This window comes from Lonchura striata, chromosome 17 (assembly GCF_050655825.1).
Source record: "Lonchura striata isolate lonStrDom1 chromosome 17, ASM5065582v1, whole genome shotgun sequence".
Classification (NCBI taxonomy): Eukaryota; Metazoa; Chordata; class Aves; order Passeriformes; family Estrildidae; genus Lonchura; species Lonchura striata.
Genome location: NC_140719.1, coordinates 13,437,768 through 13,670,028, shown reverse-complemented (window position 1 = coordinate 13,670,028; position 232,261 = coordinate 13,437,768). Strand labels below are relative to the sequence as shown.

The 232,261-nt window shown below is 50.8% G+C and overlaps 6 protein-coding genes and 1 long non-coding RNA gene across 24 annotated transcripts; 3 read left to right on the top strand and 4 right to left on the bottom strand.

The window, feature by feature from the left end:
- Window positions 1–5,376: 5,376 nt before the first annotated feature.
- Window positions 5,377–13,229, bottom strand: OLFML2A (olfactomedin like 2A). 5 transcript variants are annotated; one of them, XR_014949232.1, is made up of 9 exons: window positions 12,763–12,920; window positions 8,870–9,133; window positions 8,641–8,748; window positions 8,346–8,531; window positions 7,888–8,149; window positions 7,549–7,776; window positions 7,207–7,392; window positions 5,989–6,975; window positions 5,377–5,951 (listed from the first exon to the last, which is right to left on the bottom strand). XR_014949232.1 is itself a non-coding variant. In XM_085556381.1 (8 exons), the coding sequence occupies exons 2-8, from the start codon at window positions 9,104–9,106 to the stop codon at window positions 6,374–6,376; spliced, it is 1,809 nt and encodes a 602-aa protein (XP_085412507.1). In that variant the 5' UTR covers window positions 9,107–9,133; window positions 13,084–13,229; the 3' UTR covers window positions 5,377–6,373. The 5 variants fall into 5 exon arrangements, 3 of the variants coding, with proteins under 3 accessions (XP_085412507.1, XP_021399482.3, XP_085412506.1); XR_014949233.1 differs by having other exon boundaries at window positions 5,377–5,913; XM_085556381.1 differs by lacking the exon at window positions 12,763–12,920 and adding an exon at window positions 13,084–13,229 and having other exon boundaries at window positions 5,377–6,975.
- Window positions 13,230–13,440: 211 nt separating this feature from the next.
- Window positions 13,441–84,501, top strand: NR6A1 (nuclear receptor subfamily 6 group A member 1). 5 transcript variants are annotated; one of them, XM_085556379.1, is made up of 12 exons: window positions 13,441–13,541; window positions 25,200–25,259; window positions 68,374–68,604; window positions 71,864–71,919; window positions 73,285–73,442; window positions 74,289–74,516; window positions 74,802–75,056; window positions 78,358–78,479; window positions 79,897–80,049; window positions 80,247–80,332; window position 80,391; window positions 81,005–81,227. In XM_085556379.1, exons 1-12 carry the CDS (start codon window positions 13,475–13,477, stop codon window positions 81,091–81,093), a joined length of 1,506 nt encoding a protein of 501 aa, XP_085412505.1. In that variant the 5' UTR covers window positions 13,441–13,474; the 3' UTR covers window positions 81,094–81,227. The 5 variants fall into 5 exon arrangements, with proteins under 5 accessions (XP_085412505.1, XP_085412503.1, XP_085412502.1 ...); XM_085556377.1 differs by lacking the exons at window positions 80,247–80,332; window position 80,391 and having other exon boundaries at window positions 74,292–74,516; window positions 81,005–84,501; XM_085556376.1 differs by lacking the exons at window positions 80,247–80,332; window position 80,391 and having other exon boundaries at window positions 81,005–84,501.
- Window positions 33,983–43,354, bottom strand: LOC110477675 (uncharacterized). The gene is made up of 2 exons (XR_002466621.3): window positions 43,230–43,354; window positions 33,983–34,653 (listed from the first exon to the last, which is right to left on the bottom strand). It is a non-coding gene; the product is annotated as an uncharacterized LOC110477675 (long non-coding RNA).
- A 5,747-nt stretch (window positions 84,502–90,248) lies between the features above and the next one.
- Window positions 90,249–110,074, top strand: NR5A1 (nuclear receptor subfamily 5 group A member 1). Of its 2 annotated transcripts, none has more exons than XM_085556375.1 (7): window positions 90,249–90,714; window positions 92,736–92,854; window positions 93,360–93,501; window positions 97,069–97,709; window positions 104,460–104,579; window positions 104,929–105,076; window positions 108,158–110,074. In XM_085556375.1, the coding sequence occupies exons 1-7, from the start codon at window positions 90,405–90,407 to the stop codon at window positions 108,403–108,405; spliced, it is 1,728 nt and encodes a 575-aa protein (XP_085412501.1). In that variant the 5' UTR covers window positions 90,249–90,404; the 3' UTR covers window positions 108,406–110,074. The 2 variants fall into 2 exon arrangements, with proteins under 2 accessions (XP_085412501.1, XP_021399481.3); XM_021543806.3 differs by having other exon boundaries at window positions 90,285–90,714; window positions 92,739–92,854.
- Window positions 110,075–110,452: 378 nt separating this feature from the next.
- ADGRD2 (adhesion G protein-coupled receptor D2) lies at window positions 110,453–134,907 on the bottom strand. 6 transcript variants are annotated; one of them, XM_085556373.1, is made up of 25 exons: window positions 134,775–134,907; window positions 132,759–132,836; window positions 132,611–132,671; window positions 131,765–131,995; window positions 130,971–131,624; window positions 130,716–130,814; window positions 130,161–130,246; window positions 129,514–129,792; window positions 128,124–128,235; window positions 127,617–127,751; window positions 127,220–127,340; window positions 126,251–126,356; window positions 125,896–125,951; window positions 124,838–125,167; window positions 124,107–124,209; window positions 123,733–123,886; window positions 122,828–122,961; window positions 122,157–122,272; window positions 121,127–121,247; window positions 117,172–117,213; window positions 116,947–117,000; window positions 116,487–116,628; window positions 115,918–115,976; window positions 114,252–114,282; window positions 110,453–111,198 (listed from the first exon to the last, which is right to left on the bottom strand). In XM_085556373.1, exons 2-25 carry the CDS (start codon window positions 132,804–132,806, stop codon window positions 111,191–111,193), a joined length of 3,282 nt encoding a protein of 1,093 aa, XP_085412499.1. In that variant the 5' UTR covers window positions 132,807–132,836; window positions 134,775–134,907; the 3' UTR covers window positions 110,453–111,190. The 6 variants fall into 6 exon arrangements, with proteins under 6 accessions (XP_085412499.1, XP_085412498.1, XP_077644085.2 ...); XM_077787959.2 differs by lacking the exon at window positions 110,453–111,198 and having other exon boundaries at window positions 114,084–114,282; window positions 124,838–124,941; window positions 125,041–125,167; XM_085556372.1 differs by lacking the exon at window positions 110,453–111,198 and having other exon boundaries at window positions 114,083–114,282.
- Window positions 134,908–143,157: 8,250 nt separating this feature from the next.
- PSMB7 (proteasome 20S subunit beta 7) lies at window positions 143,158–162,314 on the top strand. 3 transcript variants are annotated; one of them, XM_021543696.3, is made up of 8 exons: window positions 143,158–143,233; window positions 143,341–143,434; window positions 143,515–143,612; window positions 143,917–144,057; window positions 144,600–144,715; window positions 151,303–151,361; window positions 161,516–161,667; window positions 162,145–162,314. In XM_021543696.3, the coding sequence occupies exons 1-8, from the start codon at window positions 143,172–143,174 to the stop codon at window positions 162,254–162,256; spliced, it is 834 nt and encodes a 277-aa protein (XP_021399371.3). In that variant the 5' UTR covers window positions 143,158–143,171; the 3' UTR covers window positions 162,257–162,314. The 3 variants fall into 3 exon arrangements, with proteins under 3 accessions (XP_021399371.3, XP_085412494.1, XP_085412495.1); XM_085556368.1 differs by having other exon boundaries at window positions 161,356–161,667; XM_085556369.1 differs by lacking the exon at window positions 151,303–151,361.
- Window positions 162,315–162,792: 478 nt separating this feature from the next.
- Window positions 162,793–208,109, bottom strand: NEK6 (NIMA related kinase 6). 2 transcript variants are annotated; one of them, XM_021543695.4, is made up of 10 exons: window positions 208,003–208,109; window positions 191,679–191,803; window positions 184,300–184,440; window positions 183,341–183,403; window positions 182,130–182,240; window positions 178,878–178,986; window positions 177,556–177,663; window positions 171,168–171,262; window positions 167,501–167,614; window positions 162,793–164,797 (listed from the first exon to the last, which is right to left on the bottom strand). In XM_021543695.4, exons 2-10 carry the CDS (start codon window positions 191,769–191,771, stop codon window positions 164,687–164,689), a joined length of 945 nt encoding a protein of 314 aa, XP_021399370.1. In that variant the 5' UTR covers window positions 191,772–191,803; window positions 208,003–208,109; the 3' UTR covers window positions 162,793–164,686. The 2 variants fall into 2 exon arrangements, with proteins under 2 accessions (XP_021399370.1, XP_021399369.1); XM_021543694.4 differs by having other exon boundaries at window positions 191,679–191,800.
- Window positions 208,110–232,261: the final 24,152 nt, after the last annotated feature.

Genomic DNA, 232,261 nt, shown 5'->3' with positions numbered 1-232,261 from the left:
GGAGTTCCTAGATTGGATCCAGATTCTGTTTAGGAAAAATATCTTAATTCTGCTCCCTCAGTTAAGGATTTGTAAGCCTCAAGCTAGTTTTATCCAGAGGCCTGACCACGTGTGGTGCAGGGAGTTTGCCCTACATGGTGGCATTGGAGGGGTGGCTGCTGTGATGTCACCTGGGCTGTGCCGAGGCTTTGTGTGGAGCCGGGGTGGTGGGACGTGCCTGGCAGCGGGAGCTGGCACAGCGCGGGGCCGGGGAGCTGCGTGGGAAGCGGCTCCTTGGCTCGGCTCTGCTCCCGGGCAGGGTCACAGGGGCCGTGTCTCCGTGTCCTGCTGGGGCCAGCAGAGCTGCTCCAGGGGGAGCATGAGCTGCTTGCCTCCCCAGGAGCAGGAGCACCCTGTGAGGATCCCAGATCCACCACTCCCATCCCAGGAGCTGGATGCCAGAGGGAGGCAGGAGAGGGACCGAGCCCCTGTGCTGGGAATGGGGCAGGCGGCTGCTGCCAGATCGTGCCTGACTGCACTCAGGCTTCTCTCTGGAGAGCTGTGTGCCCTGTGCTGCCCCAGCAGCTCTGCCAGCGTTCCTGACAGCACAGCAAAGCAAACACGGCCTCAACTGCATTGCAGAGGCTGGTGACAGGGTCAGGGTGTGCTCCAGGTGTCACCTTCCACCCCAGCCATGGAGCACTTGCACTGCCAGGAGGGGATCTGCTGTCTGAAGGATCCAGTCAGTACAGATCACTGGCATGCCAATCAATAACAAGAGGGTGGGGAACACAAAAACGAGAGAAAATCCCAACTGGGCAGGCACTGAACATCCAGGAGCCATCCCCATGCTGCAGTGGGAGGCAGTCCTGGAGAACAGCTCAGAATTCAGTTTGTGCACAGGCCACAGCAGCCATTTGAGGAGGTGAACATGTTTCTGGCACTGCAGTAAATCCTGGGGCTGAATTACTCCATCCACCCATAGCTGTGTGACAAAACCAACCAGTCTTGTCCTTCCATCAGAATTGCCCTGTCACAGGAGACATCCTGCAGACAAGGAACCCTTTAAGTGACCAGGAACAACAGACTGATTGAGAGGACAGAGGTGAAGTGATGAGCTTCCTTCAGGACACAGGTGGAGAACATTCTTGTTCCTGCTGTGAGAGCAAGGCAGAGCCTGTCGTGGCTGGGGTCTCCAGTGGTCTGTGCTGGTTCTCTGTTTACCAGCCAGCCCCAGAGGGTGCCCATGCTGCCCCAGCTCCCTGCTGTCAGGGCTGAGTGAACACTCTCCAGCCTTGCTGGTCCCAGAGCAAGGGAGGCCAGTGGCAGGAACCCCCAGCTAAGGGCCACCCCTCCCCAGAGCATCCCAGCGTTGCAGTGCCTCTGTGGGACCACACAGCATGTCCCCTGTGTCCCTGCAGGCTGTGTGGCTCCTGTCCCCTCCGGCCTGGCTGTGGGGTCGGTCTGGGACCCTGCTGTGCTGCAGCACTGACCCCACACAGCTGCCCAACGCCAGCCCTGGGTTTAGCACCGGTGTTTGCAGAGCGTCAGAGCCTCACAAACTCAAACTGTTTATTTGCTCCTTGTAACTGAAGATGTCCCTCAGCACTGGGGAGGTTTCCTGGGAAAAGACGTTCCTCAACAAATAAATAATTTCCCGGGCGGGGATGAGGACGGAGGAGCAGCTGCTGGCTGGCTGCAGGGCATGGCCCAGGGCTGGTGCTGCCGCAGAGGGAGCCCTGGCCCTGTGCCCTGGAACACATCCAACAGGACCAGATGTTTCTGCCCAGCACAGCGGGACCGGCCCGGGGCGGATGGTGTCAGTGGGAGCTGGCAGCATCCACTCCTGGACCCAGTTCTGCATCTAGGGCAGGGCCTGGGGGCTGGGGAGGAGGGGCTGCAGAGGGGCAGAGCAGATGTGAGCTGTATAATCACAGAGTCTTTTAGGATGGAAAAAACCCTCAAGATTGAGTCCAACTGTAAACCAAAAAAGGTGGGTCCTGGGCTTTCCACCTCCCTTGGCTGGTGTTTGCTATGATGGACACAATCCCCCAGCTCTCCTAATGCTCCTGTCACCACTCCTGTCACCTTCCTTCTTCAGGATGGTCCTTGGCCGCTGCCCTGAGCGCTGCCCCAGGGCTGTCCCTGCTTTCTGCACACAGTGTGGGCAGTGGGACATGGAGGGACATGCAGGTGCTTTGTGGGGCAGGGAGTTTGGGAGCCACCACCTGGGCACGCCGCCGTTCCGTCGGCTGTGCCGTGCCCAGCACAGGCATGCTGGAAGAGCCGGCCCTGCGTGGCTGCGTGCGAGCAGCGTGTCTGGTGCATCTGGTGACCACAAGCCCCAGGCTGAGAGGCCTGGCAGGAGAATGCCGCGTCCTGCTGGCCTCACAGATGGCCTGGGTCTGCCCAGGGCAGCCGCCCGCGCCAGCCCTGAATGCCCGTTTTGTTGGCCGGTCTGGGGGAGGACTTGCCCCACGCTGCCCTGGTCCTGCTGCGCCATGAATTCGGGCAGTGTCTGCACCCAGCGCCGCAGGGCTCGGCTCCCGCCGGCCTGGGGCTCCCGGGCCGAGGTGGCCCTGGGGCTCCCGGGGCTGGGGCTGCTCCCTGCGGGGCTCCTGGCTCCCAGCCAGCCTGGCTGTGCATCCGCAGGGAGATGGAGAAAGCCCTTGCATCAGAGCCCAGCCATGAGAGCCCCCTGCTCCCTGCCGTGCCGCGCCGTGCCGTGCCATGCCATGGGTGCTGCCAGAGAAGGGGTATTTGCAGGTGCACCCAGCCAGCCCGAGGGGTTGCCATGGCAAGACCAGGGTGCTGTGGAGCTGGTGGTGTAAGCCTGGGAAAGATTTCTGTTTCCACTGGTGAGTGAGTCAGCGGCAGCACCGCCAAGGCCCGTGGTCCCCTCCCTTCCCTCCGGCCACCGCCACCACCCACCACCCGCTGCCCTGCCCTTTCCCACAGCTGCTCGGGGTCGTCAGCCTTGGCACCTGTGTCTCCATATCACACCATGTCCCTGCACCTCCCTGCAGCTCCTGGAGACTGACCGGAGGCTCCGGTGGCACCAGCGTTCTCCCACCAAACGTCCCAGCATGGGCAGCATGAGGGCTGTGGCACTGCCACTGAGCTTTCTGCTCCCCAGGGATGACCTGGGGGCTACTGGCATGGCTGGGCACCATGTCCCCAGCAGAGCCCTCTGCCAAGCCCCTGCTCCTGGAGCCTGGCAGTGCCCAGACAGCTGAGCTGCAGGGGATGCAGGTGGAGGCAGCTCCTGGGGTGGAACTGAGGTTTTGGTGCACCCTCAGTGAGTGCCATGGGCAGGCTCTGGCCAGGATGTCACCTGCCCACTGTACATCCTGCCCACCCAAAGACTGGCCACCCCTGGCTCACCTCAGCCCCGAGACGGCTCAGCAGGGCTGGCACCGTGGGGAGAGCAGGACGCCAGCCCGGGCAGCGGGGCCAGGAAGAGGCAAAACCACCACAAACAAACCAGCCCGGCCAGTAAGTAACTGAGATGGGGCCGGGGGGATCAGGGCTCACTGCCCGGCTACACCAAGGACAGCAGGAGATTTTGGGAGCAAGGGCTGTGGCACAAGAGCCCCCTGCCCAGATGGCCTCAGCTGCCCTTCCCCAGGCGCCACATCACTGTCACGGGGGCTTTGAGCACCACAGCCCCCCAACATCCCTGTCTCAAGCTTCATTTGCTGCTTGCTGCTGAACTGAGAGATTTTAATCTTTTAATCACGTTATGAGCCGAGGTGGTGCCGGCCACGCACAGGAGGAATGTCTGGAAGTCAGCAGCGCCTGTCGCAGTGGGAGCCCATCCTGCCCCCCCAACATATCCCCACTGTGTCCTGCTCGGGGTCCCCGTCCTCCCCAGCCTGGCTTGTCCTGCACCTGAACTGGGACCAGGGGCAGAACGTGGGACCAGATACCAGGGCCGGCCATCAGGGACCCGTGCCAGAACAGAGATCAGCTCACAGAGGGCTGTTGGGACTGACAGTCCCCTGCACAGCCCAAAGGACCCAACACAACGTAGTGCTCTGACCATGTGGGTTTCGTTCCTCCCTTCCCATGTTTTCTGACCGAGGGGTGTCCGTAGCCCAGCCCAGCACAGCGCGGAGCCACAGCAGCCCCTGCAGAAGAACAACAAAGCCCTGGAATTAGAGATGTGCTGGGAGTTTACTTTACCACAAAAAAATGTCAGAAATCCGTATTGTTTGTACAGGGATTTGCTGGGGATCGCTAGATAAAAGCCTGGCAGGGACCTAGTCCGGGGGAAAGTCGGCTGGCTCCTTTCTGGTGGCGAGGAGGCAGTGCAGGGCCAGCGCGGGGGCTCGGGGCAGGGGCAGGGCAGGGGCAGGGGCAGGAGAAGGGCAGGGGCAGGGGAAGGGACAGGGGCAGGAGCAGGGCAGGAGCAGGGCAGGAGCAGGAGCAGGGGCAGGAGCAGGAACAGGGGCAGGGGCAGGGGCAGGGGCAGGGGCAGGGGCAGGGGCAGGAGCAGGAACAGGGGCAGGAGCAGGGCAGGAGCAAGGCAGGAGCAGGGGCAGGAGCAGGAACAGGGGCAGGGGCAGGGGCAGGGGCAGGGGAAGGAGCAGGGGCAGGAGCAGGAGCAGGAGCAGGAGCAGGAACAGGGGCAGGGGCAGGGGCAGGGGCAGGGGCAGGAGCAGGGGCAGGGGAAGGGGCAGGGGCAGGAGCAGGGGCAGGGGAAGGGGAAGGGGCAGGAGCAGGGTCAGGGGCAGGGGTGCCGTGAGCCAGAGGAGGACCTGGGAGCAGCGTGGGGCCAGGAGAAGGGGGGAGCCAGGCTGCCCCGCGCCTGGCACCAGCTTCAGGTCTTCGCAGCGGGAAGCCTTTCACATCCAGGGACACGCTCGGTGCCAGCTCCGCAGCACGAGGCGCCCGCGGCGGAGCCGGTGCGTGCGAGGCCGGAGGGACCGAGGGGACGGGAACGGGAGGGTGCCGGGCCCGAGGGGACGCTGCTCTCCCCCGGGCCCCCCGGCAGCTCCGCGCTCGCCAAGCTCGGAGCAGGTCAGGGCAGCTGCTCGCCGGGCCCACGCTCAGCTGCTCCGCGCTCCCGGCGCTCCCGGGCTGCAGCTCAGGCTGGACAATGCCAAAGCCGCTCCCCAGCACCCGGCAGCGGCTGCTGTCCCGGGTCTGTCCCGGACCCTCCGGCTCTGCACTGCCGTGGCACCGTGCTGGTGCTGCCGGGGAGACGCGGGGTGCCCGCTCTGGGCAGATGTGCCTGCAAGGGGTGCAACAGCCGTGACAGCAGCCCCTGGCACTCCTGGCCGTGGAAGTGGGGTCAGTGGACAAGGATGGCGAGGGACAGGCACAGTGCGGGACGGGGATGGAGAGCACCCACCCTGCCCAGCTCCAGCACAAATGACAACACACGCAGCCCGCTCTCACATCTGTTACGTTTTAGTACTGTTCATGTCTAAAATGACCAAAACCAAGCCAAGCGCTCACAGCCCCTCGCTCTGCCTCACACAGAGAGTGAGAGGCCCAAGGCTGCCCTGCCCCGTGCTGGGTGCGGGCAGGGCTGAGGACAGGGCTGAGAGCAGAGGTGAGGGAAGAGGTGAGAGCAGAGGTGAGGGAAGAGGTGAGGACAGGGCTGAGAGCAGAGGTGAGAGCAGAGGTGAGAGCAGAGGTGAGGGCAGAGGTGAGGACAGGGCTGAGGGCAGGCATGTGGGCAGGCGTGCGGGCAGGTGTGCGGGTGTCTGTTCGAGCAGGGCACTCCAGGCACGCTCCTCCCCGCCTGCTGCCGAAGGGGACTTGCAGGGCTCCAGTGAATGCATTTAAATAACAAACTCATGGTCAGCAAAAGCAAAGGCATCTTAACCACACTTCCTAAAATAGCGACTGGCACCTGTTCCTGGCGCCTGGCAGTGAGGGGGCCCACGGGGCTGGGCGCGGGCAGGGCACGGGGCTGTCCCGGCGCTGGCACGGCGGCAGCGGTGGCACACGCGGTCCCGGCACTGGCACGGCGGCAGCGGTGGCACACGCGGCCCCGGCGCTGGCACGGCGGCAGCGGTGGCACACGCGGCCCCGGCGGGCTGGGCGCAGTGCGGGAAGCGCTCAGTGCGCTGCTGCAGAGGCAGAGGGATGCGGGCTGGGCTCCTCTCTGTGTCCCAGGGAAGGCGATGCTGGCCGAGCTGCCACGGCCCCGGGGGCCACGTTGTCACAGGGGTGTCTGCTGGGGGCTGCTCTCATGTGCTCTCCCTGCCCTGCAGCGCAGTGGGCACGGCGCAGGCGATGGCCATAGCAGATGGGGAAGGTTTTGGGGTGGAAGCCGGGCTCTTGCCACAGCCCTGGCTGGAGCTGGGGTGCCAGGGCCAGGCTGCGTCAGGGTGCCCCAGCCAGGCACGGCGCAGGAGTGCAGTGGGACCCGCCCGGGCACTCAGACCACGAAGCGGAGCCCATACGTCATCTGATGGCCATTGTCCCAGGCATAGAGCACCTTCTCCTTGGGGTTGTAGTCGACCTGCGTGGTGAAGGAGTAGTGGTTGAGGAAGGGCAGTCGGAGCTCTGCCTCCGTGTCTGTGTGCGTGTCGAAGGCATAGGAGATCTGCCCTTCCTTCTGGCTGTAGGTGTCCACAGCGTAGAGGATGCCACAGATGATGAAGCAGTTCCCGTACGTGTTGCGCTTCAGCCCCGTCTTCCAGGTGGTTTCCTTGCGCACTGAGAGGTCCACAGGGTCAAGTCGGCTGAGGACGATCACCTCCTGCTGGGAGTAGTCATAGTCCACCGAGGGGTAGATGACCCAAAGCCCGCTCTCATCCACGGCGAAGTCGATGTCCGAGTGGCCCCTCCACTTCCAGGGCGTCGTGTCCTCGTACACCACGTCATGGAGCTGTGCCCAGCCTGCCACGTACCGCTCCTTCAGGTCATACTTGATGATGTTCTTGGTGAAGGCACGGTTGTAGTAGAAGGCCCCTTTGTACACCACGTGCCCGGTGCCAATCCAGTTGTAGGGCAGCTTATAGAGGTTGCTCCAGCGGCCTGTGAGTGGGTGGGAGAGGTGTTGAGACCCTCCACAGCACAGGGGTCCCACGCACGATGGCCAGAGCATGGCAGCAGCAGCAGGGGACTTGTGTCACCCTTGCTGCCCTCTGGGCACTCCCCTCAGCTGCCCACCACCCCAGGGCCCAGCACAGCTGGTGTCACACAGCACTGGACACCCTCCTAGGAGGAGCCAGGACCCCTGTGCCCACTCGGCCGCTTGCCCCTCACCCTGCTTGAAGTTGTCGAGGCTCCTGAACTCCACCAGGCTGTTCCCATAGTAGTAGTTGGTGACGTAGATGCGGTCATCCTTGGCTGCTGGGTCCTTCATCCAGGCCCCCTCATTGCGCCCGTAGCTGTGGTGCTCCGTGGGGGGCTCCACGGACTCGATAGTGCCCTCGCACTCCGCCTCCTTCACTGGGTGCCAGAGGGAGGAAGAGGAAGGCTTATCCCTGCCCCAGGCAGCTGACTCTGCTGCTCCTTCCCCGTGGCAGATTCCTGCTGGCTTAGCTCGGCAGGGCCACTGGGAGCACAGGGCTGGGTGCCCTGTGCCAACCACCCCCTCTCACCCACCTCTGTTCGGTGTTTCGGGGTCCCCGGTGCGCTCGGCGCCCTGCCCGGGGCTGGGGGGGCTGCGGGCGGTGCTGCGGGGGGCCGGGGCACTGCTGGGCACAGCCGTGGTGCTGGGCACGGTGCTCTCTGCCCATGCAACAGCTTGGGCTGGGGTGCCCTCAGCTGAGGGGGGCGGGGGGCCCCTGTCCTCCTGCTGCTCTGACGCGGCTGCCCCTCTCACAGAGCTCTCTATGGGGAGAGAAACTGGGGGTTACTGTGTTTGTCGGGGCAGCCCTGGCCCCCTGCCTCGGTGAGAGGTGCCCTCCCTGCCCCCCATCCCCATCCTGCCTCCAGACTCACCGCGGCCGCCGGCCAGACCCTCCGCCGCTCCCGCCTGCCCGACCTTGTAGTAGGTGATGCCTCGGACCACAGTCTGCTGCTGCGCCGGGGGCTTGGGCTTGGCCGTGGGCTGGGACCCCGCCCTGGCCTTGGTGTTCTCCTTTTTGGGCTTTTCGGGCTTCAGCGGCTTCTCCTTGGGCGCTCGGGGGCCTGCCCTGTCCCCCAGAGCCTTGCGGGTGCTGGGGTACCGTCCCGCCTCCTTCTCTCGGCCTCCTGTCGTGTCCTGGGGGGCACAGCCTGGTTGGACCCCCTTCCCTCCCGTGCCCTACTCCTCCCTGCCACTGCCGTGCCAGGCAGTGGGCAGCAGCCCAGGGGTTACCCCAAGGATCCTCCACGAGCCTGGGGGAGCTTGGCCCTGCCTGGCAGCACCCACTGTGCCTGCACAGGGCTGGCTGCGGGGTACCTGTGCCTTAGGGTACCTGTGCCTTGCTCTCGGGGACGGCAGCCGCATCCTTCTGCAGCAGCTGGTAGCCCAGGTTGGAGATCTCCTTCTTGATGCTGATCATGATGTCAGAGTAGTTCTCGTAGCGTTTCATCTGCTCGGTGAGGTGCTGGACGCTCTCCTTCATGAAGTCATTCTCCCTGCTCAGGTTGGTCTTGATGGTCTGCAGGAGAGGGAGGGAGAGGCTGGAGTCCCGTTCAGGGAGCTCACAGACAGCCCTGAGCTGTGCAGCGGGGAGCACTGCGGGGATGGGGCTGCTGGAGCTCACTCACCTCCTCCAGCGTGTTCATCTGCGCCGCCACCTTGCTGATGTAGGAGTGCACCTTCATCAGGTCCATGCTGTACAGCGTTCCCTCCAGCAGGTCCACCATGGCCTGCAGCTGCAGAGGGGACGCAGGGATGGGGCCTGGGGTAAGGGCTAGGGCACGGGGCACGGGGCAGGGGCACGGCGGCACAGCGTGGGGACGGGGTCTGGCCCCCAGTCCCACCACACACAGCTACCTTGAAGAGCTCAGGGGCCTGTTTCTTCAGCTTCTCCATCTTCCACTCATTCTCACAGGGGTTGAGTGAGGAGGGGGGCGCGGTGCAGGAGCACTTGCAGTCAGCCCCCGAGCTCACCGTCTCCACGGTGTAGAAATCCTCCACGCGCGCGCTGCCGTTCCTGACGCGGCTGCAGGCGTCCTTGCTGAGCGGCCGCAGGATGCACTTGCAGCGGCAGTCGGAGCCCTCGGAGGTCATCCGGACCTGGTCCACGTCACCCAGAGCCTGTGGGACACGTGATGAGCCCGGTGCCCCACCGGGGTGTCCCACAGGGCCTCGCCAACCCCAGCAGAACATCACAGCCAACTCCCCCGCTGCTGCTTGCCTGGAGATCTCCCACTGCCCTGGGGCTCGTGGCTGTGCCCCAGAGAGAGGCACAGTCTAGTCCCAAGCACCCTGTCCCACCATTCTGCAGCCAGGTTGACAGAGACAAAGACCAGGGAGCTGCTCATCCCTGCAGTGTTTTGTGGCCCAGGTACTTCAGTCTCATTTCTGTGGCTGCTTCCCAGCCTCCAGCAAGACCTCAGTGAGCAGGGATGGTGGCAAGAAGACCCAGCAGCGCCTCTGTGCCCCCACGGCACGGCTCCGAGCCCACACAGGGCTCGTTGTTCGTGGTGACATGCTCACCTCGGGGTGAGCTCGGCCCCTCAGCCTGCTGCGATGGCCCGAGGCACAGGCTCAAGGACTCCCTTGTTTCCACACATGGCCCTGATTCACGCTACAGAGCCCAGGGTGCTTTTCGGCCGGTTTAGCTCATTTCTCCCGTTGTGCTCAGGAACAGGGGAGCTGAGTCCCTCCCACCCCCTGCCACCAGCTGTGCACCTGCGGGGGACCCCTGGGCTGGCAGGAGCCTGGCCAGGCTCTGGGTGTCCCAGGAGCGGGGATGCGCTGCTCCCTGCGCCCGGGAGGGTGGGAGAGCAGCGAGAGGCGGCGCGGTGACCCCGGAGGGAGAGGGCTCTGCCCACAGGGACTCTGACTCATCCTGGGAAACAGAACGGTGGCAGAGCTGGGAAACGAGTTGAGCTCTGGCTCCCGGTCCTCCGCGGACCACAGCGGAGCGCAGAGCGGCGTGGGAAAGGGCAGAGGCCCCCGGGGCCGTGTCCTGCACCAGGCAGCGCCCACGGCCGCGCACGGACCCTCCCTCCGGCGCCGCTGTGGCACCGGGGCAGCGGCGCCCCCCGAGCTGGGCACGGACCCCCAGCTCCCCGCAGCCCACAGGGGCCAGGGGCCTCCTCCCCTTTCTGAAGGGCTGCAGAACTTCACACATTTTGCATTTCAAAAACCCCTCTTTCGTTCAAAGGGAAAGCAGGTCCTGCTGGCTGCGGGGAAACACCAGGAAGCCAAAGGGCTGTAAATTGAGCAGAATCTAATCAAGCTCGCAGCAGGGAGCGGGGCAGGGACCCCCTCCCCAAACACCACCTCGCCAGGCTCGCACGTCCCCGGGGCCCCTGACCTCCCACAAGGCCAGGCCGGCACTTGTGCAAACAGGCAGGAGGAGTCCCAGCCCGGCCGGAGCTGCCGGCCCCGCTGCGCGCTCCAGCAGCGCCCGGAGCCGCTGCCCTGCCGCGGGCAGCGTCAGCACACATCCCTGCGGGAATCCCACGGGACATCCTCCCCGCTGAGCCCCGCTTCAGTTCCAAGCTGGGGTCCCCCGCTCCTGCCAGGAACCAGCCTGGCGAAGAGCATCAGCCACTGCTGCGGCACAGCCCGACCCCCGGCACATGCTGCGACCCCGCCAGCTCCCAGCACCTCCTGCAGGGCAGGGCTGCAGCTGCCTGGGCTGGAAGCTCGTTCCTGAGGCTGTGGGTGACCCTGCGCTGCGCTGGGAGGCACGGCGGGCCCGCTGAGGCTGGGCTGAGCAGGAGGGTGCCCAGAGCAGCGAACCCACCGCAGCAGCCGTGACAATGCACATCGCGGAGGTGTCCGGCGCACATCGCGTCTCCCACGGCAAGATGGGCCAGCCCCTTCCCGGGGACCCGGCCACGGCCGTCCCGCGTGGGCAAACGCGCTGCGGGTGTCTCTGCACCGCGCCCGGGCCGCCGCCCACCTTCGCGTGGGGCCGTAACTCTAAACCTCGCTGTGCCGTCTGCCAGCTTCCCTAAACAGGAACTGCACGTTCTATTTATACAGAAAAGCCCATAAGCAAGGAAGTATTAAAAAACAGGCTCCCACGCGAGGAGACTCCGTGGGTCGCCCGCCGTGGTACCTCGGCTGGGTGCCTCTGTCAGCCCGTGCCTGGCTGTGCCCGGCTCCGCAGGGGACAGCCCACACCAGGGCACGCACAGACCCTCTCCCCAACAGCACACAGGTGGCCGGGGACGTGAGTGCAGAACGCAGCCCGTGCTGCTCTGCTTTCTCCGGGTGGGAATCTGTGAGCTGCCCGAGAAACCTGCGTCGGGGGCTGATGCAGCCCTGCAGGGGCTCTGGTGATTCTTCCCCTGCATCCCCCACTCGCTGCAGACCCCAGCCCAGGGTGCTGGCAGGTGGCTGCTGCCTCTCCTCCTGAGCAGGTCCCAGCTTCCCAGGGGCTGCACACCCATGGCTGGTGTGGGAGACTGTCGCTGCACTTTGCTGAGTGTTTCCTCACTGCAAGTTTTATGAGCTGGGTAATTTTCCCAGTTTCCGGGACTGCTTGCAAGAGCATCCATGTGAGCACAGAGTTTGTGACATTATTTGGAGAAAGCGGGACCTTTGACAATGACCCTTGGACAGCTTTTAAGCTGTCCCTTGGCTGCTGCCAGAAGGCTCGTCTTGGAGGAAAACACGCTGTGTTGATAAGCTGCCGCACCGCACGCCTCTGGCACAGCTGCTGGAAGGCATGTCCCCGTCACGGGAGGGAAACCATGTCACCCTCCTCTTCCTCCTCCTCCCAGGCTTGGCACAAAGTGTCAAACACGTCCTGCAGCTGAGGCAGAACGGTGCTGGCAGGGCTGGGCCGTGGCTGACGGCAGCCAGGCCCCGGGCGCTGGCGCTGGCACTGCTTGGGCGTCCCGTGCTGGTCACAGGGACACAGCCATGCCAAGCGCTTGTGTGGCACACGCATGCCCACCGATGGGATCTCATCCAACGGCAAGCATGGAGGAAACACCTCTGAGCACAGCAGGCAGCACCTGCGGGGAGGGAGACGGCACCGCGTGGATCGCTGAGTCCTGCCAGCATCAGCCCTGGCACCCCGCCGGGAAGCCAAGCAACAGGGCATTCCAGGCTCTGGATATCTGTTCCAAGCTAAGTGCTGCCCGACAACAGCTGCGTTAGCGTCGTTTTCCACCAAATGTCTTGGAAAATCCTGTCTTAACATTTGGTGATCCTAGCAGTAGCTGCTCCCTCCACCATTCCTCTGGGCTGGGTCCCGGTGTCCCTGCCCTGGCCCCGCTACGGCCACTGACCCCGTGGGAGACGTGTTCCAGCTGGAACCGGGGGCTCCTGGATGCGGGGGGAGGCTGGCTCCCCCCGCTGCCCGGTCCCGCTCCTGCTCCTCATCCCCGCGGGGAAGGCTTGTCTGGGCTGCTCTCTCTGGCACGGAGTCGCTCATTGCAGCGCCCATCACCGCAGCTTGGGCACCTTCCAAGCGCTCGAACGCGCCCACAGCCCGGGTCATTCCCTGCTCCGAGCCCCGCCGCGATGGCAGCGCCGGCACCCGAACCGCGGCCCTTCCCGGGACCCCCGCCCGCTGCCCGTGTCGCGCCCCCGCCGCTCCGCCCGGGCACAGGGAGCGGCGACCGCCGGGGACACGGCAGCGACGGGGCTGCCCTGCCCGCTCCCGACCGCCGCCGTGATCGCTCGGGGCCGCGATCGCGATCCCGGTCCCGAGACCCGTCGGTGCCGGTGCCGGTGCCGATCCGGCCCGTCCTTACCGTGGCGGCGCCGCGCACGGCGGCCAGCGCCGGGAGCAGGAGCGCGGGGAGCAGCAGCGCCCGCATGGCGAGAGCGGCGGTGACCGCCCGCACCGAGCGCCCGCTCCGCCCGGCCCGTCCCGTCCCGGCGGCGGGGAGGAGCCGCCCGTCCCGTCCGCCCGGCCCGCCCCGCCCCGTCCCGGCGGCGGCACCGGCCCCAGCGGCGGCGCCGCGGCGCGGGGGCGGCGCGTTCCCCCCGGGTGGAGCCGCCCGTGCCCGCCCCGGGGCTCCCGCTGCCCCGGGGCTCCCGGTGCCCCGTGCCGGGGCGGGCCGATCCCGTACTCTGAGATGCGGTGTCCCCGCCCGGACCCTCGCCGGGGCTGCGCGGTTTCCCCGGGCAATGCCCCGTGCCCGGTTTCGCCCCTCTCGCAGCTCCGCGGTCCCGGTGCCCGCGTGCCCGCTCCCGGCCCCGGGTGCCCCCTGGCGCCCCGCCGCTCCGGCGCGGGGCAGCCGGGGCGGGCCGGGGGCGCGGCCGTCGGGGCCGGGCCCGGCGCCCCGCGGGCGGCGCTCGGACTACGGCTCCCGTGGTGCCCCGGGGGGGCGGGGCGCGGCCGGCCCGGCCGAGCGCGGCGCGGCCCTGGCTGTCAGCAGCGCCCGAGCGGCCATGGGGCAGCGCGGCCGCCGGGGCCGCTGAGACCGCCGAGCCCCGGCGCGGCGCGGCCCCGGCGCCGCCATGGAGCTGGAGCCGCCCGCGGAGCTGCCGGAGCCCCGCGCCGCCAGCAAGGGGCCGCCCCGCAGCGGTGAGTGCAGCTCTGCGCGGGGTGCGGGCGGGCCGGGGGCGCGGCGCCGGCGGTACCGGCGGCTCCGCCCGCCCGCCGCGGCCCCGCAACTTTCCGCGGCCGCGGGGCGCAACAAAGGGGCCGCTGCCCGCCCTGCCCCGCCGCCCCGGCCGGGCGCCGGGAGCCGCCCGGGGCTCGGGGTGCGCGGGGGTCGCCGCCCGCAGCGGGTCCGCTCGGGCGGGCGGCGTGTCCCGCGAGCCCAGCTCGCCCGGCAGGAATCGCCTTTCCCCGCGCGGCGGTCCGCGGTCCCGCCCGGTGTGCGCGGCCGCTGCCGGCTCGGCCCGAGCGCTCCGGGGGCTGCCCCGCGGTGCCGGTACCGCGTCCCGGCCGTGCCCCGCGGTGCCGGTACCGCCGCGTCCCGGCCGTGCCCCGCGGTGCCGGTACCGCGTCCCGGCCGTGCCCCGCGGTGCCGGTACCGCCGTCCCGGCCGTGCCCCGCGGTGCCGGTACCGCCGTCCCGGCCGTGCCCCGCGGCTGCTCCCGGTGCCCCGCGGGTGTCGTGGCTCAGCCCCTGTGAGCCGGTCCCTGCCCGGGGTTTATGGGCACCATTTGGGACCCTTTTACACTTCCCGTATGCAGATGCCGCATCTGCACTTGAATGTCCCTGCCAATTTTTATGGTTTACAATTGCATTTTACCATCTTGAGGTACTCGGGTTCTCTACAAAGGGTTTGCTCAGACAAAAGAGGCTTTTTATCAGGCAGCATCCTCGGTTTTCGAGATACAGGCGGTACCAAAAGATAGGCAGTGTGGGAACTGCAGATATGGGCATTTCTGTACCTGCCCTGATGTTGTAATGCTCAGTTGTCCCTGGAAGCTCTTTATTCCTTCTCACTTGATTAGATGTCCAATTGGATGAAAGACACTTAATACTCTTAGATACTTTAATAACACTCTAATAGCACTCTTAATGCTTTAATATAGCCTTAATAGTTTCTGAACTTTCTGATTTAATTTGTAAAGTGTCTGTTGCTTTAGTGTCCCTGGGAGTGCAGCGATATTAATGCTTTGTCCGCATTTGCTGTTTTTCCCACAGATGCGGGATTTTGAAGGAAATCTCTTTTGATTAATCAGATTAGCTTTAAGAGTTTCTTGCGTAGCTGTTTCTTGTGACAGATGTACCTGTGGCTGTGGTTAGTCTTTTGAATGGGTGATGTAACAACCTTTTACTACTTTGCCTTCAAAAATGTGAAATACTGTTGCGGTGTTGAGACATTGCCTGACCTTCAGTCTTTCTAAAGCCTCTGGGGGAGGAGCAGGAAAGATTGGGTTGTTAATTCATGCTTTTATAAAATACCCGCAAATGATAATGCCAAATGATGACTCTGAATGTTTTGTTTTCTTAAGAAAGATTCATAGTACTTTTGATACATTGAGGAACAGCATCTTAACGGAACCAGTGAAAATTGTATGAGGACAGAGGCATAAAAGTCAGACTGTATTCTTGGTGTTAAAATGTTAATGATAAAATCATTAATGAACTTAAGCTGTGCACGTGGCTTCTGTGTTAACCCGGAGTAAACTGCTGCAAGTTTATTGGCGCCTTCAGTGAGAGAAGCCTCAGGATAACTTTGAAATGCAGAGGTGTAGTTTTATTTCAGCGGTTACAGGCAATTGCAGCCTCATTATTTGAGGGGACACTTGACGTTCTTAGAATATAAGATGATGGTTTTCCCTTGCCAATTTGAGTACTTCCTCTTCCATGTTAGAAACATATTTTGTCATTGAGCAAATCAATAGCAACTCATAAAGCCTTTTTTTTTTTAAAGCAGTTTCATTAAGGCATTTATTTTTCTTGCAGTAGTAGCAATTATTTCTCAACAGGGTCCCATTTAAGATCAGTCTTGCTATAGCTTCAGTTGGCATCTTTTTCCTCTGTGAGTGAGACACGATGGCTTTTACGTAGTTTTAATTATTTTATGTCTTAGTTAAAATAGGGACACAGCAGATTAGCTTGAATTAAGGTAGCTTTGGACACTTTGTTGTGTACTGTGGTCTTGGATTTATCAGGAAACTAAACAGAAAACTTGAATTTTGTGTTCCCGTAAAACGATCAGAGTTTCAGATGGGCAGATTACTGATCTGGATAAACTTCATACCAGAGAAAAGAGGAAAGTTGTCAGAGCACAAAGAATGTAAGGTTTTCAAAGAAAAATCCCTTTGCCTGCATCCCTTCCCTTTTCCACAGCATTCCCAAACTTTACTGGCGCACACTGACATTTTTAGTGGTTCTTTATGCTTGGTTGCTTTGCATCTGATGAGATAAGCCTTTGCTTAACAAAGACTATTTCATTGATATAGTTGGGTCTTAGTTTACTTGCTATAAACATTTCTTTGAAGATTTAGGAAGAAAAACAAATGGAGTTGTCGAATGGCAATGCTGCTGAAGTCAAATGTCTCTGAATAAACAAGAAGCTACAGTGTTATTTCAGCTCAGTGTTGGCTTGTTGAATGTGGATGTTTCTTGCTTTTGTAAATAATAATAGTTCAGAATCCTATGCTTTATTTTCTCAGTTCTGTGATGGGAAATGAAAGATTTGTAATTTAGGAACAACTTAACTCCTTTGTTTGATTTGATGGTAAAGATGAAAAAATACCTCTTGGTATAAAGTTGGAATTTGGTATTGATGGCTTCTGTAGATCATTAATCAGGAAAATGGGTTTATGCATGCCTTTTTGTGCTGAGCCCAGGACTAGTGCTGTATGTTGAGCAGCTGCAGTGTGTGATGTGACACTGCAACAACAGGATTTTTTCCCTGCTTTGCTATAAAACAGTATAAAGATATTGAATTATATAAAATGAGGGAACTTTCCCATCTGGGAGATTAATTCTTGGGAAGCAATAGCTATCTTTCTGCCCTGCCTCTGGCAAGGCCTTTGTGGTATTTCTTTTTTTTGGTAGGGAAAATGTGCCAGTGGTTTATTGAATTACTGTTCAACTCCTACGTGGTAGAGCTTTGAACGGATGCATTTACACCAGCATTCTGTGAGAATGGGAGCACAGTTTATCCTGTTGATAAACTGCCTATTTAAATAAAGCCTTCAGCAGTGTAATCTGGTAATTCTAATTAAGTCATTTACATAGGGAATTGGCCCAGGGTTTCATCAGATGGCTGCTGGGGAGCTGAAATGCATTCTTTCCCTCCAGCTGTATTAAACCAGCCTTTTGATCCTGTCCTTTTTTTAGCCTTTAAGCCAAAGTGGTTATCACTGTGCAGAGTTAATTGAGAAAGGGAAGTTGGGGGACAAGGGGACCCTTCGAGCTTTAGCTTTGGTCTTAATTATTACAGTCCTAATTACATAATTAGAAGACTTCCAGATTTTATGTGTTGATAAAAATGATTCTGTACAGGTTTTGTTAGAAAGAGGAAATACTCCATGGAGAGGCTGGCTTCAGTGAAGTTCTTTATTGGTAAATGATTGCCAATAACTTATCTTGAAAGCAGTATATGCCTGGGGTATCTGAGTTCTCCCCAGCGCTTGGATAAGGAGGTTTCATTTACCCAGGGTGGACCCTGCGTCCTTCAGAGAGCACAAGTTACATGTCTGCCTTCCATTGCCTAATCATCCCAGCTGCAGGCTTGTAGAGGTGGTGAAATTTAGAGAAATGTCTGGTCAGTATGAAAGATTAATTTTTTAAACCCCTTTTTTCCTTTGTAAAAAAAAAAACAACCAAAAAAAAAACCCAAAACCAACCAAAACCAGTAAAAATCTATCACAGCTCCAACATCTCACACAGGCTGACTGCAAACTGCTGTGATGTCCTTGTCTGGAAATACATCCCAGGTGAAACTTGAGAGGAAACCTTCAATGGTTTTTATGAGAACATAATCTGGATTGTGATGTCCCTTGGACAGTTCTCGTGTTGGATAAAGCCTCCGTGGCTGCTCCTGCAGGAGAAGTGGGGTGCAGTGCCTGAAGGGGCTCGTCGTGGGGGGCTCCCTGCGCTGCTCACCCCTGAGCTGGGATGGGCTCCTGGCAGAGCAGGGTTTATTCTGACCAGCTGCTGCTCAGCCTTTACCTGTGGGAATTGCTGCGGAGCCCTCGGCTCCCGAATCCAAGGGATTAAATTATGGCTGTCGAGGTTGTAGTAAAAATTTGTAAAGGAGCTCTGAGTCTCTGAAAGTTCTGCCAAACACCAGCTTGTCCTCCAAAAATCTCTTCATTCAGCCCCACAGCTGTAGCTTTATGTTGTTTGGCAATACTTACAAGGAATTATTCTTAAGTATGTTGTTTCAGATGTCTTGTGAGTGCTTTTGCCAGGAGCCTCTCTATCCTCTGCCTGTTTTATCAGCAGTGCTGAGGAAATGCCCTTTCTGGGGCTATTCCTACCTGCAAATTTACTGTACTCATGGTGTCCAAACCTGCAGGGAGCTGAGGAAAGGTGCCAGTGTTGGGTACCAGTTTGCTGCCGTGCCAAGCTCAGGGTGTGGCTGCTCGGTGCCTCCTGTTTGCTGCTGCTGTGTGAAGCTTTTCTTTGCCCGGTTCTGCTTTCCTGCTTACCTGGCACTGCCAGTTGGGTCCATCACCTTAACACTCGAGCTGACCTTTAGTATTTCACTTGGGTCTACATACGGCCTCTGCTCAGTGAACTGTCCCTATCACAGGGTGATATCCATAAAAATGACACTTCCTAGTCTCAAAAAAAATCCCCAGGCCCATTGGAGACATGTGAAAAGGACACCCAGCAGGAAGAGAGGCCCACGGCCTGAAATATTCATCAATCATTTTCCTGGCACCAGGAAACCAATCAACTCTTCTAAGGGGGAGAGTGCAATCAATCACACGATGTGGGAAACAGGGATCGCCGGCCCTGCCAGAAATGTCCCTTCGTGTGGACAGAAGGAAGGGCTGTGTTGGTCCTTGCTCACAAGTGGTAACTTACACCCAGCTTTTGTGAAAAGAAATCTGTGCACACCACGGGCTGTGCTGCATCGCCAGCTCCAGCCTGCACTCAGGCTTTTGTTTTCAGTAGTGCTGATTTGTGTTTGATTTTTTAAATTTACCTCTTTTCCGTAGCTGGTAGGTGAAAGGTTTCTTTCCTGTTCCCAAACCTCCATGTTCTGGTGGCAGGTCCAGCAGCAACATGTTTTTATCTAGAAGATCAGAATTTTAAAATTTTGCTCTTTTTTCATGAAACAACATAAGTTTGAAACAGCTTCTATTGCAAACTGGTACTGGGGAAGAAATTTTTGGGAAGAAATGTACTTCTGAGTGTTTGACCTCTTCTATCTTTGGGTTATGCTAAAAGAAGTATTGTAGATTGCTCAATAATAAGTGAACTGTAGTTGTGAACATCCACAGGATATTTTATTCTAGGATAGTGATTATTTGAATTTAAGTAAGAGTTCAAATAATAATTTGAAATTCAAATAAGAAATACTACAAAATATTCTGGTAAGATGCTATAAATTGGAACAAGAGACCCATTTATAGCTTTTTTTTCTCCTATGAAAACCTCTGCAACAGTTGCTACATAAGAAATGCCATAATTATGGCAAAATAAATGGCAGTGTCACAGATTTTCCTTCAGCCCAGCAGACAGTGGATCGTGCTGGGATGATTTTTCCTGAGGAGAATGAGATGTTTCAGGTGTGGCCATAGTCTGTGGCTGGGTGGTGTGCAGGGGACCAGCCTTACCCGCCACTGCCCAAGCACAACACCACCATCTGTGGAGCACCAAAAGGAAGAATACAAATAGATTTCCTGTAGCAGTGTATGTAACAATTACTTTTAAATTGCAAAACTTGTAATCATGTGTCTTCTAATATAGATTTTATAAAAGACAAAACTGTGCACTGTCTTTTCATGGAAATCAGCAAAACATGAACTTCTGTATATTTAAGTTAGATTAAAAGTCAATTAAGAGTCAGATTGTTCTTCAGAGCAGCAGTGTATACTAAATTTAATCCAAAAAAAGATTAGGAGCCTTCTCTTTAAAAATGTAGATATTTTTCTGCATTTAAGGTAATTTTCTAATGCAAGTGGAGACAAATATCCAAACGTCAGGAAGGATGTTTCTATTCTGAACAGCATTTTTCTGTCAGGCAGTTTCTGATGTGCTTTCTAAGATGCTAAGATGTGTTACCACAATTAAAAGCTATTAAGATATGTGGCATCCTGCAAAATGAGATTACAGCAGTAGGCAGATGTGGCTGGGATGAGCCCAGAGAGAAAGGGAAGTGTTTCTGGAATTGCAAGCAGCAGGAGCTAATACGGTTTGCAAACATGGAAGACAGTAGGCAGAGAGGAAGGTGGGGAGAAAGAATCGAATTTCCCTCGGTTCCTGCCCGTGTGTAATCCCTGTCCTGAGAGGCCAAATGCTCAACGTGAGCCTTTCACTCCAAAAAACCTGGGATCTGCTGCTGGTGGGGTGGCAGGGAAGCGCTCCGTGGGCTCTGATCACTGAATTTCACCAGCAAGATGCTGGAATCAAGAACGGGAGGAAAAGCTGAGGTCTCAAGGACTGGGCAGTTACTGCAGCACAGGCAGGTCCAGGTGGCCTCACAAGATGAGAGCCACACCTTTCTCTGTTCCCACACTGCAGGTGTGCACTTACTGGGGCTTGGGGTCTGGAACACCTTGCCTGTGGGAATGCTGCCTAATTTGCAACATGATTTCTGCCATATTCTGTATATCATAACGTGCTGTTATTTATCAGATCAGTATTCATCTGCATTGATGCTAACTCTTCAAAAAATAGCATCTCTTGTATAATATCAGTCAATTCTGTTTTTTTTAATGTAGGTAATTCCAGTGCACTCTAGATGGATTTTGCTGAAGTGGTATGCCTTATGTTGGCCAACACTTTATCAGTGATCAAAAAGTCAATAAAGAATTTCCCCAGATTTGCAGACTGATTATGCAATTGATCTTCCAATATTGGAGTAGGGTGGGCTGCCTGGTAGGCAATACCCTAATAAACCAAAACATCCTCCAGGTAGAGAAGATGCAAAAATCTCACGCCCAGAGGCAGAGACAGTGTGCTTGTAGGCTGGGGTGCTGAGAGGCACTGGGTGTGAGACAGAGACGTGATCACCGTCTTCTAGGGCAGGCTTTTTTCTTCATCATCGTAATTCTTCTATAAAGTGTTGGTGCTTGACTGTGTTTTCCCTTTTGGTAGCCTAAAAGTCTGAAATGAGATGCCAAATGTGTCCGAGTCCCCTTTAGAGGAATGGCTGAGAGCTGCTCTGAGTCTTGCTCTTAGCACGAGCTGGCTCTGGGGGCACCTCCTCCACAGCACCCCATTTTTCAGGAGCAGAGCCTGCTGAACCTCCAGGGAAGCAGCAGCTTCCCAGGAGAACACTGTGCCCTGTCCCAGGAATCACAGAGGTTCTGGAAGCCCAGCCCATAAGGTGTGTGGTAATGCTGATACCACAGCAGCACGCATCTCCTTTCTGCTTTGATTGTTGTGCCTCAGGAGGCACGTCAGGAATCCTGTGACTTTTGATGGCATCAATAAATCAGATAGCATGCTGACAGAATTTTACTGGAATGTAAACAGGCATTTAAAATACAATGTTTGTAGAGAATGTATTGAGGAATACAGTGCAGGTACATGGAAGAGTCAGCTCTGTGTAGGTTTCCTTTCAGCTTTGTTGGTAAGCAAGGACTGGGATTGTGTTCCATGTAAATGAAAATAAGTAAAAATATTTATCATGAGATGACCTTATTTCCCACTCCTCTCTGCAAACAATGTGTGTTTTCAGTGCTGAGGTGAGACAAACTCTACCCAATGTAGGGGAAAGGGGAGGAATGTCTCTGTATAGTAAAATTTAGCTGATAAGGGATAATGAATCACCTTCAGCTCAGATCTGCTGAGTAGTAGCTGCTCTGGGGAACTGCAGGCTGGTCAGGCTTGTCTCAGCCCCTCAGTGGGAAGGGTATGGAGCAAATCCTCCCAAAAGGTATTTTCAGGCACTTGAAGGACAGGAAGGTAATTGGGAACATTTGCTGTGGGTTTACCAAGGGGAGAGATCGTGCCTGACCAGCCTCGTTCTTCTGTGATGAAATGACTGGATCCATGGATGAGGAGGGTAATTTTGTCATTAACCTTAGCATTAGGCAGGACTTCTGATGCAGTCTCCCATGTCATCCTAGCCGGCAGTTTGGGTGAAAACCTGAGCTGTTTTTTCCAAGGGAATTCAAGCACTAACTGGTGGCCATTATGCTGTGACTGTCCTTGGGAGTCAGTGTTGGGGCAATTTCATCAACCATCTGGGTGGTGGGATGGACAAACTCCTCAGGCTTGCAGATGACAGCAGGCTGATACTCTGGAGGGCACAGCTGCTGTTCAGGGGACCTCAGTAACCCTGAGGAAAAGGTTGATTGAAACTCCTGGGCAGGGGGACATGGTGGCACTCCCTGAGTCAGCCCCTTCTGCTCCTTCCCACCCCGGGAATCCCTGAGTGCTCAGGGCACCTGTGTCACCTGCACCGTGTTACCTGCTGAGCTCCTCCATGCTGGGGAGGGGGCACCACAGCTCATCCCCAAAGTCCAGTGCTGGTCACAGGTCCAGGCTAAGTTCATTTCTAGGAGTAGCCCATGTACCCCTTCAATTAGCATGAACAGGGACAAGGGCAGGCAAAGGTCAAGAGAAGTTCAAAATGGCATAATCTTTTTTGCTGGTGTTCCCAAATGTTCCTGATCCTGCAAAGCTCTCCATGCTGGCATTGCCAGTGTGTTTACCAGGCTCCTGGAAAAGCCAAAGAGCAAGGCCTGGCTTGATACAAGGGAAGTTAGAAATTGAGGGGTTGAGAATAGGTAGCATTGTTGCTTAAAACAGGATAAATTATTTATGTTATGGTGGCAAATTAGGCTGTAAAGTGAAAAACTCTTAAAAAGAAACCCTGTGGTTTCAAGGGAGCTTTTTGCTCTGATTCCTGCTCAGCAAATAGAGGTACCCCAATAAAGGTCATCAGCTCCATGAGCTGAATTATTAATTCCTTTCATACCACTCAGGGCTTGTAAACAGTATATAATACAGGAAAACAACTGGCACTGTTCACTGAGTGGGCAGAGGAGAGGTCAAGAGGTAAATACTTGTATTGGCAGCAGCAGCTCTTCATAGCTGAGCAGACTTCTGTTCTTTTCCTCTTTTAGAGCAAACCACTCTCCAAAATCTTAGTCTGGCTGTTAGTCTGTATCTCCTCTCCTGTAGATGAATTGTTTTTAGGAATTTTAAGGATTATGTATAATTTTAAAGATAAAAAGGGCTGGAGGGAAGGGTGGGGGATTATGGGTAAGAGAGCAAACCAGCATTACCATATTTCATAAACAGCTGTGTTTTCACACAGAAAGAAATTTTAAATCCATCTATTCAAAGCCAGGTGTAGAATAAGCAGTTGTGCTTCTACGTACTTAGAAAAAAAATCAAAGTGTGATTTTGAGATTAATATAATAAATTAATAATTAATAAATACCATCTAGCACAAGACCAGAAATGTTGATGCATTGCTGCTGTTGGATGCCACAGCTGTGCCATGTTCCTGCATGGGCAGGACATTGAGGGAATTCTGACCTCAAACTTGAGCAGCTGCGTGGTGGTGAGCATGGTGTCTGCACTGGTGAACATACCACAGTCAGTAAAACACATCATTTCAAGCATGAATTGAAATTTCCAAACAGTGAACAATGTAAAATTTCAGGACTTGGAGAATTTGCGCTGCCTCTCTGGAAACACTTCCTACTCAGAACCCTCTCTTCAGCAGGCACATGCATTATTGAGTTGCTCTTTGAATGATACTTGATAAACTATTCCAGCTGCTGGCAGGTGTAGCTTACTGCCCTAAGTGCTTCGCTCTGGCAGCAGCAGCTCGAGTGCCTGCCCTGTGCCATCTGGGCAGTGACCTCTGTGCCAGAGCAGCAGGTAACCTCGCAGTGACCATCTGCTGGGCTGCTCCCAGCTCCTGAACGCCAGCTTGTGCTCAGTGCTGCTCTGCACCCTCTCCAAAGAGTCACTGCAACCTGCACTAACAGCCTGAATTTGGATATGTGAAAGCATATGTAGCTTTCAACAGGCAAAAGTACAGAACCCTTCCCTGAACCTCAATTGCCTGTAATACGTATGAAGAAAAGATTTTTTTTTTTTTATTTACAAAACATGTATAGTATATGGCTTGCTAGTTCTTAAATCAGGGATACTACAGTATTAAGGTGGAAAATAGAAAGATGCAAAATAATTTTTCTTCTCTGAGCATATCAGAGTAATCCAGAACCTGTTGGGAGGTCTGCAGCCAGCAGCTTTCTGAGCACTGCTGCAAGAGCCAAGCAAGATGTTAAATTAACATGTAGATGTTCTAGGCAGTAAACGCCTTGGTAATTCAGTGAGGAATAGGACAGGAACAAGCCAGGGCATTGCTGAATAAATCTGTAATTGTGTTTGTTGCTGTTCTCAGCTATGGCTGGTGTTGAACATGATGAACTAAAGCTGCTGCTTTGAGTAGCTACACCGAGGAGGCTCGGGGTGGTATCAAAGTATGGCAGCAGGATTTAGTCAGTGTGGTGCAGTGTCTGCTCTCATGTTCTGTAAAGATGGTCTGCTGAAGTGTTTACTTTTGTTTGTGGTTTGCCTAATTAGAGCAGAACTTTGCACTTTCAGTGTAAACAGTGGTCCTCAGGGAACTGCCCCGCTGCCCGAGAAATGGGAATTGCAAGAATGTGAAAAGGCAGGATTTGGGCTGGCAGCAAAGCCTGGCTGTGGGCTGGAGTTCTGCTTCTGGGACTGTGTTCTGTGGTTAGGAATGCAAACTTGTGGTGTGCGTTTATTGGGTCTTAGAGCTAAACAAGAGTTACACAATATATAATTATGTGAGACCTACCAGCATGAAAATCACGGAGATGGAGGCTGAGCTGCTTGGCTTGGGTGTTGGTGGTGATGTGCTGAGAGGGGCTGTGGTCCTTTGAGAGAGATCAAGCCCAAAGAATGCATCTTGGCTTTACCTAATCTTGGGTTAAAACTGGCCCTGTTACTGCAAGATGGTTTTCTCCTGGTTTGAGTCCTGGAAAGGTGGATCCTTTCCAAAACACAGAGGGCAATCTGGCATTTGTTTTTGATCACATTCTGACTTTGAGGGTTTTCACTGGCAGACACAGGCAGGAAGTTCTGTTTCTTCTTTCAGCTGCTAGAAAATAAAGCTTTGGAGTGTCTTGTGCTTAAAGACACTTGTTTCTGATGCTGCTCCAGATCAAATTCCAGCAGCTTGCCAGCCTTTGGAAGAGGATCTCTCTTCTGATCAGGAATCTTTTGAAGGTTCACTGGCCACAGATGGGAGATCATCATGTCCTTTTATTCCATAGTAATGCTCTGCATACAGTTTAAACCTGATGTAATTTAGACTTTCTTTGTGCTGGAAGTTGCTCTGAATTGATATTCTCAAACCATCACAAGTTATAAATTACTAATATGACTGCTGAGAAAAGTAGATCTACAAATAATGTGTATGATAGAAATACCTTGAAAGGGGAGGATGATGCTGTTAAAATTACCTGCTCCTCAAAGCGGCTTCCTCGGGTGACTGAAGGCATGCGTATTCCATTTCAGTGTAAATGAAAGTTTTCAAAGTAAAACCTTCTCAGTAACATGCACATCACATCTTTCTCATTTTCACTTTCCCATTAGCTACAGATGTGGAGCAGATGAGTTCCTCCTCTCCTGTCCTCCCTGTGAACTCCGTGGGCAGTAAGTACCCTTTTCTTGCCATGTGTGACGAGGTAGAATTTCTCATTCTGAGATAATCCAGAGATGTTAATTGATACTCCATGGTAGAGACTTGGAGAAGTTTTACAGCTGATGTTTGTCCATGGAAGTGGGGATTCCCATGGCTGAGAGCTGCTGAGGTATCTCTCACTAAAGTAGCACAGACAGGTTTGTACATCACTATTTACACCAGCAGAACGCAGGCTGTGTCAGACCTGTGTCCACCAGAGCTATCTCAGTGAAGGAGATGCTGCATGAGTGATAGAAACCCCTGAGGTGATATAAATTATGTTGACATGGGAGTATTTTTCTGTAGTGTGTCATTATTACACTTGAAAATCTATAGCCTGCAAGTTCTCATGAAACTGAGAGCAGCTGGTGAAATCCTCCTCAATTTCAGGGTAATTCTGTGCCTGTACCTTTTTAACACTTTGAAAGCCCAAACTGCTGGACACCTAAAAAAAGTAGGAATTCAGAATTCCTTCTTAACACTCCATCTAGTGGCATGTGCTTTGTGGAGGCACCAGTCGATGGGAATCCACTAGATGGCAACAGGCCCTTGTCAGACTGGTGGGACTGGGAAACCGTGTCCTTAACAGGGCCGAGAACCCCTCACTGAGAGCAACTTTTCATCTCATTGTTTGGGAACTCTGTGGATTTCTCAAATGTGGCAGACTTTTATCTGGCAGCTCATTTCAAAGTAATGCTCAGATGTTCACAACTGCTAAAAGCCTCCCAGAGCCAGGACATGGTCCTTTCCACGTGCCTTTGTGCTGGTGGACTTGCACTTACTTTTACTGGAGAACCGTGGTTGCTGTGTGATGGGAGTGGAAATCTGGTTCCTTCCTTTATAGTGAGAACAGCCCTGTGGAGTGCATGCAAGGCTCCCAGTTGTGAACATGTGTGCAGTTATTTGCCTGTTGATTAATAAAACACATCTTTGTTGGTATCTAGCTAGGTTTTCATGCAGTTTATCACTTTTATATGAAAATGGGTAATTTCAAATGCTATGTAGAATAATTTATCATCTGGAGACATGTATAGTTCATGATGATATACTGGCTAATACTCTGTTGAACCTTTGTGGCCTGATATAGCTAATGTTTACTCTTGTGCATTGACAGGTATTAAAACATAACTAAACTTTCCACAGTATTCTCCCAGCAGAATGTATCTGCAGGAAGAGGGCAGGGCTGTCCAGCATGAGCTGACTGACCCTCTTTCCCCCCTTAAATAACTGTATGTTATTGCCAGTGTGCATTTGTCTAGCTACAGCTTTCGTGTCTGTTACCTTTTGCTAAACTGAAAAATGATTGTCTGTTCCCTATGAAGATATTTATATCAACTTTTGATAAACTAAATAAACTGAGCTCCTCGAGTTTTGACGTCTCCCTGTCTCTCCATCACCCGGTCAGCGCTGGTGGCCACTCTGCTCAGTCACAACGCAGCCCTCACTGGCCTCCAGTGTGGATGGATGAGCCCTGGCAGCTCCTGCTGGGCAGGTCCCACACGTCCCCAGCCCCAGCTGTCCCATGGCTGCAGTGGCAGCACTGAGTGTGCTGGTGCTCAGTGTCACCCTGATGTGCCCTGGGGCAGGTGGATCTGCGGGGTGGTGCCTCTGCTAGGCACCAAACAGTTGCTGACACAAACATCTGAAGCTTCCCAAGCACGGATTTAAAAACATTCTGAACATGCCTGTTTTTTTTTCCCTTGCTGTCTCCTTACCAAAATTAAAGTAAAAAAAAAAAAAAAAAAATCAGGAGGATTTTTAAAGTAAGAACCCAAATTTTAAGCTTATTTGTGCATGCAGAGCATTTGAGAGGTGTGGAATGTGTGCTCAAGCCTTTGGCTTGTCGTGCATTGGCAAACTGTGATTTTCCCTATTTATCTGAAATGTCTTATTCAGAGTAATTGCAGTGAATTATTTTCACATGTCCTCACAGTAAAGATGAACACTTCTGTCAGGACTTCTGTATTTTCTACTTTCATGCAGGTATACATGAAGAAAACCAGTTGGCTGAAATGTCTGTTTAAAATAACACAAAAGTGCTTTCTTGTACATCATGTATGATGTATCTGGAAAAAATCCAAATTGTGCACTCTCACTTCTGAATGAGTCTGCTGAGCTGAAAATTTTGAGATTTCAAAGGCAGAATGTCAAATTGCATCAAAAATGAGTCATTTGTCTTGTTTTCATAATGTTAAAACAATGTGGCAGGCATGCTTTTGGGCTGTTCACTGTTACACTGCTGTGGTAAATTCCCTGTACCAAGCCACCACACTTACCTGGGCTGTGGGTGACTGAATAGGGCTCTGCTATCAGAGAGAGGGGAGATGTTCCCTAAAATTCCACTTTTGCAAAGTTCAGTCTGTTTAGCGTGTAGCTGTTGAACTTGGTGGAGCTGTTCCTGTGTAAAATCCAAGAAGTTAAAGTCTTTGAGCAGAGCAAGCAGATATATTTTGAATATTCACCAAACTGGAGTTTAGAAGTCCTTGGTGAGTTGTTCTGACTTGAGCTGTGCAGAGGGACCCGGTTGCTGTGGGATAGCAGCACAGCATGTCTGAACAGGCTCCTTTAGGATAATCCTCTGAGCAACTGGAGGAGCAAACAAGGCGTAAGAGAAGTGCTTGGACCCTTTGCTGCCCAGGGAATTGACTGACACCACTGCTGAGCAGAGGGAGTGCAGTGGAGGCACCACAGGAGCCTCCTTCCTTCACTGCTCCAGTGTCCAGAGGCAGGGGTGTTTCTGGAACAGGTAGGTCCTGCCAGTCACGTAGAAATACTTGGAGGGCAGCTCCAGAGGCTTCTCTTCTGCCTGCAGTGTCAGTTTGTCATGCAGATGTGTCTGCTCCTCCCTGCACAGCCTCAGAGCAGCAAGGTCCCTGCCTGCCCCAGGCAGCCAGCTCCAGCTCCTCACTTTCCAGTATTACTGAGGCTGGCCCTGCCCACCACAGTCCTGAAGAACGTTCTCTGCAGCAGTACCTTAAATCACTGTTTCTGCTTTGCTTCCTCCCATTCTTGCCCCTGTCCGTCCAAAGCTCCATAGTTCAGTCCCTTTCCATCTCTCACTGGTCACTTTGTGGAACCAGTGCTGTTCCATAGCTTGGCTCACTCAGGAGGAAGTTGAATTTCCTATCACCTGGTAATTTATTTCCTATAACCTGGTAAAGCTGTAGGTTTTTGCTTTACTGATAGATTTACCAGTTGGGTATCACTTTTATTATTAATAAAACTGAACTATTTCCTCAACTGTTCTGCTTCTTTAAAAATCCCTGTGCATTTCTTAGTTAGCATTCAGATCTGCTCATGAAGGAGCTGGATGGCGTGTCCTGAACATCTTTGGTGGGACAATGGCACAGCCTTACACAGGTTTGGGAGGCAGAACTTGGACAGGGCATTTCTTTGCTGAAGGTGTCATTTTCCTGACCCTCTGGGTGGGTGCTCCTTGGCTGGCTGGTCCGCAGTTTGCATTCATTGGTCAGTGAGTTGATAGAAATGAAAACCCACCGACAGCAATGAATGTTGATTGCAGCCATTAGATGCTGAAGATGCCACGCCACGGTGATGGTGCTGTCACTCCAGAGCAGCCCAGGACAAAACTCCCTGGCACGTGCTTTGGGTCTTTCCTTACTTCATGGATTCTGCAGCCCCTGGACAGGCACAAGTGCCTGCACCCTTGTGAAGGCACCCGCTGCCAGAGCCTGCAGTCCTGCTCAGCCAGCTGGGCTGGAGGAGGTTCCACGTGGCCACCACTGAGGTGCCCGGGCCCTTGGCTGCCGTGCCTTGGAAAGCAAGGCTGTTTCCTTGCCCTTGGCTGCCGTGCCTTGGAAAGCAAGGCTGTGTCCTTGCCTGCCTGGCTGCAGGGTGACAGCCTGAGCCGCGGGAGCAGCTGGACCTGGAGCCGCTCCTCGCCCGGTGAGCAGCTGCTGCAGGTTCCTGGGAGCAAATGAACTGACATTCCAAAGCTTTTTCCAGCAAAGCTCAAGTTGCCAGCCCAAATGGAAAGGTTTCCCTCCTGATCTGGCCTATATTCTGCTATTTTGAATATATACCACGCTCAGATTTGTTTCCAAGTGTCCCATATGGTGTGGATACGTTCCTGCTTTTGTGCTGCCCATACAAAACCTTCCATTGATCTCTTACACTCTGTTCTGCAGAAATGCTGCACTAGTATAAAGCTTTAATTCTTTTTTTTTTAAGAGAAAACAAGCATTTCTTATACACCAATTCACTTTTAGAGAAAATAGAACTGGAAAAACTCAACCTCTGTAGCTCTTAATATAATCTGTAAATCATGACCTGCTAATGGCAACCACATGTGAAATCTCTGAAGGTTCAGGCTTTCCATTTAACAGAGGGTTTGTGATAAACCTCAAGGTACAGTCAACGGTCGATGGTTTTTTCTAGTTCTCAAACTCACCGACAGCGTTGAATGTTCACTGAAGCTATCCAAAGATGGCTGTACACATGCACTGCACACATTTTCCATGCATATGTTTTCCATAGACTGGCAGTGGAAACACTGCTGAGGACTGCACATTCTTTATTGTAAAGCCTTAAACTGCAAAGTATTTTAATTACGGAATGGAACCTTGAGGACTAATGAATTGCAGAAGTGTAACACTCTGGTTATGGATGCTGAGTTCACTTAGTATTTCTTAAACCAGCTTTGAATATATCAGAATTGCAGTTGTGGAAAAAGCCTTTCCTCTTGTGGATATGCTTGTTCTCAATAGGAGCACTAAAGATGTTTAAAATTATTCCGTTTTCTTTATAAAAAGTTCACTTGAAAAAAAACTGGGGCTCACCCACATTGCTAAAACAACAGAAGTGAGAGAAGGGGATCTACTTGGTGGAGTACATAATGCTTGTGTTCCCACAGCTCCCGTTCCTGCTCTTTTCCCCTAAAAAGAGGAAAAGGGGATTTCGTTTCTTTAAATCTCTATATTGCATCTAATTATCTCCACCTTTTCCACCTGGCTTGCATGGTTCCAGAGGGATGACTTATTTGCAGTTTGTTTGTTAAAAAGTAAATCTGCTGGTGTATCCGAAGTAACTTTGCTGTGAGTGCAGTGGAGTTTACAGAGTCACTGGGGATAATTTACTGCTTAAATGCTGGAAACTTGCTTTAAATTCAGAGTATTTTCTCTTGTTGTAGGGATCTAACAGTTTCTGTCTGAATATCCTGAGCTGATACATGTGATTTAACAGTAAGTGTATTGTCTAATAAAGTACTTGAAGCAATCTTGCTCCAGGAATACAGTTTGTAGCCTGCACTTAAACTGATTGATTTTAATGGTATCATTAAACATCAGCTGATACTGAAAATCAAAAGAATTCTCCAAAAATGAGTCTCACCTTTTTCTTGCCATCATTTGGAGTAGGAGCTGGTGGAAAGAACAAAGACAATTTGAATTAATCACAAGCAGTGCTCAGCCTGGAGTGTTAAGCCTCAGAAGTGTCCCAGTGTGAAGGGTGACTACATGTGGTAGGTATAACATAAATCAAGGAAACTCAGTTCAAGTCAAGCATGAAATTTTGGTTTCAACAAACCAAAACAGTGTGTTTATATTTAAATGACATTGTGAGAAAGGCTTTGTTCTCAATTTATTACTTCTTCCTCCTTTATCCCTCCAATGACCTTCGAGGTAGGAACTTTCATCTTCTTGTTCCACCATTTCAGAGCCTGAATTTCTTCTGTAAGTTAAACTGTACATGTTATTTCTATATCCTGGCTGTGCACTCCTTCCCCTTTGCAAAGTTCAAAGCTCTCCATCAGATTTTTTTGGACACACTCCGAAATGATAAAATAGTTTTCTGGAAACTGTAAAGGGCAATATGTGCAAGGTACACTTCAAAAAGCTATGGTCTGCACTGAGCCTTCAACATACCTTCCTTTCTCTCAGATTTCTTTCACCTAGGAAGCACTGAAACTAGACCTGACAGCTGCCACCTCTATTGTAATTCCTTAATTATTATTTTTTGTTGTGAAAAAAGCATGAAGTGGACCCTCCCCAGATGCTGACAGGGTCCCTGAGACCCAACTCTGTTCCCTGCACGAACACCTTGTAAAGTGGGAGCCCTGTAAGGCACTGGTCAGGAGGCAGTGACTGCTGAACAAGACCTTTTCTATGAATTGAAGTATTGAACATTCAGAGCACACGGGGGTTTCTTTCAAATTACAGTGGAGAATGGGTTTCTGTATGAAGAAAATGCTTTCCTCAAAATTTGCATACAAACCCTGAAACACAGTGGTTAACCTGTTTGTAAGAGGTAACTGTTCAGGACTGAGTTAATTTGGTGCACGTTTCTTGTGCTCTTTGTATTTATGGTGCCTGAACAATTCTTACACCCTAATCCAATCATTCTACTAGCTCCTCACAATAAGGCTTTTATTTAGCGGGGCAGGAATCCCAACAGCACCGCCCTAAAGTATCACTAAATAAATTTTACATATGCATCTGGTAGTAAAACAGCTTCCCTTTTCCTCCCACCCCCTGTGCTGTAGCTGTGACTCTCATGAGGGAGGTGTGTGACCCCAGTGAAGGAAACTGGGGCCAGGATTGTCCTCAGCACAGACAGAGCCTTCCTGCCTGCCCGGAGCATCCACAGAAATGCCATGTGCGAGCACATTTGCTTTGTCCTGGAACAGGCTTTAATTGTATTATAAAAATGTGTTTTCTTTGTTGAGGTAAACAACTTCGGCGGGGTAAGCATGTAAATTCCCCCTGGGGAGACAAGAGCATGGAACTGCTGCCAGTAATTTTAGTTATTGCTTTCACTGAAATTTGGGTGAGTGTTTAACTAGCAATGCCATGGCCAAACACTTCAGATTCAGCAGTCTTCTGCAGTAAGCACTGCAGGTTATTTTTAGCTGTCCAAAAATTCCTTGGGACTATTACTTGACAAGTCTGGGGGGCTACATAAAATTGGGAGACAAAGTCACCAGTCTGTTCCATTTGCCCTTTTAGAACACAGTACTGTGATGATCACCCTAGAGAAAAGAGATGCAGAGCTCTTCTGGGACCTGGGAGAAATGCTGTTAGTACCAGTTTCCAGCGATTTAGGGGAACTTATCAAGTTCTTTTGATCTCATTCTAAGTTGACAAGCTTGCTTGTGGATGCAACATACCCTAGACTTTTGTAAGGTGTTTGACTTAATACTGAATGACAATTTAAACTGGTATGATACAAATTTGCTGTGGCAAATGTTAAAAGGATTAACAAATGACAAACGGGGAGGTCTAAATGCAATTCCAAGTGGGAACTTGATCCAGTTGGCACAGCCTTAGAATGACTTGGCCACATCCTAAAGCATCCCTTCAGGCCTGGGAAAAACGTAGTATCCCATATTAGCAGGTTTGGGGATTTTTAGACAAAGAGTGACACAGATTTGGATCTCTAGATAAATCAAGTGTAAGTGAATGCTTTGGCACAGCTGAATGCAAAGTTCCATGTTTGGGAACAAGGAATACAGACCATGTGTGAGGATAAAGGGCTGGGCCCATGAAGCAGTGCTTGCCGCGGAGATAATGAACTGCATGTGTGTGCACAATCTGACTCCTACTACTGTGCAAACAATGAAATATTGAACAGCAGCACAGGCTGGTGCATCTGCATTTAGTTCTCCTGAAACTGCTGAAAGGATGGATGCTTTAGCCAGTTCTGGCACAGGCTGCCCTGAAGACATCAGTGAGCTGAGCAGGTTTCTGAGTTTTCAGTGGAAGCAATTAAAGACTGTCACCAGGAAAATAATGTTCTCTGAGGGAAACCAGTGAAGGTTCAGCAGTTCTGTCCTGTCTCGTAACATCTTTACCTGCACAACTGAGCCAGTCAGAGCACAGCAACCTGCCCTGGGTTTGGGAATGGGTCTGGCTTCACAGCAGGGAAGCACAACCTTGGCAGTGGCTGTTAGCAGGGAAAAATGGTTTGAGTCTTCAGAAACTCAAGGCACCAACTTGTCTTTCAAGAGCATATGAAAGAGTGGAAAGCTTTTTTGACCTGTTGGGATGTGATTTTGCAAGAAAATTAGACACTCGTGCTTGAAAAATTATAGGCTAAGACTCAGCAAGTTATTTCAACTGAAAAGTAAATTATTTTGGTTATGATTTTTTTCCCCAAATATTTTAAAATAAGGCATTTATGAATGAGCTACTCTGAATGTTCTTTCAATCTGACATCCAGCTTGAGTAATATGATGCCCTGTGTTTTTTTAGGTGCTTCACCAAACTGTTTCTGAGCTATCAAAATGGTGAAATAGATGTATTTTTTAAGTGAAACTCGTTTTGTGTTTCTAAAACAAACACACAAGCTCTCAGAGTCAAACTCTTCATCTTCTGTGACCTCCTAAAGGAAATTGTTGTCAAATTTGCTTGCTGGGGGGGCTGGAAGACACAACCATGGGCAGGGGCTTCCTTGCTGACCTACTCAGACAGGAATAATTGCCTGGATTAGAGCCCAGTTCGCTATCCTGTCTCCAGCCCTGCCTCCCCCACACCACATCTCCCCAAGGACTGGGCACAGTCCCACCCAGGCAGGCTGGGGAGGGGACCAGGAGCTTCTTCAGCACTGTAAGAGCTTCCAGCAGCCCAAGGCTGGTGGCAGGGATGTTGTTGTGAGCAGACAAGAGGGATGGGTTTGGAGGGAGCTCCATTTATGAATTGCTTATACCTGGACTGGAACAAAATGACCTCAGCCCAGAATGTCTCAGTAATGGTGTTGTCATCTCCTTTCACAGAATGTCAGAAATTGTCTTTGTTAGGAAAGAACTACTTTGTTTGTCTGGGACCACTACTGAATTGCAGCTGTTGGCTGTAATCAATAAAGCAGTTCTGACTCTTAAAATAAAATCAAACCAGTGGCTAATGGATGTTTGGAGAACGATTCAAGGAGGAGAAGCTTGCATATTTCCTGCTAATCATCTCCTGTCTTCCAGACATTTTTCAGCACACACAGACTTCTGGAGACAGACTTCTGTGCGTTCAGTCACCAGGAATGCATTTTTCTTTTCATGAATTTGCACAGCTTCCCTGTGAACTTTTATCTCCCGTCTTTTAAGATAACATTTGTTGCCATGAAGATGGTTGGCTGTGTTAGATCCATCACTTTTAATGGAGAGGAATCTCAGGTGTCCTCCTGATGGATTCCTGCAGTTGTGCTACAGCCAGGCACATCTAATGCTGGGTAAGCAGCTTTGTGAGATATAAATAACGTTGTCTTTTCTGCTGTATTAAACATGCTCACAGGTCTTCATCACTGAGGACTGTGCTGCTCCACACCCAGGATGTGTTACATTTATTGTGGTGGCGAATTTAGGATAAGTGCTTCTTCAGAAGGTCCTGTGCTGACTGCTCTTCTTGGCTGGCAGCTTTGTGTCTGTGAAGATCAAAAGATTTCCCATTAGCTGTGAATTCAGGCATAGTTCCTGTGCCTGTTTGGGGAAGCAGAGAGACGATCCTAACTGCAGATGATTCTGTTACCAAGATTGTTTTCTACCTTTTAGCTATTTAGAAATTGCTGGCAGCATCATCAGACTGATTTCACAAAAATTAGTTCCCATGTTGTAGAGAATTGCCTTGTTGTGCTGAGGTTGGAAGGAGCTGCACTTGCTGGTCTTTGCCAGGGCAGGGAGGGCAGAAGCACCACTGGCTCTCCTGCTGGTCCCACAAGTCCAGCTGAGGTTTCCTTGTCATTATTTCTGGGTGGATAACGTAGCTGGATAATGCCAGAGAATCCTGGGTTTGGAGTGAAGGTCTCTGGCTTTGGTGGGGTAGCCCATTGGGTGGGCTCACCCCAGCAGGATGCCTGCCCCTGGATGAGTTTCACAGCAATCACTTTATTTTTCCCATGTGAGATACTGAATTCATGCCCAGAACCTACACTTGTAATGGGCAAAGTATGGTTCAAAGTAATTGAGAGTGAAATCTGAGGTCTGTTTTGTTGAGATAGCTTCTTGTGACTTCAGACCAGGGACATGACCCCCATGGAACTGCTGCCATGTGTCCCTGTGCACACACTGATCATACACAACACTATAAAAATACAGATTTTTAAAAAATATGCTAATTGGGACTTCTATATTTGATTCCCTGTTTGGAATATTAGCAATTCCATGTAGATAAAGCTTAGGTTATCTGCTTGGGAAGCAGTATGGATGGAGAGGGATCAAATGGAGGATTTGCTTTGCATAATCATAATGTCTCCTCGTGATTCGTTGATAACTGTCCCTTTGAAGATAATATGTTCCTGGTTTTCATCTTTATAGTCCAGCAGTTGTCATCTGATAGACTTCAAGATTTGAAGTTCTTCTCAAAAGAAATACCTGTACAATCTCACTTTTTGGCTCAGTTTTGGTGGTGTGGCACCTCCGGGTTTTATGCTGCCACCTTGTAAGACTCCATTTCACTACACACTCACTGCTATAAAGATTTTACTTCCAGTAACTGCATATAATTGAAGCAAAGAAAATGACATTATGATGACATTGTAATGAGCAGGAAAATGAATCCTTACATGGCTTTCTCACCATCCTTCTCACAAAGGTTATGAGATTTCCTATCTCTTGCCAACATCTGGCTTAGTTGGAAGCTGCTATTCTTTCCCTGAGGAGTGTCCTCCTTGAGCTCGGGTGCCACACAGAAATGCCCCAATCTCACTGAACCTCTGCAAGGTCCTGCTCCCATCTTCTGGCCGTGGTCATTCCCTGTCAGCTCCAGCAGGTACCACAAGGCCTGATGGACGTGCTCCAAGCTGACAGGGAAACATCACATCCTAAGCACGGTCCCATCCACCCCACGGATGGATTTCCACTGGGTTTCCTTGCTCCTTTTTCCCATTCTCACACCAAAATCATTCAGCCTTGTTTGCACATGGTCTGAACGTGCAGTGTTGGCTTCAGAGCTTCAGCTGTGTTTCTGTGAGACTTTCCTCCCACTGTGCGTGGCTCAGCCAGAGCAGCACATCTTGAACCACTCCTTCAGGTGTTAACATTTAAAATAGAAGTGTCTTCAAAGACTTGTAGAACAACTAACTGTGATTTGGGGGTAAAAAAAGAGGCAGTCTCTTCTATCTGGTTACCAGGCAAATATTCCGTTGGAAGAAAGACTTCCTCCCCCGTCTCTTATATATTTAATTTCTTTGCTTTTGCGTGCTTTTAAATATTGGATGGATGTGGATATGACCCCCAGGTGGGCAGGACTCTGCCATTCTTCTCTGAATTATACATTTAGCCTATTTAAATGCAGCCATCATGTGAAACAAAAAGGAGAAAATGTACTTATGTTCATTTAGAAGAATGATCTTTGGATAACGTCACCAAATATTGCAGGGTTTTATCTTGCCTATAAAATAAATTGGTCCCAGTGTGCTGTGAGATGCACATAAAAGTTTGAATATGAAAGTAGTATAAAATTCAGATGAGTTGGTAGAACCGGCTTTAGAATTTTGAAAAAAATGGGAACAGATTTCCTAAGATCGATGTATGAGGGAGGGAGGGATGTATTTGAGAGATTTTCATTTGTGAATCTCAACCTATTGGCATATTTTCTTTTCTGGTGCCCTTTCTCCTGTCGCCTGAGAGTATGACACTTTGTTCTGGGGTGTGATGAGAGCACAAGAGCTCCAGATGTGCTCTGTACCCCAGCACGATAAAGCCACAGAGACTGATGATGACGGTACTGCTCGAATTTGGTTGGTGGTCTTTGGATTGCGAGTTCTGCAATCACTTCAAGATTTTTATAGTTTTTCTTTTACACTGAACTCATTGGTGTTTAGAAAATGGTTTCTAACATTTTAAGATGCACCTTCTTGTCTTCCCTCCCGCCTGTACTTACACCACCAACAGCGGGGTTTGCATGGTCTCTGTTCTAGTAATTGATTTCTACCGGAACAATTAAGAGCTGTGAGAGGAGAGGAAATTTGGCTAAAATGTTCCAAATGGAAATCTGCTTTTATGTGGTTTCAGAATGACGACCCAGCAAGCATAGGTGGATGCACTGTAAAGTGTCAGGATTCAGACAGCCCCGTCCTTATCCTCAGTAAGCAGGCGGGGTTGGGAGGGACGTCTGGATCTGGGCAATCCACACCAACTCTCCTCCCAGGGCACCACAAAGCACTCGCAGGTACAGACAAAACAGCCTCACTCAAATATTTCAATACTTCCTTCTCTTCCAAAGCAGACTGCAGAAATATTGCATCCACACACTGATTACTGAAGGCAAAAAATGAATTAAATAGGGCAAACAAAGCTGGAGCTAAGCTATTATGTATTTCAGACTGCTTAGTATTTGGCATGTGGACCAAATGCTTTAGATTATAAGGCATAAGCCTTTCAGAACCTTAAGTTATTTTAAAATTAAATGGATGACAGGCACAGGTCTGCTGCATGGATTTGATTTTCTTTGTGTCTTAGCAGAAGTAGTAAGCAATGTCTCTAAGTATCTAATAAAGCTATTTTTTGCTATTACAGAAAGGTTTGCTATGAGAAACAGAACTGAGAAAGATCACATTTTCAATAAAACAAATTGAACAGATTCTCAGAAATCTAGGTCACAGTAACAGATGACCTATACATGGTCCTAGTTTTTGATGCAACTGTCTAATCTGCTCTGAGAGTACTAGCCAGACATCATTCCTAATTGACCTTGATATTCAGTGAACAGAAAGAAAGCTAAAGCCACATGATATTTAAATCTTTAGCAGAAAATAATATATGGCAAACTTGAATGTATTCTGTTTCGTAACTAGGACCTTTTTAATGTGAACCTTGTCTGCAAACGTGTTGATCATCTTAATAGTCGGAATTTGAGGCTCTACCTAAAGAGATAAATCTGAGTGAGAAGAGCCATTCAGCACAGGCAGTTGCAGGGCAGGGTTTTCTATCCGTGCACAACCACCCTCTGTAGCGTGGCTGCCCTGGTGGGCTCCCCCAGGCTCCCCAGGGAGCAGCAGCGTTCTCAGAGAGGTGAGAGCTCTCTCCTTGCCTGCACTGGGGGGCTCAGCTCCAGCATCAGCCCCCGGGGTACCAGCCCTGCTTATGTAAATGGAGCTGCTGCCACTCCAGGGCACTGGCGTGCGTGCAGCTGGAAATGGAAGTAAATACGGGAGACTGGGAATTGCAGTGCCTGGTGAAACCCTGACCACTTCTGCTCATAGACCAGATGAATCCTTTTTGTTTATGACACCAGACTCAGGATGTAGCACTATTTACAGAGGCACTTGCACATGGGAACAGAAGGATGGATGTGTGCTCTAATGCTCAAGTAATGTGTGCTTAAAGCTTGGAAAAAGTGAAGTAGGAAAGCCTTGAATACTCATATGGCAAGGTATTTTCCAAGAGAACTATAAACTGATGTGGTTACCAAATTGAGAATCTGTAAATGTATTGATAGAATTTTGGGGATTGATGGCTTTCTGGACTCACTGCGTTCCAGTGTGCCTGCCCTGCATCAGCAGTGCCTGTGCCACTGCTGGGCTCTCCCTGCCTGGGCTGGAGCCACCCCAGAGCACACAGCCCCTGTCCCCTGCGTGTTGGGGCAGCTCTGAGCTGAGGGCACTGCCCGTGAGGGGACACCTTAATGCTCCACATGCTGGGCATCCCATCCCACACAGCCTGGCCTTTCCCAGGGAAGCACGGCTTAACGGCAGGGCTGGGCAGCGTGGCACTGCAAACCCAAATTGAGCGGGATCCCAAAGTTGAATCCCCATTCCCAGGCTTCCTGCAATATTCATTCCCACACAATTATTAACTGCTAATGCAGGAGAGTTCCTGGGTTTGAGATGCAGCACTCAGAAATGTGCAGTTTTACCCAGGTCACTGCTGGCTGTGGGGTTCATTTCTTTGTGTTATGGTGCAGGGCAGCTGCAGATGGTTTGAGCAGCTCTCAGGCAGAACAGGGAGGGAGGAATGACTGAAGTCTGTTTGAAAAGGTGATGTCATCCGTCTGTATGTCCATGGTGCTTCTTAGGGAAACACATGCTTCCACGTTATCCTTATATCAAAACACCCAATTGTTATCTTTTGAGTTCTTAACATTTGAAACTGTTGAGCACTGTTAATCAACACTGAGGGTCTGAAACTATTACATCTGCTGGCTATTATTAAGATAAAATGAAATTCTTAGGATTCCACATTTTTTGTTAAATTGCCAAGTGTATTGTGAGATCTCGGCATACCTGACACATTTTTATTGGCAACCAACCCTGTAATGCAATACCATCTATTAATGGCTGGGTTATGTACATGCTGGTCTTCTGCATCTGCTGCAACTTCCAAGGCTGTTAGTGGTTGTGACAGTGCTTTAGGCTTTATAAGCTTTCCCTTGGAATAGTTGTAACTGGACTTCTTAGAACTGACTTTGGAATTATCTGTTATTTCTATGTGCAGTTTAAATAAACCCTGACCACATGAGAAGAGCCATCAGCATCCTTTTCTTGTGTGCCTGATGGGATTATTGCCATGTCCAGGCTGAGTCTGGGGATGTTGTTGGGGGTGGGTTATGCCCAGACATTCCCCTTATGGCTGTTTTGATTAAGCTGAAGGGCTTCTTGCCTACCTGCAATGGTCTGGTTTCCATTCAGAACTATGTGCTTAACAGGTACTCAAAATCTTATGACCCAATTGCAAGGACTGAATTTAACTTTTCATCACATTTTTTTTTTTAGACAGCACTTTCAAGGGGTAGATTTTAACATTAGCATCTGGATGAATATTAAGTATTAGCAGTCTTACAGGGAAGATAAAAGGTTGCTGCATTTTAAGAATACAATGGAATTTCATGTAAAAGCGTGTTGTAGATAGAGCCATCAATATCCTTAACATTTATTTAAAATAATATTTTTTGTTCAAAGACCTGTTTTGGGTAGGTCCTTCTGGGTTTGTCAGTACCAGCAAGAAAAAAAAATCAAAATAGGTGATTGGCCTAGATTACAATCAAGCTAAATTGTACTGAGAAGTAATACACCCATGCCATTGTACTCTATAAGGAAGAGAATTCAAGGAAGTTATATAATTACTTTGACAAAACTAACTCTTGTGAAAAGTATTTACATTCACATTTATATTTTTTAATGTTCTGAAATAGCAGCTGAAAATTCTATGAGCTGGCCCCTCACATGTACAAGCACTTGTTAGTCGTACAAGAAGCACCTTTTTTCCAAGTGTGTTCTTTTAGCCATCCAGCCTTTTTTTGCCCTTCTTTGCTCAAAGGACCAGTGGAAGCAAGTCCATCATCTGCCTCATGGGCTGGTGCAGGGCCTTAGCACTGCTCTTCCCAGGTGTCTCCCTGGAATATGGACCTTACTTTTCTCCCCTTTTCCTAAGCTCACCAGGATTGTGTTGACAAAAACACGCTCAACGGCAGCAAACAGCCCAAGGTTTGTTTCTGCATTTCAGGATGCATGGCATGGCTGCAGCTCACAACAAACACACACACTTCCCAACTGCAACACACAGCTCTCACTTTCATTGTTTTTCCTGGGTGAAGAAGAGCCAAGTCATCTCAGTCGCAGCAAGGCTCACACCTAGAGAGCTGTGTGCCTGGCAGAATGTTAACACTCCAAAAGCCTGCTGGACCGGGTATTTCATCTGGCTCTAAGGTGGTAGGGGAGGTAAGATTTATGGAAAAATACAGAAAGAAAGGAGGGCCAGCCCCAAGCCTCCTGCTCTTTGGGCGAGGACTGCCCCGAGCCCGGCGCGCGGCGCCGCGCACAGCGAGGGGCTGGCTTCTCAGCTAATAAAACCCACTGGTTGGTTTTCTAATCTCGATAATTTCTGCTCATTGGCTCCAATCAGCAGATTAAAGCCCAGTCTCTGAGCAGTTCTCATTTTAACTCCAGACTGGGGGGAAAGTAGGGGAAATGGGAGGTACCAGACATTGAGCGGTTTGGTTTTTCTTATTTATTTTTGTGTTTGCCAAGTTGACACAACTGAACAATGTTCTCCACAGCTGGTACTGGAGCTGCATGGAGTAAATCTACTGGACCTTTTAAGATGAAAAAACTGCCCAGCCACATCCCCTTACAGCCAGTGCTAAACCAAGTCCATTAGAACACCACCCCATCTCAGGCTGGACATCAGCTGCCTCGGTAACAAATCTCTGCTTTTATAAACACTATGAGGTTTTTTTGTTCTCAAATTCTAATTCTCCCCCATGCCCCCCCCCCCAAATTAAAATCTCCAGCCAGATCATGCTTCTGCCTTCCAGACCCAGGGCAGCTGAAAAGTAACCATATGGACTTCATGATTTTATGTACTGCGACAATAAAGCTTTTATGACATTCTAGGTGGTTAAAAATGGCAGTCAGGAGCTCTTAAACATGGCACAGGCATGTTGCTGTTCTGAACCGACAGACCTGCCAACAGTGCATCAAAAGCTGTAATTTCCTGTGCAGTGAAGCCCCTATCTCTGCTGCCTCCAGCTTTGTGTCCCAGGGCTTGTGCCTGTGTGCTAACAAATCTCTATTGTCCAGCGGGGCGAATAGTGGCTGGGACCAAAGAATTGCTGTCTGGTTTCTATTCAAATCCAGGTAGTCAGAGATATGAATGGAGTTTCTCGAACAGCCATGTGAATAACCTCTGCTCTGCGTGGAGCTGCAGGCGCTGCGCCGGCTGCCCTGCGCCGCGGCGAGCGTGCCGCTTGGAAAGACACTTTTGATGCTCCTCGTGGCTTTTAATACTTATTAACTTTTAAAATATGCTATCTCGCATTCCTGAACAAAACAAGGAGGGTAAATCATCCCCTTCTCAACTTGCTAAACTTGTGGAAGAATTCTACTTAGAGCTTTCATAATGGGTTGTTTTTGCTGAGGAAATGATAGGAAAAGTTTATGAAAATTATTTTTTTAGAAAACACCAGATATTTAGTGAATTATGAACATCTTTTATCATGCACAGAAGCCCAAGCACCACTGCAGAGGATTGCGGGGGGAAAAGAAGTTAAATTTCTTTTAGATATCGTATACACAGCCCATTGCAATCGTCACAGTAAATCACTGCAGATGGTTTGGGGGAGCAAATACATCGAATTTCTTTTAGATATTGTATTGAGTTCATTGCAATTGGCACAGCTAATCACTGTCGACAGTACGGGAGCAAATATGTTAAATTTCTTTTAGAGCAAGTTACGATAAAAACGCCGCGTGTGATGAAGCAAGAATTGGTGGAATACCGCACATCGGGGCTCATTTTATTGCAGCTCTTGTATTTTTAATGATTTTGTTAATTAACATGAGGCTTATGGAACCGAGCCCCGCACGGCCACAGAACCAAACCGCCGAGAGCGGGGCCGTCTCAGCCCTCTCCGGCCGCCACCGCCGCTAATCCGTCGCCGGTCGCGACACGGTCCGCGGGCGGGGCGGCCGAGCGCTCGCCCCCGCAGGTGCCACCGGAGCCAGACAAAAGCGGGACCGGGGGCATCCTCTCCCCGCTGGCCGTCCCCGCCCGGGTCCCGGCGGTGCCGGGCGCTGCCGCCGCGGGGCGGGGACGGCGTGTCTGGGGCTGCCCCCCTCCTTTGTGTCCCCGTCTGGCTCAGTTCCTCCCCGCCAGCCCTCGGGCGACACGCGTGTCTGGTTACCGACCCGGACCCGCGAGCAACTTCCAGCGCCGCGGAATCGCTCGACTTTCTCCTTCTTCTTCGGGGGAGGAGGGAATAAAGCGGGGACGGGGGGGCAAGGGGGAGCTGCCGCCCGCTCCCCCCTCCCCGGCACCGGCGGGGAGCGGCTGCTCCAGCTGCGTTACATTAACGGATATAGATATATACACACATATATGAAAAAAAAAAAAAAAAAGCGCTTCTGTTGGAGAACAAAGGAGCACGTGCAGAAATGAGACTGGAAAAATAAAATGTAAATAATAACAAAAAAAAAAACCAACCGGCGGCAGGTCGGGGCGCAGCGCGACCCCCGCCCCCCAGGCGGCTCCCCCCGGCCCGCCGGGACTCGGATTAACGCCTTACCTGGCGGGGCGCTCCCGGGTTCGGCTCCGCGCTGGGCTCGCTGTCCCCAAAGTTGGCGGCGGCGCGGGCGGCCCGGCGGCTGCCGGCGCGGAACCGGCGGCCCCGGCGCGGCGCGGGCGGGGCGCGACCGGCGGCCGGACCCGCCGAGCCCCCGCGGCCGCCGCCGCCCGCGCCCCCGCCCCGCTTTTATAGCGCCCGCTGACGGGCGGCCGCGCGCGCCGTCACGTGCGCGCCGCCGCCGCGCCCATTGGCTGCGGCGGCGCGGGGCCGGGCGGCGATTGGGCCGCGCCCGCGGCCCGGAGGGGCCGTCCCGCCCCGGCGGCGGCCGCGGGGCCGCGCTTGTTTGGGTGCCGGGCGGGCCCGGCCCGCACCTGCCCGCGGCCGCCGCCCCCGCCCCCGGCGGCTCCGCGGGCCCGGCCCGCCGCGGGGCTGCCGGCGGCCCCGCCGGACGGAGCCCGGGCCTGCTCCGCCGGCCCCCGAGCCCCCGCCCCGGTTATCCCCGGGCGTTCTGGGCCACTGGGAAACTGGGTCACGGGCAGAGCCGGGCGGCAGCGCGAGGCCGCTGCGGGTCCGCGCTCCGAGGCGCCGCGGAGCGGCCGCAGCGCCTCAAGGAGCGCCGTGGGCTCCGGGAAGGGCTCGGGTTGTCCCCCCGAGCCGCGGGACAGCCCCTCCGCCCCCTTCGGCGGCGTGGCCCTGACCCACGCGCAGCGCCGAGGAGATTCCCACTCGTGCTGGTGTCCTTTCCGTTCTCCAGCACACGGAGAACAACCGCTGCCGTTTCTATGGCAGGACAGAATAGAGCACTTTAAAGCACGTTCTCAATGAGACCACCTGATGATGAATGAACCGCACTACCTTGTAGTTTCGGTGGTTTGACACTGACAAAACTCAGAGCTGCTCCCACCACTGGTCTGCATCCTTTCCCCGTGCTGGGGCAGTGAAACCAGGCACTGGGCTGTCTCTGGAAGTGCACTAATATGCACTAACTTTGTTTCTGTAAAGTGTTTTCAGAGGGAACCCAGTGCTGAGCAGTGCGGAGAAATCAATGTCTGTGTTGTATTTTCTCATTCTCTTCCAGGTTTCTTAGCCTTTTATTCTCTGGTTTTTTTCAGTCACTGACGTTTTCTCTGAGTACATTTTGGGAGGGGAGTCCAAAGCCTTGGACACCCTCCTTGGAGGGAGTTTGGACCGGGTGACTCCTGAGCTCCCTTCTGACCGAGGATCCTGTCCTGCAGGACAGGTTCTCATTCTCTGACACTGCACGGCTGTTCTCTCTCTGTCTTTTGCTGCTGTTGAAATGCCTTCAGTAACCACTGCAGGAACCACTGCTGGTTGTGGGTCCCTGTGCTCTGATGCTCTGGCAGCCCCAGCACCCTGGGACAGGGTGAGGGATGCAGGTGAGGGATGAAGGGAAGGAGCCGCAGTGGCAATGCAGCTCCTGCCCTTTGCTGGTCCAGTTTGTTGAGTTTTTCAGCTGTGCCATGATGTCATTAGCAGGGACACGGAGCAGTGGGAGGGGTGGGTCAGAGGGCCCTTGTGGGCATTCTTGACACGGATTTCTGTAGAATTCCCCCTCAAGGGCTGGATGAATGCATAAATGGAAAATCAAAATGGAATGAGGAAACAAATGACAGTTACATGGAACTCATCCAAAAGGAAGCGATTTGGAAAGAAAAAGGGAAAAAAAAAAGCTTGACATGCTGCTTTAATGTTGACCCAGGCTTGTATCACTGTCACGCAGCTGCTATTGATGTGGATGAAGAGGTTCCCACCTCCCTGGCATGAGTGTGAAGGAGATAACTCCTATCTGCTGTCCATTCTGCCCACAATCACCGTTGTAGTAACTTCTCCAGCTCCCAGACAGCTTCCTATCTGCCTCCTCTTTTGAGAACTGTCTTTCATTTCTTGAGTCCTTTAGTTACACTCCTGAAACATAGTTGATCCAGTTGTTAAAAATATATATTTTGGTGCTTGCTGAGGTAACAGTGGGCTTCTGATTGAAAAACACATGGTATCTTTGATCATATTTATGAAAAATAAAAATGAATCCATAAGATTGTTTTTGAGGGTAATATGGGCTTTACAAGGTTGCTGAACAGCTATGGAACCAATTCTAAGATTAGCAGAAATGCTGTAGCAGTCCTCAAATATGAAATGTTAGGGTTTGGAAAAGGGAACAGGGTTTTGGCACAGTGTATAAGCACAACCACATGCCAATCTCCAGGTGCCTTCTTCTGTCCCCACATCAGAGGTGATCTTCAAATGTTTGAGTCACTTGAATATTTTCAGGCTCGTCCTAATTATTTTGCTCTCATTCTCAAAACACTCAGTCCTGCTCAGTAGGATGAACATGGCCATTGCTAAATTAGAACCGTGTTTCACTAAGTCCATGGAAAACATCATTTCCCATTGGGAAGGGAACTGCTGGCACAGCCGTGGAGAGCGAGATCCCCAGGCAAGGGCACTGCAGCCGAGGCCGCTGCGCTGTGGCTGCTCCTCCAAGCCGAGCCGGGCCCTGCAGGACCCTGTCAGTGCTGATGGGGCTGGGGGCAGGAGGGGGGTCTGACCCAGTTTTCAGCCTTTCAGACGTTTTACGGTGTTGTCATCAACTTCGTGTTGCATTTTGCTGCTTAAAATTTACCCAAGTCAAAATGAAAAAGCGATGAAGATCCATTGAGGCATTGATCTCTAAAGGAGAGGCAATGCTGGTGCTCCCTTCTGTTTCCCCCAATTATCCTTGAGTCTTTCTGGCAGTTCTCATCCTGGAGAAAGGCTGTGACAAGACAGGGAAGGGAAGAAGGAAGACTTCCCATGAGTTTGGTCAGATCCAATGTGCTGATCCAGACAGACCCAGGGCAGATGGGTCTCATTTCTCTTCATACTGCAAAGACCAGCAACTGAAGAAGGGGGGCTTAAAGGATATGTGTCTTTTTTCTCTCCTGTGTCATCTTTATTGAGAAATAAAGAGAAATCCATAGTGTTAATCTGAACCTCTCCTCTTCCACCACCCCAATGTGCAGCACTATGCTGGTCAGACCAGCTAAGTTATCTTTTTATTTCTGTTCTCTTACTTTCCTTTAGAGATTGAGATGTGGCTATTGTCAAGTTCATTCAGGCAAGACTATAAGGAAATTATTTAAGAAAATAGTTTAGAAAAAATTAATTTGGGTCAAGGAGGGATTAAGTGAGGAAATTGTTTCTTTACATCTTTCTGCTAAGAAGTAAGTAAGGGAAGAGATTGAAAATAAACCTTGTTGAGTCCGTTTTTGGAGTTATTTTGTATGTGCTCTGTCCTTTTGGTAGCTGTCATTGCTTAAATCCATCTAACTTGATGAGGAAGGAAAGAGATTCAGCTTGAGAGCAAATTCAAAGTGAAAAGATTCAGCCAGTGACATGATGAAAGGGATAAGTGTAGGTAGAATGGGATTAGACAGAAGTATTCTTGGTATTGAACACATGGCTCAGAGGCCTTTACTCTTGGCAGCCTTATTTGAAGCCAAATTTGTACCCCTTTTGCATGAAGAAGGAACAATAAAATTAATTTTAAAAATCAATGTGAAACTGAGTGAGATAGAAATTGTTTGATGGAACTGATAGGCATTTATGGAGCCTCACTGCAAAGCATCAGGAGCGGCATCAGGGAGCAGCTGTGGCAGGAGGGACGCGGGGATTTGGAGGTGGCTGCAGCTCTGCTCAGGACATCCCCCTGACACGCAGCCCTGGGTGCTGCATTCCCGCTCCTCTGTGCATGCCATTTCCTCCTGGCTTGGAAACCTCAGCGTAAAAGAGTGGCTGTGAAAGTGGAACTCCCGGGCCTTCCGAATTACTGCGTTTATGACCGAGAGCATGTGTGCCCTGTGCAGCACAGGACGGTGGCTGGCACCACGGCGTGGCACAGTCACGCTCTGCTGGGCAAAGCCACTTGTCCTCACCACGCTGAGAGTGAGGGAGCAGCTCGAGTTCTCTCACTTGGGAAGCAAACACAAGGGGGAAATGAAGGCACAAGATCAAAACTGAGTAACAAGTCAGCAGAAGAGCCAGAAACAGGGTCTGCTAACTCTGCGCATTATTTGTTTGTTGGGGTTTGCTGCCAGTATTAACAACAAAAGGGTTGGCTCGGTTTCCACACTTGGGCTATGAAATATGTATGCCCGTGTTCCTGCAATCAGGGGAGCACTGTCCTCCGAGCAGGAGCGCTGCAGGTTAGCTCTGACAGGGTCCCCGTGGCTGGCTGCTTCTCGGTGCCTGTCACCTTCTGTAGCCATCAAGTGGATAAAGAATTTTTGTCATGCTGCTTCATGAATGAAGCCTGTGCTCCTAAAAAGCATAAGAATTAGCTCTGAAGTGTGCATTAGCACAAAGCCGAGGACGTTGAAAATCATAAAAACTAAAATACACATGCGCTCCATTTTCCCTTTCCCTTATCCTGACTCTGAGTGGGGATGGAGTCTGGGTTTAGTTTGTCACGGTTTTTTTCACCCTGGCTGCCGCTAAAATGCTTGAGACTCTGGAGAGCTACCAGCCCTTTGCTTTTAGCATCATTCAAAAATCTTCCATTTAGAGACCATTCTGATATCTTGGTGGTTTTTTTTCTTCGTCGTCTTTTTTTAACTACTAAGGAAATTTGCATGAAAATGGAATCATTGTTTCTGAAGAGTTCCATCTGCTCCTGCTGCTTATTCTGGAGCTGAAGTCATAATCCTCCGTTTGTGAAATTTCCCATTGAAGAGATTTTTGGCTTGTTATAGTTTCAGCACAAAATTTCAGATCAGAGGAAATAAAGATGCTTCACCTAGGAAAAAAAAATTAAAAATAAAAAGCCTGGAGATGACATCAGAACTGCTAGCATATCTGCAGTCAATACACTGTAATTCCATAGGGACTGAGGGAGTAGGAAATAGGACAGTACATGAGGGGTGTGGGGCTTGGGGTGGGAAAATGCATTTCCTCACAGCATCAGAGCTTTGGCTGGGAGTAATGAAGGAATTGTAATCTTCTGGGTGGCTCAATAAATAGGATTCCTTTTGGTGGAAGTGAAAGGGCAGGAATGGTTCAGGGCAACAGGAGTGCTCAGACCAGCCAGAAACGAGCAAAGTCTCTTTAGAAGAGCTTTGACCAGAATGGAAGTGCAGGGATTCTCCCAGGGAGGATCCAAGGGATGGATATTCACTTAGCCACTCTCACAGCCCTGTAGCCACTTCCGAGGAATATTCTGTGAACGAGAACAGGATTTTTGCTGTTGCTCCAATCCCTTCTCTTCCCGTGTTTGCTTACACTTGTGTGCAGCGCCGTGCTTGCGTGTGCCTGCGTGTGAAGGCTGGCACATCCACTGGGAGCGGCGGGGGGCTGCCTGGGCTGGCAGTGCCACCCGTGCCATCCGTGCCACGCGGAGCTCTGTCGAGTGCAGAAACCTGCGGGAATCTGGGTCCGGGCCGGGCCGGGCCGGCGGGGATCTCTGCGGTCTGCGGCTCCCAGAGACATTCCGGCAGAACCAGCGACTCCTGTCGCATCCCCACTCGCGGGATCGCTCCCGCACCGCGGGCGGTGTTTGCCGAGAACACTGCACACGCGTGAACCGGGCCGTGCCTAAAGCGGGTAACACATAGGTCTGCTCGGGAGCAGCAGTTCATCCGCAGCGTTTGGCATTTTCGCTGTTAATTAGATCGTGGTGTGCACGCGTGGCCCTGCGTGCCGCCCTGTGCTCGGCACCTGCCCCGTTAACCCTTGCCGGTGCTCCGGGGGAGCTCTGCTCCATCTCCGCGGGATGCGGTCACGCATCGCTCCCGCTCCCCGCACTCCTGCGCTATCTCCATCCCAGTGGTGGCTATCAGGGCGCATCCCTGCTCCTGCCGGGCGCTGCCGCCCGCACAGCGCCGGAACAGCAGGAGCCGGGTCACCGCTTGGGTTGGAGCGGCTCTTACTGATGGCCAGGGCTGCCACTCGCAGGCACGGCCCCGGGGCTGGCAGGTCCCGTCCCACCGAGCGGGACCCCGGCCAGGCCTCGCCAGGCTGCCCCTGCACATCCCTCCCCGGCTTGTTTTCTCTTCTCCCCGTCTCTGGGCCGCTGATCTCTCCCTCTTTGTAAAATCTCTCAACGTACTAGCCCTTCGTAGGAATTGACTCCTGGAGATGGCAGTCCACAGCTCTGTCTGCAGCTCAAGCAGAGCCATTAGCAGCTATTGAACTTTATATACAAATGAGAGGTATAATTTACCTCTTTAGGGACAAAGGATGGCTGATACCAACACACCAGCTTCGAGTGCAGCCGTGCTCTGTGAGCTCCACAGGAAATACACTTAGCTAAACACAGTTGTAATTACAGGCAGCCTCCAACCTCTGTTTTCCTGCTGTTCTGTACCACGGTAGTGCTCAAGTACCAGGGATTTAGGAAAGCCTGGCTATCTACACCTCATCCCAATCAGTCTTGCTCCCTTGTTGCCAGCTGCTTTATCTCCTCTGTTTTCTCTCTTATCTGTCCCTGGCCTTCAGAGCCTTTTAAAGAGGTAATTCCTCTGGTCAGGTAAAGCCTGGTCTCTTGTGGGGTGGGGGATTGCTCAGCTGCTCCCTGGGGTCAGGTTTGGCTGGGAGAGCCCCTCCTGCTCTGCCTGAAGGTCAGCTTTTCATCCAGGGACTCCAATGGAATCCACAGTCCTGCCACCAAACCCCTCTGCTCTGGTCTCTGCCTTCCAGAGGCTTGTCTGGAGCTGGGGGGAAGGCCCTGAGGAGGGCACCAAGCTCCTGGCTCAAGGCACAGCTCTTGCACTGACAGGCACGGGCCCTGACATCCCGAAAATACATTAGCTGGACACAGATTGCAATAGTAGACATTGCCAGAGGATAATGGACTGTATTCTGTTGGATATTGAATGCTTTCAGAGGAGAAGCTGGTTCTGGGCTTCTCAGGATAAAGAAATACTGGCAAATTTATATCTACATACTGTTCTGAGAAGTGTAGCATCTTCAGGTGGAAAGCCTATGCTAAAGTTTGTTATCACTTTGTACCTTCAGTTTTGAGGAAGGGTCCCTTTCACTTATCTGACAACCACAGGAAAACAGGCATTTTTCAGATCTGTCAGGTCAGTTTACCTTTGTTTGTGCTGCAGGTGAGGCTGTGTCCCAGGCTGGTCTGGGGCTTTGCTGTCTGGCTGCAGAACTGCCCACAGAACCGTGTGTGAGCTGCAGTAGCATGTACACATCCTTCCAAACATAGCTGTTTGTGTTACTGTGGCACACAGCTCCTTTTGTCTTTTCTTTCTAAATTAATTTCATGCTTTATTTCTGTGTGCAGAAACGCAGAGATTCACATGTATGACCCGAGCACAAATTCTGCACAGCTACAGCAAAGTTCCAAATGAGACTAGAAATTACATGTAGCTCTGTGATTTAATTTTCTCTGACATATTGAGTCTATGTTTTAGCCTACAGAACTCCACAGCTGTGCCCTAATTCTCTTTTCCTTGTGATCTCAACATCGCTGCCTTTTAAGGCATTGCTATTCTTGGATCTCAGCAGGACACCATGTTAGACTGTCACCCTGCTCGCTGCATTGCCAGTGCAGAAAGCAGCTTCTCCTGCACTTGCAGGGAATACATGCAAGCAAACTTTGCAGCAATTTAGTGGGTGGATGAGACTAGATCAGGGTGCTTTATATCCTACAGGACAGCGTGTATTGAGGTGAGGGTGTACGGGTTCCTCTGTGACTGCTGTCTCAGGGCATAAGGAAAATGTTTTGTTACAAATAACAAGCAATACTGTAATTAGTCTTTGGCAAGACTCACACAGGAAAATCTGGGTGTCTCTTGCTTTAAAGAAGAGGGTCGCTGCCCTGTGGGTATTTATGTTCTGTTTTCTTAAGTGACATTCATATTTGCAGAACTCATAAGTTCCTGATTTACCCAAATACTGAGTGTGTATAACCTCAGTGTGTCCCTTGTCTAACATCTTCCATTTGCCCCTGCAGACGTAGTGCAAGTGCACTTTGCTAAATCCGTGCAGGAACTCGCTCAGTGTGATTTGGGCTGTTCTGACACACAGTGTAGCACCTCATGGGGAGATCTGTGGCTCTGAGCATCCAGGGTGTCTCCAGTGAGTAGCGGGGGCTGTTTTCAGGAGTACGTGTGCTGCAAAGTCATCACAACACAGCACAAAGAGCCCCCGTAGTTTTGCTGATAAGATGCCTGGTGGTGAACACTGGGAGTTTTCTATTTGCCTTGTTTCCAAGACATATGATAAAAACCCTAATGCAGATTTTAATTTTTAACTCCTAAAAAAACCCACGTGGGATTATCTTGGGTGAGCAACTCGAACGTATCATGCCATTGGAATGTCAAAAATTTAATGCAGAAATCCAGGCACTGTTGTTGGGGCAGAAGATTTTAATTTCAAATCCGAATCTTACACGTTTCCTCTCAAACCCTCTCACATTTCTCGTGGTGTGGAGGATCCCTGGGGCTGAACCCGCTGTGCTGTGCTGTGGAGGATTTATGTCCGTGGTTGGCAGGAGCAGCTCAGCCTGTCTGTCTGTCTGTCTGTCTGTCCTGCACACACAGACGTGCTGGGAGCGGGGCTGCACGCGCTCCTCGGCCCCAAGCAGGAGGATGTGTGTGGTTCAGCTGAGCTGCCATCCAGCCCAGCAGGCCCTGGTGGGGTTCTGGAGCTGCGGTGGGCAGATCCTGCAGAGAGCAGCTCAGGACAGGCTTAATGAGGGGAAATCAACCCCCCTAATTCGGGGCTGCGTCCCCGGGCGGTCGCGGGGAGAGGTGGATTCCTCCAGCAGGCAATTCAGAGGCATCTGTTAGGCACTAATCACGGCCCTAGCGTGGTCTGCTCCGAGCACGAGGTTCCTGCACGAGGAATTAAGGCCCCAACTTCTGCTGGCAGCTGCTCCAGACCGGCTGGAGGAGATGCTGCTCTGCGCCAGGACAGAGGATCTTGCAGCTTCTTCACACACAAGATACAAAATTTGGGAGCCTCTATGGCCCTGGCTCCAGGTCTGGTGCCTGTTGCTGTTGGTCCCCTAAATCCTCACTGTTTCAGCATTCCTGTGGGCATGACCCACTCCTGCCGTTGGATGTCCTGTGGAAATCCATCTCTGAAAAACCTTTCCATCTCTCTGCTCAAGCACAGCATCGTCTCACGCTCCTGCTTTTCCAGCAGACTGCTCCGGTCGTGCAGCCACGGGTCCCTTCTCTGTTTAGATGCCTTAATGAGGCCGAGGTTTGTGGTCAGGGCTGCTGACAGGGAAGTGGAAAAATGAGCATAGGAAAGTGTTGTGGGAAGAGCTTTCCACAGCATTCGTGGGATTTAATGTCCTGAGGACACAGTCAGAGGAATTCAAAGGAATAAAATCTCTATGACAAATCACAGAATTGTTGCATTGCATTTAATGTATTTTAATTGACTCTGGTTTTGTCCCCCGTCGGTTTTATAGTGCTGTCATCTGGAAGACAAAGCGTAGAGCTGTGCTTTCCCAGCAGAGCTGTGCCTGTGTCTGCACTGGTTGGATCTAGAAGGACAGACTTGGTGTGAGCTGGATAATTACCCTGTAAATGAACCAGAGCAAATGTAGGTTTGAGGAATCTCTGGAAATGTGAGTAAAATATTGACTAGATACCAATTAAGTGAGCACGAGGCTGGATCATGTGGAAAATAGCATGTAAAGATGTAGTTAGACTGTATAGTGAGACATACATACGTCGGGATCAACTTGATACCCAAAAAATTAGTTCCACCATGTGGAAAAGTTCTTGACTCCAAAGCAGACACTTGGCACAGAGCAGATCCTCTGCTGCTTCAGCTGGGGAAGTAGCTGGTAATTAGAGGCTCATCTGTGAATCACCACAAAAGAAAATGAGGGCACAGTTTTTGAATGGGCTTGATGAAAACAGAGGGATATTGGGATTAGAGACTCATGGTTTCTTTGGGTTTGAAGAAGAGTGTGATTTGTCATGGGTTGCATTGTTGGTGCCTGATCCTTTTCCTGTCTGCAATTTGTCTGGAGGTTGTTTGGGTTCTCTTGTGCAGGATGACCACTTTTCTCAGTTTCTTCTGCTTTCCCCCCTATTTGTGAAATCAAGGGAAACTCCTCAGTACACAGAAAACCCCATTTATCTTTGAGCAGCTTCCTTATGTAGAACAGTTCTGTGGCTATAGAAATTTCATCCTGAAAATGTGCTGCGGTCCTGGGGGCTCGTGTTATGAGCAGCCAGTTGTAGCTGTTACCACTGTGCTGTAGCTTTCCTCCTCAAGTACATTATCATATTACCACAGATTTAAATATTTGATTTACGAAATGTCACTGCCTGATACTCCAGCAGTATCATATAAGACACATCACAATAGATACAGAGTGTAAAGATTGTTTTAAATGGCTTTAATACAGACAGAGGTCAGAAAAGGCAAGATAACAGCAGAAGAGGCTATGTCAAAAAGTAATTAGAGCAGGACAAATGGATTGTGCAGGCATGTCGAAGGCTGTTATTTCTGTAGGCAGTGAGTAGGAAAGGTGTTAATGTAATGTGACAGATCTGGAGCAAAAATGAGGGTGCAGGGAAAACAAATAGGAGCTGACCAATGGAATGGTTTAAATTATGAGGTTTGCTTTAACATAATTTGATTACACATGAAAGAAATGTTTAGTGTAGTTTCTTTGAAAACCTAATTGTCTTAAATACTGCATGTTCAATTCAGTCTTTACACCCAAAGCAGCATCCCCTGTGCTGGGGCAGCCTCGCTCCCTGTCAGGAATAGGCATGGGAATACTGTGCCCTGTGTGGCTTCACAAATGAGAGGAGGATGGAAGATTTTTTTTTTCCCCTAGTGTTTGTCTAATAAAATTGGCTCTTTGCAGTCATGTACATCTTAATTTGGAACCTCGTGCTAACTGGGGTGGGTGGTATCTGGGCCTGGGAGATGCTGGGACAGGTGATGCATAAATTATCCAGTTTATCAGAAGGAAAACACAAGGATCAGGCTTAGCAAGAGGAAGACAGGGAGGTATCATATATTTTTTTCTGGATTCAGCTCTTGCCCCGTTCAGAGTTGGAACCAATATTAGTAGGAGGGGGGAGCAGTGCAGAAATGCCCCGGATTTCCAGTCTGCTCCAAAGGACTGAACAGGACACAAAGAGCTTCCCCAGCACCATTCTGCTCTGCAGTGCTGATCTGAACTCACACAACCTGCTGGACACACAAAGATTTGACCTTGCAGCCAGGACAACCTGTGTGTCTCATGGGGACGTTTTCCTCACGTTTGCAACAGCAGAAACTTAAACTGATGAAAGCATTTCTCTAGAGGATCCCCTCTGCAGCTTTGAGCTGGGCACTGCTGGGCAGTGAAAGGGGACAAACAGGGCCAGCTGTGCCACTGTGCCACTCTCCTGAGCTGGTTGCCTCTCCCTGCTGCTTTGAGGCCCTCTAGAAAGGAAATTGAATTTACACAAGGATTTTTTGAGCATGGCAATTTCTCCTGTGCTGTTGTCCTGTGCTGTTATCCTCAATTGTCCTTGCCTTTCTAATAAATATATTTTCCATAGATCTTGACATTTCACAATTTAATTTAAGCTTGAATTCATCTTAGTAAATAATCGTTGTTTTTAGATGGTTGTAGATGGTAAATCACTCAGTCTCCAAGCTGAGGTGTTGGCAGGAGATTCTTACAGAAGCTGGGAGTTTGGGTGATGTGTTTTTTCAGTGGAATATGCTGGTTTCTGCGTGGATGTATTCTTGGCTGTTTACATGGGTACAAAGGGGAAGTCTGAGGGTTTCTCAAGGTACACCAGATAGTTCCTCCATAATTTTGTTCCCGTTTTTGTAAATTTTGGAAGGACATTTCAAGTCAGCTTTTCCTTTTCTTGTAAAAAAAAAAAAAAAAAAAAAAAAAAAGGAAAATAGGATTACAAACTTCAACAAGTTAAATTAAATACTTAAAGGGACATTTTAAATCGCTGCTCCTGCTGCAGCACGGCGGCCCCGGGCGGGGAGGTGCTGCGGGGCTGCCGGGCCCGAGGGAACCGGAGCTGCGGCCGAGCCGGGCCCGCACCGGCACCGTGCTCGCTCCGCGCTGGGCAGAGCCGGGCGAGACTCGGGGTGTCCCGGAGGGGCTGGGCTGGGACCGCTCCGGGTGTGAGCCCGGGCCGGCTCCGGGTGTGCCCAGCTCCGTTCCCGGTGTCCCGTTCTCGGTGTGCTGTCCCGTTCTCGGTGTGCTGTCCCGTTCCCGGTGTGGTTTCCCCGTTCCCGGTGTGGTGTCCCCGTCCCCGTTCCCGGTGTGCCATTCCCGTTCCCGGTGTGCCGTTCCCGTTCCCGGTGTCCCGTTCCCGTTGTCCCGTTCCCGTTGTTCCGTTCCCGGTGTCCCGTTCTCGGTGTGCTGTCCCGTTCCCGGTGTGGTTTCCCCGTTCCCGGTGTGGTGTCCCCGTTCCCGGTGTGCCATTCCCGTTCCCGGTGTGCCATTCCCGGTGTGCCATTCCCGGTGTGCCGTTCCCGTTCCCGGTGTGACGTTCCCGTTCCCGATGTCCCGTTCCCGATGTCCCGTCCCCGGTGTCCCGTTCCCGGTGTCCCGTTCCCGGTGTCCCGTTCCCGTTCCCGATGTCCCGTTCCCGTTGTTCCGTTCCCGGTGTCCCGTTCCCGTCCCCGTTGTCCCGTTCCCGGTGTCCCGTTCCCGGTGTCCCGTTCCCGTTCCCGGTGTCCCGTTCCCGTTCCCGTTGTCCCGTTCCCGGTGTCCCGTTCCCGGTGTCCCGTTCCCGTTCCCGGTGTCCCGTTCCCGGTGTCCCGTCCCCGGTGTCCCGTCCCCGTCCCCGTTCCCGTTCCGGTCCCCGCCGCGCCGCTCGCCGCTCCCCGGTCGGGTGCTGCCCTCTCCCGTCCAGCGCCGGGCCCGCGGGGAGCCGGGCCGGGCTCCGCTCGCTGCGAAGCCGCGGCCGCGGGTCCGTCCGTGTTTCCCGACCCCAGCCCGCGCCTGGCCCGGTGCCTCCGCGTGTCACGGCGTGCCGCCTCCGTCCCTCTGCCGAGTCCCGCCGCTCGGTAAGAGGCATGGGGCAGCCCGGACAAACAGGGCTTTCCCAACATTTAATGATCCAGAGAAGCTCCCAAGCGGCATGGGGCAGCCAGGACGTTCCCAAACAGGACTTTCCCAACATTTAATGATCCCAAGCTGCTGCAGTCCCAACAACGTGTTGGCTGCAGTTGTAATGCTGAAGGTTCTTTCTTCTTTGTTTTGCCATCTGACCTGAAATTTGAGGAAACGTCCTCACTGTTTGTTTGTTTTTCCCTGGCCATGCAAAAGAATTGCTGCTCACCACCAAGCTGAAATTTGTAAATACTGTTCAGGACTATAATAACTACAGTTATAATAACAAACTTGGTTTGTTTTTGCTATTATTAAAAACACCAGCAACTGCAGCAGGCTGGTGTATCTGTGTGACTGCAGTTTGTCTAAGTCTGGCATAAAGTCATCTTTGGCTTTTCAGTTTATCACTTTAATGCACAGAATTTTTCCCAGCTCTTCAAATCTGGGAGATGCTCTCTGCCTCCTGGCCTACAGGCCTCTCCTCTGTTCCCGCATCCTGCTGAGCATCACCTTCTGCCTGGTTTGGGTGACGAGGTTTGGGCTCGTGTGTGTCCGCGCTGGCTGCTGGGCGCACTGGTTTGGGCAGGACACGCCGGGACAAAGCCCCAGTGCTGCATCTGCTGCGGGCTCTGGATCTCGGCCCCTGGGAGAAGCAGCTGCCCTTGGGAGGGGGTGCAAGGCTCAGCCTGGGCCCGCTGCTGCCCCAGCCAGGCAGTGCTCGAGGCTCTGTGAGGCTCTCGCTGGTGCCAGGCCCAGCCCAAGGACTTCCCCGTGTTTGCCCACATGCTCTGAGGCTGTGTGACCTGACTTGGTTATGGGAGTTACAGGAGATGCGCTCTGAGAATGGATGGAGCTATCCCATAGGGAGGGAAAGGAACTCGATTGCCTCCTCATAGAAATGTAAAGCTTCTCCCTTTGCAATTCCCCTTTCTTGTACTTTCCCACTAAGGCAGTAAAACCATATACTTCCCATGCCTACAATCCCATTTGTTTTCCCTTTTTCCTCTGAAGGCGACCTCTCTGAGGAGCCCTTAACCTCCCCCTTGCCTTTTCCTCTGTTGCACAGAGCTGCTCTCTGCTGTGTGTCACCCACCAAGCGAGGTGCAATGAAACGCTCCTTGTAACCACTCCATTGTCTGGGATGGCAGATTCGCTAGCCAGGCGAATAAAAATATAAATAAACAGATAAAACCAGAAATTGTTAGAAGGATTCAATTTACAGAACGACCTATCAAACTAGCAAGGAGGAGAAAATAGCTTAATTTTATGTGCACCAAGTGACCACCTTCACTGGAATTATTAACACCACACTCCTGGTGTGTTTAATGCCAGGAAGGAGAGGAATTACCCGACCTGTTGTTAAATCATTATCAAGAACAGTTCAGACATCAGGTGGATGTTTATTATCATTCCTTGCAGTTTCTTCCACAGATTCTCTAAGCAATTTAATATTAATTTTAAATTTTTTATCTGAAATAGCTGCATCCATAGTGAGTGGAATTGATCTTTTGGGGAAAGTACACGCTGTGTTTACCTCCAACCAGTTCTCTCACTGCAGTGCCTGAAAACAGCAATGTCCACAGTACCGAGGCTGTTGAGATGCGTTAATCTGAATTCTTATCATTTTTTCAGCTATATTTGCAAACCAGGCTGGTTCTGGCTGTGGGTGCTGGGTCTCGTTCCCAGGTTCCTGGTGACCCGTGCGGGCTCAGGCGCTGCCAGCAGCACCACTGTTGGGCAAAGCAAAACTAAGCCAGGAGTGGGGCATTTCCTTAGAATCTGTTCATTGCTTGAAATCAAATGCCCGTCGGTGCTGTGGTTTGGTGCGTGGCCAGCTCAGTGGTGTGGGGGCAGCCCCGGCTCTGTCGCCTTCAGCCGGGATGTGCTGGGTTTTGTTGTCACAGCCCGGACTTTGTTCCTGCCACAAAGGGGCCGATGGCTCAAACTGCGGGGACACAACAGAGCCCCGATTGTCATGAAAATGGGCAGAGCCCGCTGCAGCACGGGGAACTATGAAACTGTGGCCGTGGGTGGGAGAGCAGGAGCTCATGGAAGGGCTGCCCCTCTCCTGGGGCCACACAGCTCTGCCAACCCTGCTCTGCCCAAATTCGGGGCTTTCATCAAACGTTTTGGGATTGGCTGTGACAAGTGATGGTGTTGGCAGAGAGTGTCCTGGGAGAGCTGTTCTGGCCTGCAACTGGCACTGTTCAATCCATTTTGATGGCTTATGATGCCACTTTGTCTCCATATTTCTGAAAAAAAGTCACATCTTTTGAGAATTCCTTCTCTTTGGAATGATGATCTCATGGCACATCACCGGGGAGCAGGGGGAGAGGGGCAGGACCTCCTCTTGCTTCCTGTGCCTGTCCCTTATGGCTTTAACATCAGGACAATAAATCCCTTGCAGGCAGTAGTGCCACTTGCCCACTTTTTGGCAATGCTTTTGGCTTTTACTGCCGTGAACTGTTGTCATTATAACTTCTTAGGGGTTGGTTACAGTAGCACCAGTTTGTTCTGTCTGAGGTGGGAATTGGCTGATACAGGCTAAAATAAGAACCAGCTACTTTATTTGCCTTTTGCCCAGACTTGCTGCATGGCTGTTTGGGTCAGACAGCAGAACTCCTTTTTCCTGTCTCTTCACCTGCCCTTTGCCCATTCCCAGCTGGCCTGTGATTTTACAGAAGACTTTTGGATCTATGCAATTGTTTTCTGCCCTTAAGGATTTCGTATGCATAAACTGCCATGTGTATTTAATGTGAGTTTTGAATAATTTGGAAGATTTGGGTTGTTTGGACAATTATCATTTTTCCCAGCCAGGTTTTGTCTATAATTGCAGTTTTGGAAGTGGGGCAGGGGGTTTGGGTTTGTTTTGGGTTTTTTTTTTTTGGTGTTTTGGGTCCGAACAGCAGTTGTGGGAGCAACTTTGTGTTATCTGGAGATTAAGTTGCTTCATTTCAGCCTGCTGTGTCCACACCACGCTGCAGCTTTACAAAATAAGCACTCTGCATTCTGGTCACACTCCTCTGAGGGGTGGCGGGAGCCTGCGCAGGGCTCGCATGGGATGAAGAATGTGGAGCTCTGGGAGCAGCACAATTGCAAACAGCTGTGTCAATAGTGCAGCCAGGGCTGGCTTACCTTGGCCCTGCGCTGCAGGGCGGCAGCACCGGCTCAGCCAGCCCGCGTTTGGTGCCTGTGAGAAAGGAGAGGTCAGTCCCACCAGGGTCCCACTGACACGAAACTGCACAGATTTACAGCATCAGCAAAGCAGTGCAGGGTGGGCTCGTGAGAGTTTGCTCCTGCAAATGCACCTGCTGTGCAGAAATCCTGGGTTAAAAACAGGATTATGAGTAGAGAGAATCATGGAAGGGTTGGAGTTGGGGTTGGGTTTGGGATTGGTGGCCAGATCTCCTGCCAAAGCAGGGTCAGCTGGAGCAGGGGGCCCAGGCTGCCAGGAGGACACCACTGAGCTCTGCCCTGCATGCTCACGAGGTTACTTGCATTGCTGGATGTCACCAGAAAGCAATAAAATTTCAGGCTTGGGATGGAGTGAAATATGACCTCTTTTGTTGCCTGTGCCTTGTTTATTCTAAGCCAGGCATTTCTCAGAGCACAGTTGGGTGCTGTAGTCCTCAGGAAGAGAAACAGAAGCAAACTGTGGCTTTTGAGAAAAGCCAGTTTTGAGATATCCAGACATCTGGATGACAGGTTGGATTGGGCATCAGCAGAAATACTCTTGGGCCTTCCCTTAAATGCTGTGGCGTGGTGTGAGCATTGTTTTGGGCTGATCAAACACAGCTGAGCACCAGGGCAGTTTATTGGGCACATGAGCTGCACTGTAGCCCAGGCTGAGTTCGTCCCAGAGGGAGATGAATAATTTTCATAGAGTAATAAAATATCAGAATGATTTAGGCTGGAAATAACCTTAAAGCTCACCCTGCTGTGGGCAGTGACACCTTCCACTGCACCAGGTTGGTCGAAGCCCTGTTCAGCCTCACCTTGAACATGTCCAGGGATGGGACAGCCACAGCTGCTCCGGGCAGCTTTTATCTTCATTCTGGGAACCCCTGGGTTTTGTTGATGTTGTGTTGGTGGTACCTGTTTCACACCGCAGTGAACAGCGCTCTCAACTTCCCTGGCAAGGACTGTGCAAAGTGGTGGCCAGCGGTCATGGCTGGTGGCCAATGGCCAGTGCTTGGTGCTTGGTGGTGATGGCCATCACCTGCTGCCTCCTGGCAACTGCCCAGGCCACGCCTCACGGCAGTGGCAGCGATCAGTCAGTCAGTCACTCAGTTGGTCAGTCTGTTGGTCAGTTGGTCTGTCAGTCAGTCTGTTGGTCAGTCGGTTTGTCGGTCAGTCTGTCAGTTGGTCTGTTGGTCTGTTGGTCAGTCTGTCAGTTGGATGATCGGTCTGTGACCTGGTCACTCAGTCTCTTGGTCGGTCGGTAGCCATCAGCCGGTCGGTCCGTCGGTCCGGCCGGCCGCTCAGCGCTCTGTCGGTCTGTCTGTCGGTCGGTCTGTCTGTTGGTCGGTCCGTCGGTCGCTCTGTCGGTCCGTCGGTCGGTCGGTCCGGCCGCCCCGCGCTCTGTCTGTCGGTCGGTCCGTCGGTCGGTCCGTCGGTCGCTCTGTCGGTCGGTCGGTCGGTCCGTCGGTCGGTCCGTCGGTCCGGCCGGTCGCTCAGCGCTCTCTCTGTCTGTCTGTCGGTCGCTCTGTCTGTCGGTCGGTCCGTCGGTCGGTCCGTCGGTCCGTCGGTCGCTCTGTCTGTCGCTCTGTCGGTCGGTCGGTCGGTCCGTCGGTCGGTCGGTCGGTCCGGCCGCCCCGCGCTCTGTCTGTCGGTCGGTCCGTCGGTCGGTCGGCCGGTCCGGCCGCCCCGCGCTCTGTCTGTCGGTCGGTCCGTCGGTCGCTCTGTCTGTCGGTCGCTCTGTCTGTCGGTCGGTCGGTCGGTCGGTCGGTCGGTCCGGCCGCCCCGCGCTCTGTTTGTCGGCCGGTCCGGCCGCCCCGCGCTCTGTCTGTCGGTCGGTCCGTCGGTCCGTCGGTCGGTCGGTCCGTCGGTCCGTCGGTCCGGCCGCCCCGCGCTCTGTGGCGGGCGGGGCCCGCCGCGGCCGGTGCGCGGGGCGGCGCTGACATCACGTCGTTAGCATAGGGCGGCCCGCGGCGGCGGCGATGGCCGAGCCGGGCTGCCCGCCCGCCGCCGCCATGAGGCGGCCCTAGGAGCCGGCCGGGGATGAAGCGGGACTCGACCTGCATGGAAGGTGAGCGGGGCCGGGCCTTTGTCCGGGCGGTGCCGCCGGCGGCTGCGGGGCCCCGGGGCCGCCGCCCCCGCCGCCACCGGGCCGGGGCCGCCCCGTCCGCGCTGCGGCGTGCGGGGCTCGGGGCGCGGCGTGCGGGACCGCGGGGACAAGGAGCCGCGGGGGCTTTCCCCTTTCCTGCCTTTTCACGGCTCCCGGGGCGCGGGGGCCGGGCAGCGCAGCCCTGGGCTGCGAGCAGGATTATGCAATTAAAAAAAAAAAAGGGCATTAGTTTGTTTTGTGGCTCGATGTGTTTATATTTTAAACTTCCTAATCCCTCCGACCATCTGGAGGAGCTTTTTTTAGTATCGGTAATTACGGGTAGTATCGGGGTCACGGAGGCGCTTGGTAGCGCCCGGCCGCCCTCCCGGGACCGGCGCTGCCCCCCCGGTATTTGCAGCCTTTTTTCCCCTCTGGGGCTGAAGACAGCGGCAAAGCTCACCTTCAGAGTGAGGATGAAATATTCCAGGAGAGAACATTGCGTGTTTGGCAACCCACGCTGGAGAAGTCGCTGTTTCAGTTGTGCCCAGGCCCTGCTCCCGCAGCCCGGACTGCTGGGGGTGGGGTTAGTTCCAGATTTTCTTAATTCAGCATCCTTCTCAGTGGTTGCACATCTAGACAGCTTCAATAGGGCCAAGAGAATAGGTTTTAGGGCAGGTAAGTCAGGGCTTCATCTTACCGCTTTCTAATGTACCGATTAAAAAAACCAAACCATGTAACCCAGTCGTTAATTCAGAGCGTGCCGGCCGCGCTGGAGCCAGGGCAGGGACCGCGCACGGAGCTTTATTTTGCTAAAATTGGATCAGCGAAAGTTGATCACTCGAGAGAGCGACTGAACTCGGAGTCGGTCTGTGAGCGTGGGCAGCGACCGAGACCCTCGTGCGTGTCCCGGCTGCGGTCCGGCCATCGGGCACATTTTGTTATGCGGGCTTTTGTTCCAAACTCTTTGTGCAACAACTGGCTGGAGCGAAGGATCCGTCCTCTCCCCGTCCCCACAATGGAGCGGGGCGGGGGTCCCGCAGCGCCCCGCGTCCCTCGGCAGCCCCCGCCCGCCGGGACGCGCGGCCCGTGGGGCGCGGGCCGGGGTCGGGGTGAGGCAGCGGCGGGGCCGGGGCTCCCCTGCCCGGGAGAAGTTGCATTTCACAGATGAGTTTTTGATATGCAAATGGAGATGTGTCCCAGGCAGGGGAAGGGTGATGGGTTTCATCAGCTGCACGCTCTTGATTTATACCGAGCCGAGAAGGAGCAGCTGATGATTTCTGGGTGTTTTAATGGGGGTTTTCTTTTGATTGAACTCCACTTGGGCAGAAACAGAATGAGGGTGGAATAAGACCGTGAGTTTGAAATTTCATTACTGGAAAGGGAGAGCAGCGTGAGATGCGCTGGCCATTCCTCTAGTGTAGCATTTCTCCTCTTTTCTTTCCAGTACTCACTTGCTGCTTTTTAAAATGAGACTCTCTGTGAGTAGAACATCTTTTTACAGTACAGGGAATAAGGTTGCAGGTTTCCTCTTTCTTTCCCCTCCTGTATTATTATTATTTTTTTTTTACAGGAGGCTTGTCCATTTAAATTAACCTTTCTCCCAGCTGGGCACACAAATGTTTTTGTTTTAGTTCACAGAGGGTTAATTCTATTCAGCTCTCACCAGGGCCGGCCTGATCCGGGGCAGCACAATCTGCTCTTTGAGCCGGGCTGGCCAGGCAGGACGCGGAGCCCTCGCCCGCCTCCAGCGTGGGGCTGGGACCCCCATCTGCGGGGTCGATGGGGAGCAGGAGCGGGACGCCCCGGCCCTTTGTGCGCCGGCCGCGGCTCTGCCGCCGAGCCCGCTGCCGAACCGAGCAGGGGCCAGCGCACAGAACATTTAATCCCTGTGTTCATCGATTATAAGTTAAAAAAAAAAAAAAGGCCCCTGAAGCAAAGGCGCCTGGTTTGGGGGTGGGCTTGTTTGGACAATGCAGCGCTTCACACTGAGGGGGGAGTTCCTCCAGTTCTGCGGCTTGAATTTCACAGGATGGTTTTCTTGAAACCAAAAATTGACAATGAAAAACATCCTTAGGAAAAATAAAGGGAAAAAAAAAAAAAAAAACAACCAACACGTTTGTTTGTGTTCGAGGCATCACCAGAGGCGAGAGGAGAGTGGGATGCGGTTGGGATTTAAGTAACACATGTGTGAGATCTCCCCCTCCGCCCCCCTCCCCAAACAGCTGGTATTTAGCAGCTTGAGATTTAAACCCAGCTAAAGGGTGCTGCAGAGGGCTGCGATAGGGTCAGTTAATCAAGAAGCAAAAAACTGGCACACAGCTGAAAAGATGTTAAATATACTAATGAATTGCAGTGCTGAGTGTTGCCTGTAATTTTTTCTCATCTGTAAAATATTTTCTTGGCTGTAAATTCATGTTCTGTTGTATAAATGGGAAGTTTTGCCCGTAGCAGCTTTTTTCGTTGTCCCTCTTGCTTTCCAGGCAGGCCAAATCCCAGCACCGTGTGCTCTGGGATTTGGGTGAGGGGTTGTGCCCTCACTTTTGGCCTTACTTTTGGAAATAAAGCCTTTGTTTCTCTTCCATCGTAAAGCCCCACTATGGAAAATCCCCCAAGGCGGCTGCACCAGCACGCTGCCAGGTTTCCCAGGTAAATCTCACCGGGAGCTGGATTGCTGTAGAGTTCCCAGGCGGGTGTGCAGGGCTGGTGTGAGCCCCCGGCAGCCTGGGGACCTGCAGCCAGCGCCCGGTCCCCTCCCGGCTGCTCGCAGGGCTGGCACAGGTGGGAGCAGTGACAGGGATGCGCTGCTCTGCGTCCCCATGCTTCAGTTTATTTGCTGTGCATTTTGGAATCTCATTCACGTGCCGTAGTGCTTTCTGTTTGGGTCTTTGCTATGTGCTTCGGCAGGATTCTTTTTGGAATTTCACAGGAATTTTCTTTAAAAAATTATTAAGACTGCTCATTTTGCTGAGGGCAAAAGGCAGATTCTTGAAAAATATAATATATTGCTTTTACTGTTTGTCTTATAAAACATAGGTGAGGAGCGTTGTTTTTATCTTTTTTACTCCATCTTTTGTGATTCTTGTGTAACATCATCATATTCTTGGAGAATTTACATTGTATGTGGTATGAAACCTACCATGACCTCTGAAAACAATACATCCTTTAATGTGGCTTCGGGGAGGGGCTAGCAAGGGAGTAGCCATAAAAATCTTCAGGGTTCAAGATGAGGTTGAGATTTTTGTGAGTGCTTTTGTCGTAGCAGCAACTGTTTGATTTAGTGGCCCCTGCTACAATGGGTAGGGAGAACAAAGCCGGAATATCCCGTGTATGAGTTTGTTAAATGTAAGACCCATCAGGAAAATTTGGTAGAGGGGTAGGGGGGAAGCTTCCTCAGCTCTCTCTCTGAAATAAAACAGGTATTTTTAAAAATTCTTACCCATTGCTTTGTGCCCTAATCTGTGTTGTCTTGTGTAGCGTTTGAAACCAGAGGAATCAGTGAGATGAGAGGTGACAGAGACAGGGAGGGGGGAGGGCTTATTCACTTAAAAATCTGTTCTGATATTTTAGTGAAATTTCAAGGTTAGGGGACTTCAGAGCACCCTCAGTGCAAAACTGCTTTAGATTTGCTCGTGCTTTGCCATTTCTGTGAAGTTCTCTGTGGTTCTCTCCCATCCTTCACCCACACATTATGCGGGGTGAAAACTGGCAAAGGTCGGGAACGGCAAACCCGTGGGCACGGAGCAGCAGCGTGGGCCTGGCCGTGGTTCCTGCAGGGTTTTTTTAGATATCTAAACCCCTAGGACTTTCTGTAGAACATCATTTTTCATCTCCCAGTTGTCGGTGGGGAGCACCTCTGTGGTCCCTGGGCTCTGTCTTTGTTCCCGGGGTGTGATGCTGCTCTTCCAGCTCTAACCTGGAAAGCCGAGGGGCAGTTTCTGCTGGAGGTGTGTGCGGTTCCCGTGGCCAGGGACCATTCACAGCATCTCCCCTTCGGCTGGGGAGATGGGCACGGCGAGGAAGGGTTCTGGTTCCTCCTGCTTTAATCGCCCGTGCTCCCCACCCTGCCGGGGTGACGGCCCTATTCTTCCAGCAACAAGAAAAGCCGTGCCTGGGAACGAGCCCTCCGTGAGCGGCCAGCGGGGCTGCCCGGCTGGAGGGAGCCCCGGGGCCGTGCCCTGCCTCCGGCCGCGGCTGCTGGCCGGGATTTTGGGCACGGCCGGAGCAGGGGGAGGCCCGGGAGTTGAGCTCAGGCTGAGCTAAACCCTGCAGATACTGGACTCCTCTGTCCTGGCTAATCCCCGGCCCCCTCCCCGCGTTTATCAGATTGCTGAAGGTGGAGATTATGCACTTGGTGGCTACAAAGTCATGTTTAGCTGCCTCCCTTCAGAGATGCTCAGATAGCCCCACTCCTGATCTGCACCCACATTCCTTTGGGTTCAGCACATACCTGAGGTGGTCTGCCGTGTGAAACTGGGAATGTTTTGGTGCGAATCAGGAATGTTTCTTCACTTAAAGTCTGTGTTTCCTTTGTTCATCCCTTTATTTTAATGTTTTGCAACAGTGAAATTTGCAGAGCGGTGCAAATGTGCATGCTATGCATGGCAAACCTTTTAGAGATTAACACAGATTGGTTCTGGTTTCTGCTGGGTTTAAGCTCTGGAGAAAGCTGCTTGTGAGTAGGAGCAGCTGGTTTAGATTTTTGTTTGGCTTGTGTAACTGAAAACTGGTTTAATTTCTGGTCCCAATACATTTGGCTCATTCATTTCTCTTGCATTCACATGTGCTGCAGTAGTAAGAAGCTGCACCCTGGTTTGTCAGCTTGCTTGGGCTTTACTGAGGCTAGAGAAGACTTCACTGTGACTCTCTGCTGCTCCGAAAATCCATCCTGCAGATAAACGCCTTTGTCTCAGAAAACTCCCTGCTCAAATCTAAATGAGGAAAGTCAGGCTTGGTGTTGTGCTGAGCGAGTTTGACTCAGCTCATCTGCACAAGCCAGTGCTGTGCCAAGGCTGGGGAGGGTCTGTGTCCAGAGAGGGGCAGTGGGTGTGGGCAGCACCCCAGGCACGCCGCGGGTTTGTGCAGCTGTGGCTGCCCAGTCTGAGCTCCCCGCTGGCTCCCAGGCTGCATGGGGGGCACGGGAAGCTGCCGTGCCCTGCTCCGTGCCCTGCTCTGTCCCCAGGCAGCCACAGAGAGCCCGTGCCACCTCCTGGGTCCTGCCTGGGCCGTTTCTGCCCCATGGGCAGTGGCCCTGCCCTGCCTTCAGGCCGTGGAGCACCAGAGACAGCCTGGTTTAACCAGCATCCCTAGGAGGGTGTGATGAGTGGTTCCTTTCTCTTCTCAGGGCCTGCCTCAGCCAGGGTGATCTAGTCACCTGGATAGTGCCTCTTTGGCAATTGGGAAAGCAACCCCATGGAGAATACTGGAATACTCCAGATTCCTGTGTCCCTGAATGTCTTTGAAGAGCTCCTGCCTTTGCAGTGCAGATCTGTTTGCAACTGTTGGGATTTTAATGGGTTAAAACACAATATGGGAGCTGGGGGCAGCTTGGCCTGGTGTGCAAGGAGTTAAACTGTTGAGCTGTGAAACATCTGCTACAGGAAGAGCTGCTGGTGAAACTTGCTGGCATTATTTTAAGTATAGCTGACTTGGTTGAAGTGAGGTTTAGGCCTCCCTGTGCAGTTTGAGGTGATGAGATTCTGGGTGAGCTGCCTGGGTCTCTTCACTCTCGTTTACTTCTTCCTTTCTGTTTGTCATCCCTGTCTGGACATCTCACCGAGACGAGCATCATCTCTGCTCTCTCCCTCAGGCGGTGGTAGAGTCTTAAAATACTGAATTTAATGTGACAGCTCCTGTTGCGGAGAGCCCTGAAATTTACATTTTTAGTCATCCAAAGGCTTTTCAAAGATTTGGAAAAGGATCAGTAAAATCACACGGCTGTGGCTTAGCTGTACGATGGTTTCTGTAACGATGTTCTCTTGGGTTCTGGGCGGTGGCTCGTGCCCCTGGAGCCTGTGAGATGTGACAGGATTTCACAGGCACTGGTGTCTGCCAGGCTTCTGTATTTGCACACCCTGCTCTGTGCAGCTGAGGTGGGACATTTCAGAACCCTCTTTTCCCCATTGGAGTTTCTGTCCCACTCTGCTGAGAACAGCAGGAAGGTCCATGCAGGCTGCTGGGGAGAGCCCCAGGGGACCTGCCTGGCAGTGGGGAAGGGAAGGATGGGGCTGCCCCTGGGGGATGGATCCTCAGGAGAAGGATGGAGCTGCCCCTGGGGGATGGATCCTCAGGAGAAGGATGCAGCTGCCCCTGGGGATGGATCCTCAGGAGAAGGATGGAGCTGGCCCTGGGGATGGATCCTCAGGGGAAGGATGGAGCTGGCCCTGGGGGATGGATCCTCAGGAGAAGGATGGGGCTGCCCCTATGGGATGGATCCTCACGGGAAGGATGGGGCTGGCCCTGGGGATGGATCCTCACGGGAAGGATGGGGCTGCCCCTGTGGGATGGATCCTCAGGAGAAGGATGGAGCTGGCCCTGGGGATGGATCCTCAGGAGAAGGATGGGGCTGCCCCTATGGGATGGATCCTCAGGGGAAGGATGGAGCTGCCCCTGGGGGATGGATCCTCAGGGGAAGGATGGAGCTGGCCCTGGGGGATGGATCCTCAGGAGAAGGATGGGGCTGCCCCTATGGGATGGATCCTCACGGGAAGGATGGGGCTGGCCCTGGGGATGGATCCTTATGGGCTCGCCGTGGCTGCCCCTCAGTCAGACCGACCTGACAGAAACGGGGGCTCCTCCTCAGCTTCCCTCTTGCCTTGCAGATGAGCGGGTGGATCAGCGAACCTGCCTGATCTGCGGGGACAGGGCCACGGGGCTGCACTATGGCATCATCTCCTGCGAGGGCTGCAAGGGCTTCTTCAAGAGGAGCATCTGCAACAAGCGCGTGTACCGCTGCAGCCGGGACAAGAACTGCGTCATGTCCCGCAAGCAGCGCAACAGGTGCCAGTACTGCCGGCTGCTCAAGTGCCTCCAGATGGGCATGAACCGCAAAGGTAACGCCACCCGGCCTCGGGGCAGGCACCGAGAGGGGACAGGGCCACCGTGGGGCTGCCCCTCCCTCGGCTGCCCCTCCCACGGCAATTCTGCCTCCGAAACTCCCGGCAAAAAAAAACCCCCGAAACTTCAGCAAAATCGTGCAGGGATTAAAAATCATGCGCATGTACTAAGTTCTGAGCTGCTTCATTCCTGTAAGGAGGAAAAAGCTGTGTGAATTGAAAGCAGGTATAAATATTTTGAGAATATTTGTATTTACACTGAGCCAAGTGATCGCTTTTTCCATGCTTCAATCTACTAACGAGGCAAAAATTAAAGCAGGTAAACAGGCTTTTAGAATGCCAAGGGATCTTACCTGTTTGCTGTCGTGGTGCTCAGACCAGCAGCTGCTGCCCACGGGTGAGGTGTGAGGGTTTTCCCTGACCAGCAGCTCTGGCTGGAGCAGTTGTGGTCTGGGTAAGGGACAGCCACCCCTGACCCCCACGTGTGCAGAGGTGATGGAACGCTGTGGTGGCACCTCCAGGATGGACAGGCTGAAGTAACTCAGAAATTAGTAATAAAGAACGGGCTGTGGTTGATTTCGGTGTCACGTCTCCACTCCTCACTCCACTGTTTCATGTGTTTAACCTCTGGAATTGCTGTTACCCGTGAAAAGCAGGGATTCCTTGCTTTGCTGTGTTGCCCTGGCCGTGCAGTGAGGCAGGGCAGCGGCCACCCCGCTGGCCACAGCCCAGTGTCACCTCATGGCTTTGCAGTGTCACCTCCTGGTTTTGGATGTGGCTGTTGCTGCCCTCTGGGCCACCGCTCACGCAAAAGCCGCCTGTGAACGGCACCAAAACGTCACAAATTCACTGCAAATCCACCGGGATCTGCCTTAGGAAATGCATCAGGGCTGAGATGGGAGAGCTGTGAGCAGGGGGTGTGCTGTGGGTCTGGGGGCGCTCAGAGCCCCTCACCGGGGGTTTGGGGGTGTGCTGTGGGTCTGGGGGCAGCTCGGAGCCCCTCACCGGGGGTTTGGGGTGTTCCGTGGGTCTGGGGGCAGCTCGGAGCCCCTCACCGGGGGTTTGGGGTGTTCCGTGGGTCTGGGGGCGCTCAGAGCCCCTCACCGGGGGTTTGGGGGTGTTCTATGGGTCTGGGGGCGCTCAGAGCCCCTCACCGGGGGTTTGGGGGTGTTCTGTGGGTCTGGGGGCAGCTCGGAGCCCCTCACCGGGGGTCGGGGGTGTTCTGTGGGTCTGGGGGCAGCTCGGAGCCCCTCACCGGGGGTCGGAGGTGTTCCGTGGGTCTGGGGGCGGCGCGGGTTCCTCACCTGGGGGCCGCGCTCACCTGCGGGGGCGCAGCGCCACCTGCCGGCCGCGCGCCCGCCCGCTCCCCTCCTTCCTTCTCCTCCTTTTCCCTTCCCTTTCCCTTCCTTCTCCTTTTCCCTTCCCTTTCCCTTCCTTCTCCTCTCTTCCTCTTCCTCTTCCCTTCCTTCTCTTCTCTTCCCTTCCTTCTCCTCTCTTCCCTTCCTTTTCCTCTTTTCCTCTTCTCTTCTTTTTCTCCTTTCCTTTTTCTTCCAACAACCATGTGAATTCCACTCCCCACCGGTGTCTCTGCCACGGCCAGGCAGCCCTGAAGGCCCTCGGTGTTGGGTTCTGGAGCTTTCTCTTCCTGCCCTGGTGCCCAAGTTATGGCATTGTTGGGTTGGAAAATCCCTTCAATATTAGGTCTAAATACCATAATTTTTAAATTCAGTTAAGGTGCAGAGCTTAGCATTGGTAGGAAAACCAGCTTTGAGGAGACTGGCTGTCATGCAGCCTAGCCAGGACCAGCACCAGGATGATATTCCATCTGTATTTGGGAACCATTCTTGAGGCCTTTTTGATGGACCACCAGCAAAAACATTCCTACATTTTGTTGCAGGTGTAAACGATTGTCTGCTAAAATTATGCTTTGAAATCAAAAGACCAAGATAATTTATGCCCAGGGCTCATAATGGAATGAGCAGCAGGGAAGCTTCTAAATCACAGTTAGTGGTAAAATATCTTGGAAAATAAGAAAAATTCCCCCAGAATTCCTGTAGTTACAGTAAGTTAAAAAAACCTAAAGGGGATAACAGCTAGCTATGACAGCTTTTTTTACTTTTTATTTTTTTAAAGTGAGAAGCTGCTATTTTTTTTAAAGAGCTTTCATAGGAAATGAGCAGCCAGTGCTGTGCATTGCTCGGGTCGGTGGCTGGGGTTTGGGCAGGCACAGTTCAGGTCCCCTGGCCCTCTGCTCTGCGCTGCTGAGGCACTCCCTGAGCTGCAGGAGCAGCCTCGAGGAGGATTTGAGCTGTGGCTTTTCTGGGACAGAAACTTTTGCTGAAGTGTTGTGCCATTCTCTGCTCCGGGAGGGCCTCCTGCAGCCCCTGTGCCAAGCAGGGTGAGGCCGTGCAGCAGCAAGGTCACCGTGCAGCTGGGGAGAGCCTCCTGCCAAGCCTGGCCAGGTCGTGCTGGGAAAGAGATGGGCCCTGATAAACAGGGAGCAGGGCTGCCACTGGCCTCTGCAGAGACAGGCAGAGGAAAGGGCAATGCTCCAGGTTCATCCCCTTAGCTGGATTTCACTGCAGCTCCCTGGAAATTGATTAAAGAGCCTTAGAAATGCAGCTGAGATATGAGGCTGCCCCTCTGAAATGCAGCTGTGCAGCTTGGGGTGGTAACTTGAGTTTTAAACAGTGGCTTTGCAAACAACCAGCAGGGTCAGACCAGCATCTCCCCTCTGTTTTCTGTGGTGGCTGGAGATGTGAGCCTCTGAAGTGAGAGCAGGGTTAGCAGCCAGCAGTGCAGGGCTTCGTGTCTGTGGTGGTGTCTCTCTGGCTCTGGGTGGTGGAGTTGGATGTGCTGGCCTCCACATCTCATTTTCCAGCAGTCCTGGGCATTCACTGGATTATTTCCAGGGGTTAGATGGGGTTCCTTACCATGTGCCACTTCTCAAATGGTGCTGGAATTAATTGTGATAAAGGATTGCTATTTCTTCATTACCTGTCACTCAAGGAGCACAGGAAGAAACTAAAATCCTCGAGTAATGCTTGTAGGCCTGTTGATGTGTCTGTGCCTTTTGGGGTGAGAACCGTGGTGTGTGCTGCTCAAGCACTGGAGGTTTCTCCATAAACTTCTTTAATGAAAAATAAGGATCTTTTAATGCTTAAAAACTTCTTTCAACATAAGTAGGTATCTGCTTATGTACTCTGGGAATGCCTGGCAGTAGTGTTCCTCACTGAGGTTCGGTTGTATCTTTCAGCAATCAGGGAGGATGGCATGCCAGGAGGCAGAAACAAAAGCATCGGACCTGTCCAGGTGAGCACGTGTGGCTGGCCCTCCGTGGTTCCCTTCAGCCTTTGGTCCCCTGGCCAAGGCTGGGCTGGGCTTGGTGGAGCCTCCATCCCCCCTGGCCGTGCCTCCTGCTGGCGTGCAGGGCTCTGGCTCTGTCAGGAGCTGTAGATTGGTGGAGCTGGGTGCTGCCTGTCCCAGGGTGCTGCCCGGACACACGGACAGGCTCGCTGCACCCTGTCCTTTGTGAGCCACACAAGGACGTCTGTCCCTCCACGCCTCCCGTAAATCTCACTCTGCCTGCTGCAATCCCTTCAGCTGTGGCAAGCAGGGCACCAGTAAATGTCTGTCTGATTGATGGCCCAGCTTGTCCAGAGGTGCCTTGTGAAGCGCGAGGGAATTCAGCACAGCAGCTCGTGCCGTGCTCCTGAGAAATGATGGCCATTTCCAGCTGGCTTCTGCAAGAGGGGTCTTTTAAAAGTTTACTGTTTATTTTAGCAAAATAGAAATAACACTGAAAGCAATTTCTGTGAGTGTGAGTGCCTGGGAAGAGCCCTCAGCCCAGCCCAAAGCGTGAGGAGCCAAGCGAGCACCGCTCTGCCCTGCTGGGCAGTGTCAGACAGCCTGCCTGGAACCACACAAACCTGTTTCCTGCTGTTTGCATTAAGGGACATACACAGAATTAAAAAAAAAAAACCAAAAAAATGCCTCTAAATTTTTGTTGCATTTCCCCATTAGAGGTGGAACATTCCTCCAGGAGCATGCCCAGCACTTTCTTGAAACTTCATATTACAGTGAACTCAATGTTACAATTTTTTTACTCTATTTTAGCTTTCTATATGTTGCTGTCTAGAACTTAAGTATTAGATGCTCAATTACTACTTCAGGTGCCACCTGGTTCTTATCTGGAGGAAAATAGGGAGCTCTTGTCTCCCTGTAAATGTTTTCCTGACTGATTTTATATGTATCACCTTGCCTCTCTTGATTGCTTTATCAAACCAGAGCCTGCCCCACCTCCCGTTTGCCATTCCCTCTGCCAGTCCTGACTGATGTTCCCAATGCACTGGCCTCAATTACTCCCAGGTTTTTCACGGTGTGACAGTGGCTGATTTACAGCTCATTGCCACGTCCATCTGACATCATCTTTTCATGTGTCAGTTCCTGTCTGCTGTGCTCCCCTCACTTGAACGGTGCTGCTGGAGCTGGAGGTCACCACGATTACCTGTAAATAGAATTTTCCATGTGTGTTGTTAAATGCAGAGGAAGGATGTGGTACCTGCAGGGGGGTGGGAGGGTCAGCCCTGTTAGATGTGCCTGAAAAAGATGTTTGCAAACAGAAGCTCTGCTTTTCTGTTCCAAGCCAAAGTAACCATTGTGTCCTGTGTTTGACAGATATCAGAGGAAGAGATTGAGAGAATTATGTCTGGGCAAGAATTTGAGGGAGAGGCAAACATGTCATGGAGCAACAACGGAGACAGTGACCATAGTTCCCCTGGAAATGGAGTTTCTGAGAGCAACCAGCCTTCACCTGTTTCTACTCCATCTTCAAGGTGGGAATGACCTCTGGAAGAATTTGGTGTTACAGAAATCTTGGATTTCTTTCCCTGAGTGATACTTGGGGTCAATGTAGGTAAAACACGCATGTGCATCTTTGTGCAAACTGGTCGTGCAGCAGGTTCTTACCTCTCTGATTGTGTTCTAAGACAGTTACCAGGTTGAAGAGAATTGAACTGGGAAATGAGATGTTTGTGAGCAAAGGAAGACGATCTTGAGTTACAATTATATTTAAAATATACCTCAGTTTATATTGTTTGTGTTTTCTGCAGATCTTGAGAACTTGATCACCTTTCATTGCTCATTCTGCATAAGCTCTTTCTCTGCACTGTGCTCAGATTCTGAAAATAAAACCATTTATGTTAGTAATTGGTGGTGTTATGTTAAAGTTGGCTGCTGTGAGTGCAAACCTCCTGATGCAGCCTTTGATTGTGAACACAGCAAGAATCTCAGACCTGATCCCATCTGCTTTCAGTCACAGCTTAAGCTTGGCCTTGTTTGTGTTCACTGTCTGTGTGGGTACTTAATGTACAGTCCTAAGGTCTGGCCCTGTAAGGAAGCCGGGGTGGAAAGGCTGGGCACAGGTGGGTTGGGGTTTCTGCTTGGCTCCCTGAATGGCAGCTCAGCAGCAGCTCCCAGACCTCCATCACGTGGAGCCAGTGCCAGCCAGGCTGGGTGTGCAGCCGGTGCACACCCGGCTCTTTCCAGGGCATTAAACACAAGGGCATTTCCACTCTGTTCGCTTTCCCCGTTTCTGGTAACACTTCTGGTGGAGCTGGGCGCGACATTCGATGCGTCAGGCGGGGTTCTGGGGCTGTACTGAAGAGCTTTTCCTTTTCCAGTAGGTCCGTGGAGCTGAACGGCTTCGCCGCACTCAGGGATCAGTACCTGGGCACGCCGGTGTCCACGCACTACCAGTACCTGCCGCACCTTTTCAGCTACTCGGCGCACTCGGCGCTGGTGGCGCCGCAGCCGCGCAGCCTGGACCCGCAGTCGCACGGCCTCATCAGCCAGCTGCTGTGTGCCGAGGACCTGGAGCCGCTCGGCACCCCCATGCTCATCGAGGACGGGTGCGTGGGGCGTCCTCGGGGCGAGCAGCAAGCCAGACCCCGTCCCCCCGGGCTGGGGCTGGGGCGCGTGGGCCAGGCTGCGTGGTGTGGCCAGTCTGGGTGCTGGGTGACCCCAGGGGCCACGAGGACTCCCTTAGCCCCTGCCCGGTCAGGGTGGGTGCTGACCATCGTGGCTCCTGTCACCAGGTGACACCCACTCCCTTCGGTGTTTGCCGTGTTCCCCGTCAGATGATGTCATTCAACGTTTTTAATGTTTTTCTGTCTTTGTACTAACTGTGCCCGCAGGTATAAAGTGACTCAGGCAGAGCTGTTTGCGTTGCTGTGTCGTCTGGCGGATGAATTGCTTTTCAGGCAGATTGCTTGGATCAAGAAGCTGCCGTTCTTCTGCGAGCTCTCCATCAAGGACTATACCTGCCTGCTCAGCTCTACGTGGCAGGAGCTGATCCTGCTCTCCTCGCTGACTGTTTACAGCAAGCAGATCTTTGGTGACCTTGCCGATGTCACCTCCAAGTACTCTCCCTCTGACGACGAGCTGCACAGGTGAGATGGGCTGAGCTCAGGGCAAGGCAGCGAGATCTGGGGATGAGGAGCCATGGGACAGGTGTCCTCTGACCACCTCCTGGGACAGGGCACTTTACCTGGGGCTGTTTTCCTTTTCTGTGTTTAGGGAACAGTTGCTCCAGGCTTAGAAAGCACACCATGGTTAGTCAGTGCTGAATCACGAATTCCTTCTACAGGGAAGGGCACAGTAATATGTGGGGCTGTTTGAATTCCATGCAGCAATGCTCTTGTCCCCAAACAGAGCCCTACAAGCCACCTTTTTATGAGGAAGGTAAAACTAACCAATGCTTTGGGTAACCCTGACACATAGGAAAGAAAGCCTTATTTAAAAACCCTTAGGGCCGGTGGAAAGGTTGTTCGCATAGCTGGTTGTCTGCATTATCAGTGTTGATTATTAATTGCTATTTCATTGTTTTGATTAGATAAATTCAAAGATGTTGCAACTTAACTCTTGTTTTTTCTATGGTACAGACTATCTGATGCTCTGAGGAACCTGCCTTTCATTTATCATGTTAGTCAGGGTGTTGTTTTTTGGTTTGGATATTTTATTTTGTAGTCTTGCTGTCAGACAGATTCTTCTTTTGGTAGTAGAGTCCCAATCTCACCATCCTGTGGCAGAACAGGTAGGATTTGGAGAAACTGCTGCCCGTCCTCCCTTTAAACACCTGCCCTTTGCTCTCTGCCCTTGCTGGGCTCACGATGCTGCTGGAGTCAGCAGGGAATGTCTGAGGAGCAGGGATTTAAAACATTGCTGTGGTCCTCAGCCATTGCAGCGTCTCGTGGTTCTTGGGGGCTCCTTTGTGCATCTGTTGTGACAAGCAGAGGCGCTGGCTGGCTGAGCCCATGGTGGGGAGCGGGGAGCTGGCCCCAGGTGTCTCATTTCCTGGGACAGGTTGCTCTGCGGCGCTGCTCTGCACAGCCATTCATCGTGCATCTGGTGCAGCTCCTGCGAGGAGCACTGAGGGTCATAGAAAACCACAATGACACTTGTTCCTGCATTCAGCTGTCCTTTTGTTCCTGCTGTCCTGGTCAGAGCCTCACAAGAGAAGTGTTTGTTTCATTTTGAGTTTGTGATAAATACAAGCGAGAGGTAAGACAACGAGACAAAGGAGGAATCCTCGCCCTGCAGAAACCGGCAATTCAGAGCTGGTCGCCTTGAAGGTCCTTCAGAGAAGATCTGTGCACATGGATGAAAATAGGTGTTCTTGGGAGAGGAATGCTTCTGCAGTCTCCTCTTGTGATTTAGCTTTTCAAGTGTCATTAATTGTCATTAGTAACCTGGGAGAATGCACACCCAAAAAGCCATTTAGCGGGAAGCTGCACAGATGAGGGGTCTGGAGCTGCATGGCTCCCTCCCACTGATCTTCGTGGTCCCTCAGCCGTGGCTTGGCTGTCTCCAGCAGCAGTGGGATGGCTCATGGGTATCAGTCTCCCTGTCCAAAGCACTCGTGGAGTATCTGGTCACTCTGGATTTGAGAGGGACCCTTTTGGAGAGGTGTCCCATTTGTGGGTGTTCTCAAAGTGCCCCCGGCTCCTCTGGCATTGATCAGGAATGACTGCAAAGGGAACTTCATTAGAGCTCACACCTGGTTGGAGAAATCTCACTGAGCAGGGATGGTCTGGCACTTCAGGGTTAATTTCTGCTCTTAACAAAATGACAAGAGCAGTGCTAAAGCATAGGTGACAAACAAAGGCATAGAATGAACTCCCCAGCCCCTTTGTTTTAATTGTTTTGAACAACTGGCTAAATGTTCTGTTTGCTTGCTAGATCAAATGTTTTCTTTTATTGTGCTGTTTTTCTGAAGATGAATATGAAATTAATAGACTCCTGACCTCCCCCAGCACTCCTGATAGCGCTTCCCTTCCCCCTCCTCCCCAGCTGATGCCGACAACTCCCAGCCAGAAACTTGCCTGGTGTAAACTGTGAGGAAAAGTGTGTGGAGGAGTCAGTCCTCAAGAAGAAATAGGGCTGTGAAAAACAGAACAGCTTTGTTTGAAAGGGGGAGGAAAGAATGTGCAGAAAAGCAAGACAGTTCAACTGCAGGAATGAGAGAAGAGCTCTCCTGGATTTATGAAGTGATGAGTGGCTGGTAAAAATGTGCATGCTCTAAAAACAATTAAACCCCACAGATGACTGAGTGGTCTTTGTGCTCATTAACTTCTTGAGCTTTGCAATCTTGCACCTGCAAGATTTTTGATGTCAACTGGAGAGCAAGAAAACTTGTACAACTTTAGATTAGCCGACAAGGCTTTCATCACTTACAATATTACTTTCTTGAAGAACTGACCTGGAGTTCAGACAGCTTGTTTTCTCTTCGCAGAGGTTAAACCCCACCATGCATTTTACAAAACTTTGAAGTAAACAAACACACATGCCAAAATAAGGTATTATTCAGTGAAAAAGGTTCTATTTCTGTTCTATTCAGAGATGGCTTGCTGGCTGTGCTCTTATTCTTTGTGCTGCACAATGCCAGAGCACGCTGAAGCTTCCCGAAACACTTCTGTCCCACTTCTGAGCGCTTCTGCAATATATGCCTGCTTTGAAGCCAGGGCTGTTGCTGTGAGATGTGTTCCCAAGAGGCTGTTCTGGCCCTGGGCAGGCGTGGGATGGTCTGGAGATGCCTGCAGACACTCACAGCCCTCCACACCCTCCCACTCTGCTCCAGCCTGGTCCTTCCCCATGGCTTTTTCATGGTGCACACGTGGGGTATTTCTCCTGGTGAAGTGTGGCACCCTCTTTAGCAGAAGGACCTCATTCTGCACCCACAAAATCTCCATCAGGCAATTTTCCAGGAGGTTTTGGGGTGTTCTCTGTGCATCAGTATGCCCTGTGGTGCCCATCTCTGTCACTGGCTTTGCTGCAGATTCCTGGCTCTGTGACACCTTCTCTGCTGTCAGAACAGGCTGGTGGTGAAGTGAATCCAAGAGAGGTTTTCCCTGCAAATGTCTAGATTGTGAGCTCCCCATCCCTGGGGCAGGCAGGATAGGGTTCCGAGTAACATGGTCTAGTGGAAGGTGTCCCTGCCCTTGGCTGGGGAATGGGACTGGATGAGCTTTGAGGTGATTTCCACCCAAATCATTCCATGATTCTATAATTCTGCATTTGTACTGAGACATTTTCTTCCTTATTTTTTGGCACCAGCAGACTTCGGGCAGTTTTGATGACTTTGTTTTTAATTCTCTTGCGACGTGTTAAAATCTCTGAAGTTACTTTAGTAAGCTTCCTTCCTTCACTGTCCAGTCCATGTGCTGTGTGTGCTGATGTGATCTCTGCCCCCAGGTTCAGTGAAGAGGGCATGGAGGTGATGGAGCGGTTGATCTACCTCTTTCGCAAATTCAGCCAGCTGAAGGTCAGCAACGAGGAGTACGCCTGCATGAAAGCCATCAACTTCCTGAACCAAGGTGAGGCAGAGAGGAGCTGCCAGCCCCACTTGCTCATTTTTATGCTTCAAAGGGTGAATTTGCAAGCCTCGTTCTTCTCTTTTTAGAGTTTTTTCAGACTCATTAAAATGTTTACCTTCAGGATGTATCCTTAAGGTTTCTTAGCTGGGTTCCTACTTTTTAGGTTCTGTACCCAAATCTCTTCACAGTGACAGGTAATCACAAATGAAGTATTTACATGCAGGCCATGAATTCAGCCTAGGAGAGGGCTGTATCCTCCTGTTGATTAAGCAGCATAGTAAAGCTGGCAGTTCAGGCTCCCTCAAGACCCTGGGCATTTCAAAATCCACGCAGAGACAAATGCTCAGTGAATAGTGTTCAGCTGTAATTTTGGAAATAAATGTCCCCAAAGTCTTTTGTGCTGTGAAAGATAGTTGCAGTCTGTAAAAATGTGCTGCGGGCTCCCTCCTCCCCCGCTCATTTCCAGAGGGAGATAATGCTGACACTTCAATCTGTGCCGGGCTGAGGTTCCGGTTTGCTTCCCTGGGCAGTTTCCTGACACTGGATAATGCACTTCTCGAGCTGTCTCCATTGTTTTCCAAAATGTATTTTCATTAACTTCCTGTCTTCTTTTATTTTTAGTTGGAGTTTGCAATTTTTTATGTGAAATACCTGAGACTTATTTTTAAAAGCCAGCTTTCGGGCAGTAGCTCAATGCCTCTTCCGTCAGATGCTCTCCCAGCACCGAGCCTGCCCCGCAGTTCCTCGCTGCTGGGCTGGGTCCTCCCCAGGACCTGCCAGTGCTGCTGCTCCCGCTGCCAGTGGGACTTCCTGCCTGTCCCTCTTCCCTTTCTGTGTGCTGCCTGACTCTGGCAAAGCTAAATTTAAAAACAAGGACTCGACGGGTTTATAAAGCTCCCGTGACATGATTCCTAAGCAGGTGGGGAGAAATGTGATAATATCTTTAATTATAGAGCTGAGTGCTGTCCTCAGCCAAGATGATAGAGCTAAAATGAATGTGTTCCTGTCTGAGGAGGTGTTTCCCTGATCTGCTCTGAGGACCAAAGCCTGACACCTGGCTGTGTTGTGCCAGGCAGGGATTTCAGGTTGCTGGGGCTGTTCTCTCCAAGAGCATTCCTTGAGCTGCAGGTGACCAATGTAGGACATTAGCTGTTCTTTTCCCAGCCTTTTGTGGAGGGAAATCCTGGATCCAGACACACATATAAAGACACATCCATGATGCAGGCACAGCAGAAGGGGAAATGGGAATTTTAGTATTGATCTAACTGGGTGCTGGAAGCCAGTCTCCAAAGCAGGGACCCAGATCAGAGTGACAGAAATCAGTCTGTCATGGAGAAGCGGCAGTAAGTGCGAGGCTGCTGCTCTTCTGAGATGTTTTTTGTCACGTTTTCATTGCTCTAATTGTGTCCCTTTGCAGATATCAGGGGTCTGACCAACGCCTCCCAGCTGGAGCAGCTCAATAAGCGGTACTGGTACGTTTGCCAGGACTTCACAGAGTACAAATACCCCCACCAGCCAAACCGCTTCCCGGATTTGATGATGTGTCTGCCAGAGATACGCTACATTGCAGGTAACTTCTGAGCGCTTCTCCCGCTGGCAGCAAGTGATGAAATTTACTTCTGAAGGATAATTAACTTACTGCAGCCAAATTCTTGTGGACTTTGGTCAAGGATGTTTGTGTGGGACCATTTCTTATCAGGGCTTCTGCCCATCTTTAAGCCCATCCTGTTGCCCTGAGCCCATCCAGTCTGAGGGGCTCTTAGCAAGGTGTTCTGGTGATGCTGGTGGGCACAGGGTTAGTCCCACTTGGGGAAGAGGTGCCTTGCTCCAACCTGACACCCTTTAAATACATCGTTCAGTCTCCCCTTATTCTTCTTTCACTCCCAGCTGGGGGGCATTTTGTCTCAAAAGGGTGTAATCCTGCTTTGAGTAATTATCTCATCAGAATTAGGGAGATCCCTGAACTGAGCAGAAAGCGATCAGCAGAGTTCAACTGGATCAGTGTAACCCCCAGGTTTCCTCACCTGGACCGCAGAAATCCGCAGGTGAATTCTCAGCTGCAGTTGTGTTGCAGATTACATCTCCAAGGCCTAGTGTTGCTAAAACTGTTCCTGAATGTTATGGCAATGGGAGATGCCTGCCTCCCTGTCTCAAGGCTCCATATGCTTCATCCTACTCCGTCATAATGAACTAGAATAATAATCTCAGAGTAGCTTTCGTAATTTACTCACGGAGATCAACAAGGGGGTTTGAGGTGAGATGGGATTTAGCCTTTCCCGCTTTCTGTAAATACTTCTCCTTTGTGGAGAAATCATTTTGATCTGACTTTGCCCATTTATTTTGCTTTCTATTCAGTAAATAAATAATATTGTGTCCAAATGCATATCAAATGTCTAATGTAGTTGTAGGATGATTAACTGTTTCTGTGAAAGGTTCAAGGTAAAACTGTCTCCAGTGCTGCTGGCTTAGGTGTCTCTGAAATCCGATTCAGTTGTAGCTGCTGATTCTGGTTTCTTTCTTACCAGGAAAAATGGTGAATGTCCCTCTGGAGCAGCTGCCTCTCCTGTTTAAGGCCGTTCTACATTCCTGCAAGACGAGCGTGAGCAAAGAGTGAGCGCAGCTGGCCCCGGCCGTGCCTGACGCTGAGCCAGGGGCCGGCTCACCCGGGAGAGGGGCAAACGCCATCCAGGCAGGAGGCAGGGCAGTGGGCCTCCCTGCCCTTGTAGCAAGAATACTTTTTGTTTGTTTTTGTTTTTTTACTCGTTTTCCTATATATTTATTTCACGACAGAGTTGAATGTATGATCTTCAACACGATGCACATGGTTCTGTAAGAATGCAGCAGATGCATTCTCCAGCAGTTTACAGAATGTGAAGATGTTTAATGTTACAGTGTTTGTTAGGGTTAGTTCTTTTGTATTTGGGGCTGGGGACCGAGATGACTAAGACTACCTCAAGGAGAAGATGCTGTTCAAGCACTGCTCTTTCCAAGATTTGCATCCAAAGCGTTTGTTGATGTTGACAGAGCAGATGTTGACAGAGATGTTAGTATCCCAAAGGGACGACTTTGGAGAAGTGGGTGCTAGAGAAGTGCCAAGCTTTTTCTTTGATTTTAAAAAGGCAGGAGTGGAGAAGGAGAAGTCTGTCTAGGCAGTTGGTTTCTTTTCCCCTGGCAGTTTCCAGATGCAGGTTTCCAGTGGGATGGCAGTGCTCTGAGGGTCTCCCTGGCCCTGTCCTGTCTGGGGAGCTGCAGGTGGGGTCTGCCCCAGCCCCTCCTGGCCAGTTGCCCTCTTACTATTGCCACAACACCTGCCAGTTCCTCTGAAATTGTGTTCCTGCAGTTCATAACAGGCTCCTGGCATTACACAAAGGTGTTCCTGTTGCTAGAGATGGCAAGGACTTTATCATCACTTCCTTAAAATCCATTTTAGGTTTACAAAAGCAGGAAAAACCTACTTAGAGAAGAGACAGGATTGTCCCTGTTAATGCCTCCAACACGGTACCTGAGACTTCTGCATTGCAGCAATCCCCGTTTTGGGAGCAGTTAGTGTGTCCTGTGTTGAATGGGGCCTGTGTAGTGGGGTGAGGGATTCCAGTGTCCTCTGGCATGGCTTTCTCCGCTGGACTCAGGGAATGGGTGTTCCATAGTTAGATCCTGCCAGGACTGCCCTGTTCCTTGTGGAATCCCAGGAAAAACTACATTACTGCTGTACTTGGTTACCTGTTGTGTTCTAGGTGTTGCAAGGCTTGGATTTTCCATCTCACAGGCTCTCCACAACTCCAGAGGGAGAACTGATTTAATTACAGCTGATTAGCTGATTGAGTGATTGCTAGGTGCTGATGTTTAGCTAAACTTGGGCATTCTCATGAGTAATTTCATGATTTCCTGCTCATGATGGGGAGGTTGGATGAGATGCTCTTGATCTCTTCTCCTTCATTAGGAATTTTATCAAAGACTGTCACTCTCCTAAACAGCCTTGGCTGGATTTCCTTCCCTGCCTACTTAGATGTAAATCTGGCATTCACTTAGAAAGGTGGCTCCTCGATAAGTGTTTGAATGCTGGTTTAAGAATACTTGTGGAAACAACTTCTGTTCCTTCAGGGTAGGAGGGACGAGTCGCTACCCTCTTGTCTTTCCCCGGTGGCAGCTGCGTGGCACAGAGCAAGCACAAGGCTGCAGCTGCTGTGCATGAATGTGATGGTGAGCAGGAGAAATCTCCCCTTCCCCAGAGTCGTCCTTCCCTCCCTCCCTGGCCCGGGGGGTGCTCCCTGGTCGCAGCCCGAGGGTCTGTGCCCTGCTGGTTTGGCACGGCCCGGTCAGTGCCGGTGGCTGCGGCCGCACCGCGCCAGGGCCCTGCTGCTGCCCCACCGCGGGCATCCCGCTCGGGCATCTCCCAGCTCAACGGTTTCCCTCTTCTAAGAGTCCATAGCTGTTCATTTCTCATTATTTAAACAGGATGTTACGGGTAACAGCTGCTGGGCATGGCAGCGGCTCAGCTCGGTGGAGCTTCGCACCCAAAGGTGGTTCCATAAATCTCATTTACTTCCTGACAGTACAATGAGACACGTGTGTATTCTCAGGAAAGCCTTCTGCATACAGCCAATACCTCACATGTTCAGGGGAAGATTTTAGTGTATCTGTTTGTAAGTTAGAATGTATTTCTCAGCTTTTGAGTTTAATTTCCAAATAGCTTGATATGATCTTTTTATTACGGGTTATTTCTGGCTTGCTGTTTTATACACTCAAGGAATTGTTAAAATTGCATAGGAGTGATTTTATTCTACAGTTACTGAATTATTATAATCTGTTGATGAATAAGTGTTCTAATTAGTGTACATAAAAACAGTCATCTTGTTGTCAGCTACCCAACAGAAATCTATTGGGTAATCTGTGGTTTTTCAAAATAGCCTCCCAAAACTAATGCTGTACCAGCAACAACCAAAAACTTAAACTCGGTTATGATGACAAACAGACATGAATGTTCCACTTTCTGTTGTAGAAAGCAAATTTTACGAAGGTTGATTGGCAGCAGTATCCGTTCCCAAATACACATTTGCCATAGGGAGTAGAAAATCCTTCCTGAACTGACAGGTAAGGAAGCAGCAAACAGACCAGATGGAATCACTGGACAGTCATTCCTGATATCTTCTGCACCAAGTCCTCTAATGACTTGTGTTTTTTAAACAGGGTAATGTGAATGTGTTGCATTGCAAACTCAGGTATAATGAGAAGGTAGGAATGTAGCTAGAGACGTAGAGGTGTTAGGTAGATGTATTTGTGAATTTGGTTTGAAGGACACCCTGGAAAGGTTGGAATTTTCATTCCATTCTTCATGTAACATTCAGTTTACAGGGACTCATATTTTATTTGTGCTTAATGCTACTAGGGGGAAGTTCATTATCTTTGGTATCTATCTGCTCTTGCTTATCTGACCTTCTGTCATAGAGAAATCTATCAACAATAATAGTCTTTGGTAGAATTTTCTGCCATGACAAGTCAATTTTTATCCCCGATTTGAAAGATAGATTGGCTGGCTGACCCCCTCTTCTCCTTCAAAGCGTCTGTGCAGATAGAAAGCCGAGGAGTTACTTTTAATCCCAGCAGAGATGTGGGACATAAATTTGAAGTGCTCAGGGGAGGCTGCCGAGGTGCAGCTGGAGGGTCCCGCTCGTGGGGCTCCGTCCCAGGTGAATGCCAGACCCCGGGGCCTCCAAAACCTTCTGGAAGTGAGGGAGTTTTCTTCCCCTTCAGCTCAGGCTCCTGCCAGCTGGGCTGAGCCTTGACCCCTCTGGCTGCTCTCTCTTGCTGCTGGGTGCCTTGGTGGCCTCATCCCCAGCCATGCAAAGGCTCAAGTGCCTCTGCTGCTGTCCCTCCCCTGTGCCAGCAGGATCTGCCCTTGCTCCTCAGGCTTCTGCACAGACCCACAGCCACTTCAGGTAAAGGAGTTTAAGTCTTGTCCTTCAAACCAACTTTAAAAAAAAAAGAAAACACTTGAATTTCTTTTATCTTTACTACATTTTTTAAAAGGAAAAAAAAAGAAAAAAAAATCTCCTGTGAATGTGCTATTTCCCATTAATTCTTTCTTCCTTCTTGGTTTTGATTTGAAGCTATGAAGCTCGGTGTCTGTGAAAATGTTGTTATTTCTCAGGATAATAAGCGGCAATCATCCCTGCCACATGAAAGGCAGGAGAAAGGGGGAAACTTGGGGAACTAGTTAAAGTATGAAACTAATTTTTAAGTTGTAGATGATGTGTAAATGGAGGGGAGTGCATAGCTATCAGTATCAAGCTGTGGTGTTTCTCTGGGTACACGGTGTGTTGTTTCAATGCACAGAAGCTCAGGGATAAGTATTTAAAATGTGACCCAGAGAAACCCTGGTTTTGATGTTGCAACAGTTGCTTCTTTCCCCACTTGTCTGGAGGACCCGCTGAGAGCTGAGCAAAGCCCCATATGGGGATTTTGGGGGAAACGCTTTGGGTTTGGCTGTGGGAAATTGGCCTGCTGAAGGCTCAGACGTGGTGCTGTGGGCAGAGCATCCCAAAGGTGCACGGGGCTGTACGAGGCTGTGCCCTTGTGCCACCCAGCAGCTGGGGACAGCTCTGTCTGTGGGGCTCTATTTCTGCATTCCCTCATCCCTCTGCCCTTGCTGTTAAATGTTTGACTGTTCATGGAAAGGGGAAACAGAAATTTCCCATTGTGTCCCTGGCAGCCAGTTGCAGGGCCCTGTACTCTGTTACTTATGAATTCTTAATTTTCATCGGTGCAACTTTCTCACTATGGTTGTAGGAGCAGTCAGACAGTTTGAGAAGGGCACTGCTGTGTGACTCTGATTGGGTTACAGCTGCTATGAGTGTCCAAACAGCCCCATCCAGCCATACACAGGGCCAGCACTGAGAGTCAGCAAAAGTTTTAAGGGCTGAAACCCCCTCCCAGCACCCTCAGCTAGAATCTGCAAATTTGAGTTTAAACCAGCCTTGCAAAAAGCTGGGGAAGCCAATCCAGGCAGTTACTTTCCCTTGGAAAAAAAAAAAATTAAAAATAGCTCCTGTGAGCTGCCCTCTGACAAGTCTGTGAAAGAAGCAACATGGTTCAGTGGAAGAAATGCCCCCAAGGGCAAAAAGAAACAGAAATTGAGACCAGATGACGATCAACCTTAACAAAGCCTTTTGTGATTCATTGTTTTCTTTCAATTTATAAAATGTCTTGTAATAGTTGATAACATTATTGACTCAATTTCCATAACTAAACTACCTCGTGTGACATCCTGTTTATCATCTCAAAGGGATTGTGTGAAAAACTAAACACTGCCAGTGTCTGTTGCCAGCGAGGAACAGGGGCCGTGATTGCTGGAGTTGTGTTTCCTGGGGTTGGCTCCTGTCACTGCTGTGTGTCCTGTGCTCCGCTGTCCCTCCCTGGGGACCGTGTGGCTCATGGCAGTTTGGGTTTTGGCGGTGCCCATCCAGCCACAAGCCTGGTGCAGAGGCTGCCTGTGTAACCTGGCACCTCCCAGGACCTCACAGCTCCTGGTGTGCCCGTCCTGGGCAGCCCGGGGAGGCAGCGGGTCGGGTTTGCTGCTTGTGTCGGCCCCTTGCTGCTGTGAGGGATGTTCCCAAGAGGGTCAGTCCCAGCTGCTGGCTCCTTCTTGGTGGCGTTCCCAGTGATGGTTTCTCCCGTTCATTTTTCCCACAATCCCTGTGTAAATCAGGGAAGCAGGATGTTGCTGCAGCGTGGCACATGGTGAGCATTGGCACACTCGGAGCTGGGGCTGGGGCAGGAGGATGTGCCCGGCCCCGTGTCACCGCGGGGGAACGGGCACCGGCAGCTGCCCCCTCACCGCGCTACGACCAAATGAATGTTTCTGCCGGCGGCTCCCGGCCTGCCCCGCTCCGCTGCTCTGCTCTGGGACTTGACTACCTGTGGAAATGTGACCAATAAGTGTTGAATGCATGTTTAGTGAGTGTTTAGCTGTATGAACTAATAAATGTGAAATGTTCTGCACTGCTGGTGTTTCCAGGCTCTTTGTGCCTTCCCATTTTGGGGCTGGCTCTCTCAGGGTGGGGGAGCCCAGCGCTGCCCTGGGTGGTGGCTGTGGCCCTGCCCTGCCTGCTGCTGTGCTCCTGGAATGGGCTGTGGGTGTGGAGAAGGCCTTGGGGCTGCTGCTGTGGCTGGGAACTGGGATAAGGGCATTGTGCCACACGGGATTTATTCCTGGTGAGGGGGCCCTGAAGATCAGCAGTGGTGGGGCTCCCTGGGAGGTGGCAGAGGTGAGGTGATGGGTTTGTCCTCACTTTCAAAGGAAGCTGGAGCCACGCAGAGGTGACAAGGCAGCCTCTCCCCTCACCCCACGCTGGCACGAGGCACTGCCTGGAAAGCCAGGCTGGAGTGGGAAAAGTACCAGCACCTTTTAATTTTCAGCTCAACCCCTACTGACCACTGTCTTTTGATTAGAGCTCTGCTTCCTTTTCATCTCGGTGCTCCGGCGGGTGACAACTGCCACAGCCCCGTGTGCGCGGCGCAATAGTTTATCACCGAAGGCCAGCGGCTCTATGAATTCAGAGCCAGCGCAGAACAAATCACGCTGTCACTAACGTCAAACTTGTTAACCTGATCTTTGGTGGATCACTAGTGTCAACATTGCATGGGACATACATTATCGGGCCCAAGGACTTAGGGAGATGTGTTTGTCAGGCTGCTCTGTCACAGTCCCACTCTTGACCTTCGCAAAGTAACTTTCAAGGGTAAGCTGCTTTCCTCTTGACAGGAGTGGCTGTTCCCAGGAGTGTGTCACCCCATGGGCACTGGCTGGGACAGGGCTGTGGGGTCAGCTGGGTCACCTCCCTGCAGAGGCGCAGTCAGTCCAGCAGTGGGTGACAGATCTGCTGGGATGGTCCTGTGGGGCCTCTCCCAGAGTTGGGGAAGGTTCTCCATCAATGTCCACCCTGCCCATGTCTATTCTATGAGCTCTCCCCATCCTGTCACCAACAGCTCCCACATCTCTCCTCATCCCTTCCCTAGTCACTGTCCATTTGGAGTTCACACCTGAAAACCAGAGTTCTGAGTGCAGCAGACTGGTGGGTCTCCACTGTCTGGTCCATCACAAGTCTCTCACATCTCAGTGTGCCAAGTGTGGACACTTCCAATGGGGTTGGTCACCACTGCAGAGGTCAGATGAAGGAAGGATAGGTCACCATGGGTGGCCTGGATGTGTGCTCTAGGTAAGCTCCTGTCCATGCTTCTGGGGTCAATTGGGATTTTCAGTACCTTTATTGGGGTGGTGGATCCCCTCCCTGCAGGCTGCCACGAGTAGGAGGGGAGCAGTGCCACGGGCTGGGTGCTGGGGTCCAGCAGGTTGTAACTGTGCTGGAGAAGATGCCTCATGTCTGGGGGGACTCTGAGGCGAATGCTGGGTCTGTGCTCCACATCACTGTCCTCATGGGCCGACCCTGCTAATCAGCTGTGAAAGAGAGAGAGAAAGCTGGAGAGAAATCCTTCTCTCTGCTAACCTCATCACAATAAAGATTCCTATAAAGAGCTCTTATCCTTGAAGAAAATGAGGCACATAAGCAGGAATAGTAAACAAAAGGCTGTCATTTTGACCCAGGAGTGCTTCATGTTGTTGGCAACTTCCAAGAGGAAACATAAAGAGAGGCTGCATCCAAGTCCCAATTATGCAGAACTATGTGACTGATATGTCAATGAGTCCCCCCGGGAGGAGACCACCAGCACTTCCCAGTGCTGCCTGCACAGCATCTGCACCCGCTGCCATGGCCGGGCCGCCCGCGCCCCGAGCGAAGGCGTGTGTGGCATCGGAAGAATGCGGGGGACAAGGTAATGTCATGGGGAACGCTATCGCCAAAGTCCTCGCCGCACGCGCATTATCAGCGCGGGCCCTGGAGTCAGGGACTGCGGGCAGCGGCGCTTGGCGAACAGTAGCGCCGGCCACACCTGCTGCAGGCACGCTCCGGGAACGTGGCGCAGGCAGGAGGGCTGCCCCGCGCCGATAAGCTGAGTGGATGGAGATAAAATCCGAGCAGGAGATATGCTTTGCTGAGCATCAAGGCTAAGCACCAGCGAGGAGCCAAAGCACGCTGCGGCCCACCGCGGGTGGTGCGGATCCGCAGGCTCCGGCTGCGAGGGAAGGAGATGGGACCAGGCTGGCTCCAAACCAGCAGCGGGAGCTTTGGTGGCATTGCCGGCGTTTGGGCCCTTCGAGGGCACAGGGCTGCGCTGCTCCCGTGGCAGGACAGCGCTGCTCAGGGCAGCAGCTCTGGGGCCTGTCCCCAGCCCTGACATCCCCTCCCCAGCACGTCCCGTGCTGCTGGCAGCCAGAGCCACCTCATCCTTCCCTCCTAGGTGCTGTGCTTCCACAATGTCACCTGTCTGCCTCCTCGCTGTCCCCAGGAGCCCCACAGCTGCTGGGAGCCGGCTCTGCCTGGTGCCTGTGCGGCCGCTCCCTTCCCAAACCCACCCTCAGAAATGCACCCTGAGGCCGGCGGCGCGGCCCTGACCGCAGCCGCGCGCCCGCCGCAGGAGCCAGGCCGCAGCCTTGGCCAGGCCCCGCGCAGAGGAAAGTGCCCAAGGCCGGCAGGGACGTATTTACCCCCGAAAGCACCTTGCTGCAAAAATAGCAAGTGGCCGGTGTGAGGCCGGGGCTTCCCAGGGGAACAATGCCTGGCAGGAGGAAGCGGCCGCGGCCGGCCCGCAGCTCTGTCCCGCCTCGCACGGCGCTGAGCCGCGAGCCGCTGTGTGCCGGCCCGGCAGGGACCTTGAACCTGACACAGATTTATTTTCTCTGACATTGGCATCGCATCGGAACATCTGGCATGTGGCTGATAATTGCTGGGGATCGGGGCGGAAGCCACTCCAGGCCTGGCGCTTCTTCCAGAGCTCTGTTTTCATTAGTTTTTCTCCTCTCTTCAGCTGCAAAGCAAGGAAAAAACAAGCAGGGCTGTGCAGCCCGCACTCCCACTCCTCTCCCTTCAGCACCCAGGGCTCACTGCTTCCCTCATGCTGCATGGGAATACTGCAGGGCGCCTCACCGCCACACCATGTCAGGCTGTGCTGATACAGAGAGAGGACGAAGCCTTTCCCGAGCCCAGGAATGTGGGTTCTGCTGTTCCTCCCTGGTTGCCAGCAGCCGCTTGGCCAGAGCAGAGCCGTGGCACAGCCTCTGCTGGGCTGATGTGGGGTTTGAGGCAGCCACCCCTTCTCAAGGCACTGTGTCGTCACTGTGGGATGAAGCAGAAAGCAGGACACTGTGCAAACATGTGGGGAGACACCGTGGTGATGGATGGACAGAGCACGGGGCCGGCAGTGAGAGCAGATCCCCACTCTGACAGGATGGAAGGGTTTCTCATGCAGCCTCTTGCCTTGGCACTGCAATTCCTGTGTTGCACAGGGAAATCGGAAGCCAAGATCTGCCAGCACAGTGCCCATGGGTAGGACCAAGCACGGCAGTCAAATGTGGGGAATCGCACATGGCAAAAACGCAGCCAAGGCGTGGCTGCCTAGACCCAGGGGCACTGGCTTTCTCTGAGTGCTGTTCTGGCAAATGAAGAGCTGCTGACCACTGGTGCTGTGAGCCCCAGGGACCTGGGAGTGGGGCCCTGAGTGTGGAGGAGCCTCCTCCTGTCCTCCCCTGCAGAGGAGACCTCTCAGGGCCAAGGAGGCCGTGCCGGCATCCCAGTGCTGGGTGGGTGAGGTGAGCTCACGTTCCTCTCAGAGGTGTCCTGCCCCGTGCCCCCGGCCGCCTCCCTCCTGCCCTTGGCCATAAATCAGGGTGGCCGTGGGTGCTGGGGCACTCTGGTGCCCCCCACCTCCCTGCAGGATCTCCTTCCCGGGGCACCTTATCTGCTGCAGGGGTTCCACTTATCTTCGCTGTCACTTTCTAATGCTAGTTTATGGGCAGCATTTTGTAGCTTAATTATGATGTTTTTCATCATGGTCACGTGGCTACAGAAGCCAATAAGGCACCGAAGTGGGTCCATCCTGGCTGAGCCTGGCCCCCATGGGGAGGAGATTGGCCGGTGTCCTGCCCGGGGCGGCGTGTGCGCAGCCAGAGCCCCAACACCTTCCCAAGAGACGCAGGTCCCCATAAATCCCCCAGCCTACCGCGGACAGGGCAGCGGTACCCGCACCCCACGGAGGCTCCTCGGGTCACAGCTCCTGGCCGGTGGCCGAGCGAGGCTCTCCCACCCGCCGGCCCCACGCGCAGCAGCCGTGCAGCCGCCTCGCGGTGAGTACGTGTCCGTGGGGGGAACCCAGTCCCCATCCCAGCCATCTCCCAGCCACGGCCGCCATTCCCCGGCATGGTGGCAGCCAAGGCCGGGGCTGGGGACGCGGCAGGGCTTGACGAGGAAGCAGGAGTCGTGTGTGGGCCTCCGCTTCCCGTCCCGTCCCCGTCAGCGGGCGTGGGGATGGCGGCTCTGCAGATCACGGGCAGCAGAGTGAGGCCTCACCAGAGTCTTGGCCCTGTGGCCAAGCTGCTGCTCAGAAATGACAGATCAGGCTGCTGAGGGGCTCTGGGAGCCCAGCTGGTGCTGCCTGGGGGTTCCTGGTCACCCAAGGGTTGGGAGCTGCCCATAGGAACACAGGCAGCCTCACGCCCTGGTGGGCATGGGAGGCATCTGGGACCCCTTGACTCCTGGGGTTGGCCAAGTCTGTGCCCTGTCCCCATCCTGCGCTGGTGGGGATCACAGCCTTCAGGCCTGGGTTGCTTTTGTTCCTCGCAGTGTTTGCTCAGTTCTTCCAACTCAGAGCCCCTCCCGGGCTCCTTTTCCAGAACGGCAGGTCCTGCTCCGTGGCTGCCTGGCAGCTCCCCCAGGAGCTCGTGGCGACTGGCCGCGGGGCTCCGCCGGGGTGGGAGCGCTCCTTCCCAGCCGAGCAGCGGCTGGCCCCGCTGCAGACCGCTCTGCTGCTATTCTTAGCCCGGGCTCCATTCCTGGTGGCTCTGGGGTGATGCTCCACTGAGCCCGTTTCCTGTTTGCCACTCTCCCTGCCAGCGCCGCTTCCTAACCGTGGGCAGCTGGTGTGTGGGGTGAGAGTGAGGGGTGAGCCAGGTGGGATGAGATCTGTGGGATGAGCCCTTCAGGACAAACCATGCAGGGTCAGCCTGGCAGGATCAGCCGTGTGGTGCCATCAGCCATGCCTTTCCTTTGCGGGGCACTGCCAGCAGCTCAGTCCTCAGCTGTGCCGGGGCTCCAGGCTCCCAGATCCTCGGGCCCCGGTGCTGCTGTGCTGGCAGCAGGTCCCACCATGCTGGGACAGGCTCTGCACCCTGACTCAGCATCAGCCCTGCAGGACGGGCTCAGCTCCAGGGTCTGGCTCAGAGCTGGAGCCTCCAGCTCCCCATAGCCAAATCCCAGGGCCGTGGCCTGGGGGCATCCTGATAAACAGGACATGCAGGGAGCTGGGGTGCTCCTGTGCTGATCTGCTGCTGTCATGGAGCATTTCATCAAGAAACCCTAATTGTGAAGCACTGATTCAATACCTGCTGTCTGACAGGCAGACCAGGATACCATTGGAAGTGGGTGCTCCTGGTGGGGTGGCCAGTGCTAGGTCCAAACTCATCTCCTCAGTGGTGGCCCCAGAGGAGATTTCAGGAGTAGCTGCACACCCAGTGTTCCCCACACAGCTCTCCCTGGGCTGCAGGGGCAGCTGGTGGAGGGTGTTGGTATTTTCTCACAAAGCTGGTGGTCCAGGGCTGTGCACAGAGCAGAGCAGGCTCTTGCCCAGACTGGTGAATCTTGCTCCAGCCCCAAGATTCCTGCTTCTCAGCAGGTCCTGCCTCTCTCAGGCCAGACCCTCCAGAGAGGCTGGGGGACTTTTTCCCCACAGATGGTGTGGGGGAGCAAGGAGGGTCTCGCGTCCCTTCCCGCAGAGCGGTGCCCCTTGCCTGTCCCTGGGGGAGTCCCTGGGGGGATCCCTGATGCTGCCGAGGCCTGGCCGAGCCGCTCCCCAGCCCGGCCGCGGTGTCCCCGGTCCCCGGGCCGCCGGGTCCCTCCGCCCCCGCCCCGTCCCTGCCGCCGCGAGCCGCCCGCTCTCCCAGAGGAGGTTCCCCAGCCCCGGGGGGCTGGCCGTGAGCCCGCACCAACATGGAGATGCTCTTCCAGGCGCTATAAAGAGCTCCGGCTCCCGCACCTGCCGCTCGGTCTCCACCGCGCCCACTCCCGGTCCGCACCCAGCGCCGGGGCTGGGGCCGCCCTCCGTCCCCTTCCCCGTCCCATCCCGTCCCGCTGACCGCGGCTCGTCCCGCAGCAGGGCCGCCGGAGGGGATGGACTATTCTTATGATGAGGACCTGGACGAGCTGTGTCCGGTCTGCGGGGACAAGGTCTCCGGGTACCACTACGGGCTTCTCACCTGCGAGAGCTGCAAGGTAGGACCGGCCGGGGCGCGCGGGGTCGGGGCTGCGGAGCCGGGGCTGTGCGGGGCCGGGGAAATGCAGCTGGGGCCGTGCGGAGCCGGGAAGCGGGGCCGGGGCTCTGCGTGACCGGGGCTGCGGAGCCGGGGCTGTGCGGGGCCGGGGAAATGCAGCTGGGGCCGTGCGGAGCCGGGGAAGCGGGGCCGGGGCTCTGCGTGACCGGCGCCTTGCGGGGCCGGGGCTGTGCGGGAAGCGCTGCACGGGGAAGAGGGGTCCGGGGCTCCGTAGGGAGCGGGGAGGGGGCTCTGCAGGGGCCGGGGCGGCGGGACCGGCCGCGGGGCTTCTCTCGCCCGTTTTCGTTAGCGGCGGATTCGCGCCCGGTGGCGGGAGGGGAGCGCGGCCGCGACGGGAGCCCCGAGCGCGGCGGGAGCCTCTGCCGAAGGCGGGTGGCGGGGACGGGGTGCCGGTGCCGGGATGCCGGTGTCGGTGCCCACCGCATCGCCGCCGCCCGCCGCCGCAGGGCTTCTTCAAGCGCACGGTGCAGAACAACAAGCACTACACCTGCACCGAGAGCCAGAGCTGCAAGATCGACAAGACCCAGCGCAAGCGCTGCCCCTACTGCCGCTTCCAGAAGTGCCTCACCGTGGGGATGCGCCTGGAAGGTAGGGACGGCCCGGGCACGGCACGGCGGGCGGGGGGCGGCGGGGGCCGGGGACTGGGTCGGGACTGTGCGGGGACTGTGCAGTTGCCGGGACCGGTCGCGCTGTCCCCGCCACCTCCCCGGGCCGGTCAGTCCCGCCAGCGCTTCGATTCCGTTTTTATCTCCTAAGTTAAGAAAAAAATCGTTTTCTTGCGTCGTCTCCTTCTTTTCCTTGTTTCATTTTGTTTGTTTCCCCGGGGTTCTTGCTGCTACGGCTTCAACTTTCCAGGATTTTTTTTTTTTTTTTTGCTTGCAGGAAGGTTGGGAAATAGCAAATAAATTACTGTTTTCCTTAAGCACCTAATTCCAGAAGCCGAGACTTAAGGAAAAACGCTAAAAATTATGGGGATCGCAATAAAACTGCCGCAGACCCACCAGGAATTATATTTTTCCTCTCGGTGACATTTAATATAACGGATTTCTGACCCCCGGGGGACGATTGCAGCCCCACAGCCGCCGCCTCTCTCTGATGTCGGCGCAGAGGATCCCGACATGAGAGTCGGGCTCCGACAGCCCGTGCTGCGGGTTCTGCAATGCTCGGCATCCGGCAGCGACACGTATTTGAGGGGACGGGTCTTTGGCACGGATGGCAGAGCAAAAGCAGAGGCAGAAGGAGCCCCCCACCCCAGAGTCAGCCGCCCCCTCCCCACATCGCGCTGGAAATCGTTTGCGTTTTGCAGGGGTGGGAGTGGGCTGAACCCTCCCGCCTGACCGTGGCCCGGCTGAGCCCCTCGGCCGCCGGGCTCGCTGCTCGGGGCACGGCGCGGTTCATCGGAAAGCGCTCCGTGTTCTGGCAGGGCGGCCGCCCGCTCGGGAGCGGGCTGGGAGCCTGCGAGCAGGAGCGCAGGAGTAAGACACAACATCGACCTGCAAACTCAGCCCCTGCAAACTCCCGGCGTGGGCTGCCTTCCAAACAGATCCCAGTTCCACTCTCCTCCCTGGGCTGGAGTTACTGGTGCCCTAAATGCCTCGGTGCATGCTCTGGCTGTTTTGATCGATGTCGCAAGGGGATTTGGGCGCTGCGCAGGGGCTGGAGACCCACGACAGACGGGCAGGGACAGTGCTTGGGGTGTCCGGGGTGAGAATGCATGGTTTCAATTTGTCCCTTTCCAGCAGTTTTTGTCGTGTATATGTGGAGGTGCTTTAGTCCCAGAGCTGTCCCAACAGCCTTTCCGTGTGCGTTTTCTTGCTGTTGGCTCCTCAGCAGAGCTGGGCAGACGAGAAATCGCCCAGCCGAGGGCAATATTCCCATGGAATCGTCTCTTTTGTAGTAAAAAAGAGACCAGCTTTTTCAACCCCGAGTATCTGAGGTGATGTTTTGGAGGTGAGTCTATAGGTCCACAGGACAACAGCAACTTCGAGGTGATTGATTTTGGGAGGTGATTGACAGTGTCGATACAGGCACCCTTCAAAGCGGCTGAAGGGAGGTGGCAGTGAAACTTGCCCGGAGGAGAAGCACAGCCCTGGCCGAAGGCTGCCCACAGCCCTGGGCACCCTGCAGGCACTACCCATGGCACCTTCCGTGTTCCTGCCCAGGCAAAGAAAGGTGGCCAAAGGGAGGCAGAGCCTGGCCAGCAGCCTGCCCCAGCCAGGGCTCTGTACAGGGATGGAGCAGGCAAGGCAGTGCAAGTGGGAAGGGAGGGGGGGCTGCAGGGTGCTGGAGACCGCTCCTGCCACCGTGTGGGTTTGTGGCTCGGGAGTCACCTGCAGATGGTTTTGGGGTCGTTGTGGGGGTGCAGGCACTTCCTGGGTGGCTCCACTTGAGCCCCCTTGCCCTGAAGGTCAGGATGCATCATTTTCCTCTCGGCTGTCAGCTGGGACACAGCAAATGGCAAGTTGCTCCCAATCCCAAGTGTAACACAAATAGCAGGAAAAGCAGAGCAGGAGGGAATTAAAAGGCCTTTTCTCCCTTTGTGTTCTTGCTGGGAGAGGGGAGGAGGTATATGCAGTTACCTCTGGAGGGCTTGTGAGACCAGGCGGTGAGCACCTCTCGCTGCGTGTGGGAGTGCAGGCAGCCCTAGGAGGGTCTCTGCCTGAGCACCCTTGCCCAGGGTCACAGGGGTTTGCTTTGGGATGTGATCTCTGGGCGTCGCTGTGCTCGACCTCGAGCAGTGGTGGGATAACATCACTTCGAGTGGGTGTGAGATTCGTTTTTTGGTGTGCTCTGGCTCTGGGGTTTGTGGCCAGGGCTACCAGACCTGCCTGTGCCAGCGCGGGCTGCCAGCCTGTCTGCCTGTGTGAGACCCCGGCTGGGCTGTGCACGCGTCCGAGGGTGGCCACCTCCCTTGGACCCGAGTCAGGAGCTGGCCCGGGACAGCTCTCGGCTGCCCAGAGGGGCGTGGGGCGGCTCTCGGGAGCGGGGACGCAGAACCCCTCTCTTCAGAGGCTGCCGCTGGCAGCCCGCTCCCAGCGAGATGCTGTTTTCATGAATAAAGAATGAGGGAGGAAGCCAGGGCGGCTCTCCTGGGAGCACATTCCTGCTCGTCCTGGAAATGCTGCTGCTCCCGGCCACCCTTCCGCCTTTCCAGCCTGCCTTGGGAGCGCTGGGGAGGTGCTCCAGCTCTCCGGGGGGGCTGGCTGCGAGCCCCAGGATAAGCAGGCGAAAGAAAGGCAGAGGTAACAGCTGAGAGGCAAAGCAAGACCCGCTGGCTGTCAGCGGGAACACAAGATAGCAGAAGGGTTTTGCCTTTGATGCTCACTGCGGGCTGTTCTCGCCGGCGCACTCCTCCGCTGCGCGCAGCCCCCCGCTCCTGCCTCCCAGCGATCCCAGGCTGCTCCGAGGAGATGCCCGGGCAGCAGCCCCGGAGCACAGCAAGGCAGTGCAGGAGGACAGGCTCCTTCTGCAGAGAAGCACCTGCTCCCTGGCACGTTGGCAGATCCTTGGGGCTTTTTGGTTTGGTGGGAGCATGTGCTTTGCTGCAGCCGTCAGAGGGACTCTGCCAGTGGGATGCTCCAGCAGAGCCCTCGCCAGGGCTGGCACCCCCAGGGCTGGAAACCTCCTGCCTGAGTCCAGTGAGGTGAAGTGCATCCACTGCGACCTGCCAGCCGTGCTGCCCGAAAAAGTGGCAGAGATCTGCTAAGAAGTAGCACGTGCAGCCTGGATGGAGGGAACCAGGGTCCTGAGGGGACTGTGGGGTCCCAGCTCTACAGATACAAAGAAATCCCAGGGCTGGTCCAGTGACACGGGTTGTTAAAACTAAAGGGAGTGTCAAATCTCCTCCTTTGCTCAGGCTTTAAGGGCTGTCCCCTCAACCCACAGGGAATGAAAGCTGCTTTTCCCCCCAGCTCGTTTTGTAGTGAAAGCCAAATGTGTCCTCCTTTCCTGCAATCGCCAGACGCTCTGAGGGTGACATTGGCTGCGCTGGGAGTGACACAATCTGCTGTCAGCTTTCTGGGAAGGTTTCCCCAGTGTCCCCCAAACCCTTTTTGCCACTAAGTCATGTCCCCCAGCATTTTCTCTGTGCCCTGTGGAGGCCTGGTCTCTCTTCGTGTGGGTTCACTGCAGTCTCTGCCCTCTCTCTGTCTCCAGCTGTCCGTGCAGACCGGATGCGTGGAGGGAGGAACAAGTTTGGACCCATGTACAAGCGGGACCGTGCCTTAAAGCAGCAGAAGAAAGCTCTGATCCGAGCCAACAGCTTCAAGCTGGAGACCGTGCCTCAGATCATGTCCCCTGTGCAGAGTGACTACAGCCTGTCCTCCACCATCCACAGCATCCACGCCATGTCCAAGACCCTGCCGCCCAACCCGGCCGCCCTGACGCCCGTGGATTACGAGCGCAGCCCCTACGGGACGCCCTCCCTGGGCATGACAGTGCCCGGCCACGCGCCGCTGCCCGGCTACCACTACCCCTCCTTCCCCAACCGCACCATCAAGTCTGAGTACCCTGACCACTACACAAATGCCCATGAGGCCGTGCCTGCTTACATGTACCCAGAGACCTACCCCAGCAGCTCTCCCCCCGACATTCCCGAGGTCATCCTGAAGCTGCTGCAGCTGGAGCCCGACGAGGCCCAGGTGAAGGCACGGATACTGTCCTGCCTGCAGCAAGAGCAGGGCAAAGGCCGGCACGAGAAGCTCAGCACCTTCGGCCTCATGTGCAAGATGGCCGACCAGACCCTCTTCTCCATCGTGGAGTGGGCACGGAGCTGCATCTTCTTCAAGGAGCTGGAGGTAGGACCTGTCAGTGGGATGGGCTCTGCTCTGCAGGGACAATGGGGGACAGGCAGGACTGAGGCTGCCGTGATGTGAGGACGAGATGTGGCTGTGGGCAGGACTGAGGGTGAAATGTTGTGAGGACGGGGAAACACGCGTGGGCATGAACCTGGGGCCATCACTGCAGATCTGTTACCATGTGCCAGTCCTGCTCCTAGCTCCCTGCAGGACTGGAGGTGCCGGGGCCTGGCTGCGATGCCGAAGCGATTCCCACTGTCGTGTGGGGCTAATGATTTCAGATTCATCACGGCAGGGGCAGGTGTTGAGGCAATCGCCGGCAGAGTGACTGTGGTGTCAAGCTCAAGACATAATTGAAAAATGTAACATTGAGGAATTATAGTTGAGACAATTCTCTGCCCTGCCTTTAGGAGGAAAATCGATGTGGTCAGGTGGGTCCTGTTAGCACCAGGCAGCAGGGGCAGCCCGAGCCTGCTCCAGAGCTGTGGTGTCTGCTGCCAGCAGCCCACGAGTGTGCCCGGCTGGGGGACACGGAGCTGACCTCCGCCCTGCCGAGACATCCCCTCTAGCAAATGTCCCTGAGCATTTACTGTGGCCAGGGGAGGGTCAGCAGGGCTGGAGCAGCTTCTGCCATCCTGCACACCTTGCCAAGTTTTCAGAAATTTTCCATTCATGTTCTGGGCTGACCTAAGATCCCAAACTGCAAAAATGGGAGAGAAAATTTTGCAACATGGCCAAAACCCAGAGAGCAACATCCTGGGGCAGCTGTGATGAGACTCAGGTGCTTTCTTGTGTTTCCAGCATGAGATTGTGCTGCTTAGCTTTGGCCAAAATCACTTTCTCCCAGTGGGACTGTCCTGTAGGATAGGACCAGGCTCTTCCCTGTGCCATGGGTGCTGTGGGGCTGAGTGTGGCCTAGGCTCGTGGCTCAAAATAGCCCCTGTCGTTCAGAACAGTGTCAGGAAATGGCATTGTGGGGGTGGGTTGGGCTTGTTTCAATCATATCAGTGTCCAGCCTGGATTTTGGGAACAGGGTGGTTGTTGTTTTGCAGGAGATATTGTAAACAGTGTAAATTCAGTTCCCAGCTGTATAGCTGTGTAGCCTTGTAACTCCATTGTCAGCGTGATTTGTGCCACCAAAATAGGCTGTTCCTGTGTGAATCGGTGTTGGCGGCTGCTCCTCCTGCCGTGGGACTCTGAGGGGGATGGCAGTGCCACAGGCCTCACCTGGGCAGAGCTACCAGGTGTAGAGCTGGTACCAGAGCTGCCCTGCCATGCTCAGGACAGGGGGTTCAGTGCTCAGCAGGTGCCCACATCCATCACTGCCATCCTGGGGGCTCAACTTTTTGCCTTATCCACATGGTGATGGTGGGGTGCATTCCCAGCATCTCCCAGCGCCGGGGACTGCAGGACGCACAGCTCACCCTGGCTCCAGTGGGAGAGGGAGAATGAGGCATGGCCATCCTTGGCTCCCACCGTGCACAGAGCCCCAGCACGGAGCAGAGGTGCCCGGTATCCCCGGTGCCCCTACCTGGGGCTGCCCCTGCCTCTGCCCACCCCACACAGCTCATCCTCCCTGGCCAGGGCAGAGGCTTTTCCTGAGGCATGAGAGAGCAGCCAGTGGGAAGCAGGAGCAGGTCTGAGAACTTGAGTCCTCATTCCTGCTCCTGCCTGGCACATAAAAGCAGGCAGCTGCTGGGGCAGTAAATGAGCTCCTGCTAGTGCAGGGTTTATGGCTCTGCCCTAAAGCCAGCACGGAGGAACATGGCAATCTCCAGGATCCATGGCACTGGCAGTCCCCTCTGGGGGCTCCGGGCTCCTCAGGGCAGGGCTGCCAGCAGCCCTCTCCATCCCCCAGGAAGGTCTGTGTGAAGGTGATGGTCTCCAGCCCCAGCAGGGAAGGGCTGTTGGCATTCCCAGTGCAGGATCCAGGCTGGAAAGGCACTGCAGGGCACTGTGCCAGGCTGGCACTACATGGGAGGAGGTGCAGGCAGGTGAGAAGGGGAGGTGTGGGCAGATTGCCCCTCATGGATTGCCCTGCCTGAGCTCACTCATGCTCTTTCCACAGGGCTGTTAGCAGAGACCTGGCTTCTCCCCGGGCCCTCACAGGGAGCCTGGAGAGGAAGGAGCAAATTTTCAGGGACGTGGGGAACTGCTGGCTCACGCCTGGTTGGGATGAGCCTTTGGTGCCTGCCCGGGGACAATGGGAGCAGTTTCCCCTGGAGCTGGCCAGTCTTGTTCCCATTCCCATTCCCACCCCAGCAATCTGCCCAGGGCCAGAACGGGTGCTTTGCTGTCTCCACACTCCTGGCGTGGTGGCTGGGCTGGGCGACACTGGGGAGAGCCCCCCTGGCTCCACCACGGCACCAGGGGAAGGAGGGGGGCCAGGGGCTAATGGCCTCTTGACATCGGCTCGCACGCCACGTCCGCCCGCAGGCGCGGGGCAGTCAGATTGAAAACAGATTTAACTTCCCAGATATATCGTTTCATTTAAGGGCCAGTAATTCTGTCAGTCTGCCACTGACAAACGAGGGTCCCCATGCCAATCCGCCGCGAGACTGATGTCGCGGCGTTCATCTCGTGTCACCAGGAGGAGAATTACGGACTGCGCTGGCCTTCGGAGGCAAGACTAATAACGCTGCTCGGCAGAGGGGATTTGGGGGCCCGCTTGTTTATCGAGGGCCGGCCAGGCAGCCGCGGCGCGAGGCCGCGCGGGCGGAGGTGGAAGAGGTCAGCGCTGACGCCCATAAATACGAACTTTAACTGAGTCTAGATGAGATGTGTCAGGACTGAGGGAAGATTTGCAGCATCTTTTCAGGAAGAAAAATATAGGCCGGGGGTGAAATATATTTTGTTGGGTTGTGAGTCTCAGGCAACTTTGTCCTTTCAGATGTAATTTTTTTATATGTATATGGAGACAGACAGAGGATGTGCATGCACGCACGTGTGCTTGCACGCTCACATTGTGTCTGGTTTTGGTGTGGTTTATGCACACACGTCCTGCACAGCCTAGTTTATATAGGTGTCACTGCCATACCTACATATCAATATCGTGAACACAGGGTTGCAGTGACCTTTAGATTGGGATGAGCAGCCAGGAATGTTAAACAAATTGCCACGGTTCCAGCCCGAAGGCCAGGCTGGGCTGGGTGTGCTGTGGGTCCCTGTGCCACCAGAGGGGCATGGCACAGCCCCAGGGTGGTGGGATGGTGCTGACCCTTCCTCAGCCCTTTTGTGCCAAGGGCCTGGGGCAAGCTTGCCTTCCATCCAGAGGCAAGCTCCAGGGATGGGGGGATGCTGAGGGCAGCACTGTTCCCACAGACCCAGGGGTCCCTGTGGTCACTGGGTCTGTCTGCTGGGCTGCTCTCCCTCAGCTGTGCTTAGAGATCCCAGAGCCACGACAAAGCCCATTTGCAGTCAATTGCTTCTCTGCCTTTAACATGTGGGTCATCTTGACCCCATCTCCTGGCCAATGGCCAGAGCGTTTTTTGGCAGATTTAAAATCTCCTTCTGGTGGTGGATGCTGCAGCAATGTTTAGCATCCCATGCACTGGGGGAAATGTGACGCTGCCCTGCCTGTGGCGCCCCGGCCAGCGCAGCCCTGCCCGCAGAGTCGTGGTGCCCGTGCAGCCGGGGCTGCAGCAGCCTGGGAGCCAGCAGGGAATGGGATCCTGGCCTGGCCACACTGCTGCTGATGGCTATTTGTTTTAAGATTAACATCGTGGTGGTATCTGGGCAGGGCAATGGGGACCTGCACTGACCATTAACACCTTGGGCGTGTGTGGGTTTTCCATTGCGGGTGGCTGGTGGACACCAATCCACTTTCACACTTCTCAGTAGCCAAAGTGATAGGATCTGCTTGCACTCAATAATTGCTGGGGCTGCTTGGGGTGCTGACATGTGCCACACACTTGCCAGAGGGCTGTGGGGCAAATCCTGCACCTGAGATATGGGGTTAGACCCGGAGGGCATCTGTGTGGTGAGGACAGGCCAGGGCACCTGTGTGCTGCTTGGGCCCGTGGCTGGGGATGGATGTCCTGGCACCAGCTCAGGGCTTCCTGCCAAAGAGGAGCTGCTGGTGGGGCACTCTCCTTCCTAAAGCCGTGGTACCCAGGTGGGGCTGCCCTGAACCAGCCGTGCAGGGAGCAGTGAGCGCTGTGGGGCTGCACCATCCCTGCGTGGCCTGAGCACATTCTGGGGAGCCCCAACACTTGCAGGGGCTCCCTCACCTTGTACCTATGAACCCACAGGGAAGGTTGCAGAAGATTTAAAACTACACCCACATGCAGGGCCTGCAGCTCCGTGCCTGGGCAGCACCGTCCCTGCCTCTGCATGCCCTGCCCCCCCTCCAGCACCATCCCAGACCCTTTCCCATGGAGAATTGCATTTTCTGTGGGTTGCAGCCCATCAAGGATTGCTCTTCCAGTGTGGGGAGGGTTTCACCACGTGTTTTGGATATGGGTTAAATGCTCGCTTCAAAAAAAGATAAGGACTGCCTCTCAAAGACAGCTTGCATCAGGCCTTTGATAAAGCACTCCGAGGAAAAGCCTTGACATTAAAAGAGGAAGATCCTTTGCTTAACTTTTAACAGTGAGCGTGTGTGCTGCCGCCTGGCTGGGAGGATTGATTGCCTTTGAGTGCCCTCCATTAGCAGCCCCCTGCTCCTTCAGGCCAGGCCAGGGCGGGGTGCCCGCGGTGACCCCCAGGCTGAGTCCCTGCCCAGCGCTGGAGCGGGGCTGTGGGGGTGCCCGCTGCCACCCAGCCGGGCATGGGGACACCCAGCTTGGTGCTGGGGACAACTCCACAGACCCCAGCCAGCTCTGACTGGCCCATGGAGCCCCCAGCCCACTCCATCGTGTCCCCAGGCACTTTCCCCCGTGCCATGGCCATGTGGTTCTGGTGCACTGCGACGTTCCCAGGAAGCTCCACGGCACATCGGAGCATGCTGGCAAAGGAACAGCCACAAAGGGTGAAATGTGCTGCTGAGTGGCTTCAGGGAGAGAGCCAAACACCCCTCAGGGTTTGGGAGAAGCTGATTAGCAATTTTTAAAGGAAGAAAATAAGATTTCAAAATTGTTGAGGCGCTTTCTTTGGAAAAGCTAATTTTTTAGAATAGTTTTCAAGGCAAGACCTTCTGTCTGTCTCTTCTGGAGCTCTTCCCGCTCAGGAATGAGGCACAGGAAAGAACTTCCAAAACAACACCGTGACTGAGCCAGAGCAGAGGCACTCGGCACCGGCCGGGATCGTGCAGCTGGGCTGGCCCCAGCTCCCTGCTCGGGCTGGCCACCGCCACAGCCGGCCACTCGCCTGCTGGCAGGGGTCACCACGGCTGCAGACAGTCTCCGTTTGGGTTTAGTGCACAATGAGCTTTTCCCCAGGGTTTTGTTGAGCAGCTGACCAGGAGCCTCACACTCTGAAGTGCTGGGCCACGAATGGCTGCTGCTACACTGGCTGGGGGATGAGGGAGAGCCCTGCAGGCGGGCAGGAGAGGTGCCACAGCCCAGCCACAGTGCCCACGGCCCTGCAGGCAGGCACTGTCACTGCCTTCCCACCCCATCTGATTCCCTGCGCTGCTGCACGCCCGGCTCTGGCCACCCACCACCCTTGAGAGACAAATCCCGGCGGCTCACAGGGAATGCCGGCTCTGAGACCATAAAGCTCTTTCTCATCTGGCTTCTATTCCTTTTGCAATCTCCCAGCGCGGGTTTATTGCAGCCTCTTCAGCAGAACGAGGGCATTATCCAGCCCTGTGATGCTGCATCTGTCTTCCCTCTATTAACGGGGGAGCACAATGGCCCTGCAGGGCTGGGCTGCTGGCACTGGATTTGCTCCTGGGGCGGGGGTGGAGGCAGTACCGTAATCCCAACCCTTTCCCTGCACTGGCCCCACAGCAGAGGGGAGTCCAGGCAGGGCAGGAGTTCAGTTCTTTGTGGAAATGAGTTGGGGTTCAGTGGAGAGCAGTGTTGAGGGGATGAAGCCAGTGACCCGTGGTGTTTCTTGGCAGGACAGTGGGGAAGGCAGCATGCCACAGCTCCGGGGCCTTTTGGTTCTTCCAAAAGCAGCTGTTGGCTCTGGCAGCTCATCCCGCCAGTCACTGCTGCTGCTCGCAGTGCCCGGTGCCCTGCGAGACCTCTGGGGGCCCCTCCAGCCGGTGTCCTGGCTCCAGCCCCTCACAGGGACAGGCCCAGGTGTTTCTCTGGGCACACACACACAGCAGCACATGTGCACAGTGCGCGTGGTGTGCGTTGGTGCGCGGGCAGGGCCGGGCTGGCAGCTGCAGGGCTCAGCGATGTCCCGTGCCCGGCGGCTCCCCCACGGCCCTGCTGCCCCCCAGCCTGCCATCCTGCCAGGGAGTCCAGGATGGGCACTGTCTTCTTTCATTTTAAAGTATCCAGAGGGGCTGTCTGGACACAAGGCCCTTTGTGCAGCCATCGCGTGTCCCTCCCACAGTCATTTTGTTAAAATTTGTGTGCGATTTGAGGAGGTTGTGCCTGCTGGGGGAAGACCCGTGCTGATAAGAGCCTGCAAGTGCCACTGAAACATGTTGAGCTGCTCTGAAGCCAGCTCTGCAAAGCCACCTGCCCATCTCCTGTCCTCCAGCCCAGGGTCCCCCTTTCTGGGGTGCAGCTCCAGCTCTCCCTGCTCACCCCAGGGGACAGCCCCTCCCATGGGATGCCTGCCAGGCACAGGGTGGGTGCTGTGCACTGCAGCACGGTGGGTGTCAGCCGTGCTGCTCCTGCTCTGTTTCAGGTGGGTGACCAGATGAAGCTGCTGCAGAATTGCTGGAGTGAGCTGCTGGTGTTTGACCACATCTACCGACAGCTGCAGCATGGCAAGGAGCACAGCGTGCTGCTGGTCACTGGCCAGGAGGTGAGAAACAGCCTCTGGGACCGTGGTGGTGCTGTGGAGGAGCAGTGGGGATGGGAAGGGGCTGCATGGGGAAATGGAGTGACTTCTTTCTTTCTTTTGTCCCAGTGTGGCCAGCTCAGCATAGGGCAGGCAGATGGTGTTGTTACACTCTGGGTCTGCTTGTGCAGAAGGTTCCATCCTGTCCCATCCTGCCACACAGCTCCTGGTTCTGGAGAATAATGTTGCTTATGGAGAGATCAATATACCCACCTGTACTGTCAGTGGTGGGATGGGAGTGAGGTGCCCTGCAGCAGGTTGTGGTGGGACTGGGGACTGGCTGCCCAAGCTGATGCCACCCCTGTCCTGGCAGGTGGACATGTCGGCCATCGCAGCCCAGGCCGGCTCCATCCTGAACACGCTGGTGCTGCGGGCGCAGGAGCTCGTCCTGCACTTGCACTCGCTCCAGGTGGACCGGCATGAATTCGTCTGCCTCAAGTTCCTCATCCTCTTCAGCCTCGGTGAGTGCAGCGGGGGACACTGGGGCGAGGGCAGCCGCTGCGGAGCCTGGCTGGCAGCGGGGCCGGAGGGGGCACACGCAGCCCAGGGTCCGGCTGTGCGACAGAGGGGCTTTTAAGGAGGAGCGGGATGGAGAGCTGCCACCTGTACGTCCCCTCTCTTGTCCCGGGACACAAACGTCTCCCGCTGCGGGGCCGGGCTCTGCTCCAGCTGCAGGGGACATTGTCATCCCTCTGGCCAAGCGGAGCCTGTTTTGGTCACTGGCCCATCACAGCGGGCAGGGGAACGGGCGCTGATACGGCTGCGGAAAACAGGGTGTTGACAGAGGGGTGTTGACAGAGGGGTGTTGACAGAGGGGTGCTGACAGAGGCGGCCGGGCCGGGCCCGTATCTGCCCGGCTCTGCGTCAGCGAGCCCGGGCACGGCGCGGGGCCGCGCTCCGCGCTCCTGATTAGGCTCAGCCCGGAGCCTGCGGTCGGCGCAGCTCACACCTCCCACCTCACCCAGACTAAATAACGGCGGAGCCCTGCGCGCTGCTGCCAGGGCCGAAACGCGCCGGGGCTGGCGCAGCTCCTGCCCTGGGAGCCCTGTGTCGGCCGAGCGCACGGTGAGCCCCCCGCCGCCTGTGGCAGAGCCATCCCCATCCCCAGCCTTGTCCCCGTCCCCAGCCTTGTCCCCATCCCCGCCCCGTCCCTGTGCCAGTGCCTCGGCTCTGTGTTTGCACTCCCGCACCCGCGGGGTCCGTCCAGGCCCCGGCGGTGGGAGCTGCGCTGCTATCCCGTCCTGCAGCTGCAGCATCTCCTCCCTCAGCTTTCCTTTCCCCGGAGCTGTTTAGAAACCCGCAGAAACGAGAGACGATAATTCGCTGCCCAAGCAGTGATAAGGTGTGGCACAAACAGTGCCCAGGCTGGGAAGTGAACGAGCCGGGGGGGCTCGTAGCCCGAGCCGGGACCTGCCCCGGCTGCTGCCCCGCGCTCTCAGCACCAGGAGGGGCAGGTCCCCCCGTGCTGCCCGGGTCCCCCCGTGTCCCCTGGCATGGCACAGCACAGCGAGCAGGAGCACTGTCCCCCCGATGGCTTCCTTAGAGCAGCGGCTTTCAGGGAGGGCGTAGAATCCAAAAGCTGTGTTTTCCCATGCATCATTTTGCCCCAAATGCAACTTTTTCTCTCCATATTGCAGAGCTCACTTGGAGTAATTTGCCCTTCGTAGGCTCAGCTGTAGAGGACGGGATTGTGTATTATGTGCAGGATGTAATTGCCTTTAACAAGAGAATTTCCACATTTACCACTCTGCCACAGCACAGTCAAAGCCAAGCCCTGTTCACAAGAGCTGCCATTTGAGTTCTAAATAGATTTCTCTCCTGAGCAGGTAAAGAGATTTAATTAAAATTAGGGCTTCTCAAAATAGCAATATTTATGAGGACGGCACAGGTTAGCTTTGTTCTACAGAAGGGCTTAATAGAGCCTTAATGGATTGACCTATCATTCGATTTCATGACTTACATTCATGAAGCAGCTACTCTTGGGGAGGGGAGGAAGAGAGGCTTTTATAGCCCACATTCCCTTAAGCGTTTGCAATTTATCAGCAGCTTCTCCCAAACAAAAGGAGCTGTGAATAGGAAGAACACTTGAGGGCATAGAAATAATCCCAGGCATATCTGTATGTGTGATGGGAGGCTTTGTCACAGGACAGTCTTTGCAACTGCTGCAGTGTCTCTAAATGAAGTGAGTCAATGTTATTTGGACAACATTCTTTATTCCTTGCAGGAATGAAAAGATTATTCAAATATTCAATTAAACAGTGAATAGGGTCTTTCAGAGAACCAGGTGAGTTCATCGAGTAGAACTAGCTATTGTTGAGCCAACTCAGGGGATAGATTTGACATTTATCAATATAACTTCTTTTTTTTAATGACATGCACAATAACCTTATGCAGATAAAGAGATTTCATAACAACAACCCGGGTAGCAGGAGACAATTGGAGCAAATGTGCTGTCAGAGTGAAAAGGGAAGGGTGATCTGATCCGCTGCAAATTGGCACAACCTGTGCCCTTTGTGCCTGCCCCCGCAGTGCCCGTGGCCGTGGGCATGGCCCGGGTGGGGCTCCCTGGGGGCTCACGGGCCCCCGGCTGTGCTGTGCCTCCCCTCCCTGGGGCTCCAGGGACCCCCACACTCTGCTCCCGGCTCTGACCCCCGGCCGGGCTGCGGCAGCCTTGGGCACCACGATCCCTCCAAGGGAGCCCCAAACTCCCAGCTGCCCTGGCCAGCCCCTGTGCCCAGATTTCCCCATTTCCAGGTGGAATTTGGCACATCAGGGTCTGTGTGCAGCACAGCCAGAGGGGCTGTGACCGAGGCACTGCTCCCAAGTGCCTCGTCCTGCACAGTGAATCCATTAAATCCTCGTGCCCTGGGTGGGCCGTGCCAGGGTTGGCAGCGAGGTTTCTGCTGGGCAGGTGAGTGGGACCATGGCTGTGTGCAGCTTCAGGTGGTGATGAGGCAGTGCCCAGCACTGGTTCCTAAAGCCACCGGGGGCGATTGACCCTGCCTGCACCTCAGTGCCGCTGCCTGCTGAGCTGTCACTGCCCCGCTGGCACCGGAGCTGGCAGCAGGATTATGGGAAGCTGCTGTGGCCCTGCCGAGGCATGGAGGATTAGGGTTTCCAGGCTGGTGAGCCTGGTTGCCACATTGGAAAGACCAGGTTTATCAGGGAATTAATTCAGCCGCTTCCTCGGCCTTCAGGAATTAAGGAGGGCTGACGGCAGCGACTCCCAACGTGCTGGCACAGCTGGCAACACCTTCTGGCTTTGCAGCTTCCTGGGCAGCAGGGGCAGGGAGACACCAGTCCTGCTGCCAGGGGCTTTGGAATCTGTCTTCAGCATCAGGGCAGACCTGGCAGCAGGGTAGGGATGGAGAGCCCACGCTGGGTGGGGATGGGGCATGGGTCCCCTCCTGCACTGTGTTTTCACGCAGGAGGGACACTGACCCAGGAGTGCGGGTCCCTCCTGGCCCACCCAGCACAGTGTGGCACAGATGGGGCAGACCCATGAGTTTGGCACCATCTCATGCCCATCCTCCCCCCTGCAGACGTGAAGTACCTGGAGAACCACACGCTGGCCAAGGATGCTCAGGAGAAGGCCAACGCGGCGCTGCTGGAGTACACGGTGTGCCACTACCCCCACTCCACGGACAAGTTCCGCCAGCTGCTGCTGTGGCTGGCCGAGGTCCGGGCGCTGAGCCTGCAGGCTGAGGAGTACCTGTACCACAAGCACCTCAGCGGGGAGGTGCCCTGCAACAACCTCCTCATCGAGATGCTGCACGCCAAGCGGACTTGAGCGGCCACCCGCAGGACCCGGCAGCACCCCAGTGCCTCCTGCAGGGGCAGGGCTGGTGCCCGGGGCTGGCAGGCGCCGTCTCCCACCCTGCCTTCCTCAGTGATGCTATTTAACCTCTGCTATTGGAAACGCCCCAGAAGGTTTCGTACGCAGCAAGGACAGTTGAGGCTGCAGGGCCGTGGCTTGGCACTGCCCTGTCGGCAGTGCTGACCTCCAGCTCCACTGCACACCTGGTGCCCAAACCTGTCACTTGCCAACCCAGCTCAGCAGCAGCAAGGAAGGGGAAAGCCTGTCCTGGCTTTTCTCCTATTTCTGCTCTTCTCCTGCTGCCTCCACCAGCTGTTTCTTGACTGCCACCATCCCTCCCCGACCCTGCCCATGTCTCAGGGCCCCTCGTGCATGGGGCAGGAGAGAGGGGAGGTGAAACCCCTCCAGGCTGTGGTTTTATGGTGGTTGAGGTGTCTCCAGGCACTAGAGAACACAGAGGTGGTGGATTTCTGGAGGAAATCCACACAGAATGCAGGGGCTGGGCTGGAGATGTCAGGCCCTTGCGGCAGTGCCAGGACCCCAAGGGGCAGATGCCGGGTCCCAATTGCTGCCAGCTCTGTCCTGAAGCTGCCCTGGCCAAGACAGGGCAGGCAGGGATGGGCAGTGCTGAATCCTCAGCTGAGGTGCGTTTTCCTGGTGCCTGCTGGTGCTGGAGGCAGCAGTTCTGTGGCAGCTGCAGTGCCCAGAGCCCAGAGCTGCCCGTGGGCAGCACAGCTCACTCCTGCCCACTGGTATGGGGGCAGAGCAGCCAGGCAGGAGGGAGGTGCAAGCTCCAGCACGTGCCCAGGATCTCGGGGAAACCTGGGGAGCTCTGCAATGCCCCCCCTGCATTTATCTGCTGAGTGAGTGGGTAAGGAGGAATAAGGATTGTCCTGCACTTCATGCTGGGCCTCCTGGCCCCCTCCTTCGCTCTGCCATGTCCCCAGGGGACAGCAAATGCTGTGCCAACTGTGCCAATGCCACAGGCAGAGAGCTCTCTGTCCCTCTCCCATCATGGGGTTGGGGCTCACTGACAGGACTGGGAGCACTGGGGGTCTCAGCCCCCCCAAACTGGGCCGTGCTGGACTCTCACTGTTGCTTTCTCTCGGTCTCAGCCGTGCTCTCTCTCCTCTGCCCCATCACCGGGGCTGGCACAGCCCCTGCCCCACAGCCCCCAGCTCTGGGGGTCCTGCAGCATGGCCGGGGTTGTTCAGGGTTGTTCCCAGGGCAGGGATGTCCCCGTGCCCAGGGGCCGCTGCGGCTCTGCAGAGCCGGTGCCTTGAGGAGCCACAGAGGCTGCGCCCGGAGCCGCGCCGTTTGTGAAGCTTGTTAGACACAGAAGAAAGAGCATGTTTGTCTCTGCTTTAACACGTTTGTGCATTTTCCTCCTGAAGTCTGTGGTTTGGTTTCACCTTCTTCTTTTTGTGAACTTAACTGGAGAAAATGTTTTGGGAGGTAAAAGACATTTTATTTTCAGAAATTGAAAAGTGTCCTTAAGTGTCTCTCTCTGTCTCTTACATCCTTTCCTCCCTCTCATCCCTGCCCTTCCCCACTCCTCCCCCTTTCTTCCCAGGCAGAAGGTTACCAACTTCCTTGTCAGGAGCAAACCACTGTAATAAATTTTGCAGTTCATTTAAAATGGTAAACTTTGTCTTTTTTGGCTGTCTTTCTAAGCCTTGTGGTTGGTGCTTGGCACAGGGAGGGCTGGATGTTTGTGGGTGAACTCCTGGGGTGTCACCTGCCTCTGTGGGACCAGGGCACTATGGTTGTGGCAGGGGGCTGCTGCTGCCTTTGCCTCTGGGCATTGGGCACCCCAGATAGGTTCAAAGTGCTGCTGGGAATGGCCATAGTGACTTTTAAAGTATTTTGCAAGTGAGTGTAGGAGCAGCAACATCTGTGGGCAATTAGTGGGCAGTGCCCTGGTCCTTGCAGCATGGCCAAACTCCCCATCTCTGGGCTCAGCCATGTAGAGCTGGACATGATCCCCTTCCCTTGGACACAGTGCAACAAGGAGAGGAGGTTGTCTTTAAAATCAGCATTTACTGTTATAATAATCAGGAAAAACCCACCACATTTTCTGTTTTCTAAACGCTACAGAGGTAACAGGAGAAGAGGGAAGGAAAGCAGAGCCCAGCTGGCGAGGGGCCAGGCCAGCCGGGCAGGAACCCAAGCAGGAGCAGGGAGAGGATTTTTGTCCTAAAGAGCAGAAGATGCTATTGATGTCAGCTGGTTTAGAAAAGGCTTGAAGCCAGCTGCTGGCTTCCCTAGTGCCTGTGCTTGGTACACAGCCCGTCCCAGCCCTGCCCAGCTCAGGGGTGCTGCCATCCCCACGGGCACAGGAGCCTGGGCAGCACCTGGGCACGGCTGCCACGGGCAGGCTGGGCTTGTTCCCATCCCGCTGCTCCAGCTCCCCCAGGCAGCCACAACGAGAGCCACAACCCTGCACTGCCAGGGTCAGGGCTGGCAGCACTGCCCCAGAACAGGCCTGGCTGCCCTGGCAGAGGCTGCAGGAGCCAGGGGACCCCAGAACACAAATACCCACCCGGGAGAGGAGCAGGGCAGTTATCAGCAGCAGACAAAGCCCTGTGAGACCCCACACTGCCCCTGCCTTGGCTTGGCAGCACGTGGTGCTGGGAAGGGGTGCAGGGTGTCAGCTCTGCCTGGGCTGGGAGCTCTCCAAGGGAAGCCAGCTCCTCCAACCTGCCATCCTTCCTGCTGGAGAACCCTCTGCATTGCAGGCTCGTCACCCAGAAACTTCTCAGAAACCTAAAGCAAAAGAGAAAAGGTCTCAGCTCTGCTGGCAGCAGGGGAGGGCAGGGGTCCCTCCCAGGGCAGGGGGAGAGCTGGCGGGACCCCACAGCACAAACCTGCTGCAGGACAGAGCTGCGGGTGCAGCTGGCACCAGGCTGGCACAGCCAGCCCTGCCTGTCAGTGCTTCAGCTCTGCCACCCCAGAGACCCCCCTGTTCCTTTGGGGGCCTCTGAAGCATGGTCCTTGTGACAGGGAGCCAAAGCAGTCTCCAGGTAGGGCCATGGCCGTAGGGAAACCTCTCCTTCCCTGTCAGCGATCGGCCTGAGCACAGCACCCAGTGTTGGGGGCACGGAACAAGGAGCTTTAAATGGGATTTAAGGAAAAGAGCAGCCCTGCCATGGCAGGAAGCACCGGTGCCCCACGGGCTGCATCTCCTCCACAGGGTACACAAGGCACTCCTCAGGAAGGGCCATGGCACCAGTGGTGATCCTGCCACAGCCAGCCCAGCAGAACTGGCATGGACGGGGCCTGCATTTCTCCCCATGACACTCAGGTGCTTTTCTGGCTTTGAATCCCAAAGACTCATAAATTCCTTATTATTTCAAACCAAGCTTATGGAACACAATATGGTGAGAGTTGCAGAATTACTCAGTATCGATCAGTGGAAGGCTGGGCTGTGGAGACAAGATCCATGTTGCTATGTGTGGCTTAGCAACATATAAATGTATTCAAACAGAATAATGAAATTATCTTGGGGAAACAAAGCAGCCATCACTTGAGGAGATGGAGGATGTGGAGGCCTCTTGGAGCCCTTGTTTGCCAAGACAAGGAAGATGGGAGTTATTGTTTGTGCAAATATGTGAACCGCCCCAGCCATGCCCTGCTCACAAAAAGTGTGTAATGAAGCCAGGCAGGGCTCGCTGCACAGAGCAGCTCCCTAGAGCTGGGCTGGAGCTCATTACTGCACAACTGCTCCATGGGCTGAGCCCCTGGGGGGGAGGCCATGCCTGGCTCTTGCCACAGCCACGTTGCAAAACTCCCCATTCCTCTGGTTCTGGCCTGGCTTTCACGGGGATTTTATCCACCCTTATCCTCACCCATCCCACCTCCCCATGGACCCACTGTCTGGCTCTTGCCCTTGGAGCCAGTGCAATGCCCAGAGTGTGGCTGAGGCCCTGGAGCAGAGAAGCGCTGGATCCCATCCCAGATCCAGCACAACTTTCCTGGGAGAGACAGGTGGGCTTCTGTCTCTGCCACAGCTCCTGCTGGCAGCAGCACCATTTTAATCAGCTGGATGGCAGCTTTCTAGTAAAGATATCTGGGGCTAAACACATCTCTTTTCATTAAACTGTTTGGGACACAACAAATAGAAGGGGGACCGTGTCTGTGCTGGAATGATCTGTCCCCATCCTGGCACCCAAGGGCTCCGCAGCGCTTTGCTCTGTGAGCAGAATGTGAAGGCACATGCCTGTGTGAGGCTGAGCTGCCCTGGGTTCCCCCAGCACCCTGAAGCTGGGCATTACAGCCTTTTATTCTCTGCTTTAGTGGCTGGAGGCTCTCGTGGCTAAGCCTGGAGCAGCGGGGGCTGCATGAACACGAGAGTGAGAGGAGAGCTCTTCTGCTTTGAGATCTTCTCCTTCACCCCAGCCTCAAGGACTGCCTGGCCACGGGGGCAGCCTGGGGAGCTCAGAAAGGCACAGCACTCCTTCCACCCCTGGCACCGAGCCCAGCCTGGTGTTCCATCACCCTCTGTGCAGACCTGGGCTTCTAAAAACACACTGAGGGCTCACCTGAGAAAATAAAACCAAACTAAACAACCTACTTCTTTGCACAGCTGGAGTTTAATAACACACGTGGGTTATAAGAGACGCAGAAGAAGGTGGGTGGACAGAGCACAAATGCCCATGGTGAGTGCAGGTCTTGCTGCCTCTGAGACCCCATTTCTGTGCCCAAAATGCTGCTGCACAGCTACTCCTGGCTGCCACCGTTTCTGCCTTTCTCATATGTCCAGTGTGGGGAGGAAAGCTGCTCTGCTTCGGTGGCATCATCTCGAAAATAGTCTGAGGGTGCCCTGCTTAGACACTTCATGTGGAGCAAAATCAGAGACCTGCTATTGCACTGCTTGCCTTGACAAAAGAAAATGTCACAATGCAGAAAAAACATGATCGCTCCACCCCTGGTGTGTCCTCACTGCACTGTTCACCTCAGGGTGCCCATCCAGAAGCTGCACTGGGAGTACCCAGCAGTGGCTGTTAAAGAAAATAAAGTGAAATATGCTGCATTTGTATTCTGAGGAGATGGGGACTTGCCCAAAGCCAGGCTGGGAAGCTGAGGAGGTAGCAGGGAGCTGCCATCCAGCAGAGGCCTGGGGCTTAGGAGGGATTTCTGGTTTTAATTCTACCCACCTCCATGGTGACATTGGCCTTTCTACAACCTGAAACAGAAGAAGCTAAATGGCTGCTTTTAAGCTCATAAATCCAGCCCTGTCTGAATACCCACCTTGCCCAGCTTTCCTTCTTTGGGATCATGGCACTCCCAGCACCCACCAGTGCTTTCTGCCACAGCTGCTGGTTTAAAATAGCCCAGGGCAGAGAGAGCTGCTGCCCCTGTGGAAGCAGCCCAGGCCCTGCCACAGAGCAGTGGGGCTGGGGGGCAGGCAGAGCTCAGCACCAGGAGCTCTGCCAGCTGCCCATGCCTGAGAGCCCCAGCTCTGCTGGCACAGCAGGCCCCAGCAGCTGGAGCAGACAAGGACGGGCAGCAAGAAAGGTGCAGAGACACGGGGAGAATCCAGGCAGGTGCCCTGGGATGGGACCTTGGGCAGTGCTGCTGGGACAGGCAGTGCCACTGGCAGGGCTGCTGGGGCTCCACAGCCCCCAGCTGTCCCTCACTTGCTCAGGGGGACACAGATTTCCCACAGCCTGGCCAGGACAGCACCCATCAGGACAGTTTGGAAAGAATACAATTCCTGAAGCCTGAGCAGAAAGCAGCTGCCCCCTGGGCAGCCCTCCAACACCCCACCACAGGAACCAGCACCAACAACTACAGAACATGATGTAGGCAAAGGTTACCTGAGCATTTGAACGCTGTCAGCTCTACGGCCTGAAAGAGGGGAGAAGGTGAGTTAGCAGAGGGTTTGGGTCTGATGGCTTTGTGCTGGCTGCCCCCAGCACACTCCCTGGGGCCAGGCAGGGCTCCCCAGAAGCCATCCACCCACTGCCCCAGCACTGAGCCACCCACTGTCCCCACACAGGCTGGGAACTGGAGCCTTCATCCCAGCCCCGAGGGACGGGCACCTGGCAGAGGGTGCCCGGACACAGCTGCACCCCTCAGCAGAGGGGAGCTGGCACCCTGCTCCCAACCCCACTCTGGGGACCCTTCCAGCCCCGTGGGGACCCACCAGGCTGGGTACCATGCTGGAGACCAGAGCAAAACCCAGGGAAGGATGACAGCACCCCTGTGCTGCATTCTGTGTTTAAAGGATGGTTAATGCTCTGGGAGATGTGAAATTCCTACTCCCAGTCCAACAACAACAAAGATCACCAAACAACATTTAAAAAAGCTGAAACACGAAGAACATCTTGTCTGTGTTTGTATCTCCATTCGCTCAGTGTTTTGTCATTTTAAGTGTTTTCAAACGCCTTTAAGTAGCATCTTCTCTTCATCCCAACTATTGTGCAGCTGCCAGTGACATTCTGAATCCACCGCTCCTCTGGCAAGCGCCGTGACTCAGCCAGGGAGCAGGGAGACAGCCTGGCTTACATAACTGAGGGCACTGACAGCAGCCCCAGCCCCCGCGGCGCAGGGCACACCGAGAGGGCACAGGCGAGCCCAGCCCTCTGTGCCGTGCCCAGGACTCTTTGTGCCCAGCCCTGCCATGCCCAGCCCTGTGCTGTGCCCAGCCTTGCCATGCCCAAGACTCTGTGCCCAGCACTGTGCTGTGCCCAGGATTCTGCCGTGCCCAGCCCTGCCATGCCCAGCCCTGCTGTGTTTCACAGACCCTGCCAGGTCTGCCCTGGAGCTGCAGTGCCTGCCTTGGCCAGAAAGGGAAGGAGCACATTAAAAATGCAATGTTTGTGCAGCAAAGATACAGCAGAGCCCTCCGTGACCCTCGCGCCGAGGGAAGCACTTTCTGTCTTTGCCTGCTCAGAAATGCCATGGCCTTGGCATTTAGGGGATCTGCTGCCTCCCAACGCCCCTGCCTCGGGGAGCTCGGGTCCTTGGGCTAATCCCCACGCCTCTCCCCGTGCCAGGAGCTCAGCCCTGACCCTGCCTCACACAGCCAGCACCTGGCTGCCTGAGAAAAGCATCACCTGCAAGCGAGCCCTGGTGCTGTTCAGCACAAGGGGCCTGTGCCACAGCATTAACCACAATATAAATCATGAGAGATGGAAATATGGATTTTACTGAGTGCCTTCAGAACGATATGCCAGCTGTAGAAGTATTATCTATTGGATAAATAAGAGCTGTCTATGTGACATAGGTTTTCAAAGGATAAATATTAGAGAGGGAAAGAGAGATCCTTCAGTGAGAGACTCATGAAAGTAGTGCTGGATTTTATTCTGAGGGAATTACAGCACTTGTATGTCAAGTACACAAGGACTGATGATCATTTCAAAAGCAGGAGATGGAAGTGGGAGCAGAGTAGTCAAATTTAAATTGTTCCCTGCTTTAGGCCTGCCTTGCTGAGCTTTGCTCTGGGAGGGGTGAAGGAGGAAGGAACGAGGTGCTACATACCGGTCTCTCGGCTGACATAATGGATGAAATGCCCATGGGAATTTTGGGTCCAAAATTTCCTGAAGGGTGAAGCAGCACAATGAGTTCACAGACCAGAGAATGGAAATATTCTTGCTTTCCCAAGAACTTGGTACTTTGTGTCCCCCACTAAAGCAAAGGGACCAAACGGGTTTTCTGCATCACTGCACCCACAAACTGGTTGGAGAACACAAAACCTTTTTTCCACAAAGCCAAAATCCCTATTTTCAACTGTCACCTTTGCCTCTCTTCCAGAAAATTAATTTTAAGACACTAGCATGGATTTTTGCCTCAGGAGAATGCAATGCTGCCTAACATGCTGATGAGACCACCCAGCCAGGCTGCAGCCATGGGCCTGATCCACATGCACAAGGCTCTGCCTTCCCTGCAGCAGCAGCAGCAGCAGCAGCAGCAGCCCCTGTGCTCACACAGGCACAGTGTGCAAAGGAATTAATGCAGTGCCAGCTGCACTACGAGTCAAGTCTTGGGAAAAGCATTTTACTGTGGTGTCACCAGCCAGGCTGGGCTAACAGTGACAACAACACTCTTACCTTTGCTGGTGATGTTCTTCACTGGAGGCTCTTTCTGCACAGGGCCTGGCAGGGCAGCCTCAGCTGCAGGACTCAGCTTCCCCGTGTCCCAGGAGGTCGTGTTTCGTGGACTGGATAAGTAGTTGATTGGATGAGAGCAGTTCTGGAACGACAGGCAAGAGATACAGGACAGTGAAAATTGCAAGGAGCCTTTGCTACATCCAGATCCAACATCAAGAATTGATTTCATCATCACTGCTTTGGCTGCCACCCACCCTGGCAGAGCAGGCTGCTGTCTAGTATGGGTAGGCTACCTTTGGGTCTGTGTTGTCCAGCAATATCAAAAGAAGGCAGACAAAAATGTAAAAATCAGATTTCTTTCCATCATCATCTCCTCAAAGCAGACCCACAGTGCAGCTGGGACCCTCCTCTGGTGGGTGGCTGATGGATGAAGGGGCAGCAGGGATTCTTTGCAACTTACTGTGAATGAGAGGGCTTTCTTCTTGTCCTTCATCCTCTGGATGGCATTCCTCACCTGGAGCAGAGCAAGGATATGAGACAGAGCCACACCAGCAAGGAAAGGAGAAAAAGCAGCCACAGTTCCAGAAGCACAGTGGGGCTGTGCTGCCTGTTGCAGCTGCCAGAACCCAGCTCCCCCCAGATGCCAGCACAGATGCTGTGACCAGTGCCTGAACCCATCTCCTACCTCGCTGTTATAGATTGCGTAGACCAGGAATATGTACAGGCCCTGCAAGGGAGAGAGCAGAGGAAGGGTCAGAGATGTACAGCTGGTTTGTGCTGCTTTTCATGGAGCAAAGGGGATGGGATGGGTGAGGCTGGCACAGAGGGTGGGACAGCCCAGCCAGGGACAGCCAGGCAGGAAGGACCTTCCACACTTGAGAGCAGCTGTTCACAGTCTGCTGCGCTCACACACCAGGAGGGGAGCAGTGAGCAGCGTCACCTCGGCCACCACGGCACGCTGGGCACAGCTGTGTGAGGGATGTGCCCAGGGAGAGTGCCCAGGCCAGGCCCAGAGTGAGCATTGCCTGGGGCCACAGCCTGGGGCTAATTACAGCTCCAGACTGACGATTCTGGCCTTAAGGCAGCCCTATCTGGCCCACCAGATTTATGTTATATCTGTGGGTGTTTTGTTATCGCAGCTAGATAAATCAGCTGCAGCAAGAGATGCAATTCATCTTGTCTCCAATGAGCCTTGCTCTCATCTGCGAGCTCTTGGCAGGCGCAATGGCAGCAGCCCCCTGGCACCGCGCCGTGACCTGTCCTTCAGCCAGCAATGCTGGTCACTCCCCCAGACCAGATTTCTGGCCAGGCTTCCAAGGCAGGTCTTCCTTGAAAGAATCATTCTGGATGAGCGTGGGGAGGGGGGAGCGGAGAGGTCGGCTGGGAGGAGAGCAAGGAAGGAGAGAAGGCCCAGCTGCAGCAGTGGGCGGGAGCAGAGATGCAGCTCTGGGGCAGCCCCGTCCTGCCCCCTCCCCTGCTCCTGCCCCTGCCCTGCCCCTGCTCCTGCCCCTGCCCTGCTCCTGTTCCTGCCCCTGCCCTGCTCCTGTTCCTGCCCCTGCCCTGTCCCTGCTCCTGCCCCTGCCCCTGCCCCTGCTCCTGCCCCTGCCCTGCCCCTGCTCCTGCCCCTGCCCTGCTCCTGCCCTGCCCCTGCTCCTGCCCCTGCCCTGCTCCTGTTCCTGCCCCTGCCCTGTCCCTGTTCCTGCCCCTGCCCTGCTCCTGCCCCTGCCCTGCCCTTCTCCTGCCCCTGCCCTGCTCCTGTTCCTGCCCCTGCTCCTGCTCCTGCTCCTGCCCTGCTCCTGCCCCTGCCCTGCTCCTGCCCCACAGCACCACAGGCTCCCTCTCGCCCTTCAGTCACTGCCTGGCTGCAGGAGGAGTTGTCATGTGTGGGGCTCTGAAGACAGGCCTGGGCTTCTGCAGACAAGCAGAAAGAAAGCAGCAAACAAAAATAACCCCAGCAACAGAACAACTGCACACGTGAAGAAGCACTCTGGCCTCAAAGGAAATTCCAAGTGATCCATAGGAAGTAAGCAAAGGGGCTGAAACAGGATGGCTTTCTCTCAACCCTGCAGCCTCTCACCAGCATTTATTTCTCCTCTGGGGCAATCTGCAGACTGTCCTGAACTTGGTAATGAAGGCAAGTGAGTAGGGCACAGCCATGTCTGTCACACAGCTCTGGGCCCGCAGTTCTCTCCTGCTCAGTAACCCAAGCACGGCATGAGGAGACATGGAGAACTGATGCTGTTTAACTATCACCAAGACAGCCTCCTGCCATCCTCCTGATATCCCTAGGAGCGGGGATGTGCAGAGGCAGCCCTTGTCTGGCCTTGGAGCCTCCCATCGGGGGCTGACGGATGTGCGTGAGCAGCACCCGGCTGCTGGAGCAGCGCCAGCCCCTCAGCACATCCCCGAGCAGCCACCCATCTTGTGCACGTGGAGATAAGGCCGGGATTCACCCTGGAGAGCAGGGCCGGTGCTGGGAGCAGCCAAGTGTGCCAGAGGGAAGTGCCCAGAGCCGCTCCGCCACACGGCAGGAGCCAACTTCTACTGAAACAGAGGAAAAACGGGAGATGGGGCTGCAAAATTCTAATCCCACTGGCTTGGAGGGCAGTGCCCAGTTGCTCCCTTGACTTGGATCCCCTGGATTAGGATTTGTGCTCAAGCACTGGGCAAGGGACCCTGAATATGCAGAGCCAAGGGCTGGGACAGGCCAGGGAGTGCCCTTGGGCACCTCTGGTGAGGCACGGCCCCGGCCCCAGGGCTGGCTGCTCCATTCTGTGCCCTCAGGAGCTGCTCCATGCTGTGCTGTGCCCTCAGGAGCTGCTCCATTCTGTGCCCTCAGGAGCTGCTCCATTCTGTGCCCTCAGGAGCTGCTCCACTCTGTGCCCTCGGGAGCTGCTCCATGCTGTGCCCTCAGGAGCTGCTCCACTCTGTGCCCTCAGGAGCTGCTCCATGCTGTGCCCTCAGGAGCTGCTCCACGCTGTGCTGTGCCCTCAGGAGCTGCTCCACTCTGTGCCCTCAGGAGCTGCTCCATGCCATGCTGTGCCCTCAGGAGCTGCTCCACTCTGTGCCCTCAGGAGCTGCTCCACGCTGTGCTGTGCCCTCAGGAGCTGCTCCATTCTGTGCCCTCAGGAGCTGCTCCACGCTGTGCTGTGCCCTCAGGAGCTGCTCCATTCTGTGCCCTCAGGAGCTCCCTGCTCCCACCTGCCTGCTGAGAGCTCCTGTCCCCTCAGGACCGTGTTGGGAGCCATGGTGTGCAGCAGTTCTCAGGGGTGTTCAGTGCTTCTCTAGCTCCATCTACAGCTGCCTTCTCTCAAGGTTGGCAATGCCTCTGTTGATGCTTTGAACCGCAGGTGGCAAGCACATGTTCCAGGAGTTTTGTCACCGTGTGTCCCTGAGTTGCAGATATCCCCAGGCCCTGGGAGCAGTCCCAGCCTGGTGCAGAACTGAGCTCTCCTGGCTGCTGGGACTTACACAGTTTGCTTTGCTCTCTTAACCACATACAGGCTGGCTAAAACTTTAAAGTCTTTTGATGAAAACAGTGAACTCAGAAGCAAATATTGAGTGCTGCTTTATGCACCAGGTGATAAAGTTACTTTCTGCCTTCCAGAATTTCCTATTAACACTAACTGATTAACAACATGACTGCAATAATGACAGTCACAGCCATGGCCCTGAAGATACCAACACAAGCAAAAAGCCTTAAAAATGTAGCCAGGTGGTGAAGAGGAATGAAGAGTATGAAGGAAATTATATTACCCACACAAGGTCTTGCAAGTCAGAGCTAGAAACAGCCCCCAAACTTGAAGTTGTCCCAAGCAAGGCTCTGCTCACCAGCCCACCAAAGCTGGCACACCAAACACTCCTGCATCTCACCAGATCCCAGTACAGCTGGCACTGGGCACTGGGAGCATCCCTGGGGAGTAGCTGCATGGCTGCAGACAACATGGATTTCAGAGGTAAAGATTTTTCACTTCTTGATTCTTAGTTCTTCCCCAGTCTCCCTCAGTAAGGCTGAACCTCAAGGGGAAGGTGGCTCTGCCTGTACTGTTCACAGAGGTCACAACTCTCAGAATGTCTGAGCAGGAGCTAGATGGAAAACACCCAACTGGAACACACCATGCAAGCAGCAGTCAAGCAGGCTGTGGCTGGATGTGACCTTCGACAGGCTCTCCTCCAGCAGCCCTGCTCTGACAGGGACAGAGGCACCCTGTCCTGCAGGAGAGGCTCATTTCCCAGGAGCAAAGAGCAGGAGGGATGTCTGTCCCGTTTGACTGCACAGGTACCTTTTTAATTACCTATTATATGAGCAAATGGAAACTCTAATGAGTTTGTCACTGCCATTTTGATAACATACTGATGTGAGAAAAACTAGCACAAGAAACAGGATCTGAACTGGAAACCTGTGTCACCAGTAAGACACTGCCAGAAACTGGTGCTGAGGGCCATTAGATGTGTAAGGTCTCCAGGGTTATATTTTGTATCTTGGAAGGATGAAATGAGTTTCCTCAGACAAAACAGCCCAGTGGCTTGGGAGAGCTGGGCTGGCTTCAGAGCTAAGTGTCCCTGGCTGCAAGGACAGGTAGAGCACTGCAGGTGCCTGCCTGGCCCTGGCCTGGGCACCCACGTGGGGCAGGACTCACCTGAAGGGAGTTCAGCACAACGAAGACATAGGCCCAAACGATGCTGAGGGGAACGAGGAGCCCACACAGCCAGGTGAGCCCCAGCACGGGCAGCAGCACCAGGACGGGTTTGGCCGTGGCCCTGGTGGGAGGAAGAGCTCAGGGTTATCCAGGCACATTTCAGAGATGAAACACCACCAAGACAGGAGCTGTGGAACAAATTCCTCTGGAAACAAAATAAGTTAAGACAGGAAAAACCAAATATTTCACCTCCCAGACCCCAGTGTGCCAGCCCTGCTCTTCATTTATCACTGCAAGTTAGCAAGAAGGGAGCTCTTTGACGTCATCAGCCATGAGAAAACAGCTATTTCCCCCCAATTTCTGGTACAGGGAGGGTTTCTCTATTTGTTTTAATTGCACATGGATGTCACCCTGCCCTCCAGCAATGCCCTATCTTTGTGCTTCTGTAAATTTGGTAAAATTTATTTACACTACAGGGGAACAATGCGTGTCTAGCAGGGGTATCCGGCGCCAGCTAACAACAATAAAAATTCACAGAGCATGATAAAATATGACTCAGGCAGCAGTTTTTTAGAGGTCTCTCAGTATTGACTGATTACAGAAGTCCCCACTGCCTTTTGTCCTCTGTGTGCAGCCCCCAGCCTTACTTTCAACTCACCAAGCCCCAAGCTTGGATTGCTGCAGGTACTGCCAAGGTATCCTGTCCTAAAGGGATGAGATTTAGGAGTCTGAGTGCAGATGGAGACCAGCACTGGTTCTCTAAGTTGAAGGTGCTGGCTGGGCTTCTCAGCTGGGATTAGAGACTGTTTGGGCAAGACACAGTTACCCTGGGGGAGAGAAACCCTCCTGCCCCTGCTGCTCTGACTCTCACAGCTCGCTGTCTTTCCCTTGGCCAAGCTGCTCTGGCCAGCCTGTGCCAGTGCCTCAGCAGCTTCACTGGGAAGGATTTCTTCCATCTATCTGACACTATCTCACATATTTCACACCCCGAGCAGCCACAGCTGGGAGAGCCAGGCCCTTCCCTGCTCACCAGAGCTGTGTTCCCATCTGGTTCTCCAGGCTGCTGTTGGGCGTCAGCATCTTGGATCTCCTGCGAGCGCTGGCCACAGTCACCATCACCACCCGCAGCAGCACGAAGCTGTTCACCTGCCAGGGCAGAGCTGCTGGCCTCAGAGACATCCTGCACACTTCCAGCAGGGTGAGACTTCCCTGCTGGAAACTAGGCTCAGAACTTGGGGACAAATATCGCTACCAGGAAAACAATGAAATCAGAAGACTTCACAGAGCTCTCTACACATGTATGGAATCTAGGAAACTTATCCCAAAACTTGTCCTACAGAACCTCTTCCCTGTTAAAGGTCTATTCTGGATCCCATAAATATTGGACCTTTTTTCTGCTGCTGTGTTAGATGTTCCTGTATTAAAATACAGGACCTTTAGATGAGGCAATGTCACACACCACATTCCTAACTGAACAGCCAACCAAGAACTGGTCAGCAAAATTTTCTTAAAGCACTTTTTCCTATCAAAAAGCTTTTTTGATTAAAGAGATTTACTTGTGTTGTAGAAGTCTATATAAAGCAAAACAACAATTTTCCTCTAAAAGCAGCAGGCACAATGAGCTTCACCCCTGACTCTGCATTGCTTTTCTAGGAGCAGACCCAAGGGACTCCCACCTTCCCAGCAGGGTTTGGCACTTACAGCCAGGATGAAGAGCACAGGCCCCACGAAGGCCCAGATGACGTTGGTCTGCACGTTCAGCCAGCAGTGGTTGGATGCCACATACTTGTTAAAGGAAGTTGCAAGGGTCACCCCCACGATAAGGACTGGAAGTCCTGCAGAAAAACCCACAGGTTAGACCTTGGGAAAAGCAGAGGTGCCCCAGGCAGGGCACTGTGCACCAGACAATTGCTTCAAAACCCCCCAGACCAGACAGACTTCAGCGTGAGCCTCCAAAACCCCACGAGCAACATCAATTCTCTGCAGCTGAAATCTGTCCTGGCTCACACAGCCAGATTTACAAGCTGTCAGCATCTTTCTCTGAGGTATAAAGCATTCCAAAACCTGAGTCCTGACCAAAGCAATTTATTCCTCAGATTGCTTTTTTAACAAAATGGACAACCAAAGACATAAACCAATCCAAAATACTTGAAGCGGTTGCCCAGTGTCCAACGAGGTGTGTGCTCTTTGAGCAGCACATCCCTAAAAAGGTTCCTCTTGGACACAAAACTCAGCTTATTCAAATAATTCTATGTCCCTAAAGGGCTCCCTCAGAATAAAAGGTGCTTAGTTAGGAAAACATTTATATTTAATTATTATCAGACAATGGTGATGCTCTCCAAGAAAAAGAACTTACCATAAATCTCATCCTCCATTTTTTTTACTAATGAACTCCTGGACTTAGAAATATAACAGAAATTCTGCTCAACTTATATTCTAAGACTAGCAATTTGACAAATAATTCAAGGGAGCTTCTGCAGGGCATTGGCACCCAGTTCTCATATTAAATTAAATCAAACAATAGTGCATCTCTCTTATTAAAACTTTCAATAGGAAAGAAAAAGAATATTTTCCTGAGGACCCAAGGCAAAGGAGTGTGCAGATACCCCAGCCTGTCACGTAGTAGAACTTCATTCTCCTGCCTTCGCTCATGTTGACTGCTACCACTTTGCTCCAGAGGAGAAGCCCCTCTACCAGCATCCATGAGAAGGCTGCCATGAAGAAGAGATGCAGGAAGGCAGTGACCATGAAACACAGCACCTGGAGAGGGCAGAAACCACACTGCACAACGTATATATGTGCATCTCCAAACAGAGAGACAATTCTATCCCAATGACAGTTACAGGTAATTAATAAAAAGGTAAGGTAGTTACCCTTTAATTAATTTAAGGGAATTAATAAATACTTCTGTCCCATTGCTCTGACAGTGGTGCTGGAGCCTGGCCACATGGGCTGAGTGGGCCACTCTTGGTGAGCTCACCTGGTTGGACTTGGCCAGCTCACTGAACATGAGCAGAGCTTCTCCTGCAGCCAGTGCAAGGATCAGGTTCTTGTGCACAGTTGTTCGTTCACTCTTGGGGACACTGGGGAGGGAGAGAGGGAGCCCTGAGCTGAGCCAGACAAAAGGGTGCACCACAAAAGGGTCCTCCCTGTCCTCCCGGGCTGTGCAGGCCTGCCTGGGTGAAGATGACAGTCAGAGGGGCAGGGGACAGCCTTGCTGTGCAAGCACTTGGTGCCGGGGACACCCTTGGATACAGCTGCTCAGCCCCTGGCCACAGCTCCAGGACACAGGCAGTGAGGGGGAGGTGGAGAGAGCCACTGCCATGCTCACAAGGCAGATCTCTGCGCTTGCCAAGTGACACAGAAGGGCTGGCAATCAAATAAATAGTCCTTGCTCCATTTATTTTATAAAAATTCATTCTAGCAAAGCAGCTTTTATAGTAAACATCGTTAGCAATTGATAGAAATCTTGCCACAGACACACAGGTGTGTGCACAGATCAATGAGCATCTCCACAGAAACAACCAGGGTTGAGCCCCTCTCCAGCCAACACCAACTACTCCCCTCTGCCACGGAGCACAGGGCAGCTCCCACCTCTTCCCACACACCTGCATCCTCCCACACTGACAAAGGACACTTGGAGAAAGGCTCTGAAGTAAAATACCAAGTAGGAAGCACAGAGAAGGCTGTGAGTGCCCAGGCTTTTCTTACCGAACTACCAAGAACAAAATGAAGGTGACTGTCAAGGCACAGAAGGAAACTCCACATCCAATAAAAGTCAAAGTCTGCAGTGTGAACTCCTCCTTGGTGGTCCTCTGCTCCAGACATGAAACAACAGAAGACTCAAATCCCTCATGAATTAACCCACCAGCTGCAGTCCCAGCACCCACCCCAGAGACAGGCTCCTCACATACCTGCATCTCGTACACCTGCAGCAGGATGGCAAAATTTGTGGTGTGGTTGCAAAAACAGGCAGTGGAGTCTGGGAGAGACTTGGCCACAGAGCAGCCAGCTGTGGACCACATCCCACCAGCATCTGGGCTAATGTGCAGCAAAACCAGAGAAAACACATGGAAGTTACCTTTCACTTCCACAGAAAGCCAGGGCATGATGGGAACTTCATTCTCCCAGAGAAAAAGCAGAGTTTAAAGGAGGAAGATGAGGATATCAGAAACAGATCTTCATGTGGACTTCCCTTTGGTTCCCCTTTGTCTCATCAGCTTTGCCTCATCCAGCAGGCTGCTGGGACTCTTTGGACAATAACCAGCTGTTTCCAAAATCACCCTTCTCATCTTCCCCTACCTGATCCATGCCTGCTACAAGTCTGGGACTCTAAGGAGGTTTTTTTCACTTGAATGACTTCATTACCAATCTATGATATATCACAGCCTCAGTGTTCTCACCACAGTGACATTCAGCAAAAACACATCCCAATGCCAGGCAGGATTTATGAGGCTGGGAGTCCTGCATGTCTTTGGAGTGTATATCTTGGACTAACTCTTCTTTGTCACAGGCAACAACTATAATTAACTAGGGCTTTCCATCTGAGTTGTATATACCTCATTAAAGGTCACTTGCTTGTGAGTGACTTCTCCAAAGGAAATCTTCCCAGGAAAGCATTCTCCTCCAGCAGACAAGGGATGTCAGCATGCAAAGGAGGCAAAAAATTCCAGATCTCTACTCTTACCATTACATTTATATTGAGAGTTTGGTTTTCCAGTGGAAATAAAAAGCTCATAAATCTGGGGACCTGAACCGAAACAAGGCACCTGAGGCTGAAGTTCCAGAAGGCACAGACGGGCCCCACCAGAGCATCGGGCAGGTCCTGCAGGCAGAGAGGGGAGAGGAGAGGTCACAGGCATGCTGGTGCTGGACACGGGGTGCAGGTCACTCCCTTGGCTGTGCCAGGCTCTGTCAGCACAGGACAAACCTCCCCAAGGACACAGGAGCCACGGCAAGAGCCCCGAGCAGGCACAGCCCTCATCCCAAAGCTCTGGTGCTGAGCTGCGGCTGGGCACAGCCGGGCACAGCCAGGGACAGCCAGGGACAGCCGGGCACAGCCGGGCACAGCCGGGCCAGGCTGTGGTGCCACGGGCAGGGGGTGGCACAGCCCCTCGGGGGTACCTGGACACGGTGCTGCAGGCGGTAGCGCACGGCCGTGCTGATCTCCTGGTCCTCACTGAGCAGGGTGGAGGAGATCACAGCCGTGCCCACGGTGGTGCTCAGGTACCTGCCGGGGGAAGGGCGCTGCTCACGGGCTCAGGAAGCACAGGATGTGCTCAGAGAACCGAGAACGGGATCTCCCGGGGTACGGGACAGCTGCGGAGATCCGGCGGCTGCCGGGCCGCCTGCAGAGGGCCGGGGCACGGGGCAAACCTTGTGGTACCTGGCACAGCCCCACCGCTGCCCGGCACTGGGGCGGGCCCTGGAGCATCCGGAGAGCTCCAGCTGAGCAGCCGGGCGGGCACTGGGGCATCCCGAGGGCTCCAGCTGAGCAGCCGGGCGGGCCCTGGAGCATCCCGAGGGCTCCAGCTGAGCAGCCGGGCGGGCCCTGGGGCATCCCGAGGGCTCCAGCTGAGCAGCCGGGCGGGCATTGGGGCATCCCGAGGGCTCCAGCTGAGCAGCCGGGCGGGCCCTGGAGCATCCCGAGGGCTCCAGCTGAGCAGCCGGGCGGGCCCTGGAGCATCCCGAGGGCTCCAGCTGAGCAGGCGGGCGGGCGCAGCGGGCGCGGGATGCGCGGGCGGCCATCCCCACCTAGTGTTCGGAGCTCCGGGAGCGCAGCCAGCCCGGCCCCCCGCTCCCAGAGGCACCGTCTGCAGAGACACCTTGTGCCCAGCCAGAGGGCACCCTGCAGCAGCCCCCGTGGGCTCTGTGCCCTGCCACCCCTGCAGAGCTGGGAACCCAGGGAGCCAGAGGCCCGCAGGACACCCCACGGGGTACCTCGGGGCACAGGCAGCCCCAGTGCCAGGGCTGAGATGGATCGGGATGAAGGTGACCCCAGCACCGAGGCACCAGCTGGCTGCAGGTTTGGAAATGAGCTGTTCCGTGGCACTGAGGGCAGCCCTGGGGCGCGGGGGGCTCTGTTTCACTCACTTCTGACCCCCATCAGGGGCAGCCGTGCCCTGGGACACAGCGCTGGTGCCGCTGCTGGACAGGCAGCGCTGCAGGGAGCCGTAGCCAAACCACATGTTCTTCACTGTGACTCTGTGGAGACCTGCAGGGACAGAGCACGGGGGCAGGAACAGAGCACAGGGCAGCGCTGGACACCGCTGCCCTCCTCTGGGGTGATGCTGGGGTCCAGAGCACACTCAGCTCCCAGCTGTGCCTCTAGAGGGGCCCTACAGAGCCTTTCCCCACGGCCCATCTCCCTTTTGCCAAGGGTATCCCCTCCCCACACTTCTCCAGACCTCACGTGGCCAAGGTAAACAGTTTGTGCCACTAAGGAAGGTGGTGCAGAGGTACCAGGGGAAGCTCAGGTGTCCAAACAAACCTCTGGATTTCAGCCTTTGCATTTCTTCCATGGGAACTTCGATGAGGTCGTGCCTGCCTTTCTCAGGCGTCTGGATCTCGTATGCTGAGCCACTCAGCTCCTGCTCGCTCAGCTCCAGCTCCCTCACCTCCATCCCTGTGCACAGGTAAAGTCAGTGCTGAACCAGGGCTCAGCCTCCCTCCAGAGCTCCTGCTACAGCAAAGTACCACAAGGACACTATAGTCCCAGCCAAGACCAGCCAAGACCCCCAGCAGCAGCAGACAGGTCCCTTTCTGTGCAAACTGAGGGCATCTGGGCTCACTTTCTGCCAAGCCCAAGGGTTTCTTACAATCCTCTTGCAATCCACAGCATGAGAGGTGCCCTCACACTGTGACACTCTGCACAGAGGAAATGGCGAGCAGGCTGCAGGGCTGGCAAGAGGTGAGCCAGAGGAGGAGTGGATTTGGATGGGAACCAGATGAGGTGGCTGATCTGGGTCTTGGTGAGATGCCCTCCAGTGCCACTCACCAATATTCCCATGTTGGATGGTGATCTTTGTCCTCTCTCTGGTCAGCAGTGGGACCAAGAGTGACACCATTCTGTCACAGAGCTCAACCACAGCCATGGGCCCCCTGATAACCTGCAAAACCAGAGAGAACAATGGAAATCAGCACCTGCACCATCAGCCCTCCCTTCCCACAGCTCACAGGAGTTTCCTTAAACATTTGGTCCTTGGCAGAAAAAAGGAGAAGTTGAGACTCAAGGCTTTGGCTTTGCTTTTCTGTGATTTTTTTGCGATTTCTTAACTGAAGGATGTTCCCAGTTCCTTCAGCAAGGAGACAAGTCTGGTAATGAGGGAAACTTGCTGTTCTGCATAAAAAGCCATTAAAACAGCATGAAAATAAATCACTAAATGAGCTTCTGGAAAGAAAGACCTTTAGACTTGAGTTCTGATTTTCGCAAAGCTGTAGAGCAACCATTTGCTCTTCCTGGAAAAGGTTTCACCCAGGAATAGGGTTCACCAGCTGAAGGGCAGCAGAAGAGCAGCCCCATTGCTCGAGGTCCTGCTGTGCTGGATGCACAAGTGCCACCCCTGCAGTGCACAGCTCCCATCCTTCTCCCTGAGATTGCCAGCTGCACCAGTTGCACTGGGCCAGTGCTGAGTTTGTGCCACTGCTGAGAAGCTGTGAGTGGCTGTGGCCATGGAGACCTGAGCCACTCTTGAGCCACTGTGAGCAGTGAGGCAAGCTCTGAACTGCTCAGCTTCCTTTAATCATCTCTGGAGATCCCTGGCTTGGTTCCTGGGGCACAGGCCAGGCCAGACACTGTCACACATTTTCCAGAGGCAGGTGGAGAGTGCAGACCTTGCACCAGGCACAAAAAACACACGTGAGCACAGAGAAAAACCTCACAGGGGTGGGATGATGGAAATCCCTTATGCAAAGCCTGACGGTGTTTTGAGCAGTGAGGGGGCTGATGGCAAACAGCTCCTTGGCAGCCCATCCACAGAAAACACAACACACTGCAAAGGCAGGGCATGTCCCTGCCAGACGTGGGATGTGGGGGCAAGGAAACAGCCCCAGGAATCTGCAAACTGTCAGTCCAGACTGACAGCGGGGAGAGCTTGAAGAGAGCCGAGTTAACCACCAGAGGGGTTTGCAAGGGAGGCACCACTAGCACTGCACTTGTTTGCACAAGGACTTGGCTGCACATCCAACAAATGAGGCACCGTGAGCAGCTGGCCCTGCTCTGAGCTGAAGAGGCTCCATGGCTGTGCTTGCAGCATTTTCCCATGCTGAGGGGTGGCCACAAAGGCTGCAGGTGGCCACGCAGGGACAGCAGGACCAGCCTGTAGTGGTGCAGCAGGCCAAGGATGAGCAAGTGAGGCATGCAGCAGTCAGGCTGGTGGCACCATTACCTGGCTGATCGATGACCATGTCCCAGTATTCTGCTCTTCCAGAATTGACTGAGTTACTTCCATGTAATACTGGCCCAACTGTTCCAACATCTCCAGCTCATCTCCCTCCTGGATTTCCAAATCCGAAACTTGTTTTAGTACTTGAAGAACTGCAAGGAGGTCGGATGGCTCAAGCATGGGCACTTCTTCTCTCAGAACTGTTGCCAAGATATCAAGAACATCAAGAGCCACAGAGAGGTTCATGTCTTGCACACCACTCGTGAAGACACTGTCAGGAATCTGTCATGGAAAAGATGGTTCAGTTCAGTGCAGAGCCCTGACTCTCCCCGATCATCAGCTGTGCCTTGGCAATGCCCTGCATGCCCCTGCTGGCATCAGAACACCTGGCCAGCCAGGAATACCCTGGGGGAAGGGATCTCTTGTCCAGATTCCCATCCTCAGTGAGATGAGTCCATCTCAAGCAACACTGTTTGATCACAGCAGAAGTTACAGCTGTGTTGGTCACAATCTCCAACAGCAGCTCAGGAGAGGCCCCAGGCACAACTGCGGGCAAAGTGACCTCAAACAGCTCTAGGTGCCAACACATCCACCCCAGCAGCTCCTGCCTGCTCCAGTGCCAGCTGCCACTGCTGGGCTGCAGGACTCACCACAGTCCTCGCTGCAAGGCTGTTCACGCGGCTGGCGAGCGAGTGACTGGACTCCAGCTGAGCTCTTTTCAGTTGCCAGTATGCATCTGGGGACAAACCAGAACCAGAACCACTGCTGAGGTGTCCAACAGTGTGGTTAACACATGCCATGTTCAAAGGCTGGGCAATGGTCCTCAGATGGTGGCTAAGTCTGCAGGACAGGCAGGACAAGGAGACTCCACAGCTGTATTTTATTTTTAGCCCAAGATCCCATCTGGAGAGACAGTTCCACGTTCCTTTTCTGTCCCTCCCCTGGCCAACAAATCTGGGAATGCCTGGACTGGGAGGCACTCACAGCGCTGCACCCAGGGCACAGAAGGTGTGTCAGCACTGCCCAGCTCAGCTGGGGAAGAGCCAAACCCCCTGCCAGAGTGCAGGCAGCTGGAGCAAAGTGCCAGCCCCAGAGGGTTTTGCATGTGACCCCTTGAGAGCAGGGGCCTCCCCATCCCTGGCCACCAGCCCAGCCAGGAGTGCATGTGGTGGAAGCAATGCAGGGATAACTAACAGATGCTGTACCCTTGCTGTAGTGACAGATGAAAGGCAAAGTCTGCAAACAAGAAGCATAACTGAATCCACTGCTGCCGACTTCCAAAACTCTGCATTCCTCCACAGGCCCTGTGGAAACACACACAGACAGAAGGGTCTCCCAGAGACCCACCATCCCCAGCAGGTGTCACCTCTCCTGCAGCAATCCACAAGCCATGGTACAACAGACACTGTGGGCTGTGTCCTAAGAGCCAGGATAGTAGCCACGAGGATACTGAGACTTACCTGGGCAAAGAAGCTGTGTGGCCACTGCCTGAACGCTGCTCTCCACTTCCAGGGCATTTGAGCTCCACCCAAAAACAAGGTCTTGCTCTACCACCCCGCAGGAGCGAACTTTCTCAATGTGCTCGGGGCTGAGGACTTTCTGCCAGATGTGCAGGTCAGTGATGTTCCCACTGAAGGACTCCTTTGCCCTGAAGGTGCCCCCCAGGGAATCTTGATCCTGCCCAATGATGAAGGTGCCCTGGCCCAAGATGGCCTGGGGGGCAGACGGCCCCACAGGACACAGACCACTGGCTGACGCCCTCCTTTTCCCGTCGGCATAGATGGCCCAGGTCCCGTTTTCCTGCTGCCAGGTCACGCAGAAGTGATGCCACTGTCCATCAGCACGGAACACAGGCAGGTAAGGGGAGTGGTGCCCGTGGACGATGAGAGCAAAGCGAACAAAGCCTTCCTCATCCACAAAGCCACGGAGCTGGAACTCGTTCATGAAGGCAGGCACGGCGTAGGAGAAGATGGTGGCGATCTCCTGGTTGCTGGTGTCCCACTGCAGGTGGGCACAGGCTGTGACAGCAGGCAGTGCTGGGAAGTCAGAGAGCACTTTCACGTATTTTGTGTCTGTTTTGTCTCGGAATACCAGGACCGGTACAGTGTGGTCACCTAGAAGGAGAAATTTCAGTCAGCAGAAAGGACAAAGCACAGGCCAATAAGTGACAATAAAAAAAACAAGGGACAACTTGCCCAGCTGTATTTTTCATTATGGAAACATCTCTAAATAGCCCATGTCTGCTTATACTCACGTCTCCTCTTTGTTTTGTGCAGGACACTGTCCCTTTCCTTTATCCAGACAGAACCTCGGATGTGGTGGGACTGCAGCAGTTTGCTGAAGGAGCCTCGCTCACTGTCCTGGGGTTCAAAGAGCAGCTGTGCAAAGTGCTGCTCACAGTACCTGTCAGCTTGCCACCAGTCCAGAGCAGTGGCCACGTATTCATACGTGTGTCTGGGGGTCTCAATTGTGACAGGAGCAAAACCTGGAGAAAGACACGCATAGCCTGGGCAAACAGAAAGGCTCTCCAGCCCGCTGCTAAAAACACTGCCTTGTGCATGCTGGAGGAGCTGCTGGCAGGAGCTCATCTGCCCGTGCAGCCCTTGGGCTGGTCGGTGGGCACAGTGGGACAGAGCTCAGACCATATGGGGCCTGAACTGAGGGGTGCCTGTGGCTGCTCTCTGGGCCAGGGCTGGAGCTGGGCACACTCCCGTGGGACACACAAGCCATGCCAAGCTCAGCACAAAGGAAAACTCACTCTGCTCTGCCTAGGGATGGCCCTCAGAAAAGCTTGTTCAAAGCAGTTATGCAAAAATAACTTTACTTGCTTTATCCCCAAAAAGCTCATCCCAGCTTCTGCACTTGAAGATGCAATTTTCAAGCACAAAATAATCTGTTTGGTTTGCAGTTGCAGTGGGGCACAGAGCAGCAGCTGAGCAAACAGCCTGGCAAATACCAGCTCTGCAAACAACATTTAAGGCACAAAACAGAGTAACAGAAAAATTTTCTTTACCTTTGTTTGCACCACCAGACACCTTTTGTTTCCCTGTGCTGGATATTACTTGTAAAACACATAGAGAGTGCTGATAAAATCACTAACCTTTAGAAGTCTGGTTCTTGGCAAGGGCTGCAAAGGCAAGGAGACTCCTGGACAGACCGACCTGGTGGAGAGGATGTGTTGTAACATGTGGAGAAACATTAATATTGTCTCAAATACTCAGAATTAAAAAAAGCCCAGTAATACTCACCAGAAAGCTGAAGAAGGAAGAATCAGGTCTCAAGTCTCTCCTAACCATGCTGACCAGCTGGGAAGCTTTCACCCTTTGCTAGAATAAATAAAATATTACTGGAGATGATTCAAGGAGACAGAGGCATTCTGCAGAAATTACATCCCCTGACAATGCTGCTTTCTTCAAAAAGTCTCAAAACAAAAAGGAGAAAATTACTCCCTCTGAAATACCTGTCCTGAATCGTATCTTATCCAAAGAATTTCCAGATCTTCTTGAAGATCTTAAGGTCTCAGTTTAACTTTTGTTTGCAGGATACAAAATAATTAAGCATAAAACATAGAGATGTGCGATATTAGGGAACAGGAAAGATCGCAGATCTTCTTCATTTGCATTAACTAAATAAAAAAGCCACCATAAATGGCATCATTAAACAGTGTTGCATCACTGGCAGATTTTCTCGTTGCCTTTAAAACCTGCAGGAGCAGAGCACCGGAGCAGACCCTGCAGAGCAGTAAATCCAGCCTCCATGAGCCCGAACACAGAGCCCAGCATCACGGAGCCATCCCGGGGAGCTGCCAGCGCCCGGGCTCGGCAGTGACCCCCCATCTCCCCAGGGGGAGGAAACTGAGCGCACGACAGTAAAAAGCCCAGTAAAATCATAGATGAGGGCACGTAAAGACACAAGATGGAAACTGGCAACGCCAATGCAAACAAGCCCTAAAGCTCTTGGCGCTGGCATCACCGGCTGTGAGTGATCTCTGCTCTCCCCGGGCTCGCCGTGCGCGCTGTAAAAGCACATTTAAGCACTTTGCTGCTAAGGGACTTCAGAGATCTGCTCTGCAGCCCGGGCTCTGTGTTCACGGTCTTCCAAAGTTCAGCAGAGACTTTGGAAACGCCCAACACAGCTCTTGGCCCTCCAGGGAAAATTATAAATCTGATGGATGAGAGGGAGCCGCGGCGCCGCCAATCTCCCGCTCGGCTGCGCCTGTGGCCTCAGGTGTCCCCTTCTCCAAGGAGGGCCCTGGAGATGGTGCAGCCCGAGAAAACGGGGCACCAGCCGGGAGAGCCCAGTGTCCCCGCGGGGCGAGCCCAGTGCCTCAGGGCACCGGGCCTGGGGCCGGCCCGGGCAGGGCACAGCAGCCCGGCGGGGCGGCGGAGCGCGGCGGCGGCGTCCGGAGCGGCGGGAGCGGGAGCGGGAGCGGCGGGTCCGCTCCGCGGGACCGCGGCTGGGACCCCGCTGCGCACCCGCTCCGCACAGCTCCGCATCCTGCTCCGCACCCTGCTCCAGACCCCGCTCCGCATCCTGCTCCGCACCCTGCTCCAGACCCCGCTCCGCACCCTGCTCCGCACCCTGCTCCGCACCCTGCTCCAGACCCCGCTCCGCACCCTGATCCGCATCCTGCTCCGCACCCTGCTCCAGACCCCGCTCCGCACCCTGCTCCGCACCCTGCTCCGCACAGCTCCGCGGGACCGCGGCTGCGACCCCGCTCCGCACATCTCCCCGCACCCCGCGCCCCGCGCCGCACGCCGCCGCCGCTCGCAGCCCCGGGCCCGCTGGCAGCGGGACGGCTCTGCCGAGTCCCCGGGCTCTGCCGAGTCCCCGGGCGCTGCCGAGTCCCCGGGCTCTGCCGAGTCCCCGGGGCGCTGCCGAGTCCCCGGGCTCTGCCGAGTCCCCGGGGCGCTGCCGAGTCCCCGGGGCTCTGCCGAGTCCCCGGGCGCTGCCGAGTCCCCGGGCTCTGCCGAGTCCCCGGGCTCTGCCGAGTCCCCGGGCGCTGCCGAGTTCCCGGGGCGCTGCCGAGTCCCCGGGCTCTGCCGAGTCCCCGGGCTCTGCCGAGTCCCCGGGCTCTGCCGAGTCCCCGGGGCGCTGCCGAGTTCCCGGGGCGCTGCCGAGTCCCCGGGCTCTGCCGAGTCCCCGGGCTCTGCCGAGTCCCCGGGCTCTGCCGGGCGCCCGCACCCCACTGCCCGCGTCCTCACCCACAGCGCACCCCGGGACGCCCCTCCAGCCCACCCCATCGCCCACAGCGAAGCACTCACAGCCCTCCCCGCTCCGCTGTGCCGGGATCTTCTTCCCTGGCAGTCACTGCTCCATGGAAGTGTCCAATTAACCTTCCCAGAAAATCTGGCGCATGATCACGGCAGAGAAATCAGGGAGCGGAGGAGTGCCTAGGGATCCTCACAGCAGAAAGAAGCCAAAACAGGCAGGAGTGCAGGTGAAGAGGGATAGGTCTAGAGACGTCCAGTGGGTTCCTGGTGCGATGTCCTCACCGAGCAGCTTCAGCGTTCCGGCGTTTCCTCGCACCGGGGTCTGCAGCTGCCCGGGGACAATGCCAAGGCTGGGGGGTCCAGGTCACCCCCATGGCACTCCCCACCTCACCAGCCAGAGCTGCTCCTTCGGTTGATGCCCACTCACTTTTGCTACAGCAACGGGCACACAGCTCCCACCCCTCCCACCCAGTAAATGCTTGAGTCACACCATGGATTCACCAGCAACTGGCTTTTGTTCTTCAGGGTCTTCGCCTGGGAATGAAGGCAATTTTCCCATCCCAATGCCTCTGCTCTTGGCAATAAATCTCCCACAGAAGAATGGACCTTGGAGGCAGCTGCTCTGGTGCTTCGGTGCCAGTTGGGAAGTGGCCTGGCACTTCTGGCAGCGTGGCACAGAGTGCCAAGGGCCTGCCAACAGCATGGCAGCACTGCAGAAGGCTCTGCTGCCCACCTGAATCCTTCTTCCCTTGGTAATGGAGGGAGCAAAGGGCATGAGGCAGAGCCCAACTTTATGCCAAAAATCTTGAGGGAAACAGCAAAATTATTTCAAATTTAGGGCTGGATTAGGTTTAATGAGAGTTAGAGTTTCCCAGTAGACAGCAAAAACTGTGGTCTTTGTGCCTGTGTCTTAGAATGACTCACTTTTTGTAAGAGCACAAAATACAGTTTTATGGTAGCATTAGAAAAGGGATCAAGCCCTCAGCATCACTCTTCTCTGTGTATTCAAATAAACCTTCTTCTGTGCATAAGTAGAGAGGTGAAGGGAAGTTTCCTCTGATCCCTGAATGCCACCCAAGTTTCCACCTCACCTATACCAGTTATCTGGATTTAAACATAAACTAATTTCCATAAGTATACACTGGACTTTCAAATAAGACTTGATGCTTTGGCTGGCATCAAGGATGGCTCTAAGAGACCCTGGCACGAAAGCATCACTGGCATTTCAAAGGAAAGGTCACAGCCAGCAAGTGGAAACCAACAGTTGGCATGCCATTGTGCTTTCACCTAAAATCAGACTGAAAAAGCCCCAGAGAGCACAGTGTGGTTCCTCCTGGCTCTCCAGATGATATCTCTGCACACACGGGCACTGCCAGCTGTTTGCTCCTTGCCATGGAGCAGATTCGCTGCCACCAGTGCTGGCAGCTCCTCACTGTATCAGCGCTAATTCCCACAAAGCCAGTCAGCTGTCTCCTCAGGGCGACTGCAGGTTCTGGAATCACCTTCATTCATACATCTCACCATAAAGGGGAAATGACAGAGTTCCCAGAGTTAAGAGGTGTCTGTCCAGCACATGAAGACCTTGGCAATCAGACATACAACCTTGGGATGGCTGGATGGCAAAATCCCAAAGCACTTTTAATGCTGGTAAATCTCTCTAACAAGCAGCTGAGCAAAGGGCAAGTTGTTTTGTGCCATTTGGATGATGCTGTCACTCTGGGTTAGCTTGGTTTGGAATACGTTGCAGTTCTGTTTACACTCAGTCAATTAAAAAAATCAGCTCAGGTGCATTTTAAGGAATGTTTCCTTAGCAGTGAGTAAACCCTGAGCTGCCACCCTCAAGGCACACCTTTCACACAACCTTTCCCAGCACATGGGCCAGCAACGTGTTAATCTTTATAAATCAAATATGTGCCAAATGGAGTAGAAGCCACGTGTCTGAGCAAGATGCACTGAGAAATGAAACAAAGCACAGAGTGTGTCAGAGATCACTCAGGCATGTGCAAGTCTGTCCCTTGCAGAATTGTCCTTCAAAGCAGCATTCCCCTGGCCCAGTTGTACATATTATTCTCCTCCAGTCTTTTTTGTCCTGCTGTTTACTGCTCAGAACTGACACTCTCTCTAATCCAATTCCTCCTCACTCAGTTTAGTGTCACCCAAACTTTCATTAGAATCAGTTTTGACCCAAGGCAGGGTTTTCCAAGGGCTGACTCAGGAGACACCTGAGGAGGTGCAGATTTACTTCCCTCACAGTACTGGGGCTGTGAAAGCATTTCACACCACTGCCATATGGCAATTATTTTACCCTTTTACACATCTGAATGTTTCACAAGCTGCTGCTGGCTTGTGCTGCTGCGGGCTGTCCATGCCAGCTCTCCCAAAAGAAGTTCATCAGCATTCAGGAAGCAATTAACCCTGCACTGCAGTGCTCAGGTCCCCCTGCTCCTGCTCTGGGGAGCCCTCAGGGCTGGACATCCCATCTCTGCCACTCCAAGGGAGCTCTTAGCACCCCTCCCACTCACAGGGAACAAGCTGGCAGAGGCAGCAGTGCCTGGAAAAACCAAGACAACTGTCCCAGCCCCTCTGGACAGAGGCACAGGGTCACCACCCGAGCCCCACACTCCCCTTGCCTAGAGAACGGTCTGGAGCTGCAGAGCAGCCCTGAGGGCCCTGCAGGAGTCCCCAGGTGCACAGCTGGGACATGGCACGGCAGCTCAGCAGGGCAGGGGCACAGGGGACACGTGCTCAAGCTATTTCTTCAGGTCTCCAAACAAGTTCCTCACCCTGCACACTGAAGAAGGTCTGCACTGATGTGATTTTATGGCCAGACACTCACATCTTTCGTGATGCCATTATTTGTCTATTTCTCTTATTTTCCTCTCCCCTTCTCCTTTCAAGTCTGTCACATCAGGGTTGCCCAAACTCCCTGATGCTACAGGCTTCCCATCAAGAGCTGGTAGGTGATGGATATGTCTCCAGGAAGCTGAGGGGAGAGGGCACAAGGTCACAGGCAGAGCAATACCTCCCCAAGGGGACAGAGTGACCCGTGGAGGTCTCAAGAGCCTGCCTGTACCCAAGACCTCACACAGAAAATGTACAGCTCTCCCTGCAGCCCTCAGTCCCCCGTGCCCCTGCCAGCAGCAGGTGACCTCCTCAGCACAGCAATCACAGCTCACATCCCTGGTGGGCAGGATGTGCAGAGGGGTGAAGGGAAGTTTCCTGTGCAGGGCTCTGCAGTGGGAGCTGTGCCCCTGCTCGGAGCTCTGCTCAAAGCTCAGCATGGGTGCACTCACTGGAGACCCCCACCCTCTGCTTTATGGCAAGTGGCAATCCTAAGTTACATCCTGAAGAGATGGAGCTGATAGCAAGGAAAAGATTTTCCTAATTTTCCTCTGGCTTTCCTGTGTGTTGGAAGAACACCTGCAGCAGGAGAAAAAAGTGTTTGAGACTTGCTGAGCAAATGAGTTCCTCTCTCTACCAGCTGCTCCCTTCCAGGCTCAGGTCACAAGCAGTCACTGACACTTTATGTCAGTGCATTGCTGCTGCGTTGGTTTCAGGGCTTTTGTAGGGCCAATAATTTGGGATACCTCTAAACACTGAGCAATGCAGGGCTCCCAGAATTCTGCAGCCCTTGAGCGCAGAACCTCACTTGGGTTAATTTCCTACGATACACTGACAGCTACAGGACATCTCAGCTGATAAGAAAGTTTCCTCTACAACCCCAGCTCACATTTCTAATGCAAAGGATCCCGTTCCAGTGCTATTTTGCATTCTAACTTGCTTGTAGAGTTAGATTTAACCAGGGTTTTATTTCCTTGTTTTAAATGCCCCCAAGTCTCAGTGAAGGTTTGTTTCAGCAATCTCACGTGGACATGCCAGCCTTAATCTCTCTCTTCCAGGCCCTTCTCATTGTCTGGGATGAAAGCCCAACACAGAGCCTCCCCGTTAATTGCCAGCTTTCTGTTTCCCAGTGACAGGTGTATTGTCTGGAGGAACAGACCCAATTGTGTCCCTGCGCAGTGGGACATCAGCTGCTGATATTACAGAGCCTTTCAGGGAGCTTGGGCACGGCTGGTTATTTAGTGCCATCATTTACAAATCTGTGTAGCCCAGAAACTTAATAGAAAAATGGGAGCTGCCTGTATTACTCATCTTTTTGGTGGTTTAGTTTTTTTTTTTCAAGATAACTACTCCTAAATCTCCCATCCTCCTACCAGCAAGACAGGGCATTTGGTTCTGATTGTCTTTGAAACACTAAATTTTTCTGATACCTTTTTTCCATACTTTTCTACTAAAGGGGTTTTGCTGATTTAACCAGACACCCACTGTGCACCTACTTGAACCTGGAATGACAGCTAGAAAAAACTCTGCAAAGAGTCATTTCTGTGAGGTGTCAATATGCACAGGCTGAGGTCACAACCATCATGGGGAGATGGTTCATATCCTCTGGAGGTCCTGAGGAACACTCTCAGGCAGGGATCTGGATTTGGGGGGCAGTGACTGTGCCTGCTTTATCAAGTAAAAACAGGAGTGCTGGTGCTGAGAGTGAGGAAAGGCAGCAGCAAGAGAGCTCCTGAGAGATGAGAGGAAAACATACAAAAACAATATGAGACCCAGATTGCATCTGTCTTTCCCATTTTTCACATTAAAGGCTAAAGCTTTCCATACGTGGCTGCTGCACAACAGCAGAGCTGCAGCCACGCGACAGCACCAGCGGCCAGAAACGCAGCAGCCCATTCAGCAGATGGCCCAAGTCTTCTCTGCAGGAGCCTGGCACTGGAGAAACCATCTCTTTACTGGGTTTAATCACCACAGTCACAAGACAGGAGGGGCTACAAACAACTGGCACAAGCAGCTCCACATCAGTTCGCAGGAACACAGATGTGGAGAAGGAGGAAGCACAGCTGAGCCCTGGGGTCTCCGCAGATTCGGAGTTCAGTCGGCTCAAGTGTACATTCCCAACCTGGAATGGGAATCCCCCCACACATCCCTTTTGCTGACATCCTGTCCCATGGAGGGAAACAGTCTGTTCTCACATCTACGCCTTTGCCAGAAGCATTCCCATTCAGAAAATGGCTCTTTCAGAAGCTCTGTGGAACTTCCTTCACATCTCACATCATCCCCATGCCTGCTCCAACCTCTTCTTTCAGTTTTCAAAGTAATGAAGGCACCCTCTTGAACTCAAGTCAACACTCCATTTTCACTAATGAATTTAAATACGTCAAGTAAGTCTGCTTTTGGAAGTTTCAGATGCAATGAGGAAGATCCCAGCAAGCTCACCTTCTGTCCTGCCTGGGCAAACATTTACTTGATGAGCTTTGGTTTAGCCACAGGTTGGTGAAGTTTGAGTCTATCTAGTTCTGATCTTGTCAGAATTGTATTTAAATTCTTCTGACGGATTCTTGGCTTGCAGCTCGTTAACAGATCGTTGTTGAGGCGAGATGTTTGAAATTGGAGGGGCTTGGAGCAGGAGAGACACATGGTGAGTTTTTTCTCCAGTTCAGCGATTATCTCCCTGCCTGGCTCCACTCCTGACACAAGTTCACCTTGGGACATTGCAGGAGCTGCTGGCTAGCTCGGGAGGTAGGGATGCACACCAGCCAGGAGCATGTTGGAATATCACCAGGCACAGCTGTGGTGAGGGATCAGGAGCACCAGCAGTGATTTCCCTCCTGGCCAGTTTGCCTTGCCTCTGACCAGCTCTAATGGAAACCTGTCCTGGGCAGGGCTGGGTGGGTGGTGCAGAGACCAGCCTGGCCTGGTAAGACTTGACTTTTTCTAATTCCTTTGTTCTGGAGAGCAAAAAATTGCCTGGTGATTTCCTCTAGTTACCCTGCAGCAGCGTGTTTGCCTCTCACAATGCAAGAGCAGGTGCTAGCTTCATAGAGGAAAACCATACTGAAGATTTTGTCAAGCATTCCAAGTTACCCAACGTCTCTTCAAAAGGTCCAAGAACTCAAGATGTCGTTTGTCATTCACACTTTGAGAAAGCACTGAACACAAAACTGGGAAAGCAGGCAGGTGTCAGTGCAGACACCAAAATACCTGGGAGTTTGAACATCACACACACGCAGTGAAGACAGAGCTCAGCTCCAATGCCCACCTGCTGAGATAGCACTAAACATTCCTCCTCTCCCAAGGAAGTTTTAAAAAACGTGTCTGGAGCTCTATTTAACTTCCCTGTCAGATGTCTTGTAGGATGATAAACCTGGATTGCAGCTTTGTAAAGGCTAGAAACAGATTTCAAGACTGCTTTAAAAAACGTAAAGAGAAAAGTTTGTGTTTTTCAGGCCTGAGTGCAGCTCATTGCAGCGTGTTAAGGTGAGCTCTGAGGTGTGCAGCCCTAGGTGTTCCCAGATGTATCACAAGCACTTCTTTATAGATGGGACCAGAACCTAAAAATTTAATTTAACCTGGCACTCTCTTCCCCAGTATTTATTTTTCTGCACACTTTTGGATTTCCCAAGCTCATCAGAACAGCACCATCCTCCAGCCCAGGGGTGCCCAGGGACCCCTCCTGCCACCCACCACTGCTGTCAGGGCTCAGGGACTTCTGCACCAAAGGGACATCCACAGACCCTTGTGTCTACAGTGGACACAAACCCAGAATTGCTATACTGCCAGATAAATACAACAGCTGTGAAAAAGCCCATGCCAGCTGATCAGAGAAGATATTATTCTTTAGACCACCAGTTGTACCTACATGAAGGGACTGGAAATAGGTACCCCAGAAAGCTGAGGGGGAGGCAAGGACTTGTGTGACTCTCAGGCAGATGGAGCTGGTGGTGCAGGGAGGAGATGGAGCTGCACATCTGCAGGAGGGCCAGGCCTGTGTACCTGGCAGGGTGGGAGAAGGCACGCTATTCCTAGAAGGTAAACCAATAATTGTAGGACATCTGCTTGGTTGTCAAGGACCAAAAGGGAAATAAAGCTGTTGTCCCCTCTAGCTAAAACCTGCTGTTTCCTTTTCCCCAGGCTCGCCACCACCAACTGCTCCACAGTTTACATGCCAATCCAATTTTGATGCCTGTAATTCACCCCAGAGACTGTTTATTTTAACTTTATCAAGTGAAGAGAAAAACAACTGTGTTAGAATGAAAAAAGAGCATCTGGCAGCAGGATATTCTGTCTCTCAGACAGTTTCCCAGCTTTACTGGTACACAAGAACATGGGATTTCAGTTACCCAAGGGCTGAAAGAAGGGGAGAGGAGCGTGCAGAGCACGGCTCCTCTGTGTCTTCACTTTAAGGATGCTCCTGCCTGGTCTGGTGGCTTTTTTCTGCAATATTGGCACAATCAAGAGAGAGGCTGGGGTTTGGATTTCTTCCCCATTTTTGTTCTCTCCCATTGGCAAATATTTTTGAGCATTGGAGGAAAAAGTAGACATTGCCCGGTAGCTTTGCCCACACACCCCGATTTTGTTGTTCATCTGAAGAACACCCTGATGGAGAACAGTAATTTTTCCATAATTAGGAGGGACAGTGCAGACATGCAGATCTGGTTGGACACAGGGGACCCTGGGTTCATTTTACTGCAAGAGAAAGGGTGTCAAGTAATTAATGTTTAATGTTTGGAATAAATTACACTTTGTTTTTTTAATCAATAAGGTTTTTAATTTCAGACACTTATAATATCTAGAAAGCAACTATGTGTGAACTTTAGAAAAATCTCACTCTCTGCTTGTTTTAAAGCACATCCTTCCTGCAGATGTTGCAGAAGATCTGTTCTCTGTGGATACATTTAAGCATTCCTTTAATGGTTTGGGACACTGGAGGAGAAGTTAAACTGGAGGCTGGATGTGGTTTACTCAGAAAGCATTAAATTAATTTTAGTGACATACAGCAGAACTTCTGCAACTCTGAAAATGGGCTTTTTATTTTTTTTATTTTTTTTGTCACAGAACAATTCCATTGCCAGCACATCAGTTTAGGGTCCCTTTTGGGTCGGTCTCAGATCTGTTTTGAGTCGGTTTTGGGTCGGTCTCGGATCGGTTTTGGGTTGGATTTGGGTCAGTCTTGGATTGGTTTCGGGTCAGTTTTGGGTCGGTTTTGGGTCTGTTTCAGGTCAGTCTCGGAGCAGTTTTGGGTCGGTCTCGGAGCGGTTTTGGGTCGGTTTTGGGTCGGTCTCGGAGCGGTTTTGGGTCGGTTTTGGGTCGGTTTTGGGTCGGTTTCGGGTCGGTTCCGCGCGGTCCGTACGTACGGAACCCAACGGGCCCCGCAGCGCCCCCCAGCGGCTGCCCCGCCCCGCCCCGCCCCGCCCCTCAGCGCGCGCCCCGCCCCGCCCTCAGAGCGCGCCCCGCCCCGCCCCTCAGCGCGCGCCCAGCCCCGCCCCTCAGCGCGCGCCCCGCCCCGCCCCTCAGCGCGCGCCCCGCCCCGCCCCGCCCCTCAGCGCGCGCCCCCGCCGCCATTTCGCTGCCCCGGAAGCGCTCGCGCCCCGTGCCCGGCGGAACATGGCGGCCGTGTCCGTGCTGCGCGCGCCCGCCGGCGGCTTCAGCTTCGACAACTGCGCTCGGTGAGGGACGGGCCGGGAACGGGGACGGGAACGGGCCGGGAACGGGAATGGGCCGGGCCGGGCGGCGGGGCAGCCTGCCGCCGGCCCCACGCCCCGCTGTGTTGCAGGAACGCGCTGCTGGAGGCCGAGCTCGCCCAGAAGGGGCTGCGGGTGCCCGCGCCGCGCAAGACCGGCACCACCATCGCCGGCGTCATCTTCAAGGTGAGCCCGGCGCCCCGAGTCCGCCCCGAGCGCCCGCCCCCAGGGCCCTGGCCGTAACTCTCCTTCCTGCATTCCTGCAGGATGGCGTCGTCCTCGGAGCGGATACCAGAGCAACCGAGGGGATGGTCGTTGCTGACAAGAACTGCTCGAAAATACACTTCATTTCCCCTAACATCTAGTAAGTGTTAGCTTTGTTGGGTGGTAAGTTGTTTATTGTGCACGTTGCTGCGTAATGATGTTGGTGCTGGGGTTGTTAGTCGTGTTCTTTACTCACAGCAACTATTAAACCGTTTCAAAGTGATATTTTACTGACAAGGCTTGGGGGTTCGTGGTGTTCCCTTTACACTTAAGCAGGCTCTCGTTTCACGCTCCTTGTGTGAGAACTGAATTCCCTCTCTTTTACAATGAGACCATTTCTGCCTGTTGCCTGAAGCACGGAGGGTTCCGTGTCCTTGTCCTCATTTGCTGATCACATTCCTCAGCTGCTGCGGTGCGGGAACAGCTGCAGACACCGAGATGACAACTCAGCTGATCTCCTCCAACCTGGAGCTGCACTCCCTGTCCACGGGACGGCTCCCACGAGTGGTCACGGCCAATCGGATGCTCAAGCAGATGCTCTTCAGGTAACTGAGGGCGTTCCTTGTTTATTACCAGTGCTGGTAAAAACACCAAATAATGCTTAAGCAGCATTCTTTGTCTTAGCCTGCTTGACCTTCATAACAAGACTCCAGGAAAGATTTTATAGTTACTCTTTGCTTCGTGGGCTTGTTAACTGAGATGGGAGAAAAATGGAGTCTGTTGTGTTTTAGAGAATTGCGTAGTGATCACACAACAAAAATAGAAGGGTATTGGTTTAATATGTAATCACACCCATGAAAATGCTGTGTCCTTGTGGGGAGAAGGCTGGACCAGTAGCAGAGTAATGTGCAAGCTTATAAAACTGGGAGTCATTTCCAGCAGAATCATTGCTTCAGAAAGTCTGCTAGACTCTAAAATAAACCATATTTTAGTCCACTTCTTACCTTATTGCTGCCAGCCAGCGAAAGCTGCCTGTTTATTGCAGCGCTGTACCCGCTAGTTGGGGAACAGTTCCCAGCCCCTGCTCTGCGTTGAGCAGCCAGGGCTGGGCTGTGGCTGCACACTGACACACAAACGTTGCTCCCAGGTACCAGGGCTACATCGGCGCCGCGCTGGTGCTGGGGGGCGTGGATGTCACGGGCCCCCACCTGTACAGCATCCACCCCCACGGCTCGACCGACAAGCTGCCCTACGTCACCATGGGTGAGTGCTGCTCCCGCGGGCCGGGCACAGCTTCACAGGGCTACTGAAAGTGGTTTTGGTTAGATCCCATTGTGGCTCAGGCTGTGCGGGCCTCAGGCTACAAAGGTAAAGTTTTAATTATAAGGCAGGCGCACTGTTCTCTTTCCTCACAAACATGGGGTGGGATAAAACTCAGCTGCCAAGAAACTGATCTTGGGAACGTTGCTGTGTGTGTTCCACACCTTAAAGCACAAGAATTGTAGGAGTCCCAAAATCTTGCTGAAAGAAAAAAAAAATTCCTCAGAAACTTGATTTGCGGATTGTCCTAACTCGTGGTTTGTACAAATTTCACTTGGGGAACTTGTGTTTTGTTTAGAAGACTTGGGTTACTTTAAAAGGAGGGTTATGTTTGATAAAGCCATGGAAGCGTAAGGGAGAGTTCAAGTAAATGTATTGGAAAACTGATCTGAAAACGAAGAGTATCAGGTTAGTAAATCGGTCAGTATGTGCCTGGCGCAGCTTATATGCTTCTTCTGTGGTGGGAAAACACACATTCATAGACTCATTCGTATTTTCTGTCTCTGGCTAAAACACCTGCTCAGGAGGCGGCGGAGGTTCCTGTTTTCCTGCGGGGCGGTGCTGATTAACGCCCGCAATTAGCGGGGCCGGGCGCTGCGCGGGCGGCGCGGGGCCGCTGGGTGGCGCCCGCGGGCCGGGCACGGCGGCCGGCGCGTGACGTCACCGTGGGGGCTGTGGGGCCGTGGGGGTCCGTGGGCGCTGTGGGATACTGCTGGAGCCCATGGGGCTCTGTGGGATGCTGCGGGAGCCCATGGGGCTCTGTGGGAGCCCATGGGGCTCTGTGGGATGCTGCGGGAGCCCATGGGGCTCTGTGGGAGCCCATGGGGCTCTGTGGGATGCTGCGGGAGCCCATGGGGCTCTGTGGGATGCTGCGGGAGCCCATGGGGCTCTGTGGGAGCCCATGGGGCTCTGTGGGATGCTGCGGGAGCCCATGGGGCTCTGTGGGAGCCCATGGGGCTCTGTGGGATGCTGCGGGAGCCCATGGGGCTCTGTGGGATGCTGCGGGAGCCCGTGGGGCTCTGTGGGATGCTGCGGGAGCCCGTGGGGCTCTGTGGGATGCTGCGGGAGCCCATGGGGCTCTGTGGGGCCGTGGGAGCCCATGGGGCTCTGTGGGATGCTGCGGGAGCCCATGGGGCTCTGGGATGCTGCGGGAGCCCATGGGGCTCTGTGGGATACTGTGGGAGCCCATGGGGCTCTGTGGGATGCTGCGGGAGCCCATGGAGCTCTGTGGGATGCTGTGGGAGCCCATGGGGCTCTGTGGGATGCTGTGGGAGCCCATGGGGCTCTGTGGGATGCTGTGGGAGCCCGTGGGGCTCTGTGGGATGCTGTGGGAGCCCGTGGGGCTCTGTGGGATGCTGTGGGAGCCCGTGGGACTCTGTGGGAGCCCGTGGGGCGCTGTGGGATGCTGCTGGAGCCCATGGGGCTCTGTGGGATGCTGCTGGAGCCCATGGGGCTCTGTGGGATGCTGTGGGAGCCCATGGGGCTCTGTGGGGCCGTGGGCTCCATGGAACCAGCCCGAACCGGGCTGCAGGAGCCGCTCTACACTCTGCACGTGCTGGCTTTCCTGCCTCGCTTTTAAAAGCTTTAAAACGCAGCCTGTAGGGAAGTCCTGGCAGCTCCTCTTTCCCTCTGCTATATGGCATGGTAGCAGGCTTAAGTTCAAACGAAAGGGATGTGGAATAGCAGAGGACTGAGTCTGGCGGAGTTTAAACTTCAGTTTGCTGCGGGCAGTACCAGGTGTGCGTGGCGCCCACACATTCTTTATGGCCACACTGTTGGACAAAGCCCTTCTCAGCATCAGGGTCCTTCACTTCCCACCCCTGGTGCTCTGACACTTCCTCCAGTCACCAGGATAGGTTTTAGTAAAAAATTACTTAATGTATATAGATGAAAGATAGAGTCGAAACAGCAGAAAAACTATGAAAAGTCAAATATAAGATAGCAGTTGGAAATGTATTTCAGTCTTATTTAGACTAATCTGTTGGTTTTTGGGGTATTTTATCCCAAATGTTCTAAAGGTGGTTTATTAAATCAGGTTAGGTGTTTTTGGCCAGTTAATTTCCAGAAATTCAGTATTAGATCGGAAGGGTGGTTGAGAAGTTGAGTTTTATTTTGGTGTGCTCGTCTGGATGGACAGACTGGTGTCCTGCCTTGCAAGAGAGATTTAAAAGGTACACAATGCTTACTCAGGAGTGAGAACATCAAATTAAACTGTTTATGCTGACAAAGGACAAAATTGGATTTCAGCAAACAATGCAAGATTGTCTGATTGCTTGGCTTGTCTAAGAAAGCTTCTGGCCAAGGCTTATAATGAAATGCATGCATAAAATTAAAGCACTTGAAGTGTGTAGTTGAGCTTTGGGAAGCAGGCGGAGTGCTCAGGAGTCTCTTGTGGCTGGAGCTGCTCCCCTGGTGCCAGTGGTGCTTCATATTCATAAATCAGCTCTTCATTGCAGTGGCAGTGTCGTGCTGCAGAGCAAGAACTCCCACTGCTGGGAGCCAGCCCCCAGCCAGGAGCCACACTGAAAAATGATCCCAGTCCAAGGGGCTGCCGAGATCACGGAATTCTTACCTGGGATGAGCAGCAAATCGAATAACAATGAGTGCTGGTGAATAAATGCCCTGTCAGGGAGCTTTGGCAGTGATGGATGAGGAAGTGCTAAATGTTGCTCTCAAAGCTCACACATCCTCCGGTGTGGCAGCAAACAGGTCCTTGGGTGAGGAGATGGACTGTACCTGGCAGTGAGAATTTGTCTTCAGTGAAGGTTCTGCTGAAAAGACCCACTGCATCTGCTGTAGAAAAGCTCCTGTGGTTTTGATTCACAGTGAAAATTACTGTGAGCTGCACTTTTTTGCTATGTATCAATAATTATCTTTCACTTTAAATCAATACTGAAGTGGTACAACTGCTCAAGTGAACACCAGATGGTATTTTTAAAGTGAGTTTATTATAGTTGCATGCAGAAAATTTAACACCTTGGTTGGGAAAATTCAGGAAATGACCAGTGTTACTTAAAGAAGAGAACAATAAATTCTCTTATCATTTCATAACTTACCTGGTTCATGCTAATCAAGAGACTGAAAAGCATTTGCCTCAGAGTAGTTCAGCTTCTGTAGTTACGTAGAATTTGTTTGCAGTCAATATTTTTACATATGTAGATGTTAGATTAATGCTTCCCGAATATTTGGTTCTACAGTGTAGCTTACTGAAAATATATGCAGATTCTTTGGAATTGAGATGACATTTTTCACTTGACATTAAAGTGTAAGCATTCTTAGCAGATAGTGGGTTTTAAAGATCTGAAAGGGTTTTTTCCTGAATGCTATATAATACAAATAAATTATGACTTTGTTAATTATCCTTTGTTTTAATTATTCCTACTGCTCACATACAGAAGAGCATAAACGAAACATGTGGAAAAAATAACTCAAAAAAAATTACTACTTTTGCAAGCTTAGTTTGAAATCTTACCTAAGAAAAATACCTGGTTTGGTGCTACTTTGAGCTCAGGTAAAGACACTATTTAATGACACATTATCACATGCCTTTCCTGGAGCTTTTAATGGATTTGAGGTTGGACTGCTGCTGAATCTGGACTGGCAGTGACTCAAATCAGTTACCGTGTGTGTGAGGTGGGAATCCATCCCAGGGTAATGGATGGTGTTTTGCTGTGTTTGGATTTTCTCCTTCTCCAGACTTTATGTTTGGGAATTGTGAAGCTTGTTTCTGCATAAAGGCAAAGCATGCTTGTTAAAAATGAATTATTGGTGGGCACGGAGTGCACGGACAAGAGAGCAGCTGTTTCCCCACACACAACCAAGTTCTCCACAGACCCTTAATACCCAAGTTTGTGGTGTTTTTATAGGAGCTGCAGTAAGAAAGCCGTGCTCGCAGTGTTTACTTAAGCTCCCGGTTTTCTTGGCCGCTCTCCTGTCACAAAGCAGCTTTCAGGAGGCAGCTGGAGCCGTGTGGGGCTGTTGGGAAGGCGAGTGGAGCGGGACAGGACAGGGGACACGAGCTCTCAGCCAGGCCAGCAGTGCAGGTGGGCTTTGCTCAGCTCTGTGCTCCAGGGGATGTCTGCATGCCAGGAGGGGTTTCCACAGCAGCTCCTGGTGCTCTTGTCAAACACGCTTTGTTTTGGTGGAGACACTCAGATGTGTGCATTGACTGGTGTTTCTGAAAACACGGGGCTTACATCTGGTGCTAGGAGCAAAGAATTTTCATTGTGCTATTTAAGAGCAGGAAATTCTGTTCTTTCAGAGAATGCTTAGCTGTGCTGGGACGCTTTAGCTAAGGCAAATTTTAAATGCAAGTTTGTTTAGGATTTATAAGTACTAGAGAACAAATGAAGTGAGTCTATTCAGCTTTTCCAGCTTCCTGTTCTGCTAGAACCTCCTTAGGATCTTGGTTTTCAGATGTAAATGTCTACATGTAGGTTTAATTAAGTTAAGACTTTAAACAACTCCTTGAAAATTTACATTATAGGACTGTCTGGATTTATTTATTTAAGGTTGCTAGTAGATTTGGCATTTGTTTGTGTCTTGGTAACATAGTGAAATAAATAATTAAGTATAATTCTTTATGTATAAAGGATTTCATGTACTGTAACACAAGATTCCCCCTGCCTTTTTCCTTTCTCTTTTTTTTATCGTTAAGTTACTGATTCCCTGCCCATAGATTCTTTTGGGCAGGAAAAGCAGCTGTAGGATTCAGCATGAGCCATGTATGCAGTTGTGTTAGCAATATTTTTTTATTTGTCACTATAAGTTTTAAGAAATTAAGAATGCTTTTCCTCAACTAAATAGCCAATGTAGTAATTTTGGTCAGATATTACATTTCATACTTTTTTTTTGCACTTTTTCTAGTCTTTGTACTCTGATTTTGTCAACCTTTCCCCATGAATAGGGTGGTTTTCCAGCTTTGAGGCTTCCTAATCAGCTCATGGTAGGCCTTTTTTGGGTACAGCAAGAATGTGGGCTTGGTTTGAGAATATAGCCTGGATTTTTTTCCCCTCTCATTAGAAATGTTCCTATATAATTCCAGAATTATTGTTCAGATTCCTTTATTTGTTTTGGCGCATGCTTTATTTTGACCTTGTTTGAAGGGTCAGTAAAATTCCTTTTATTTGTGGTTTGTTCTGTGATACCAGCTGTTTGCAACAGCAGTACAGTTTTGCTATTAGTTGCTTAAATATCTTTTTTATTCTCAGTTTCAGCATTTAAAAAATGGAGTTGTGTATTGCTCCAAGGTGTAAATGAATAGTCATTGCCAGCAATACAAGTGCATACTTAGAGTGTCCTACTGCTTTTAGATGTGATGTATTTGGTACTGTAAAGGTAATGATCCTCAACCACAGCAATATTCTGTAACAGGAATATCTGTCATATTCATCAGGATTACCATGTTCATTGATTTGTGTCTATAAATCTGCTGTTTCAACCCTTTAAATTTGATCTATAATTGGACCTCCTTAAATGGTTCAGCTAAGGTAGTCTGTATTTTCTCAACAGTGTCACTGTCAGCTTCTCCTTTTTCATTATACATTCAGCAGACTTGATAAAATCAGCAGGACACCTCATTTGAAACTGTTTAATCGCTGCCTTTTGCTTTCACTAAACCATTGAGGTGGTCAAGCGATATACACAAATCATTTTAAATAGGAAATATGGCTTTCTCTGTGACCCAGCTAAACAGATAGCACTATGCAAAACAAGTTAAAAAGTAATAAATGCCAAAAAATCTTCTAATTGGAGTAAAAAATTGCAGGTAACTTTATTCACTCCCCAAAAGTAGTGCTCTCTGAAATATGGGTAGGGCTACCGACAGACAGGAAAATCTTCCTGAAGGCTCACTCTTTGTGAACAAAGCAAGTTTACAGTTTCAGGTAGTACCATCCTGCTTTTTGTGTTAATTCACAAAAAGCACATTTATAACCCTGCAGTCACAGTGCTTTGGGCAGAGATGGCTCCTGTTCCATCACTGCACTTGTACTTCGTTCTTTCTGGAGAGGAGCGTTAAACTCGTGGCTTTGTCTCTGGCACTTTGTTCAGCTGTTATTGTTCATTATTGTAAAAATAATGGCACAGAGCAGGAGCACAATGAAGTGTTTAACTAGAGGGGAAGTCTGCTGGTGGCAGCACCCCTGCCCTGTTCCCACTGCTGGGCTGCTCAGGGTTGGAGTCATCTCCTCATTCCAGCGCCCCTCTAGGAGGGGCAGGCACGGCCGTGGGGCAGGAGGGATGGAGGAGCAGGGGCTGCACGCTGTGGCATTCCCTAACTCTGGTTCTAACCTTGGTTTTGCACCCTATGTGCAAAATGGTAAGAAGGAAAGGCTGTTGGGGTGGGCCTGTGCCGAGTCTGTGCCCACAAGCTGTACCCCCAGGATTAAATCAGCTTCTGACTTAGTGCAGAGGAAGCTGTGGTGGGCTTCAGATTGGTTTGTGCTGATGTTTGTACTGTATTTTTCTCTAAAAATATTGCCATACCTAAATCCACTGGCTGAAGGGGTGTCCTGGTGTTGTCACCACAGGTTCTGGATCGCTCGCGGCCATGGCAGTGTTTGAAGATAAATACAAACCCGACATGGAGGTAAGTCCTGGCTTTTTAAACCTCAGTGTTTCTTCCCTCAGCAATCCTCACACTCATAAGAATTTAGGAGGTTTGAAACTCTAAAAAAAGGTAAATATGCTCTAGTTTTGCTGCACTTAAAATGTACTAATGTCAGCTTACTGCAAAGCTGTAAAAATTGATGGATGAAAGAAATAAATTTGCAAGAAGTTGTATTTATCTATGGGAAAATGTGTGATTTGAATGTAGGTGAAGGGTTTAAAAACATACAGTTTACTGGTTATAGTTTACTTCAGCAATTTACCAGCCCTTGCATAGTCAATATTTTTCTGTCCCTCTGTCAGTCTTCAAAAGAGAATGCAACTAAAAGTCTTCAGATGCTCCTCTTTTTTGTAATGCAGCTGCTGTGGGTCATTTCCTCCCTCTGAAGTGCATTGTGGTTTCAGGTGATGGTTCTGTAAATCCACAGTTCCTCTCTACAAAGCTGGTAAATGAAGTTTAATATACAAGATGATCTGGTGTACCTTGGTGCATCTCCTGACAAATCACAGTGTGCAATTCCAGCAGATTTTTGAAAAACCAGTCATGAAAAGTTTTCCATTAGTTAATTGCTTCAGCATTAGTAAAAAGCAATTTTCCAGTTATCCCTGGCCCTTCTCCTGTCAGTACCTGAGCAAGAGTTGTAGGTGTGCAAAGTTAGGGACACACAGTGGGACCAGGATTGCTGTGATTTGGGCAGCATCTGAAGATGCTGGACTTTTCGCCTCTAGTATATTTACAATTGTTATCAGAAATACTGGAATATGTTTAATAGGCTCCCAAGTGTCTCTGGGAAGGATCCTCACACCAGATGGCTGATAGAGCCACGAGAGAGAGAGAGAGAGAGAGGAAGACTCTGTTTTTCCCTCTCTCCTCATGCTGCTGTAAGAATGAGAGTCTCCTTTTCCAGCCTCCAGTGTGACTGTGCACTTGGCATGTGTGCCATCCACTGAAAACACGGACTGCAAATCCCTGGAAGCAACAGCTCCAGCACAATAGTCCTCTTTCCAAGATACAAATGGCAGAGAGCTGTGCTGTGGAACTGACGTTTGCATTTATTCTCAGCTAGCTTTCAGGCTTGGATTTTAAGTCATTTCTTGTGTAAGAGCAAATGAAAAAGGCACCAAAAACTGGTAAATCTCTAAATTTTCCTATTTAGAAAGGTCATCCTCATTAAACTGTCTTCACACACAACCATAAGTGGCAGCAGATAGTCACTTATAACAAGCATGTAGAAATGCAGCCTACCAATTTGTTGAAATAGATATTTAGATCTTTGAGACTTGCATGCACCTTAACCCTTCCTTTGGTTTTCCTGGATAATCTTTTATCTAATAACAGTTCAGGAATTGTATTAACCAAACCAGCAGTGTTTCATGTGATAAAGCTCAATGGTACTCTTAAACAGTTCCTCATATTCTGTTATGGCTGTGAGTTTGTATTTACAGTCTAAGTCAGATGCGGGGATTTTTTTTCGATAAATTAATAAAATAGCAAATATTTCTATTGAAATGAATCCAAATTAAATCTGAAATATGCTATGTATATTTTACATAAAACTGGCTATGAAATGGCAATGAAGATAAAATTGCTGGAGATTAATTTAATAAAATTGGTAGAAAATTATTATTTTTCTGTCAAGATCAATGCTCCTTTCTTTTGCACTAATTGTCAGAATAGCTTGCTAGGGCTACTGGAGGGTAGTGGTGTGCTTCAAGACCATCACATCACAGAAAAATGATTCAAAGGCAAACTGTCCTGCACCCTCTGGTATCAACTTGCAAATTAGCATCTGGAATGTAATTAAACAAGCTTAATGAAAGTAGCAGCTGAATACTACTGGAAAAGACAATCGGCTTTTTTGCCTCTGATATATATTCTGTACTATTGAAGCTGATCACCAAACGCATCGTGTGAGCACAGTTAAAAAAAAATTAGCATTTATTTGAAGAATAGGAACTGTTTTTCATTCTGTTATGCTTTTGGCATGCACTGGTGTCCCAGGAGAGCCATGCCACAGCAGATAGTGCACAATATTTATAAATCCATGACAGGCAATAATAGCAACTTGAAAAATTCTTTTGCTAGAATTTCAAGTTGAGAGCTGCCAAAAGCTGAGAGGATCAAATCTGCAGTGGCAGCTGCTGTGCCCTACAGTTAGAATCGTAGACTTTGAAGATGCTCAACTAAAAAAAAATAAAAAAATAATAAAATAAAAAAAGACTGCAGGCTTAGCCAATTTTTGCAGGTTTCTAGAGCCCTGGCTCTCTGCCTTTTGAAGATGAGTTGCTGAAGCTTCTCCCAGTGCCTGAGGCATGCTAACACCAGCAGGATGTGTTTTTTTCCATAGACTTAGTGTGTCTTCAGATTTAAGTAGCACATGCTTTATCAGTGGCAACCGTGATGGTCCTTTCCTGGCTGCAGTGCTGGGAGAGGATCTTTACCCAACGTCCTTCAGGAGAGCTGTGGAGATGGATGGTGACGTCCCCGAGTGCCACTTGTGCAGCCTGATTTATGGAGGCAGGGTTTGTGGGAAGGAGTGCTGGCCTCTAGAGGAACCATTATAGATCGCTGAGGATGGGAACACTTTCAGCCCTGAAGGCCTCTAGATGCTTCAAAAATGTAATGCCAAGCACCTAACTACTGTGGAACAATATTAATCTGTCATGTGGGCAGCTATAGATCTGCTTTAAAAAACATAAGTGGAAGAACAGCACATCTAATGGAGTGTTTCGAGCTTAGATCTTTCATTGTAGCCAATTTTTCTTCCAATAGAGTCGCCACTGGTTTTAAACCTTACAGTCATTTTGTAAATGCATTTGTGCCTTCTGGTGTTAAACGATAGCAAAGAAATGCTTTGAGTCAGTGGATATGGAAAGTTGTGAGCTGGGAAAAAAATGTCTACAGTATTAAATGCTGGAATTCTGGTTTCATCTATCCTGTGGTGGTTGTATTCCTCAGGAGATGGGGAGGAGGATATATTTTTTTCTGGTATTTGATTTCTGGTGTTTGGAATGTAGAAGTATTTTGTCTGTAGAATTACTTGATGCACAGTGGGGCTATGTTGTAGACTACTTGTTTAAGCAAGGAAAGGCTGTTTGTAACTTCATTACTTTTCTGTATTTTATCAAAACAGCCAGGTTTAATAAAAAGAGGGTCCAAAAGGAAGAGAATCAAAAGTGACAGAAAACAGAACTTCTGCAAGGAAAAGAAAGTAAATCTTGGAGTAGTGAGTTCAGGAACAGAACAGGTGGAAGGAAGGAGATAAGAGATAGTCTGGCAGATATTTAATAATTATTTCTAGGATAGAGCACCACAAATGTGAGATTATATTTACAGTCATTTATTGTACCATTTTTAGTTGTGGCAGGAAATCAAGTGGTACTGATTAAAACCAAAAATACCCTGGAGGGTAAGGAAGATGAGTAAGAAGAGAGGACTGTTCTGAGTGTGTTCCACATGGAGCACAGGCCCTCTTGGTGCTGCAGCAGCTGTGCTGTCCCAAACCTGCAGCTTGCTGTCCCCTGGTGTGCTTCGGTGACTGCTCTGCAGGCTTTGGCTCACCTTTGGTGGGATCTGCTGAGCAGTTTGGCAGGTGGGTTTGGGAGAAGTGGTTTTTGAGGCGCTTCTGAGTAGCCCCTAATCTGTAAGTGAAGTAGCTGAGGAATGGAGAGCGCTTTCCCCAGGATGCCCCATGTGCTCTGGGATCTTTGCAGTATCAAAATGCAAAGTAGCCTGAGTGCACCTCTTATTTCAGTAAAAAAATGCATCAGGCACACTACAAAATAGTATGAAAACATGTAACTTTCTTCCATTTTTAAGCAGCTGACACACAGCTCCTTCAAATGTTCCTCTGCTCACATTTCCTACTGTCCCTCAATATGGTAGAATTATTTTTGTTTATTAGCTACTGACAACAATGCAGAGCTATTTTTGGAATCTGTCAGAAGTCTCTAATCCTCAGCAATAGTTGTCTCCCCGGTGTTGCTGCTGCGGGAGCAGTGACAGGCTGCAGATGAGCCGTGTTCATTAGCGATGGTGATCAGCTCTCGGGCTCAGGTGTGGCAGCGCCGACCCCGCCAGCTGACACGGCAGCTTTAATGACTCCGCGGGACGGGCACCACTTGCTGGGAGGTTTGTGGGCTCCACTCTGGCAGCAGACAATGGAGATCAAGCCAGACTATGGGAGCTAGGCTGGAGAGCCTGCCTGAGATACTTGAACCCCTGTTGGTGTCAAACACGGAATTAAGTAAATGGGGAGAGGGGAGATGAGACAAAATCTGACTTGGTGAGCAAAAATCAGGACTTTGTGTTCCTGTGCCTGTGTATTTCATTATCCAGTGACAGGAACTGAGGCTGTTAGTGGCATATCTTCACTCCTCACTGCCAGAGCTTGTGGCACTGCGGTTTTCAGCTTTCCTGACATAGCTGTGTTCGTGTCTCCTGGAGACAGGGATTTCCATGGGTAAATATCAGGTCTTAGTGCATACAGTCAGGCAGAAAATAAAGGCTTATCATACCTGTTTCTTATTCTTAGGTTAGATCACAATTATCCTGTGGCAGCCTGGTTTCTGCCTGACACGTTGGACAGTTTGTACAGTTTTCATCATCTGTCACAGAACTGTGCCATGGATCGATTTCCTTTGTGGAACTAGTGTTAAACAGGAATCTGGGCTGATCTGGAATATGCCAGCTAGGTATGCTCTGGCGTGGCTGGGATTGCAGGAGAGGTGTTTTGTGGGGTGCTTTCTGAATGAATGAAAGCCCGGTTTGTGTGCTGAAGTTAGTGGGGCACAGCACCAGTCTGAGCTCCCAGAGATACCCAGCAGTGCTGCCTTCCAGTTTGCTGACTGCAGACTGTATCAAGGGAAATAAATGTTACCTTTGTGTAAATTGGGCCTTGCTGCATGTCAAAGAGTAACAATTTCTTCACCTTTATGAAAGTAACACTTGAACTTTGTCCGTAATAACGTAGACAAGCTGGCCAGAAGCAGGGCTCTGTGTTAAGAGATCATTTCACTGCACAGGGTAGGGGGAGGACAGGTAATTATTTTTGATGCATTTCTCAGGAGCAGGTGTTCCAGTTTAAATTGTTCCAGTTTGTATATCTCCCATAACTGCAGAACACAGGCAAAATGTACTGGAAGATATTTCACATGGCACGAAGCCCGAGTGCTGCTCCCGCGGCGAGGGCCAGCGGGGCTGAGGGCAATTGCTGTGAGGGAAGGGGAGGAGGAGGAGGTGGGAGCCAGCCTGGGCTTTATGGAGCATTTTGCTGTATTAGGAAGGATATATTACCAGAGGGCCCAAGGCTTCTTTTCCAAATAAAATGCTGACCTTCATTCCCTTCCATCCTTTTGTCAGAGGTAAAGCAATGGTCAGATGGGCAGAGTTTGCTTTATTTGAAGCCAGACGTGTTATTGCTTGATATTAAATTTTTTATATGCAGTAACATAAAGTAACTTTAACCATAGTCTTTTGCAGGGTTTGCATATCTGGGTGGATAAGGGTCGGTGTGTTACCACAGAGCAGCACAGCGGGGCCAGAGGAGGAGCTGCAGCCTGGCAGGATTTACAGCCCCAGTGCTGTTAAGCCAGTTCCCATTTTGAGAATCAGTTCCCTAAAAACCCATGAACTTTACTAAGTGATGGATTGAATGAGTTTTTGTAATCATTCTTAGTTCAGAGAATGGGAATAGTGTTAAAAGAAATCCCATAGTTGTGAGAAGAGCTTGTAATTTAATTCTGTGCCATCGGAAGTATGGATTGTACTAATCCCCGTGTAGGGAATGACATACAGCAACTAATGTTATTGAATCGCAGTTCCGAATCATATAAGTTTCTTGTCTTGGCAGGTAATTTGGCATAAATTGTTAATGTAAATCCAGGTTAGTGGGGAAGACATTATTTTACTAAAAAAGATAAACTGCTGATTAATTCAGTATAGAACTCAATTACAAATTGAAAGTGTCTCTGCGGGACGCCGGTACCCTAAAGACAGCAGATGTTGAATTGATACTCCAGCATATTTCACCCTGGTATGAAATATTAACGTGGTTTATTATACTGGTGGTGTATGGTATCAGAGTGGGGGTGGGGATGAGCCTGCACTCACAGGCAGCTTCCTTAGGATGGGAAAAAACTGTTATCTCTGAGAATTATTATTAGGGACTACTGAGCAGTTTATTTGAAAGTTCTTAGCAGAAGATGGTTAGAAAAATAAACATTTACTGACACTTCAGTCACAGTGAATCTAAACATAAAACACATAGGTCTAATTTTAAAATAAAAAAAAGAGACAAGTTGTGTCTCTTGAGGCAGCACTAGAAATGCACTTTTTTGAGGGAAGACTTGTTAAACCTGAGTGGGTTTAATGACACATGCCAGCCCCTTTCCTGACAGCCAAACCAAATCTATTCTTGCTGCTGGAGCCTTCCAGCCTTCCCTTGCAAGAAATACAAAGTCCTTTGCTTCTCAGGTTTGTTCTCTTTGGACTTAGAGCAGACTTCAGCATCTCTTCCAGGTATGGACTGATCTCCACACCACAGCCCCTCACTCCCCATATGCTGCTGATTCTCTTCCAGACTCTAATTATGCTCTTGTAGGTGCTTATGTCCTTCAAGAGGTATTGCTTTCCACCCCCAAATTCCCAACACTCCTTTATCGATTTTTTTTTTGTTGTCATTGTCCTTCCTGAAGTTTCTGAGGTTTTCTTTCTGCTTCTCTTCCCACACGCGTCTTGGGGATTCTCACTTTAAGTAGAATCAACTTTTTTTATGATAGCATTTGAACAAATCTCATTGTAAAAGGCTTATGATAAGTATTTGCATTTGTTTATTCTTACAAAAACACTTATTTATGTTCCTATTGTACTGATTATGCATTGCATTTCAAATCTTTCTAAGAATTACTCTGGAGAACTGCACTGTGTATTGCATCTCTAACAGCATCCTGGTGACCTCAGAAGGGATTAATTTTATTTTGGTAAGAGAAAAAATAAAACCAGGAGTTTTTAAAGTTTTAAAATCTGGAAAAGATATCTGATTAACTTGCTTGTGAGGTTACAAAATGTGAGGAAATAGTGTTGACAAAGCCATTCCAGCTGCTCCCTTTGCTTCTGGAGCATAATGATAAACTTGTTTTCAGGTTATTAGTGAAGACAGTATTAATACAATATAGAAGTAGCCTCATCTCCTGTAGGAAAGTCTCTTTTTTCCTTCAGTAGCACTTGAAATCTGGAAATTGCTTAAGTGAGAAGAGAAAGTTGATCCAAGTCATATACAAGAATAATGTGTAAAAGTTGCTCTTCGGTGCTGTTTGGGACTCGTGGCACAGCAGCTGTGAGAGGCAATCCATCAGCTCTGAGTGTCTGCGAACTGCAACTCTCCAGATAACAGGTTTAAAGTAAAGATTTAATACAGGCTCTATCTACTATGATGTTGCAGTGACAGTTTAAAACTCATTCTCTAAATCTCAGCAGACTTTATAGCCAGCAGCGGGCCCATATAAAGCTTAATGGCATTACAACACATAAATCATCTTTTAAAGATGCTACCAGTAGCGCCAATATTAAATGCAGACAATTGTCTGTGTTATAAATAATTTATCGCACAGCGTTTCAGATTAGGCCTCCGTGCCGAGTTATTTATTTCAGCCGTGCTGCCCTGTCCCTCAGGCGCCCCTGGCAGGCGCGTGGTCACTAATGAAGCGGCGCTGCCCCGGCTCGGCTGCGCTGCCCGGCGCGCGGGTAAATGGAGCTGCGCATTGGAGCCCGGGGACACATCGTGGGCTGTGATGGGGACAGACAGATCGCTCCATAAAGCGCTGCTGCCACCGCGGCCGAGCCGCACCGTTCATCACCGCCTCTAATCTCGTTTAAGGAGCACTGGGGGCCCCAGAGGAGGATATTCCCTGTTAGCTTGGTCTTTGCAACCATAAAGCAGGAAGTGCTCCTTTTACATACTCTGAACTTTTAGGGTTTTTTAAGATTAATTATTATAGTGACTCATTGAGGGCCCTGGACTTGAGACTGTGTCAGCATTTTCCTGCTAACCCCTTATTTTGTGACTGTAAATAGCAGTCCTTGCTGAACTCCATGCAGGAACTCTGTAAGGAATACTTCGGGTTTTTCTTGTGGCTACTCTGTTCAGCTTTCTAAATTGTCAGAAGAGGAGCAGGAAGCAGCACTGAGGCAGGGTTTTCTAATGACAAATATTCCATGTTCACAGACGGAGTGCATGTGTCAGTGAAGGAGCTGAGGTTACAGCCTGGCTTCTGTGTGCAGTGGCTGCCTCAGTGCAGGTATTTTTTGAACTATTTTGGTAAGAGTAGGGTGATAGAGTACATTTTTAAAGCAAATCAGATTTAAATTAGAGGAGTCTGTGAGGTTTGCATTGTTGACTAAAAGAGATGAGATGAAGAGTGGAATAAATTCCACCTATCTGCTGTAGTTTTCCTAAGCTGCTTTTCTTACACCTAACACATAGCTTAAAATTACTCTGCTTTTGCTACCGCTTGGTTCTTAAAACAGATGCACACATACTTCTTTGGTTTATTTACTTTCACTATAGTACTAAAATAACCTTAGTCTGCAACAAATCATTGACAGTCTTCTGTCAGTTAAGTGAGGAATTCCTTGCTTATCAGGATTTTATTGCCCAAAACACTGAAGGAAAGGTACAGGAATTATTTTTGCAGCATGGCTTTATTGTTCTAGTCAGCTTGGTAGAAAGTGTAATTCAATTTACTATTTTTTATAAAGAGTAATAGTTGTAAAACTGGGAGTGAAGACTTGCTGCTGTTTCTATAGTTCATGGAGGCTGTGCCCTACTCCTATGGCTGTTGGCACAGGAATAGTCATTCCCACTGTCCAGAGGGGCACCAGGGAGTGCAGGGCAGGCCCAGGGCCAGCAGGTGGGAGCCGAGCTAATTTTGGGCTCCTCTTGGGCTGCACTTGGGGCTGGAGCAGCTGCAGCCGGGGCTGCTGCTCCTGGCACTGCTGCTGTCACATGGCAGGGTCCTGGCACAGACAGGCTGTGAAAATGAGGCACGCTGGAAAAAGCTGCATTTATCAAATTCAGCCTTGACCCCATCTCTTGTTCCTGGTGTCTGGTGCCAGAAGATTGTTCCAAGGTGTGAAATAGCAGCAAAGCAATGGGCAGTGAGCCTGGGAGCCTCAGCATTCCAGCAGGATCTGCTGGGTGAGCTGAGCAGCCACTGCTGCTCAACCTGGGGACAGAACGAGCCCACACCTCTGTGTCCACGGACGAGTGCCAGCCTTACAATTCTGTACAGGAATAGGCAGCTCTAGTTTTCAAGTAAGTAACGCACCTTTGAGAGAAAGTAAGGGGTCTAATATTCTGTGGTTTGTATTTTCTAGGCTACTGAAAAGATTTGTGTATGTATATGATGTGTGCATATGTCCATATGTGTATTTATATGGACTCAATCAGTTTTCCTTGCATTCTGACCCTTTGGCCAGATGACAGGAGCACAGGCTCAGGGCAGCTGAGGGGGCAGGGCTGAGGGGCTCTGTCAGTGAAAACGTCCTTTGACACCGGGTTTGCCACGTTTCTTCGTGCTCCCCAGCCTGGGTTAAGCAGGAGCCGAGGCCACGTCAGATGGCTCCTGATGGTGCTGAGCTGAGCGTGGGTACTTTCTCCATCAGCTCTTTTGGAATGGCCCCAGCCCTGCTGGGAGCTGCAGAGGGATCCAGTCCCATCAATGCTCATGTTCCTGAGGCCTCCACAGCAGCACCAGTGGTGTGGTACTGGCGAGGGGGGGAAATGTGATCTTACACATCTGGTGTAATATTCTAATGGATATGTTGATGATTTTGAGATGTTTCTGTGTAAAAGATACTCCTGAATGCGGTTGCGTAACATGGGCACTGTTGCACTCAGGTTCCTTCTAACTAGTAACTGTGTCTTAGTTACACCCATTACCGTAGCAAATGTTCCTCTTTTGTTTCACTTCAGTGGTACAAACGTTACCAAGCTCAGCATTTTGACTGGTACCCGACGATTGAAGGGTTTGCTGAATCATTTACTGTTCCAAGCTCAGCCTCCACAGGCACAGGGAAGCACAGTCCTGGGAAAAGCCAGCACTGGGGCAGTGACAGCGTTTTGCCTTTCCCAGGAGGAGGAGGCCAAGCAGCTCGTGCGAGACGCCATCGCGGCCGGCATCTACAACGACCTGGGCTCGGGCAGCAACATCGACATCTGCGTCATCAGCAAGAGCAAGCTGGACTTCCTGCGTCCCTACGATGTGGCCAACAGGAAGGGGGACAGGTGAGTGATCCTGAAGCTCCTGTGGGTCCCTGCTCCGCCTGGCAGGGCCTGTTTTCAGTAATACCAAGTTCTGTCCATGATCTCCCGTCTGTAGGACTTTCAACTAAACAGTGCAAATGAGCAGCTGTAGCAGCAGCTGAACAGAGGCTGATACACTGGCAGAATTATTCTAGAGTTGCAAAACATGAGTAAATTGCTTGTTCTTTGGTTTTTAGCACAAATGTCCCTCACCACTTTGAAGGCCCACTGATTTCGATAAAAACCTTCCCAGTTACGTGGCAGTGTTTTTGTGAACAGTTTCCTGCAGTTGCTGGTTTATCTGAAACACTGACAGTTATTGCAATCAGTATAGATTTTGCAGTTTCTTTACTTTGGACTTTTACAGGAAACATCTAAAGCTGACCAGTTCTAAAATTTTAAATGCAGGTTTTCCTCTGTATCATCTTCCAGACTAATTTTCCCCCATTTCTTTACTAGGTTTGGTAGGTACAAGTGTGCAAAAGGAACAACTGCTGTTCTCACAGAAAATGTGGTACACCTGGAGCTCGAGGTGGTGGATGAGACCGTGCAAACCATGGACACATCCTGAACCCTGTGGATGCTCAGAGAGCAGCTGGTGCAGAATAAAGAGGCTCTGCCCAATCTCCTCTGTGTGTCTGTACCTGGTGCTGTTGCTGCTGCTTCTCCTCTCCTCCTTTAGAGCAGGTGAGGCTCGTGTAGCCCTGAAGGGCTCTGGGCCTGACCCCAAGGGTTCTGAGCAGTGAGAGCTGTGCTGCCCCTCCAGGCACCACCTGCACTGGGGGCAGAAAAGGAGCTGCTCTGTTACCTCACTCCAGGAACAAAACAGCAGGAGTAAAACTGCTCTGCAGAATAATTTGATAAGTTTTGATTTAATAGAACATAAGAAAACAGTGAGCACCTGAATTGCTGCCCTTGCCCCCTCCACCAGACACTGATCTCCTGCTACCTGCAGGGTATCACTGGACATCAGGGGATGTTGATGTTACTGCTTCTCTGCTGTAGATACAGGGCACATATCCAGCATCACTTCAAGTCTGATTGTCTTGTTATTCACCTCCACTTGGACCTATAATATTGGACTTTTTTGTTTTTTAAACAAAGGTCTTTATTTTAGAAATATTTTTTTTATTTATCTAAAAAGGCACAATTGCAAAAAATTACCTTTTGAAATACATTTCTTTATAAGCACTATGAAATTTCACGTAGCAAGAAAGTGAGCAGACTTCTCCAGACACTCATTTGAGCTGAGCTTCCCTGGAAGCCATGGCTCCAAGGAAAGCTGCAGTGGGACCAGAGGTTCAGGCTCAACCCTGGGAAGTGCTAAAGAAGCTGGTATAAATAACCAAGCTGGTTGGCATGGAAATGGTGGGAACAATTTGGTGCCTCCACAAAGTTCTGCTGATTTAAATTTCCCACATCTCTCCTGAGAGCAGCAGCCTTAACTTTCTGCTGAGAAGCCTCAGTAAAATGGCACCTTCCATTAATGATACCAACCATATTCACAGCAATTAATGGCTTTTCTTGGTACCCTATACGAATATTCCCAAATTTTACAGGAAATAGTTGAAGATGGCACTGCAGTTTTCCTTAAAGTAGAGAAAAGTAGGTTAAAAAAATCCACTAAAAGCATATATATGTATGTAACCCCCTAACCCTAATCTTAGTTCAAAAAAGTTAAGGATTGTAAGCTTTCTTTAAGAAAAAAAACAGGCACAGGCTGCATTTGAACTGTCACACACAAATGTATACGTTGGCACAAGCCCCTGTCCCGCCTGGAAGCGGCACTGGAGCAGCACAGGCTGAAGATTTCCTCTGGAGCAGCGGGTGCAGCCCTGCTCCTCCTGACAGGCACATGGAATGGAGACACTGGAACGTGAATCCACAGCTGTTCCTAAAGCAGTGAGTATTTCCATCGACAGTAATGAAACAAATCATTGATTCAATGAATGAATTTAGCTGGCTGACAATTTTCATGCACTTAAAGACGATGACTCCTTCAGATCAGGTTGAGATTTTATAAACATTCACATTCTGTAATGAGTTTTCACAGTTTGAGAGAAGGGGCTGATCCTATGCAGAATTCCATACACAGAACATTTCATTTATTTTTAAAAAAATTTCCAAGTGTTTAAAACACTGCTGAAGTTCCACTCATAGTACCCAATGTACTATTGAACATGTAAAAGTCTCTGCACCAAAAAATGAGGTGGCTTTGATAAACACTGGTTTTAAACAGGAACCTGGAGGTGAAGAAGAACCATTCCAAAAGGAAAAAATGAGGGAAAGGAGCAATTCTCTGCAGGAGCAAGGCTGGTAGGGGTTTGCTTGGCATGTTTATCTTCTTTTCCCCAGGATCATGTTTAACTTATCTCTGACAGAGAAATGCATCAGCAAAAAAAAAAGTTTTCAATTAAAAAAAAAAAAAAGAAATCATGAAACAAAAGGGTTTCCCACTTCCCCAACCCTTCCCAGTTCCTAAGTCTGAAGAGGAGGAAATTAATAAAAACATAAATGACTACTTTAAAATATACCAAGTAAAAACTGAATTTGCTATTAACCATTTGCAGAAGAGGCAAAGTAGCAGTTATACAAATTACACAAAATCTATGGTAATCCTTACATTAATATAAAGTGATTTCACTGAAGGAATTATTTCAATATTTCACATTACAGTTAAGATAGAAGGTCTGGCAAACGCTGAGCCCTCGGTAATAGCTGCTATCCTAGATTACACACAACAGTTTTAAGAAAGGACCCTTAAATGATCTACATCCGTAACATTATTTGCCTTAAAATAAAAAATAAGAAGAATCACTTGCAATACCTCACAGAATCTTCACGTTAAAGCACAACCACCTGTAAGAGTCCTTGTCAGATAACCTGCAAATGATGGAGCCTCTGCTGCGAGTGCTCAACCTCCCACCTGTGTGACCTGGCACCAGTCGCTTTCAGCTGAGAAAAAGAATTCAAGTAAGACTGAGCTGTGCTGGCTCCCGGCTCATGTGCTCGAGGTCCACACGTGCATTTGTTTGGCTATTTGGTGCACGTAACCGATGTCAGGCCTTTGATCTGGGTCGGGGTATATGCACATGCTGACCAGCTCCCGCAGCTGCAAGACAGAAAAACGTGAGTGAATCCTCTGCTGCCTTCCTGGAAAAGGCTCTGGCACTGTCTGCCCGAGCTCCCGTGCCAGGAGAGGGGAACCTCTTCTGTGCAGATGCTGCTGGGCAGAATGCAGGCATGTGTCTATCTCATGTCTCTGTGTCCCACCTCCAAGAAGGCCAGGAAGAACCTTTTCCACCACATCTTCACTAACGATTTAAATCTTCCCCAACCCCAGAATATTTTACATCCCAAAGGAGGACCCAGCCTGTGCAGCCAGGGCTGGGGAGAGCATGGGACAGAGGGAGGCACCGTGCACAAGCAGAACACAGAGAGAGGAAGGAAGGAAACTCGAAATCACTTCCAAGATGTGACTGAGGTGGGAGGTGAGGAGGGACCTGCCAGTGAAAGGGAACTGAAGACAGGGGGAGCCTGAGCAGAGCTCTCGGGAACTGCAGCTGTGCTGCCCTTCCTGCACCACCTCCAGTGCCCAGCACTAACCCTGCCCAAGCCTTGCAGCATAACGAGTCTCACCAGTACTTGTGCATCTTAAGCTACTGGATACAGCTATGAGACCTGGTGCTTCCTAAAATACCTTTATGAGGAACAGAAACTGGTCATTGATTATATCTAATAAATAAAACGCAGAAGGGCTGGAGTCTCCCCACCTCCCAGCCCTCTTTATTGTGCACATGAAAGATTGTAGCTTTTAATTATACAGACACTGAAAGCTGCTGGTACCCCTGAGGCACCAGGAAAAACAGCCTTGAGCCTCTGATCTTCTCACATCCTCCCAGTAGCCACAGTGCCAATTATTTTACCGGTAATTAAAAGCATGGCCATAGAGCTATCAAGCACACAGCTTCAGCTGCATTAACAAACGTACCCAAGGTTTCCAGCTCTGGATGGAACCAGGCCCAGTCCTTGCTCCCAACCCAGACCTCTGCCTGGCCCTGCCCCATTCTCTGGTGACTTTGACCAGCTCAGGGCAGGGGCACCGCAGCCTTCATAACCCTGAGACCCCAATGAGGGTATCAGCCCTGACCACAGAACTCCCACAAACAACTGAAAATACTTCTGGAGCTCTACCCAGCACCATTTGTCCAAAGAGTAGCTGTGCTCCCCGGTGCATGCAGCACTGCAACGCAGCCCGGCACTTCTGTCCTCACTGGCATTCACCAGCACCTACAGGAACCAGTGGGCTGAGCCTGGATCAGCACCGCCAGCCAGCATCTCCAGTTACCAGCCAATCTGTTCCCAATATAGAAAACCAGTCCTGGCTGGATCCCAGCTCCTCCTGCTTCCAGCAGCATGCAGTTGCTCACAGGGGGATCTGGAGTGGTCAGGCTCAAAAGGCCACAGAGGAGAGGAACATCCCTGAAAGGAAACTACAGCAGGGGCTCTGCCCCAAACACTGCCTTGTTCCAAGGAAGTACCACACTGGATGCTGTTGGTGCTGGAGCCCTGCTCCAGTTCCCTGTTTGTGCTGCTCCAGTGAGCACCAGCAGCAGCTGAGGAGCTGCAGCCACAGGCACAGCCTCTGCCAGCATCCCGTTAATAGTGCATGAACCATCTGCAGTTCTCTGGGACCCGGCGCCTTTGAGCTCTAAACCATCCTTCTCACCCCGACCGTATCACTGCACTACACACACTCTTTAGCACTGCCAGAGGGGAGCAAACAGACAGTAATTGTAAAGACAGGAAACACATCTGTCAACTTACACTAATTCCTGCTGCCAACAGGCATATCCTGAAATGCAAGCTGCAGCAGCACAGCAAAGGGACGGACGGAGCTGGGCGCTGCTACGGAGCTTGGGGCAAAAGAATTTTAAATTTCTTTTCTACAGACTAGTTCTCAAAGCATCGTTTTGCACGGGTTACTTGGCAAGGAAAAACGAAGCAAAAAGTGAAGTGTGGTGCAGGGTCCCTCCCAGGGCGGAGGCCAGACCGGCTGTGCTCGGTATTTCCCGGCATCCTGCTCCTCCTCAGGATGCTGAGGCCCAGTGAAACAAAAGAAAAACCCCATAGGATACAGTGAACATTTAGAATGCCATTAGCCATTTCCTTTCAAACAGAAGGCAACTGTAAGGAATGAGGAGGTTAAGGAAAACCAGCTGCTTTGTCTAGGTGAGGCAGAAAAAAGTCAAGCTCATCTCAAGAGGCCCTGAGGAAAGCCAGCACACGTGTCTGCAGCTGGGCGAGCAGGAACTGGGACATTGGGTTTGTGCACTGCTTCAGATGCTGCTGCCCATCCCTCATGTTCAGACACACAAACCTGGACAGCTGCTGTAGAGCTCCTTATTGCATTAAACTAAATGGCTTTTCTTTTTTTCTAAAACTGAATCCTTCCCCACTTCATCACACACTGAAGACTTCATAAACAAACATATCAGTGCTCTTTTATAAAATGTTTTATGGCAAAGGAATTAAGGAGAGGGCTTTCCCACAGTTCACTGCTGGTTTCTGCCAGCATCATAGACTTCCAGTTTCACAGTATTTCCCATATTAAGAAATCTTTTTTGTCTTGATTTAGTTTGTCAGTGTTCAGACTCCACTGAAGTGATTGCTCAGCCAGGTATCCAGGACCCGCTGGCCATCCCCTGTTCTTCCCTAGAGGTGGGGGGGGTTCTCCTCCTGGATTCCCTTTCCCTGTGCCTGGGCAAACTGCACTGCACCTCCCCATTCCCCTGCAACCACACTCCCAATTTACCTTTTCAGAATAATGTTCAGCTGGAAGAGGTGGGTAGTCACATTGCTCTATTTTTTGGCAAAGAGAAAACAGGTTCATTTTATCTCCATAGAAGGGACTTTGCAGAGCTGCCATCTGGAGAGAAAAAAACAGAAAATGTTTCAGAAACACAAAGGATGTGAGCGCCCTCGGTACTGCCAGTTTGCAAGAGCCAATTCTGTTCTCAGCCAGTGAGCAGAGCAAGGGATGCTGCTGCTCCCCAGCCCAGGCTGCTCCAAGACCCCAACAACTCTGCAGCCCCTGCAGGGCTGGTGCCAGGCTCTGCCAGGGTTCAAGGAAAAAAAATCCAAGAATAGGATGTTCAGACCACCAGCCCATCAGCAAGAACTCAGCTGACTCTAAGGCAACTCTGAAACCCCCTCAGATACAATCTTCTAACTTTTGACATTTAGCTGCTTAGAAGATGAATCTTGTAAGCCTGAGCAATCCACTCAATCTTTTAAAAAAACCCTAAACAACCTCAAAAGAAATGTATCCCCTGCCAGAAACCTGCTATTTAGAAAAGAGTATCCTAGGCAGATTTGAGAACAAAACTACTGAAAATGTAGCTGGTCTTTTTCTGAGGCCAGCTGAAGTTGATGCTTCTCACTGCACATTGAGGGGGTTATTTGATGATTGATGGTCTGCTGCTCGTTACCTGTGCAGTGAAGGTGTCTGGAGAACTCTGGCTCTTTCTGACACAGTGAGCTCCCAGCAGGATTGAAGAGAGCCAATACAAAGTCCTCCAATCTCTTACCCATGGTGAGGAACCAGGATCCATGGATTATTGGTGATTTGGTGACAGAGAAGCAGTTTTGTTCGGGCTGCGCTCCCAGAGGCACTGCAGGAAGGGGCTGCAGCCAGGGGGTCACACCAAAACCTCACCACCACTAACACTCATCCAAGTGCTGAGCAATGCAGAACACACCAAGTTAAACCACCCTGAGTTTAAAACCTATCTTTTAAAGGACTCGGGGAAGAAACCTATGTTTCCTCACAAAGGCAAAGACCTGAGGGCGAAGAGTCCCTGACAGGATCCCAAAGAACCCCAGCACTGGGTGAGAGCATTTGGAGATTTTTGAAGGTAAAAGGTGAAGTGTCTCTGTTACTCCATTACTGTCATGAACAATAGTAGGTAAATCAGTAGGAGAAAAATTACACAGTCCAATTAGAGACTACTCCCCAAGCAGGACTGATAGCAAACTACTCTCAGTCAGCTAAAACAAACTGGAGAGCCCAGCACAGACTGTTCCAGGGAGAGCACTAATGGGGGCATCAGGGAAAACACAGAAAGCAAGCAAGGGTTAAACAGGGACTCCAAGATCTCAATACACACATCAATAATGCCAGGGAGGTTGAGAGGGGTTTTCCAATTCCCATTAACTTTTCATTCCAGGTTTAGTTAAGTGCTCACGTGCAAAAGGGAAGGAATGCAAAGGACACACCGAGGGGCTCGGGATGGTAAATGCAGGGAATTAAAGTGGAAAGAGAGAGCACCCAGTTGTGACTACAGCAGTCAGGGCTGCAGGGCCATGACCACAGGCACTCCAAGTATCTCACTAACTACAGTTTGTGATGCTACGTTGGGGTTTGCTCCTGACATTTTGATTAGAGCAATTACCCCAGGCCAGCCAGATCTCCATGGAAAACGCCCACCACGCAGCATGACTGGTTCAAACATCCAGAGATGGGAATCCCTGTTAGTGTTTAAATTGATCGTCTTGCCAGAACTGCTGAAGTCATTGCTTGTAGCTACATTCTGGGAATTAACAACTTATTTTTATCCCCTCCAAGTTATCTTGCTGACAGATATCTACAGGAAGTGAGGGATGAAGACAGTTACTACTATATTGATAAGATTTAATAAAAATCACAATGATTATCAATGTCAAAGTTAAGTGGTGCTATGTGGCATCATATCCCAAAGCCCTCAATGTTCCCTAAGTGGATTCCAGTGGACACACATGTCTCTGAAGGCAATTTGTACATTAAATCTCTCTGCAGCTTATCTACACAATCTATCTGGAGAAATATCAAGTGACTCATACCCAAACAAGCATCCCCTCCTTACTTCTAAGCCAAATGAAAAAAATTCTCCTTACAAGACATTAAAGCAGATAAAACAGTTCCTTCAAAGACATCCAGATCTGATGCTTAATTTTCAAAATTCTAGAAAGTTTAAGAAGTCAAGTAGTCATTTAACTACTGAACATAAAATTGGTATGTCCAGTCTTCCCTGGAATCTGCAATACCTCACAGCTCCTGTTCCCTAAGTTAAGGTTTACCTACGTAGGAAGGAAATCTAAAAATGCTTCACATGCCAAATTTTTCAGATGTTACTGTAGTACTGCTACTCCTACCAGAGAATTATGTTTAGTGTGCAATTAATTCAGTTTCTTGAAATACAAGGAGTACCAAGACTCCTGTGCCATAAGGGGACCATATTGCCTGCAACAAAAACACATCTTAGCACAACGCTAAATATTTCTCTCTGCATAAATCTGGAATCCCATCTCTGGGAGCTCAGCCTGGAGTGACTCAGAGCACCCTGGCAGTGCAGCAGCAGCCGGGCAGTGGAGTCCAACGGGGCCACTCCGACTGCTCCCGACAGCCCCGGCCAGCCCAACGCCCCCAGGCAGGGCCACAGCCCCAGCTCCGAGCCTTGCAGATGTTATGGGAAATTTACTTTTACCCTGTCATGTCCTACAATGTTTGCTTAACCAACCAGCTGAAGTACATGCTCAGCTATAGCAGTTTTCACATCTGATGTGCTCACAAAATCGATTACATTTCTGCTTATTCCCTTATTTCATGGGATTACCAGAAGTTGTATTGAGAAGTAAAATGTCGTCAGTTCCCATAATTTGTTAACCAGAGGATGTGAGCAATATTCCTGACTATATATCCCAGGGAGTTTTAATTCTCTGGGTGGGGATAAAAGCTTTCTAAATGCTGGCATGCACTGTCACTTGAATTTGAAAAAGCATCCATCTAAAAAAAGATTTAGAAGAAGTACAACAGTGTTTGATACCCTTTGATCCCTGCTAAAAATGGAATCACAAAACCAAAAGCACAGTTACAAAATCATAACACTTGCTTTCAAAATACATGTAATAGCTTTTAAGAACAAGTTGCACATTTTGGGCAATTCATCCACATGTGTCTGCTCCGAGTCTGTGCCTGAAGCTGTAAGACAATGTACAATTAGAAAAACTTCCAGCCATAATGCAGTAGTTAGAGACACTGGTTTCACATTACATAAAACCTCTGCTTTTCTCTATCAGAAGTTCCCAAAATTAAAATACCACACTTGGTCAGAATTCTATCTAAGAAACCAGTACCTTGCATTCAAATGAATTTGCTATTTTCAAAATAAATGCACTGAGGAAAGAGCTCTGCTCCCAGCAGGAAGGAGGGATGCAGTGAGCTGGCTTCTCATGGCTTCATCCTCCACATCCACGGGGACCCAAATTCACTTTGCTCACAACCTCTTCATTCATGCTCAGAAGGTGCACGATGAACACAAAATGAGTCAGCTTCTTCTAAGGATTCTTAACAAGTTGTCTACAGGCAGTCTGACCTACTCAGTTCCTGCCCTGAATTGTGTGGTCATGGAAAAGCCAGGGGAAAAAAGTGAGAAGATACTTGCCTCATACAATAAACAGCCCAAAGACCAGATATCAGACTTGAAGTTATAGCCGTTCTCGTGTATTCGCTCTGGGGACATATAGTAGGGAGTTCCCACTGCAAAAACAAACAAACCAGGGGTTATTGTCTTACCAGTGACTGAGCAACCTCTGTCATACAGAGGGAGACTTCATTCAAGGGTCAGGTGTAGCACAAAGAGCTGATAAGGACCAAATACATCATAAACAGAGCAGAGAATGGTGAACATGGTTGAAAATATCATCTGTGTTTCTGACATCTGGGAATCATTTTGTTTCCCTTCCAGGCTCCCAAGAACCTTCAGAGTGTCTTGGATGGACAGAGCCACCAGGAGGGATCATCCCCTTGGCTGAGCAGACTGCACAGGTGTCACGACTGTGACACCAGAGCAGGACTCGGGGCCAGCACATCCCTGAGTGTTCACCTGGCAGGGCACAGTGTCACAGCCAGGCCCCAGGGGACGTCTGACAGGTCACCAGCCACTGCAGGGGACACTGTGCCCAGCACCAGCCAGGAATTCAAAACTTGTCTGAAAAAACCAAGATAATAATTCCAAGCTTTAAAACCCTGCTTCAGCTTGCAGTTATGTCAGAAGCTGGGGGATTTCTATGTACTTCCACAAGTCTGTATTTTATCAAAAGAAATTTACTCAGTAATTTGGACAGAAGTTACAGGAAATTATTAATAAATTCCTTACCTCAAAAAGGTTCTTTTTAAAATCCTAAATAAGTTTCAGTTGTGGTACTGAAACTACAAGACATCCTGGCAGTCTCAACTACATCAAATAATCCTCAGATACATCATTTATTAAAACATCCAAGGACTGTATATGCTCTTTTCTCCTGCTTCCCCTTGCTTGTCCATCCCCTGTCAATTTTTTTTTCCTTTTGGCATTCCAGTGTATCCTTCTCCTAATTAAAGACCTTTCCTCACAAGATGGCAAATGCTTAATTTGCCTGTAATATCCAGTTTACAGCTTCTCCATTTGAAATGCTGCCTGAAGACAGCTGCAGGACTAATAAGCTGAAGATGGTGCTAGAGGTGGAGGAGCAGCCACCACCTTCCCCAGCACTCCCACGGAGGGATCTGCACACTGTGGGAAACAAATGAGTTCTGGGACAAAGCAACAACTTTGAGAGGCAAAACCCAGGCCCTGGCACCTGCACAGGTGACCCAGCACAGGGAAGGTAATTTGTTTGGTCCCTCAAGATGTTCAGCAATCAGCAGCCCTGTGCAATGAACCCAGTTCATGCTTTTGGGTCTTTCACTTTAGAAATTACTTCCCTTTCAATGTGAAGAGTATCCTAATGAGAAGTTTCATTTTTGCAAATTCTATAAAAACCACAACACATGAAAAGTATCACAGGGAGATTATTTTGTTTCCGTGCTCAGGAGGAGGAGGTCAGAGTGGCACAGCCCCAGACCCGGCTGGGTTTGATTGCCTGTGGAAGGCCCCGGTGCAGGGAGGAGACCAGAGCCCTGCCAGTAGTTCAGGATTTTTACTGGCCTACACAGAGTAACTTCGTGGGACACCAGGAGCAGACAGGACTCGTTCAGAGGCTTTCCATGGCTCTGTCCCATGCGCATGCAACATCCACACGACGGACAGCACAGCTCTCCAAGTAATTCCCACACATCTGCCAGGTTTCTGTACAAGAACTGACTTGGCTGGGACAGCACTGATTCATTTTCCTGCTTAAAAATATGCAGCTGCAGAAGAAACGATGATTCATTCCAGGAAGCTGTGGAAGGCTCTTCTGGAAGTCCCCACTGAGCAGCAGTGTCAGACTCCTCCCCAGCTGCGGCGACTCCTCGCTGCTGCTGTGCCAGGCACGCCAGGAGCTGTGGAGCACATGGCAGCAGCCCAGCCCCGGTCTGCCCCCGCGCTCGGCGGGGCCGGTGCCAGGGCCCCGAGCCGCGGCTGCTCTGGCACTCGGCTGTTCCAGGTCACTGCGTGGGCACCAGGGCCAGGAGCGACCGCGGCTCCGGAGCCAGGCCCGTGCCCTGGCAGCTCTGCTGGGCCCCACGTCGGCTCGGATCACGCCTCCCCGGCCGTGCCAGCGGTGACAGGGCTGTGACAGGGCTGTGACAGCGCGGTGGCACGGCTCAGTGCGTCACGGGGCTGCTCCAGCCCATTAATGGCTCGGGGAGCGCTCCACGCCCGAGCTCATTCCGTGGAGCCCACCTTGCACATTTACCTATCATTACTGTAGCCTTGTCAGCAAATGTACAAACAAGCAGGCTCTGCGTTTCAAAACTGATGCATTAATTTTTAAATAACTGTCATGATAAAAGACTGACAAGGCCAATTCTCTTTATGGCCTGTCCAACATTACGTGGGAATCTCCTGTAATGAGCATCTTCTAGAAAGCTGCACAAGGCTTCCAGTGCAATCAGTCGGGGCTCGCCATTGCATCCCATTAGTCAATTTGACAAGAACGCTCTAATCGGAGACTATTAATCAGAAACTTTCTTCAGCATTTGCCCTGCTGAAAATACAAAATACTGCTCAGATTCAACATTACTCACCAGGTGGTAGAGTAATGCATTTGAAGTTATAAAGGCCACAAAACCATAGGGAAGATTATTGTTAAGGAAGGACTTCCTGCTCTGCTCCTGGAAGTTGGAGCCCTTCACTTGAACATCAGCCACTTCAGAGATGCCAGAGCATTCCTGCTCTCCCAGCACTGCCCATGGGCAGCCACAACAGCCCTGGGATAGCTGCAACATCCAAGGTAGAGAAATGCTAATTATTCCCAGTTAAGATTAGAAGCAGAGTCTCTTCTTTCACCAGAAAAACACAAAGGCAAAGGTGGCAAAGTTATTCCAAAAATGAAATTCAAATTCCACTCCTCTCACATCTGCAAACATGGGTTTGCAGGGAAGCAATTCTGCTGGAAAATGAGAGCCTGGATCTCTCACCTGGCTCACCCTCTTCAACCACACTTGCAGGTTACCAAGAAAAACATCCAGCATTATTCAAAAAGAGTCAAGTTCTCAAGTATCCCTTTCTAAACTGTTGCATTCTTTGGGGTGTATTTCCAACAAGGCAGCTCAGGTCTTTTCCCAGGAGAATTTGGGAATTAGCTGAAGTAAAACTGTGGTCAAACACACTCAAATAGTTTTTAAATTCCTTCAAATCTTAGCCTGAGGTGCCCCCATTAATTTTCATGGGGGAAACAAAAACAAATCTACTTACTCTTAGAGAAAAACAAATATTTTGTGCATAATATTGCAGCTGTTGTTACAAGATCTGTTATCCTAAGCTCTTTTTTTTTTTTTTTTTCATTTCATTCATATTATTGAATCACACAACCCTACCAAACTCCTCATAGTTCTGTGGTTGGGTTGGGTTTTTTGGTTGGTTGGCTGGGTTTTTCACATGTAAATAGAACAATCTATCTGCAGCAATTCTGCACCTCTCTTTTCTTCTACAAATACTGAACTAGAGGCAAACCAAGAACTCCAAACACACTTGGCTGGTGACATTTTCAGTGGATTTCTTGTGTCCATTTTTTCTTACCAAGTCCTGATTACCAGCCCCTCCAAGCCCTGGGATTTTGTTTCAGATGGCAAACTGGCTTGGCAAGCAAAAGAAAGAAAAAAAGGCAGACAAATGGTCCATTTATTGAAGAGCTCTTCAGTTCCTCCCTGCTCACCCTGACATCCAAGCAGGAACCAGAAGGAACGTGTAACACCCCACGTAGTCCAATCCAGGGCTATTGGCATGTTCTAAACTGGGAAGATTTGACTTACGTGAATCTCCCAGAAGGAAAATCTGCTCCAAGTGTATTCTTGTCCAAGAATAAATAATAAATCATCTGCTCCAAAACAAGACTATTCTGTGTAAAATTCGGGTTTTTTGGGGTTTGGTTGGTTGTTTTTCTTATTCCTCTTGTTTCTTCAAAATGTACAGCCAGTCAGAAGCTCTGGATAATGCCAAGTTTATTTGGCTAAAAATGGACATTATACCAGTTCTCAAAAAAGTCATCCATTGTATATATTAATGGAAATTTTCAGTATTTATCACAGCTCCTTTTAAAAAGAGATCTACCAGCTTAATGTTAAGTTTGCTAAAATTAGGGAAGGAAGGTGAACCACGCTGTTGTAACAAGTAAATTCACCTCAGCTACAGCCAGTACCTCTAAAAGATGAATTTGCTGGTGAGGCTTGTACAGGCTCTTCCCTGTGGAAAAGCATCTCCCGTCTTCTCTCCAGGGAGAAGCGACAGCGGCAGCTGAGGCGTCGCCCTGTGAGCTCCCACAGCCCCAGCTGGTTCCTGCTGCCCGTGCCAGCACTGGGAGAGGCTGGAGGTGCCCATGCTGCCCCTCTGGCAGGTGTGCCCGTGGGGGTTTTCCAGGGGCCAGGGCTTTCCCTGCCCCATGGTCTCCCCCTGCCCCAGCGCCGCTCCCGGCTCCCGCCGGCGCTGGGAGCACGGCGCTCGCCGGCATCTCACGAGCTGTGTACAGGCAAATCTTTCATTTTTCTTTCATTACCTCGGCATGTACTGTCACTTAATTTTTATGTATGCAATCCTTCCTGACAAATATGATCTGCTGCCTGGTAATTCATCTGACGTTCATTCTGTTCCTTGCTCTAATTACGGCTCCGTTCCCGCCGCGGCGGCGGGCGCTGCCGAGCCCCTGCTACACCTGTCAGCCGGGTCGGGACTGCCTGATGCCCTTTCATGCCAGTCTGCTGCTCGCAAATACAAGCAAAGGGAGAAATGAGATGAATATATTTGCATAAGCCGCACATTCAATTCATGGGTCAGCAGCCAGAGAAATGATGGTTCAGGGCGGTTGCCGGGGCAACGCAGCACCGGGAAGTGCCCGGGCTCCGCGCCGCGCCCGGCCCGCGCCGGTGCCCTGCTCTGGTGTGGGGCGAGCGTCCCTCGCAGCTCCTTCAGCAAATGTCTTAATTAAACCAAACCCAGGATCAGTCCGCTTCCTGCTGCTACAAAACCTCCATCTCCGGCAAATTAGCAAAAAATAGAAAGACGCATCACGTCTGCGTATTTTCTGATTGTTAAAATGTTCTTTTCCACTTGGATCCAAGAACTGCTGGAAGTGGTGATGTGTCCATCCCTCCCACAACGCCTCCAGTCTCACTCGCTGCTCCCTCTGTCCTGCATCACCTGTTTGCAGGACGCTGGTGATGTGAGGCAGGGCAGGGTCTGTGCACCAGGGGCTGGGCTCTTCCCACTCCAGCTTTCTCAATTAGGAGAAAGCAGCCCTGGTAAAGGTCACAAGCTTGGCTTACATGTGCAGCCAGTTTCCAAGCCCCAATTTATTCTTATTAATATAATAAGTGCAGCAGTCAAACTGGGTAAGATCATGTAATTAGACATGATCATATTTTGGCCTGTTCAGATGATGTGATTATAACTTCCTGTGAAGAGGATTTATTTTCATCTATTAAGTATAGTGGGTATATATCCTAGGACAGCTTTTGATACAAAGGGAAATCCAAAATCTCCTATTTTATGAAAGTAAACTATAGAAATACCTCCTGTTTTTTAAGGACACACAAAACAAGGCAGGTATTTTCCTTCCTTGTGCACTGAGAAGCCCAGTGCTGCTGGCCAGGATTAGCAATGAAACTTGTTCACACCTGGAAAGGATTCAGCAAGACACACTCAGAGGAAGAAATTGCACAAACAAGAACGTGAAACAAATACTGTGTGTTCCAAAGGAAACTGAGAGACATTAGTTCAAAAGAGCTTAAATATTGCAACAAAAGCCAAAGTTCCTTCACTGCTGTAATACAGAAGCACCTTTGGGACTCAAAAAATTCAGACCCCTTAATAAAAATGGAAAATCAGCCACCTCTCAAGAGGTTTCAGACAAAATTATGAAATACTTTATACTGTAAGACTTGAAGAATGAACTGCATAACTATGCAATTTTCTATAGCACTAGAATTAATGTTAACACTAAAACTCAGGAAGACAACCTTGAGATATGTGGAAGGTGTGAAGAAAAGCTGGATGTTTAAAGCATAGGCCAGATTTCAAGTGAAATCCCTTTTTGGGGCAGTCCCAGCCCCTGTCAGGGCAGGGACCTGACCAGCAAAGGTAAAAAGGTAAAAGGTATTGGGGGAACACTGAATTCCAGCAAGCACCGTGCAGCCAAAAGAGTGGAAAAGCTGTATTTGCTGTTTGCTGTAAAACACACACCAGGCCAGGCCCTCCAGAAAAAATGAAAATATTTTAAAACACAAGATACCTGTTAATGCCTACAAAGAGCATTTAAAATGCAGCCCCCATCCCCTGACTCCCACTCGTGTCACCACGGGAGGATGGACTCCCTGTGTTTGAACATCAGAGCTGACAGTGCACGCCAGGCCCTGCTTAACGAGTACCAGCTTACCTAAGGAATGTGCTGCAGTGGTTTTAGAACTAAAAAACCGGCCTAATCCAAGATCTCCCAGCTTCACCACCCCTGTGGCTGTTATAAACACGTTGGCTGGTTTTATGTCTGCAAGAAGAAAAAGGTAAAAGGTCAAAGCCACAAAAGGTTATCTGGTTCTAATGCTGCAATAGAAGCATCGCCTGGAGCGCTGGCGGTACAAAGGGGCTCGAGCAGAACCCTGTTTCTTTAGAGCTTTGATAGGCTCAATCTTCCAAGGCTTCGAGCTCTGCACAGACACAAAAATCAGAGTGTACTTCCCAGCACACAAGAAATACCAATGAGGGAAAATGTAGGAAACAGCTCAACAGAACAGAGGCAACCTCTTTAACTGCTGGAAATCAAAGCCATGAGCCCAGTTCTCTTTGGGAATGATGGCTTTCCACAGGAAACTGCACTGCCCACCACCATCCCCTCATGAAAAGGATAATTACTGTTCCACATATACGCAAATTCTGGGCTCTACACAGCCCAGTTGGTTCATGGAGGGTAGAAATCATGTCAGAACCGAGCTAGAGGCTCTTTCCCCATGTTAGAGCAGACTATGTGAGAGCTCCCCATTTCAGCCATTACAGACCTAATTCAGGTACAAGTGATACAGCCCATCAGGGTATGTGTAACGGAGCAAAATTAATATCACATTGCTGAAAAATATAGTGAAGAATGCCCTCCTTCAAAGGAGCAAGGAAATAACAAGCAACCAAGATGGGTGCTGGTACCTCTTGGGAAATTTTAATTTCCTGAGACCAGTCCTTCCCAAAGCACCTCACTAACACTGAAAGCAATAGTGTAATTTTTGGATAGAGCTCAAAGTTATAAGATGTTCTGAGACAAGAGATTCAAAAATAATTAATGAAAATAGAGAACAGGTTATGAGAGTGTGGGACATATTTGTATTAATATTTCAGAAAAGCCCGCAAGACAGGAAAACTCTTCTCAACTCTCTAAGGTCACAGCTAATATAATGAAGACTATTTCTTAGAGTTCGCTGGATCCAGGAGTCTCAGCATTTTATTTCTGACACTTTTCTAATGGCAAGTTTGACACTTCTACTTAATATCAGTGTCTGGAATACAAAGCAGCTCATCTTCCTAACACCACCCTCACTTCGGCCTGAATGCTTTAACGATGAGGCAGAGACAGAAGGAGAAATCCATCTCGCAGGCTCCAGCCTCTCTAAACATGCATTGGCTGAACATCAGCATAATTGTTTTTGAATGTAGGCGCTTACTAATTGGAACATTATATTATTATTCAGTGAAAAGAGACTGAATTAATGTTACCTCTGTGCATCACCCTGCGGGAGTGCATGTGTTCCACTGCACTGCATAACTGCACAAAATATTTCCACACCGTCCTTTCCGGGATTAACCGTTTCTGCTTTTTAAAATACTGTGGGAGGAAATAAATAAAAGATCAGTGAAAAAGCAACATATTTGACTCGTTCCTGGAATTGTGTTAGTCAGCTGCAGGTTGCTCATGTCTTCCAGATCTGCAGCTGCATGACTTTTCTTCTGATTAGCTTTTAACTCCTCCTCTCTGTGTGGAAACTTCGATGCAGTTCACTAATTAACAACTATTATGAAAAATACGCTTAAATAGGTTTGACATTTTTGAATGGACACAATTATGATTAGCATTAATCTCCTTAATTACCTTGCAAAACATATTTAATGCCTCAAAACAACAAATGTCTCAAATATTTTGCCTTAAGAAACAAAAGGCCATTAAACACCCCCTTGTAAACATTCATTATTGCATTGTCTACTAACAAGGATAAGGAAATCTGCTTGCCTTTTTTAAAAGATGGCCAGAGCATCAGTAAAGTATCCATGTTCCTTCAGTGATCAGGTAGAATATTAAATTCTGTTTAATGCATAATTGGAATACTAAATGAAGTGCACTCTGTAGTGAGACAGAGGCACTCCTGATCAGCTGGGAGTGCTCAGCAGCGCCGAGCGCAGCCGGGTCTCCGTTCCAGGGACCTCTGGTGCCTCAAAGCTCTGGGAATAATGGGCAGCACAAAGCAGCACCACCGAGTGCAGCGTGGCCCTGGCTCCCTGCAATGCTGAAGTCTTCTTCAAGCCACTACAGGCATAAAGAGCCAGCTGCACACTTCAGTGAAGGCCAAACATTACAGACCTTCAGCTGCTCTCCTTCCTTTGCAGGGGGGCACACCAGCTGTGTCTGGCACTGCACCCAGGCATCCCAAAACTGCAGGGCTCAGATCATTGCTCCCTGGCTTCTCACTGAGCCAGCTCTACAGCCAGAGCATTAACAAAATACCCTTCAACGCTTCCAGAGGTTTCCCATTGCTCCTCCAGCCCTGCCACTGGGAGGCACTGGGAGCGCCACACACCCTCCTGCCTCCCCACAGCTGCACTTGGGAGAATTCCCATCTGCAGCAGGAATAAAGGAAGGGAATGGCTTGCTGCCCCTTTCTGCCTCTCTCTCAGCACTGACATCTGATGTCCGTTGTCACATTCTCTATTTTATGTGAAATGCTGTTACCAGTTCGTGTTTGACTCAAGCAATGGCAAATTTTCTTTTGCAGATCAGCTGTGAAGGGGCACGACTGTGCAATTCCCCAGGCAGCAAATCTGACAGATTGCAACAGTCTCAACCCAAAACTCGAGAGAGAGAACAGAGGAATTACAGAGGGTGAGGGAGAAAGTGTTATATACACAATAAAATTATTTAATTCTCATTAAAATATTTAAGAGTGGATATGCAAGACCACAAGTGATAATTTTCTAAATGTCATGTCCAATAAGGTTCGCCTGACATTTACAAGGAAGTCCCAACTCTCCAGTGGGTTTTCCTGCAGCTCTACATCCCTCATAAATAATGCAGACACCGGGGCGTGACAGAGACAGGCCCTGGGTTTATCACCCTCACACCTTGCAAGGCTTGTCACTGAAAATCCTCACAGGAGCTTCAGCTCCTGGGGAGGCACAGCATGAACTGAGGAGCTGGTGGGGAAACTCCCCGGCTGCAGTGGAGCTGCATTTAGGAGGAAGCTTTTGTTCCCTCTTGGGTTTAGGGCTTGATTTTGGTTTTTTTACCCCTGTTAGAAATAAAAAAAAATTGAATTCCTAGATTTGCACCAGTTGAAAAACTTCATTTATATGACCTTGAAAAAAACAAATGCATTTTCTTCATGACTGAAATACAGAGGGAACACAGAGCAGTGGCAACTGGAAGCCAGCACAATCCAGCACTGGGCAAGACACCAATCCATCACTCTAACAGCTATGTTTTGGAAAATGTAACTCTTATTATGACATAGAAAGTTATTTCTAAAAATTAAATAGCCAACCTTGATAAGCAAATTAACATATTTGTCAGTATTTTTAAACAAAAACTACAGATGGCTAAAAAATACAAATATTTCATATTGTGAAATCTTACCATAGGTAAAACTTTTGTAAGCTAAGATTGCAAACTCAAGCAGAACCCTTGCACAGCCCAGGAAGGTCTCAAACAGCCCTAACTCCTGCTCTCACAATCCTGGCTTTTTTCCATCTTTGACTGCAACCACCAAAAGCCCGAGATGGGCTGCAAGCTCCCCAGGAAATGGTGGGAAAAGGGCAGGGAAGCAGGGAGGAGCCGGGCAGAGCTGCTGCCTGGGCAGAAGGAGCAGCTGTGCCCCCCCAGCCCCCCGAGGCTGGGCAGAGCCCCCTGGAGTCGGGGCTCTGCCAACTGCTGCTCCCAGCCTCGCCCAGGGGCTCCCCTGTCACACCAGGCAGAATTGCCTGGATCCTGTAAATTCAGCCACTGACTATGGACTGAACGGGTAACTTGTTTGACAGCCTTTGGCCTAGTGCCTCATGGCTCTGCTGGCAAAGAAAACAAATCTGTTAATAAGATATTTTAAACTGTGACAACAAGGAGGAGGAGAACTTTCCAAACATTCATTTATGATAATTACAGAATAATGATGGCAAAAACCAGGTAAAACATGGAGAGAAGGTTGAGAGTGCTAACAAACATGATATAACACATCTGTTCTCACAAGGGATGTATGTCTAAAGATTAACATGTCAAAGAAAATATAAAAGCAGGTGGTAACAGCTTAACTAAAGCTGGTTTGCAGCAATACAAGTATTCCTAAGAGCAACATAAAAGAAGAACAAGTACTTGAAACATTTTCTCAAACCCAAATCCCCATTGCAAAGGAAGTCAATAGACTTCCTTGAATGTCTTCAGAGTGTCAGACAGGCGATGTGAATAGTGAACCCAACAGTAATTAAATGTCCCCATCAATCACAGACTGAGTAACTCGACCTTGTAAATAACACGTGTCCCACCAGATCAGACACTCCCCTCTGCTGCAGTGACCAGAACCTCAGGGCACAGCCCGGGGTACTTAAAATGCCACCAGACACTTGGGTTCAGGTCTGGAAGCAACTCATGGGTGTGCAAAACTGCGAAAGGAGAAAAAAATGCTTCCAACCCAGCTGTGCTCATCCCACTGCCTCAGGCCTGCCTCACCCTGGAAGCCTGCAGCACCTCCAGGACAGACATTTCCTCACCTTAATCATCTGAGAGAGATCCCCAGCATCAGCCAGCTCCAGGACAATGTTGAGTTCATTGTCTTCAATGAAAGAATCCAGATACTTAATTATGTTGGGGTGGTTCAGTTGCTGCAGAGGGAGGGAATGCAAGAGGAGCAGTTAGAACATGCTCAGGACAACTCCCAGGCACATCACCTGCACCTCCTGTGAGCCACCTGCAAAACCTTCCCAGTGGGGGCACCCACAGCCTGGGCCAAGCTGCTCCAGGCAAAATCCTGGGAGAAACAGCATTTCCCACAGGCACAGCAGCCTGGAGATGTCCTGGGCAAAGAGCAATTCCACCCAAAGAAGGTGAAACAACCTCTTCTACTGCAAACTTGCAAAACATTTAAAATAAACATCCTAAAGGATGCCTTGCTAAGCAATAACCAATTTTTCCCCCACATTAAATAGAAACAAACACCCAGATGTTGGTTACAGTACTCAGGTCTCTTTGCCCCTTAAAAGAACAAAAAAACCTAAATTAAAACTTTGAAGGAGGACAATAATATACAAATTGCACATGTCAGTTTATTATCTGATTATGCTGGCTTTTTCACTAATTAATTTCTTTCATTTCAGTATAGCTCATTCTTATATTCACAACTGATGCTTGAATGTTTTTTTCCTAGAACCCAAAAATATCACAGATCTTCTTTCTGAATGTAAACCTCAGCATTATTTTCCTCCATAACTATTGAGCAACTGGCTCATGTTTATCCTTCCCTACAGCCTACAGATTCAGGCTACAACTGCATGAATTTGAACAGAAATCCCTAAAATCACAGGCACAGAAATAATTATTTAGTATTTTCAGAATGAAATTTGACTAGCTAAACTAAATTTGTAGCCTTTTACAGTCTGTTGCATTTACTAAAAATAGATATTTAAAGTGTAACACATCTATATTTTTAATGAACATTTTAAAATAAGTTACTAAGGCATTAAAATCACTACTTGTTTTAATCACTTAAATACACTCTGGTTTCAGAGCCTTTATCTAAATGATCGTTTTTCATGTGTGATATTTGAACACACACATACACGACATGCACAGGCAAAACTGCTTTCTCCTTTTCTGTGTGAGCTTTATTTGCCAACCTGAAAACTATTTTTTCCACAAAACAAAACCTAAAGTACCAAAAAAATTTTTAAAAAGAAAGAAAAAAAGTTATTATAAAAATTCTTACCTTCAAGAGGTCAATTTCTTTAATGCAATCTTGCCTTGCCTTGGCATCCATCATTTCAAAAATCTTCCAACACAAAAACGTAGAAGATAAAAATGAAACAACAAAAAAAACGTACTTTATACTTTAACAAGCAATTGGTGCTTCCTTCCTCAGTTTGTACATCCTCTACTGTAATGAGTATTCACACAATCCCCAGATCAAAGAAAGATCAATGTTTTCTTTATTTTGAAACCACCACAGGGATAACATCGGGGAAAAACTAATTTTAAAACCCATAGGCAATATTATAAGCAGCACAAAAAAATAAAGATACAAGTTTGTGAATTTGCTGCTGTAATCTTCATTGGTTTAATTATTATTAATTTCATATAGTAAATAAAAGACAAAATGTTTACTTTTCTCTTTTAAACAGATACAGCTTCCACTGATTTCTCTGTAATAATTAACAATAACTTTGAGCATTAACATTCATTCTGCAATGATCATGAAGTCACTGGAAATGAGAGTTTGGAGGATTTGCTGAAGGATTAAAGCAAATTTCTTCAAACAAAATGCTGTTCTGAATAACTGCCCAATGCTTTCAGCCAAGTTTCAAAAATCTACACTTCTGATATCTAAGTTCTCACAAATTCTTCTCCAACTCCATCAGCAAGCTCCAGCCTTTTTCCCTTCCACGTTCCTGTGGTTCAGCTGCATTGGGATGGCAGCTCCTCATGGCACCAGGGCCTCGCTGACTCACACATTTAACAACAATTTGGTGAACACTCTTCGTAAGTAAAAGGTGAAATTTAACATCAACATGAAGCAGCAGCACTGCTGTGCAATCCTGCCTTGGACACAGGAGCCCACTGGGGGTGATGAGGGAGCAGGACCTGCAGGGCCGCGTTCTCAGCCTCCAGCTCACGGGCAAGCCTTGGATCCTTCCACCCGACCCCCAAGGGGAGCCCTGAAACGCTCACCTGCACTTTCTTCAGTGCCACGGGTTTCCTGTCCAGCAGACAAGTTGCTTTGTAGACTTCGCTGAACTGGCCGCGGCCGATCTTCTTCTCAATCTGAAAATCGGCCAAGGTGCAGCGGTACGGGTACGACGTTAAATGTCTCTGTCAAAGGAAAGGCAGTCAGGGACCCCAGAGAGCCGCCCGGCCCCCGGGGAGGAGAACATCCCACCACAAACGCACCAGTTCCTCACAGATGTGGCAGTAACACAGGCTGGAGGAAGCCAAACGACTTCTTTACAAAGGGAATTAAAGTCTTGCCTTCCGTGTAAGTAACTAATTAATCCCCAACTGCTCTCGCTCGTTCCACAGCCTCTCCTCAGCTCTGCCTGCCTGTGTCACCGGGGAGATGCTGATGCTGCAGCCCAGCAGTGCCAGGTAAACAGGCAGGCAGGCAGGGAGACACAGCCCAGCCAGGAGCACGGACCCCACGGACCGCGAGCACTCCCCAGAGCCCCGCAGTCTCCTCTGTAATTAGCACGGCTGCCAAACAATGCTTCAAAAAGAGATTATGAAAATTAATTACTCAAAGTTAGCACACGTGCCAAGCAGAACATTTCCGAGTTTCAGCATCTTGAGCCATTGCAGTTTTGCATGAAAACCCACCAAAAGACAAGTTCCCAGCACAGGCTAGGGGTGGGGAAGGGCTTCCCAGGGATGAGCCACGCCCAGCACAAGTGTCCCGGAGGGCTGCATGGTTCAGGGAATGACTATTGCTACCACTGCCACTTCCTAATGCGGCGGGAGAGGCTGGAATTGAGATTTGAAATGCAGGGAAAGCTTTCAGCCCAGCGTTAGGACCTGGAGCTATTTCTGAAGGCAAGTCCCACAGAAAGAGGAAGGTCATTTCCCCAGGTGCTCCCTTCAAGCAGTTCAGGGCATGGTTCCCTTAAAAACCCTCCAGTCTCCCCTACACTCTGGAACAAGTCACCAGATATTATTAACTGCAATCAAAGTTTGGGTCAGCTCTCAGTGCTTGTGCTGTACTTGGAATTATGCTACATTCACAGAGAGAACAAAAACCAAACCAAAGTCTAAGGATGATTTTTCAAAGTTTGGCAGTGTACACTATCCAATAAACTGGAGCATCCTCTCAGTGATGAGGGAGCAGGTATCCTACAGTTATCAGGTAAAGGCCAGAAGGCTGCAACTGCTTTGCTTTATTGTTTATATACATTCTCCTCCAAGTTACTAAATTATCACCAGAGTAATGCAACACAGGATGAAGCAGACAAACAAAACTTCCAATTAATCAGCCCCTGCAGCCTTCTGAGTTCAGAGTGATTGCAACCTCCCTTTGCAGGGGTCTGACAAACAGAAGCACTCCCCCACGGCCGTCACAGTGGATGGGAAGGCTCAGCTCATTCCAGGCACTGTAGCAAACATCAGTCCCCTGCACCGCTTGCCTGACAGAGCCAGCGAGGCTGCACACAGGATCTGTCCCATTTGCCTGGTTCCCACCAGGAACATCTCTGCTTCCCAACTGTTTTACACACCAGCTGCTAAGCGAGTTCCTTGACCTGTACAGACAAACCACTTTCCCCAGACAAAACAAAGGTGTCAGCACATAAACCTACACAGCACTTTTTTCTAATTTAAACATAGAAAGTAATCACAGCATTTCCTTCACCATGTCCATGTGCCTCCTGAGCTGTTCTTGAGCAGTAAGAAAGTCTGAGCAAAAGCTTTTCCAACTTGCAGTTACCATTCACAATAGAAGCAGTACTTCTAACAATGTATTATGAGACAACAACTACAAAACTTTCTTTTTCTGAAAGAAATCCATACTGAAATCAAGGACAGTTTCCACTCGCCTTTCCCAAATCGTTAAAGTGTGTGTTTACACGAAGAGTGCTTACGTGTAAATTAATATTTTAAGCATGTGCCCAGAAATATCTACCAACTTCTGAACTTGAAAGCATAAATAAATGCTAGGCAAGTGTGAGGGGAATGTGCCCCAGCCCCTTGGCCACGGAGAGCCCCAGATCCTGCCAGTGCTGGGGGTGATGCTGCCCATGCCTGGACACCTCTGCTGATGTGTTCTGGCACCTCCAGGACTGCAGCTGCACATTTACATATGCAATGACCTAGATTTGCATGGGCTATCACAACCTATCAGACCTAATTAAAGTAATGGAGCTTTCAGAGAGGGCAGGAGATGTTTGGTTATGGAACAAACCAGGAATCATCCTCAGGTGAGCCCAAACTGCAGCAGAAGGCTCCCTACTGATCACAGGCACCTTCCCTTGTGGTTAAAGGTAACCTTCCCTTATGCCTTGCTGTACTGAAGGAAAGCAGGGAACTGCTGAGAGCCACTGCAGGGACACACAGAACAGCAATGTCAGAGCCATGCCCCCTGCTCTGGCCAAACACACATTTTTCACTTATTTCATGACTTTTCACATCAGGCTCTCCATTGTTTTCAAGTCCTTCCACAACTAACCACCAGAATTTTTCAGAAAGCTGGCTAAGAACCAACCCCTATTCATTCAAACAACCCCTGATCTTCATTTCTGCAAACCTCAGAGCTTTCATGTACAGATATAAATTGTGTGTAGTGAGATACCACCATCATCTTCTAACTTGTCCATTAAAAATAAATTTAATCAATTTTAGGACAGATTTAGGCTCAGGTTTCCATTAGTGCAGTAAAATCAAGCTCCTGCCTCTACAGATCAAGTGTCAAGGTCAACAACGGAGCTTGAATGAAAAAAAAAAAGCCTAAATGAAAAGAAGAAAAGGGGAGGAAAAAAACAACCAAGCAAAAAAAAACCCAACCCTGGACACTACGAAAACTGGGCTGTTTGCACATTTCTGTTCCCAGGGCAGCTGTAGGAAGGGCACAGTCTGGGAAGAACTTGTTTTGAGACAAAGGCTGTTCTCTTCATGCACACAAGGAAGTCTCATTCTTTTCCTACTCCATGAAAAAAAAAAAAAAAGCACCAAAGAATTCCTCATGTGAATAAAAAACCCATTCATTTTTAAGAAGAAATGTAGATATCATTCCAAGAACAAGCTCTTCTGGACATCTCCTCTGGCATACATGTACTCTGTGAGATGGAACCACTGGTGCCAGAGCACAAATTCCAAAGCTGGCAAAAGCAGGCACCGGCAGCCCTTGTCAGAACTTCAGGAAGAATTCTGCCAGGGCTTTTAGCCTTGAATTTAGAGGTGTTTCAAGTCTGTCTGCAGAACAGAATTTGTAAGATTTCATAACACTAAAAAATTCCCAATGAAATAGAAGCTTCAGTTATCTTGTACACACCTGAACAGATTCAGGCAAGGAACAAGGATTCCTGGGAGTCTCCACATCCCAGATTATAAAGGAACCCAAAGCCAGGATTGGGAAAGCTCCTTGCTACAGACTTGCTTCTTGGATGTAGTTTGTACTCAAGAACCCCCGTTCTGCAGGCTGTGTGTGGCAGAGCACCAGAGGCACCTGAGCAGGCAGGACCACAAACATCCAGCTGTGCAACTGGAGACTGGACAGCTCCCTCCAAATCCTGCCCTAAGGACAGCAGGTAGGATACCTACCTAGCCTCAACACATCTGTTGTGTTTTACTGTTCTTCGTGAGTAGTTGTCCAGAGTTTGTGTTTTGGGATAGGAAGGAACAAGAAAAAACTGCTCTTAGAAAGATTTTCAATCTCCAGAATAATTAGTGTTTGGCCAATACATTTACCTCTTTGTAATTACTTAAGATCCAGGGAGACCCTGAACAGTCCCAAGAGAGCTGTGGGAGCAGCTCTGCCTGCAGCTTCCAAGCCCTTGTTTTGGGGCAAGGGGCACCCTGAGAGTAAACAAAATATCACAAATACAGCCCCACTGCAGAGCCAGGCCTGTCCCCTGCTCCCCCAGAGGCACAGGGAATCCAAGACTGGATGGGCTGAGAAAGGAGAATGTTCACTGCTAATTGCACAGTATAACCCAGAGTGCTAATGTTAATTAATAATCAAGTCAGTTGTTCTACTGCTGATTGGCATGTGGAAAACAGGCACCAGTCAGCCCTGCACAAAGGGCTGCAGGCATTTAGAGTATTTGTAATCAACCTAAAAACTGTTAGGATTAGTTAACCAACAGTTAAAAAGTCAGACAGTCCAATCTTCAGATGCCAATAAAAGCATCTTTCCTGTAGAGCCATGAAATGAAATATTCTTTAGAAGAGTAAAAACATACTCGCCCAATTAATTTTCTGAAATCTCATTAAAAAATTTAGCCCGACTAAGTCATACACTTCTGACCTGAATTTTAATTATCTTTATGCTGGATATAAGGTTTTTTCTGATATTTGCAATGCATCATTAATTTTAAAGGAATGGTTTCCTTGCTTCTAAAGTGCATACTTCATCTGAGTGACATTTACTGTAACTAATTTCACCTTTAAAAGACATCTGCAGGAGTACTGGGGGAGCTCCAGCCCCTCCTGCAGAACGTACACACATTATAAGCAATGATTTACTATCAACATCAGTATTTCAAAGCCTTTTAGTATGTCCAAAATTATACACCTGCCTCCATTCAATAATGTCTACCTGAAAAGAATTTTGCATACTTTGAGGCTGAAATTCCAGTGTGAATTTATGAGAACACATTAGAACAGATTGATTAAAGAAAGAACTTCTAAGCTTGCAAGAAATGAGGAAACTTTTAAAATATGGATTATCCTTCAAACAGGTAGCCAAGTAATTATTGAAGAATACATCAAGTTTTTCAATTTGAGCTTCAAAATTAGACTACACAGTCATAAAATATCCTTCACCTGACCTGTTACCTGGAATTTAAAGTTTGCTAAAGAACTTGGCTTAAGTTTCAAAGTTTCAGCATTCCTGTCAGCATGATTGGGATCTAGCCTGATATCCAGATATTCTGTGCCTATCTAGACATTTGTACTACTACACAAGGGAAGAGAAAAATACCAGCTTGGAAATAGTAGGACAAGGTGACATTCACAAAGAAATTAAAATTACCATAGAAACAATCTCTTAACAGCTCTGCTGCTAAAATGTGAGTATATAAAAGAGCTATTTAAAAGTGAGTTACTGTGTTTATTTAGTATGAAAACTAAGTGAAAAATTACAACTCTGTATTTTTATATCACTGATCTACTCCTAAATAATTTTTATTGCTTACTGCTACTTAGTGTTTATACACTAAGTAATCTGGAGACTTAAATAATTAACACCTTCATTTTGGAACATTACTAGAAAATGTTCTCCCTCTTCCTGATGAACTTCCTTGGGGTATTTCTGGACAGGTATGAGAGCCAAAAGCCAAAACTGTCATTTTATTGGACACTTAAAATTTTTTTTTTGTATTACATATAACTTCTAAGTCCAGCATTACTCAAAGGTTTCATCTTATTAACTAAACCACAGCAGTTAAAGACAGAAAAGCCTGACACACTTACTCATACTCTGTACTGATGAGCTATGAAGCAGAAACAACACCTCTGTCAGAACTGACAGAACAAGAAGCTTTAGGAAGCAGCATAATTATAGGAGAAGCTTCTGGGAGAGGAGCACGTGGTAGCTCTGGTCTTTTGGGGGCTGGCACAGTAGTTTGGAATGAAAGAGCTGGAAGGAAGAGAAGGCAATTCCATACCAAGCTTCCTCCTCATCCAAGACTCTAAGAACTCATGTTCTGTTTTTTTCTGTTCAAGTTTTTATCTCTGCCATTAATGACATTTCTCATAAGACCGGTTTGGTCAATTTTCCCAAACCTCCCTCCCTCAAACCATTACACACTATGGCTACATTACTCAGATTTTCAGAAGAAAAAGGATGTAATTTCAGATTCTCCAGGTAAAAAGTACCAGAGATTTGAAAAATTTTATATAAATATATTCCTGAAAGATAGAAAAACAGAAATGTCATCAGCAACCCTATCATACCACCCATGTAAGGCTTCTAAACACTATCTTTTTTTTATGCATTTTTTCCAGTTCCTTGGTAGACTGTATATTTTTGTTACTCAGGTCCTTTTATGTTATTTTGACAGCAAAACAAAAGGCAGTCTTCCTGCAATTCTAATTCCAAATTAGATCATTCTCAGAACAGTTTACTTGAGCCTTCCATTACCAGAACTTGGGTATTACCAGAGTTGAGGGGAGGTTCCCCTGAACAATGACCAGAGAGCAAAATGAGCCCACTCAGCATCAGCATCACAGCAGAACACAGATTATTAGCTACTAATTACACTTAACTATGTCATTACAAATTCTAACATGTGCTCCAAGATGCCATGAATGTATCTGCTGCACAGGAACACTTCCTAATCTTGTTCATGAAATAATTACAGGGGCACTATCCTGCCAAATGAGGCAGTAATTAACCCTAATTGCTCAAAATGCAACTGGCTAATTCTAGGAGATTAATCAAGGGGATTCAATTATTATTAAATGACTTAATATGACAAATTGCTACATTAGGAGAGGGGGCTTTGCTCCACACCATGGTACTTTCCCAGCAGTGCCTTCACTGTGTGCAGAAAACTCCCCGTCAGCAGAGGCTGTGCTGGGCACTGCCAGAGCCTCCCAAGGACAGCTCCTGCCTCGGGGACCCTGGCTCAGCTCTGGGCTGACCTGGGAACAGCAAAGGATCAGCCCCAGCCCTCCCCACGCTCACATCCCAGCACAGCTACCACCCTCTTCTTTCTGACAGCTTCCCACGATGCTTTTGGTTCATTCCTTAAACTATCAGAGGGGCAAAACTGAATTGCTCTGATCAACAGAAAACAGGCTGAAAAGTCAAGCAGCCAGAATTCACAAAATGCAAGTTTCATGATTACACAGACTGTGGGTTAATCCTGGTTTTACCTCCCTTCTGCAGAAAGGCAGGAAGAGAGAGGAGCTGCTACAGTGAAACTTCATTATAGTATGGACAAAATACATTGCAGGATGAGTTCCAGGGACTCGCAGAGAGCCTACGGGTCCATGTAGAATGAGTTTTTTCTTTTATCTGGTAATTACTTCTTCAGCACTTACTATAAAAAGAGATAAAATACATTTAGTCACTTACACAACAATCTATTTTACTTTGGCCTTTTCTTCAAAGACTCAAAGACAAGAGAAAGCAAACTCAATATGTTTTCATAAGGTAATTTAAAAACACTTGCTTTAAGCAAAATTTAAACTATTTCCTTTTTCTCTTATTATAATCAAAAAAGTGGGTTCAGGAAACTGGCTGGCTGGCAGAATCCCAAATTGGATATTCCCTAAAACTGCTATAACTGCACTAAAAACAAAAGGAGGGGGGCAAAGGCAGCTAAATGCTAAGAAATCAGGAGACCTTTATGGAACGAAGGTAAGCAAAGACAGAGGGGGACGGATCAGACACCCGCACTCACCTGAGGATCATGCTGGAATTCCTGCCCCGGCAGCTTGCACAGAGGGTTGTTCTGGTCCCCTAGGTGATGAGGATGGTTGTGCTGCCCTTCCATGGTATCATACCAAACTCTGCCTCTCGGCTCTGCTGGGGCAAAAGAAAGGGGACAGGTTGGTGTCTGCCTGCCCAGCCGACCCGGGGCTGTGCCGAGGGGCTGCAGCAGCAGCAGGAGCTGGGCCCTCCCTTCCCCAGCCCGGGCTGACAGAGCAGGGCAGAGCCACTGCTGAAAGGCCCAGCAAAGGGCAGAGCCCCTGCCTGAACCAACCACTGCTGGTACTGTTAACAGTCAACAAAAGAGCAGAAAACAGGTTTAGTCAGTCACTGGTTTGTTATCTACTGAAGACACGGCTTTTGTCATCTCTAACAGTATCTCCTGTCACTTCCCCAAGGACTCATGGTCGCCAGTTACTCAGGAGACATCTCAAAAGGTCTGCCCATCTCCATTTGTAAAACAAAAATGACAAAGTCCCTCCAGACTGCTGCCACTTTCTTTGATCAAAGACAACAAAAGTTTACCCACAGTCTTGCTTTCCCACCCCCAAATTACAACTTTTATGCAGATTTGCAAAACACAGGAAGCAGGAGCTATATTGGCTTAAACGAGACTGAAGTGTTGTAGGAACAACAGACAAACAAGGGAAAATTCCATGAATTAATTCCTTTGCTGCAGTTTCAGGCCAGCTCAACACAGTAATCAGAAATGAGAATTTGCTCCCATGCAAAAATGGCACCAGAACATGCAGAAGTTGCAAAGAGCTCCCCAACAGGCAGCTGAGCCATTGCAGTGCTAGATCAACACTGTGATCCCAGATTAACTAATTCTCTGGCACAGGGCTGTGCACACATTTCAGGAACACCGTGGGCAACGGTGACAGGGCAGCTGTGGGACACCTCCTTTGCCTGCAGAGAAAGAAGAACTGAAAAGACCCAGATTTTCCAGCCCTTCTAGGAAATAAAACCCATACTTGAACCATTTGTGTTGAAGCCTGACTCAGGGACAAACTCTGGTAATTCTATCAGCTGCTCAGGGAAGCAGGACTGGGTCACAGCACTCCCTGCTCCACACCAGCTCCAGGCTTTGGCTCCAAGCAAAGTCAGGCCCCAAAATACAGTCACAGCACTTACACAACACCCACAACAAATACACCCCCTTCTCTTCCTCACAAAGGGCCACACACAGGTTTTTGGTTATCCCTTACCCACACCCTATCATTCCCAGATGCATCATTCCTGTCCTTGGCACTGGCTGAAGCCTAATGGAGACAAGGGAAGATTTAGTGGCCAACACAAGCATTTGCAGAAACTTATTTCAAGAGTTTTGGCAAGTATTCATTCAGTGAAAGAACACAACTTGACCTCATTAGTGTATTAATAGTGTGTGCCTGGCACTTGGGCAATGACTAAGTCTTAATTTAAAATACAAAGGTATTTTAAATATTTGTGGCACTGGGGGAGAAAATATGATGCAGAAGAATTTCTGCAGCAAGTAGTGCTCAGTTCTTTTAACAGTTGTCTGTGAAATAAACCCTTAGCTCCAGCAGATCTTTCCCACCACCAGCTACCAGAACACAGGGGGAAAGCAGTCAGAGGCTCTTCTCATGTCTCAAGCAAATGAACCCTCACTCTGACAAAAGAGCTGCAGCTCCTGCTACATTACACAGGTGAACACATGGGTTGCTCTCAATAAAAACAGTTTTCCAAAGCCAGTACCATGAAACTCTAGTGGGGGAAGGAGAATCACTGCTACTGTGAAGAAGTTTGATTTTAAGATCTTTTGTCTCAAGTATCTGTAGGTTTATTAGTAACCAGGTGAAAATACCTAGATAAAACTATGTCTCCATATTTACATTAAAGTGCCCTATGAAATGCCTACCTTATGTTATACTGCTGGAATTATCTTAATTATTTTATTATTCAAGATTTGGAGAAAGGCAGTTTACTTGAAGAGAGAGCCACGTGTTCTCTCTCTTCCAAGTCCACAGGCACAGAGCAAACCCTGGTTCCAGCACAGGAACCTGGACATGCCCATTCCCAGCCCCAGCCCGAAGGTACACCCAGGCAGCACCACTCAAGTGTCTGCAGCCTAACACTGACCAAACTGGGCATCCACTGTGTCCTGCCTTCCAGAGGACCAATGCTCAAGGACAGGGAAGGGATTTACTTCTGGACAGGGGAAGCTGAATGATCTGATCCCAGCCCAGACTGGGCATTCCCAAGAGAACCATCACAGGAAACTCAAGGAGCAATAACCCCTCGCTGTGAGGGAGAACCAGGGGCAGGCAGGTCACAGCCCAGGAGAGCCCACCTGCCACAGGGATGGGCAGGGCAGGATCTGCACTCGGGCACTGCTTGTTTGAAGTGCTACAGCTGGAGGCAGAGGAAGGAGTAAGAACAAAATAGCAGCTTGGAAAAGAGATCCAGCAGAGCTCACATGACAGCACGGAGCCCACTGACACCTCGGGACAGCGTGTCCTGCCCCAGGCTGTCAGCTGGGCTATTCCGGGCTGTGGCACTGGGCAGGGAGAGAGAAGGGGAATCCCCGGGAAGGGGCTTCACAGAGGCTCTTCAAGTAGCAGCCAACAACACACAGGCACTGCACCACATCAGAAAAGGTACAAGGTACACTCTTAACACCGGCCCATTTTTACTTGACATTGTCTTAGCTCTGCACTATTCCTTTTATTCCTGCTTCCAAATTTCCTACAAAGTTCTGCAGTATCGCACATTTTCACACTGAGTCTTGACTATGACTGTAAATCAAAACATCTTTAAATTGCATGAAGCATCACATAGCTTTCCAGAAAGTGAATAAAAGAACAGGATCATCATTGCCATCATGTGAAAATGGCCACAACCCACATGGGATGAACAGCTCCTTCTCCCACACTACTGTCACCTTACTGCTGTACAGTTATTACTCCATGCAACGGCACTCACAGGTAATCTGGAGTTTTTCCAAATACAGGGAAAACAAAAACCTTCTTGTGCAGCCAGCTCCCCTGTCACATCCCCAGCTGCAATTCCTCTCCGGGGGTACCCAAGTGTCCTTACACCTAATCAGCAGAAAGCACAACACAAAATCCCATCAAACCCCTGATACCTTGCAGGTACCTGACAGGTGGGATTCTCAGGGCAGAACAGCCCAGGGCACCTGGTAGCAAAGGCCAGGATCATTAGTTACAAGACACTCATTAAGGAGCAGAACCTCATCAGCATCCTGGCATTCAGTCCCAGCCGCCCTGGTGCCCCGGGTGCTCCTCGGCAAAGCAGCTGTGACCAGTCTGATCGGGTATCACCATGTGTCTCAGGATGCCTCCAACTCAACTGCAGGCCAAATTATTTGCTCCCAGATGTATAATCAACATGACAGGACCGTGCACCTCTCGAGCAGGCAGCAAAGCAGCAGCTTGTGTTCAGTGTTACAACCGCTTTCTGTACCAGCACTTTTCACCTTCCTGCAAGACACAGCAGCTGCTCTGTGTGCCCCGTGCTCAGCGCTGCTGCTGCCCACCACACACACACATACACATAACCGAGTGTTAAAGCACTGATATGTCACATAGACAAATCTGCTTTCCCCCTCAGTTACTGTATGTCTCTCTTATCCTTCCACACAGGGACTTGTTGGGGAGCCAAGTAGGTCTGTTTGGGTACCTTGTGCAAAACAAACAGAAACAAAACAGCAAGTCATATATGGTTCCAGAAATCCACAAGTTGATTAAAACCAGTCAAGCACACGACTTAACCTACTGCACAAAGGTCCATCTTTTACCACAGAGGTGAGTTGCCAGACACAGGAAGGCAGCAGTGCACACCCAGCAGGCCCCCAGCAGGCTGCAATACCCGCAGGGACGCGCTGCCCTGGGAGCCAGGCTGCCTCTCCTCCCAGAGCCACTGTGCTGCTCACTGCAGGCTCCCCAAAGGCTGCAGCAATGCAAACTGTTTTACAGAATGAACACAACCACATCAGCACCACTTTCTTCCTCTCGGCTGCCCAATAATATTCTTCCTCTTCCTTGCTCATAAAATAAATCTGCCAGGATACTCTATGAGATTACTATATATTTAAATGATGATCTAGGCTTATGATTACATTATCGCTGTGGTTCAGGGTACGTGCTCTGGGGAAGGCAGCCCAATCCTAGGAGAGTATTATTTTTGAGTGACTTTTATTGTCCATTACTTTACACCATTTCTGTCACAGCTATGATGCCTGGTAGGAATAGTTCACAACAGAAATATCTTTGTCGTTAGTATTCTCATTGCAATTTAGTCAGATCAACCTTTAAATCTCATCCATCATACTGAAGAGCTTTGGCAAAGCGAGCACAGTAATATATGCTTCCATGCAAAACCTAATTACAGGCTAGGTTAAAAAGCCTAGCCTGTTCCTTCTGCAGTGCAAGGTGACAGGAAATCCTGAGCATCCCTTGGTTTCTCACTCTCTCTTTTTGCTGGTGAAGTGCGTAACCCGTTCATTACAGCAGACTGATTCTGTCTGGCACATGACAAACTTACTTGAACCTAACAATTAAACTTCTGACAGCGTTTCCAAAAGCAGAGAGTATTTACTGTAAATGCCTGACAATTTTTTTCCTCTCTGCTCATCTCTCTCAACAGTCACCTCATGATGACTGGAAATTACCATAAGCAAATAGCAGTCTAACATCCAAAAAACCCCTCATGTTAATGTGAAATACACACCTGCCAACACTGAAAAAAATATGAATATGAATGTTAAATGAAACAACATGAGGAACGCCACTGAAATGCTTGAGGAGAGAACACTGCAAGAGCACAGTTAGAGAATGTGATTCAGTAAAAAACTGCCCAGCAAGAGCTGCCTGTGGACGGTGGTGGTCATGGCATGGCCACCCCTGCCCTGAGAGAGGGAGTGGAGCCTCTCTCAAGCAAAAACTGTTAAACAGAGTCCAGTAAATCACCCAGAAACAGTTTCTGAATTTCAGGCCTAGCATCATGATGAAACTGTGTCTACAGAGTCACACACACATTACAGTGTGAGTTACCTGCAATCTATAACCCCCTGGGAAGGACAAGGGTCCTTGTAACTAACTGACCACTGAAGAGAAGAATGGTGGTTTAGTCACACCTCACATTTCAGAGGGTTGGATTTACCCTGAGAGCAGGTGCAGATGGGTTTCTGTTAAGACTTTGTGCAAACCAGATTTTCAACAGCCAGTAAGGGATGGGCTCCTCAAAGACCCCAAATCCACTAACTGAGAATGTTTTAGTGAAATGGCTGAAAAGCCCTGGAGCTTTTTCATACCCTGTCAACAACTGATACTCATTAAACAAATGCTGTGACAGACACCATAATTCACTGTTCTATACCTAGAAGCAAAATGACATTAAGTCAACTATTTAAAGCTACGCAGAGTCATCTCTCTGTGGATGTCAATAAAACAAATGCTTCCTGCCAATAATTAACTGTATGAAACATCCCACTCTGTTTCTAATCACTACCCACACCCAGCTCAGGTCCATATTCCCATTCTAAGCAAGCAACATTATAACTTCAAACACTCAGTCTTCTAGTTTGGGGGAAAATCTAGTACAATGGCTAGAAAATAGCAAGGTTGAGCAGAGTGTGCTTGGCTGGATCACTGTGTTTGAGGATGCTACTTGTTCTCTCAAATGTGTTGTATTAGCTCATTTCAAGTGCCCATAGTGCCCATCTCTCACCAGGTAGGCAGGTAGCTTACTTCTAATTTTAGTTTTAAGTTTTAACTGAGTTAAAGGTTGGGTTTTGTTTGGTTTTTTTTCCTGTGTTGTAGTTCCAGCTCTCTAGAACTTGATCCTAAACCAAAAACCATAATTGTTTAAGTTTCTGGAAACATTTCAGATGCTCTGCAGATCCATCCATTCCAAGGGGTGGTTTCACAGGGCTCCTACTAAACAGCTCCAGGAACAGTGCCAAGAGCACTTGGTGATTCATATTTTAAGGTAAATGTTCCTTCTCAGCAGCTTAGCTGGACTATTCCCACCCCTTCTTTCACTGCACTCAATTTCCTAGTACAATACCATATGTAAGTATTTATGTGTGATGTTTGTGTAGGATGTAAACATCAAATACATATTCACATCCAAAACTGAAGATGGAGAGCAGTCAGCAGCATTTAAAGGGACAATACTTCCTCTGAAGAGGTGATACATGGTACAGCAACAGCAGGTTGCACTCCTCCCCTACCAGTTTTCACTTAGGTGTGTTTCAGATAAAGTAACAAGTCAACTTTAATTTATATCCTTGCAGTTGCAATTCTGAGCCCTCCAGAACATTCACTGTATTCATTTTTATCACCTTTGAACAATTAGAGCCAGATCTCCCAAGCCACCACTGCTGGTAACAAAACACATGTCAAAAATAAACACATACCAAATCTACCTGGAATTTTATTTTATTGCTTACCAAGCATGCAACAACATGCTCACGTTTTAATTTACAATGCCATAAAGCTTTCAAACACGACGCCAAATTATTTAAGAACACTTCTGTTATCCTTCTTGGAATTCATTCATTTCTGATGAAGGGAAGATTAAATATAGGCTGGAAATATATTCATAATGTAAATGTTCACAGAAACTGCCAGACATTCTCACATCATTAAATGCTAACTGAAATGAGTCCCATCTCGTGGAGCCACGGAACACACGCTGTCTGTACCAGCAGTGCCACCTCCATTCCAGGCTGGCTCCTGGCACAGGAGGGAACCATCTCACTGCACCCCCAGCCAGGTGACAGTGACAGCTGAAATACAGCTCCACTCTCCAGCAACATCTGAAGAGCCCCTGTCAACACAAACAGCCAAAACTCAAGCACTTGGGCAAAAGGATTGTTCTGAGGCTCTGAATCTAAACCTCTCAGTCTAAACCAACTCCTAAAATAAGTTTCTACCACACATAACAAAGAATCCAAACTGCTTCCACAGCTGGTTCCTGTAAGACATCTTTAGTGACCACCCATCCCACACAGAAGCACAGGTGAACAGACCATCTTAAGGCAGTAAGACAAAGCATGAACTAAGATCCAAAGTTAAACAAAAAAAAATTGAATCAGCTCTGCTGCTACAGGGCCAAACCCTGAACGTGGGATCCATTCAGCCCAGCCCGTCCTCAGAAAGTTTAACAAAGTTTTCTATAAGTCTTTATGTACATACGTGATTGGAAGCACCACCACTTAGCACGTACAAATAACTTTAATTAGAATGCTTCCAAGCGCTCAAGAAGCATTAAGTAAACATCACAAAAATACTTCTGAAATACTGCTGTAATTTCTGAAATGTTTGAGAAAGGTAGATCAAAGTACAAGAGCAAGCCCATGTCAGATGGGCTCAAAATCCACAAAACCTGCTGTAACCAACTCTGCTCATGCAGCTTCTCTCTGCAGCTGTGCTGCTGGCTATTAAAGACTCAAATTATATCTCTAATCCAGGGAAAAGGAGTGGAGAAAAATAGAGATATATGTTCCCCCAACTTCAAAACATCGGAACAACAGCTTGAAGTATTTACATTTCCCATAATCAGAAGGAAAAGGAAACGATGCTGAGAATTGTGCAGCCCAGCCAATCCAAAGATTCATGTGATTCAAATCCAAAAGCAACTTCAAAGCCACCTTATAAAACTCTACCCCAAATGTGCAGGGAGCCAGATGTTGGCATCACAGGAAGTGCTTTCACAGCATCTGGATGCTGCAAGGAACAGCCAAACGGAAGCAGAAACTCTTCTCCATGTAAAAATATTTAACATTTCTCTACTTACAAAAATAGCTATGCTAGAAATAGCATTTGTGGTTTTTCTGCCCCCATATAACTGGGATGGAAAAGTAAGTGAGACTACATTATCAATATTGCTACCAGATAAAAGTCAGCTTGCCTGCACATTCCTGAGTACCTGGAACCAATGGCACAAGCTTTCCAAAAACTCATGCAGCTCTTTAGTTCATATGCCCACTTCTGTACCCCTGCATGTACCACAACTCCACCTTCCCTTCCCCATGGGCACAGCTGTCCTTAAAGAACAAGATTCATTCACCAGTACCTTGCAGATCAAGGCCACAGGGTAAAACTAAGATCTGTTCTTTATAATGTCTGCAGAGCTACTTTTATTACTTATTTTGATGACAGACAGGGTTAATGAAGTTCTTGCAGAGAACTCTCCCTTTCCTGGGCTAAATGCCCAAATTCTTTCAGGATTCACAAGACTTGTCTATTTAAATTGGGTCCAATTTTTTTTCCCCACAGAAAGGCCTGCACAGAATGTTCTGAAGAGAAGCTGGGAATTAACCTTTCAAGAAAATGATAACTAAATGTGCAAGCTCTGGATAAGAGACAAATCACATTTCCCACTGTATTCTGCCCTCTGTAACAATTTTCTATTGCTCTAATAAGCTTCAGTGTTGAAGCATAAACTCAGTAGTATCAGATTATTAAAAACCATGAGCTTACTCATGGAAGCAAAAGTCCTGCCCACCCTGCGTTTCTTTCCCAACCTCCCCAATGCTGACACCTCATTAATACCTGTGAATAACACACTACAACTCATCAAAAGAAATTTTTCAAGTCCAGCAAAATCCAGGTGCAGCTATGCCTGACCAGGGAAGTTGGAAGCCACGTGGCAAAGCAAGTGCAAAAGCAGAACAGTCCCTCTTCCTGCATTAGTGATGAAGTAGAAAAGCTAAAATAAGACATTACAGTCACTTCAAAGTGCAAACCAGGGGAATAAAAGAAATCCCAATAAGTCAGTCACAGAGTAAGTTATTGCATACCTTAATATACAAAGAACTAAGTGCAAACACAGGTAGAGAACCATCCCCAACACTGTTTACTCTTGCACGGTAAAGTTCTTACATCTGACACAATGTTATAAATTGAGTAATTGACCCACAAGGAAGTAAAGAGCTCAAGAGAGTTAAAAATTACCCTATAAATACCATAAAGATTAACAGGTTTGTAATACCCACCCAAGAAGCGCTTACTCTAAGTAGAATGATTATGAACACACAGCAAGAATATTTACTCCATGGCCCTGAGTTCAGTATATACAGACTCCACAAAAGGCAGCACTGCTTCTTAATACAGTGACAGCTGAGAGTCACTCCTTAGGCTGCCCAGCTGATTAAAGGGTGGCACACAGACACTCAGCAGTGACTTACTTGGTTCCTTTAAATACACTCATGTATTTTTAAAACCTTTTAATTGTTTCTTGGGGGTTTTTGTTACAATTTAATATTTCTGAGACTTTCATCTTTTTACAATTCTGATAGAAGAGCTAATGAAATACCAGTAGCTCAAAGAATGAATGAGAATCTCCATGAAAGAGGAAGGAATTTTTGTGGTCATGTTTGGTATGTATGTACCCTGAAACCCTTCTCTTGGGGGAAAGAAATCTTAAAATATCTAGAGCTTTTCTCCCTGTCTCCTCACTGCAATGACAGAGATTTGTCCCAAGAACTAGAACCCACCACAAACCCTCCAAGAGAGCTTCACATTCAGAGTGCTCCTTTGTAGGAAACAAAATGTTCCAACAAGGAGAAAACTCATACCTTTTCAGGATGGCAGCAACAGGTGTCCACAAGGTTAAGAACAGGACAAGACACTTCAACCGAAATTCCTGAAAGGAGCGTATTGAATGTACTTTGAAGCTGTCAAGGGCATTCCCCAATTACTGCACCTATTATTGCTGCAATTACTGCAGCTATGCACCTCTCCAACTCCACAATTTAAAAATCACCAAGAAAAAAGTACACTCCCAAGTCAAAGGGGAGAGTTGGCTCTAAGGAAAGAAGAAAAATTGGAATTTACATTATCCTGCATCACTTGAGGCAGGAGACAGTGGCGGTGTAGGAAGTGAGTAGCACTGAGCAGGGGTGAAGGAGCTCAGGCTGTGCCACCCCCAGCACCCCAGCTCGCAGAGGCAGCAGTCCCAACTGCCCAGCACTGCTCTCCTGTCAGCAGGGACTTAAAGCTCCACTCCATGCACACCATGAGCTTTTAACAGGCTGGTGGATTCTTCCCACCCCACAGCAAGCGGGCTTCCCAAAGACCCAACGACAAAAGGAACCGGAGAACAGGATCTGTCACTGAGCTCCACAAAATGAAAGCCTTGCAAATCCTCCCCAGGGTGTGGAGCAACACCTGCTCTGTCAGCAGGCTCAGCTGGGACAGGGTCACAGCCCTTATCAGTGCGGTTTCTGGTCCCTGTAACACCACCCACGTGGCGAGGAGATCGTGATTCATTTGGAGACACTGCGTGGAGGAGCAGGATGGCAACAGCCTCCCCCAAAGGGACAGCACAGCCAGCTCCAGAGAGTCCCACCACATCAAACACCGAAGGGTGTTTGGGCTGAAAGGTGGGAGGATGCACTGAAACAAGACACAGAAACCTCCCCTGGAAGGTCCCTCAGGTCTGCTGGCAGTGCTGCCGTGGCTGGTGGGGACACTGACAGCCACTCACTTTGGAAGTGCTGTGCACTGCAAAATGTTATCACCCTGCTCAGAGGGGAATCTCTGCCCTTTTCTCCAGCACTGCCACACTCAGGTTTTTCACCCTTGGTCCCTCCAGCTTGGCTGGTTTGGGAGAGGTGTGAGTTCACACTTCCCCACATGTCCTCCTACCACCAGGAGCACCGCTTGGGAAATCAACATTTCAACACCATTTCCAACTGATGTTATATGAACAATCCATTCATCCATCCATCTACTGAATTCATAAAAAAGCCTGTCACACCTTGAATTGAGATGAACCCACCCAGAGGTGCAGCCACATCCAGTTCGGGGAGCTGAGGCAAGCAGAGACCACTGCTCCCAACAGGGAAATCTCAACAGCTTCACAGAGAGCTGCTTCAGACTACAACCCAAACTACTTTGATAAAACAACAAAATAAATTGCCTTCCTAAATCAAATGCATTGATCTGTCCAGACTGGTGCCCAAGGTCTGTCCAAGGGCAGGGGATGGACTGGAACATACTTTGATTCATCATGTGAAGCACATTTCAAAGGTTGGAGTCCAGAACTGGAGACCAAAGTCACTCAAAACAAATAAGCACAAAAACTTTAAGTGCCTAAGAACTGTAAAATGCCTATAAATAGTCCAGAGGGGTTAAAACAAGAAAGACGGCAAGGAAATCACTACAAAGGAGACAGCTGGACGCCAACAGCAGCAACAACTTTGTCATTTAAAAAGAATGATCTTACCATCTTCTGCATTTTGTGATCTGACATGTCAAAAATATTTTAATAAGTTTATAATTGCCATGGTGAACTAGCTCATAGAACAATGAACTAGCACATCCAATTTATAATCCCAAACTTCATGCAGTTCTGCGCAAAACCTCAATTTCTGCCATCTCAAGATCTCAGCATAAAACACTCAATCTTAAACCTATGTTCTTTCAGATATACTTACATCTGGACTTGACTAAAAATGTGGATTTGCTATTTCTAAACTACCTGATTTTCTTGGGTGAAACTCAGTGCAAGCACAGGACAGACAATACCGCCTGATCTTACCAAAACACAGCAGACTATAGAAGTCATGAACTACCTGCAAGGCTTTTTTTTTTTTTTTTTTTTAAGATGCAATAAATAATACATCTGACTGCTTAACAAGCATCTGTGAGGTTTCAAGAATGCTTTGGAGTACAAAATTCCCAGGGTTGCATTCACTTACACCACTTGGTTTCAAATAGAACGAGTCTGCTGTCGGTTCACTTAAACGTGTAACAGGAAACTCAAATTTGACTAAAAGGCTGTATTACGTTACTACAGGGTTTATATGGAAACCTTTTTAGAAGGAAGAAGCTAAGGGTTTTTTTCCTCTCCCATCTGCGACAGACAGCTGTTCACTGCCTGGAATCTCTGATAGCAGACACTTAAAGTAGCACCAAGCTGAAGTAAATAATTTAGAAATCAAATTTCTTTAATTGTACTGACACTGTAAAATTATTTGCAGTTTATTGTATCATGCCATGTTATAAGCCATGTCACAAGACTTAACACTGGGAGCCACATATACTGTTTTAGTAGAATACAAAATACAGCTTTTTGCTGAAATATTTTAAAATGTTAAAAACAATCCAAGAGACTTCTCATGTGTGGACAGCAATGGCACTTAAAGTGAGTCCAGATGTTTAAATACTTAGCACAAGTTAGAACTTGAAGTAATCTTGATTCAATTCAAGGTGCTTATAAAAATATGTCGAGATAGAAAAATACTTATCTACCTGTAAAAAGATCTGACTTTGCAGTGCTTCTGCATTTGAACCACTATTAAAAATGACTCCTTGTGCTTTTCTGTTTATAAACGAAGCTTTGCTTCCAGGCACTAGAACTGCCATTTGGTCACACACTCAGAACCTCAGTTCTACCTGTCCTACTCAAGACAGCAGCTCCCAGCCTAGCTTTAGAAACACACGCCTCCTCACCACCCCCAAAACCTGTGAGAAAAGAACTTTGAAGTACTTTGTGCAGTTGAATTTTCTACATAGTTTAGACATACTGCAGCAATTCCAAAAAGCACTATGACTTTTAAGTCAGACCTAAATCTAGACTTGGCATGCAAATGTTTTGGCTTCTGGGTTTTTTTTCTTCATAAAGAAAAATACTGACTGTGCCAACATCACCTTTCGGTTTGAACACTTTGAACTCTTCTTTCACCTCCTAGATGCTACATTTCCCTCCATTTAACTTTAGAGACACAGCTCTGCAGTGAAACATGGAATTCACAAGTGAAGAGACCTGGGGTCCGGCCTGTTTCCAGGGCACACATCCCAGCCCCTGAAAGCAGGCTTGGATCCCTCCGTGCATCAGTCCCACCACGGGAAAAGGCAAGGACACAGCTCGGGAAAGCACCTCCTGCCCTTCCAGCAGCCACAAAGAGCCAAGCCTTCAGCTCTCTTATTTAATCAAGCTCCTTTTGGCTCCTTGGTTCCACAGCAGTTCCCTGAGAGCTGAGCCAGCCTGCAGGATGGGGAATGCCAGCCTGGGAACACCAGGGGAACCCTCCAGCCCGGCGGCAGCAGCTGTGTGCCCTGAGCCCAGCCGCTCAGACTGCCGGGTGCTGACACACCGACTCTTCCCCACTGCCCCATCACTGGAGATAAACTGCTCTTGTCTCCTGGAGTGCTCCCTGACCTGCCAGGGAAAGCAGCAGGGCCCTTGCTGAGTACTGGCATGGGCTTGCACTGAAAGCTTTACAAAGGGTGAGTACAATAAACACAGCTTAACAGCATTTGGTAACAGAAAAAACTATTTTCAAGGCCTCTGCCTTCAACAGGACAGTGTTCACTTTGCCCATTTTAGACAACCTTTAACTTCCATGTGATTTTGTACTGGGAAAGGCCACTCTGTCCAGTCCATGGACTGTGGCACAGGCACGGAGCCTCCTCTGCTACCGTGCCTGTCTCACAACCAGGAGCAGAGCAGGTCACCATCCTCTTGCTACATTTTCAGCATCTTCAGTGACAAGTGGTATCAAGGCCATCATAAACTATATTTCAGCTGCATGACTATTTAGGTTTTGCCTTCAATATTACAAGACTTTTTCCTGCATCTTGTATTTATACTGGCCACAATGACACATAACACATAATTTCCTACAAACACCCCAGAAAACACCTGGGGAGGTGTACATTGGGTTAGTCACCACCTGCCATAAAAGGTAAAACAGACTGGTTCAGTGAGTTTCCAAGACAAATGCAGGAGTGTGTGTCATGGGCAGAATGGCCATTCACGACTTCCCGAACCTTAATTCTGTGCTCAGACCATACAAAGCATCAAGACCACTCTCTCTATACAAGTGCTGAGCTGCAGTAAAACTGTGGAAGTTGCAATTAGAAACAGGTTTGCTCAGTGGTGAAGGTGAGCCCAGCTTCTAAAATGAGGTTCCACGTACTTACTGTTCTCATTGCTGAAGATTACCATGAGCAACCTCCTTTGCAACAAGAACCTCTAAGGACAGTAAGTCAGAATGACAAAAACTAAAGCCCAAGTTGGGCTATTAAATTAATTTTCCCTAAGGACCCATCTAAGCTTTCATTTAGGACAAAGCAAATGTCCTACAAGGCCCAGATTTCCACTTTTGTCATTTTGTTTTTGAAATCTTCCTGCAAGTACTTCCTCTGCTCCTCCAGCCACAGTTCCTTTTTTTCTTGCTTTAAATTCAGACTGAATACATTTGATTTCTCCCACCTGCCCCAGCTGTTGGCTGCTGCAGCCACAGGGGTTGGTCTGTTCTGCCAGGCTGATTGTTGTTATACATTTTTCATAGCCTTGAGGTCAAATATATTTTGCACCACATAAAGGAAGAAAAGATGCTAAAATATATCCACTAATTAATCCTTTACACATCTAGAAAGCTGCAGGTGCTCAGGAAGGGAACTTGTTGGTAACCACCCCCATTTTACAGCTAAGAGAGCAGAGGCAGAGCAGGAGAAAAACCCACATGGGCATTTCTGGCTCCTACCCCCCTTCAAACAAAAATACTCATTTTACTCCAGGTAAACAACAGCTCCTTCAATACACAAAAACCTTTCAAGCCATTGCAAGAACCTTTCAGACCAACAGGTAGGTGTGAATAAAGCCCAAAAACACGCTGCATGAGAAGCCTCAGAATCTCTATTTTCTCCAGTACAGCCTCAATAATCGCAAGAAAAGAGAAAAAGCCAGTGTAGGCTCAGTATTTTCAATGTATAATTCAGTGTTATAGACTGACATAAAACTTTTCAGGCAGGATCATAGAGGGCAAGTACTGCAAAAAAACCTGTTTCCCAATACAGGTTTGGGGTTCAAGTTATTCATCTTCATCTGGTTTTCTCCCAACAAAATGAACAGTGAAGAATTTGAAAAGGTATCTAAAAACATTCCAATTATGCATCCATCCTCTCTCACAAAATACCTATTTGTCAAGAGACAGAATTCCAGAGGAAGGAGGGGGAAATTAATCAAGCAGAAGCAGTTTATATATCACAGGTGTTAAGAAAGCAAAAGTTTGGTTCCACTCTGACAACTCCTTTGGGGTGACAGCAGTCACTCACACTCCATCCAGAATCTCACTTCCCACAGAAGACGCTCTTTTTCCACCATAATAAAAGTTTCTCACAGCTCCCATTTTTTTAGATCTCTACGAGACAGAACCAGAGGAAACAGGCAGCAACAGTCTTATCTAAAAGCAGTTCCTTCTTTTTTTCTGTTGTTGCTTAACAGAATATGACTGTCACAAAGAATGTCTACAGGAAAAAAAAAAAACGGTGGAAAGAGTTTGACTCAATGTCAAGAGATGTCTCAAATGTAAAAGCTGTAGAAATGCTGCAGAAGTTAAATGGTTGCTTACAGTGATTCATAGAAAATGAACTTTTAAAGGAGACACAGAACTGACAGCAAGACAGTCACAATGTGTCAGGAACTTGCATCACTGGACTTCCAATTGCTACAATATTTCCTATCAAACTACTTCTTCTGCAATAATGCCATAGGCAATCACCATGGGCAGAGTTATTCCATGTGTGCGAACAGGCAGACAAACAGATGGGCTCAGAAAGTCACCGTTATTCTAACCAAGCATAAATCACACTTTGGAGGGAAAAGATGGTATTTGATAGTTCAGCTCTACCATGTGCTCTCTCCAAAGCCATGTGCAATCCTCCGGCACGGGGGCTCCCGCGGGGTTCCCTCCTTTGGAGAGAGCGCGGCAGAGCGCGCCCCGGAGAGGCAGCGGGACCGGGGGCTCGCCACGATCGGAGTCAGGAGACCCCAGCGTGAGGCAGCCGGGCAGGGTCTCGGGGCCTCCCGCACACCCCGGGGCTCTCTGCGCCAAGCCCGGGAGCCCCAGCGAGGAGACGAACGAGCACATCCCGGGCCCGGGGGGGCGCGGGGCCGGGAACGGCTCCTCCGGGGAGCGTGAGCTCGGAGCACAGCTGCTGGAACGGAAAAACCCCCCAAGCCTCCCCAAGCCTCCCCAGACCTCCGAGCGACACCAGAGCGCGCAAACGCTCGTGTTTGCACCACGGTCCCAACTTCGCTCAAGTCGCAAGGCCGCCGCTCGGCCCGCCCGGCGGCAGCGGGGCTGACCCGCCCGGCGCCGCTCCCGGCCGCTCCCGCCCGAGCCCCGCCGCCCGGAGCCCCCGCTCCCTCACGGCCCCCGGCGGCCCCGCCGGCGCGCCCGCTCGATCCCCCCGCCGCCCCTCGCTCGGTCCCGCGGCCCAGCCGGGGCCCGCGGCGGGCGGGCACAGCCCCGGCCCGGCCCGGCGGAGCGCGGGGCCCCGTGTGCTCACCTGCGGCGCGGCGGAGGCGCGGCGGTGCCGGCGCGGGGGCGCGGGAGCCCCGCAGGACCGAGCGAGCGGCGCCGCGTCCCGCACGGAACTTGGCCGCGCGCGCGCCCGCCCCGCGCTCCCGCGCACGCGCCGCCGCCGCTCGGGCGCGCGCGCCGCCGCTGCCACGCAGGCCGGGCGGGGGCCGCGCGCGGGGGCGGCGCGTGCGCGCTCGGCGCCACCTGCGACCCGCACCTGGAGCGGCCGCGGGGCTCCGGCACCGGCACCGGCACCGGCACCGGCACCGGCACCGCCACCGGCTCCGCCACCGCCACCGGCACCGGCACCGCCACCGGCACCGGCACCGCCACCGGCACCGGCACCGGCACCGGCACCGGCTCCACCGGCACCGCCACCGGCACCGACACCGGCACCGGCTCCGCCACCGGCACCGGCACCGCCACCGGCACCGGCTCCGCCACCGCCACCGCCACCGGCTCCGGCACCGCCACCGCCACCGCCACCGGCACCGGCACCGCGGCGCTGCCCCCCGGGACGGGGCGCTCGCGACTCTCCCCGCCCCGGCTCCCCGGGCCCGGGATCCCCTCCCGCCGGGGCTGCGGGAGGGCGGCCGGCACCGCTCGGCTCGGAGCGGGACCCCATCGCGGGTCCGGCCCAGGCGTTTCGCAGCCTCGAGCCTCAAGAGCGGCGCAGCCGAGTTCCTGCACCAACCGGCCTGAACGGGTCTGGCTCCAAAATCTATCCAGCTTTTGGGAAAGAAAATCCTCAATCAGCAGCTCAAGTCATGTATGAGTAGTCGGCATAAATTGAATTTGAACTTGAAATTCAACAGGTTTTTTTTCACAAGTGAACACGACCTTGGCAATAAACACAAACCAAACGAGCGGGTCTCAGCAATGGCCCCTGTGCGGCGGCAGGGCCTGGGACCAAGGCAATTGCTCCTATTTTGTCACCTGTTGTCAGTTTTGTCAGACTTTCGTGGAGATGTTTGCTGGTACGACTGGAAACTCCCAGTGCTGGCACAGCACAGTGCTAACACCAGCGAGCCCCAGAGAAGCTCACAAATGAAACACGCTGTGCCAGCAAAAGCACCTTTGCCGCTGAAACCATTTCCACACAGCCCTTTGCTAGTAAAAATCCTACTTTAAAGTGTTTTTTCTTCTTTTTAATCACTCCTATAGGGCAGACGAGCTGAAGTGCCCTAGCAGTGAGCAAGGAGCCAGTCCCAGCAGGAAGGGGAAGGGCAGCCCAGTGCACCCAGGCTAAGGCCGGGCACCCACCATGGAGCCATGCTCACGGGGCCCTGTCCTGCGGGACAGGACTGGTTTCACCCCGGTGCCCCATGGAGTCCCATGGTGCCCCATGGAGTCCCATGGTGCCCCATGGAGTCCCATGGTGTCCCATGGAGTCCATGGTGCCCCATGGTGTCCCATGGAGTCCCATGGTGTCCCATGGTGTCCCATGGAGTCCCATGGAGTCCCATGGTGTCCCATGGAGTCCCATGGAGTCCCATGGTGTCCCATGGAGTCCCATGGAGTCCCATGGTGCCCCATGGTGTCCCATGGAGTCCCATGGTGTCCCATGGTGTCCCATGGAGTCCCATGGAGTCCCATGGTGTCCCATGGAGTCCCATGGTGTCCCATGGTGTCCCATGGTGCCCCATGGTGTCCCATGGTGCCCCATGCCCTGGCCTCGCTGTCCCCCAGTCCCCGCAGGTGTGCTGCAGCTGCCTGCAGCAGGCGGTGGCACACGGTGCCGCCCTGCCCCGCAGCACCGGGGATTTGCTGTGCACGTTCCCCGGAGCAGCGGGAAAGGCCCCACTCTGCATTCTTGCATTCTCTGCCCCATGTTCCCGAACACGCAGCTTCCAAGGAAATGCCTGCAGCCCTCCTGGCGTGTTGCTGCTCTGTCCCCTCTCTCTCGACTGATTGCATCACCTACACCTACACCAGAGCTGTGGGGAACCTGCTGCCCAAAACATTTTGGTTCGAATAAGTCTCTTTTTCCAGCAGACTCCACTTACATACTTCAAAATAATCCTGTGTTTTACAGAAGCAGAAACATGATGGCAGATCTTTGCTCACATGGCTTTTATCCATAGAAACTCATACTTTTAAGAAAACCTTCTTGCTAAAGCAGTGCCACCTCCAGCACCCAGAGAGAGCAGAAACTGTGGTTCTTTGGGAAGATTTTAACTGTTTCTTCTGGAAACGTTGCTCAGCTTTGGCTTTGTTATAAAGCTGTTTACACCTAGCTAATACAAATTCACTGTGTTCACTTTGGGTGAGTATAAACAAGATCCAGGGGCTTGAGTTTCTGATACATTTAAGAGACAGTGAAAGCCGATTCTCCCTCCTGGAGCATTTCTGATGGCACAGAGTTTCTCTCCGGGGTGCAGATGCCTGCACAGCTCTGCAGTGCTTCTCACCAGAGACAGAGCAATAGACACAACAGATGGAAACTAAGAGGCCACCTGGTTTTAAAGCAAATCATATCATCAATCTATCAGTACAAAATCTGAAACATGGGAAAGTGCTTAGAGAAACAAAATTAATTCAATTCTTTTTCTCCAAACTCAATTTTCCCAAAGTCTGTTGATGTACCATTTGCAAAAATGCATTTCTTTCTCTTAAAATAAGAATGTCAGTGGATTGAGGTGGAAGAACTTAAGTGCTTTACATCAAAAGAACAACCAAAAAGTATCTATTGTTAGGCTGCCATAAGTTACCGTCTTTCTATTCAGTAAAGCTGTTTTTAAAAATCTGCTACATTCTTGTGCACAACTCCAAGATCCAGGTTTTTCATGGTTAAATTAGACAGACCAGACAGAATTAATTTAAATTATCAACAGCAATTCAGTTAAGAAAGAAAATTAAATTTCCTCAATTAAGTCTTGACAGAAATAGACTTTTGTTCATATCTGTGCTACAGTTCTGTGTGAAATTCTCTTTCAAACAACCCCTGAAGTGAGAACTTTCAGATGTTTACTTTACTTCTTATGTGTTTCAGGGTCTGTAAGAAGAGCCACAGATCAAGTCTCCTGGAGTATAAAAAATGTACTTTATACACACACATCTAAATGAGGATTGCATCATTCACAGATCCCAGCTAAGCATTTCATTTAATCAGTTAATTATTTTATACAGTTCAAGGATGGGTTGATGTACATCTTAATCTGCACTTCTTAAAACTGCACTGATTCAATTGTCCAAAGGAATTCTTAGTTGTTGCTATAAGTCTGTAAGGAATGGAGAATTACCTAAATAAAAGTATTTTAAATAACTGAGTTTAAATAACTTGTTTTTTAACCTAAAATACAAAGAATTAGTTTTTTATGCTTCTAATGCATATATAGCCAATACTCACAAGGTTGTAGAGCACCCACAGCCTCCTCACTATCTACAGCCCAATGTTGTAGCACTGACCCACTGGGAATGAGGCCACTTCCATGAGCCATGCACAGCAGGGGAGCACTGTAATATCAGGGGCTGAGAACAATAAACCAGGAACATTCCTGTGTTACTTGTGGGTATGGAGATTCACAAGTCCATTTTGGGAAAACTAGGAAGGATCTTGACCCAAATCTTTAAGGATTTTAAATCAACATGCAGTCAATTCGATTGATTTACTTTATTCTGAGAGCTAAATACAACTGTCATTGTATCCTTCATCCTCAGTCCGTTATCGATAAATTCCTGGCCTTACTGACTTAATATATGCCTATTGACTTATTTATTTTCCATTCCTAATAGCTCACAGTGAGCAGACTGCTAGGAGATCTTTTTCAGGGGAGGAAAAACAACACAACAAACAAACAAACAAACAAAAATGAAAACAATCCCAAAATAACCTTCTTCTTCCAATGTAAATGGTAAGAGTTTAAGGAGAGCCAGTGTTGCAGCAGTAGCTGGAGAAGCCAGGCTGTGGATTCCTCTTTCCACAGGCAGGGCTGCAGCTCCCTCCACGCAGGCCGAGTTCCACAGAGCGGCTGCAGCCTGCACGCTCCGGCTCAGATTTCCATAAGGTTGGGTCCCAGAGGAAGCATTAATGCTGAAGGAATGCATACCAGCGTGGAACGAGGCGAAAAGGCAGCACAAAATCTCTCCAACAGATTGCTCACAGAAACACCTCTTTTGTACCATATTTAAGATCTGTAGATTGATCTCATGAGCATTTGTGCAGCAGTTTAGTCTCAAACTGATAAGCGTGCTCCGAAAGGAGAGAAACAGAATCAAGGGAGATTAAAAAGCGTTGGTCTTGGGGAAGATAAGGAACCAGAGCCAGCACGTGACTCAGAAAGCGCTCCAGCCCGGCCGCCTGCGGATCTCATCAGGGAACCAGATGTGACCGGTGGCAGAATATCCTTCTCAGCGTGAGATCTGGAGGATGTGATTGCCATCCAGGAAAGGGGAGATGGGAAAGTATGATGGGGAAAATGGCCTTTTTTATAGAGTTTAATTGCTTAGAAGAAAGACACATTTTCCTTTAAAAAAGGGATGCTCAGAAACAGGCTCAGGAAGGTGTCTGGAGGAAGGAGCAGAAGGATTTTTCACATGGACAGAAAACTGAAAATCGCTTCCTCTTTTCTGGTGGTTGTGTGTTTGAAATGATGAAGTGGCAGCAAACAGTTCTCATTCATTTCTTTGGTCAGTTGAAACCAGGGTGGGGCAGTGCAAAAGAATGGGAAGAGGCCTATTGCCCTCTTCTCATAGAGCAGGAAATTGTGCATTTTCTTTCATGAATTTGCTTATTGTCCTGCGTGGAGAGGACAGCTGGGAGAGGTGTTTCATCCCAGTGGAGGGAACACCTCAGCCTTACCACACTCTCCTTGTCACACCCAGACTGGCTGCAGGGGTACCTACACCACCCCAACTGCAAGAGCTCAAAAGCATGAGCTCCACTTAGCCTCACAGGGGCTGTGGGGCGGCTGATACTGCTCCTTTTGTGTAAGGACAAGTGGAAGATGGAGTTTTCCAAGCACCCAGCCTTGTGGTTGCTGCTCATTTTGGGGTGAGGAGGAGGAAGTTTGCTGTACAGAGTTGGAGCTGGGACACAGAGTAAGCTATGTGTCCTGCACAGACAGGTAGCACTCACTGTGCTCTTGAGAGAGAAGGAGCAGTGGATGCCTTGAGTCAGCCCCAGCAAAGGGTTTGGAGGTGAAGCCTGTGCCCTCAAATCTGTATTCAGCAGAGCAGAGAAGCAGTGCAGGGAGCAGCGTGCTGGGGTGAGGCCCCCAGCAGCCTGTGCTGCCAAGCAGATGGGCTGCCGTGTTCTCCATCAAGTGCAGTTTTTAAGGTCATGCCTAGATAATGAGCATCACAGCACCCAAGCCTACAGATCATGAATATATGGATGAATATTGACTCATGCATTTTCCTTTCTGCAGCTCCATCCCTGGAGCTGTCCCTCTGCTCCAGCTGTGTGAGTCTGGAGCTGCCACTAACCACTGGTGCTAGAGCTCACCCTGCCCTTGCTGCTGGGCTTTGGAGCACCTTCATTCAGATGCCTCCCTCTCACTTCTGTGGCCAGGGTGTGAATGTGGCTCACTGGGCTGGGGCCACGGAGCAGCAGGGTAACTGCAGAGCCTGGGCTCAGGTGTGAACTCAAACCATATGTTAAGCTGATAGTGAAGATAAACCCTTCTAACTGCTTCATTATTGTGAAAGCAAGACACAAGCTTTATTGCTCTGTCTCCCTGTCTTCTTAATGAACTGCCTTATACAGTTTATATAGTGCTCCTGGTCATTAGTGAGGCTCAAATGCCTCCCCTTGAGCAGCCAGAGAAAAGGAGAGAAGAAATAAATAGAGAAAAGAGAAGGAGAAAAGCAATTGAAGCCAGATTGAGCAGCTCTGGCTTTAACAGTCCTAGGCCCTTCCCCTGCTTTCGCTGACATTCCTCCTGGTGACCTTTCCAAGTGTTCCGGGCGAGTTTCGCAGGAATGCGCAGCTCTGGCTCCGTGAGCTCGCCTTGTTACTCCCAAGGAGCTGGCACAGCTCCCCAGCTTTCACAGCCAGATGTTACGAGGGTGACCCTGCCAGACACTGCAGGCATGCACCTTCCCATTCCCAGCCCCTTGCATGGCGAATGGTTTCTGAGGAATCTATTCTGGGTAATCCTTTTCTTTTGTCGCCCTTCACTCTGAAGATTGGCTCATAGCTCCAATGCTGTATCATTTCACAGCTAGGCAAAGTGGGATGAATTTTGCTATAAACTTTAATGGCAGCAGGACAGATTGGTACTGAAGGATTTTTAGGTACTACTCATGAGTCAGGACCCAAGCTGTGCGTGTTGTTGTGAAAAAAAAACACAGGACAAAAGGAGACTCCTGCCCAGAGAAAGCTGTGGGTGGTTTTACATTTCAGACTAATCATATGGATCCACAGAGACAAAAGAATGCAAATGAAAAATGAGGCATTACTGGTAGCAGGACACACGGGGATCATACAACATCAACAGCTCTTCTCCCATCTTTTTTTTGCCTGTCCCAGGTATTCCTGTAGCTTGTGGACAGCTCAGGGGATGCTCACACCAAGGTGCAGAGCCAGGGCCCATCTTTTGGCAGAGCAGCAATACATCACTGCACACTGACTGACAGCACAACAACTTCATGATCATAACTGTGTCCTGTGTGCTGTAGGACAGCCCACAACCATTCCAACCTCCAACCTTCCTTCTCTTCTACTGCTGTTCATAGTTTTGAACTAAATTATAAATTCTGTGGGACAAAAATTTTGTCCATTGTAGGAGCACACTGGATTCCTGACCACTGTTATGCTTTCCAAGAGCTACTGCACTGCAAATACTTAAAGTATGTCTCAGAACTAATGACTTGTAACTTCACTTAATTCATCAAGATGTCAAACGGAGATTGCACTTTAGCTCAAAATGAGCTGGGGTGGAGGTGGAAATAATGTCATTTAAATTTAATACCATCTTATGATGGTAACATTCAAACAGTCAAACAAATTACAAATTTAACCTTTAAAATAGTATTTTGAAAGGAAGTTAAAATAATTGCAGAGCGTAGCTCTTAAAGTTGAAGTGCTTTCTGTTTCTGCACTGAAAGGTGCTGCAGAAATGCAGAGCATTATGTTTATTTATTAATAATCCCACAAAGAAATTTTCATGATCGCCAGTGGGGACTGTCTGACAGGTGACACAAGCGACCTTCTGCCAGGAGTGACATCTCTCCCCTACAATTTACATTCTCTAAATGATTTGCGATCAAATTACTTACAGCACAAATTAGTTTCTCCCCCCACTGTTCACTCCCACAGCACCATATTCAACTGTTTGTTCCACAGGGCCATAAAAATAATAATATGGAAAGTCAGTGCTTCTGCTTCCAACATGGAAACAGTGCATTGGCCAAGAGATCGATCCCTGCATTCATTTTCTCGGGCACTGGGATTTGCATCTGGGGGAGATGCAGGTCATTGGCTGGAAAAGAGCATCCTGGGTTCACATTTTGATTGCACGACCAGATAAACAAACCAAGTGTCCCAATTAGAGGGAAGAAAATAATCAGCATTCAGTGGTACAGGAATGGAGCAGACTAAGGAACCGCTTTGGAACAGCCAAAGAACAAACGCCAGACATTTACTGGGTGTTAGGGAGACTGTAACAATCAGTGGCAGGGAAATGGTTAAATAATGGTTAATATATTAAAGGTGCAAAGGGTCTCCTGACCTCTGCCACTGTCAGTTCTGTCAATGGGCCAACAGACGCCAGAGGAATAATTATGGCCTATATTTAGATTATGGATGCATCGGACAGGGTGAAGGTTGAACATGGGGAACATGGTTGTTTGCAGTTCATTAGTGATAGGAGCAGCCCAGGGTGGGAGGAGGGCACCGAACTGGATTCATCCCACCTGGAGTACTTGTGCTGAGCTGCATAATGTCAGGGAAAGAGATCTGATTAGATGGGGAAACGAAAGCAATAAACAACTGTGTTCAGCCTGTCACATGCAGGAGCACAAGGAAGAAGGAAGGAGGGAAGAGCAGAGAAAGCAAGAGCAGGCTCTGGCTCTCAGCCATGCTGTTCCTGCAGCAAGGAATGCAGCTGAGACACGGGGTGGAAACGCAGAGCTGGGAGCTCTGTGCATGTGATTGTGGGGTGTGTTTGCACACGCGTGTCACACAGAGGAGCATAAGGAGTGGTCTGCAGCTGTACCCTGTGCCTGTGCATCCTGTAGCAGCCGGTTCCTGTGTAGCGGGTCCCACCCGTGGCCCTGGGAGTGGGGAGGGTGCTGTGGGCTGGCACGGGCTGTTCTCCACGGTGCACAGGCAGATGCACAGCAGTGAGGTGTGGAAGGATGTGAGGACCCTGCTGACAAAGGCCTTGGGGTGCTGCTCCTCGGCTCTCCATCTACTGATCGGTCAACACAACTATTAGCAAATGGCAAGTAAGGTAAAGAAGAGGCTGCAGGGAATGTAAAATGGAAACCAGATGCCACAGCATCACATTATTTCTTCAATGCAGGCTAGAAATGACTGACAGTTTCCTATCATACTGACTACACAGGGCCCCAGTCAAATGGCTGGCAAAGTTTCTTTTGAGACACTGGGGATAATGAATTCAGAAGTTTCTGAACAGCTGCCTTTCATGGATCATTTGGAATTTGCGATGCAAATATGAAAAATCCATGTTAAATGCCCTCAACTAATTGAGTGGAGAACAGCGAATACAAAAGAATAGATCGCTGACCTTGGTAAAAACAGCACAAAAGCCTTAATCTGCCCAGAGAGACCAAGAAGGGAACTGAGGAGTAGGAGAAAGCAGAAGCCTGTATACTCTCCCTCAGGTTCCTAATTCTGCTTGCCAAGAGATAAATACAGACTTTCCTTTTGGGACCATACAACAGCACCTACCTCCCTTCCCTACAACCCACAGCAGTGGAGAAGGAGCGGGTGGGAACTGGGGTTCTGACAAACTGCCAGTGTCAAACTTGGCAATTCAAGCCAGAATCTGACTCTGGGGGAGAAGAGACAACTGTTAAAGGGTAGCTGTTAGCAAAGGTGGGGAGGTGGGTTTTAACAGTTGAGAAGGCACAAGATAAAAGGAGAAGAAAGGCAGGGCTGGGTGGGAGTGGGGCAGGTGAGAAGCATGACAGCTCAGACCCCTGGGGTTACAACACTGCTGCTCACAGGCAAGGATGACATGGAAAATGAAACACTGGCAAAACTGAAAACAAGGGACATCTGGCTTTCTAAGAGGACGTGGCAGACCTGCTCACCTTGGAAAAGCACGTTGCCTGCCTCTATATTGCAAATCCCTAACACTTTTCACTAGCTAGGTATATGCTCTGAAGGTATTAATTGTTGACCATCAGCTGCCTGGATGAGGGGCTGTTTCTGCTGAGCAGGCTGGACAGATAAGACATTGGTCTCCCGAGGTTCCCTGTATGAAAAATAGCAGTAAGGTCCAGTGAGCAAGCAAGTCTCCCCAGTTGTAGTTTTCCAAAATTGGAGCGTCATGTCTGCTGGGCTGCACATACCAGCTCTGGTCCTGTCAGCTGTTTCTCACTTTATCACCGTGCTTCTTCGAGGGAGACCAGATAACTGCTCTTGTGTTGCTGCAGGCGCCACCACACCTTTCCCAGGTTTGTCTGTGAGGAGCAGCAGAACAGAAACACTGGAGACAGAAGAGGCCAATCTATTATTTATACTCAGCTACTCCCCTTGGGCCTGAACAAGCAAAAAGCTCTCTTTAAAGGCTTATAGTTCTTGGTCAGGTTCCAAGAGAGACAAAGGGATGTTGTAAAAAGAGTTTCATATGAGCTTGGTAAAACACTCTCCTAGGGAAGAGACAGCAGGTTTCCTTTGTGTGGTAAGGCAGGAGGTAGACGATTTTGTTTAAATTTACATTCACAATGAAAGATTTTCCTGTGTGTTTCAATGGCTCTCATTCAAATTTACATTTCTTTGAGCAGTTTTCTGCATTTGTAGGGTTTCTGTGCCATTTCTAAAGCAGCAGCCCCGTTTCATGCCGTCTTAAGTCTGTACCACTCAGGAAATTGAAAGTGCTGACTCAGCTCTCTGGAGAGCCTGTGAAGCATCTCTGTCCTCTCTGTCTGCAGTTCTCAGATGTGAACAACCACAGAACAAAAATGTTGTGGTGCCCCTGGCTCAAATGCTGGGCAGATATGAGGCTTTCTTTTAAACCGGAAGGAAGCAGGAAGGTACCACAGGAGTGCCACTGCTGCTGAAAGAAGAGCAAAGACAACTGAAGCAATGGAGTATCGGGAAGAAAGCAGCATTGCAGTCAGGTGTTGTGCTAGAGGCCTGGGAAAACACTTGGAACGTGCTTTTGCTCCACTAGTTTCAGCCAAGATTTAAATGCCCAGAAAGGATTTGGAAGGCTGCCAAGACAACAGCGTTTTTGAAAACCGCAATGCTCAGGTTTGGGTGGGGATGAGGAACATGTTCAAGTCATTCCGCACTATCTGGAGTCACAAGCCAGCAAGAGAGCACATGCGGTCGGTAATGCCCAGCAGGAACCGACGCAGCCTGCACAAAGTTCTATTATTCCTTTATTCCTTTTACTCTGCACAAACCACATGTTTTTCATTAGGTCAAAATTGTAAAAGAAAATATATACATATTAAACCAAATACCAGAGCTGTGTGAACGTGTGTTTGGCAGTTTGCGTTCAGGTTACAAATGCTCACAGTGTATTTTACAAAAATGCTGTTTTACAAGGTTGCAATCCGCAGTCAGTAATGCAAGACGTGCCATACTCTCAACCATCATTCTGGCCCACACTTTCTCAGAAATCAAATAAACAAAGTAAACTAAATCATCCTGCACTTCAACAGCTTGCTTGGTTGGGTAGATTAGTGCCTCAGAACAAAAGGGTTCATGGATCAGAGACCTCTTCGGTTTTCCTGAATGCTTTAAGCCTGGCTTCGTAAGGACGCAAGACTCCTGCATTCACACCATCCATCTGTCATCTCCCCCCAGCTCCTCCACCCCCATCTTTTTAGCTCACTGGCCAATTTTAAATAATTTTATGTAATTTGGCAGGCAGTTGAAAGAGGCTCCAAGATGGAATTCAGTTTGCCAAAGTTTGTAAAAGATCAGTGGACTAGAAAGCGGTGAGATGAGTGTCCGTGCTGAGCCCTGCGGGCCAGCCGCGCGCACGGCCGGGAGGGCACGGTTCAGACCCCGGGCCCCAGGGAACAGGGCACCCGTTGTGCCCAGCAGGGCGGTGTCACACGCACACATCAGGGCTCTTGTCACCGGAACGGCGGCTCACGCCGCTGGCCTTGGATGAGAGATGCTGCCGGCCCTTCCTCCAAGCACGCTGTTCCCTGGCATTGTGCATGGCCTGGATTTCACTGTTGAGAAATCGCTGAGAACAAGCAGTAACTGTTGAGCAGCAATAGAAGCGAAGGTGGTGTTTGTGCCATAAAAGTATGCTGTGCTGGTGAGACACGTATAGAAGGAAGCAGGATCTGGGAAGTGATTGTTTTATGAGGGACTGACTTTAAAATGACTCATTTAGCACAGAGCAGCAATTGTGACTTTATTAAAAATCGCCATGTTCTGGAGTGAGCTCCTTGGCTTGGTTACATGCGCTGCCAACTTCAGCTTCATCAGAAAATTGGTCTTGCTGAATTCCCACGGAAAAGTCCTGGAGTGGGTCCCAACTCTGTCTCCCTCTGCAGGGATGGTGCTGGCACCCCTGCTGCAGGGCAGCGGGCCGGAGCCTGATCCTGCCCTGGTGCAATCACATCTCCTGCTGCTTTTGTAACAGCTTCCTGTTGTGATTTTTGGTCCTCCTCATTCTTTAGGTACATTTTGCGCAGCGCTCGGACACTTCAAAGTTCTGGTATTAAATAAAGGAAAAAACGCTCACTTGAGATAAAAATCATATTTCTCACGGTTTCAGGATTTCAAACTGCAGTCCCTTCTCTGCCACTGCCAGCAGCTGCAGAACACACCAAGACAGGATGCTCAGAGAACACAAAACCCAGGGAAAGCAAGTGTGGGAGAAAGAGGACTTCTTGTAGTTAAGTTTGCACAGCCTTTAAGAGGATCCAGCAAATTCCAATATAAAACAGACTACTTCACTGTTTAAGTGTGTGGACTTTACATGGCCAATTTAGAACTCTGCATCAAACTGCTTTCTTCTCTCCCTTCCCCCCAAAACAGATTTTGGGGATGGAAATACTGATCTAAACTAAATCCCAGGAGCCTGACAATCCTTCTGCAGAACTTCCCTGAGATCCTGGGATGTTGCCAGCTTCAAGCGATGGAAAGATTGCCAGGTCACAGGGCATGCCACAGATGGGATTTGACTTCTGAGCAGTCATTTAATTTAGGCCTGGAACAGGGTTTATGAGATTCTATCTGAAATCACAGAGAAAGAAAAAGATAGAGGGCTGGGAGAACAAGGCAAGGGGATATGAATTCAGATGAGACAAACTTCATCTGAAGTGTGTAGAATATTCCTGCGCGGCTCTAGTTTCCATCTCTGTTTTACAGATTGGGAAACTAAAGCTCCAAGTAAAAAATCCATGCTAGCAGAGAGAATATTAGCAGAGGGAAGGCTAAGGACATGCAAGTCCTGCCACCCAGCTTTATGGTCTGAGCCTCCTCCTGCACACAGTCCCCATGCAGGGAGGATGGGGCAAAAAGGAAGAAATTTCGTGTTATTTTCTGCTTGTACCAAACAAGGCCTCACAACTGGAGATGCACCTTGGGTTGGCCTTGCACACACATAGACAGGAGAGGTCCAACCAGCAGCCACAGAGAAGTTTCCCCAGCACAATCCCTTCTTGCAAATGAGGCCTCAGCTCAATGAGAGGGACGAGTATATCAGTCCTGTTCCCTGGAACAGTTTCACCAGCTACTGCTGAGGCATTGTTGCTCCTATTGGGCAGCACCTCACGCACAACAAGCTGGTCTTCCCAAGTGCTTGTCATTTTCTCTCTTTGGTCTCCAGCCCTCTCAAACCAAACCAAGCCAAGCCAAGCCAAACCAAACCAAGAAACAAAACTGTTTCCTCACAGGCTGCAGACTTAAGTGCAGGCTGCAGGCTGCACAAAGCTAATGAGTTCAAATCCCAGCTCCCCATACTCCCAGCTCTGTCTAGGAGATGCCCAGCCCTTTGAAGAGCGAAAATGAAACGAGGAGCATGAGTGAGGGCACCTGTAGGAGCCAGTGGCTGCTCCTGTTCCAGTGGTGTTGGTGGCAGGACCCTGCTCCAGGATGTCACACTTGCTTCACAGTAATGTCTTCCCCTGAAGCACTTAAAAGTACAAGTTAAACATCAGCCTTTGTAGCACTGCAGTGCAGATGGTCATCACTGTCACTGTATTACAGCTGTTCAAACCAGGGTGCTGGGTACAACTGGGAAGTTGTCAGTGCAGATCATGAGGTTTGTCAGAACAAAGATGTGGGGTGGCTGTGCCCACCTTGCTGTGCTGTTCCTTCCCTGTCAGCTGTGGCCCCTGAGGTTCCAAAGCTCAGCCAAGGAACTCAGTTCCCTCCTTCTGTTAGTGGCAGTGACTGGTCACCATAGCAAATTTAATATAGAGAGAGGAAATTGTAATGGCTTCTTTCCATTTTGGACTAGCAGGAGCCATGTGAGACTCAAAATAGGTCAGGGGTAGCAACGTGCCACCAGCTACCCTGTGAACAGCACAGCTCACGGGCGCTTTCCACATCAGAACCCACAGAGCTCCCCACAGGAGAGATGCCTGAGCCAGGACCAGCCGTGGACGGAGCCAGGAACCAACACCTCATCTCCCATCTCACTTCAGATGCCTGTGAAGTCCTGTACCTCACCCTGTCCCACAGGGAAACCACCTAAGAACAGCTTTACAAAGGAGTCCTGGCAGTGATGTGTCTTAATCACTGCAAAGCTCTGAAAGTCAGTGGGAGGAGAAACATGTTCCTACAGCTTTAGATGGTACTTTCCAGAAGCATCTCTCACTTTTCTGCTGGCAGCTTAGATTCCCATTATTTTGCCTGTTTGGCACATCTGGAGAGGAGGGGAAGTTGCCTCCTTCCCCTGCCCTTGACCGGCCATGCTGCTGCCAAGCCCTGCACGCCACTGCAGTGACCAGAGGAACAAGGGGCTCACAGTGCCCTTGCAGAGACCCAGCTCCACATCTGAGCTGTCCAGTTGCCCTCCCTGCCCTCCCTTTCCCCACTCCTCAGCCACAAGCCTGACACATGTCATACTGCAACTTGGCAAACTTTACAGAACGCTGCAGCACCTCTCCCACACCCCAGGCTGACAGGGACATTTTTCTGCTCCACAACATTCCCAGTCATGTCCCACAGAGCTCTGCTGTTGTGATGCTTCATATTCAGAGACTGTAAATATGCAAACCCCAGGAACAAAGACACAACACCCACTCCCACATGCCAGTGCCTGGATTAAGACAGAAACCACTAGATCCTGCAGTGAAGAGTGGATGGGCGCTGAAATTCCCCGGAGTGCTACACATGAACCACTTAACAGGAACAGAGCGCTCCTCCGTGCCCTTGAGACACAGGGCTGGGAGATCCAGTTACCCACTGGATAGATTCCCTTTGGCCGGTCTGCCCGGAGGACAAGACACTGCTCCTTGCTTCTCCCTTTTCTGCTGGGAGCAGCTGGGACTGGGGCAGTTCACCCTTTCCTCCACATGCCACCAGCGCGGCCCTGGAGCTGGAGGAGCAGCGCCGGCCGGGGCTGTCCGGGTGCCACGGGCTGGGACTCTCCGCAGCTCGGGCTGGGGAAGCCCCTGTGCCGTGCCAGCCAGGCAGCGCCTCCCCGCAGCCTTCCTGCCCGGGCAGCGTTCCCCAGCTTGGCTGCTCTGCATTTACTCATCAGGAAATGTTTGAGCTTCACGGAGTTGCGGAGCTCCTTCTGCCGCTGGTTGTTAAGCAGGGCAGGGCTGCGGCGCGGGGAAGAAGACGAGCCGGGAGCAGGGGGTGTTCACCGGGCCCTGCGCACATTCAGCCCCGGCGGCGCAGCTCACAAGGCGCTAAAAAGTTCCTGATGCAAACAAGTGGGACTCAGCCCAGCCCAAAAGCCAGCACAACACCTGGCAGGAGCTGGACCCCATGGGGTGGCAGGATGCAGAGCCCAGAGCTCAGAGCAGCTGCCTGTTTCCTCAGGGAGCTGAGCCGGAGCTCTGGCCAACGTGCCTGATTTCTCTCTCATTTATTTTAGATTTTCAGCGAGACATTTCCACAGCTACTCCCGACTTACACCAGTGGGAATAAGCAATGCTCCAGGCCCCTCCTCCCAGAAGCCTGGCCGGGGTTCCTCAGATTTCTTCCTTACAGAAAGCATTGAGGGTCCATTTTTTCCCTGTTAAATCATCAGAATTTTTTTTTGGCTTCCCTTTCAAGAGGAACTCTTTCTTTCTTTGGAATTAATTTTGCTCAGTTCCAGCACTGACCCATGTTTATGAAAGGGGCTTATGAGCTGTAATGTTAACTAGCCTCAGTTTGCTGATTCAGCAACAGAGTAAATAGGTAATTACACTCTGCCATATGTGTCTCTAATTCCAAATAGGTGGTGTCCAAAAGGCACTGTGCATTACCAGTGGATGACTGGAGCTGGGACTGTAAAAATGAGTAAATTGGTCCCCAAGGCCAGAAAAAGCTCTGTCAAATCCCACTGTTTATATCATACTGAGTGGCTGACTTGTGGTTATTTTGTAATTTAATACTGCTAAATGTCAACGGGAAATCCTTTCAACTGCAGTTTGATACCTAGTGACAGAAAATCATTCAAGACTTAGACAAAGCAGCAAGCTCAGAGAGGAGCATTTTTTTTCTTTTAATCTTTGCATAAAGAGTGATCCTGCAGCAGCTGCCCTGCCCCGGGGGGGACAGGGCAAACACATGCTGCCCCCAAAGATGCCCCTGTCCTCTGCTGTGCCTGTGGCAGTGACTGCCAGGCACTGGGCAGGGCTGCCTGTGCCTCCACCTGGAGCAGCAGTTGTTGGGCTCAGTTACCTCAGTGCCTCCCCAGCCAAGCCCAGCTAGACAAGTGTCCGTAGTCCTTGTCTTGCAAAGCTCAGTGTATGAGCCCAACACTTCTGGCTGCATGTTAGTTTTTCAAAAAACAGAAAACCCAGAATTGTTGCATTGTCCAAATACTTTCTGTAAACAAATCCAAACATTCAAGCAAGGGCTGCTCAAGCTCTGCTGGTGAAGAAGCTGCAGAGGAGTTTGCAAATGACTTGCAGTGTGTCTCCTTCAAATGCTGAACTGAATCTCATAGGCTGTTATATAAAAATCCAAACTCTCCCCAAGCAGCCTACTGCACTCATCCACGGTGCTCTCTGACATGAGACAGCAAACTGGAGTCACCTACTCTGGTGCTTCCAGCTGCTGATCTCCCCCTCAGTCAGGAACAGTCATCTCCTTTTCCCTGGGATCAGAGCACCCCAGTGGCACACTGGCAAGGAGGAAGGGAGTGGGCTCAGGGCTGCCTGGGCACAGCCCAGGGGCACCTGCCATCAGCTCTGCACTTTGGCAGGACTTCGTGCCATGAGGGAGCACCAGCTTGTGGCACACATGGCCTGGGCGATTCTGACACAGCCCAGACACGCAAGTAAAGAGTTTTCTTCCTCCCAATGTGTAAGCGTGGAACTCTGCTCAGCCCAGGCTCAGGCTGTGTCCCTGCTGCTCTTTGTGCTGGGCAGCAGCACTGTGCTTCCCAGGCTGCTGTCCAAGCAGGGTCTGTCGCACCTGATCTGTCTGCCTGCTGCAGATCCCTCATCTCTGGGGGCTCAGCAGAGTAATTAGAGGGCTGAGAGCTGGACAAAGCCTGTCTGGTGGATGGCTAATTTACAAATGATCAGACTGTCCACAGTCCTAAGCCAAAGAGGAAGCTTAATTAGAGGCACAGGAGAAATTCATCTGGGAGAAAATTAAGGCAGAGAGAAGCCCCACCCCATCAGAGGCAGAAGGACACCCTCAGTGCAGTCTGATCCTTCAGGGAATCCTGCTGGCACAGGGTAGGGACCAGGCCTTTGCTTGGAAGCAAAGGGCAAGTGGTGGCCCTGTGCCTAAAAGCAAAAAGGGCACGGCCATTGCTCATAGAGTCTCATTCCCTCCTGCTTTGGGAAGCTCTGACAGGATGCACTGTTCAGCTCAAGCATCTCTCAGGGCTGCAGGGCCCAGCCTTATGCTGGCAATTCCAGCTCAGGCTAATGGGGTCTGCGGGGAAGCTGTTTCACACTCAGCTCTGCTGTTCAACACTGCTGGCTGCAAAGTGGGGGGAGCTGCACAAGCTGCTCTGGCAATATGTTTGTATAGATCCCACAGGATCCTCAGTGACCCCTTAGGATCCAGTCTGCTTCTTCAGCTCTAAAAAACAAATGAGTGAACAGCTCCAACCTTTCTGTGCCAGGCTGGGGTACAGCAGTGTCACATGGCAGCAGATGCCCAGCTCTGTGTCCCATCAGTGCAATGGACACGGTTCAGGCCAGGTTAGAGCTTGTCACAGCACCAGGAGTGCCAGCAGCTTGTGCCACAGCATCTGGGGCTGTGCCACTAGTTCCCCAAAAATCTACAGAAGCCCTGTGATCTAGGAAATCATATTCTTCTCCCAGTCTTCTGTCCCAGTCATGGGAATGGAGCTATTTTGTGGCTGAGGCAGCCTAAGGCTGGGGCACAGAGTCTGTGATCTGCTCCAGCCATTTGCTCTGGGGCTTTAAGCAAATTTGTTTTGGTCCAGCTTCTTGCATGCACCTGACAAAGACAGAAGCCAACGTTTAATGCATTCCTGCTCTCTGCCTCCTGCTTTGTGAGCTGGGCTGATGCTATCTTAGCCCTTTCCAGGACAGGGTCTGCCTGCAATAGTGCATGTGATGCATGCCAAGATTTGCAAGTGAAAGAAATGGGAAAATGCAACTGAACAATCTCTGCTAGCCCAGCCTGCAGAAGCTGGTGTCATCTTTAACGATGATTTGAGTGCTATAACATCATTTATGTGTGCTAAGCACTGCCTCTCCCAGGTTCCCCACTGAAAACCAGCTCTTTGTGAGGCTTTGGGCACCTCCCAGGTAGATCAGGTGCTCAGGGCACGACTGGTTACAGTACAACCCACCACCAGTTTCTGCTGCTGCTACCTGAAGCCAGAGAGGCACAGGAGAAGCAGGGGATGTCTCTAGCCACTAGGAATTACAATTCATGTGACCCCTGTTTCCCCATGGCTTCATTTGGCCCCAACCCCAAATTCCACAGCACCCACACTGTGCTGCATCTTCCCCCTTTGTCCTGCCCGAGGCTGTTGGGCATTGCATGCCCAGAGCCTCTGTGTGCAGAGATAAGGCTGGGGGAGCTGAGGCAGGATGTGCAGAGGATTTCCCAGCTTGTTCCATATCACAGATTTCTACTTTTGGGATGAACCACAGAAGGGAAAGTCTGGTTTGCACACCAGTCCCTGTAAAGCAAGGTAGCTGCTCTGTACAGTGGGAATAGTTTCCCCCTGATGCTCCCAAAGCCAAGGTAACTCCTGAGCTGCTCACCCCTAAGGCTTCCTACAGCCAGGTCCACCCTCTGGGGTGCTGAGGGGACCTGTGACACTGGGGGGTGTGGCTTCCCTCTGTTCTAAAAATTTACAGCAGAAGACACCCAGGCCTAGTTTGTTTGGTGAGGGCTCTGGGATGGTCGTATCTCCTAAGTGAGGTCTGTTTTTCCTTGCATCCTTGGGCCCTTCACAAGGGACTGCTGACTCATGTGTTTGGGGCTGCCTGGGCACACAGAGTGGCACTAAGTCCTTCACACTGAGCATGGCTACGAAACAGAAGAGGGAACAGAGCAAAAACAGTTTTGACAGAGTGTGCTTGACCAAGACAGTCATTTGAGAAAAACTGGGATACCTGCCCTGGCCAGGGAAGCAACTCCAGGGACAAGGAGAGATGAACTCCAGAGCTGCAGGGCCCATGGAAACAGGGACATTCTCTCTGCCCTGGGGTAAATGGTGTCTCAGAGAGGAGGCCCCAGGGAGGGGACAGGGGACACGTGGCTGTGCTTTGGCAGGCTAGATCTGCCCTGTCACCCCAGCCTGAAGTGACACCTGCCAAGCCCTTCCACTGGCTGGAAGAGATTAAAGGATGAAGTGGCTGGCAGTTAAGGCTCAGTTCATTAGAAAGAGTCCTGTTAATTGGGTATTAACTGGCCTCTGCTGGGGATCTGGGACACATGGGCTGGGAATACAGGAGCTGCAGTGTGATGCTTGTCAGACATTTGAACTTTGGCAGGCTGGTGTAGCTGGCATGGGGAGGGCAGCCCAGCCCTCAGCTGGCACGTCAGGCCATGCCCCTCGGAGATTCACGGCTTCTATTGTCTTGGCCAGACTAATCCCTCTTACTGGGATGCTGGTCTGGTGTTTCCTCCCCATCCCAGATTGTCTATCACACCTCTTGGGCTTTTCTCAGTTTAAAAATACATTTTTAGGGCTTAATCTGTGCTGCTTTAGGGCACAAAGACCAGGCTGGCCCTGAGATCACCTGACGGTTAAGTCCTGAAACAAAGCCCTTAGGGCAGAGTCCTCATACTCTGGCACTAAAATCTCAATTCCTGTCGCCTGGAAACATAACAGGATTGTCTCCGTTTAGTGGGATTACGTCTGAAAAAGCCTTTTGTTACTGCCACTCTCTGCTCCGGGGTTGACAGCTGAATCAAACCAGATGGGAGTCCCATGGTCAGAAGGAGGAAATGGTGCAGGGCTCCCGACCCTGACACGGGTTGACCTTGGACAAGCCCCTCCACTGCCCTACACTCAGCCTCTCCTCCCCGGGGCAGGGACGAGGAAAGGCCCTCAGGGATCAAAAGCCTTTTGCTGCAGCCATGCCAGGAAGCTGTGAGCAGCTCGAGTAGGGCAGAGGCTCTTGTCAGTCGTGTCCCTCCTTGACCCCATAAGGAGTCTGGTATGCCAGAACACATCCTGCAGTGTGTGCTCTTGGGGGACAAGTGGGGACTTCTGGCAAAGCAGCAGGTGACAGTCACAGGGCCAAGGGAACCTGGGGAGCTCCGAGATCAGATGGGAACACGAGGCTCCTGCCTCCCCGCTGTGACAAACCCCAGCAGTGCCCTTCCCAACAGCTCCCTGTGCTACAGGCCAGTCCTCTCAGGGCTGCTGCCATCAAACTGCCCAGCCCAAGCTCAGCCTGAGCAGCACCCGGGGAGGAGGAGGAGGAGGAGGAGGAGGAGGCTGCTGAGGGGCCTCTCAACACCAAGCTGCAGCCAGCCTGCTCCCACTGACGCTTCCAGAGCTGCAGCATTGACGGAAGCCTCTCTACCTCTAAGGCATGAGGTATGCTATACACAGCAAGAAGGTTTGCCTAATTAACTCCGATTGTATATGACATTGTCATGTTGATTTACTAAATATACGTGGGAAATCTCTTTATTTCACCAGCTGATTGGTGACATAATCTGGGTCTGTAAGGAGCAGCCTTGACACCAATTCCCTCTGGTTATGTTACCTGTCTTTTCCACCTGCAATCGCATCAATGAAGCCCACAAGGAACTTCAATAACTAATTTATTCATTTTGCTTCTGATTTATAGTAAAAAGGAAAGGATGTCAGAATACACTTGTCTAGAATGACAATCAAGCCCAGAACCCTTCCAAGCTCAAGCCTTCTCAAGAGGTAGAAGGCTTCACCTTAGCACACGTGCACCGTGCTGATCGCAATTACCAACGCTTCTGTGTTACTGCAGGCTCTCACCACCTGGGAGAAAGTTTCCAGGTAACACAAGCCTGGAAAAGTCAATTACCTTGTTCCCTTATCTGTTAAAAGTATGGCATTGCTGACTGACACATGGCATGTTCAACCTTGCTCCTTATGTCCCCACTTGCCCAGAACAATTCTCCAGGTTTACCAGGCTGTGCTGAGAGCCTGCTTTTGTACAGTGGTGTCCATAGAGCCCTGGGACAACTTGTATGAGCAGCAGGCATAGGAAGAAGACTCAGGTTGATGTGAAAGAATCCACAACTGTCCGTGGATGAGTCCCAGTAAACTTCAGTATGGCTCAAGGACTTCCTCCTTATTCAACCTTATTTACACCCAAGTACAGATATTCAATCAGTATTTGCTGTCTAAAGAAAATGGACTCCAAAACAGCTCTGCAATCTCATACCAAAGCCTCCCCTCTCATGCGACATGGGAAAATTTCAGAAGTTTGTATTGGCAGGAAACTGTTCCCAGTATCTGACCATGTGCCAGGAGGTCAAGGCTTTCCTCCCCAGATGGAGAGCAGAGGAATAATTACTGCTCTCCTCTTTGGAGGCCCCAGTGAAATCTCTTTCCAAAAGAGAATACAGTTCCTCGTGATGTTCTGAGAAGGAGCAGTTGTTAGTGAGTGGTGCCTGCAGAGCACTGCTGAGACTGCCAAATGCCCAGGTTTGCACTAACAGGGCTAGTCTGTGCACTGTGCAGCTCCTGCAGAACCTGATGTGAACTTTTCCAGCCCAAGAGAGACCAGGAGCCACATTCCCTCTCTCAGCAAAGCAGCGGAAGAACTGCTGTGCACCATTCATCCCACCCTGGCTCAGCACATCCCAGGCTTCTACAGTGGCATTTCCCATTTCCCACAACTCTGCTTTGATTTGTTTCCCACATTGGGATGTGTTTTTAAGGCTTAGACCACAATGAAGCAGTAGTTCTCGGGGGCTGGCAATGTCAGTGGCCTTACACTGGCAGAGGTACCCTGGGAGACCAAGAATGCCTCCTTCAGCAGTTCTCTGAGCTGCTCCAATTTCTGCCTGGAACAACTAAAGTTACAGACCAAACCCACTTCCTCCCGCACACAGGCTGTCCTCATCAATGCAGCACTCCTGATCACAGTGAAACCAGAGCCTCATTTGGCAGAGCAATCAGGGGAGCAGGGTTAGCTGCTCAAGGGGATGTGCAGATACTCTGCATCAGGCAAGGAGCCCAGCTCAGCAGCAGGGAAAGCAGGGGACAGGGAACACGCAACTCCATTGGAGGAGAGCCTAGTTAGGACCCGTCTGTGTCAGCCCAAAGCTTAATCTGGATTGATGCAAACTGCAGAAAGTATCATTAGAGACTGTCTGGGAAACTCACAGAGCCTCTCTGCTCCCTTCTTGTCTTCTGCAATAATAGAGATATTTCTGTTTACAAAGGTGGACTTGATCCTCAGAATTTCCTCTGTAGATCTCTTGTATTTGCATGTGTCACCCTGTTTTCCCTGGCTCATTAATCACTCCCTGTGCTTGTCAGAGTGCAGCAGCGCCTGCTGCGCTCCCACAACCTGCTAGAGGGGCCCCAGGCTGAGTGTTTGTACTGCTGCATTAAGAGCAGTGTTATGGCACTTGGGCCAGCCCCTGGTGTGCCCAACATGCCCCCACAGCCCCTCGGCAGCTCAGGGCACAGCCCTGGCACAGCACATGGCTCATGGCTGCTTTCCTGGCTGTGGAACTAAAAGCTTTCCCTAAACTCCAAGCAACCATCTTCCCCCATCCCAGGGACCAGTCTGCTGTCCAACCTTCCCTGTGCCTCCACTGACCCTGGGGCAGGGCAGCTACCCCGGGGAGTGGGAGCTCTGTGGGCAGGGAAGGAAAATGTATCAGCAACATGTCAGGATTGCTGCAGGGCCGAGACACAGACAGGTCCAGCTCCAGTCCCAGCAAGGTCTGTGGCTCAGGCCTGTGTGGAGCTCAGCGAGGTTTGTCTCTGCAGTGTGCAGCGTCTCTGGCTGATTAGGAGCAAAGCCCATCTCCTCCTTCCTGCCTTTCCCATCAGCTGGAGCACACGGCTTACAGGAACAGTTCCTTGTTTTCTTGTCTCCCATTTTTAATGACCAATCTCTGTGATTGGCATGAGGAGCTGAGTCCTGGTAGGGCTGGGGAAATTCAATATTGCTAAGACCAGGACAGGAAACAGCAATGTGTTCTTGCAGTCACAACTCCACATTAAGTAATTTGTGTATTAAACTGAAGATGACACTATGAAATGCTGTAATTATCTGGGTCTATTCCAACTTACAGGGCAAAATAACTTAAAGGGGTTTTGTTTGGTAATTCTAGGACACCTATCACCTTTTTATCGAGGCATTTGAAGCATGTATTTAGGCATTTTGCAGAGCTGATCTATTGGGGTGGAGGCAGCACCTGAGGGAGGCTCAGTCAAAACCTTGTGCAGAGCAAGGAACGTGATGACGACCCTCTTGGTGAGCCCCAGGGCCATGGGACAGTGCAGTCCCTGATCCCCAGGACAGTGGATCCCCAGTCCAACACTCACCTGCTGTGCTGCCTTAACAACTGAGGCTGCAGGAGCTGCCAGGGGTCCCAGATAAGGAAGTTCTGCAAGATCCCTATTGTACCAAGCAAGGCAGGGATGACTAGGGCAGGAGATGCTTCTCTGGGCACTGAAGGGGAAAATCCCACAGGCTAAGGTAGTTATTTCCATTTGAAGTTTTTTAACAAAAATGTCCCTGCGCTTCCTGCTCTGCAGAGCTCGGTGAGAGACTTCTCCAAAGCCAGGTCTCTCAGGAGGTTTCCAGACTGCCTATTTTTAGTCAAGTTAGAAGAACTCCAACATACTGCCAGTCATGGCTGAGTGACGCCCAGGAGGGCAGCTGGGCTCTGACCCAGGCATGGAAAAAGTGAACTCTGCCTCATCTCCAGTGTCAGAGTTGTGGAGCTGAGAGCTCCTGCAGCCAAGAGGACATGCTGCCTTTCCTCACTTTGCCCTGCTTTGCTCTGCACCCCACGCTGAGACCAGGCTGAGACCTGGGCACTTGCTCCGAGTGTACCTGTATCCATGTAGGGCTGTGAGACTCACTGAGGCTTCTGTCCCACCTCCCCCCGTTTAAACTGTTCCCCAGTGAAAATCAGAATTTGAAGGACAGTCTGAAATTTAAGCTTAATGTAAGGTACTTCTGAGGTTCTATTGAAAGTTAAAATGAAACCCTGCAAAACTCTCATCGAGTCCCATATTTAATAATTAATAATATTAATATTAATAATTATTAAAATTACCAAAGGAGTCAATAACAAGTTACTGCTTTTTAAGCTCAGCAGCAGAACACTGAAAAGAAAAAATCAATACCAGAAATCTGGGAGGGCATTGCCAGAATCATACTTTAACACAAACAACCACTGGAAGATACTTCATTTCAGGTTTTCAAATGTCAAGTTAAAAGAGGAAATATAAAATATCTGTTGTCTTCACAAATGCAACTGAACTGCGCTAATCCTATGGATTGCTCCAGGCAGAAACACTTGAAATGCCTTTTGCACAGTGTTTGATTATTTCTTTCCCACTGTT

What these genes read in the sequence shown, in the direction of transcription:
- NR6A1 (XM_085556379.1), top strand. Translation starts at nt 13,475, where the DNA reads ATGGAGCTGGAGCCGCCCGCGGAGCTGCCGGAGCCCCGCGCCGCCAGC. An exon ending in CAAGGGGCCGCCCCGCAGCG is followed by an intron (nt 13,542 to 25,199) that starts GTGAGTGCAGCT and finishes CTTTCCCATTAG; the next exon opens with CTACAGATGTGGAGCAGATG. An exon ending in GTTTCTACTCCATCTTCAAG is followed by an intron (nt 73,443 to 74,288) that starts GTGGGAATGACC and finishes TTCCTTTTCCAG; the next exon opens with TAGGTCCGTGGAGCTGAACG.
- OLFML2A (XM_085556380.1), bottom strand. Translation starts at nt 9,205, where the DNA reads ATGTTCTGCTGGGGTTGGCGAGGCCCTGTGGGACACCCCGGTGGGGCA. An exon ending in AGATGAACACGCTGGAGGAG is followed by an intron (nt 8,532 to 8,640) that starts GTGAGTGAGCTC and finishes CCTCTCCTGCAG; the next exon opens with ACCATCAAGACCAACCTGAG. An exon ending in TCCCCGAGAGCAAGGCACAG is followed by an intron (nt 8,150 to 8,345) that starts GTACCCTAAGGC and finishes TGTGCCCCCCAG; the next exon opens with GACACGACAGGAGGCCGAGA.
- NR5A1 (XM_085556375.1), top strand. Translation starts at nt 90,405, where the DNA reads ATGATGTTTTTCATCATGGTCACGTGGCTACAGAAGCCAATAAGGCAC. An exon ending in TCACCTGCGAGAGCTGCAAG is followed by an intron (nt 92,855 to 93,359) that starts GTAGGACCGGCC and finishes CCGCCGCCGCAG; the next exon opens with GGCTTCTTCAAGCGCACGGT. An exon ending in TCTTCTTCAAGGAGCTGGAG is followed by an intron (nt 97,710 to 104,459) that starts GTAGGACCTGTC and finishes GCTCTGTTTCAG; the next exon opens with GTGGGTGACCAGATGAAGCT.
- ADGRD2 (XM_085556370.1), bottom strand. Translation starts at nt 132,806, where the DNA reads ATGGTTAGGAGAGACTTGAGACCTGATTCTTCCTTCTTCAGCTTTCTG. An exon ending in CATCCAACATGGGAATATTG is followed by an intron (nt 127,752 to 128,123) that starts GTGAGTGGCACT and finishes ACCTGTGCACAG; the next exon opens with GGATGGAGGTGAGGGAGCTG. An exon ending in AGAAAGCCCTCTCATTCACA is followed by an intron (nt 116,629 to 116,946) that starts GTAAGTTGCAAA and finishes CTGTCGTTCCAG; the next exon opens with AACTGCTCTCATCCAATCAA.
- NEK6 (XM_021543695.4), bottom strand. Translation starts at nt 191,771, where the DNA reads ATGGAAGGGCAGCACAACCATCCTCATCACCTAGGGGACCAGAACAAC. An exon ending in AATTCCAGCATGATCCTCAG is followed by an intron (nt 184,441 to 191,678) that starts GTGAGTGCGGGT and finishes TTCCTTTGACAG; the next exon opens with AGACATTTAACGTCGTACCC. An exon ending in ATCTCTCTCAGATGATTAAG is followed by an intron (nt 178,987 to 182,129) that starts GTGAGGAAATGT and finishes TTCCTCCCACAG; the next exon opens with TATTTTAAAAAGCAGAAACG.
- PSMB7 (XM_085556368.1), top strand. Translation starts at nt 143,172, where the DNA reads ATGGCGGCCGTGTCCGTGCTGCGCGCGCCCGCCGGCGGCTTCAGCTTC. An exon ending in AGCTTCGACAACTGCGCTCG is followed by an intron (nt 143,234 to 143,340) that starts GTGAGGGACGGG and finishes GCTGTGTTGCAG; the next exon opens with GAACGCGCTGCTGGAGGCCG. An exon ending in CTCAAGCAGATGCTCTTCAG is followed by an intron (nt 144,058 to 144,599) that starts GTAACTGAGGGC and finishes CGTTGCTCCCAG; the next exon opens with GTACCAGGGCTACATCGGCG.